Consider the following 284,905-nt stretch of genomic DNA (forward strand, 5'->3'; position numbering starts at 1 on the left):
AAAAACCTGACAGATTTTTGATTTTCTAAATTTGATTAATTTTTATGTTAAAGATTATATTTCATGTTCCAATATCCCTAAAAAAAATCCAAACCTAAAACCAAGCCTTTAGCTCATTTAGAAAGTTGGGTCCCCACGTGTAACCACCTAGTCACTCGCCAAAACAAGTCCTCACGTTTCGGGAAATACAAGTATGCGTGTGTGTGTGTGTGTGTGTGTGTGTGTGTGTGTGGGTGTGTGTGTGTGTGTGTGGGTGGGTGGGTGGGTGGGTGTGTGTGGGTGTGTGTGAGTCAGGTTTTTATATCCTTGTGGGGCCCTATTTCTGTCTACAATTTGGCGTTGTGGGGACCTCTGCGCCCTGTAGGGGCATTTCCTTGATCTCCATGAGGGGAAATGCTGTTTTTGGCTTGAGGTGGTTTGTGATAGGCTGTAGAAAATGAATGGAAGTCAATGAAAAGTCCCCACAAGTCACAAAAACACGGCTATGTGTATGTGTGTCTCCATGGAGTGGAGAGAGTCATCTATTAACTTGGTCTCAAATAGCATATGTTTACGACAGACCTACTTCTAGGAAAATAGCTGGGAGTGACTGAGCGCCAAAGGATCAAATCTACTCAGGCTCTTCAGAAAAGATTTCTAGAACATTTGTGAATTAGAAATCCAGACTCTCTCTGAAATCTGCCAGCATACTGTGTGGAAAAGCACTTTTCCAAAAGATCTATAATATTTTTGGTGATTTGTGTGAAACAAAGATATGTAATCATAAGGCTGAAGCAGCTCTCGCGTATACACTTATTTGAGTAGGGAAGATGATAGGAAATGTTCTTTACTATGTTTACAGAAGAATATTTTTAAAACCAAGTATTTCTTTACAAACTTAGGACAAATTATTGTGGCTACAGCTAAAACCAGATATCTACATATATTAAATAAAAAGACCCATGCATGTTTTTTCTCGTCTAGAGTTAAATCAGACCAAACTTTTTGTGTTTTAGGTCAGTTAGAATTATACAAACAATTTCTATCTGCTTAATGCCAGAAAACTTGGTGAACTTCAGACAAATGTGTTTGTACCTTTTTATTCAGCGTATGTAAATACCTGTTTTCAGCTCCAGATACGATTTGGCCATTTATCATTAGAGACTAAAGTTTGATTAGGGATGAAAGACCTTAGACTGGACTTGGACTTGGCCATGGGTCAGAGACAGGATCCAGCAGAGAGGATACCAAACATATTCAGTCTGAGCTTATCCTTGCTGGGTTTTTTTCTCTTTTTTTTACTGGATTTGTAGTTACAGACAGGTCAATGATTGATTGACAGACTGATATCAACCCAACTGTCGTCATCATCTGTCTGCCTCTGTTGGTTTTGTCCGATAAACAGTGAGACCAGAAGGGCTGCAGAGACCTTCAGAAACATCGTCTGACCGCACAAATACTGCAGTCAGACGTCACCAGGTACACGCAGGTCAGTGGCATTGGTTTCGCTCAGAGAGCTGCTTGTGTGTAACTAGATTGTGGGACACTGTAACACATTATGTCCCATTTATTCCTCAGATTATAAATACGACTGAAAGATCAATGTAGTCGTTTTTTTTGTTTTTGGTACTTCCACTTTCAAAGCACCTTTTTTATTAGGGATACACCGATTTATCGGCTGGATGATTTATCTGTGCTGATTTCCTTAATTTTGGTTAATCGGTGATTGACCGATACTTACATGTTAAGGTGATCTTATCTACCTCAACAAAGGTCTAAAAATCAGCCATCTAGAAGTTTGACCATCAGACTGGCCCACCAGGTCATGTCTGCACGTTTGCAGTAAACAATAGTCACACCACTGTCGCCAGCTCTGTGACTGTCTTGCTGTATATATGACAAAAGAAAAATTGGCATTGGATAAAATCGGAATCGGCAGGTCAGGCTTTTTAAAAGATTGGTAGTCGCTAATTGGCCAGAAATCTGCAATCGGTGCACCCCTATGTTTTATGCTTTTCGCAAAACATCCAAGCCAGATATGAGAGCAAAGTGAGATCGGGGCTTCAAGACAAGACTTGATTTTGGTCAACATTAACATAAAGCAGGCAACTGGTATTCTGTAATCTAAATTTCAGCTGAGAGATTAATTAAGATACTTTTTGTTTAGAGCAAGGCTTAACCAATCCATTTACAAATCATAATTGGAGAAAGGCAGTTTCTCTCGGTTCTGGATGAATTATCTGAAGCTGTCAGTCGGGAGGCGTTTCGGGACGACATCCTGTTGGAAAAGATATGATTTTTCTGTTCAGTGCAAACCAACTGAGATGACAAAGTTACAGCAGAGTGGGGTGAAAGTGATTCTTGGTAAATGTCGCTGGAGATTTGAATCATTGACTATGAAGCCTTACTATTTAAAAGCATTTCTAGATCATCATAAAACCCTCTTCATGTATAGCATCACACCAATAGTGGAGAGGAGTGAAATGAGCTATCTATGTCAAACACACAAAAAAAAGTAAATAGAGGAGATTTCCTCAGATCACATCGTTCCAGATTTCACATCTGCTGTGGGGGACAAATGCAGAGAGCGAGGAGGCAGGTGTGAGTAGCACATACACTAGCAAGATTGACAACACTAAGACCCTCCTCCTGGCTCTGATTGGTTGTTTTTGACTGGGAGTGGACCAGTATTACGCAGCTTTATGATTAAGCCAGTAACTGATTGGGATTTAGCTGAAGTGTTTATATTTGTTATATTTGTGTTTAAGAATAATCAACATTGTCTTCGAATAGCATACAATCACCAGATCAGTAAATTTAAACTTTTTAAATTTTTTTAAAGATCAAAACATGGTGATCCGCTGGCAGACCGCTCTGGCGCCCCCTAACGCCGGGAATAGCTGGGAGGTTGAGTCACAGCAGGAAGAACAATTTCCATTTGTGCAGACCTGGACATAAAAATGTGAACTATTACATACCTCCGAGCTGCACTGTTGGAGTCGCCCTAGTCCTTCTGACCGAGGAAGAGTCGATTGATGAGAGATCTGGATTTAGCGCCTGTTTAGACGCACACAGTCTTCTACACATACAAAACAAACCCCCAAAAACGACAAAGATTACTGGAAAGGTTTTATTTGTAGATGAATCTTAAAGAGAACAAAGGAAAAAAATATATACATATATATCCATATGTACTAATTTATGTACAGGCAACTTTACAGACAACTAGAAATGTTTACAGCCATTTATGTGGATGAGCAGGATGTGCTGTCGGAGCAGTCTCTGTGGTGTTGCACTGATGCAACGATGAACAAGTCCTGCATATGTACGTACAATCATAGGATGCAAATGCCTCTCTGTTCACACAAGCATTACAAGCTCAAAAGCTGAATCAATGGAATGATGTACCATATTGTATATCTGCTGATATTACGTCACACACAGCAGATGGAAGCCCTTAATATTTACAGGCAGTAAGGAGGGACTCCGTAACAGAGACATTGTCACTGAATTACCTGCAAGTTCCCTCTGCTGGCAGCTCAGTAGGCAGGTGTGAAGTGTGAACTTCAGCGTTTGTAGTGACAAAATATTCTTGCTAGCTGAGTTGCAAGGCTATCGCGGTGTTTGCAGTTAACATACAAGGTAGAGTTGAGGCAGGTTTTTGTCATTTGTGAAATAGCTCACATATTGAGGCATTCAGTCATATTGAAATGTTCGAAATAGTCACTAAGATCTTTACATACAAAAGGTGACAGCTGCCCATTGGAGTTACATCTAATTATCAAGACCTCTTCCTCCTTGGTTATTTTGTGAGTCATACTGCCTGGACTTTTTTTTTTTTGGAAGATTGTCATCTTAAGACTGCCTCTACATCTACATGTGAGATATACGGAAGGCTGTACAGGCCCTAAATACTAACGATGGTCTTATATTTCACTCTGAAACTTGTTTTTATTTTTGCGGTGTATTTTTGCAGTTATTTGTGCGGTGTATCGTCGTGACAACATGTCCACCTCTGATGCTTAATGTCAGAGTGGGGGGAAAAAAATGTCTGGCGAAAAAATGAAAGAAAACACACACTTTCTGAGCCAGATTTTGCTCTCCGACAGAAATCTGTTGTAAGGTTTGAACTTTGACGTATACTGAAGACAATCAGCATGCACTTAGCTAAAATTTCTTGATTTGCGTCAGGATCCAAAGATTCTGTCAGAGATGGAATGTCTAAATCAGCTCAGAAAAAACTAGAAGTCAGACTAGACATGACGTTTAGCCACATAATCCCAGTGGCATTTGGTTTCTGGGCCTTCGGAGGGAGTTTACCATTTAAATCCGCCGAGGGATAATGTTACAGTTGCACATGACGTCACGCTGTTCAGACCTCGGCCCACTCCGCCGTGACAGACGTCAAAACAACCTAAACGTTTCTGTAAAGCCTGTCAAAAAGCAGACATCTGTAACCTATTATCGCTGTTATTTAGTTGATTTCACTTTAAAAATTGTCAAAAGATGCTGCGTTGTATAAACAGATAAGGATAGAAACCAAACTTGTCATTTTATTGTACAACTATTAATGAGGAAATATACGGCGGCGATGGATATCAGCCATCAATCATAATGACCGGCAGCCGTCGGTGTAACCGCGGATTTACAGAAAATGCTTTTTACAAGGTAAGAAGATTAACGTTCATATACCTTATAAGTAAGTATGATTACAAAAATATCAAATATAGGATTATGGAGAAGGTATGCGTCTAACCATTAGTAACCATGGAGAAAATGCTCCATCATCACTTAGCCTAGCATGTATGGAAAACCTGGGGCTTATTGCGGTCCATCTGACCGTCCAATCAGAGACCGGAAAACTTCTGATGTCATTGTGGGCTTTCTATATGGCGAATCTGAAAGTTGATGAACCGTTTGACTGCTTACTGAAAGTGGGCCTGCTCTACTGATTCTGAAGGCCGATTAGATTGACCCTGGCAACACATAAAGACTGAAATCTGATTGGGTGAAACATCAAGAATCCACCTACACATGTGCAGGAAGCAGCAGAGCCAAGAGAATAGTTACAAGTATTGGAAGTGTTTACTTCCAGTACTTACTATTGGAAGTAAATCAATGACACTCAATTGAATATATAATTTAGGTTGTAGGGATCCTAAAGGTGTTTAGGCCTGCAGTGAAGGCCTCGCAGGCCCTGCTGGCATCATCAGGACTAAATGAAAACAAGCTTACCGTATCTTCTGATGACAGAACAAAATATCAGTGCAGACACAGTTGTTCCAGAGAAACTAAGCAACGGTGGCTTGTTTCAAACTACTGGAGGGGTTACTGGACTCGGCCGTCCCTGGGTTTCCGGTTGATTACAGCAAATCCCAGACAGTTCCGATGTAGAGCAAGGTTTTGAGGCTCATGTACGCACGCGTCCTTACAATACTTCTGTGGTGTTACTTTGAGGAGCCGATCCTCCCCTGAGATCCGTGGAAGTACACGGAAGAGTCAGTTGGCCGAGCGAACTGTCCGGCCGCTTCGTGGAAAGCGGTGGACTTTGATGTGTTTTGACAGGTGGTCACTGCGGGCAAACTTCTTCTCACACACGGGGCATTGGTAGGGTTTGACGCCCGAATGGGATCTCCTGTGACGGGACAGCTCATCAGACCGAGAAAACCTGGAAGGAGGGAGGAGAAAATGAAATGTGAGGATGAATGGAGAAGGGCTGGTTAGGCTGGAAACCACAAGCTATTTTCTTATTGACTAAACTGATCGATGTTTACAGGCGTTTACTGACGAGGATCAATAGTAAGAACATAAACTTCAGCAATAACAATGATCCACACGTGTTTCCATTGAGGGAATTTATTTTTGTAATTCCAATTTGAGCAATTACATGGTCAATGGAAACGCTGCTATTGATACAGTAAATAATTACAAATAAAAATGAACTCTATGCTTTATTAATTTATTAGGGACAAAAAGAAATTCGCTTTTCAGTGATATTTGGATTTCTACATTTTCACAAATACAAACATAATGAGCAAAAAAAAAGAGAGAGAGGGAGAGATTGAAAAACCAGTCGTAAATATAAAGGATTAATTAAAATGAATTCTTTTCTGGATGTCCTGACCAAAAGTAACTTCAGGTTGAGCAAAGTTATGGTCTGTAAAAAGTGATTACACCCAATCTCTACTGATCAGAACGAAGTAGTTTTTTTTTTTAAATCAGTGAATGATCAGCAATTGATGATTTAGCTCATTTAGAAAAGAGTGTAAGTCTCCTGTCCTCCAAATATCTGGTTATCTTTGACAGTTAGCTTTACTTCTTCTGCTCATTATGTTGAGACTCTTATTTTGGAAGAGAGACTGTCTTGGGAAAACGGAGCGTCTTCTTCAAATTCCCGCTACAAGAGATCTTTCCTGCTCAACAGCCATAACTATCTACAATAACTCTTTGAAGAATTTGACTTCAACCACATTTAACTTCCCTGTGGAATCAATAAAGTATTTTCGAGTTTGAATTTCAGTCAGGAAGTAGTTCTGACAGGATGGTTCCAGTCAGGCGAGATGAAACCAGATCTTCCTTTTACTCTCAAGCAACATCTTGTTTGTCCAGCCTCTACAACGGTTTCCTCGCCAAGCCGAGCAGCTTTAACCACATAATTATCGGCCGTGAGCCGAAGCGTTTCACACCAGGCTGTGACTCCTCGGCCTGCAGCTCGGTTAGACCAGCGTGGAATCCCAGCTGGAGTTGGAGGAGAGGAAAACACCGGTTGGCTGAAGCGGCGTGAATCTCAGCTGCTGGCTCTCCTCCCAGCAAAACAAGATGTCTGCCGGTCACTGCACACAGCTGGACTCTGCAGCCCAGATGTTTCTTTGCTGACCGCGCAAGATACAAAACCCACACGGTGATGTTCTCATGTGACCGAGCAACTGAACACGAAATATGTTCAGTTGAAACATGTTTCAAATGAACATGTAAACACTATACGATACGGATACAAAAATACCAAGAGATCCACTTCAGTCTTAGAGACACATAGTTTAAAAGGTCAGTGGGGTTCTGTTGAGAGGGAAGTCACTAGATAACCTCATTAAAAGATTTTCCCTTAGCAACGTGGGAAACCATTACCTAACTATGTTAACCTAGAAAGAAAAGTAGGCTTCTGTCATCTAAAAAGTGTAGCCATCTGTAATGCACACCTGCCAACAGCCATCACAATCTTCAATGACTCTTTGAAGAATCTGAATTAAATGTTTTTATACAACAACATTTAATTTCCCTTTGGGATCAATAAAGTATTTTTGAATTTGAATTTGCAAACAACTCCACACACAGAAATGTCAAAATAGTTCAATTGCTGTCATGATCGATTTAAATGCCTGTTTACATAGAGGGCTGTTATTATTAATATTATTATTATTATTATTATTATTATTATTATTATTATTATTATTATTATTATTATTATTATTATTATTATCATAGCTACACTATAAGACATGTTAGCAGAATGATTTACTACAAACATTCACTGGTCAGACACCATTTTCTTGGCTTTATATGAATAAAGCAGACTTGCCTAATAATGCTGCTGTTGACACAGAAGCTGCTGCGGGTTGCAACCACTTTTATTTAAAAAGAAAAATCACAATCTCAACTAGATAATTTATGTTATACACATTTAGAAGCTGCACATACTTAAGTAAGTAGGTAACTGAACTCGCAACCTGTCCTGGAAATACAAACTTTGTCACATTTATTCCTATGCATGGCGGCTCTCAAAAACTATTTTCACTCTGCCAGTAAAATGGCTGAACCTTGAAACTTTTCTGAACCTCCACAGAGGGAAAAAAAACGAAAACACTGTCAATTATTGCTTCATATTTGACCTTTTTGGACGACTACATTTAAGAATGGAACAGGATCTATTACACGCTTCTGTCGTTATGGTAAAGATTGTACGCAAAAACATTTGATCATAAAAATAAAACTCGGGGTAGAGAAAGAGGGAGCATAATCTCACCTTGGTGAGGTGATGAAAATGGCTAGATATCTGTGTTTGAGGGGCCCAGTGGGCCCTCGGACCACCACCTGGCTAACATTAGACTGTCAGAATGTGAAGGAACTCAAACCACAAGGCAACCACATTTAGTCTGAATCTATTAGGTTCAGACTAATCATTCATCCTGAATTTAGAGTGACTCTTAAAATACTCTCCTCTGATGCCTCTCTATTCTTATTTGTTATTGTGGATGAAAATCAATAAAAAAGGCCAGTTATACAATAAAGGCCTGACTCTCAGCAATGAGGGCCCGACTCTGTGTGGAGTTTGTTCTCCTGGTTGATTTATGGAGCCTCTGGCTTCTTCCCATCATGTTAACCTAAATAACCTGACTGGCCATATCTGTGTTTACCTGCCTGACAACCACAGACTGCTGCAGATGGACACCATCACCACCAGCACCATCACTAGCACCACCAACACCACCAGCACCATCACTAGCACCACCAACACCACCAGCACCACCACTGGCACCACCAACACCATCACCAGCACCATCAACACTATCACTAGCTGAAAGCTGAAAGATTCTGTCATTAAGACAATAGCAACATAATCTTTGCATCTTAAAACATAAACTTAGTATAATTTTCTAACAATGACTCCCGTTGGAATATAAACTGCAGAGTATAATTTAGTCTCTATTTAATGGTAACCGGAGAGGGTGTTTCTTGATTTGGCGCAGCAGTGGTTTTGCAGTGAGCCGATGATGTCCAGCGTTGACACAGGCTGTTGGGAACACGGTACCAATCCGGTGTAGAACGAGACGATATCTGGCTCCATGCAGGCCTGCAGCTGCTCTGCAGGGTCCTGTGTTCGACTCACACACCGCCTCGGCCAAATCAGTGTTTGACAAGTAAGCATTAAGTTTTAGTGTCGTCATCAAAACGGCACGTGAATTCGAAGGGAAAATGACACGCTGAACTGGACGGCCAGACAAAGACTACGACAATTGTTCGGGCATGACGGTCAGCACTGCCCAACATCACCGTTTACAGTAGGAAGCTGAGGGGCATTTTGCTTCCTGTGGGCCCCTCTCGGTCCCCCCTTCAGACTCTTTGCTCGATTCTTCCCGTCTTTCATGCCGTGAGGCGGCTTGGACGTTCCTGCCCACAGTCATGGTAACTATTCAGTGCTTATTCTTTGTCGGGTCAACAACCTCACTCTTGCTCCCTTTAAGTGATTGCATGCAAACTGAGGTAGGGCTTTTCTTCTGTTTTGTCTGCAGGTTGCTAAGAAAACCACTGTCTTCCTTACGGTACACTTCTTTACTTGATACTATAGTACTACATTATAGTCAGAAGTGGGCAGAGTACACAAATAATTCACTCAAGCAAGAGAAGCGATTCTTCATAATCAAATTACTCAAGTAAAAGAGTGCAGCGTAGTAAAAATACTTCTAAAAGTACTTTTCTTCCAAAATATTACTCAAGTAAATATAACCAGTTACTACAAAACTCTTGTTGTAATACTATAGTGTAGTACTACAATGTACTGCATTATAGTAACCTCTACATCTAACCATTAACCTTAGATGTAAAATAATAATAATAATAATAATTATAATGTTGTGAGCAGGTTCTCAAACATTATTGGAAAGATGGGCCTTGCAAGATGAGAAATGCTGAAACACACACACACACACACATGCACGCACACACACCCTGCCTTTTGTAAACAGACAGAGGTCCTTTTGTTTGCTAGAACACAGTTTCTGGATTAAACTGGGCAAACGTGTGCGGCCCTCCTCATCCTGTCAGAACGTACGCTGCTTTCCAACTACAAACCATGAGCAGCAGCTGACTGAGAGGTCAGAGGCAACACAGGACCTTCAGGATGAATTACTGGCACCGTGCAAGACGTGGCATCCAGAAGGTAAACGGCATAGTTCAGACCATACCTATGCATTCAAGCACATTCACAGCAGGCAGAATATCCCTCATACTGATTTTCAGTAGCAAAGCACAGCATCTAATTTGGCCATTTTGATGCAGCCAGTCTTTGTTTGTGGACTCCAACTTTTCAGGAACCAGAAACTTGGTGTGTGTGACAAGTACAAGAAACGATCCCAAAAATAGTCCGTCCACGTTAAATACTAAAAGGGAAAAAATAAATCTTCAGATTGACTCAGAAACTTGTTCAAATGACTGCAGTAGCTCTCCATGTAGAACAGTTCATGGAGCTAAACAGGCTAAGAAATGTGTTAGCAGGAAAATGTGAACATACAGTGCTGTTCACATCTAATCACATTTTCCATTTGGGCTTTTAGTGCATCTTACTGCAAAGTTCTATGTGGACTGAATTTATAAACTGATTTTACAGTTATACTCAAAGAGCTTCATACCAAACAAACCAATAAATTGGTTCACTGCTTATTCTGACCTGGTGGGGAAAACATATTTGTGTCGTTGGGGGGGGGGGGGGGGCTCTCTGTCCTACCATCACAAATGTAAACCTGTAGAATCTGTTAAACATTACTGGGAGTTTAACTGGAAGTGTTGGTCACCAGAGATGGGCAGTAACTAGTCACATTTACTCAATTACATTTACTTGAGCAACTATTTTTGGAAAAAAAAAAAGAAGGTACTTTAAGGAGTATTTTTACTATGCTGCACTATTTACTTTTACTTGAGTAATTTTATTATGAAGTATCAATACTTTTATTGGAGTAAAATTTCTGGATTTTCTACCCACTGAATGAAGAACAAACATGTTTTAACCAGAAAATCCACCAGACACACAGCTGCAGGTTTTGTTAAAGTTTCAGAAGATCTTTTTTATTGAAAGAAACTGGTTTGGAAAAATTTTATTTTACCTGATTTTATTATATTTTGCTACTTATATAAATTGTTGTCACTTTGGTCCTTAAAATACCAAAATTTCCACTTAGCTTTATATTTTGTTCCATCTGATGATGTCATTTCTAAATATTAAATTATTAATAATGTGATTGGTTACTCAGTACTTCAGTAGATTTTTTTTACCAAATACGTTTTTACTGGAGTCATTTCTTGGACGGCTACGTTTTACTTTTACTTGATTTAGAATATGTAGAAGTTGTGCTACTTTTACTTCAGTACCATTTTTGTGTCCTCTGCCCACCTCTGGGAACGGCCATATGACTCTCTAGACCTGAAACCTTAAATAAATATGTGGGCTGAGCTGGAGAGCAGACAGCATCAGGATTCTGATCATCATGTGGAGCTTCGACCTTGTGAAATACCGAGCGCTGTCCTGTTGGCTGAGGGAGGATGTACACAGGGCTAACAGAACGGCTCCAGCAATTGCCCCACCACTGGTTTAGTAAGAACATGCAGTTTTCACCTACTAAAGAAAGTTACTCGGATTAAAGGTTGGACTTTAATGAATTAATATGTCTCTGCGTGCATCTGGGGGGCGGGGGAGTATTTTAGTATTTTAGGATTACAGATGAACCTCGCAGTAAGAAGGCCACCGCAATATTCTCCCACTCTCAGCGCCATCAAACCTGATGACAGCGACACAGAGAAGCCGTCGCTAAGGTTACAATTACAACTTCCTCCACACTCATGAAACAGGAGGACGTCCTTCTGATTCAGCAAACTTTACAAGTAGAGGCAGAGGACCTAAAAATTGTATTCAAGTAAGAGTAAAAACGTACTTGGTAAAAAGTCTACTGAAGTACTGAGAAACTGATCGAACTATCGGTCACTTGTTATTTAAAAGTTCTGTCAATCAGTGGGTTGAGAATCCAGAAATTTCACTCAAGTAAGAGAAGAGATACTTCAAAACAAAATTACTCAAAAGTAAAAAGTACAGCGCAGTAAAAATACTCTTAAAGGTAATTTGTTTCAAGTTACTCAAGTACAAATACTAACTAGTTACTATCCAACTCTGTCCATGGGTGCAGGCTGCCGACACCTGTTCTAAATCCTTCTGCACCAAGGAGCCTGTTTTATTGCTTCACTCAGTGAACCACTTTGTGTAACCAACAGAAATAACTTATTACATAAACATCAAAAGCCCACCCGGTCCCGGTGGCACCCACCTCCATCCGCAGCCCTGCCAATTGCAGGCGAACGGCTTTTCCCCGGTGTGCCTCCTCAGGTGGGCCTTCAGGTGGCTGCTTTTTGTGTACATCTTGTTGCAGCCAGGAAAAGAGCACTTGTGCATTTTAATGAGATCTGCGACGGGATTCTTCTGGAACCTTTGACCTCCAATGAGAATGGCCGACGCCTGGCTGGCAGTGCTCTCCCCCAGCCCGAGGGGCTTGGCTGCAATGGGGACTGGCGCAATCCGTACGAACTTGGAGACACTGAGGCTGGGGGACGGCATGATGTGGGGCACCAGGGCAAAAGTCTGTCCCTGGATGTTGACCAGCAGCTGTGCAATTTTGATGTCTGAGACGAGGCCAGGCTCTGAGGGCTGGGCTGCCGGAGTAACCGGGGTCAGCGTGGGCTCCTGCTTCACCCGGATGGGCTGAATCTGGACGACGACGGGCGTCCCGCTGCTGCTTGTGGACCTGTCTTCTAATGACGGTTTGTTGGTTGAGGTTTTCTTGGCCCCTGCGACAGATTCGTGCATTGGGTTGGCTGATGATGCTTTGCTGATGGGCAAGGCCGCCGTGGCTGGACCAGAGGTGCCGGCAGTGGGGACAGTTTGGTCTGAATGCTTGGCATCTGGCTCCAACTTGAGCTCAGAAGTGGACGCCCTGCAACACTCCAGACCCCCATCTAAACCAAAAGTCTCCTCTGGTCCAACGTCAAACCCTTCCTGCTTCACCGTCACCATCTCCATATTCTCCTCAAGGAATTCTTCAATCTCCTCCAGTGTCGGATGGAACGACCCTAAAAGCTGTTCTGCTGTCTCCACATTTGACCAAGTGAGAAAGTTAAAGTCTTCCTCCTCCGCCGGCTTGTGTTTGGACGGCTCGTCTCCCCTCGAGTCCCACTGGAAGGCGTTTAGTGGCTCGGGTGCGGCAGAAACTCTGCCGGCACTTCCTAAGGAGGTCTGGGACAGCAGGTGGTCCAGGATGCTGTCCTGGCTTTCAGCGCTGGAGCTGCTTCCACAGCTGGAGCTGAGCTCCGGCGAATCTGGGCTGGAGCAGGAGCGAGGACTGGATAGCACGCTCACATCGTCGTCTGAAAACGGTGACGGGATCACCTGGTAGGAGCCGAGGTCCGACACCATGTCTAGTGGGCTATAGGCACGTAGAGAACAGCTGAGTGGAAGGGAAGTCTCTGTGCTCACTGGAGAGTTATCCACCATCCCTGGCCAAACTGCTTCCTCTGGCTCGATTCTGCAGTCTGTTTACACAGATCCGAGAGAACTTGTCCTTGGCCCTGGAGATGGGTAGACCAAATAAACTACAGTAACCAAGGTCACCCTCCCCACTCCAGTGAGAACCTCAAAGCCGTACAGGAAACAATCCAGAGGTGTCCAGGCTGGATGCCGGATTTCTGCAAGGACAAAAAAGCAACATCTAGAAAATGTAACTAAAAACAATCCAGCTCCTCAACATTTTATTTGATACATTTCTGAGAAACAGTTGAATATGATATATAAAACACTTTATGACATTACTAACACACACACGTCCTGATTCGGCTTCAGGTTTATGCTTTGTTACATTATCTCGTTTTCATCAAGGTTCGGAGTTCATGATTTAAGAGATGAATCAGAGAACGTCCCGTCTTCAGTTTGCGAATTCAAACTCAAGAAAAAGGCAACCTGCAGGTCAGTGATACTTTTAAGACTAGTCTTCAAACTTTCCTTTTTGATAAAACTTATTGATAGACTGTTAGGTTATCCTGAGCTGTCTCTGTGGTTACGGTGCTATAGGCTTAGGCTACTGGACTGACCACTTTTCCTTAACCCTGCTACTTTTGTGTTCTTCTGCTGCTCTACAGTTTGAATTATTTGGTGCTTATTTCAACTGTTAGTTAAGTTTTTTCTTAGAGTTTTTCTCTCCATAGACGCTGCAGCCATTTATTGTTGGAGGTCATCGGCTGAGATTAACTATTAAAGTTTCCATATATAAATTTATCCTACTTTAGTTTTCTTTCTGCATTCTGCTCCGTCTTTTCAAAACTCCAGTCGGTCGCGGCAGGTGGCCGCTTGTTCTGGTTCTGCTGGAGGTTTCTTCCTGTTCAAGGGGAGTTTTTCCTCTCCACTCTTGCTACATGCATGCTTGGTATGACGGATTGATGTAAAGTCAACGACTTAGTGCAATCTGCTGTTTTTTCTTAGATAGCAAACTTTTAAACCAATTTGAACAATGAACTGGACTTGGTGCACTTTACCATTAGCATCATTTGGATTGTATGTGTGGTTGAATTGAAATGACTTTGGTATATGACATGTTGTCATTGTGCACTCTATAAATAAACAGGACAACATATACTTTGTCCTGTTTTTTGATTTATTTAGGACAAAACATACATAGTTTAGTCAACTCTTCACTCTTTTCTTCTCAGCTCTTATTCGCATTTATCTAAGTTTTGACATACTGCAGACTCAGAAAGACTGTTTCAGTGCGTTCTTTTAAAACTAACATAAATGAAGTTGACAAAACCTGAAACAAAACATCTGCTTTTTTTTTCCTTCAGATGACCAAAAAACAAGATTTCATGATTTCATTGAACTTTTCACGTTCACACTGCGTTCTGTGTGTTTATCTTCCCGATAGTGTTTTGACTCGCTAACCGCAATGAGTTCAGCATTCAACGTTTTGGTGAGCAGGTTCAAAAATCCTAAGATAATATCAAAATGAATGACGAATGAGACAGGATTGTTCTAAGTCGGAGTGGACGTTCTTCTCTGATTCCCATTTTGATCGATATTAATCAGATGATCAGAAATTTCCTGCATCTGTCCAATCTTCAAAAATCGGACTTCACTCAGCCAACATTAGGTCACTGCTTGCCAAAAGCATGTCTAGTGTTTTTTTTTTTTTTTTTTTTATTCAGATGGTAGATTATCTGTGTATATAGCAATTAAATCAACTGATTATTGAACATCTAACATCACGTTAATTTTGGCTACCACTACCATCCAGTCGTGGAACATATCTGCAGAGTTGTACATTTTCTCCAGTCAGTCACTTTTTGTTTTTTTTTTATTTTTGTTCAAGGTGACATAAAGAATCTCATATTTTTCGAGGTAAATGAAAGCTTTTCAATAGAAATGCAGTTTAATAGGTTGATAGGTTACACTCAGAGGACGGATTATGGACCAAACTGTAAAGAGCAGCAGTGATAGCGTGTGGCGGCATCATATTCCTATTAATGTCCTACAGTAGGCCTCATAAATAGGCTGCTTAACTGGAACGTGGGGGGCTTCGGCCTCCCTCCCCTCGTGTTTCTCTCCGTGCTTCCTTTCTAGGGGCCCCTGCATACTCCGAGTGACCGAAGGTAAACCCGGGCGACAGGCAGACAGGGTGTGTGAGGGGGGGAAACGAGGAAGGAAACGGGCCGCCTGGGGGCGACAGAGAGCAGCTGTGCAGGATCACCTGCTCCGCTTGTTTACAGGACGGCAGCAGTCTGGAGCTGGAGCAGTACGGATTGTTGTCATGTTTGTACAACAATTTATGTCGAACAATCTGAGCTATTATTATTATTAATAATAATTATTAGTTCACAGTAGACCCAAATATAACCGATTATTTAAAAAGAAGAAGAAGAAGAAATCTTGTTTTTTACATGAAGCTATTTAATCTCTCCCTTTTCCCTCTTTTTTAAAAAATCTAAATCTGATGCGTCCAGAGAACTGCGGTGCATCATGTCGTTTACAGTTCGGTCCAGAACCAGAACCTCCTCTCCTCTCTTCTCCTCCTCGCCTCCTTCACGTAAACATGTTTTCATCCAGACAGCAGCAGCAGCATATGGCACCGTGAGAAAACTCTCCCCTCACTAAGTTGGATGCGGTCTTACCGTGGTCAGGGTCCGGGTCCGGGTCCGGGGAGACTCCGGGGGCTCTGCGTCATCCCTCTGGGTCGGAGAAGCAGCCGTTTATCCGCACGGGGTTCACCTATCCACGCAGCGCTGCGGTCCGACCGTCCGCTCCGCTCCCACGCAGTTCTACTATGTGGCTGTCACATGACTGTAGTGGAAACCGAGAGGCTCCCACTGAAGGCTCGTCCCCGCTCCGCGGCTCCATTGGCCGCCAGAGGAGAGGACGCGGAGAGGGAGGGCGGGTTGTGAGCCTCCGTCACTCCCGTTTCTGCTGCATGGGCTGACATGTGATCAGGAGCGGCTGCGCTGACTTATTGCCTGGAAGACGAGTCCAGAAGGTAGAGCGGCAGAAGTGGGTCGGCTGCAGGAAGGCCGTGGAAACAGAAAGAGCTGCTGCTGCTGGAGCTAATACTTGAAATGAACTGTGGATTCATAAAAATCAAGTGTGAAAATAAATCTTTTTTTTTTTTTTAGGACTCTGGTCCTCGAGGCACACTGCCCTGATTGTTTTAGGTGATTTCAATTGTCAAGTGTTTGCTGAACCGCAATCAGCTGAATCAGGGAAACATCTAAAACAGGGCAGAGCAGCGTGGTGACGAGGACCAGGGTTGGGAAACACTGGTTTAGGTGACCAGGAGAAATGGAGACCCAAAGAGAGGTAATGACGGTATGACAGTCTATGGCGAGAGGAAACTGGAGGTGGAGGAGATGGGGTTTTTTAACCGAGCAGGAACATTTTCCCATGCACCTCCTGTGACCACAACCAGGAAGAACCAAAACAAGTTTTATGCCCAGAAGTCTGTCCCTAAACTCCATTTCCTCCATTTTCCCTGCTTAACCAAGGGAATGGTTAGGGAAAGATTTCTGGGCACAAGACTTGTTTTGGTTGAAGGAATGTCCTTCAGCCTTTGGGTTCCAGACTCTGCTGCTCTACCATAAACTCTCCTAGACTCAGAGCTCCTTATGTAACCAGTCTCCAGTAGCCGCTCTAGTACGAGCAACTACTGGATTTTTCAGTTTTCCAATGGATGGTGAATTAATGAGCATCACCCATCGCAGACCGTCCAGTGCTTAAGAGATGTTGGTGACGATCTACAGGGATGCTTTTCAACAGGAACAGGGAAGCTGGTTACACTTGTTGGAGATGGAAATTGACCATAATGCAGAACAACCTGAATGAAAACCAGTTGTACAGACAGAAGTACTGTAACAAATAAATGAGGCTAATGACGTCAGAAGTTCCAGAAATACATAGATTTTGCTAATACGTCACTCGGCACCATGTTTAGTCTTTGGTTTTTGTTGAATACCAACCCCAATCTTGATCTGGGATACAGGGGAATAGACTAAAGACAGATTGGACCTGGTAAAACCACTCAGACACATCACTGCTGAGTGAGGACGGCAAACTGCTCAGAAGGATGCCAGAGACTGGGAGAAGGTTTCAGAAGCTGCTCACTAGTTTAGCCTCAGGGGATTAGAAGCAGCAGAAAGGACAAACTGCGAGGAAGAACATTTGTTAGCTTTTGTGTAACGGTTTAGACAAGGGCCTTTTGATTAAGCCTAATTAAATGACTTTCAGGTCAACTGCTGAGTTCTGTATCTGTTCGTCTGTGAACAACTAATGTAAAATCATCACATTTGATGTCGATTGGCACCAAATAAACACAAGAAATATAAAATAAGGTGATTAAGTATAGAGCAATGAGTTTAAGGGGTCGTGTGTCATCTGGTTAATCATCTTAATCATCTTCAGAAATGCAAAACATTACATATAAAATTACAGTTTCTCTCAAAGCAACACTGAGAACCGTTCACCCCAAAAGTATTGCCAAATGAATAGAGGTCAGAACACGGCTTAGATTGTGCTTTGATTCTTTAATCCATCGGGGTTTGGCTCAGCCACTCTGTAAACCCAATCATATTAATAAATAAAAAACTAAGTTATTCCAAGAAGGCATAAAATCTCGTCACACTTTACATAAAACACATGGACAGGCCGCTGATGTCATGGCAAAAACAAATCCAAACACAGAAACAGAAGTAAAAGGAAGAAAGCAGATAAATCTGCTGCAGGTGAAGGCGTCTGTAAGGCAGTGTGTGTGCATGAGCGCTGATTTGGCACTTCTGGAATAAACACCCAAACTGGAGGAACCTCTGATGATCGACGCGACGGCTCTGCCAGCTTCTCATTTTGGTACAAACTAGACTTTACAAAAAAAGACACAGAAACCTCGTCTTTCATCTAAAGGTGCTTCGTCTCGTGGAAACATCTCCGACCGATCAGGTGGGACACATGGAGCGCAAATCCAAATAAGGCTTTCACAGTCCGAGGCGACGGTTTATAAGTCTCTGGCGGACGTAAGCGGGGTCCGGCGTTATTCCAGGTCCTGGAGGTTGATGGTGCTTCCTGTGAACTGGGAATTATCAGAGCCGTTGTCCTCTTCCGTCATCACCGAGGGTTCCTGTATGGGAAAAACAACAGGGGTTCACCAGAGGAAGAAAAAAAAACCCTCAAACATTCTCCTTTCGTACAGAAAGCTTGACCTTAGAAGTCTTACTAATACAACCTTTGGTTGCATTAATTCATCAAGAAACGTAAACATGTTGGGAAATAATTGGAGACCTGTGGGAGACATGCTAAGCTATGGCTCCATTTGCTGTAATGCCAGGAAAGAATTTTACACCAATTACTGAGAAGGGTGTAAATAATTAGACTTTGTTAATATGAAATTTAAATTACAACTTTTTTCAGAAAGTGAGGTTTGTTTTAGCAATATTTTATCATCTTCATAGACATATCTGCTTCATTTCCATCACCTCCCAGCCTGAAACTTGTTTTTAAATCACTGTATTTTACACTTGAGTACCACTAGGTGTCACACTCTCAAGTCCACAATTGTGACTGAACTCACCTGTAAAATGTTGACAGGTAAGTCGACGGTGAGCTGAGAGTCGGAGGTGGACGGCTGGGAGCTCAGCTGGAAGGCCAGGTCACCATCACTGGCTGGATCGTCCTGCATCAACACACACACACACACACACACACACACTTCAGCATGGTTTCCAACAACAGCTGCAGCCACTGCTACGCTCTGAAGTCGACGGTAAGATGAAAAAGAAAGAGATGGAGCCTAATGGTTCCTGCTGCGCAGAATTGTTGTCAAGTGATCATCTCAGACCTTGGCAGCAATGTTTTGACAGCATGTTGGACAAACCCGACCTAAACACATCTTTTCATTTTTCCTTCATTAGAATGAATTATTGACTGTGTTTCCAAACTTTAAATAAATGATGTCTGAAACAGCATGAGTGGCTGCGGGGTGAATCAGAGGGTATGGGGCAGAAACAGGAAAAGGTTGGACGAAACGGCACACAGGTCTGGAGCCTTAAAGCTTTAAACTGCCTCGTTCAGAAATTAAACAGAAATCCATTTCCACTTTCCATTTAATGACCAATATCAGCATGTCTATGAGGAAGAGTGTGGCAGGACCATGCAGGTCAACATTCCTGGACTCACCAGTTCCAAACTTTCAGTTGTTAGCTCACTACTGTGTCTTAAAGCTGGGCTATGTAACTTTTAGAATAGAAATTATTTTTATATAGCGTGTAGACACGGTTGATTGACAGCATTTGGAACCTCCTCTTGGCTCTGATTGGTTGTTTTTGGTCAGGGGCGGAGCATTTCTTCAGAAGGCAACAGTAGCTGATGGAGGAGCTCAATCTATTCACATATTTCTCTCATGCTATCCCAACATGGTGATAGCTTTAATAAATATGTAAAAAACTGAAACTGTTTTAATAAAAGTTACATATTGCAGCTTTTAAAAGCAGTAGAACAATATACAAAGTTGAATCTAATATAAAACTTAATCTCTTAGGGGCAGAGCTGTTCCATTCAGTTCTATTAGTTTGAACACCAACAGACCCAGTTACAGCCCAATAGAGAGAGGAGACAGAGGTGGGTAGTGCAGGCTGGCAGCTGCAAGGCATGGTGTGTTCACTGACTGGAAAAAAGATTGAATTTTTCACTTTCTAAATGCCAGGCAGGAAACTGTCCCACTGAGCTCCCCAGCTCACGTCGTGGTTCGTGTCTGATTGAAAGCACAGAAGAAGAAAAGCAGCGCTATGTGCGTAGCGATCTGAGGGAGTGTGTTAGCAAACACACTGTGGGCTGAATCTCACCTGCAGCAGCTGAATCTGGACATACTGAGTCCCTGTGACCGGGTCCCGCAGGGTCAGACCCCCACCGGCTGCTACAGCGCCGTCACCGTAACGAGTGCCAGACGAAGTGAGGGGTACGGTTGCCACAGCAACCTTTGATGCTTTAGTTTTCCTCTGGCATGAGCCTGAAGTTCCTAGAATGTGGAAGACGAGTGAAAGGTTAAGGTGCTGTAACTCTGCAGTCAGTGGAGGGGAGGTGGAGGTCCTCACCAGCGCCGGCTGAAGAACCCCTCTGCTTCTTCTTCTTGGCAAGCTGGATGGCTCTGTAGTCTGTCCGGGCAGAACCGCCACTGTCCTGAGGGAGAACCATGACAGAACAATTCCTGACTGTTCCTAGCCAGAACCTCTGACTCATGAGAGGCACAGGTGAGGACGTAAACCAGGATGAAGGGTTTTCTCTCACCAGGAAGCTGCTGGGTGACACGGCCAGGTCCAACTCCTTCTGGGGGCTGAAGCCGCTGCCGCCGGAACCGGGGAAAATAAACTGAGAAGTGACGACTTTCCCTGCTTCCTGAGGGCCCAGAACCTCCACGCAGCCCAGCAGGTGGCCCACGCCTCCTTGCGCTCCAACCTCTGCCACCTTGGAGGGTGAAGCCAGGAGCTCAGACACGGGGGCCACCGCCAAGCCAGCGGCGGACTCCACCCCGAGCCCACCAGTGGAGCCGAGGGGGTGCTGCAGGGCCGGGTCCACGGCGGCGCCCTGCATGCTCAGGGCGGCGAGGGTGCCCAGAGCCTCTGGGGTGACCGACTGAACGTCGTCTAGGTTGAGAGTGCCTTGGGGAGGGAGGACATCCCCCACGGTCCCCTCCAGTCCATGCTGGTGGGCCAAGTCGGCACCGGTCACCATGACGAGTGGTTCCAATGGCTTGGCCAATGTGGTACCGGCGCTGGCGACAAGTGTGGTGCCCACTGATGACGGGTCGATGGTAAGGATCCCTGAGCTGACCAGGGACAGGTCCATGGTGAAGGAGCCATTGGAGGCGCCTCCAGCCACAGGGATCCCCACCTCGATGCCGGCGGTGGGCGCAGCGCCGCCGGGGACCGAGGAGAACAGGGAGCTGAGGTCCAGGCTGGACAGCTGCTCCGCCCCGCCAACGCCAGCACCAGCTACTGACGACGGGGTGGAGCTGATGAGTTCACTGCTGGGAGTCAGGGTGGGTGTGGTCTCCATCTGGCATAGAACATCTGCAGAACAGAGAACAATAACAAAACAATGTGAATGCTGCGAGAAGCACTGGAAACTACAGTGTTCTGGCTAATTACCGATCTTTAAAAAGCCTGACGTGCTGATTCCGATTTTGGCTGATACCACTTTGTTTTTTTTGTCTGAAATGTCGCTGAATATAGTAAGAAAGTTGCTGAACCGGCAACAGTGGGGTGACTACTGTTAACTGGAGACATGCAGGGGTTTTCCTGGGTTAGGAGGAACCCTGCTGGGTACCCACCGGGGCTGAGGTGGTGGTGTTTGAGCATGTGGCTCTTCAGGTTGCTGCGGGAGGAGAAGTGCTTGGAACAGTTGGCCACCGGACAGCGGGTCCTCAGGGTGCTGGCGTCTTGTTTATGCTTCTTAGAGTGGATGTATAAGCTGCTGCGGGCTGAAAACTTGGCGTAGCAGCCTGAGGACAGGAAGCAGACATTATGGTTCCTGTGACCAGAGGTGGGCAGAGGACACAAAAATTGTACTCAAGTAAGAGTACCACTACAACATATTTTTACTCAAGTAAAAAGTAGCCATTTGAGAAATTACTCAAGCAGGAGTAAATAAGTATTTAGTAAAAAGTCTTGTAAAGTACTGAGTAACTGATCAAATTAACAATCACGTAAGGTTTAAAAATTACATAATCAGACGGAACAAAATATAAAGTGGAAGCGTTGGTATTTTAAGGAGGAAAATGATAATAATTCACATAAATAACAAAATTAGTACCTTTCAATAAAAAAAACTTATGAAGCTTTAATAAAGACCTGCAGCTGTGTGTCTGTGTCTGATACATTTTTGGTTAAAACATGTTTGTTCTTCATTCAGTGGGTAGAGAATCCAGAAATTTCACTCAAGAGCAGCGATACTTAGCTAAAATTACTGAAGTACAGCATAGTAAAACTACTTGTAAAAGTACTTTTTTTTTTCAAAAAAACGTTACTCAAGTAAATTTAATTGGGTAAATGTAACAAGCTACTTCCCAACTCTAGTAACTAGCTGAGGCACATCTGCTGGATAATTCAATGGTCACAATTGCTGAGTCGCTTTAAACCACGTCCTCTGTCGTAAAGGCTGCTAGACGGATAAAGAGTTAGCCGACCTTCTGCGTGGCACTGAAAGGGTTTGGTGCCCAGGTGGGTGATGCTGTGGCCCTTCAGGTGCTCAGCTCTGGTGAAAGACTTCCCACAGCCCTCCTCCGGACAGACAAATCGACGGTCATCGTCATGTTTCCTGATAAAAACCATGCAGACAGCCGTTATCATTTCATACGCCAGGGAGATGGAACCGCTCTGTTCACGTCAGAGGAAGCTCTCACCGTTTGTGACGGAGCAGCTTGGACATGCTGGTGAATGACCAACCGCAGCCCTCCGAGTCGCACACAAAGGGCCTTTCACCTGAGGAAACAGCCGCATGGTAACCATGACGACATGTTAAAAGTCTCTTCGGTTTGAATTGTTTTTCTGGATACGTCACAAATACGTTTCGGAAGGTGAAAGTTCTTACATCCTTTTGCCTTCAGTGTCGTGACTTTTTTATTTATTTTTGCAGAGATGAATGATAATACATCCTGGTTATTAAAATTGTCTGCTAATATCCCTGGCTTTTCTGATCATTTTCTGATCGCTTTCATTTTGATTGAGAACTTTGAAAGCACAGTGCGAACAGGTCAGAGCACAAAGTGTTTCATGTCTCTGGAGTTTGGACTTTAACACTGTGAGGAAGGATTCTAATGTTGGATGACAACTGCTTTGATGATTCAACAAGTGAAACACTCTCACTGAAAAAACTCAACTCAGCTGAGACTCAAACCCGACTGGGATTTTACCACACAAGCTGATCAAGTATGCATGTTGTTATCTGACGAACACACACGTGTGTGTGTAATGGCCCGCCAGCTCACCTGTGTGACTCCTCATGTGAATTTTCAGGCGGCAGGCCTTATCGTAGGTCTTGTCGCAGCCTGGGTAGGTGCAGCTGAACTGGCCCGTTTCTCTGAAGTGAGTGCGATTGTGTGAGAAGAGGGCACTGAAGGTGATGAAGGTTTTCTCACAGCCTGTACAGGAGAGGAGAGCAGCTGGAGCTTAAAAAACCAGCAGTGCACCGATTGCAGTTTTCTGGCCAACTGACGATTACAGATTTTTTCAAAAGCCTGAGAGGCCGATTTCGATCGTGGCCTATACCGATTTTTTGTTGTCGTCTTAAACGTCGCTAAATATGGCAAGAAACGCACTGTTTCTGAGTTGGAAACAATAGGGTGACTGTTTATTACAAACACGACCTAGTGGGCCGGTCTGCCAGTCAAACCTCTCTAACTTCGGAACAGAAGAGGACAGTGGATGATTTTTAGACCTTTGCTGATAAGATAAGATTGGAGGAAAAGATCGGCTTCACGTGCAAGTATCGGTCTTTATCTGTGCCGATAAAGACTCAAGATTGGACCCACAAGCTCAAATATATACACCACCTCTAAGTAGGCCAATCAGAAAACGTTCCTAAACCAATGTTGTCTGTATTTGGGAACAACTTCCTGTTGGAAAACTAGCTTTATCCATCTGACCCAGGATGTCCCAAACAGATCTGGAAGTAGCTGAACACTAAAGTGTCCACAGTGAAATCAACATGGCCAGAAAGGATCGACCCTGAGGATCGACTGAAACTTGCCGGTTTTTAAACCAGCATTCTAAGGTAAAGTTTAATAGTAACAAGGGGAACATATTAATCTATCAGTGGATAACCATGTTATTGCCTTGGTGACGGTGGTCTAGGTGCAATTACCTAAGGAACCGTTTATCCAAATATCAGCACTGTATGGATGTATTTGAACCGTAATGTATTCAGAGAAAATTCTCAATGAATCCAAACTTGTGGACCAGCTGAACTGGGTTTTCCTGAGTTCAGCGAAAGCGTTTGTGCCTCACAGTAAAAGGCCTTCATGAGCTAAATGAGCATGGGAACTATCGGACAAGTACCTGGGAATTCACACTTGTGGGGCCTCTGTGGTGAAAAGTGGACCCTCTGGTGATTGGCGAGGCGAGTGGCACTGCGGAACTTCTCGTTGCACACCTCGCAGGCGAAGGCGTGGTCCTGCTCGTGGACTTTGACATGAGCCTTCAGGTTGTAGACCGTGGTGAACCTCCTGCCGCAGCCTTCGAACTCGCAGGTGTGCGGACGCTGCTTGTCGTGGGACTGGAGGTGGCGCTTCAGCTTGTAGGAGGTGGCAAAGGCCCAGCCGCAGCCCTCCACTTTGCACTGGTACGGCCGTGGCTCCTCCGCGTGGTACAGCAGGTGGACCTTCAGCTTCTGGCGAGAGTCAAACGCGGAAAAGCAGCCGGGTTCCGGGCAGGCGAAGGTGGCCACAGTGTCCTTTTTTGATCTGATCAGGGATAAGGAGTTCAGGTCTTCATTGCTACACCCCCCAACGGGGCCTTTTGGCGATGGCACAATCAGGTCGGCCTCTGTCACAGCACACAGCACTCCGGCTTCCTGTTTCACAACAGAACAGGCGTCCAGTGAGGTGCCCAGTTCTGACAAGGAGCAGTCATCCACCAAGGCCAGCTCGGAGTCACTGACAGACACACCAGGTCTGGGCTCTTCCTGCTGACTGGAGCTGGCTACTGCCAGGGTGCTGATCTTCCCGATCGATTTAGTACCACTGTCATAATTGAGAAGAACTATATCCTCATGGTCTTTCATGCCTAGATGTTCCTTTAAGCTCACCATGTCATCCTCTTTGTGGACATACCCCTCTGGTGGGGCCGCCAGAGTCAGTACCCCATTCTCAATAGTGACAATTATGCTTTGGTTGTTTATTGTAATGGTCCCGGAAAAGGTCTCCGCGGCAGGCGGACTGCTGGAGGAAGTGACCGGGTGTGAACCGTCCTGCAGTCCCGCTGTCTCGGAGCCGTAGGCTGGTTTCTCCATAGCCTCCACCGCCCCGGAGGTCAGCGCCGCGTCGTGGTCTGGTCGGCCACTGAGCAGCCTGTCGTCACCGTTTTCCGTACAGATCTGCCCACAGAGCTTATCGCCATATTTGTTCGTCAAAACTACATCTTCGACGGTATGATGGTCGCCAGCTGTCTTGGCACTCAGCACCGCGGGATTATCGGTTAATAAACTGAAAACATGCTCTGCCCTCTTCGGTGTTTGCGTGTCAGGACAGCTCAGGATGTCCGCGGTCTCACAGAAGGCGACCCCGCCGCTGCCAGCCTCCATGGAGCCGCGGCCCTCCGCTTCCTTACCCTTCACTTTACATCCGCTGTCGCACGAGCAGTCCGCTCGGTTTCTGCTCGCGGCGACTGCTCCATCCTCTCTGTCGGTGTTAAACAGAACGTATAATTCCTGCGTTTGTCTGTCAGTTTTTCTCCCCAGGTTCCGGCTTCCCGCCGAAGCATTAAGAAAAGCTCCGAGGCTGTCACCGGGAGGCTGCTTCAAAGCGCAGTCCTCACGCTGCTGCCGTAAAACCGGAGAAGACAACGCCAGCTGCCTCTGCGGCATCGCTTCCGCCTCCCCCTCCAACAGAGGCAGCGCCATTTGCATTACCTCACCGTTTTCCTCATATCGCCACTCCGTTCGGCTGAAGTCGTGCGAGCCTAGGAGGGAGTTGAACACGTTTTCCTTTTCCGCGTTTATCATGTTATGAAGTCCCAGAATCGCTCTATCTTCGGGCGCGATGCTGCAGGACGCTGAGACGTGTTTGGTGACGGGAGAACGAGCGAGCTCGCTGCCATTTTCCCCCAGCAGGCGAAACTGCGCCGTCTTTGGCCTAGCGTTGTTGTTACTGTCACTCTGAAGCTCGGGCAGTTCCGGCGGTCCGGCGGCTTCATTTTCGATTGAAATCAATTGCGGTAACGAGGCTACGGTTGACCGAAGTGCAGACGAAGCCGTTCTGTGTAGGGCGCCATGTTGAGAGTGGATGTTTTGGGCATCAGAAAGCCCCTGGATTTCCATCTTGGTATCCCTGTAGCAGCGGCACCGAAAGGGCCCGCCCTAAAAGCCGGAGATGATCCATCCAGCCACAACACGGTTTCTGTCAGGCCGAGTGCCGCGTTCAGGGCGTGTATGGAAATCCAGGGAATTATAGAAACGATTCGAGGAATATTCTTTCACCATATACTGATTATTCTGCAAATAATTGTTTTCTGCTTAAAATATCAAAATATATTTTTTTCTAATAAACCCAAAGGTAGATTTCTATATAAAGCTAAAGGAACAGACCCGAATGTTATTCGGGTTACTATAATAATTTGATTTGGTTTGGTGCATGTAATTAAAATGTTCAGGTTTTTACACAGGCGTAATACATTTTTATCCCGGGTAATAAGTGTATAAGAGACTATTCTGAAAAAAATAAAGTTTAATATAACAGAGGTTACACTTTTAACTGTAATGTTCTATTAAACGCTTGGTAAATTAGGCATTCCGCCAACATGCTAAATTGAGGAGTGTAGTTTCACACTTTCTCCTCTAAGTGGCAGTGTAGCACTAAGAAATGCGCAGATCTCTACGCAAACACTGAAAATAGTCTTGTGACGTACATTAAAATACGATTGTGAAATGCTGATTAGCAAATACTCGGGGTCAGATTAATTTTTTATTAAGTGTGTTAAGCAGAAGTAAAAAAAAAAAAAAACCAAACAAACAAAAGAAATAAAAATGGGGAGTATGAAAAAAAGTCTGGATCAGGAGAAAACCGGAAGAAATACTGTTCACCCAATAATCTGCACATTATGTTAACGTGTTTGTAATTGATCTTAATGAGTAAAATATTGTACAAAATTCATTGGACTAGAGAGAAGCACTAAGCAACATTTCTTGGTGGGTTTAATTCAGAATGTTTCCACAGTGCAACAAGCTCAGCATGCTTCGTACAACGTAGCCAATAAATTAAATGGATGGTGCAGTGTTGGTCATTACATTAATGCATGCACGTTTTAAGCACATGCTGCTCAGACCTACTCTAGAGTTTGTTTTCTACCTATTTACATATTTTGGGTCATCATGCTGGCAGTTTGTTCAATGATACTGTACAAAACAGCAAAGATAAATAATAAAGAACACCCCTGCACAGTGCACAAGTCAAAACATCGGACTGTCGTCTGAAGTCATTTACAGAATGAAAAACCTGAACAGAATCAGAGCCACGTGGACATGCAAAATGACAAAGTTCTTGTGTTGTCATATAAAAATAGATTTCCCCCTTGTAGGATAATGACAGAAATAAGGCCACGTATCTATTTTCCTTCTAATATCACAGGTACTAAAATGATCATACTTTCATAAATTGGTTCTAGTATTTGTTGGTCTAGTTTCTAGTGCAAATATCTGAGTGCATTTAGGAGCTTGTTTTAAGTTAATTATTTCTTAATATTTATTTTTAAAAGTACTAGTTCCATTGGCAGATTATTTAACTTACAACACAACATTTTTCCTACATTATAAGAGAAATAACCTGCCTTTGGAACTAGAACTTTTACATCAATATTAAAGAATTATTGACTTAAAACAAGCCTCTATATCGTTCAGAAAATGGATTTCTAGGTTAGTCTTGTCTTATTTCAAGTGTACTAAGATACTTGGAATAGAAACTAGACCAAAAAAAAAATACTTGGTAAGATTTTGTGTTGAACACCGTAGCGAGAGCTAAATGTCAAACACGGAACGATTAAAGCAAAATGCGCAACGTGTTGTTTTTATTTATTGCGTCGTGCGCCACAGGAGGAAGCGCAACCTTTCACAGTAAGAGGAAACCTATCAGAGCTCAGTGCGCAGATATACTCAGACATGCAGTTTTTAATGTTCCTATTATCACCACCAGAATTCGGAAAAAGCATTTTCCTATTCGGTCAGGAGCGTCCAGGAGCTGTCCACTCCGATTCTTTTTTTGGGGACATTTCCAGTTTCTTTTAAGACAAAAAGAAAAATCGTCTTATGAAACGTGTTCTTGTTTTTAGCTCGAAATTTAGCAGACAACTTAATTGTGTTCGAATTTTTAATTGTTTATGTGTTTGTAAAAAAAAAAAATAATAAAAATGATCAAAACAAGTTTTACTTGTAAATGAAATCTTGGATCTTAATGAGGCAACATGTACAAATAAAGGGGGGGGGGGGGGGGGGGGGGGAATCTATGACAACAGACCTAAATGCAACATTTTCAATTTGAATGTGGGGAAATACAAGTAAAAACTAAATATCAATGGATTCCTGAAAATTGATTTAAAAAAAAAAAAAGATAATAAAAATGGGTCCAGCTTGCCAATGAAATCTCAATAAATTCTAAATAATTTTTGTAAGAAAAATATTTTCTCTGTTCACCAGAACATCACTGGCTTTAAATGACTTTTCCTTTTAACTAATAGTGTTTCAAATTAATAGAATCTTAAAAGGAAGCTAAGCATTCATCTTATCTGCAGCTGATTTTGATAGAAAAATACAACTCAGAACATCAGAACACCAGTTTGTAGTACAGCTTAGCTAATAAAGGACGGCGATTCGTTCCAATCTCGTAGTAAAGTGTTTTTCCTCTGCTTGGCACAGAAAGAGTCTAATTCCGTCTGAGACACTTTGCTTGAAAGAAATACCCTCTGCTGAAAGCTGATAATATTTAAGAAGAAAACTGGATAGAAAAATCAAGTTGAAACTCTCTCCCAGTGTGTGTGTGTGTGTGTGTGTGTGTGTGAGAGAGAGAGAGAGTTGATTATGAGAATAAAGCACAAAAGTTTGTTTGTTCAGACCCATTTAATACGAGTAAAACCTCAAACAATTTTGATTTCAGACTAATTCTTTTCATTTCTCCCATCACCAGCTGTGCATCAAACCATCTCCGTTAATGATTGATTTAAACGCGCCACGCTGACTGGGACTTCTGCGAGAGGCAGTGGGATGTTCAGATACTTCTGGGTCGCAGAAACGCAACAGAAGACCAGCAGGAAAATGAACGAAAGGCGACGCAAACAGTGGAGGTTTGTAAATTCACCTGAGGGCTTCACTGCAAAAAAAAAACAAAAAAAAACACTGTAACGTTTCAGGTACTTTTGCTCCAGTTTTCTACTGCACATACTTTAGTACACTTTAAATAAGACACAAATAACTAATAAGTAACTTTTCAGCAAGATATAGTAGCTTGTTTTAAGTAAATAATTCCTTAATATTGATCTAATACTAGCACTTTTTGATCAACATTAAGGTAATTTACTTAAAGCAAGTTCCTATGTCTTGCCAGAAAGTTATGTATAAGTTATTTGTGTCTTATTTCAAGTGTAGTAAGACACCTGCAGTAGAAACCAGACCAAAATCACTCCCTAAGGTTGAGTGTTTGTGCCGTTTCTGCTCTCATGCACTCCGCCTATCTGCTCTGCACTGAGCTCTTCAGGGTCACCAGAACAAAACATGGAGGCTTTTTTTTCTCTCTCCTCTAAGCAGTAGCTTACTTTCTGTGAATAATTCATGGCACCCAACAAAAGCTGGGGGGGAAGAAGAAAAAAAAAAAATCCCCTCTTCTTCCTTCATGGAAAATTGAAGTGAATAAAAGCGGCCCGGACCTGTCCTCTCATCCTCCGCTACACGTGAGGCGTTTTGGGTCTGAAAGGTTCGACCGGGACCCTGTTCGTTTTCCAAACAGCGGGATGTGCTCGAGACAGCGGCGTCGGCCTCATGCAACATTTATCCCTACTATCCCACACCGGGTCTAGACAAAGGAGCAGCGGGGAAGAGGGGGGAGGTTCAAATCTGCTCTGCGATGGGGCCCTGCATCCCTCGCTCTCTGGGGCGGTCAGGTCGTTGGAAGCGACCTCCCGCCCCGTCCGTGTGGGATCCGTTTAGACTCGCTCTGCTTCTACACGGTGACCTGAAAACGCTCCTGTTCCATGAAAACACGCGGGAACAAGTCTTGGCTGCTGTTGTATAATTAAACATATAATCTGTTCCTTTGAGATCTGGGTTGATTTAAAAAAATAAAAATAAAAAATAAAAATCAGAAGAAACGATTACACCGTGACAACAAACTCAGCTGATGCAGTTAGCAGTAAATGAAAAATAGTTATGGTGGAAAGTTTTGCTTTGAAAATTTTGACTTGAGATTTTTTGTGTTTTTGTTTCTACAATTAATACAGCCGTTATGTGTATATTAATTCATTAAGTGGATCAGTTTTTTTTTGTCTTCACACAAACTGACTCGTTAACTTCACTCTAACTGTGTTGAATCATCAGCCCAGCTAAAAAAAGACAGTATATTGATCTGATTAGCACACTGACTAGAATCATTATGTTTAGTTTTGCACTGATTGCAGATTACCGATATTCAAGCAGCCTGACCTGCCAATTCTGATTTTGGCCGATACCTTTTCTTTTCTTTTTTTTGTCTAAACTGTTGCTAAATATAGCAAGAAAGTCGCTGAGTCTGCATCAGTGGGGTGAGTATTGCTAACTGTAAACGTGCAGACATGACCTGGTGGGCGGAGCTAACAGTCAAACCTCTTTCACAGCAGAGCAGAAGAGGACAGCGGCTGATTTTTATACCTTTGCTGAGATAAATAAGACCGGCCTCACATGCAAGTATCTGCTGATTGACGACCTTCCAAAAGTAAGAAATTGCCAGTTCCACCGGCAGATTATTTCGCTTACAACAAGACATTTTTCCCCATGTTATTAGTGAAATAATTTGCCAATGGATCTAGAACTTTTCCATCAATATTAAATAATTATCTACTTAAAACAAGCTCCTATATCTTCTAGAAAAGTTACTTATAGGTTTTTTTTTTTTTTTCTTATTTCACGCAGGCTAAGATATTTGAACTAAAAACTACACAAAAATTACTTGGTGAGATTTTGTGTTTTTGCAGTTTATTAAAAGTTGAAACGCTTCTTTACACATATTGCAAACTGCAGGTTTTGTGTTAGATTTGGGAAATTATGCCAGGGTGCATTTAAACAACCACTGTTTGACATAACGCACTGTATCGGGGTTTTTTTTTTTTTGTTTTTTGATAACTCACCTGGCTACAAACAATAATTTCTTATTAAAAATATTACTTTATAATTCAAATTGGATATCACAAAAAAAACCAACTGATTTTATATTTACCTACATGAATAAAAGGTTTCCTGTTCTGCTAGCATTTAATATTCTTTGGGAGACCGAAATCGATATCCAGCTTTCATTTTCTCAATAACACCGGGTTACAAAAATAGATTTTTTTGGAAGTTGTCTGGGTTTTTTCAACTGAATTAGGATTATTTTGCAATGCTGAATCCAAAAGTGACGTCCATTTTTCTCAATCAGGTTTTTATTCTAATATGATTTAGAGAAATCTGATCTTCTGACTAAATTGATATTTTTGTGACTTTATCAGTTCACTTCTGTTAATATTTCTCATCCAAAAAAAGGTCTTTGGAGAAAAAGAAATGTTTTCTAACAGAGTGTATTAAATAAATATTACAAACTTGGATTTCCTTAAATTAAATAATAAACGCTGATAAGGGTAAGAACATGTGAATCAAACATTTCGTCTTCATTGTGTAAAATTCTCCGTCTCTTTTCTGTCCTGATGGAGTCTCTCCTCCTGCTCATCACTCACTGATCCAGATTCTCAGCAAACTGATCCAGATGTGAGAACAAATCATGCATTTTGCTGCTCATGTTGCTCCATAGTTCAGAAATTTGACCTGATGGAGCAAAACCAATGTGATTTCTGGATTCAGCTCATTGAAATGACCCTAAAACAGTTGACAAAAAAAACACAAAGACATTTTTTTGGCTGTTGACCAGTGTGATATGAACGGCGATAAACCAGCAGCCAGGCGAGACAACGCCTCTCTAAGCGATCCTCGCTTCTTTGATTTTAGCTTGTGTCAAACGTTTGGAGTACCCTGAGATGAAACGATCCAGACGAAGACAAACGTTCTGCTGCTAGAACCAATCGAGGCGTCTCAGGCTCTGCAGGAGTTACCAAAGACAGCAGCAGCTGCAGACCTGAAGTCTGACGGACATTTAACAGAACAAAATGAATTATTTGAGCTGTGTGATGCGCTGGCAGAATGTTTCACTTTATAGGTGCTGAAGAAAAAAAACAAACAAAAAAAATGAAATAAAGTAAAAGTTTCGACTTCCTACCCTGACACCTCAGATGTAGAAAACGGAAAAGAGGCGCTGTCTCTCTTTTAGGCTCAGTTTACTGATTTGGTTTATGCCAACCAACCCTGAAGTTGCACATCTTACACACTCACACATGCATGCAGAAGTGGACACACACACACACACACACACACACACACACACGGCCATTTGCTCAAGCTCCTAGCTCCTGCTCTTCACTGCTTGTTGCTCTCAGTCAGGGACGAGTGTTGCTCTGCTTTGCAGTTCCAGTGCTGGTGGGGTCAGAGTTGGGGTCAGAGGTGGGGTCAGAGGTGGCGGGCTGCGGAGGTCGTGCTTCAATCCCCCGGCTCTTCATGTAAGACATCAGCTGATCGGGGATTTCTGCCAGGACGTCCTTAGCCAGCCGAGCCATGCTCAGGACCTGGTTACCCGACCGATCGATGTAGTCCCGGAAAGGAACAAACTGGAACAATAATAATAATAATAATAATAATAAAGACCTATTAGCGTACTTTAGTCTACTAAAGGCATTTAACAGAAATCGGAGCAAAATGTAAAAGAAATACGTGACTGGTACAGAATTTTTTTCAGCAATCTCCTGTTAAAAAAAAAAGCCAAGAAGTTGCTAACTGATAGGTTTAGCACCTCAGAGAAAACAGTCCAGCACTTCCTGTTAACCAGGACTTTATTATAGGAGCAGCATGGTGGAAAAGTTTAGTAGTTTTGAAATCCTGATGCTTTAAAGGTTAATTATGCTTTGACACTGATAAACATTTGCTAACTATTAAATTCTCTATCAGAATCATCTGTTCTTGCTTCCCTTTTTTTTTTGCCTTCCATTTCAGATAAACTCAAAGTTTTCTCTGTGTAGGAAACATTTCTGAGTTTGAGGATGACAGGTTTTTTTCCCCGCTACTGCGAAGACAACTGCAAAAGTGAATAAAAACGATTTTTGTGACTTGCTTGCGTTTGCTTTTTACTTCACAAACATGTTTAAAATGGGGGGAGGGGAGCCCTCTACCATGCTTTATCAGTCTGTTTGGGACAAAATTATTAAATTAAATTTATAGCCAAGATCACAAAAGAAAGTCTTTGAAAGAATGAAATGAAATATGAACCCAAGATGGAGCCATGTAATCCTCAAACAGGGACAAAAAGAAAAAGCATTTGAGTTACAAAATAATATATATATATTTTTTAATTGGATGGTTGAAGTCATGATGTTGGAAATACAAAATAGAACTAAAGAAATTATTTTTTTAACAAACAGATGCGGTGAAAAAGCAAAGTGTGTGAGTTCTTCGGCACCTGGACGATGTCTCTCTCGGCGAATCGTCCCCTGGAGGACACTCTGACTTCGTCCCCATCCAGCTCCTCCATCGCTGCAAACAACAAACACGGCACAATACAGGAGGCTGCCCTGGAACTTTCTTACAGACAAGTGAACATATTGCAGAATTAAAATGACTGTTCTGTCCTCAGGGCAAAAACAATAAATTAATTTCACCAAAAAAGTCCAAGTCAGTCAGTGAAGACAACAAAAGATAGATATTTCTGTTCCTTACTAATAACCTTTTAACAATAAGAGTGTATTGTAACAACTGTTACATGGTTGCAAATTGGTCTTTTTGAATGGTTTTGCTACAAATAACTATTTAAAAAATGATTAGGGCAATTATTAGCCCAGTTACTGTTTATGAACACACGGAGGCGCCGCCAGGAATTTTGGACCCCATGGCAGAAAATAAAATTGGACCCCAACTGAGCTGCTGTCACTGTTTCTTGAGTGTATCTGACCCATCAAACAGTTGGCGTAAAAGTGTTCTAGTAAAAGCGAGTCCACTTTTATGTCACTATTAATAACACATTCAATGTTACGCAACCTCTTTAAATACAGAGCTATGATAATTCAGATACTATTGTCGTCGTCGAGCAAATTTATGAATTTCCCCCATTGTAGTCAAGCCGTAACAAAATGTCCGGAATGAAACCAGGCTGCTAATCAGCCATGAAAGCAGCCCCAGGGATCAATAAAGACTCCATATCGACGACAAGTCGGCCATCTCCGCACGCAGGAGAACATCCTGCAAAACAACTTTATTAGAGCTAATATGGGTCACAGGAAGGGAAGATCTCATAAGATTGGAGAAGGATTAGCATAATCAGGTTGTGTAGAATTGCTCGTCCACGCAGAAGCAGGAAGGTAAGGATGGAGAAAAAAGGATGTGATAGGAGGACGGCGAGGCTCAGGACACAGCCAGGACAGAGAGGAAGAAGAGTGCACAGGAAACCAATAGGAACTGAGCCAGGAGGTTTAAAGGCGTGCGGCTTGAGCCACGCCCACCGAGACGAGGCATGAAACCTCCTGTTGCCGTGACAAATCGGACGGCAGCGTGTACGCTAGCTGAAACTTTTTATTCCACTCAGTAAAGCTTCCAGCACTAACTCATTCACTGGAAATACATTTTAAATGAAGCTTAATGGAGTAATGAAGGAGTCAGGAGCTCATCAGTGCGACGCTCCTGAGAACGTTACGGCTTAACGAGACAAACGTTGTCAGAAAGAGCAGGAGCTTCTTAAAGAGACAGAGGCCCAATTTCAAGATGCTAAATTGCAAAGTCAAATTTCTTTTAAGTTATATTTGATACGTACGGCATTTCTATAACAACTGAGTGTAACATAGTTACTTGATTGTGCTATAAAAATGGCACAATGCGCCTGGAAAATCCATAACGCTTCCCTTCCACTTGCTCTCTCAATAACTGTAAAGCTGGCTCTCTATCGGAGCATATCATTGTCCCAACGTTTAGTTACTAAAATCAATCCTACACTCTTGCCTTTCCTCTTCACACCAATGGGGCTGATTATTAGTTATAAATATTTCCAAAATCTGTGTGACTGATGTTGGCCTTTCTGTTCGTTTTTCTTGTATCTTTAAAAGCATCATTTTCTTTGACGAACTTTGTCAAAGAGATATAATGACAAAGTGCTTTTTTTTTAAGGACAATGCAGGCTTTTCATTATTGCTCCTTTTTGCCGCTGCCATGTTCTCTTTTGTTGTTGTTTATTTGTTCATTACGGTGGCCGACAGGTGCAAATGCGCAGCAAAAGAGAAAACATGCAAACAAAAAAGAAGACACCCCCGAATGAAATGCAGCAAATAAAAAGAGAGACGCAAACACCCCCGAATGAAATGCAGCAAACAAAAAGTGTTGAAAACGGAAGTGCTCCAGACCACTAGGGGGAGTCAAAGAAAATAGTATTCATTTCTATGGGACCAGATGCAAGATTCAGAGAAAGAAATTTGAAAGAAAGTAAAGGTATCTCTCTGAATCTTGCATCTGGAAAGTGTGATTATTGTGAGAAGTCTGAAACAATAGAGCATGTTATTTTAGAGTGTTGTAAGTATGAAGAAGAGAGAAGATGCATGCTGAGAGAGTGTGTAGGTATTAAAGAAAGGTTTAATTTAATAGAATTTTTGAGGAGAGATTTCGGGAGTAGACATATTCAAATAATTATTCGGTATCTTAAAAAAACAAAGCTATTTCATAGGATATGAGTAGAGATAGTTGGGTGTGAATGTGTAAAGAATATCAAAGAGGGGTATATAAAGTTATAAGCAAGTTGGATAATATAAGCAGGTGTGTATGTGTGGGGGTATGTTTAATCAGGAGTTAATGGAGGGAAAAGGTAGAAAGTGAAAGTTTATAGACCATCTCGAACCACACTCCATACTGGTAAGTGGCGGTAATGCTACTGTAAGTTTGTTGCCAACCGCCAACAAATACCAAGAAGAAGAAGAAGAAGAATCTTGCATCTGGTCCCATAGAAATGAATACTATTTTCTTTGACTCCCCCTAGTGGTCTGGAGCACTTCCGTTTTCAACACTTTTTGTTTGCTGCATTTCATTCGGGGGTGTTTGCGTCTCTCTTTTTATTTGCTGCATTTCATTCGGGGGTGTCTTCTTTTTTGTTTGCATGTTTTCTCTTTTGCTGCGCATTTGCACCTGTCGGCCACCGTAGTTCATTGTGTCAATTTTAGCATGTAAAGCACTTCGACGCGCTTCGTTGTCGACATCTGTGATACAAATAAACCTGACTTGGCTTTCTTTCCTTTCTGTTAAATGTCACGATTTTCTGCTCTCGGCAAAGGACACATTTCAGATTAGGACGATAAAAAAAAACAGTTTTAACAGAGAAAGATGTGTTTAACACCCGCTGCAAGGCTGTTGACTCGTTGGAACGCATTCCAATTCACTGAAATGTGCAGATGTTTTAACTTTACAGGTTAGAAGATGAGTTTGAAGCAGCAGAGAGACGATCAGATGCAGGAAGGGGATGAAAGGGTTAACTGCTGTCGATTTTAAAGGCAGATTCCCACACGATGCTCTCTGAAGGGCTTTGCTCCAACCCGAGCTGTTCAACCAGGTAGACGATTCAGACAGAACTACAGCTCAGAGAATCTCCACTCACTAGAGGCTCGTGTGATTCATCTTCTTTTCCGCGCCGCGCGTCGGCCTTTGAAGCGCTTCACGCGCCGACAGTCGCCAACTTAGACACACGCGAGGCAGCGAAACAATCCGCAAAACCGTCAGGCCGAGCCAAATATAGCACTGAGGAATATATGTAACAGCAACAACCAAACACAGCAGTGAGGAAGATTTGTGCTCTTTTTTTTCTTCTTCTTTTTAGAAAGTGAGCAGTTTTCAGCTTTTAGAAAGCTGAAAACTGCTGACTGAGACAAAGAGCTGCGCGAAAGTCTTAAGGCATCCTTCATTTGCATTTTAAAACCTCTTCAGTAAATGGTGGACGAATTGTGTTTGGAATAAGACACTGTAAAAAAAAAGAACAACAACAAAAAAAACATCTAAAATGCCCGCAGTTGTGGTTGCCAGAATTTTACGGTAAAATTCATATTTATACGGCATTTTATTATAAATTAAAGACTTTGTTTTTCTTTTCTTTTCTTTTTTTACAGCGTATGAATGCCACTGCATGGCCAGTGTAACTTTAACACATTTCCTGGTGGCCCATGATACTGGAAGGAAACCGGAGCAGAAATCAATCTGTACATGAATGCAGCTCAAATTGGAGAGTTTTTGTTCTTCAACGCTGCAAGACAGAAAACATCTCTAAATGTCCTGGAGCAATCCACGGAGATACGTTTGTTTTTTGCTTTTATTTATCTCTCTACATGGCTGGCATGTTGTCTGCTCGTGTCTGAACCAGAGCCTCTGTAAAAACGGTGTGGATGACTGACAGTGGGAGCAGCTGAGACGAGCTGGGTGGAGGATTTACAGTAGAACGGTGACATGTCTAATGATTCTGTCGGCTTTGAGCGGCTGAGAAAGCGCCGTTCACACAGACGTGCGCGTGCTTACCGTCGAACTCGGCAGGGCCCACTCCCACGATGATGAGAGACATGGGCAGCGCCGCTGCCTGCGGAAGGAGCAGAGGGAGAGGGAAGACGGTGTTCGTACGAAAGAAAAAGAAGTTTGCAAAAATTAAACTCAAAAGTAAAATTTAGCTCAAAGTACGTTGCTAATTCCAAAAGAAAAACTCATTTTGGTTGTGTGCGTGTATTAACGTGCTATATATGTTTAGGCCTGTCACAATAAGTAATCAGCTAATCGCATGATAAATTACAATGAGCTCAAGAATTTACATTCTGATGATTAATGCTTTTTTGAGGCCAATTTGGTTTACAGAGACTTCATAATCCATTTTACTTTTGGTTTTGCTTGTAAGTGCTTTTAATCTAATATCTTTGGTTGCTGTGTTTTATTTTCAATGTTTACAATATTTTCCATTTCCATATTTTTCTTTTTTTTTTCTTAAAACAATTTCATTGGTCTTTGAGAGGCTGAACTTACAATATTACTAGATAATCATTATCTTACTTGAAAATGGTCTCAAACAGCAATATTATGGTTTATCATAATAATTCATGGAATTGTTTATCATCCAGCAAAATCTGTTATCATGACATGACCGTTTTCAGTTCTTTATAATCCATAAAATGTTTAGAAAATCTGCTGTGCATAATAATTTGGAACAGTGCATTTTGAGTTTTTTATTTTTGAAAAAAATACTGGGGAGCTTTGTTCAGTAAAATTTGATTTATACTGTAATAGTTCATGACTTGTACTGAATATACTGACCATCGTTTGCATTTAAGAAAATCTGAGAAAATATCACTTGCATAATAATTTGGAACACAGTGTAGTGTTCAACATTTTCCCACATATTTTTTTAATAGTCCTCATGCACCTTATCCCTGTTAAAACTAGTAAAAGATAAACGCAACGTTAATCCAGCAGAATCTCCTCACAACTCAGGCTAAGAAAGGCTTAGTCAAAGTCCCTCCTACAAAGCTCTGTCACGTCCTTCATAAGTAATGGAGTCAGACAGTCTTAATGATGCTGATCAAATGTCAATCAGAGGTATTTGCTTCCCCTCAGATCAGGTAGCCCATACACTCATGGGCATTAATGTCTTCTTCGCTTGGCTTTTAAATTAATCGTTGACGATGTTCATTTTCCAAGCTGGAATGATGATGAGACAACCCAGAAACGTTAGTCACTTTTAAAACAAGATGTGAGCATACAATCCACACAGAGTCAGAGTTATGCCTGTAGACTCAAAGACATTAAACCAAATTCATATTTGGTTATTCTTGCCTGTCGTGCTTCTCGGTTCCAGCTTGACGTCCTGTTTCCCCTGCTACTGTTTTGTAGTTTGTTTGTTTTTTTGTCCTTCTCAAACTGACACCCAGTGGCAGCTGGTGAAAAAATCTCTACTGTTGTGGCTGATGTCACAGTAGACTTCCCTTTATAGTCCAGTATGAGCATTCAGATGAACGGTTGGAAAATGATTACAGTCGTACAACAACTTTAGTAGCTGGCAAAACGTGGAGTATTTAATCATTTAGACTATCAACAGCTAGCTGAATCAGAATCAAAACTGTGAAGATGCCAAACTAATGTATGATGGAAGTGTAACTCTGAACAAACAGGCTAAGTTCTACTGAACCTTTGAGAATCAGCTAATGTAAGACCTACATCCCATCCTCCGTCCTGCTGCACTGAGAACTGGTCAGAGGGTGACTCTGGTCAGGCCGAGGTTTTGATGGACCACTCTGGACAAGGACGTCTAAGAGTACGTCTCAGCCAGAAGTAAATCCCACCGTCAGCCCCCTGGTGGTCTCCTTCAACCCCTTCCCCTACCTAAGAGCCTTTGGTCCCATGCGACTCTAGATGTTGGATTTTGGAACTGGCCTGCCTGCGTCCAGAGGTTTTACCGCCATTCTCACCAATGTAGAACGTTTTTATAAGTACTGTCATTTGATTTTCCTCCGACAACTCCCATCCTCTTTTGAGACAGCACAACTCCTGGATAAGCGTCTTCTGGTTACACAGGATTCCCAGTGAAGTCCTATCTGACAGAGGCCTGCAATTCATAACCAAGGTTTTTTTGTAACACCGTTGAAGCGAAGATGGCTAGGTAAGAAATCAGAAAGCTTCTAGTTTCATTACTTTTAAATGACACAAAGCCAGTTTTGACCAATTCAGTACTCATAAAATAGTCTTTGAAGTTGGTGAAATTTACCAAGCCACCAGTTGTTTCTGTACGGTTACTTTTTCTTCAATAAATATCTGTTTTGGAATGTTTTCTGTCTTCAAATGAACCTAACGTTCAAGCAGCAGGTTTTATTTCTCTGAATAAAGTGCAATGTGCATGTAAATTATTTATTCATGCTAAGATTTCAATATATATTTAGTGATATGGTGCCATGTCATCATCAGATGAGCTTTGAAAGAGAACATTTCAAACCAAAAAGTCAACTAATCAATCAGTTTTGCTTGAAAACATAACATTGTTCTATTAGCACATAGACCCAAACAAGCGCGTTTAAAGAACTGAGTTGTGAATGCTCACATTGACAACCGCCTCTTTAGTTTGAGCCATGTCTGAGATGACGCCATCTGTGATCATCAGCAACACAAAGTACTGCGAGCCATCCGTCACTTCTGCGGCGCACCTGATGTCACAAAACACACAGGAATTGAGACAAAAACTTGATTCAAGCACACATAGCTGTACAGACGTCAATATTCACCTATTTCATCAGGCTAAACCTAACCACAGGTGTCTTAAAGCTCACTTAGAAAGTTTATTGGAATTTGAAAATACTGGAAAACATTAGGGATGTCAAAAAACCTAAATCCCATGTCCAGGCTTCAAGCTATTAATTAGGGATGCACTGATTGCAAATTTTTTGGTCGATTGCAGATTACCGAGTTTTAAAAAGCCTGACCTGCCGATTCCGATTTTAGCTGATACCAATTTGTTTTTGTCTGAAATGTTACTAAATATGGCAAAATGTTGCTCAGGTGATACCGGTGACTTTTGTTAGCTGCAAATGCACAGACATGAGCTGGTGGTTAATTTTTAGACCTTTGCTGAGGTAGATAAGATCGGAGGATAAGATCGGCTCCACATGTAAATATTGGCTGATCACACTGCTCCAAACCAAAGGCAGCATCGGTTCAGTTGGTGCCTGACAATAGGACTGACTAAATAGTGACTAAATAGTAAAGGCTTCCAGGATTATGAGGAAAACTGTCATTGATTCTTCCAACCCTGGAAAAACAACCTTGAATTAGACCCTTCAGGTAAAATACTGCTGTCCTACTTCGTCCCAAAAATAGTGACTACGTCATTACAGTCATATTAATGCTAAATGAACCTTTTTGTGTTAAATTATTCTGTTACACACATCTGTACTTGCTGTTAATTGGAATGTTTTTAGATAATCCTACACACATGTTGTCCTTTGTTTCATTTCACTTTTGATATTTTTGCTACATTTCTGTTTTATTATTGCTTTTTTTGAAGGCTTTTTTTGTTTGTTTTTTTTTTTGCTACCGCTATTATGATGCGCACAATTTAATCCGTATTGCAGGCGTGTGTTAGTGTCTCACCGAGCCACCTGGTTAATGACCGGAGCGAAGTTGGTCGGGCCGTACAGCTGGACGGTTCGCAGGGTGTGGAAGTAAGCCTCCAGCACGCCTTCAATGCCCACACAGTTTGGATTCTCTGTGTTAGAATTCTGCAAAAGAGAAAAACAAACAAACAAAAAATTTTTTTATCTGTTTCCGCCTGAGAAAACCAGGCGTTCCTGTCGCTTTCTGCTTTGTCCACGCCAATCAAATTTTTTTAAAACCTAAATAGAAATGTTGGAGTTTTTTGTTTTTGTGATTCTGTCGATGCGTTGGGTTCCAGTGTGAGTGGAGTTTTGCTCTCTGTTAGCGTGAGCCGCAACGCTTCATGAAAAAATATCACAGGCTACCGAGAGTAGGGCTGAAATGATTAATCATGACTAAATGATTATTGAAATAGTCGTCAACTAATGTAATCGCTAACTGAAGTATACAAGCAAAACAAACTATTTTGCTGAAAAAACAGTCACGACTGTAAATACACTTTAAATGCACACAAATATATAAATTTTGCCTTTAACGTTTAAAAAAAAAAAAAAACTTTGTCTACCCAGAATTCCTCAAGTTCTCTAATTATTAATTGGTCAATCCAAAACATAATCGTCAGATCAGTCCTACGTGGTCTTGATGTCAAGTCAAACAGAAAGGACTGAGTTTTTTAATACGTTGATGTTAGGAGTATTTTTATTTTGTATTTTTTACAAAAAAACATACAGCCACTTGAAACAAATGGCTGGGGAAAGGGAAGTCTGGGCCTCCCTTCTTCAGTTGCTACCCCCGCAACCCGACCCCGGATAAAGCGGAAATAAATAAATATTTATTTATTTATTATTATATTTATTTATTTATTTATGGATGGATGGATTTTTTAGCTGGAGAAGAATCCTTTGTTACAAATGATCGAGCATTTACTAAAGGAAATCTATGTTATTACACTTTAGGCACATTTTTTAAAATATTTTTTTATTTAAAAAAAGAGTTGAACTGCTTGTTCACGTCTTTTAATGTATTTCTAATATACATTCAAAATGTATTCTCAATAAATCATGAGAATAATCACAATAGATAAATCCATTACTAAAACAATTGTTAGTTGCAGCTCTAATGACAGCATTTTCTCTGGAAGTATTTTTGGTGCTAAAGCATTTGTGTCGTGCAATTGTGAAGTTAAGTTAGAGAGAAAAAGTCCTGTAGGAATTTTGTAATTGCAGATTTTTTTTTTTTTTTTTTAGTCTTTCATAAATACAAAATACAGAAAAATATAACTTAAAACTCAACGAGCCAAATGAGACCAAACAGAGGCAGTGTCCTGTCATGTGTCTTACCAGTGGGAAGCCATGGGAGATCTTGCCATCTGGAGGGAGTTTAGCCCCAAAGCCGTATGCAGGGAAGAGCTTGTCACTGTCGTAATCCTGAATGATCTCCCCCACAGCCTTCAGGGCCATGGCATACGCATTCATCTGGTATGGACTCATGTAGTGCAGAGAAGTGGGCTGGGAAGGATTTCCTATAGAATGAAGAGCCAATATGTATGTACGGAAAAGCATCTCTGCTCATAAAGGAAATGCAGTTATTTAAAATGTATTATGACTCTTAAAGTCGACGTCATGAAAAAGCTTCGGGTCAATATTTAAATATCAGGTTCTTACTAGTGGTGTAACAATAAATAAAAATAAAAAAAGTCTCTGCCCCAAACTATATTCACTTATATTCAGCCAAAACAAAAAATTATACTATTGCCAGCAAATACTTTATTATCTACTTTTATTCATAATCACTTTGGCTGGAGAGCCCAGTTAATACCACAATCAGGTAACTATCTTACTGTGTTCAGTTTTACATGAAGATGCTGTATATATCACAGACAACTTAAGAGAAATTTGATTTCTGGCGTCTTAAAATTGGCCTCTGTCTCTTTAAGAACCTCCTACCGGTTGCGACACTAGCCCCCTCAGCACGTCGTCATAACGATGCTTCTCCTTGTCGTCCACTGACGCCTTACAGCCTCTCTTAGGAGCGCTGCAGTTTGTGTAACGGCCAGTTCCAGCAGGTGTTTGCTAATTGCTGCTGCCGCTAGTCTGGTGGAGCAGTGTGGGGGCGGGACCTGAAGCTCAGAGGCGGAGCCTTGGGTAAATAGGCGGTGCATTGTATAAGTGGATGTTAAGGCGCCCCCAAGTGGCTGCCAAACATGCATCAATGAGTTAAAACAAAACTCCGGATATGTTTTTCATGAGGGAATGATATTTTATAGGTGATATATATCTAAAAAATAACTATTTTAAACACTACACCCCTGCCACGCCACCCTTTTTTTCCTCTACCAACTGATCGCCATGTTGCTACAGGTGTTCATGTCTACCTGATCTGTAGCTACAAGGTTGATAATTACTTCAAACAATACTACACAATCAAGTGTAACATTACACAGACTGGATATTTCTAATGTTATCTCTTAAGATTAGAGTATGTTTTCTATGAAACAGTTACAACAGACTATTCAAAATGTTCTGCACGTGTGAATGTGAAGCATCTTACCATTGGACGCAGTGAAGTCTATTGCCACCGTGAAATTCAGTTGTGTCCTGGCACAAGATACAAGATATTGGTATTACAAAATACTTTCAGAAATGGGGTTCCCTCCCTCTCTCTTTGATTGGCAGAATAACTACTGATAAGATGAACATCTTGCCTTGTTTCAAAGTCTACCTGTATTCTTTACCAAACATCCTATTTCTAATTATTACATTCAGTCATCTGTCATTTTCACTGCGACAGACTGGCGACCTGTCCAGGGTGACCCCGCCTCTCGCCCGAAACGTTCGCTGGAGATAGGCACCAGCACCCCTCCCGAGCCCACTAGGGACAAGGATGTACAGAAAATGGATGGATGAATGTAATTTTCAGTGGAACGGCTAAACAGCCAGTCAGACAAAAAAATACTTCAGAAATGTAAGCTCTATGGCCGGCTACAATCGCTATGTTAGTGATTTTATCTGACATAACTAAAGTTGCTTCCTGTTATCATTCCATCAACACACCTTGGTGTCATCTGGAAGGACACTGTCATGTCCCTCAGCCTCACTTTTGGCTTTGCTAACTGGTTCACCCTCTGGAAATCCCTCTGGCCTAACCAACAACCTCATAGATGTAGATTCTGTCATAGTTCCAGTTCAGGAAACCGTTTAAATTTACAGGTCCCGTAGTCTTAACCCCATTTTTATTTAAAAAAAAAAACATACTAACATGACTATCAGATGGCAACACATCATGAACCTCACACTAGAGATTAAGTGACAATTAAGGTTCCTTTCCAAAGTATGCTCAAACGTCTATTTCTCCCCCTAGTGGCGTTCTCCTGCACTGCACCAAGTCAAAGGAAAGTCGAAACTGATTTCAGTTTCAGAAAGCCATATTTTAACATCTTCACTAAACCTTTCATTGTACTTAGTGATGCTTGAGAATCATGTATTTTATACTTATCTTTGTCACATTTCAACCGTCATGCAATAATAAAAACCTCTGTTAATTTTATCTGTTCTAATAGCTGTGAAACATTTGTGCCCGCGCTCTTACCCTCCTCTGATGTAGTCGACAAATGTGTGTTCCGACTCCACTTTAAAAGACAGGAGAGTCACCTTAAAGATGGAGAGAGGGGAGATGATGGAAAACAGAGGAGAAAGGAACAATTTCGGTGAGACGGTACGAGACGAGAGAAACGTCCCAGTCAGGGGCCTTGCAAATATATTTTTATTACTTGGATAAAAGTCCATGCAGCCAGGAGTGTTGTTCAGTAATATATGTTGGCATGCAGTAGTGAAAAGCAGTCAAGTTGGTCTTACCGTCCCTGAATTGACATATTTCTTCTTCTTTCCTTTTTTTTTAGGATTCAAAACCTAAACCAAGCAACACAAAAGTAATAGTTATTACACAAGAGTGAGTAGACTTGGAGAACCTTCAGTGCATCTATTAATGTCCACATCATGTTATCTTCAGCAAAAAAACAAAAATATATATAATGTGAGAAACATTACTTATACTCCAAGGTTCGAGCTTTTTGAATATCATTTAACTCAGTCTGTTCATATGCAAAGATACTTGCATAACAGCAGCTCAGTGATGTACAAATCTAATTTTTTGTCTTATTTTTTTGTCAGGTCAATTCGATCTACTAAAAAAAGTGTTATTAGTAAATTACCTGAAAATGGTCTCAAAAACGGCGATATTATCGTTTATCGCAATAACTTCTGGGGCAATTTATCATCAAGCAAAATTGATTATTGTGGCAGACCTAAAATCTTTTGTCACATTTTCCTTGTTATTCTTGTAGATTTGAATGTTCAAGTTCCAAATAGGAAAAGTTTAGCCAAACGCACGCTGAAATTTTAAGAATCGATTTTGGATGAACCCAAACTTAGAATCCAATATGGCAGCTGCTCAAATATAGGAGTTTGATCTGAGGCAATTATTTCCACCAACGACGTGAGCCAACACATTGTTTCCATGTTTGAAAGTATTAAAACCAGAGACACACATTGTTAGCATTTATTGATGCTAGCCTGGTTACCGAGCATAACAGTCAGCTAACTCATGGTTCTCCAACCAACTTGCCACAGGGACACGCAGTAGTTAGGTTGAGGTTTGGATGTTATTCTCATGATCTCAACTCAAAAGGAAGGAACACAGCAATCACTAAAAAGAATAAAAAATTAAAGGAACTACAGTAGTGCTGAAGCTCCAGAGACAATGTTAAAACCCTGACTCTCAAGGAAAGAGAGGAGATATCTCATGTATTTCACATTCTGCCTAAGTCGGAAACTTTTTGTGAATTTCTCCTTACACAGCTTACCTCATAGACATTGAACTGGCTTTGGCCTCTGGACAGTTCCCTGTAGCTGGTGGTAAACTCTCCGATGAAGTCATGACTGACAAAAAAAGGGGAAAAAAAGGTTTCATAAGAAATGTGCCTACATCAGGCTGTCCTCACAAACTGAGCGGCCATGTGAAAACCTGTAAGAGAGGACTCCAGGTCACCATGACGACGCACAAGGAACTTCGGCAAATGATGAGAGACAATAACTGTGGTCCTGGTTCTTTGTGGGACAGAGGCAATGAGAAAACCCACTGTGGAAGAAAACTCAGATCAAGGCTGGACTAGAAAGTTCTTTGGTCTGATGAGACCAAAGTTCAGCTTTTTGCCCGTCAGACAAGATGTTGTGTTTGGAGGACACAGACGCCTGCACTTCACTTCAAACATCCTCCCCATCGTGAAGCTGGTAGGCTTGCAATGGCAGAAGGTAAAATGAATGCAGCAGAAGATGCGAAAATCCTGCAGGACAATTTGGGTCCATCTGCAAGAGAACTGCGGCTTCAGAGAGCGTTTATCTTCCAGGAGGACAACGACCCGAAGCGTCTGGCTGCAGTTGCGCAGAAATGGTTTGAAGACAACAGGGGTGGATGAAACCCGGAGTGGCCTAGTCAAAGCCCAGACCTCATTCCCATGGAGAATTTGTGGCTGGACTTGAAAAGGCTGAGAGACGTTGAACAGTTTGCCAGTAAAACTGCATTGTCTGTTGACTGTCACCAAAGGTGAATCTCCTGAATGGAAGACGGTTTTATGCAATCACTTCTTTTATGTAACAGATTTTTAACCCTAACCCATCGTCTCATAGAAATTGGTTTAATCTTTTGTTTTTTTGTTAATAAAAAAACATGTTTTGTTGATTATGATTTGTTTACAAAAAAAAAAGGTAAAAACATCCACTTTTTATAGGCACTGTAAAATCCTTTCATTCTGTAACGCCGTAAAGTTACCTTTACAAATGATCAGTCGGTCGGTGCCTTTCCTTGCTTGAACAATGAGGTCATTTTTTTGTTTTTCTCCACTTTGTCATCTAGTTACTAAAAGCAACAACAACAAAAAATTTACATTTAAATTGGGTTTTACCTAATCTGATAATAAAGATCTGATGATTTTGTTAATATGCGCTCATGACCAGAGGGGAGTAAAGGACCCAAAGATTTTACTCAGGTCAGAGTAGTGATACTTCAACATATTTCTACTCAAGTAAAAGTACAAATTAGCCATCCAAGAAATGACTCAAGTAAGAGTAAAAATGTATTTGATGAAAAGTCTACTCAAGCACTGAGTAACTCATCAAATTGTCAAACATTTAATATTTAAAAATTACATCATCAGGCAGACCAAAATATAAAGTTAGTGGACATTTTGGTGCTTTAAGAATCAGAATGACAATAATTCATATAGTAACAAAAAAAATAACAAAATCAAACAAAATAAAATGTTTCCAGATCAATTTCTTTCAATATGAAACTTAGAAAACGTTAACACAAACTGCAGCTGTGTGTCTGTATCTGGTGTATTTCTGATTAAAACATGTTTGTTCTTCATTCAGTGGGTAGAAAATCCTGAAATTTTACTCAAGTAAGAGCAGAGATACTTTGTAATAAAAGTGACTCAACCTAAAGTAAGAAGTGTAACGTAGTAAAAATACATTTTTTCAACAAAATTACTCAAGTAAATGTAACTAGTTACTACCCAACTCTGCCCACGACTGCCATATGTTTTCTGCTTTACCGTGAATCTACCAATATGACTTTAAACAACACACATTTTGAAGTCTGGATACAAAAGACTACAAATTATGACAAGCCGAGACGTGTAGCCAGCGGGCCGGAAACCCCCCGCAAGTCTTATAATTAAAACCAGTAAAGTGAGAGGAGAGCCTCTACAGCAGGGGTGGGCAATCCTGGTCCTCGAGGGCCGGTGTCCTGCAACTTTTAGATGCATCTCTACTTCAACACACCTGAGTCAAATAATGAGGTCGTTAACAGGACTCTGGAGAACTTGACTGCACTTAGAAGGAGATTCAGCTGTTGGATTCAGGTGTGTTGGACCAGGGAGACATCTAAGAGTTGCAGGACACCGGCCCTCGAGGACCAGGAGTGCCCACCCCTGCTCTACAGCATCCCAGCACCAGACAGAAAGAGAGTCAAACCGCATTCTGTCTTCCCGTTCTCTCAGTGACAACCTTCCACGCACAACTTTTGAATCGCTACGCAGCATTTGCAAGGCAAGCGCAGCTAACCATCTGCTATAATAAGACGCCCTGGGTTAGACGAAATTGGTGTGACATTTGAGGTGCTCTGACTGGAGCCTGAAAATGAAATGGACAAAAGAAAGGCGAGAGACGGCGAACAAGAGATTTTACCTCCCATCTCTGTCCCAGTCATAAACGTCCACCTTCACTGTCCTGGAGGGAAGTGAGCCGAGGTGAGAGTCACAGATAGGAGAGAAAATAAAAGGGAGAAGAAGAAACAGTAGAGAGAGAGAGAAAGATCAAAAAACAGGGGGTGCTTTTAGTCAGAAAGTTAACTTTTTGGACGCTTTTCATGCTTTAAAAATAACACTGTGAGGATATATTGAAATGAAGTCACCTTCATTGAATGTAATGGTGACGGATTTGAGTCCGATTAATGTGAAAATGTCTGTTTTGATTAGTGAGACTGAGATATGAATCCTAACAATAAGGAAAAGAGAAATTCAGAAACAGGAAACACGATAGCTAAAGATGACAGACAGACAGACAGACAGACAGACAGACAGACAGACAACTCTCCTCTCTAGTGACAGACACAGTTGCTCCTGGGTCAGCCCCAAACCGTATGTGTTACCGTAGGATAGCTTTCATCTGTTTCTACTCCTCGCAGATGTTGCCTCTCCACTTTTATCTGGATGCTTAGACAGATTCTTTTTGCAAAACCATTGTCTTAATTAGCACTCCTACGCTTTGTTCTTCTTGGATTCATCTGCATCGGCCCAAGGTTGTATGGGGCCCTAAGCAGAATATGATTTAGGGGCGCCTCTCCCTGTTAAGACCATTAGCACCATTAACTGTATTTCAATATGGATGTTGTGAAATATTGGAGAAGGGGGGCTACGCTGAAAACCAATCAGTGATAAATGGTTACTGAGCTGTATTTGTGGACAAACTGAGCTAAATCCCAAAGAAAAATCTCTTAGCATCATGTTTTAACTATGGTAACAAAGCAATCCAAGTATGAAGTTGTGGTGTTTTGCCCTTTTTCAAAGTAAAGTTATTCCTTTAAATCTTACATTTCACCGTTAAACAATTTAAAACCCTCCAACTGCGCCCTCTGCCCAACTTAATGTCTGTGTTCTGTTATGAAAACAGGCATTCTTACTTTTGTTTAGTGTTTTGTCAAACTTTACATTTTTACACCACACTTAAACAAATAAACAAAACACTGTAAGCAAACCTACTGAACAGAACCATAACGGAAACAAAACCACAGACAGTAACCAAAGCTGGGATTCAAATAAATCCAGTGCCTCCACTGAGAGTGAGAGCTGAGCAGCACACTCATCAAGGGAAATGATTGTTTTCTCCTCAGGCCATGGGTGGATTTCCATAGATTTTTTTTATTTCACAAAAAGAAATTTCAAAAAATTCTAAATTCAAAAATACTTTATTGATCCCAATGGGAAATTAAAGGTTGTAACTCATATTAATTCAAATTCTTCAAAGAGTTATTATTGATAGTGATGGGTGTGGACAGGAAAAGATCTCCTGCATTAGTCGAATTTGAAGAAGCCTCTAAGTGAAGATGCTTTGTTTCCCCAAAACATTCTCATGAAGAACATGGTCAGATCCTTGTGAAACATCATTTTGCACATATTCAAGTTTTCTTTGCCATGTCTTTGATCATCTAAAATACGTAAGTGGGAAAATACTTTCCAACATTCCTAAGGTTTGTCCTGCGCTCTTGTTCTTGTCGTGCTCCACAGTCCTGCTGAGCGCATGTCCACAAAACAATGTTCATAGTGAAACACCTGATTGTTATTACGAGGTTCAGAAAAGAAGCTCTTACTGATCCCCGACCCCTTTAAGGTAACTCAATAAAAATAGGACTGAATGACACCGAAAGTCATCGTCGTGCTTTTCCTTGTGCCACAGAGATAAAGCATGCCTCCATTTCCTGTAAAGAAGAATCGAAACCTTTACATAGTGAGTGTGATATGAGCAGCTGCTGGTGAAGTTTTCTTCTGTGACAGTCCCAATAACACCAGCACTGGCCCAAGATAAACTTCACAGCCGACTGCTGGCATTATTCTGACCTGCCACAGAATCCCACGCTGTCAATGGGTTCAAATCAGAACATCATCAGAACATCATCAGTCTTTCAGCTTGTAGTGTGTCTTTGCACGGAGACTCTCAATGATTTCTAATTCCACTAATGCAGACTTTCAGGGTTCTTTTCTTCTCCCGTTGCCATGGTGAATCGCGTTATTTTCGTTCCACTGATGAGGACTCGCACTCACGCGTAACTCAGGGGTAACTTGACTCAGAATTGAGTTACCTCGCTGATGTCTCATGTTGTGAGCATCACAGGGCTGGGTAAGTTCATTCAGAGTATCTGCCTTCTACTCAGGGCTTGTTAACCTGCTTTCTGAAACGGGCCTCTGATGATTCAGGACTCCTGCATACATGCTCACATGATGGATTCAAATGGTAGATCAGTCAAAGAAATTGTGTCACACTAAGTTTTCTTTACCTGTCATAGTCACCGTTACAAAGAGCTCGAACAGGGATGGTGAATGACTGCCAGACAGGGTTCAGATTGTTCTTGATCACCTCAGTCTTGTGGCAAATTGTGAACCTGGTAACAACAAGCAGGACATTTAGTACAGAGGTCAAACAAGTGAATCCGTTTTAAGCAAAGAAGCAAGTTAAAGTTATAAGGAACCATGTGATAAGTTTGTCTCAGTTCAAAATGTGGCTGTGGAAACGCTCAAGAATGCCGTTGGGGTAGGTCCAGCAGAGCGATCTGCTGGTAGATTTTTATTAGCTTTAAGTAACAAGATAGAAAAATAAACATCTTTTAGCTCAGTGGTGTTGGCTGAAGGCCAAACTGAGTAGATAAAAACATACTTACGTTCCATCTTCATTGCTCCGATAGAAGACAAGGAAAGGATCGGACTTGCCGAAGAAATCCTTTTTATCCAGCTTGTTGGCACAGAACTGCATGGTGGCTATGTCCTAAGAGAACAAGGCTCGTTTTCAGGTCTTTTGCACAGCGACAAACTTCAGAGCTGAAATAGTTCAAACATCCTGAACTTGTTAAAAGCGTGTTAAAAGAACATGATATCATTCTTTAAAAAATAAGTTACTTTTCTAAAGCTAAGTCCTTTTGAGCTTAAGTCTCTGTAATTCATTGTTGAATCCAGAACACTGACCATAACTGGGGCAACGTAGAGCCGTTTTGTGTCACACACACAAACAGACAAATATTTTCTCCTTTTATGGCTAATTATTGGCAACATATAGCAGAGAAATTGATGCTTAAAATGATCAAATAACGTATGAGGATCTGTCACCAATATCGCGAAGGAGGAGTATTAATTAATCCTGCCTTCGCTGACAATTATTCTGAAGACTCCACACAGTCAATTAAATTCCCTTCGTAAAGTTCAAAATTGAAACCGGAGCGTGACTATCATGAATTTAGACCAAGGTGTCTACCTTCATGACACCATGTTAGATTCTTTTTTTTTTCTTTACAAGCGAGCAGCTGTGAGTTTATGATTAAATACGAACCCGACAGTTGCTGAGCTCTTCGGCTGTGAAGACGATGGAGCCACACTTCTTCCCAGGTATCCCACTGTCAGAGAAATTTAAAAAAAAAAAGAAAAGAACAGAAACTACAAAAGCAATAATGTTGTGTTTTGTTAAGGTATTCAGTGGTAATCCTATGAACTGCCAAACAAAAATTAGTAGATGACAGGGATGCACGGATTTATTGACACCGATTTTCTTAATTCTTTGAGATCTGAGATCGGCCGATACTTACATGTGAAGCCGATCTTATCAGTAAAGGTCTAAAAATCAACCACTGTCCTCTTCTGCCCTCCCATTAGAGAGGTTTGACTGGTGGCCCCGCCCACCAGGCGATGTCTGCACGATTATTAACATTAGTCATTCCACTGTTGCAAACTCAGCACCTTTCTTGCTATTATTTGTGACATTTCAGACAAAAAAAATGCCATCGTTTTATATAATGTTTAATGTTATAATGTTTTATTGTGTCTGTATGTATTTTGCATTTCAGTCTTTTCTATTTTATAAATGCATTGTACTTTATGATGAACAGCAATTTGGTCCTGTTGGTGTATAAAGGGCTTCATAAATAAAGTTGGTATGGTATGGTATCGTCAAAAATCAGAATCAGCAGGTCAGGCTTTTTACAAATCAGTAATCGGCGATCAGCCAAAAAAAACTGCAATCGGTGCACCGCTGGTCGATGAAATCATAAAATCTAATCAATCAAAGATGAAAGCCTCATTTCATTCCAGCTTTTGTGGCAACCACTTCATGCTAAGTGTGTGTAACTGCTTTTATTTATTTATTTTCTTATCAGGAGGACCCCAGCAATGGGAATCCTAATAAACAAACAAACTTTACTGCAGAATGACGGACAGAGAAAGACAAGAGGCTGTTAGCCGCTTCCTGATAAGCAGGGATTCTTCGTTTCTCTAACGGAAACCCAAAGCTGAAATAATCGGTCTGCATTGTCGTACAAGAGTTGACACTTTCAAATTAAGTGTGGAAAAAAAGGAAGCAGAAGAGATGGGATGTTCTTTGAAACTGGTGACCCAGATTCCCAGCTGATTAGACTAAGCCAGCTGGAGTTGCTGTCTTTAACATGAACCGGTGCCTCAGAATACATAGAGGCTAAAAGCCACCGAGACGCAGTTCTATCTTTGGAATATCAGATCACTGCCACTACACTTCAAAGCATTAAAATATCTCATTCTTGGGTGAACCAGGGAGCGGCATTTACTCCAGCAATCCGTGGTCGTCCTCGCTCTGGTTTGAGATCTGGTAAAACGACGCTCGTTTCGTGTTTGGTCCGTTTCAGTTTTGTCTGTAAGAGCGCTACAGGAGGACGAGAGCGCAATTAAAAGTTTTCCGGGCCAGGATAGAGAGAGGAGAAAACCCTTCTCATCCTCTTGATTATTCCCTGTGGCTGTTAAGTCACACTCCACCTCACAACACGACATGGTAATTCATTCCATCCACTTGAAGCTACGCTTCTGCAGGAGAGAGAGAGAGAGAGAGAGCAGTCTGACGCACTTTTGATTAAAATGGCGACTGAAATTTAAAGCCGCTGCTGTAAACATCTGGAGAAGATGACACACGGCGGCAACAATGCGCACGGTCTCTTCTGCTGTTTGTCGTTTGCGCCCTTGAACTCGGGAGTCACTAGCCTTCCTCCTCCTCCTCCTCCTCCTGCTCTGTGAACGCAGTCACGTAACCCCCCACCCCCGAGTGCACAAGGTCAGCCGAAACGCCTCGACTTGAACCAACAAATAATTCCGACTCGTCTGGTTTCCTCTCACGGCGGTTTTGGTTTTTAATCAATCTATCCTGACCTTCCAGCTGTAAGAAAGGATGCTAACGGTGATTAATGAGCAGCTGCAGGAAGCCAAACGACTTTTCCCACTCTCGCAAAGAGTGTGAGGAGACCTGGAACAGAGAACACACAGCCACACACAACGCTGCCAAAAGTCAATGAGGCGTTGGTGGGCCTGAGAGCAGTATGGGAAAAATGTCATGTGATAAGTGAAATAATCTGTCAGTGGAACGAGACCTTTTTCATCAATATTAAGGAATTATTGATTAAAACAACAACATTCTTTGTCTTATTTTAAGTTTACTAAGATATTTGTACTTGAAACTAGATCAAAATTACTTGGTAAGATTTTATGTCCCTGCAGTGTAAACCCCGTTTAATAGACAAATTCTTTAGGCAAGTTTTTGCTGCATTTAGTTTACTATCACTCATCACTAAACTAAATGATTTGAGTAAGACTGACTTCAATTTGTCACGTGAACCCAACTTAGATTAAGTTGGATAAACTTAATTGCTACCAATTGAAGCGATTCAATCAAGTTGGTTCAACTATTTTCTTTTTTCAGTGTAAGTAACTCACTTCCGCCAGCAGTCTATTTCTGAACACATAATGTAACATTTTATTACTTTCATTGTCAGATTTCGACATTCATGAACAGCCATTGTGTTTCTATAATTTTGCCAATCTTAATTAATGGTGTGACTAGAACTTTGATCTCTTGCTTTTATACTGTTGTGACTTGAGAGCACTTTTAATCGCACTGTGCAGCTAACCGTGCAATGAAAAACAAATTCGTTTAACACTGCTGCAATTAACTCTGTGTTCTCTGAAGAGTTATCTGGAATGCTCCGTGGGTCAGAGCAGGATGGCGATTGTGTCGACTCTTGATGCCGCAGGGACGCGCTCATCTCTGCGGAGGCGGCCTGGAGCGCACACACACATTACACACACACACATTACACACACGCACAGCCTCTCCTGCATCTCCCAGGCATGGTGTCGAGTCCTTCTGCGGACCAACCACCTACAGGAAATGCTGTTTGGTGTCGCTGTCAGGACTCACCTGCAGTCAAAAAGCGTGACTTTTGACAGAGCAAAGCCAAAAGCCTTTGACTCCAAAAAGTTAAAGAGTCAAAGAGCCTCAGACTTGCAGACTGATGGGTGACTCTTAAGTCATCTGTAATGGCTGCCTGATTGAGCTTTGCCTTATTTCTCAAAATCGTTGCAGTTTTATTTATTCTAAAAGATGTTCTTTTTTTCCCCTCCACACATATTTCACCAGAATCCCACACTGTGGAAAAGTAACTCTGCTGTTTCCACTCTCTACAAATTCGTGACATGTTTTTTTTTTCTGTAGCGATGTCTCTGGAGCTTCCTACTTCAAAGACTGTCATTCCTCCCCCCTGAATGAGACAGGAAACAGGCGCGCGGCAGCAGAAAACAAATGTAAGTCTCCGCCCGTCACCTGCACTGCAAAACAAACAGCTGCCCGATCCAGTCACACTCAATCAAACCCGGCGCCTTTCCTCTCCTGTCAGCCATAGAGGTTTCCAGAGCTACTGACGACGACATAAAAGACATGCTGCGTTTGCTTCAGTGTAAAAAGCTGATTTTTACAGTGGGTCATTCACTACCGCAGCTCCAATCATAAAAGAGAAGAAAAATACCTGATGCAATAATCTGCTGGGTTTCTCTGTATAGAAAACCCGTCCTGTTCAATATTTGCAGTAATTTTTTACTTCATTTGTAACTACAATAAAACTGAAACGCATTGAACTTTTTGGATGAACTGATCTCACTATGTATGTGAAACTTACATTGTGTTTGTAGAGTATCTTGAGACGACATTTGTCAATTGGTGCAATAAAAATAATAAGTGGAGCTTAATGTCACTCATAAAAAAAAAAACAATAATTAAATGAGTGGCTTAAACCTGACTGAAAAAATCTGATTTAGAGCTCATTTTGCCTGCAGTGTGAAGCGGGCCAAAGTGTCACAATCCATCCATTATGGAGAATGAAAAGAAAAACACCAAACGTCTTAGTTTTGCAGATAACGTAGCATCCGATGCAAATATTTTTACATTTTACATCAGAACACGCATCTTCATTAAACCCTGATCAATTATTGTTACTGTATAGTAACTAGAGTGCAGACATGTTGTTGGAAAATGTGTCAGCGCAAAGGCGACAGCAAGAGAAGCATCTTGTTTAATACAAAACAAGATGAGACAAGCACTTAGTGTCTCCTCAGAGCTGGTCACTGAACAGAAAACATGTCCAACGGCCTCGTTCTGAAAAACGGAGGAGATTCATTACACACTTTTCCGTACGTCTCTCTCTGCGCTCACACCGGCCTGCTGCGAAAGTTGATGGGAAACTTCACACCAGACGTGAAACGAGCAAATAGATCGGGCGGCGAGAGAGGAGACGAAGAACGTTTTCTTCCCACTGTGGATTATTGAGGAGTTTGGAGCTGAATCTGAACGCAACTCCGACCGAGCTGAGTAACAGACGCAAGACGTTTCTAGGGTTTTGCTGGCGTTTAACTGGACACACGTGACCAACGGTGCCATCAGACCTGTACAAAACTTTAAAAAATACATTTTTATAGAGTAAGGTAATGAATAAACAGTAAAGTATATTATGCAATTCAAAACCTTCACAAATCACTAGTTTGACTTAAAAAATGTAAACATATTCTGCATTACCTCTAAAGACACGTGGCTAACAGGAACTCAACTCCGTCATGAATACACATCTTATCTTCATACCAACACATAAAATGCAAATTCAAAAGTACTTAATTGATCCCAAAGGGAAATTAAATGTTGTTGTAATTCATATTAATTCAGATTCTTCAAAGAGTTATTGTAGACAGTGATGGCTATTAGTGCAGGTTTTCTGTGTGTTTATTTAGGTTTCTGTGTCCCGTCAAACCTTGATTGAGTGCAGCTGTTCCTTGTTTCCCCTGATTGTCTCCCTGTGAATTTAATGTCACCTGTGTTCCTTGTTCTTTGCCGGGTCCTTATCAAATCTGTCTTGCTGTCTAGTCAAGTCTGCCGTCAGATGTCTAGTGTGACCAGTTGCTACCAGTTTTTGAGCCTTAGCCTTCTACTCTAGCTGTGCTGCCTGGACTCTTGGAATTATTTGTGTGCTACTCATCATTATAACCATCATTTTCTTCATTTCACCTGGGTCCGCTGCGTCTGCCTCGCCACCTTCACCGCACTTCATGACAGTTAGAAAGATCTCCTGCAGCAGTCTGTAATGCAGCGAATTTGAAGACGCCTCTGATTGAAGACACTCTGTTTTCCCGAGACGGTCTCATGAAGAGGATGGGCAGTGCATCATTTTATTGGTTTTATGAAGAATCCGTCGTTGCGTCGTCATCTCTAGAGGATCCACAGCCGTCCCCAAAACAGATTTAAACTACAAACCGTAAAGCTTATCGGATCAAACGGCCTCGTAAACGTACAGCTACACGTCAACCAAATGCTGAAAAGGTTTACAGCACGAAACTCAAAATCTCTACCACGGACTGACAGCAACAAACAAACAAACTGAAAATACTACTCTGACCTAAACAACAGACTGAACATTGGTTCCACCCTGGACACATCTCTACAGAACTTTAGATGTTTTAAAAACAGAAATGTATGCATTACACCAGATTTTATTTAACACAAATTATTTTTAAACTTATATATTGTAACTTAAAAGCAAAAAAATTAACTTGATCTACGTAACTGCCACTGATGGCGGCCATGCTGAATGAGAAGAGATGGAAAAAACAGCCCCCCCCTATAAGCTCTCTCTGGAAGGAAACTAGTTTCATGCTGTTTTGGCCTAAATAGGGGGAGAAAACGCTCCATCAAAAGTAAAAAAAAAACACTCCAGTGAAATTAAACACGAGCAAATAAAGCATTCTGAATGAAAGCAGGTCAGTCACACACTTTACAATTTCATTAAAATGCATGGAGAGCGAGTCTCTGTGAGACCCAGCGGATCCTCTCTGACGCCGAGCGCACATCCTGTGTGTGAATAAAATAAGGTGCCAGAATAAATCTGTAATACAAAACACGGCAGCATAACGGTGAGCTTCTGTACGTTTTCCAACAGCACGCCTGCGCTTTGCAGTAACGCCCAAATGATCAGGATTTCGTGCAGACACTAGTATCGGTGATGGGCTTTATTCAAGGTTAGAAACTGGACTCGGGCAGGGCCAGCTTCTCAGAAGAGACTAATTTTGTTCAGGGATACCTTTAGTAAAATGTAGCGAATCATGGAATAATAACCCTTCTGTCCCTGCGTCACTCTTTCCACATCAGACTTAAACGGCCCCCTCTCCCCACCCTCCCCCACTTTATGCTTCACAGGAGTCTCAAAACGAGGTCAGGATTTCTCTCGTGATTTATTTCTGCTTCCACACGTCGAACAGAACTTCCAGGCCATCACACCTCCCAACTTTTCATTCGCGAGAGCGACACATTTCACCCAATTACTTTGTGACCGATTAATGTTCCCCAACAGGAACTAACATATTCGGTAATTTTGGAAATTACAGATATTTTCTTAATGCGTAAAGAAAGCAGGCGTTAGCCAGCAAGCATGATGAGCAGTTTCCTCTGTGTTTCCAAGTCTGAGTCCTGCTGGTCATTTATTATTAAAAGTAAGAGCAGCCCTCAAAAGCTTTAGCTTTAACCTAGATAGGATATTGTCAACGAGGTTTCGGAGGAGCATATAGTAGATCTAGAGTCTACTGTGAAAAGAAATGTTCCAGGATTTTGTCAAAAAAGTGATAAATACCCTTTATAAAGTCATACTGAAAGGCTGAAGTATTCCTACAACCCAACCGAAAGAAGAACACCTACATAAACGTAAAAACATTTATTTTTTTAAATTAAGGAATAAAGACGACACAACAGTTTCAAGAGAATCAAAGGAATATCTGGATCAAGACCGATTTTCCAAACTTGTCCAGTGAAGATTTTTAAGTCATTGTAAATGTCCGTCCAACCAGTTCATCCATCCTGCTCCTGCAGAGTCGTGATCTAAACCGAGACCTTCTGCCAGCGGAACACGTTCCAAAAAGAAGACGTCCAGGGTTCTTTCCTTCTGGTGTCCAGACATCCTCAACTTTCCATGTGGATAAGACGCTGAGCTCATCCTGAACAGACAAACTGACCATTGGAGAGGTCTGACTTCACTCAATGGTCACTTTTTAAGGTACACCTGTATCTAAATACAGAAAGGTCTTGGGAATCAACATTTTCACCAATGTCTGGCTTTATTAATTGGATTATTAATAAAGTCAAAGTTTCTTTAGTTGAATCAGGGAACCAATTCAAGAAGCTCTCTTGTGAAGGAATGAATTCAGACCATCGGCAGAAGAAACTCTTCACACAACGAGGAATGATCACTGACTCGCTTATTTCCAATGAAGTCTGAGAATTTATTAACTAAATAGTCCAACTTTACAGCTGAATTAACTCCTTTCTCCAGCTACCAATGTGAAGACTAACTACTGATAGAAAAGACGAAAGGAATTGAACGGAGGATCAAATCAAACTATTAAATCTACTACCAAACAAAATAAATTCAAAGCTATTTCATTAAAACAAGACCAAAAAAAAGAAAGGAAGATTAGCATGACATTAGCCTGGTTATTGACTTCCTGTGTAAATCTGCAAGAAAATAAAAGTCACTTTCAACACAGTCCGGGCTTTCTCTCATTCACTCGGATTGTCTCCAGTGGATTTTCTGCCGGGCCAATCAGCGAACAGCAGTCAGAAACGATGATGTCTATTTTCTGCGCTGTTTTAGGATTGTAGAGTGCCTGTAGTTTTAGCAATGGCAGGAAGGAAGTGAACAGGAACTAAACAGAAAGAGAACAGGAAGCGAACACAGCCGTTCAGTTCGTGTTGGCCACGCTTTCAAGTTAGCATTAACAGCTGCCTCATTCGGATCGGCACCTCTCTCTTTGGAGCACAGGTAATTTCCAGGAAGCTTCTTAGAATTGGACTGGAGTATTACACGCATCACCAGAAAACGTTAACAATTGGGTAAAATTTAAAACCTCAACACGGTCCATGCCTCCAGGAAGCAATCGTTTCTCAACAACCAGAAGCCCACAAATGCGTTACGTGTGTCAAAAACGCATATGACGCTTCAAGTTTGACGAGTGTGCACTTTGAATGCAGGCGCTCGATGGTGCGTTCACACCAGACGTGTTTGAAGCATCAGGCGCGTCTGGTTTATATTCAAAGTCTACGTGGAGGTGCGTCGAGGGCACGTTGTGGTGCGTTTGGACGTGTCAAAATCGCTCTAGCTGTTGTTTTCCGTTGCCGGCCAGTTTGTCGGATGCGTTGGATGCACCTGGCACGTCAAACGCTCCAAACGTGCCGCAACCGGTCCTTAATGCGCCTCCACATAGACTTTGAGTGTAAACTAGATGCGCCTCATCCACGAAACGCATTTGGCTTGAATGCACCATAAGCATCAAACATAAAAGCAACTCAGGCGGTCAAAGGGACACACAGGTGGCCCTGCTCCTCCAACAAAACCTGCCTGATGTGGCAAAGGTCAAACCACTTTCAAATGATGTAGTCTGGAGCTTTTTCATCACGTTATTGTCAGGTGAAAATGTCCAAACGCTGGCTGGGCCAAAGTCAGAAACATGGTGAGGCGACTGACAAACTGTCTGCTAACAGGGATCCGTCTGAGAGCCTGAAAGTTTTCTGTTACTGAAAAACCAAACGTGAAAAACATCAAGGATCCTCCCACATGTATTAATTTTATTTAGATTAATTGACACAGTAAAGACATTGGAGACGCTGAATCCCATCTTAGTCAGCTGAAGTGTCTTCCGTTTAGAAGTAATTAATTCATGGAACCTCACTCAGATTACTATAAATAGCTGCATGTTGGATTTGGTTTTCGATTCTATTGAGTGGATAACTTTGTCAAATGCTGCAGAGAGGCATGGAGCAGAGCTTTGAGTCTGGAGGATATCTGCAGTGCCAGACCCCAGGCTCAGCTGAAACGGACAGAGAGCAAATCAGCTCCGGTTCTGCTGGGGCGAGGCCGCCGAGTCCTCAGAGAACTTCAGGCTTACAGCACTTTAAATATGGATCCGAAGCACAAGCTGGCCTCTTTTTCACCATACTGGAACCAGTCTGAATTAGTAATGCATGAAGCAGCAAAGGAACAACTGCTGAAGAGCAGAGCGTAGTTACATGTTTGTCATAATATGAAATAGAGAGAAAGAAAGACGTCTTCTAAGTGTAACCAGAGGCGGGCAGAGGACCCAGAAATTGTACTCAAGTAAGAGCAGAAATACTTCACAATAAAATTACTCAAGTAAAAGTAAAAAGTACACTGTAACAAATGGCTGTAAAAACTACAGCATGAAAATACAGTAAGGTGGCTGGTTCTGAAAATACAGCTTTTTATTGTGATCTGAAACGTGTATGGAAAGCATACGGGACGTGATTGGACCGCTGGATCACATGCGGAAATTTACACCTGTACTGTAAATTTGTAATGAACAGATGCATTGTGGGATTTTTACCGGCTGGAGGTGAATGTTCACAGGCTAGAGGGCGGGCCAACAATGACTTTCATCGGGTAAGTACTTTTTAAAAAACATTATATTGGTCATTTTATGTGGTCATATTGAGCTACTCTCGCTTGTTTGCTAAAGCTAACTTCGGTTATTTCTCAGCTAACATGTGCAACACAAGTGCTTTTTAGTTCACCTAGAAAATGCAGATGGCTATATTCTGGTCTTTTTGCGGAAGTTGTTTGAGGGTAGGATGCCTCAACTCAGAGTAGAGCCGCTGCTCCTTCACATCGAGAGGAGCCAGTTCAAGTGGCTCGGGCATCTGGTCAGGATGCCTCCTGGACGCCTCCCTGGTGAGGTGTTCCAGGCACGTCCCACCGGGAGGAGGCCCCGGGGAAGACCCAGGACACGCTGGAGGGACTATGTCTCCTGGCTGGCCTGGGAACGCCTCGGGATTCCCCCAGAGGAGCTGAACAATTGGCTGAGGAGAGGGAAGTCTGGGCCTCCCTTCTTAAGCTGCTACCCCCGCGACCCGACCCCGGATAAAGCGGAAGAAAATGGACGGGTTTTCATAGACAACAGTCTATGATTGTTGACATGAAGTGTCATTTGGTAAATAATGGCACTTTTAATGCAAAGTTGACATTTTAATGGACTTTTAATGCAAGTTGTAGTGCCACTTTGGATTAAAATGTCATTATTTACTTGACTGACACTCAAAGACAACATTCACGAAGACTCATTCATGTTCATTACTGATGTCATATCAGGCTTATGCACACACCTTCAGATAAAGCAACCAATCTGTCTCTCAACTGCTGTACTGTATGTCTGACATTTCCTCCATTTGTCAAGAATGGTCATTTCATAAACTGAAGCATGAACAAATGGGAAAAAAATAGAGGAACATTAAAATGTGAGACAGTGAATTTTATACTGTCACCAGTTAAAAATAAGATGGTGGTCGTGTAGGCCGCACTTACGAGAGCGTCCTTTCCAGTCTGCCGCCGGGGGAGCCAATGATCTCTCCAAGAGTGCAGAATATCTGACCCAGAAAGTCCTGGACGAAGCAAAGAGAGAGGTCACCATGGTAAACCTCAACATGTAGAGGTTTTACGATCCTTCACTTCCTTTTAATATCTTAAACGTTTTTTCTTTTTTCTTCGTCTATTACATCTCCAAACATGTTGATGTATGTTTAACCATACCCCAACATTTGTAGATAGAGCCTAAAGCAAAGTCCTGTGTGTTGAAAAAATCATTTTAAGAAGCAGAATTAATGACATAACTATTAAGAGTCATATTATTTGAAGTTGTTTTGTATAGAATCAGACCTCTAAAAGTTGGGTTTGCAAGAAATAAAAAAGAAAATTCACTTTCGCACTTTCACAATGCCATGCTAATGTCTGAATCGAGGCCTGTGTAACACGAGAATGACTTACCTTCTGCTCAGCAGGTTGAGGAAGTAGTGAGGGAAGATTAGACAGAAATAACAGGTTAGATCTCAGATTAATGTGGCTCCCATTAATAACATCTTAAACTACTTACATGTTTGGACAGATTGCAGCTCCTCATGTCCACATTGTACCTACAGTTTAATGAAACAGAACATTTCAGCAGGTCTTATAATAAGATTCAGGTCAACAAGACCAGGTGGATTAGACAAAAATATTTCTGAACTGTATATGGCTGACATGCAGCACTGATAGCAACAGAGAGCTCCCAAGTGACTGTGAAATAATTGGACATGGCTCACACCAAAAGTTATTTAAAGTAAATTAAGAAAACATATTTGTGAATCAGCAGCAGAGGAAAAGAGGAAAAGCCCCTCTGGAGCTCATCATGCTGTCTGAAGTCTTTCTCTTCCTGCCAGAAGTGTTGCTTCATTTCCGCCTCTCGAGGCGACCGACTCCCCCCAGAGGCTTCATCTGCAGATAAGCCATCAGGGGCGTCTTTGAAACAGGTTCTCTTCATTTCTGACACAGAAAGCTCTGCTCGTGTGTCAAATAATACACCACAGAAAACGCAGAGTCCCGTTTTTCGCTCTGGATTTGTCTGTTTTCGTCTCTGCCTGGTGGCAGGTTTGGGTTTTTATAAAGCCTGGGAGGAAGGAAGGCACCGCGCCCGGGGCTATTCACCTGTCAGCCTCTCCTTTTTCACTTCTCAGTCAGATTTTTCACATGTGGAGATCGCTAATGATGCTGGAAAGCCCGTTTTGTGATTTTGAGCAGAATCAGTAGTAAGTATGGCGCCATGGGCGAGGGAACTGATCTAAGAGTGACCCATAACTCCACACAAGCAACAAATAAACATAACAAACTGAGAAAGGACTGGATTAAAGTAAAAAAAAAAAAACTAAAAAGGTCGATCTGATAGAAATAAGTGAATAAGGAACAAATAATCAAAACATCATGTTTACTTTAACTTGGATCCCCAATCAAATTCTCTTTAGTTCACCATACACTCCTTATCTGATACTAGTTATACTTTGAACTAACTAAAATGATTATATATCTTGAGAGTTTATGTTTTGTTTTCTTTTTTAAATGCTTTTACCACAGTTGCTTCTGACTAGAGCAGCTTCTAGGAGTATTTCCACTTACACATCAAAGCGAAGGTTTTGTTTCTCTTCAAAGAAGTAATCAAGAACAAACTTCCTCACAAAGTCTGGGTTCAGGGTGTTTTCAATCACCTCAGTTCGGCCAAACTGCAGAAGAAAGGAGACAAGAAAAGCAACATGTCAGTCCTAATCTAAGCGACAGGCCCGTCACCTTTTGGTAGTAGTGAGCGTCCGGAGGCATCCTGACATGTATCATCAAAAACAGCATTTTATTCCCCCAAAAAAATGATATTCTTATGGCCTCACATGATGTGCGTCTGTGGATGTCAGGGTGCGGGAAAGATGGCCTCTGACTTGGTAACCTGAGGCTTCAGTGACCTCAACAAAAACAACTCATTCTTCGTTGCCTCTGAATTTTGCAGTTTTCTTATGATGTACAGAAAAGTCTGCACCTCATCGCTGCACCACAGATGGCAGCTCCGGAGGAACTCCTTCGATCGGAAGACAACTTCAGCGGCCGCTTCATCCAAAAATCCGACGGTGCGCCTCTGAGTCCATGAGAGGCGCTAACAGTTAGCCGCTAACCGAAACACACGTTCTGTCTGAGCATCCACACGAAAAATAATAAAGTCAGTAAAGTGTGATGCTAACCAACCAATAGGCAGAAGTTGAAGCCATAAGACACCACCCTCCTCATGTGCCTAATGAAAAAAAAACTAAATACATACATTCCTTGACCAAAATGCATGTTTAAGGAAAAGACTCCCTTTAATTTTTAATTATGTCAGTTTTGGTCCTCCATAGATGCCATTTCATGACGTAATGAGGGTCAGTCAAGCCACAAACAGCTACGGTTCTACTGAAGGACTGCAGCCATAATTTTTTGAGCCATATTGCTACAGAACCTCAAAGACGTCGACAACTTCCTCAGCTTTTCCAGCCTTAGCTGCTTGCATTTTGACCCTCATTACATCAGAGGGTGGCGCCGGCGTTTGACCCAATTTCTACAGACGAAAACAGCGACACTCTGCAATGCCACGGAGTTTATAATAGTCTGTGAGATTTATATACTGTCAAAAGGTTTTGTGTAGAAAAGGACAGTAGTTTATCTTTTTAAATCAAGTAAGTGGTTTTATTGTGTCAGTTTAAGGCTACTGAGGCTAACTCTACAATCACTAACCAAGTCTATCCTTGTTGCTCTCGGTCCTCTTTCATCCTTTAAAACTTTAAAACTTGTGTTCCTCTGTTAGATAAAGCCAGCAAAGGAGCTTCTACTGCAATTAACTTCTTTGTCTTTTCTCTAATATAGAAAGTCTCTCCTTCACGACAAAAACACAGAATCTTACCAAGTAATTCTGGTCTGATTTCTAGTACAAAATATATTAATACATTTGTAATACAACAAACTAACTTACAAGTAACTTTTCAGCAAGATGTAGGAGCTTGTTCTAAGTAAATAATTCCTTATTATTATTTTTTTTTTAAATGTACTACTTACGTTGGCAGATAAATTAACTTATAACAAGGAAAAAAGGTTCTGTTATAAGTGAAACAATCTGCCAATAGAACAAGCACATTTTCATCAATAATAAGGAATTATTTACTTAAAACAAGCTCCTACATCTTGCTGAAAAGTTACTTGTAAGTTAGTTTCGTCTTATTTCAAGTGCACTAAGATGTTTGCTCTAGAAATTAGACCAAAGATACTTGGTCAGATTTTGTGTTTTTGCAGTGCGGATCAGTGCTCCTTCCAGCTGCTCGTATTTGTGGTACAAGTTAGCCTATACGATCCTAAAATGTCTTTTGTGAAAATCCTAGGAGGTTATTTCAGTTTTGATCGATTTATACTGAAAAACCCAAAGGAATTGCAGAATTTCTGTAAATTGTTCATGATATCAGTATCATTTCAGGAAGGCATTTCTACCGCTTCTAGTTTAGAGTAGTTTTGTCCAAAGACCATAGTCGCCATAACACAGAGGGTTTGATATTTTTACTGTTGTTCACATTGCATCACGTTCAGTGGAATGTGATGCAACAGTAAAGAAAAGAGGTCTGCGTGCGACATTTCATTCTCGGTGAATTTATTTCGGACAAAAGGAAGTTGCTCGCGATGTACACTGTGTGACTATCCAGGCTCACTTGACAGTGCTGCACTGAGAGCATGAACGCAACATGGCAGCATGAGGCAATCAGGGGAGACTTTTCTCTATTGGACTCCGCTGCATCGGCGATGAACCATCTGCAGCTTCTGGAGAGAAAGGAGGACAGTTCGACAGATGACACGAGAGGAAAAAACTGAGCCTGTCCCGATGGATCACGGAGTTGGAAATCACAGTGACAGCCACAATGTTGTCACAAAACGTCAGAATAAATAGAGACGGGACATCTCTTCCAGGTATCTGCCAGAAGTCGCTGAAAAAAGTAGGTTAGATTGGCCGTGTGGACGCAGATCGGGCCTGCAGTGAAACGAGCTAATGAAGCGAGGGGAAGAAGAAGGCAGGAGTGTCACTTAGCATGTTTAGGGGAACTAATTATTTTTTGCAGCACTGAAACTAATCTGTTCGGAACACTACGCCTGATCTGAACATTTTCATTTGGAAGCAGCTGAAACAAATCAATCATTAATTGATGGATATCCAATGGAGACAAGGGCTGTGTCTTGGCCTTTTGAACTTTTAACTGGCCATTTTGAAGAGGAAGGTAAGCAACCTGAGTGAAGATGCCCCCCCACCTTCTTCAAATCAGACAAAATTGGTGTCAATCAACTCGACTACGTTTGCGCTGGTTTGTGGAGTAAAATTTTTTGTTTGTGCTGCTTTGGCTTTGAAGATATTAATGAAAGTTTAAAGGTCATTTAGATTTAGTAAAAGTGGGAGAGGGGGGCTGGTTGACATTTTGACCTTTAAACGTTCATTAATATCTTCAAAGCAAAAGCAGCATAAATAAAAACATGTTTTGCGCAAACGTAGCACAAACATTTGACACTAATTTTGTCTGATTTGAAGAAGGTTGGGGAGCAACTTCACTCATGTATGTTGTTTTAAAATTACACATCCAACATTCCTACCACTGAAGGGAAGGATTAAATATTAAAATCTGAGAAGAGTTCATGTCTATCCTTCATTGCACACATACCAGTGACTTATTAATATTGTTTTAACTTTCCTTCCTGTCCGTTCACCAAATTATTTCCAACAGTTCGCAGCAAAAACACAAAATCTCTCCAAGCGTTTTGATCTAGATTCTGTTGCAAATATTTTAGTACACTTCAAGTAAGGCAAAACTAACTTACAAGTAACTCTTCAGCAAGATATAGAAGCTTATTTTAAGTAAATAATTCCTTGACATTGATGAAAAAGTTCTAGTTCCACTGGCAGATTGTTTCATGTATTACATGGGGAAAATGCCTGGTTACCAGTGAAATAATCTGCCGATGGAGCTGGTTCTAGTACCTGCAGTGTTTGTTGTTGGTGCAGCAATAATCCTCTCTTCCTCCTCATTAGTGTGAAATTTTGGTGACTCTTAATTGTGTCAAAAAGCGTCTGGAGCCAAATCTGTCAATGTGTTCAGCCTGCCCACACACCACGAGACAGAGACAATAAGCCTGCCACAGTGACTCAGACTGTTTTCCTTCTGTCCACAAACAGACAGCTCTGCATGCAGAGGGCTGCAGTCCAGGACAGCAGCAGGCGGAGGAAGGAGGCGCAGGAGTAGGACCCGCAAGCATATCTGAGATCTCCAACCACACACACACACACACACACACACCATCCTGGCAATTCAGGCCTGTAGGAAGATCCTCACCTCTTCACTCAGGGTTTATAAAAATAAAAATGATCTCCTGCCAAATAATCTTTCGCTGCACTAATTAATGGCAACAATTTTTAACAAAAAAAAACAAAGAAAGTTTTGGGTCACATCAGTGACAAAGCTCATAAAGAAAGTAATGTTGAAGAAGCTGGAAAATATTTTCTCACAATGAATAGAGATGAATTTCATGATTTTTCAGTATTTAGTTCTTATATATACTGTATATATATATATATATATATATATATATATATATATATATATATATATACATATATATATATTTATTTATTTTTATTTTTTATTTTTTTGCAGTAGTGGCTGGTCCATAGGGGGCGCTGGCCTCCCTGATATGGAAAGGGAAAAATTATCTAAAAATAATATAGAAACATGATTAAAATTTTCTATTAGCCTTTTTTCCTTAATAGTGTGTATCTAAATGTAATCTGAATTATTTACACAACATTTCCAACTTATTCAAACGGGAATTTCCCCCAACATCCTGTGGACAGTTCTCCTTTGGATCGCTGCTGATAGCGACCCAGTAGCAGAGCTAAGTAGCTACTGGGTCTCACGTGACACACTTCTCTGAACTTTGTAGCAGACAGCCATCTTGGCAGGCACTTGCTATGGAGTTGCTATGACAATAATAAACAAGCTACAATACTAGCATTCACTAGTTTGGTGCTTGGTGAGAGCTAGTTCTAGCTTAGAACTAGCTAAGCTAGAACCAGCTAGTTCTAGCTGGCTCTAGAACTAGCTAGTTTTAGCTAATTCTAAGCTAGAACTAGCTAGCTTACTTCTAGCTTAGAGCTAGCTCTCACCATTTCCCAGTTGAACTGATCTCCTACCTAACTTATAAACAGTACAAGTACATTACCCATCTCTGTGTAGCACTAAGATAAGTATCAGTGATATTTACTGTAGTACTTGCTGCCGAACTAGCAAAGCCAGCTAAGGTAATGTAAGTTTATCTGCTAGCTAAGACAGACATGTAGCCTGCATGTGTGTGTTGCTACATTCTGCCAGTCACCAGAACCTTGTTATTTAGTCTGTACGTTCTTTACAAATCCGTTTAAACATTTATTGTATGCAAACATAAATTTCAGGTTGCAAAACTGATAATCAGTTATGAACGTTGCTGTGGTTTTGACGCCTATGCCGCTCTGATTAGCATAATGCTAATGCTGCTCTTAAGTGGAACCTGTACCTGGCCGTGAGGACACAGCCGATCCACTGAAAAAGTTAACGTGTGTTCCTGGCGCTGTTTAATATTAAAAACTCACAGTTACACTCCTCCAGTTATAATTTGTGTCAAATCATTGTATGACATGGTAAACACAAATTCAATCCCATCTAAACTTGACATTGTTGTAAGTAAGAGTCACTGTTGGTTCTTTTATTTAAATAACTTTTCTAAATTGCCATATTTCTAAATTGTCATGTATGATCACTAGCCTTAGATAATGAAAAGTCTTGCTTTACTGTTGAATCATCGTCTTTCACACCTTGAAGATATTCACATTTCTTTAGCCAGATAATTTAACACAAATTACACAGCATTATCATATTAGTGGCAATTGACAGAATTCACCCTGCTGCAAGCAGAGTAGATATGACTGGTGGTAAAATTATTTGACTCATCTACGGAGTTTGACAGAATATCTGTCCTGCCTTTTTACCAAATCAACTCACAAAACGAACAGCCTTAGCATGTATTAGTTGTCCTGATTTTAAAACTAGAGATCGAGGTCTTTCAGTCTGGAACCAGGATCACAGAACAACTTGTGCTCACTCGTTTGACTCTCTTTGTGACTGTTTGTGTGCTTTAGTAATGAATTTTCTTTGGTCAATTAGGAGTTAGAGTGTTCAGAGACATAATTTGACTTAACCTGACTTATGGAAGTGCAGTAATTGCATCTGAAGATAAAAGAAAGCAAAACTAACTCACCTCTCTCCACTCTTTTGTACCCAGACCTTGAACGTACAATACGACCACTGAAACGAGAGAGAAAGGAAAAGAATAAAGTGCTTTTTTTAAGAGTTAGTTTAGGTTGTCATAATGTTCAGGCAGGAAAACATCACAAGCTACAGCTAAATCAAAGGTAAATGGTAATAAAGAAATGGGAGGGTCTGTGAAAGAGTTCTTTCAACAAAAACAATGTGATTGCAGTTTTCTGGTCAATCGCCGATTACAGATCTTTAAAAAGCCTGGCCTGCCGATTCCGATATTGGCTGATACCAATTTTTTTTGTCTGAAATGCTAAATACAGCAAGAAAGTTGCTGAGTTGGGAACAGTGGGGTGATTGTTGTTAACTGTAAACGTGCAGACATGACCCGGAGGGCAGGTCTGTCAGTCAAACCTCTCTAAAGGGAGAGTTGAAGGGAACAGTGGTTGGTTTTAGACTTTTGCTGAGGTAGATAAGATCAAAGATTGGCTTCACATCAGCCGATCACTGATCTCCCAAGATTAAGAAAATCGGACCTGATAAATTGGGGTACTATCAACATATCGAGACCTTCCAGAAAATATTTTCTGTCTTCAGTGAATAACTTTTTTAAATAAAGTGTTGCGCTCCATAGTGGCACAGACGAGTTGTCGGCCACAGCTGAGTGAGCACCGGATCCAACCAGGCAACTTCTATGAAAACCTTCCGGCTCAGCCACAGGTTATCATACAGCACATAGTAAATATTACATCATTATATCAATAGGTTCAATTTTTCTACGTAAAGGCAAATCGATATCCTCTTTATGGCAACCGAGTTGCTAAGATTGCAACAGCATTGTTTATGGATGAATATCCTTTAGTATAAAACTAATTCTGTTGAGAGGATATGGAAAGAACATGGCACCACCACAAACCTACCAAGATCACCTACTCTCCAACTGGGCTTCTCCCAGTTAGTGTAAACCTCCATGCTGTCTAGACAGCATTTTGCAGCAGACTACTGCTAGCCTGGTTGATGACAGCTTCTTTGAAGTCAATCAAGCCCAAGAAGGATTGAGTCAAATGAGAGACAACACAAAGAAAAGGACAAGGCTCAACCAGCAGAGTGGAAGCTGCTAACACAGAGACTGTCGGCATCGTTCTGCTGGGTCGTTGCTCAGACACTCTGCGTCTCCTCGGGGCTCCTCCAGGTTAAAAGCACTCCCAGCTCAAATTGCTCCTTCCTTCTGCTTCTGTTCTCCAGTTGTGTTCACAGGATTTTGCACATTTTGTTCTGTGAATGCGCTTCTGCCCTCCCTTCTGTCTGGACTCCACCAGCCACAGCGACGGGCCCGGTTCTATCCCCCTTTTCTAGTCCTTCATACCTACAAATTCTTACCTACAGTGTAGTTACTGTTCCTTGAACCCTTTTCACATCACAATCAAAAACCATTTAACAAACAGAAGCAAGACAGTAATGTCATGGCAAAAGTAACACACCCCTTAATGATGCAGTGCAACTCTGAACTCTAGAGTTAATCAAGAAGCATGTAGCAGCTTTGGCCCAAAAAGGAAACATTCCTGCTTTCTTCCAATATTCTTCTCTAAAGGCTCAAAGTGTTGGGAAGCCCCTCCGGTGTACCCTGGTGACTCAGCAGCGGGGAATGTCTTTTTTGGTTTCTGATGTTCAGCAGTTATGTCATTTCCATTCTTTTTCCTGTACTGGCTGCTATGAAAATGGTAAATGGCCTTCATTTGTTCAGTTCTTTATCAAGTCCAGAGGACTCCAAAGCGCTTAACACTACATTCACCCATTCACACACTGATGGTAGCAAGGCTGCCATGAAGCAGCGCCACCTGCTGGGCCCTCTGACCACCAGCTGTCATGATGTGTGGTGGATGAGGTGGTGAGGCAAACGCGGTAAACCCAGGTTGTAGAAGATAAATGGTGATTTAATGATGACAACACAGATCCAAAATCCACAAACCAGGCAGCACAGCTGAGTGGAAGGCTAAGGCTCAACACTGGTAGCAACTGGTGAACGAATGGACAACTAGACATAAACGACAGACTGGTACGAACGATCGGCAAGGAACCGACGAAGAACAAGGAACACAGGTCGGGTTAAATACGCAGAGGGTAATCACGGAACAAAACACACCAGGGAACAATCGAGGGGTAGACAGGACAACACAGAGACTCAGAAATCCAAAATAAACACACAGAAAAAACTCTAAATCTCACAGTGAAAAACCAAATCCTGACACCAGCACAAACTGGTGGATAGTCAATTCATCAGTACAACAAAATTATACTCCAGTAAGAGTAGCAATACTTCTACATGTTTTTACTAAAATGAACTGTCCAAGAAATTCCTCAAATCAGAGTAAAAACGTAACTGATCAAATTATCACTAATTTAAAATTTAAAAATTGCATAATCAGACGGCCCAAAATATAAATTAAGAGGACATTTTGGTATTTTAAGGACTAAAATGACAATAATTTGTATAAATAGTAAAAATAACAAAATCATGCAAAATAATTTTTTTCCAAATCAGTTCCTTTCAATAAAAAAGAAATCTGAAACTTTAACAAAAACAGAAGCTGTGTGTCTCTGTCCGGTGAATTGTTGGTTAAAACATGTTTGGGCTTCATTCAGTGGGTCGAGAATCCAGAAGTTTCACTCAAGAGTAGAAATACTTCATAATAAAATTACTGAAGAAATAGGAAAGTAAAAAGTACAATGTAGTAAAAATACTCTAAAATGTACTTTTTTTTCCAAAAAAGTTACTCTAGTAAATGTAACTGAGTAAGTGTAGCTGGTTTACCACTCAGCCCTGATTGTGACTAACTAAGCAGCTGATTGAAGGACTTCATTTGAGTCGGATTTCCAGTGTTTTAGTCGGTGAGTAGGAAAAGTTGAGATTAAAAATGAAGACATAGTTAAATGAAAATCTATTTTTGAGAAGAAAGTTAATAAATCTGGCCGCTTATGATGTAGATGTGAAGGTGTTGTAACACTTCAGAGAAGGTAGCGTAAATATCCGTAAGTGTTTGTTAGCAGGAAATATGCTTCATGGCAGAGTATAAAATTAAATATATCATAAATTGTTTCTATGGAAGGAAAATGAGAGTCAGTCATGTGTTCGCTGTAAAAGCTGTGACATTATCAGACTATCTGGACACCTGGGTAAGCCTAAGAGCCCCACCCAGGGACATGAAAGAGTTGAGGGGGCAACGTGACCACATCCAGCCTCCCCCTCGTCCCAGCAGGGAACAACTGTTTGAAGGCCTGGACCCGTCTAACACACCGCTTACCTTCCAACACGGTTCTGTGCTTCTCCAACTGGATCCACAAAGGGAAAAAAAAATGTCTCTGAATCTAAGTGCCACTATTCAACACCGGTTCTTTATTCTAACAAGTGAAAAATACTCAACTGGATTTGAGTTTCACTTCCTCATTGAGACTTAAAATGAATTTTTGGGTAAAGTTGTCCTGATATAAGAGCTCAGCTGTCATGTTCTGGTTTGTAATGGACTCTCAAACTAGAAGAAGGGTTTAACGAAAAAATAAATCAGAGACTTGTGAAAATACACACAGCAGTCAAGGAAAGTGAAGAGTAGGATACTTCCCATTAAATCCTAAATTACCTGTCATTTAAAAATAAAAATGTAATGTGTCATGTATGGCAGAAACTCAAACAATTGGTTCATACTCAGCAGTGAGTTCCCTTTGATTAATAATAACTGGAATATTATAAATTGTAGTTTGTCTTTCAGCATGCTTTACTTTATTTTCCCACCTTGTTTTTTCTTTTTCTTTTCTTTCTTTGCCCTTATGGAAAAGCATTTTTCACTTTCACCGTTGCTGAGATGTGCTTTACAAGTAAACCAGCCTTTGCCTAAAACCTTCGGTACAATTGTGCGATCACAAAAAACAATTGAAAAACCTGTTGCGCAGCACCAAGTTTTTAGTCAAAAAATTAACATGAGGATATTTTCAAGGTCATTTGAAAGTGAAAACGTATCCATTTTCGGGACAAGCAGTGAAGCAGAACCCGTTCCCTGACAGCGCCGTCTTTTCTTGAACCTCCTTTCTCTGAATCGCTATCACTGTTCTTTTCTCTCCAAACGGCTCTTTCAATTAACCTATTGTTCACCATCCACTGCTGCCTCTGAAGGGGTTTTTTTCATGCTGCGTGGGGCCAACAGTCATTAAGTCTGTCAAGCTCCAGTGATTAGTAATCCTTTTTTTCTGTGTGAAGCTGCTTAATTCAAACTCCGTGCCGGCTGACCCTGGAGACGCAGCCTTGTGCTCACTCAGAGTGTTGTTCCTTTAAATGCTCCAAAGGTTACCGCGCGACTGCAAGTTCGCAGAGGTGAGGTCGATAAAAACAAACACATCAGGTGTTTCAGAGTCTGGGGTTCAAATACACAAAAGTTAATCCAGAGTTATAATCACATGTTACTACCCAGCTGTGCTAGTAGGCGTATCTGTTCACTCTGCATAGTTGATGTGAGTGCAATGTTTTCAAGAACGAGAGCAACAATAGATTGTACTATATTCTTCTTCACTTTGCACTACTGGACCAGAATCTGCTAAGCTTGCTGTCTATATTATGTAGCAACACATGGCTGAGGCCAGGAGAACTGATACTGTGAATGGGTCAAAGGGAAGCTTACCTGGATCTGACTTGGAGAAGGTGTCCATGTCCAAAAGGTTTCTACAACAAGAGAAAATAAAACTATTAGAGTTTAGTAGCCTAGATGATCTACGAAGATGTAGAACAAACAGAGTGAAGAACCCTTTTATCCTCACAGTCATTGGCTTTAATGACTGTGACTGTATGTTAAAACATCCTGTAGACTTAATGCTCTGACTTAAGGTTGCTATCGAATTACTGCAGTCCAGATGTTTTTCAGCTCTTTTTTTTTGTATTTACTAATTTTATTTTTTCAATATTAATCTCAGATGGATCTTAACTTTGTCTTAGTAATTGTCATGTTACCACTAATTGTTGCCCTGCAGGGATCTAAAGTGAATTGGCATGAATCAGTGTTTTGTATATAAAACGTTGTTGTTTGAGCTAGCTAGATAGATAGATAGATAGATAGATAGATAGATAGATAGCTAGATAGCTAGATAGATAGATAGATAGATAGATAGATAGATAGATAGATAGATAGATAGATAGATAGATAGATAGATAGATAGATAGATAGATAGATAGATAGATAGATAGATAGATAGATAGATAGATAGATAGATAGATAGATAGATAGATCTGATGCAATAAGTAATAAATCAGTTAATCTCATGATAAATTAATCCGAGCTCAATCATTTCCATTTACATTATTTATCATTTTTCTTTTTTCTCTCTTTCTACGAACAACTGAATGACTAAAGTCTTCAGTCTGGTGATTTGGTCTCAACTAGACCTTTTTTTAAGGGCAATTTTGTTTACAGAGAGTTCATAAGTCATTTTATTTGTTTCTGTTGTTTGGTTTATTCATTTTCAATATTTAAAATTTTTTTTCAGTGTTAAATGTTCAATAGGATCTAAAGTTCATTGATCTGTGAGATCTTGCATTTTTACGCCATCACCATTATATTACCACTAATATTATTAATCTTAGGGAATTTATCTCAAAGCAAAAATCCGTTTATCATCCGAAAGATATTCAAATCTCAGTGGCAATCCGCTGCTGCTTGTGACTCCTCAGAATGTCAACTTCAGTCATCTTCAGTCCACAGACAGCCGTCTTGTTTTTGTTTCACTCATACACGGTTGACGTTTATACAAAATGCACCTGGTGAAGCTGACGTGTTTTACAATTTCCGGTCAATTTATGAAAACCTGTTGGAGACCGAAGGCATTTCTTTCCCCCAATCGGCCGTCTATTAATCGCCCGGCTCATTATCTTGACATGTTGAACCCTTTGAACCGCGTGACTCCGACAACATGGCAGAGGCTCTTCAAAGTTCGATCCCAGGCAGCATCAAATCTTCATCCGGCCTTCATGTTCTAATGACTGCTTTGTGTTGCCTGCTGTGTTTCTCCTGGGACGTAGTATTTGAAGTTGCCAGTTAGGATGTGATGCAACAACTCCCACATTTATGAAAAATAGGGGGCAACGAACCACAGGAGAGAACAAGCAGCTTTTCTTGAGATCCCAGAATGATCGCGTGTGCACACAACTAGGACGGATGTCTTTTATCTGAAGAATATTACCCATTATTTATTTATTTATTTTATTTTTTGCTTCTATTTTTGGTTTCACGTTTTATTCAGAAAGAAGATAAAAACTCTTTGAAGCTTCGCTTTTTTCTTGCCGTAATAATCTCCTTAGATGACAGAGGTGTTTTATTGTGAGGCAGCTTCCTGTCGCAGAAGGATTGTGACCGGTATTCTCCGGTCAAAGTCGGGGAAAACACCTTAAAATAATGAAAAACATTCAAATTGATCAGTTAATACCTACAGTAAATCACAATATGGATGACAATACTCTTCAGGAAGAGTCAATGACCTAACATGGATCCAATAATAATAATTATTTAACATTATCTCGTCACTAGTATGAGATTGTAGAACTTCGCCGCATTTCACCAATATGTCATCATCATAATATCAGCGCATGCCAAAGTAATTGTTTGCAGAACTGTCTGGAACGTAATATTTCTTTGCAATTATATCTCAAGTGTTATGAATTGATTATTTGAAATGCTGATACACGTTTTGCACTGAAGGAGTCGCCTTGCAGGAGAAATCCAGACCAGAAAACGTCAAAGTGAGAACAGAAAGAACATATGAGGAAGAAAGTGAATTTATGATGACCACCATTCCAGTTTTTAACAGAAAAATATATCAATCATATGGTTTCTTCATACTGTGCAGCCGCCGGTAGATAGATTTACATTTCACATAGTTTCCCTAAAGTATTACGCCTAAATCCAATTAAACACTGTAATCCAATAACAGAGCTAGTTACTGCAAATATCGCCAAGCTGCTCTGACTGTCTGTCATCAATCAACTGATGTAATATTGGAAATAATCCATATTTCCTACACTTGGATAAATAAGACTCTTAAAGTCTTATTTATAAATCAGGTAATCTTTATCTTTGCTTGAAATAATAACGGTAGCTCAGAGAATAGACTTTATAAAATACTGTCGCTAGTTTATAAATCACTGAACGGCTCAGCGCTACAATACCTTTATAAACCTTCTGGCTCTACCAAACGTGGCAGAAGCAGCTTTCAGCGTATACTGTATGCGCCACAAATCTGGAACAAACTTCCAGAAAACTGCCAAACAGCCGAAACACTGAGTTCCTTTAAATCCAGACTAGAAACCCAGCTGTTCAAAATTGCTTTGGAATCACAATAAATGAAACAGTGACCAACATATTTGATGTGTGTGAGTTTGGTGATGGCGGTCGACAAAATGCGACGTTTGTTCAGTCGTTGGCTGCGCGGGGTTGTCTTCATCAATTTGTAATCGCTGTGTTTTTGTTTATTGGACGGCCTTGCTGCTGAAATGTGACACACGAATAAGCTTCATTGATGGACTGATTAAATAACGGTGGTGAGGAATCTGCGGTGAGGTTCACACGCGTGAAGTTAAATAATGCTCTGATCGTTTCGCCCAGCTCTGGATGCTCCAGGGCGGACGACACTCTCGCCTCTGGCCTGACGACTGCCTTAGTTTGGACAACCAGCCATCCACAACCCTTCACGGACGAGCAGACATCTTCGGGGACCCGAGTCGTTCAGGGGTTTTGATTTATTGATTCCAGTTTTATTACTATTCTGTGTTCCTTGTTAGTCTTTTTGTTTCATTAGATCAGCCTTGTTTCTGCTTTACCTTCTTTGTGATTCTAGTTTAATTGTGTTTATTTCTTCCCTGTGTCTAGTTATTCTTTGTTGCTGTCAGATAATACTGTCGCTGCCACTGGTGTAACACTAAAATACCATAAAATAGGAGGTTGTGGGTGGAGAAAGAGCAGAACACTGAGGGGGAATAGCGTCGCTGTCCAGACTTTTATTCAACCGCCATTTTAACAGAACAGAACCCGTCCCGGGCGCTTACAAAAAAAACACAAAGAAGAAAGGAACAGCGCCTCTTAAAGGCACAGCACAATTCCTTCTATGGAACATCTTTAGTAAATAACTCATCTTGTATGAAACCAAACCAATTGAAAAGGAAAAATAAATAATCTTTTCTACATAATGGAAGAAATGAGAAAACTGGACAATTACAGCAGGGCTCCCCGTTCCGCTGGGAGAAGGCGGACATGTCCGGCTGTGGGCTTTGTTGGCAAAAAGCAACATAAACTGAACTGAACGTTAAATGCCAAACAACTGAGCCTATAGAAAGTCATGGAGTAACGTCAGACGAAGAGGTTGGGTTTCTATCAAAAGTATTTGTACGCCTTGAACCTTTCCATGTTCTTTCCCATTACACCCACAAACATGAATATAGTTCATTGGAATTTAATGTGGAAAGAAAATTATACATGACTCGAAACATTTTTTGCAAATAAAAATCAGAAAAGATCAGAATATATTTTCGTGCTTGTGGTTGTAATGTGACAAAATACCGAAATTCCTTCTGCTTCCCACCTCATAAAGCTCTGCTCATAGTGAAAACCACAAGCCCCCAGTCAGGGGTGCATGGATACGGTGTTTGGGTTAGTAAGTGTTTGGCTTGCAAGAATATAGTAAGCCATTTAAAGTCAAACTCTCTCATTTCTGCAATCCTTTGCACTCTAAAACCTTCACCAACTGCAGAGTCGCACTCAACCGCAGCCGGCGAAGGTTTCCGCACGGCAAAAACACAAAATCCTACCAAGTATTTCTGGTCTAGTTTCCAGTTTATATGTGTTAGTAGGCTTAAAATAAGACAAAACCAACTTATTCATAACTTTTCAGCAAGATGTAGGAGCTTGTTTAAAGTCAATAACTCCTTAATATTGAAGTGCTAATTCCATCGGCTGCTTATTTTACATACAGGCAAAATGTATTGTTACAAGTGAAGTAATAGTAATAATACTTATTCATATTCTTAAAACAGGCTCCCAAGAATAAAATATTTGCACTAAACCAAAAACACTTTGTAGTATTTTGTGTTTTTGCAATGTGTCGCGCTCAGCTGGTCAAATAAGATCTCGAGGAGGACAGAGAGGTTTTCATTTCTTTAAGACAGAAAGGAAACCCAGTTGTACTCTGCAGCATCTAACCCACACTCACACTGGTGCATCATCAGGAACAGCTGTTGACACACATAACTCCACCAGCCCGTCACCGGGAACACACCGACTCGTTTTTCAGAGCTCCTCGGTGAGGCTGAGCCTCCAAATTGCCGCTGACAAGTGATCAAATCGTATTCGTGTGTTTACACGGCAGAACAACAATCTGTCATGGCTGATGTTCCATGTCAAACACCGGGTCTGACAACATGCAGGCATGGCAACAACAGAGTGTCGCTTCGTCTTCAGTCATTGGCACATAAGCACATGTGGTTCTGCCGCTTGGTAGTCGATAAATATGTCGTCGACTTGGGTTGCGCAACACAAATAAAAACCTGAAGACGAAGCACAGAGAATTCAGAGGGCTGGTTCAGACATTCAGGTCATAACAACTGCATCATGTAGAGCCTGTGCAAGTCAAACTGTTGTCTATATCAAAAACCGCTGACAGTTTTCAGTAGGAAATTTCAAAAAACAGGTTCATCCATCAATTGCAAGGTTTTCCCCAGAAATCCTGCTAACCCTGGTGGTTGGTGGTCACTCATCCAGCGACCCGTCGTGTTTTTGAGTTAAAATAATGTTTTAAGTTGACAGAAAATGTTAAAATATCACTTGATAATGATGTGCTATTGGAAGACTGAAAGATTAACACCTTTAAAATCTTTAAAAATGTAAACATTTTAAAAAGACTTAAATCAATAAGCAATACTTAGCCTGGTGGGGGCACAAGTAAAGCCTGGTGGCCCACCAGGCTTATAATACACTGGGGGAAACTCTGTTTTTTAAGTTGAGTAACCCACCCCTCTGCTTGTCATTGTGCCACCACGCAGCAGACAAGCACAAAACGATGAAAATTTAAAAACCTTTGAATTTTTACAAAAATTATCAAATGATTTTTTTTGAATCTGATGTTTGAATGAGCAACCAGATATTTTCAACTTCTGTTTTTTTTTTTTTCCCCCTCCATGTGAGCCTCATCATTCACACGGTAGGACAAGATGAGGAATCCTCCGTATTGAGTTATAAGATCTCAATCCAAAAAGAAAACACATTCTGGATTTGATTGAACAGGAGGAAGATGCAGCTGCATGTCACCGTGACGTTGATATCAACCGGTACGTCCAAGCAGAGAAACACTGAAGATGCTGAAAATTCCAGCTTTCTGCTCCAGACGTTTGGCTAAAGTCACTCATAAAGTTACTCAAACATGCATTTTGATCAGCTTTGGGTTTTCATTGCGCCATCGATGTTTGATCAAAGGATCTCATAGAACCAGTGTAGGCTATGTTTATTACAAGCCAGGAGGATCAAAGCACACATAAACATCAGTCGTCAACTACGACTGAAAATCTAACCAGAGGAGGAGGTTGCTTCACTCCTCTGGTTCTGGAGCTTTTCCTCTGTGATGGACAATTATGGGTTTTCTCTTCTATTTTTATCCCAATATGACACAAAGGTGCTGTAGAAAAATGACAAACACTCTAAGTAGATCTGGGCTATCAGTAGCGGTTACCTTCCTGCCTGCAAATTAATGACTGTGCTTTCTGTACACAAACGTGTATAAACCCGAGCCTTGGCAGCATCTCATTTCCCCGCACTTAATCCGTCCAACCGCAAACCTCTCCGTCACACATATTGTTCGCTCAGAAAAGGAAGCAAGCTGCATTTCCAACGGCTTTGAACGGCAACAGCACATCCGAGGACGTGTCAGATTAACTGAGACGTTATGCCTCGGCTATTCACTGGATCTAAGGGTGGCTAAGAGTCGGATCAGGTGTGTTTTCATGGAGGCAATTTTGGTGCAAACGTATTTGTGACTTGTAACCGTGATGTTGAAGTCGGACAGAAAAATCCCATAACCTCGTGACTGCCAGGAAAAGCCGTGTTGTTTCGTTATTTTTTTATAAAACTTTCCCAGTTGTTTAGAATGTAATAAGAGCACTGAAAACATTTCTATTCTCAAGCTGCGTTGCGTCCACATCAGTGGACATTGGAACTCCAGACAAGTGGGACTGGACTTTGATGCCGATCATTAAAGGGGCAGAATTACGCATTTTCCACCCACACTGTGACATTTTTGTAGCCCAATCAAGTAACTATGTTAACTTCAGTTATTATAAAAACCCTCTTTATATCAAATATGACTTAAAAGAAATTTTACTTTGTAATTTAACACCTTGAAATCGGGCCTTTGTTTCTTTAAAAAGTCCTGCCATTTCAGAAACTCCGCCCTCAGGAAGTCATCACAACATGGCTCCTCCATTAACCCTTTAAGAACATTTTTACCAGCGTTGCACTGAGAAATAAATCCTATATTGATCTTCAGTTCCACCAGGTGTCTGCTAATTGCTGCTGGCTAGTCTGAAGGAGCTGAGAGGGAGAGCTGCTCTGTGAGACGGAGTCTTGAAAGATTGAAAATTAAAGCTCTGAGTAGAAGCTGCGACGACACCGTGAGGTCCACCCAGGCGTTTCCGCACAGATGAATGGTTGCCATGGAGATTAAAGGGTTTCTCAAACATGCATGAAAGGCAACACTCCGACTATGGTTTTGATGAGGGGATAACATTACAACACGACGTAATGCTCAAAAAAGTTGATTCTACACAGCACCTGCCGCCTCTTTAAATTCTATAGGAAAATGGCAAAAAGTCGACATAAGAACGAGTGAAACGTCTAAATCACTGCTTGGTTCTGTATGGAAACGCACAACTTAACCTCAGTTTAGTTTTGATCATTTTCATTGAACACACCCTTTCTACATTTTATTTTTGTCTTGTGTGTCACACGCAAACGATGGTCAGAGTATTTACATTAGAAAATGAACTGAACAAATATTTGTAAAAACTTGATGGAGATCACCAGGCCTCTGCCTGTCGTCGTTAAGTCAGCTTTAGTTACCGGCAGGAAACCAATCTCAGCACAGTGGACCTTTGGCTGCTCGTCAATATAACAGGAAATGACAGTGGAGCATCCCCCCCTCCTCCCGATCCAGTTTATCTCTAACAGCTTCAGACCTTGAGGCACCTGGCGACAGATGTAAATATACCTCACTGTGACCAGGAATAATTCATTCCTGTGTTCTATTATGTTTTTTTCCCCACTCTACGCTCAAGAAGATTTATTTTTAATCAAACCCCATTAGGGGTGAAACGATTACTCAAATTAATCGCGATGAGTCGATTATTGAAATAATCGTCAACTAATTTAGGTTAACTGGGGCAACCAGAGCCATGTTGTTCGCATTTATAGCAGCTCTACTTACATTTTTGCATCTAATAATTCAAGAATATTAAAACATTTGACCACCTTCCTTTGCTGTCTGACTGAAGGGGGCCACACCAGGTGACTTTGGACACCCCCACGCTCTAAGGAGTAGCTTAGATAGATTTCTCCCAGGTGTGATAAAAGTCAGCCTTGTGGTTTCAGTAGGTAACATGCAGCCAGCCGAGCAGAGGCGCGCTATTCTGGAGCTCTTCAGTGTGGACTCGATCAGAATAAATCCACGCTCCTGTCGGTTACTGCCCACCCCACACCCCCACGCACTCCTACACCCACAGCATGTTCTCGTTTTTCCCTTTCGAAGCAAAAGCGAGCAAGAAGAAGAGTTGTTCTGGACGCGAGAGCGGGTCCGTGATATAAATAGTGAAGAAGCGGAAAAGTCTCGAATGGGCAAAAAAAAAAGAAGAAAGAAAGCAAGAGTGAAAGGAGCAGGAGCGTGGGGACTGGTCCCCACTGAAATGTTCTGGCGAACAGGTGGAAGCGTGAGGAGGGCTTACCTGCAGGATACGGTGACTTCAATTTTGGTCGCAGGTACAGTGGAGTTTAGAGGGTCGAAGTCTCCTATAGTCGCCATAATGAGAGATGCTTTAATGTTTCCCTGCCTTCAAAGTCCTTTAAATTGTCCCCCACATCCAGCGCTTCCGGTCCCCTGGCTCGGTGGATGCTGCTGGCGGCCAAAAGAGAGCAACTGTGGGTGAAAGCATACCTGAGAATCTGCTTTCATTCACAGCGAGGGGGAGCAGAGAGCAGAGAGGAGAGGCAGGCGGGAGGCAGCAGGCTGCATTCCCCACTTCCATCACCAGAGGGCGGCAGAGACCCTCACCAATCCCTCCAGCTCTCTGTGTTGCAGCTAATGCTATTAACCAAGGGAAGCTACTGTAGTGTTTCCTCTTTGGTGAATAATCTTACAAACGCCTGAAGTCAACATTCATTTCACCTCATTCGCCGACACGTATGCTAACACGAATATTTCGGTAACACTTTAATTGAAGGGGTGTGTATAAGACTGACTGTCATACATAATGACATTTTTAATGCAAAGTTTGCACTTTTGATGGACTTTTAATGTAAGTTTTAATACAACTTTGGTTTAAAAGTGTTATTATTTACCGAATGACACTTCATGACAATTAATGAAGACTCATGTTCACGAAAAGTCAGTCTTACGCACACCCCTACAAATAAAGTGTTACCATTTGGAATAATTTGTGAAAGGTGCAAGCAGCATTGAACAGTCTTTGCACATGACCACTGTCCAAAAAATCGTATTTAAAACGGAGGTTCTCGAGCTTTAAAGCTTCTTGAGACACAAAATATAAGAGGGACATGACTCCAACTCTTGGTTAAGCATGCAAGCATCTTTACGAAGTCCGTTGGAAAGTGAAACGATGAGAACGAAATCAGAAACAGCCAATGTAATATGTAATAACCAACATGTTGATTTTATTCACTTTCATTTCCTGGTTTTACTTTTTTACAACAGTTCTAATAGTTGGTGACATTATGGTATTTAGGTTATCTCTGAAGAGGATCTCAGTACCTCAAACTTACATATTCATGATCCCGAGAGAGGTTCCAACCCAAAGCTTGAGAACTGCTGCTCTAAACTACCCTTAGGTACAAGTGTGTGTGTGTCTAAGACGAACCAGCCCACAAAAACGGCATTCGGACATTCCATGAAAACATGCTCTGAAGAGATGCATTAGTTCTAAGTTTTTTGTATCAACATATTTGCGTAGATAGGCAGACGTTCTTGTGTAATGAATGTACCTTACTTTAGATGCTGATTACCAGAAGCAAAACTCTCAACCCAACATGAAGGAGAAAATTAAATGAAATGAAGCTCAAACACTTTTGTCTGGTTTCTTTATTGAGAATACGCAGCTTTCATCACAGTCTGTCACCTGGCAACAATTACAAGCAATATACAACCTAAAGAAAAACTCTTAAAATGCACCATCTGTACAATGAAACAAAACACTTCCTTACAGAGAACAAAAAAGAACAAGTGCAGTGCAGCATTTCAATCAACCCTCTAAATTAATTCTAAAACAATTATGTGACCAATTTGGGAAGACGAACCCAACAATTGATAAATGACAAGATGATTTGAAGCAGACAACAGTTGAGATTCATTCATCAGCTCTTGCTTAATCTGGATTAGAATCACAAGGGCAGCAGCCTAAGCAGATGGACCCAGACTTGCCTCCCAGGTCAGCAGAGGAACATCATCCCTCCAAAGTGTCGTGGATCTTCCTCTGGCTCTCCTGGTGGGATGGGCCTGGAACACCTCACCAGGAGGCGTCCTCCTAATCAGGACTCGTCCAGATAAGGAGGTGCCCTAACTCCCCCAGATTAGGACTCCTCCACACCCAGACAGGACCTAACCAGATGTCCGAGCCACTTTGACGTGGAGGAGCTATCTATTATTATTATTATCTATTATTTATCTATTGAGTCACTGCCCAATGACAAAACTTCTTATCCAGACTCTAGACCAGGAGTGGGCAATCCTGGTCCTCGAGGGCCGGTGTCCTGCAACTCTTACATGTCTCCCTGGTCCAGGGATCAAATCAATTCAATCAAATAGCTGAATCACCTCCCAAGTGCAGTCAAGTTCTCCAGAGTCCTGCTAATGACCTCATTATTTGACTCAAGTGTGTTGAAGTAGATTCACATCTAGAAGTTGCAGGACGTTGGCCCTCAAGGCCTTGAGTTGCCCACCCCTGCCCTAGACACTCCTCAGAAGACCAAACACCCCGAGGAGGAAACTCATTTAGGCTGTTGGTATCCATGATTTCATTCTTTTGGTCACTGCCCAGAGGTCGTGACCACCGATGGGGATAGTAACGTACACCAACCGGTAAATCGAGGGCTTCTGTTGACAGCTGAGATTAAAACGTTATTTCTGAATATTTGGGTTTCAGCAGGTGTTCTGTGATAGGCCTCACTTCCAGGACCTGAAAGTGAGGCCACAAAAGACAGAAATGGTAGGAATGAGGATGAGCAGCACTGGACCCCAGCAGGGAAACAAGGAGACGGCTCATCTGACTTTGAGACATTCATTCGATCCACCTGATCACTGATTGCTCTGTTTAAGATTTACTTTGAAAACAAACAGCTTTACCAGACTACTGAACTGATTCATCAAACATCTGACAGAATATAGAAACACAGACTCGCAGCAGATTCCAGACAGGAACACGGGTCAGTGTTTTCATCACTGAACGAACCAAGGTTGTTTAATTATCTAGCTCAAATTTTTTCATCAAATAAGCATTACTCTGCCAAATTGATCTCAAAGGCCAAACTGAGAGGACCTCTTCCCGTGTCCTCTGGGTCGGCTGGAAGACTCAACACAGAGTAACGCAAGCTAACAAGGCTGGCTATGAAAGAATGCCTGTCTTATCTAAAGGAGCAACGATGGGATGGAAACGTTGCTGAGGTTACAAAGAAGGCACAACCAAAAGGTCCTGAGGTATACCAGCCATTCACACTGTGGCAACGTTGAGCAACACATTAATCAGATAAAACATGGAAGAAGGGTTAAAAACTTTAATTAAAGTCCAAAAATACAGTCTGGTGAGCGTGACCTTAAAGGCACAGTGTTGAGAACATTCTGGGAGCCCAAACAACCCACATTGAGAAAGCCTTTGGATTCGAGATGAAATTCTCCAGACTGCCAGTCAACAATAATCTAGACTCAAGAAGATATGTATGTAGCTGACTAGAGGCCAGCATGATTAGCACTTTATTAAGATTTCGATAAGGCCACCAGGGAACAGTCCCTTCACACATCTAATCAAACTGATTTTAGTGAGAAAGTCAACTACAGACCAAAGAAAACATCACAGAGAACAGGTATAGGACAAAACTGGTGTTGGCTTGATGTTTTTAGATAAGTTCATCCTGGCTGTACCAGATGAAAGACATCCAAAAAAGAAAAGGTTGAAGGTCATTGAACATGGGTGCAAAATTGCACACGAGATGTCAAAGCTAAACACAATGGCAAACAAGGTTGTTTTAACAGTTCAGTTTGGACATAATTTGGTACAAATGCAGACGTCAAGTGATTTAATCTGCACATGAAAGGCAGATGTGTTGGCGTATTGAAGAGGGTAACAGAGTTACAGGGAGCTGCTGCAGCGCCAGGCAGCGAGTCAAAAACAATGACCATCACCAGATTCAGAGGATCCCTCCTAGACGCAGATAACAGCATTCCTGGGTCGGAGGCCGGTGGTCACATTGTGGAATTTCCCCACCATTGTGGGAGTACAAATGGCAGACAGTCGCGCAATGTTAGACCCGATGGACACATAGGGGTGCATGTTGTGTCATCCCAAAGAGCAGAGGGACCGGTGAGAAATCCCTCTTGCAAACCCAAAAACATGAACCCGTTTGGCTCCATCCAGTGATGGAGTTCAAGGTTTCTACACTTCAGACAAGTTCTGTCACAAGGTTTACAAAGCACATCCACAACACGACGATGCTAAACCAGCAAAACCAGCGTCAGTGACTCGGTTTCGGTAGACATCCGTCTCTAACCGCTTACGACTAGAAATGGGGCGAACTGACCCAGGGTCTTTCCTCAAGCACAAGAGATTGAAAAAAAGTCTTACAATTTTTCTAGCAGGATCACTGATTGGCTGACATAAGAGTGGTTTCTACTTGGACGACGGTGTTTCAACTGTACACAGAACATGTTGGACGAGGCCGATTCTGCCAAGAAATGCAAACTTATTGAAGCAAAAGAGAGACGTGAGATGAGGCTGCAGTCTCATGTCACGTTACGCTTCTCTTCAGATCATGTTGAAGATTTAATTCAGGAGCGCTGAACAAAACTCTGTATGATCCCAACACACTTTCCTCTACCTGCTGAAGTTCTTTTAACTCTGGATGAGCTAATATTCTCCCCATAAAGTGGTAATTTTTCTAGCCAGGTCTGCCAATGCAGATGACGTTGAATTTAATGGTGGGTACCTTCATCTTTTCGACGAAGGCAGAACACAGCTGTGTTCAAATCTGGCAAATCAGTGAGCTAATGCAGCAAATAAGAGGGACAAAGAACTCTGTGAGTTAGCTAGCAGAAGACGAAGTGCTGTTCTCTACACTAACCACCTGAAGTACAGTTCTTCCCTCTGGACTGGCTTTGGAAACAACAGCAGCAAGGAAGAAAAGTAAATCCATTCTGCTGACAGAAATCTTAGTACTGGGGTGGGGATTTGGGGGGATTAAAGGCTCGTCTCCATTTCCACCGTCCCTTTTAGTCAGTCAGCCTGGAGGAAGCTAATCCTCTCCCTGAATGCGAGAACGTCTCCAGGATGAAAATACAATGTGGGCGCATTACCTGAGCAGAGCTGGTTGGCACGTCATTGAGGCCAGATGCATAACAATGTTTTCACGCCATCATCGGACGCGGACACCGTTTGAGACCGACGGTGCCCTTTTGTGTTTCACACGAACATGCAAAAACCTCTGGCTGCTCCTGGACGGGGATCGTTGCTATTGGTTACCAAACTGCTGGAGTGAAGGCGGCAGCAGACTGGGAAGGGATGAACGTGCCAGTGGTGATAGAGCAGCTGATAATTCTCCATCACCGTTAAAACATCCGACTGGAGAAGTGAAGCTTCATTTAGACCACGATCAGTTCTAAAGATGCTTTCTGCCACCTTACAGCAACACAGTCAGTTCTTCTACATGGCGGTCTGGTTTACTGTGGAGCTCAACCTCTGGTCAACGCTGTGCGTCATTCTCCAATTTGAGCTTGTTCACAAGGCAAAACACAGGGGAAAACAGGAACCACTGAGAAGTGTCACGTTGTGTTGTTGTGCATCTCGTTTGCTCCTGCAGAGCAAATTCTGCTTTAAAAAGAAAAATGGAATCATAGATTTGTGTGCAGTTTCGGGAAACTTGTGGTTTATGAGTGACAACAGTGCATGAACACGTTTTCTTGATCTGTGTGAACACAACCGTTTTGATCATGAAACTGTTTTATGCATCTGGCCCCAGGATGGAGTGAAACACGGAAGCTCCAAGGGGTTGGGAGATGGAGTCACAGAGGAAGAGTTCAAACGATGGCGTTGCTGCCACGGAGGCCGACCCCGCGGGCAAACTGCTCCAGCAGGCCGGAGATGGCGCCGGAAGGGCTGGGGGCCGAGGACCTGAGGCCCACGGTGGAGCTGTAGGCGGCCAGGAAGATCTCTCGAACCGCCTCCAGGCGGGCCTGGCGCTCCGACGGCAGCGAGCACCTGCAGAAGAACCAGACGGTTAGAGTCAGACAAACCAACACAGTTCTCCTGAAGCATCATTTAAATATAAAAACAACGGTTCCAAAAGCAAGCTGGCCCGCCCCGTCACACTGCCCACATGGTCTCCTGGGCCGCAGGTCCCATTTAACAGAGACAAAGAAGTTTTGGTGTCGAATTCCAGCTACGGATCCAGAACAGCCTTCAGCTGTCAACAGTCCACCTCTCACTGACCTCAGCCTTCCAAACCCCGATTAAGTATTGGATCTTTCTCTTCTTCCCAGAACTGCAACTGTTGGTGGAGGTTTCTAGCCCAGCCCTCTTCAGGTCCCGGCACACTTTATCAGGTCGAGGTCTGGACTTTGACAGGAGCAGTGGATTGGGGCCGGCGGTTAAACAAAAGTTAAATTTGTCATTGTTCTAATGGTGCGTTCACACCAGATGCGTTTTGAGCATCAGGCACATTTGGTTTGCATTCAATGACTATGCGCGTCGATGGCGCGTCGCGTTTTGCGCGTCCACCGCGGAGCGATTTGAAGCATTTTGAGCGTTTGACGCATATAGCGCTGGAGTTGGAAAATCTGAACTTTCGCCGCTGGACGCAGAGCGTCAGCCAATCAGAGAGCCTCTGCTATGTGCGTAGTGTTGCATTTTCCGACGTGATATCTGAAAAAAAAAAAAAAACAAACTATGGAGGACAAACTAATTGTCGCTGTTTGCTAGTCAAGTTATGACTACAGAGACAGGAACAGAAAGGACATTGCGTGAAAGAGGAATGTCAAATAAGTTATAACTTTTGCTATTTGAGAATATTTCCCCGCATTTGAGCTATCCAAATCCATCCAGCAAAAACATTGAGTCACGTTAAATAAACGTTGAAAACACATAGTCTATATGTAGACAAAATATGCAGGAGACAGTGGAAGAGTTTGAGGGACATGAATGCCAAGGAGTCTCCTCTCAAAGCCTGGAGCGACAGCCACTCCTGTACTTTATCCAATATATCATAACAGAAGGTATTAAGGTGACGTGTCTGACGCAAAATGTCAAGTGTCTGATTTCAAAGTGCAACACACGTCGAACTTGAAGCGTCGGACAGATTTTGGACGCGTGTAACGCGTTCGGTGTGAACGCACCATAAGTGTGGAGGAAGCCATTCACATTTCAGTCGGCTGACTGGCGGTGAAATCAGACTGATGAAGACTCGACTCAGGTTGAACTTTGCTCTTTAAAAAGTTTGATTTTGAATAATCTTTGCAGTAAAGTCTCTTTATTCAAATGTATATTTGTTCTTTTCAATCAAGAAATTGCTCGATCCTTTTTCTTCTCCATAACATTTCAATAAACCTCAAATTATTTTCTTTCAAGTGTGTACGGTAATTATAACCACTACCCTGCAGGTGGTCTAAGGACTGACAAGTTAATCAATGGTTACCATAATAACCAAACATGACACGATTTTTAAAAAAAACAATTATTTCTATTTTGTGCATTTAATGGAAAATAGGAGTTAATTATGACGTAACGCAGGGAATGGGGGCTGCAAAAGACTGAACTGCAGTCCTGTGGTAAAGGCAAAGGAAATTCATATGAAGAGACAGCATAGAAAGGCAAACATTGGGCCAGTAGTACAAGAAAACACCCCAGAGTTCCAGTAAAGCAACAGCAAGTAGATACAGACAGGAAGAACGCTGAGGTCTGAAGGAGACGACGTACGAGTTGTTGCTGTTCAACCGTTAGAGCAAAATTAACTCACCAACCAAAGCTATTCGACGAAAACTGACTAGTTGAAGGAGAAATCAGGACAAACTGTCCAATTAAAGACCCACAACATGGAGAGAGAGAGAGAGAAGATTCACAGGCGTCCTCTGAGTATGGGTTTCCACCTCCGTCCCACAAGGCGGTGAACCCACTGACACTCTCAGATCCCTCAGACTGATGGCAGGAAAGCCTGAATCTGCGGCATCACTCCATCCAAGAAAAGTATTCATGCCCCGTTAGCCTGTGGTGAAGACTTCTGAAGCCGTCAAATCAAAGAAAGTTGAAGATCACCAAGCTGCAGAGCTCCTGTTCCATCAGAGAAGCTCCAAGTTCTTCAAGTCCAGAAGATTTGCTCTGACTGGGTATGAAAAACCTGTCTGTCTTCCAGAGCCCTTTAGTTAGTAACCTTCTGGTGGAGTATTAGGGAAAGATTAGACTACGTTGATCACTTTTCTACACTACTGAATCAAGCTGTACTGACGCCTTCTGAATTTTTATCAGAAGCATACTTTTTGATAAAAGCGTACTTTTATTAGAAGTATGCTTAAATAAGCATACATCTGGATAATGCTAACCCATTTGAAGGTCAAGTAGATGACCCCCAGAAGCAACTGTCATGAAGGTAAGAATGTGTCTCTTACAATTTATTCCTCCAGCAGTTCAGTTTTAGAGGAAAAATAGCTTGACATGATTTAATGGATTGATGTCATTTTCCAGAGCTGCTGAACTAACTTGTGCTCTGTGCCCACTAAGCTTTACAATTAAAGAAGCAAATTGAGATCATTTTGGAAGTTGCGGAACTTGGAGCTCTGAGTTTTTAAAATTTTCATGGGTTTTTCACTAGTGGTAAAAAGTTCTGGTTCTTGTGTTTGATACAAGTTTTCTAGGTTTTAATAGGTTTGCCTTAAGCCGACGGTCAGAAAAACAAAACGACTCTCTTGAAGCTTTCTGTCTTAACTAAAATAAATCCAGCCCACGCTGTAAACGGGAGTGGCTGCTGCGCTGCTCAGTGGGAGCAGACTGCCGGCTGAAGAAGGGTGAGGCGTTCAGGTGTCGTTGGTGAGACGCCAGCTTAATCAGACTGTCTGGAGGTCCTGCTTGGAAAATGTTCCTCAGCCTCAAGAGTTCGGCCCAGAGTGCTTTACACGTGTGGCTGCCTAGAGGAGCAGTCAGGCAGCTCACAGACGATGAAAGCAGCAACAGGTGTGAGAGGGGAAGCACAGCATTCCAGTGTACCCCACACAACCCACGGAAATGCAGCCACTCCTGTATTTTTTCCAATACATCATAACAGAAGGCATAATGGTGCGTTCACACCAAACGTGTCTGATGCTTCAAGTTCGAGGGTCTGCACTTTAAATGCCGACGCTTGACATTTTTGCTCTACATTTAGCGTTTCGTGCATCTGGTTTACATTCAAAGTCTATTTGGAGGCACGTCCAGGGCGCATCAGATGCGTCAAAATTGCTCTCGTTGTTTTCCGTTGCCGGCCCATTTGTCTGATGCGTTGGACGCGCTTGATGCGTCAAAACGCTCCAAACGCTTCAAACTAGATGCGCAAAACGCGCCACAACGGGCCCTCGACGCGCCTCCACATAGACTTTAAATGATCCACACGCGCTTGACGCGCGACACGTGTTTGGTGTGAACGCACCATTAGCAGTTTGAGACTGAATGTTTTTAAAAGCCTGACACCCGTAACTATGGTGTTTCCCCAAACGGCTGGTGTAGATTCTGGCTTATTTCAGACTCTGGCAGTCCTAAGTGCAGTGAGCAATGTTTAGATCACTACGTTAAAGAAACTTAACAGTTACGCATACGGATGGTCCAACACAGAAGACCAAATCCATCAGGTCAACCACTCAGCGGTCCATTTATGCCTCAAGGACAAGAAACACTAGTTTGGAGACATTTTGGACAGGTGGTTTATATTAAACACAATAAAAACCAAGTGGTGACCTCAGATTTTATTTTTCTAACACCTACTCTACAGCCTTGACTTGCCTCCCCAGGTGGCTTTAAGACAATTCACACCTTGGGAAGTCTCACATGGCTTCAATAGGAACATGCTTGGACTGCCTGATAACAATGATCCAAACATTGAGCGTGTCGTAGATGGAAGGACCAGATGTGACATTTAAGATGTGACGCACATCTTAAATGTCCTTCTACTGACCATTAGTTTCCAGAATACAAGCTTATTTCTTCAGTAGTTAGAACTGAAGAAGTCTTTTGGATGAAAGATGCAAAGTCTTGAATGAAACAAAAAAAGTTTTCCATTCTCCTTCTACTGACTTAGAAAGCTACAATCATTCCCTCTGGAATGAGACTAAACTGAGCCCAGAAAGACAGATGAATGTAAAAGTAGCTTATATTTCATGTGTAAATTCTGCGACATGCGGTACTATAATTGAATTTCACTAGCTGAAATTCACACGGACTGCATTCCAAAAACTTTCATCTATTCCGGTTTAACTTACATCCGCCCACTGGGCCCTTCGTCCTGGAAGCTGAAGGGCAGTGGGGAATCGTAGGCAGAGGTGACAGCAGACGAGTTGGAGGAAACTGAGGCCATCGGCTGAGAAATGTGGCCGTGGTCGTGGATGCTGCCACAACCGGAAACTATCTGCCAGCTTCCGTACTCTGTGGACAGGGAGGAGCCTGATCTGGAGAACTCTGCTGCTAACCTGACACACAAAGGCAACACAACCAGAAAGGTTAGACAGAACTTATCACTAGCTACAATGCTAAAGTTAACACGTTGACTGCAAACCTCTAGGAAAAAGCAGTCTCACACCACTTGATCTGCGCTAAGCAGGACGCTGGTAAAAGTCTGCATCCAGGCATCATCGTCAGTAGAAACCAACAGCTACGACCTACTTACTGATGTTGACTTGAGTTAAAAGTTTGTCTGCTAGTAATGAATGTTGGCCAGTCATTGAGCACCAACTCTAAATCCAGAGGAATGGTGAGAATAGACATAGAACTACATCAAAATTAGACTCTTATAGCAGGAAATCCTACAGGAAGCTGCTCACTCAAACACATTCACTACAATCTGTCCATGATCCAACGATGGAATCGACCCCAATAAATAATAATACACTGTATTGCCAAAAGAGTTGGGTCACCCCTCCATATCACTGAATTCAGGTGTTCCAGTCACTTCCAGACTGCTTCTACCAACAGTAGTGAATGAGTGGCTCACGTTCAGTTCAGAGTGCAGGATGGTGATGGGATCGTAAAGCGTCCTATCTGCTAAACACGCCGCAGGCGGCCGTCAGCGGGGTTAGAAGCAAGTAGAAGGACTGGGAAGAAGAGCAGGCCAAGCACAAACATGAAGCATGATCAGAAGGTGATGCACTGCAGAGTGGGCCCAGATCACCAACGTTCAGAAGACATCAGCTACAGACCTGCAAGGGAGTAGCAGGTGCTAGAAGAATGGCGTTTTCCTGACTTAATGCTTCAGCACACCAAGACGTTTTGGACAGTTTCAAGTTTTGCTAGGGAATAGTTTGGGAATGACCAAGGAAACATCCATAAAGACATGAACATTATGAGTTCCAAGTAGCTAGCCTGCGCAGAGTCCAGACCTCAACCAGATAGAACACCTTTGTGGATGAACCGGAGTAGGGACTGTGAACCAGGGCCCGTCATCCAACATCAGAGTTTGACCTCACATATACGTTTCAGAGGAAAACGGTCTAAAAACCCCAGAAATACACTCGCAACCCCTTGGAAAGACTCCCATTAAAGGGGCAGCATTATGTCAAATGGACCTTTTTGAGCTATCCTTCATGTTATAGTTATTCCTTCATCAAAAACATACTTTCACACATTTGAGAAATCCTTTAATTTCCCATAGCAACCGTTTAGAGTCCCTAAACATTTGCTCTCACAAAGTATCGCTTAGGACCGGCAGCCCTCCCCCACTCAGCTCCTTCAGACTAGCCAGCAGCAATTAGCAAACATCTAGTGGAACTGTGCATCTGCTGAGCTCATTATACAAGCTGCTTCTCACTGCAGCGCTCCTAAGAACGGCTGTAAATGGCATAATGGAGAAACGCTATTGTGACGACGTGCTGAAGGAGGAGTGTCGGCAAGAGTAAGGAGCTTCTTAAAGAGACAGAGACCCAAAGTGCTGAATTGTGAAGTCAAATTTCTTTTAAGTCATTTGTGATACATAAAGCATTTTTATAACAACTCAAGGTAACACAGTTACTTGATTGTGCAATAAAATGGCACAATATGGGTGGAAAATGCATAATACTGCCCCTTTAAGAGCAAAATGTGTTCTAGCTGTAAGAAGTGGAGCAATCGGGTATTGGATCCTGTGGTTCAACCGTGGGATGTCAGTCAGGTTCATGTGTGTGAAGGCACAAAAACGTTTGGCAATATAGTGCATCTGCGAGCAGAAGGTCACGCAGTTATCATGGGTTGATCATAGGACAGAGACGCTCACGTCCAGAAATGACAAGAATCGAAAAAGGAACGCAATGAAGATCCATTAAATCATCCAGCTTGTTTTTATACAACGTACGTTTAAATAGACAGTTGTCCAATGGGAAGATGAATGGAAACAATATGGACGGAGGCTGAAGTGAATTGAGAGGTCACAGAGGAGCAGAACAGTGAAGTAAGCCAGAGAGTTTGAAAATGAGCAACCCCGACTCTAAGGGACCAACTTCCTGTTCAGCTTTACGGCCTGGTATCTCTGAGAAACCAGGCGGAATACGACCTGGGGTTTCTACAGTCCCTTAGCTCGTCATGTCACTGCATATTTCAGCAGTGAAAATGTTCACTTTTCTTGCAGCTGCCTGACTTCTGCCCACAGGCCATGCATGAAGCTGCTGTCTGAGCCCCACAGTGCTGCAAGTACGCAGAGCAGCTGCTGCCGAGCGAACGAAGGAGATCATACAAAATTCAGAGCCCCAATGCAGAGTGGATCTAAAAACCAACTAGTTCCGTCACCCGACTTACCCTCTTGTGGGGACAGCCAACGGGCTGCTGCCGGAGCGTGTGATGCCATGGTCTGATTGGTTGGAGGAGGACGAGCTGGAAGACTTGGCCTCGTTGGCTGGATGGGAGAGAGTCTCATCCAGAGGGTTCTGTTTACACCAGGACACCATCGGAGGAGAGGAGGCAGGTGCTTTCCTCCTGGGAACAAAAAATAAATACATTTCAATCATTGACATCCAGACTGCAGCTCAGCATGCACAGACTGAAGACAGTTTTCAGTGGAAACAGATGACAGAGAGAAACGATAACTCATGCAAATGGAAGTTATGGAGCTCGTTTAACTTATCGTGCGATTAACTGATTTATTGCCTGAATACAGGTAATGAAAATATGCTAGTGTGTGTGTGTGTGTGGGGGGGGGGGGCTGACCCGCTGGAGGCCTGGGGCTGGCCGGAGAACAGGTCCACAGGGTCAGCGTTGGGACAGGAGGCTCCAGCCAGCTCTTCGGTGATGAGGGAGAAGTCGCTGCTCAGACTGGTGATGCTGCCGCGGTCCCTGGACCCTGAGCACAGCAGCAGAACCAGAACTCTCATCACCACGGCAACAGGAACCACGGGAGGAACACCCTCCACTCGTCATTTAGACCTCACAGCTGAACAGACCCGGACAAAAGTCTTCATACATCAAGGTTCATCAGTGTGTCGCTAATGCTCTATACCAGCAGGAACTTTTGATTTTAAATTTTACACACGTGTCATCCATTTAAAAAGAAAATCCGTCGCTTCTTTCCACATGTCAACAACAACTGCTCTTGTTGTCAGCGTAACGGTGAAGATATTGAGCATTTATCAACATTGTGCATCTTTAAGAGTTCAACCTTTTCTTCAGATGAAATAGGTATGGTCAATCTAATTATAATCCTAGCAAAAGTGTGTGTCCACAAGCAGAAAAGGAGTGAAAAAAAAAATCCCCTCATGTAAGAAACTTATTTGTCATCACAAGTTGCCTCTGTTGCAAAACTTAATTTAAATAATCAGAAACGTGGAAAAACAAAACTATCTCATAAGCAGACCCCTCTGCTATACTGTTTACTTTTGTTGTTTGCGTAGAGTAAAATGTACTATTATTTTAAGATTTTTTCCCCAGATCATACTACTTTCCAGTTTTATGAGCCTTGACCATTTGTGTATAAAAGCCCTAAGCAGAGCTGTACTTTAAATCTCGTACTGCTTATTGTGCAGGGACAACACATCTAATTTATTTATGTATAAATATATTTCACTTTTATACTTTATTTTACTTTAGGCCTTTGAGTAAGTTACTCTTTTTTTATTATCTTTATACTATTCTTCCGTTTTTTTTCTTTAATGTAATCTGATATTACTTATTGTGTCAAAGATCTATCTTTGTAATGTTATTTGTTCAAAACAATGCAAGTTTTAAATTGAAATAAGGTTCCTTCAGCAGCCGCGTAACTAAGGACTCCTTCCTGTCTCTAGGGTTCAGGGGCAGCCGTTGCGTTTCAGAGCAGGTGGACGTACTCAGCCGGCAGAGGTCCTCCACAGTGAAGTCACTGTCTTTGAAGTGGGAGTTTTTCCTCCTGAAAAGTGACAAAGATCAACAGAAATGTGTCAAAGTGACGAAAGATCTCGGACGACGAGAAACGGAGCGAGAGAGAGAGGGAAGTGGGCGTCACCTCTGTTTCCTGACAGCAGAGAACTTCTCTGAGACGATGTGCTTCAAAAAATTGAAGCAAAAAAAGAAAATCTGAGGGAGAGAAACATTCTGCGTTACGGACGGAAAGAAACTCCCGAAAGCAGAGTTTAGAGGTGTGGAGCGGGAATACCTCTTCCCCTTTGGAGAGTCGATCTGGCAGCATGTGACTGGAAAAATAAAAGACACAAATAGCAGCCATACAGCAACGTTAATGGGCAACTCATGCTAACATATTAGCTAGAACAACCTAACCTCCTCACTTTCTTCTACTACTCTCCAATTTGCATTAATTGCTGTTATTTCAACTGTTAAACCGTGTTTTCTCTCAGTTATGTTCTGATTGGCTGAGTTACCACTCAGCTGCTAGCTTCTACTGCTGCTAGTGCAGATGAAGGGATCGGTTTACCCGAAGAGAAACCAGTCATAAGCAATGGTCAGGTAGAGGATCTCAGCAGGCTCCAGGTTGGCGTGCACGGCGCCGTCCTGTGAAGACAACAGGAAGTCTCAGCTTTCTGAGAGGGGAGGACGAGAGGACGAGAGGAGAGGACTTACTGCCCACAGGGAGAGTCTGAGGAGGGAAACAAACAGCGGTGTTCGGTCCCAGCCTGATATGCAGTGCACCAGCAGCCCGCTGTCATCTGAAACATAAAACACCCTTCAGGGACGAGTCTCTAGGACAAGAAACGAGGACAAACTCGAGCCATCTGGAACATTGTCAACATGGAAGAGGTTAGCGCGTCATCCAGAGGGCAAAACTGATCAGCTTCCTCCTCTGACAGGAAGCGGCTGCTTTTGGTCGTATAGTCAGCTGAGTTGCCATGTATGCAGGACACCAGAACCTCAATGACCCGATCGTCACGCTTCAGAGAGAATGGGACGCTAGGGCACGGCTCAGCAGACGAGAAGTCGACTCGCTAACAGCGAGAGATGTCATCGTGGAGCTGTATGACAGGCCAGACTGCCACGCAGCGGCGCCACCTGTTGGCCCTCTGACCACCAGCAGCAGGCAAGACAGGTGAAATGTCTTGCCCAATGGACACAACGACAGAGACAGACGTAGCGGAATCAAATTTCTACCACCGTTGCGGCCATTGCCCAGAGTGACTGGGCGATGCTTGCGTCATTGACTGAACACCCTACTGGGTTTCCCTTTGATCGAAAAGTTGAACTGATTTGAATAATAAACTGGATTACTGGGATCGTTTGGAAATGAATTGAAATGTTGTGAACCGGTGGGAATGACCCGGAGTGAGGCTATGAGCGAATGCGAGCGCAGCCGGTCCAGACCCAACCAACCCCCTGCAGCCACAGGCTCCCTTACCATCGCTGTTGATGATGTGGAGGAGCAGCTTCAGGTAGTTCTGGGTCTGCTCCACCAGGTCCCACGACTGGATCCGTCCATGCACACACAGACACATCAAAGAATGAAAACAATCGCCTCGGCGCCCCTTCAGCAACGCTAGGCTACGGCTTTGAACAAACCAACGCTATTCTTCCTCGCCCACTCTAGAATTACAAACGGTGGACATGTTTGGTGAAAATCAAACACTGAAAACATTTTAAACATTTTCTGTGGTTAAATTATCACTTGGAAAGTTTCAGCACCGTGTTGAAACAAACAGGTGTGTCTCTATAAGTAGGAATATCATAGGAAGTTCTTGATTTCTGGAATCCAATTCAAAAAGTGAGACTATTTTAAAGTTCATGACACCGGCATGCAACAACACGGTGTTGCCTGTCAGAGGCTTCCGCAGAACCGCTGTAATACAGACTGCTACTGGAGACTCTTCCTGCCCACAGCCATCAGCCTCTATAATCAGTTTAAAGAAACTTAAAGGTGTAATATTTAATTTCCTTTTCGGATCGATAAAAATTAAACTGAATTATTTCATGCAATTAAAAATCAAACATGAGAATATGACATTCCATAAAAATAAAAAAAAAGAAATTACTAGAGAAATGTGGGCCTCTGATCAGGAGCTTTACAGTATCTGCTCTCAGTAGTTGGTCTGGCACGCTAGTCTGTAGTCTTCCTCATGAAGAAAAGTAGCGCTACTTTAACATATTTTTACTCAAGCAAGAGTAAAAAAAGTAGTTGGTAAAATGTCTACTCGAGTACTAAGTAACTGATCAAATTATCAATCATTTAATAGTTAAAAATGACAGACAGACAAAAATAAAACGTTACGTGAAAATTTTGGCATCTTAAGGACCAGAATGACAATAATTCATATACATAGCGAAAAGATTTTACAAAATCAAGCAAAAGAAAATTTTTCTTTTGATTAAAAAAAAAAAAAAGATACAAATTCAACAAAATATTACTCAAGAGTAGCGATACTTCATAATAAAATTACTCAAGTAAAAGTCAAAATTACAGTGTAGTATAAAAAAAACTCCTAAAAGTCACTTTTGTCAAAGGAGTTACTCAAATAAATGTTACTCAGTAAATGTAGCAAGACACCCAACTCCAGCCAAAACTAAACAAATCTAGAATAAGAGAACATTTTATTGGTCTATTCTCTATTTCTGGGAAACTGAATTTTGCGTTTGTTTTAGCTTTAAGCTGTAACATTTACATTTAGACGATTTTATCCTAAGTGATTAACAGTGAATATTAATGCTAACAACAAGCTACTTATTCATTTTGAATAAAAAAAACAGAATATATCCTTCTGTTTGCATTACACTTACGAGTTTAACTTTTTTTAATCGAAAACAAATACATTTCACATTTTCTTTTCATTTGAGAGCGAGTTGTGGAGTTGGAAAGGCTGCCGAGTCAGATCCTTCCCAGTTTTGCCACTAGATGGCACTAAAATACCTCCAAACCCCAAGACCAGAGAAGAAACGGGAAGAGAAAGGGACCGCGGCGGCAGAGGAGGAGAGCCGACCTGGTACCGAGTCCAGTCGATGTTCAGGTTCTGAGAGAAGCGCGCGGGGATGGTCAGGGGAGCGTCCACGAAGTCCTGGCAACGGAGAGACACAGACACACACGTCACCACCCGTCCTAAGCACACACCGGGCCGGGGGAAGAAGCAGAACCGGTACCTGATTCCAGTTGAACACCAGGCCCTCCGCCGTGTAGTCTCTGTCTTTGTAGTCCTTGAAAAACTCGCAGCCTGAAAAGAACGAGAAAGACTTTTACTCCCAAAAGACGACAAGCTCCGCCCCCCACCGTCCTTTAACAAACTACTAAACATGATTCTTATTGGTCTGATGTAATACTCTGACCTTAAATGTCGCGTTTTTATTGGCTGAAAGCAGAAAATCGTAAATACGTCAAATAAAAGACAATCTGTGGAAATAACTCCACGTAGCGTGTTGGGAGCTTTGGCCTGCCACAATACATTTTTCTGGACAATAAATTGTCCAGGAAGGTATTGCCACAAACGATAATATTGTTGTTTTGAGATCTTTTTCCAAGTAATATAGTGATAATGGCATAAGGATAATGCAAGAATGCATTCTCATAGATTAACAAACTTTATATTCTAATGAACTTTTAAACAACTGGAACTGGAAGACATAAATATCCAAAATAAATAAATAAAAAGAAATAAAATTAATTATAAAGTATCTGTAAACAAAATTATCTTTCAAAAGAAAAAGTACTAGTTGAGAAAGAAGACTTTTGCTACCCAGTTTTTGGTAGAAAGGGAAAATAAATGATAAATTCAAACATTTAAATTTATCATGCAACTAAATGATTTATTGCTTATTGTGACAGGCCTAGTGGAGTTACTGGAAGAAATTAGCTTTACAATAATATTCTCATTTGTTGAACGACTCTTATTGACATGATTAATGGGTCAGGTGCCAACGGGAGGAAATTGAGCAACAGGTGGAAATTTCAGCTGTTGAAGGCAGAATCCTGACTACGTTCTCCACCTGGGTAAGGCACGGAGAGCAGGGTGAAGTCGGCGTAGCGCTGCGCCTTGTCCACCTTCTCAGAGGACGTCACACTGCCAAGGCAACGACAACAGAAGACGTCAGTGACAACAACTCCGAGAACTGGGAATACGCTCCGATGCAAATGATGAGAAACTGGTGACATGCATGGCTGGTCAGCTGGAAGAAAACATACACTGGACGTAGAAAGTGAAACCATGCGACAGAGTTATTGAGAAAAGCGGCTTACTTCAGGCCGAACTTGACCTTCTTGTTCTCCACCATGAGGTCACAGATGTAGCGAACCGAGAGGTAGCGGAGCAGCTTGATGTCGTGACCTCGAACTTTGTCGAAGAGCTGGGACTCGCCGTTCCTGAGCAGCAGGAGAAACGGCAGCAGTTCATGAAGCGAACCTGAGAGAGCCCCTCACTAAGGTCAGACTGAGGTCAGACAATAAGGTGCTGTCGTCACCTGACTGCTGGGTCGTCCTCGGGAACCTCCTCTGGCTCGGTCCAGGTGTCGTCGCTGCCCCCTGCAGACACACACCGGGAAGGGTTGGATGCTAAAAGGCTAAAGTCTAGGGAGCAAAAGTCTGCAAGGTTTCTCATGAAACGGCAGAAGAAGAAATGACTGAAGGCGACTTTCAGTGGTTAAAACATGGAGGAACAGCTGCTCCTACTCACAGCTGAAATCTGAACTGACTATCTGTCTGCAGAACTTCCCCTTTTGAGTTATTTGAGTTAAGCTGCATTTTATTTAGGCTGCTGTTGTTTTTTTTTTTTTACCTGAGAAGATGTAGTTGTAGCCCGTCCGCCCATACAGCTCCCCCCAACCTGCCAGGGTGGCTGAGCGGCAAATGTGCTGCAGGGAGGAAAACAGACCTGATCAGACGAGAACACATCTGGACAACAGCAGCTGATTATTTTTTTTAGGGGGTATCAGAGGAATTGGGGCTGAACTCTTAACGAGCTGCAGACTGCTTTGCTTGGAAAGAAAGCAAAAAACAAATAAATAAATAAAAAAAACTTGTTTTCAGCAAGAGAACAGTGAAGAAATATTCAGAAACAATGTTCATAACCTATACCAGAGTGGAAGAGAAAAAAATCAGAGAATGAACACATGAACAAACAGCTACTCTGCCTAGCAACAGGCCAGCTGGTCCTTTCCTTGAGACTAGCTGGTAAAAAAAAAAAAAGCTTTTCGACCTGAAAAGCCCAGCGTATGTCCAGTATTTCTGGGTGGAATTTGACACGTTTCACTCGTGGCGTTGATTTTTAACATCCTGTCCGTGGACAGATAGACAGACAGACCCACCTTGCCGTTGTAAAGGATGACGGGGCAGACGAACCTCCCTCTGCAGCGAGCCATTTTACTTCTGCTCACCAGGTCCTGCAGCTTGCTGATCTGCACCGTGCTCTCAAACCTACACACACACACACACACACAAACACACCAAAATCTGCTCTTTAACTCAGTCGGTCAGTAAATGGAAGAGGCTCATCACGCGTCATAAATCTGTGAGGACAGCTGGACTAAACCGGACTTAAATGAATTTGGGCTGCAGCGTCCCACAGCAGTGTGTGTCCAAGCTGGTGGTCAGCATGAGCAGGGGGTGGCATTACTAAATAACATAGGTTATTTTCGGTGCTTTAAACCAACGAAGTCGGTGGCAGGTTGGGCTGTTTGAGAGGACCTGTCGGGTTGTCATGGGAACATCCAACTAAATTTCCCCTGTTGTGTTTTATTCTTACAATAAACAATACAAGACTGACCTGCAAGGAGCTGTTGTTTTTTTTTTACAACCAAACACGCAGGAGCTTCCACTGTGACTGAGGCTCGGCAGAAAAGTGAAGCTTTTTCTGGAACAGAACCAATCAGACCCAAATACAGCAACAGTCACCAAGCCATGGCACAAACCCTGGACCAATTATGACCAAACAACATCTGGACTGAAACCAGAGGAAATTCAGAATATTTCTATAATTGGCACACTGAGGAAAATAAATGTAAAAATCTGGTTTCTAAGACAACAAGTGTTGAGTGTCAGCTGAGCCGTTTCTGCGAGTTCAGAAGGAGCAGAGACTTTCTGGATTTAATGTTTCCGCTTTAAAGTTAAAAAAATTAGTTACCAGGGCTGGTCCAGTCCTTTCTGAGGCCTTGGGCAGATTTTGTATTGGGGGTGGGGGCCCTGTACCAACATGTCAACACCACATGCTTCATTATTCCTAAGCTACTCTATTTGTGTAACATACCTACTATCATCTACCGGCATCTTTTCTAACTATCTCACATCATAGCAGTGTCTGTTGATTTTTATCTTACAGGAGTAAAGAACTAAAAATAAACACAAAAAAATAGATTTCAAAATGAGGAGTGGTATTTAAGTAACAGCAGCTGGTAAACACTAAATTCACAGTAAACAAGAAAACATGTTTGATATATTATATTTTCCCAAACAGTGAGAGCAGCCATCAACAGGACGAGATCAACCACTGTTTGTGCAACAACTGTGTAGTAGCATTTAGTTTGAATTATTTAATGTTATTTAAAATATATATATATATAATTTTTTTTTTTTTTAAATGCTATGCAGGCACTTAACTCACATATACTTTTGGCCTGACCTGTGAGTCATTCACTAAATTCATCAAACTTAGTGAGTAACTGTTTTCTCAACAGCTTGTAAAGCCATAGATTTTCAATTTTCCAAATGAACGTCACATTTTTACTGGCGTTTCTGTGCCTTGCATATCTTCACGCACATATCAGAAGCCATCTCAAGCTACAGAGCGTTTGCTTGTCTGGCTTTTTGGTTCACGCAGCTCCACTTCAGAGCAGCCTGTAGTTTCAAAAGCACCGAGGTCCGACGGGAAGAATATGAAATATCACGGCGAAAAGGGTTTCGTGAGCGCATTAGCAAAGTGCTGGCAGAGGCACTGTCGCCGCTCCAACAGTCAGCGGTACGACGGGAGGATCTGTTGAATCACTGCATGTTTCCTGTTTCTGCGGCAGTGTAAAGTCACGCTACACAGCCGTCACTTCCTCCCTCTGCCTCAGAGACACTGACTGCTCTCTGACCGGGGACGTACCTGTCTCTGTCTCTGTCCACCTCTGTAGACTCGTACTCCAGGAAAACGATCTGACGGGGGTAGTGGCCGCAGACCTCTCCGCTGTAATTAGAGATGATGCTGTACTTGTAGTCTCTATCAAACAGTTCCAGACATCGCTTCTCTATCGCCTCCACCTGAAGAGGAGGGACAGGGTAACATGACAAGGCTGAAGTAATATCAGAGGTGCATAGTTTCCATAAATTGTACTCAAGTAAAAGTAATTACTTCAATGTAATTTTACTCAAGTAAAAGTAAAAAGTAGTTGGTAAAACGTCTTTTTCCAATACTGAGTAATTGATCAAATTATCATTTAATATTTATGAATCACATCAGATGGACTAAAATATACATTTATGTGGAAATTTTGGTATTTTATGGACGGAAATGTAAATAATTCACACAAGTAACAACATATAACAAAATCAGGTAAAAATAAATAAGTAAAAATTCCAAATCAGTTTCTTTCAATAAAAAGCTTATGAAGCTTTAATAAAAACAGCAGGTGTGCGTTTGTGTCTGGTGAATTTTTGTTGTTCTTTATTCAGTGGGTAGAGAATCCAGAAATTTTACTCAAGTAAAGGCAGCGATACTTCATAATAAAACTACTCCAATAGAAGGAAAAAGTACGGCATAGTAAAAAATAGTCCAAAAAGTTTTGGGTTTTTTTGTTTTTTTCAAAAATGTTACTCAAGTAAATGTAATTGAGTAAATGTAACTAATTACTAGCCAACTCTAACTCGGAAAACATCTTACCCGAGGACTGACTTCCTTTGCTCGATACTGTGTCTTGGAGAACAGATCGATCAGATCCGCAATCTGCTCGCTCTTTCTCACCGACAGACCGGAAACCGTAAATCCGCCGGCCGCGGAGGGGGAGGCGGCCATCATGGCGTCTCGAACCGCGGTGGTCGCCTCCAGCCGCACTCGTCCCCCTTCAAAGACCGCAGAGCCCTGTCCTTTGGAACGGGAAGACCGACCAGGCCATCCCTTCCCGGCGAGCTTCTTCCTGACTGCCCGCTTGGGGGGGCCAGAGCCGGGCGGTCGTCCTGAATTCACGGCAGCGGTGAGCAGCTCCACCCCAGGAAGACACGAGCCGCTGTCGGGCCGCAGGCGGCGACCTGCCGCTGGCCCCGGGGTTAGCTACGCAGCTACAGAGCTAGCAGGGTTTCGGTGAAGCCAGTTCAGCACATCGATGCTGATGTTTTCGGTCTGGTTTCTATTCCTGTGGAAAACGCGTTACTGTTCCTTCTGGGCTCCTCTCCGAACTTGAAATCAGGAAATCTCCAGGATCCTCCCAGGCCCGCTCAGTGGAACATCACCATGACGACGAACAGGACCAGGTTAAATAGTTCTCAGAAGAAATGAACGCGGCAGCAGTTAATGTGACCGACAGGTCCAACAGGACAGTCCAGCGGTCCGAGTTGCACAAAACAAGTGATAAACAGGAAGTTGACTGAATCACGTGACCACCACCCTGGCAAACAACGTTGTGGCGCCTTACCGCCACCTACTGGTGCACCGGTGTCCAACTCCAGTCCTGGAGGGCCACTATCCTGCAACTTTTAGATGTGCCTCTGCTGCACCACTCCTGAATAGATTAATTAGGTAATTAATAATTACCTAATTATTAATAATAATTAAGCAGGCCTCTACACAAGGAAGTAATTAAGCCATTTCATTCCAGTGTTTTGTAGCTGTGGCACATCTAAAAACTGCAGGATAGTGCAGCACCTGTACAAACCTCTCAGCACAAACCTGTACAGCAGTAAAAGCCAGCTTGGGATAACAAAGTTCCAAAAGTAGATAGTGTCTCTCCCCCCGCCCCCAGAAAGTTCATGTAACATTTGTGGCTCTGAAGAGTTTTAATTGACTGGAGTGAGGGTGAAAATGCCTCTTTACATTGTATCCTGTAGGTATCTGAGCGACAGAATAAAATTCTCAGCATCAATCCAGATGAGTGGAAGGGAGCTAAAACTTTCAGCTTCTTAATGGTCTTCCAGTCTCAAAAATATCCACTGTTTCTACAAACGCTATTCTATAAGCCTTTACACCGTCACCTCTCATGATAAATGTTGAACACTGGTAGGAGGCGGCGCAACACCAACCATCTTCCTGTCTGAAACACACACTGAGATTTCCTTAATTTTGGGAGATCTGTGATTGGCCGATACTTACACATGAAGCCGACCTCATAAACCTCAGCAAAGGTCTAAAAATCAACCACCGTCCTCTTTGCTGTCCCGTTAGAGGGGTTTGACTGACAGACCGGCCCACCAGGTCATATCTGCACGATTGCAGTCGACGATAGTCACCCAACTGTTACCAACTCATCAACTTTCTTGCTATATTTAGCCACATTTAAGACAAAAAAAAATTGGTATTGGCAGAAAAGACTTTTTAAACATTGGTAATTGGCAAGAAAACTAATTGGTGCAGCCCTGCTGACGTCGGAATCTGAGTGAAAACCTAACAGAAAAGTAAAAATCCTTCCAGCTAGCTTAATTTCCCATGTAAATACTCACTATGCATCCACTGCCGGTAAAACAAGTAATTAAATTATTCTATCAGAACCTCTTTAAAACAATGGGAAGCCGTCCCTTTGACACCAGATATGTTCTTCGATCTACTTTTAATTGTGTTTTATGGTTAAGTTTGGGGTTTTTTTAAGTTAGGAAGGAAAAGAAATCGATAGCTAACAAAGCTGTGGAATATGAGAGAACCCCCTAAACATGACAATGACAAGGCTGGTTTCCAAAATACTTTGCTGTTATGATGATTTTATTATCAAAATGCATTACATCTGTTGCTTCTTAAATCTCTTAGAGAACAATTGAAATAGTTTCTACTATGATCTGTGGAAAAAAAAAAGAAAGAAGAAAAACAACAGAAAACTTCTTAGAAAAACAACAGGAGAAAGAAAGTGGCGTCTGAAGGAACCCAGGAGGTCAGATCTCCAAAGCATCTGACCCAAGCTGCTCGGTCAGACTCTACTGACACCACGCCGGGAATTCAGTGTACTAGATCCTCTCTCCATACAGCTCTATCACATTCTCTCTATACAGGTACACAGAATCACACACAGAGTCCTGCTGCTGGGTGCTTTCAGGGTGGATGTGTTTTTAAGGTGCTGCTTCGTGTTAGCTAGCAACGTTCATGTTGCTGTTCTGTCACACATTCATGGAATCTGGTGGGGGGGAGGGGAGGGGGGTTGTGGTGGCCGGTGGGTGGGGCGGTGGGTGGAGAGGGGCGTGGGGGGGTTCCTCCTTTTCTCAATCATTCAAGTCTTTCCCACAAAATACAGTTCCCCCACCCCACAACCCACGACCACTTCAGGCCCTGAACTCCAGTCACATAAAGGGAGTGGGGGGTTTTGGGGGGGGGCATTCACAGGTCTCCTCCACCTCAGTCTGAGCGCTGCAGAAAACCGTCTCTTTTTACACGTCAGTTGTTTAAGAATAGAGAAAAAAAATGGAACAAATAAAGCAGCAGCAGACAGAGAGAGAGAGAACCCCACAGGAAGTGCAGCTGCAGCGGTCACCACCAGGTAGCTGCTGCCGCCGCCGCCGCCGCCGCCACAGCAGCTGCCACCATCAGCAGCAGCAGCTCCATCTCCTCTGGCAGTGAACTCGCTCTGCTCTCTGTCACATGGAATGCAAAGACTGGTCGGACAAATCCAGGCGTGTCTGCAACCTTGATCCCTTTGCTCCTGAACGGGATGACTCCAGACGGATGGAGAGCTGATCCGGTGGTGGTGGGCCCAACCGGATCAGACGTTGGTGAGAGGTTGGTAGCACCATGAATGAGGGGAAAGGAGGGAGGGGGAGGATGGAGATGGAGGTCTGCAGCTGGATGGAGGAGCGGAGCTCCCAGCACAACACCGATAAAGAACGCTTCTGGAATGATCCTGGAGAACGCCCCGCCCCCATCTGCCTGTCATCCTCTGAGTAAACCGAGAAGAAAACGGAACATCTGTCGGTTTTCGCCAAATACGCACGTCAGCATCTGATCAACCTGGTTACCATGATAACAGGAAGGCTAACTTAGAATTCTGTGCAGATATCGATGTGGAATATTTTTCCTTTTTTTGAAAAAGAAGAACAGCAGTAGGAAAGTTCTGGGATAATCAGGAGTTTTCAATCCGGTTTCCCGTGTTTTCCAGGCTGCTTGCTTCCCGTCTCTCTCCGTCCTGACGTCCAGGAGTCAGAGGTTTATCTATGAGCACACTGCTGTCAAGTTCTTTTCCTGAAAATAAAGAAAAGAAAAAAAAACAGAACACAGGAAAAGGAGGAATCTGTCCAGAGTCCTGGCTGGCTCCTCTCAGGTCTGTACATGTGGCCCCTCCAGCTCCCTGAACCCCCGGGGGGCCTTTAGCTTCACACACGCACACACACGCCCACACACACACACAGCTGAAGAAGGTCCTAGAAGCTTCCTGACTGCGTCCTTACTCCAGGCCCCTGGTGGGGGGGGTGCTGGAACTGCTGGGGGTAGTGTGGGGAGGGTCCTGCTAACCTGGAGCTGGCCGACTGCCCCGCCTGACCCGGGCTGTTCACCTTCAGGCTAACAGCCGCCTGTTGTTGACCCCCTCTGGAGGCCTGAGGGCCCACGTCTACCTTAGTCTCTCCCTGGGTCCGTGGGCCTGGAGCGGCCCCCTCCAACAGGCTGCTGCTGCTGAGGAAGCCTGTCTTTAGGTGGCTGCTGCTGTAGCTGGGGGGTCCGTCGCTGCCGGGCTGTGTGGGGGGGGGACTGCAGTAGGAGCTCTGGGGATCCTGGGACGGCCCCGGGTGGGAGGAGGAGATGCGAGGGTAGAAGCTCTGGGTGGAGGAGCTCTGGAACGGAGAGCTGGCTGTGGGATGAGTGAAGGACGGGCCGTCTGTCTCTGGGAGGACTTCTGCTGACTGGATAGAGGACAGAAGACAAAGGACAGAGGGCTGCATGTCATCAGTGAAAAAAGCAAAAAGCTGCTCAGCAACCAGGAAAGATGGCAGCAGATATTCCCACTGGTTGCTGAGAGGGTTTCCCAGCTGCTGTTTCTTCATAATACACACAATATTCACGTTGTTTTATTGGCATTTGAAAGAGAAGAAAATTAATATCTTGTTAGAATGAAAATCATTTTAAATTTCAATCTTCCAGGATCGTGAATACTTCGGGATTTGGAACCTTGACTTTCCGCTTATCTTAGGACATCTATTTGCTCAAAATGAACGGAGGTGAAATAAGGAATTTAAACCAACAAATCATTTTGGTGAGTGCTGCTGCTGGTCCTACCTGCTGTGCGTAGAGGGGGGGGCTGTATCTGTGGGGGCTCTTGGTGGAAGCAGCCAGGGCTCCTCCTCTCCGCTCGTATCGCTCCGCATCTGGAGACAGAGACAGGAGCGTCACAGCCCGGTCCGGTTCGTTTCTTCCACTGACCTGAACCCCGAAACTGCTGCCGTACCTGGCTCTGCGTCTGCTGATCCGTCACTCCGTCTGTAGACTCGATCCATCTTGATGCCTCTCAGCACGCGCTGGCCCTCCCTCAGGCGCTCCACTGTGGTGGGGACCATCCTGTGGAGGAGCAGGAAGCTGTCAGAGGGGTGCTTTCTCAGCACTGACCAGAGAGAAACAGGAAGCGTAGCTGCTCTCACCATTGGTTGCGGCACTCCTGCCGCCTGGGCTTGAGCGGCACCCTGTGGTGGTCCGGCGGGCTGACCTCCTCCAGGTGTGGGACCAGAGCTGTGGAGTGTGGGGAGGAAGGGGGCTGCATCTGCTGGTAGGAGCGGGCCGGGTGGGTTTCCTTGCTGCAGTAAGGGTCCGGCTGACTGGGGGCGGCGATTCTGGCTGCTGGTTCACATGCTCTGCTGCTGCTTCCTTGCTTTCTCTTCCGGTACTCCAGCAGAGACACCTGAGCGGCAGAGGGAAGTAGGGCACTCTCATCAACACATGCTGCTGCTGCTACATCATTGTCATGTCGTGTTTGATGCCAGGCCGCCAAAATCCATCCCATGATTCACCCAGACTGCGATGTTGAGTGATGACAGGTCACATGCAGCACGGCTCAGGGTTCCAGTCTGCGAGAAAGGTTTTCAAACCCCGTTTCATGACCGTCGGGATCCACTGTGCACCCCTGTTCTCGCCCGGTTTCTGAAAGACTGGACATCACCACCCCTCGGCTCAGAACGCAAGCAACACGAGACGCACCACGGCATGATGCAACCACGCTCAAAAAAATCCACAAAAAAAACACACATGTCAACGTTCACAAGGGGGTTCAGGCACGCACACACCTTTACGACGAGAAGACTCATCCCAACTGGATGTCATCAGCAAACACGACAAACAAACGAGAGGATCAGGAGCGAGTGGGATGGTCGGACACTGACATGGATGGCTCTTGTCTGAAGTTGAATCTTATGCCTTGAGAAAGAACCAGCGAAGGCTGTGCAGGAGCAGTGGAAGTCAAGAGGCACCACAGAGCACCAACAGCAGCCAGTATGCTCTCATCAGTTGCAAAAGTGTTTAGTAAGCCTCAACTCACACAGCAGCAGTGGCGGGACTTTGTTTTTATTTGTTTGAATCACAGTCTTGCTATAAGGGATGCAAAAGTGGACACAGCTCCCACTCTGCTTCCAGATTGTCACATTACCAGACCACCAAGGCCCCAACATACTTCATCCGTCTCAGCGCATTTCTGCATAAAGAACAGCAATGAACTCCTGACCAATCAGATAACACTTTGAACAGAAAAAGTTCAACCAGGCCCTGGAGTTCAGCAGGTGGATGCCTCTCTGCAAACAAAACAATTTTCATCACACGTCCACATCAATGAGAACCGATTTCGGCAGTCCGGATGAAATATGTCGGGACACCTTTAGGATTTGGCATGCAGGCACGGAGGCTGACTGGTTGCTAGGAAACACTCTACTGTGGAGCCTGCTGTATAGCGAGCTCCATGGTCCACTCTATGGCCCACTATATAACCAACTGTAGGGCCCACTGTAGGGACCATTGTGTTGTATTGGGAAACACTTGAGGACCAGTGTTTCCCAACCCTGGTCCTCAAGGCACACTGTCCTACATGTTTTAAAAGTTTCCCTGCTTTAATGTGTCTGATTCATCTGATTGCAGTTCAACAAACACCTGTTAACCAGTTATCAATTGAAATCAGCTGGACTGAAGCAAGGAAATACCTAAAACATGCAGGGCAGTGTGCCTTGAGGACCAGGGTTGGGAAACACTGGTATAGACCACTGTAGGGCCCACTGTAGAGTCCATTGTATAGACCACTGTAGGGTCCATTGCATAGACCATTGTAGGGTCAATAGTAGGGTCAATGGTAGAGCCTCCTGTAGAACTTACTGTACTCTGTACTCTTGGCCACTGTAGAGCGCACTGTAAGATCATCTATAGAGTCCACTCTACGGCCAACTCTAGGGCAAACTGAAGAGCCCACTGTAGGGCCAGCATTACGGGCAATTCTAGGGTCCTCTGTAATGTGGCCCAAACTGTTTCTTATCAAACCAGCCATTGTTGGTCCTGTTGTCTAATGTGTGTGTTTAGACCGACTGTTGGAGGCTCCTGGAAACAGCCTGGATACTCCTGCTGACTGCTGAGTTCCTCTGGTGTGGTTCCTACTGGATGTTACATTTACAGTACAAACCTTTACTTTTGTGTGCTCAGATATTGTTGGCAGTGATTCTAGAGCAGGCCAGGGACACTAGTGGCCTAATGCCACCATGTGATGCATTTATTGCTCTGGGTTTCTATCTTTGCTTTACTATCGTTTTTTGGTTATGAACAGTTTTCGGTGTTAAATGACTTTACACAGTTTATACAGACAAGCGGCTAACTAACACCAGTGCGGTTCAAGAGTAAACAACAATTTTTACATTTTTCATGTTTTCGTCCTAAATGAGGCCACAGAAAAAGATGGATTGTTGCTGAAAAAAATGAGAAACCCTCTTCCTGTCTGCCTGTTAAATGGATTTCGCTCTGGATTCTTAACACAAATATGCTTCCCACGGCATGATGCTAGCATCGCCATGTCTCACGTTGGGAAGTTTTTGGGGTGGATAGTGTAGATCTAGTTCTAAGTTACGCAACCTTTTGTTTACATTTTGGCCTTCTGTGCATTGTTCTGCGTGTTGGCTGTGAGGCCTGTGGATCTCTGCAGCTCATCCAGAGATATGAGCCTCTTGGCTGCTGCTCTGATTAATGTTCTCCTGTCAGTCCAGGTGGATGTCCATATCTGCAGGTGGTCTGTTCTCTCTCCATGTCCAGATGATGGATGATCAGAGCTCTAGGATGTTGATATAGAACCTATCGAAACTGCCTATTTTGACCTAAAAGCCTTGGGTGGTTACCTAGTTCACAGCATCGTGCGGGAGTGACGAGCGACTGCCGCCTCGGTCCATAGGAAATAAATGGAGAGGAGGCTTTCGAAATGAATGTGTAAAACAGAATGACCTCATTTAAACCTTCCTGAATATAAAAACGTGGAAAACTGCCAATCTGCTCGGTTTGAGACAATAAAAATGTTGGTTTTTTTGACAACATGCATACAGTGGCAGTTTCTGATGTGGGACTCATGGGCAGTGGCCCAGGGCGATATCAGAAAGGGGTGAGGCATCTAAAAACTAGCAAAGAAAAGACAACTTATCTGTCAGTTGTCCCCTGAACAAGGTCTACTGCAAAAAAAAAAGAAAAGCTTGAATTTTAATTGGTTGGAGTGTGACAGGAGGGGCTTCACAATTGCCTGCATATTTATATTTCAAGCTTGCAAAATTACGCACAGTGATTAATCCGATTAAATTTTTTAATATCAATTGACATCACAAATATAAATGCAACACAATTTTGTTGAATTCAAGTATCTTTTCCATCCCACTTAACACTGGCTGTGGTCTGTCTCATAAAATCCCAATAAAACACACATTGAAGTTTCTGGTTTTAAGCTGATAAAATATGAGGTTGATATTGATTTTAAACTTGGAAGGTTACAGCTGGTGATACAAAATGACTTGCTGCAGAAAGAATTTTGGAAGAAAATGATCTACTGAGGTAAAACGTAACCTCCCGAATATTTAGCCATCTATGACTGAACGACGTCATTGGCTCAACATTGTTCCTGGTTGGCTTGAATTCAACCAGAGATGATTTGAACCGAGTGGTAGCGTCACTGGCAGGGCTCATGCCGCGTGCCCACTCTGTCACAGCGATGCCATTTGATACAGTAGCTACAGCTGAGAAAGAGCCATAGTTATTAGGGAGCAAGCACACACTGGCTTCACTCTGACACCATTATGACAATCCATGAACCATTGGCCTGGTGGCAATGGATGAACCTCTCCACATGTAGATGGGTTGGACAGAGATGGATTGAGAACTCTGAAGTTGTTGGGGAGCTGGAGGCTCATAGCTGAATGTTTGGAGGAAGGGCAGGGCGAAGCGGTCAGAGCATGGGGGGGTGGAGAGGAAGAGTGCTGTATGCAGATGCAAAAAAAAAAAAAAAAACAATATTTACATGCACACTTCTAAAGATGTAGTTGTAGGGAGCATATTCACCATATTATGTACTGGCTTGTTTTCACTTCTTACAGCTATAGGCTGGTATTCTGCCTTTCCTGTCAGCAGACTAATGGTATGCTGGTTGGCCCTCTGCCTTGGAAGAAAAGCGGAAGAGAGACTTGGCAAAGAGTGTCAAGGAGCATCGGGGTGAGGGGTGGCTGAGAAAGGAGGAGGAGGAGGAGGGAGAGGGAGGAAGGGCAGATCTAAAGAGATTCAGATACACACATGTAACTAGAAAAGGTTCCGTCTAAACGGACAGAAGTTCCTTCAGCAAGAAAAAGCCACTTAAACTGGTGAGCCTGGTGGGAACAGCTCGTGACGTCTAAAACATTTAACGACAAATGCTCAAAACATCTGCGGCTCCCATCACTGAGGTGTGGAGGACTTGCCTTCTTTTTCTGCGGGGGATTGCTGGTGTGAGGCGAAGTGCTCCTGTCTGGGTAGGCCGCTCCGTAATGGCTCTCCCCAAAAGGAGACAACGAGCCGGAGCCCACGTCTCCGACCAGGCCCTGTCCACTGAGCGAACTGTGGAAGGAATCTGCGGGAGAGAAAGCGCCGTCCACCTGGGAATGGTGGCGCTCCGAGCTCAGCGGATTCCCCAGGTTTGCGTTGAGGGGGGAGCAGGTGTAAATGAGGTTGAACTCTGTCCTGAAGGCCTTCTCCCTGCTTTTGGAGTCCGAGGAAGAGCATGACGGCAGGTTCAGGGAATCTTGGCCTGAAGCGGCCCCGGGAAAGTCGTCAGAGGTCATGGCCCTGGGGCTCTCCAGGCTGGACGGGAGGGACAGGTCCAGAAATGGAGGTCGAGAAGCGTCAAAGTCGGCCTGAAGAGACGGCTGAGGAGGAGACAAAGAGAAGATGAGGAGGAGATGTAGAGTGGAAATAGAGAAGACAAATAAAAGACAAAGAGGATAAATGGAGGAGAAAGGTGATTAAAAGATGAAGAACTATATTAGCCGTTTTGTTTGGAGTAAAGAAATGTGAACATACTTCTGGAGAGATGGACTCAGGCCGGTGTACAGGCGATGCCTCAGAGGACGATATGTCCTACGGTCAAAGAGAAAGGCTACATTAAAACAGGATCCAACAAAACTCTTCAGCATTCCTGCTCATTCTGGATGAGATATTTATTTAATGTGATGAGAACAACACACTGATCTGCATCCTAAGGACACGCAGTGATGCATTGACAAATCCTACCTTCTACTCATTTACAGCTTCATCAACCTTCACTTTTGGCTGGTCAGTTGCAAAATCAACAACCCAATCTTTCTGAATGCACCCTAGCAAATAACTCTTCACATGGAAGCTGTTACTGAGGGAAGAAGATTCAAAGCTCTCTCACACACACTGTGTGACACCACCACTCCTCATATAAATATTAACCACTCTCGGGAGGAAGCCCTGTAAAAATATTACCGCAGATTTCTATGGCTCTAGTTTGGATGAAGTTACTGTAACCTGTGAAACAGAGAACCGTGAATGAATTGTTCGCTACAAGATGGCCGACGAGCCTCGGAAGATACTCCGGGTTGTTGGGACTCTTACTTCGAACTGAAGCGGTGTGTTGCAGCGGCTTGTGGGTTGCGAGGGCATCGGGGAGTAGACCAGGCCGTTGGGCAGCACAGAGCCACACGGCGGGTGGAGCAGCGAGTGGAGAGAGTCTTCAGGAAGTGGCGGCGTGATCGGTGAGAGCGGGCGAAGCAGGTGGTCCGAGGACGCTGGCGTGGTCTCGGCTGCGTACTTGTGATGCCGCTTTTTAAACGGTGCAGCGACATCTGATTTAAAGAAATAGGACGACATACACACATGGTTCATATTCGTAGCTCCACAAGAAGAAGTGGGTGTGCTAGTCAAGAAGCGGCTGTGACCTACCGCTGCAGAGCGGGTTGGGGGTGGAGCGGCTGCTGGTGCTCTGTTGGGAGGAGGTGGACTCTGTTCCGTCCTCCACACTGTTAGAACAGCTCTCATCCTCCACCTGTTTGATCCATCTCTGCAAGGCGACAACACCACCCACATGTCAACTTCTAGTTTTACAACTCTGAAGCAGAACAGAGACTGATGCAGATGGGATGCTGCTGTGATGTGATCAGCTACTGATTTAAACAATGGGGCGAGGAGAGGAAGGCCAGAGGCAGGTACATGAACACTTTCTAAATCCACTGTAATAAACTGGAAAAGTAAAAACTATTTTAGATTTTACACATTTCACATTTTTAAAGGTTCATCACCACACCCCGATTTCAGGCCTGATCTCTAGTTTCCAGCTGCAACAACTGAAGCTAAGCAGCCTATAGTTGAGCTCCCTGCACTGCTAGCCATGTGTTTATAGAGTAGTCTGACCTTTTTGTAGCAGCCATAGGTGCCATCCATCTGCAGCGGGCGGGGTCGGCGCCTCTCGGGGGTGAACGGAGAGCCGAATCGGACGTAGTGTCTGGGGGCTGTGCAGATGAGTGATGAGTGGGATAAGCCCGGCAGCATGTTGAGGGTGGTGGCCAACACTGTGGGGTCTGTGGTTATCCGCAGGGGCCGCTCAACAGGCACCTCCTGCTGGAGCTTTTCCCCTCCAGGGACTTTGTCGTTCAGCCACTCTGTGACGAGGTACTGATGAGAGACAAATGACTGCTTAGCTGATCAGGCAGAGAAGACCTCAAATGCTGTGACAGAGAGGTCAGAGTGGTTCTGATAAGTGTCATGCTAGCGTAGCCCCACCTTCTTTGTCTTGGGATAGCGCACACTGCCTTTGTGTATGCTGTTGGGACCCTGAGCGTCTCCATCCAGGGGATGAGCTCCCTGACCGCCGTCTCCATGGCCGTGTTCGGCCCCATGTTGACACTGAGACCCTTCATCGTGCAGAGCGGCCCCCTGGTCAGCCACCGCCTGCGCCGAGGACATCGATGCTGCTGCAGCGGCCGCTGCCGCTGCCGCCGCCGCCTGCTGGGCCAGGGCTTGGCGCTGGCGCCGAGCGCGCTGCGACGAGCTGGAACGGTAGCGAGAAATCCGGCTCTTGGGTCGGGGCTTGGCGGGTTTGGTGGGTTTAGGGGGGGCGGGCAGGGTTACTGCTGGTGGCTTGTCCTCACCAGGAGGGTTCTCCTGTAAGGGAAGGTGGAAAGACAACATGTTAAACCTGTCGCCACGACGATTGCACCTGACGGGATTCAGACACTGGCTGCTTCTTTGGTCTCACTGTGAAGTAGGTGGTCCGGCGTGTGCTGACTCCCACTCCAGAGCTGTGTGGGACAGAAGGCGTCTCTGGAGGGTTTCCCGTCCTGTCCTCAGTGTCCACCGCCTCGTCTTTAACTTCAGCTCCCGTCGCTCTTCGCCTGGTTGGAACCTTCATCCAGAGAGAAGCAGCCTTCAGAAACAAGCAATCCAGCTTCTGAAATGTTTTAAGACCTGACCTGGGACATGTGGGCTCATTTCAGACTAACAAATATAATTATAATGCCCTTTATATCTCAAATTGAAATCTCAAAGGCCAAGCTACTGGATTGTAGGCACAGCTGCCCTGGGGTAGTCTGACATCAGCCGCAGGCAAGGCGGGTGAAGCATCTTGCCAAGGACACAAATGATGAGGGTGGGTGGACCAAGAATCAAACCAGCGATCCACCGAATAACCGCCGTCGCCACAGTCGCTCCCCAGGAACCCTGTTGTGTCAGCAGACTAGATACAGGGTTTCCCCCAGCGCATTATAAACCTGGAGGGCCACCAGGCTCTACTTGCCTCTCCCACCAGGTTAAGCAATGCTTGTTTATTTTAAATAGGTGACAGTAAAGATGGATTAAGCTACAGTTTAATAGTTGACGCATTGAACTGGGCGCAAGGGGTCCAGGCAAATTGTGTCGTCCCTTCACCTGCCCTTCGGCTTCATGCCATTATTTCCAAATTATGATGCCTGCACCTCTAAATTTTGGTGATTTAAAAAAAAACTAAATTAACACATTTGGCCACTAGTGGGCTGCTCCCATCACCGGGTTTTAGAAGGTTTTCTGGGGGAAATATGCAGATGAAGCAGAAATGTCGGGAAAACAGATGAAAATCTCGTACTCTTTTACTACAGCCGATCCCATTTTCATCCATTTCTCCGTCTTCTGCTTTGACCTCAGTCAGCGTTCTCTCCTACGGCAACACATTAGCACACACATCAACACATTTACTCCCTAACACTTCAACTTCACCTGGTGATCCAGACAAACAGCTGGAGCTAAAAGCCCACCTCGGTGTCGCTGACTCCCTGCAGGTCCCTGCCCTCTGGCTGCTGGTCCGGAGTCAGCGTGCCGTTGCTGGCCAGGCAGCTCTCCAGCTCCTTTCTTTGGGCTTTCCTGCGCCGCGTCTCCGTGCCAACAGCGGGAGAGGGAAGAGCGAGAGCAGTCGGGTTCAGGAAGCTCTCCATCGGGCTCAGGTTGTGCTTCTGCACGGGGCAGTTCTGGTTGCCTTTATGGCAGGCGCAGTCCACCTTATAGTTGCTGCAGGGTGATCAAGAGAGCGGGTTACAAACTCCCAGCCGTGACCGTGACAACCGCCGGTGAGGTGAGCACAACTCACCAGCTGCTGAACTCGTAGTCAAAGCCAATGGTGACCTCGGCGTCCTTAGCGATCTGGCTGACGGCGTAGATGCACAGGTGGATCATCCCATCGGCGATCATGTGTCGGACCTTGGAGGGAGAGAAAACGCATTCTTGCTTTTGAATAAAAGTTTAATATGGGAAAAAAAAAAAAACATGGGAAAAGGCTGACCTCAGCGTTCGGGGTGCAGGACCTCCTGATGAAGCGCGCATCGTTTCCGAACGTCCTCGCGTCAACGCACATCTCCACGTCGTTGAATTTGGAGTAGAACAAGACGAAGGGGTAAGGCCTGGAGGACGACAAGGGTCAGCGAGAGCAGAACGCGCCGCGGTGGCGGAGAACAGCTGCGACCGGCTGGCGACGGCTCACTTTTTAAAGAAATGCCCGTTGACTTCAAACTGCTGTCGAAGCATGACCTTCCCCCGGTACTCGATGATGAGCGTGTCCGCCTCCAGGTTCCTAGCCGCGCGCAGGATCTTCCTGTGCTTCTGGACCCGAGTGACCCGCCCCAGCTGGAGCTGCAACACAAAACAGAGAAGAGCTGCAGCACGCCAGGCTCGCATTTTCGCCAATCTCTCGCGCGCCTTTGTCCCCCCCAGCAGGGGGCACAGGAGTGGGGTGTGAGCGGACCTGCATCTGGGAGCCCAGCACCGTGTTGTTGCAGGCCAGCTCCGTGCGGTTGATGGTGTCCAGGCCGTTTACGCACGCCTGCGTGTCGGAGGGCGGTGTGGAGGCGCCGCTCTCGGCCTTGGAGACGGAGGCGCAGGCGGAGCGGTGCAGCTCTAGCAGCGTCTGGATGTCGGCGCTGTACTGGTTGGAGAGGGCCTCCTCGTACTGGTCTGTCCACTGGCGGATGCGGCTCTCCCAGCCCTCGGCCGTGTTCTCGTCCAGCACGCTGGCCTCGGATGTGGAGTTCTGCGCGAGAGCAAACAGGCAGGGGGATGTGACCAGGAGCTTTCAGCTGCGCGGGAGGAATAAGCGAGATGTGTGGGACGGATGCAACGCTCACCTTCATCCTCATGGATTTCCTTGAACCCTGTCTGAAAGCCTGGAAACGAGAAGCCGAGGTGGCAACAGTTAGAAAACAACGGAAACAAACCAGGCTTCTAACGCTGCCATGATGAAACCGTCAGCTGATTAGATTTTATTTATGATTTCATGCGATGGATCAACAGAGTCATTGTTAATTGCAAAGTGGGAGGAAAAGAAGAAAAAAAAAATCCATAAAAGTCTGAAAAGTGTGGTGTGCCATTGTTTTCAATTCCCCATACCAGAGGTTCCTCAACTTTTCCATGCAATGCTACAAAACATATATGTATGTAGCCTTTATTTATTTTTTTATTGTCATGTTTTCATATTTTTTTGCTTTATGTGTATGATTTTGTATATGTAGTCAATATTATGTTGTACTATGTTATTGTGTTTAATACATTTTAGATAGGCCGTCTAAAAAACCTGTAAGTAGCTGTTGTCCAGTGACAGAATGCGGACAGAAGGATTCGCTGTGCGCTCGTCTCAATCTTGTTGCTGTTGTGGCTCTCACACACACACACACACACACCCCTACACGCCTACACACACCTTGACTTTCTTTGGCTTGGGTGTTCCGCGGCCTCGCTCCGTGCTCTTCTTCCTTTTCTTGGATTTGCTCCTCTTGACCCGGTTGACGGTCAGTTTGATGCTGGTAGGGGTGTGCTGGGTAGCCGTGTAGGAGACGGTGGAGGGAGAAACCTCTTCATCACCACTTTCTGTCGCACTGCTTTCTCCAGCTGAAAAAAAACCAAACAAAAAAAAACTGTTGATTTTTTTTCTGCACACCGTTGAAAATGTTTTGAATACTGGCAACAGTAAATCTTTATTTGAAGGGATGTGAATTAGACTGACATGACACCTGTCGTAGACATGAAGGAGTCTTCATGAATGTTTGATTGTTCTCATGATGTGTCATTCAGTAAATAATGACACTTTTAATGCACAGTTTACAATTTTAATAGACTTTTACTGCGATTTTGCTTTAAAAGTGTCATTACTTACCAATTCTTGACAACAATAACAAACATTCATTAACATCCCTACATGTTCATAATAGGTATTATGTCATGTTCCTGCCAGTCTTATGCACACCTCTTCACATAAAGGGCCGTTACCAGGGCGACCACTTGAAGTGTACCTGAAACATTCTCTTGCTTTCTGTGGGCGCCCTCTACTCCTTTCCTCCTGTCCAGCTCCCTGCAAAGACAGTGGGTCAGCACGGGACGAAAGCTGTTTGGGCCTCAGCCGACCGGTTCCGGCAGTCGGACCGGGCGCTAACCTGCAGGTGCATTTGAGGTGTGCGCCGTCTGGCGTGGGGCTGCAGCGGCACCAGCCGCTCACGGCCGCGTCCTCCTCGGAGGAGCTGTCGCTGTCGGCGGAGTGCTCGGCCCGGGGTTCGTGGTAATGGGAGCTGCGGACCATGCCGTTGAGGTCCATGCGGGGAATGATGGTTTGGGAAAGCGGAGAGGCGGGTGGGGTAGGGGGAGGGGGCGCGCCATAGTTGTGATCCTGACAACATACAACGGAAGACTGTTGCATCTTCAAACAACGGGGGTGTTCAGGCAACAAAAAAAAAAAAAGGGAAACGGAAAATGGAGACAAATGAAAATGAGGGCAAAATACCAGGTATGTGAAAACAGTAACAGCTGTTAATAACAGAAGCGGTCCGCAGGTACGGCAGGCTAACAGCAGGGAGGACTATTTCACTTCAAGTGGATGCATTAGCGGCCTACAGTTTCACTCTGACAACAGCATCTTAACAGACCAAGTAAATGGAAAAAAGATTAGGAGAAAATAGAAAGGCTGAGGCAGAATCCATTAGTTCTTATTTACAATCTCTAGTCATCACGATTGCAGCCTTCTCATTAAGAAAGAATAATAAAATAAACTACAAGACGTGCTACAATCAGAGCCGCAGATGAGGAAGAAGCTGTCTGAACTCACAGCATATGGGAGTCCCCGATACCCATGATTCTGTGCACTACCACAGCTGTGGTTGTTGTAGTTCTTCTCATTCACTGCAGGGCTTGCTTCAACTGACTCAGGGCTGAAAACACAAACAAACTTCATCAGGTAAAACAAGTCAACACACACACACACAAACACACACCCACAAAGTCTAACACACAGAATTTCATGGCTGGCTTTCCCACGGCTGATTAATGGTGGGACGTCGTCACTAGAGGGCACCAGAGCTCCTCTTCACTCTGACTCTGCAGCAAGTCTACATGTTGAAGGAAACCAGATGAAAGAGTGTTGCATGAAATCCCAGCAGGGGGGAGAAGTCACCGTGGTAACCAGAGATAAGGAGGGGGCTGAGCCCAGTCTGGAACCAGTCAGGAACCCGGTCATAATCGGTCTGGAACCAGACTAAAACCAGTCAGGAACCTAGTCAGAACCAGTCTGGAACCAATCTGGAACCTGGTCAGAACCAGTCAGGAGCCTGGCTAAAACCAGTCTGGAACCAGTCTGCTTAACAAACTTAAGTCAACTCACTCTATTCACTGTCCATTAAGAATTGGCAAAAATAAGTAAACATTTTCTTATAAGGATGTTGATTTATTCCAGAATCAAACATGGAGCTTCTTTCAGCATCTAAGCACCACAAATCTGGAACAAACTTTCAGAAAACTCCAAAGCAGCCTTTAAATCCAGGCTAAAAACCTATTGGTCTAGAGTTGCTTTTGAACCATAACATATGGAACACTGACCATCATATTGGATTTGTATTGACGGTCTTTATGATGGCCCTTTATGATGCTACCGGTTTCTCAATCGGTGCCTATATCTATGTTTTAATGGTGTTAAATGAATAAAAAACAAAACGCAAAAGTTATTTTCCTATTTTGTGTGCTATTTGCATCAATAAACGTCAGTCAGTCAGAATCTAATTAAATCCAGTTACGGTGTGCAGCTAAGTCGTAGAAATCTTTTCAGTATGTGGTTCCTGAAGAAGCTTGTTCAATTAGGAAGGTTTTTCAAGAGAAGAGTGGCGATGTGAATGCTGTGCCATGCATTCAAACTCATACGTTTACCTAGAGAAGTAGTTAATAAATAGGTTTCATCATGATTTTTATCATTACCACAATAGTACCGCAAAACATTGGAATGAAATATTTCAAATGAGGCTTCTATTCTATTATGCTGGTTTGTCACACTTTCAGAAAGTCAATTTAAGTATTTGTCAAAAACAACACAAGTAAACCAAAAACAATGCAGATTTTAAATGAAGATGTTTGTTACTAAGGGAGAAAAATAATCCATACCTACATAGGGCCTGTGTGAGGAAGTGATTGCCCCGGTTGTTCTAGAGACAAAAGGTTCGGATTTGGGCCTCAAACCTGAGGGCACCGAACACACGCCCTACCGGACTCTGCTAGCTTCCACCCTCTTCAGTGTGAACGCCACCACCGAGTAAAGGAGCCTCAACAAACATCAGTGAGGTCAGACTAAGAACACAGGTGTAGGCCTTATTCTAGGAGGACGCTCCTTTCTGACATGTTGAGAAATGTCTGTAGTTCTTTTTTGTCTTTATGAAAGACGACCAGCCATTTCTCCCTGTGATGCTGGATTTGTGCATTTATTTGGTTCTAGCTCCTCCGGTCGGCTTGCATCCACATACGCAATCGAACCGCACCAGAGTTCACTTCAACTGAACCGAGACCGACGTTTTTAGGCAGATTAGAGTTCACGTTTTTGGTTTTTATATTAGAGTCCGATTCCACATTTACACTTCCCCAAATGAATCGGACCGTCCAGACAAATAAACTATAGAGTTTGATTACAGCGGACTTAACAGGGCTGGTGAGAATGAACCGTAAAATGTCAAATGTTGTCATTTTTTACTTGTTTTTAAATTAGTAGTGAGAGTATTTTCTTCTAGCACACTCTACTCTAATGGGAATTAATTAATGACATTGTCGCCAGGAAGACTAGACATGTTTTTGGAACATTTCTTGTTCCAAGAGCCATTAGCAGCACCAAATACATATATGAGAGATAATGAAAGCGCTTTGACTGGATAGGAGTTATTATATAAATGTAGTCCATTTACCAGTGAAAAAAATTGAAAGAGTAACAGACATCAGCCAGTTCCGGTCAGCTGGCGTTGACTTACTCTGATCCAGCAGCCATATCCGAGTAAGACGTTTCAGGTGTGGTGACTCCCAGAGTGATTACTATGCTCATGACGTCCAGCACAGCGACGCGTGGAAATGGGGGGACGAGGGGGGAGGAGGGGGCGAAAAGGGGAAGAGGGGAGACAGGATGGGATGGGGGGGAAGGAGGATGAGAAGAGGATTCACAAGGTCCAACTTGTAGCAACGGACCACTCCAGAAGGGGGGCGCCGTCGAGCCGCAGCCCACGGCTCACGGTCATGGGGGACCTGAGGACGGAGGGCACAAACATTTGTTAAAGATTAGCAAATACAAAATGGCTTCTGGCTCCTGCTGTATGTGATTATGTCAACAATCAGCTGTGTTTAGCACAGCCAGCTATACATTTCAGACTCTTTTCCTGTGAATTAAATGCTTTTATAGTTCATGTCGGTTATGGTGTTGATCAAATCCCGATTTTTTATTAAGTCTTTTTTACCTTTCACAAAGACGTTCAGTGTGCTGCTGTGGCTACTTGTTTTTTATGTGAAACCGTCATCCCAGCCACGGTTACGACACTAAAAGGCATGTGAATGTATTAGATACTCTTCATAATAAGAGACTTGGTTGGATATACAACCGACTATGAACAGATAAAGGCCTAAACATAATTTATTTATTAAACCTGCTGCTGTTAGCCAGAATGCTAGCATCAGCATGTAAGCTAACACCAGCATGTTAAGCATTGACAAACATAGCGTCTTAGCAAATGTCAGCATGTTAGATTAATTATAAGAATAGTTTTACCATAGTAAACAGGTTAACAAAAGTTAAAATGCTATTGTTGGACAACAAGCAAAGTTTAAAATAAATGTCTTAAGCTACAAGTAACAAATAGACTGCTGTTTACGTAGCACCAGGGGTACCACCAGGAATCTTGGGCCCCCTGACAAAAAATTTAATTGGGCCCCTCCACGCAGCTGCTGTTACAATTTTTTGAGTCTGACCCATCAAAAGCGTCACAATTTTAAAGGCTAGCAACTACCTTGCTTTCTTTGGTTCAATACTGATACTAGCACAATATTTACTGCTCATGAATTTAACATCCAACAATCCACATACAGTATGCAAGTAGGTTGCTTAAATGTTTTCTATCACTTTTAGATTACTGAAATGTCTCTCCCCACGAGCAACAGTCACCGGCAACGTGCAAAATACACATGAAGCAATCCTGACTTCTCAAAAAATGCTATGTAGTTAAATTTTATTCAAGCTGCAGTATAGAACTTTAATAAAAAATGTTTTCTCCATATTTGTTAAAGCTGTCATCATGTCAGATAATCTGTGAAAACAATCAATCTCCTCCACCTCCTCCCTGAGCTGCTATTGCTAGCTAAAGTAATGCAACATTCCAGCCAAAACAACCAATCAGAACCAGAAAGAGGGTCTTAGTGCTGACAATCAACTTCATTCACTCACTGCTAAATGTGCTAATGGTGGAGAAACAACATATCATTACAGGAAACCATTTATCTGCCGTCACTGGTAGCTATGCTAACTAGACTGAGCCTTCACAACAGGCTATGCTAGCTGCAGCATAGCACAGAGCGAGGGGGAGGGAGGATGAGCAGCCACAAGAGATTGTGATTGACAGCGCTAAAACTCTCCTGTCTCTGATTGATTCTTTCTAGCACTGGGAGAAAGCAGAGGAAATAGATTTTTCACAGATTATCTCTCATGCCGTACTGTCACAACATGACGACAGTTTTAACAGTCCATTTCCGAACCAAACACTCCTGTAAATAAATGCCTTATGACCAACTGATACAAAAAAAGTGGTAATTCATATTATTACACGACGCACACTATCCTCTATTAAAATTTTAAGTGACAGACTAGCGACCTGTCCAAGGTGACCCCGCCTCTCGTCCGGAACGTTAGCTGGAGATAGACACCAGCACCTCCCGACCCCACTAAACACAAGGGTGCAAGACACTGGTGTCAAACTCCAGTCCTCAAGGGCCACTTTACTGCAGTTTTTAGATGTGCCCTAGGTACAAAACACTGGAATGAAATGGCTTAATTACCTCCTCCTTGTGTAGATCAGTTCTCCACAGCCTTGCTAATAACCTAATTATTCTATTCAAGTGGTACAGCAGAGGCACATCTAAAAGTTGCAGGACAGCGGCCCTTGAGGACTGGAGTTTGACATCCCTGAACTATGCTAATGGTGGCATGCTAGCATATGGGAAAATATGTACTTTTAAGTAAAATAAATTTGCAACTGATAGGCAGATCAAAATCTATGAGTGTTGGCATGAAAACTTAAAAAAAACACAAAAAAAACAGCAGAAAATAGAATCCATAGAATTAGAAACCCAAAAGCAAAAGAAGTGTTACAAGAAAAAGTTGAATAAAAACCAAGAAGCATTTGAGATATTCTACAAAACCTTATATTCTAAACCTCTGGAGGAACTACTGACCACATTGATGAATATATTCTGAACTCCACAGAAGTATCTTCAGAAAAATGACATTAGATATCACAGAAAAAGAAATAACAACACAAGTAGATTAACACCATGTAAATCTCCAGGGTCAGACGATTTACACAGCAGAATTTTATAAGGAATTTCAGGGAGAGTTTATTCCAATCCTCCTACCTACATCAAACTTTTAAAAAAAATGATCAAACACTAACGAGTTGGAAGGAGACAATCTCAGTAATAGGAAATCAGTTACAAGAAACTGTTAAACTGCACCAGGTTGCAATGTGTGGTCTAATTGTTGATTGAAAGCTTCAAATAAAACTTTCTGAGGACAGACTATAGAGACAGATGATCCAGTAAAGACGATTCATTCTTTACCATTTCACAAATACTGTTCCCCAGTACTTGTATCAAGAAAATTCACGCGTCTCTGTCCAACCCCTCACCAGCTGTTTAGCATGCGCTGAGTCATGCTGACAATTAAGTTTTATGATGAAAAAAAAAGAGGGACTCTGTGTGTTTAAAATGACAAGCTGACATGCGTATGGCAGGGAAGGCCCATTTTTAATGCATCCAACAAAACAGAGGAGAGACAGGATGTACAGAAAACATACTTGATCTTAGAATGGCTAGAGTTAGTCCACTTTGACGTATACCTATATCGGCTTCGATAGTCCAACTGGCCTGAAGGATTTTATCTAGCAGGTGCTTTTGTTCAGTAAATAGGGCCATTACCTTATCAGTACCCTGGTAATGGCCTCAACGCATCTCACAGTTGCACAATAGACTTAGACTTCGACTTCGACTTAGACTGACTTTGTTGTCATTTTCAATGCACAGGGTGTATAAAGAACGAAATTTCGTTGCATACGGCTCAGGATAATGTTTGAAGTTCCAATGTTGTGAGTAAAATAAAAGTCTGATGGCAAGTAGGAAAAAGCTGTTTCGGAACCAGGTGGGCCTGCACCGGATGCTGCAGAACCTCTTTCCAGAGGGCAGCAGGGAGAACAGTCCATGGTGGGGGTGTGAGGGGTCACTGATGATGTTTCGGCCTCAGGACACGCATCCTGCATCGATGGTTGACCTGACACTTCGCCCTTTTGCCTGAGCTGGGTGTGGAAGGTTGTTGCCGAAGCAGTTTCTCCTTGTGTGCCTTCTTCTCACTCACATGAGAGTTACCGAACTCTTTTGCAAGCTCAACCAGGAAGTCCACCCGTCTCTCCTGCACCCCAATGCATGCCTGATAAAGCACATGTGCATTCAGTGCTGCCATGTCAATCATGTTTGCCAGGTTTGCTGACCAGCTGTCACATAGTGATGGAACCTTGGTCACCCCCCGCAAGATTATGACTGAAATAAATGCCATTAGTTCTTGTGAACTAAATAGGTGAAGCAGTCACCTATTTATCCTCCACAGCACAAAAGGCTGCATGCAAATTTGCATGTGCTAAGTCTCCCAGATTTCTTTTGCTTACACTTTTTGCATGATTTTTTTGAGGTGGATCAACACAATTAATTTGGTTAGTTTATTTCTAAACTGTCATGTTATACCCTCTTAGCTTTATTTCAAAGAGAAACATTACTAATTTCTTTTAGAAAAACCTTTGCATATTTTTTGAAACAGATTCTATGTTTTGCAAACTCTATGTACATTTGGCAAAATGACCTGGATAATGCAGCACAACATCATGGATCAGCTGCAAAAGGTCACATCTCTCCAAAAACACTTCATGTATGCTTCAAAACTAAACTGAAGAGCACTACCTACAGGAGACCTGATCTCCTGCTGGTATCATAGATACCCACCCCCAACATGGACTATTCACATTCCTACCTTCTGGCCTGACGGTCAACGACCACATTTACAATTGAAGAAGGGATGCTAATTTGAGCCATCAGAGTCGTCAGGGTGGACTCCGGCCTATTGGCCCTGCTGAGCCGATATGGGAAGGACTCGAAAACTGTATCATCCTAGTGCTAGAGCTCCAGATATGGGCTGCAGTAAGGAAGAGAACCAGCAAGGGGCACTGTGTTCCAAGACAGCTGGAGGGATGAGTAATCACTTGGCTCATGTGACTGTGTGCTGCTGAAACACTGACCCAAACTCTGTCTACAAGCTGCCTCTGCTGCAGCGTTCACACACCAACACTGAGCTTTAGGTTGCTGTTCTTCAGGGACATGCAGAGCCTTCCACCATGCACCGACACCTGCTCCACTGCTCCATCGTCTCAATTGTCCCCTGCTCCACTGTCCCCTGCTCCACCGTAAAGCAAGGGATGGTTGCTTCACCATCCCCTTTATGTATTGGGGATGGTCCCCTGCTCCAATCTCCCCTGGAAATGTTCTGTCATCAAAAAAGTCTGACCACATCCCCCTAAGTGCAAGGCCAAGTTTTTGACATGAGAACAAGGTTCCCCAGCAGACAGACAAAGCGTTGCCACCTGGAAGGCCAGCACAAGGATGCATGCTCCCAGAGACACAAACATGGTTGAACTCATGTTCCATCACCATGGCAACCGTAACAAGATTCGGCAGCAGAAATCTTTGCACATTGAAGCGTGGAAGTATGAAAAGCAGCAACCAACAACTGTTTTCTAGATTTTTTTTTATTGTGACAACATGAGATGCATATAAATCCTGATGATGTATTTACTCACACTAAAAAGGTCTCAGCAGACATTTTGTAATATCTTCTTATTATAAGAGCAACTTAGCCAAATTTAACATTCACATTGTCAGTACTGCATGTATGGCTGCACAATATGTAACAATTTTTTATTATTTGCAAAACACAACACGAAGAACAGCTTGGATTGCAATAAATGTTGCCTAGTTATTCAGGTGCCATGCATTCAGCCTCTGGGTGTCTATGAGTTACTGCTGACTCAGCCCTGTAGTAACCTGCTGCATGCTGGGTATTTGTGAAGACGAGGTCATTAGCCAGGAAAGGAAGTTCCTACTCCAAATATAGACAGCGGGGGGTAAGGAGGTAAATTCCACACAAAGCAGAATGGTCATCTCTTTATCTTCCCTCTCTCCAACAAACCTTCCAACTCCTTTACTTCCTTATTTACCTGAGTGGCCATGACAACCAGGCTCAGATTACCAGCAGCTTGACACCAAGACAAGTGGCCATTTTAGAGACAAAGCCAGGGAAGAGACATGCTGAGGGAAAACCGCTCAGAAAAAAAAAAGCATCACTAGCACATTTTGTGCTGGTTTAACTTAACATAACACATCTGTAGCAATGGTCATCATTGGAACTCCTTCTTTAAAGAATTGTGCAACATGCTGTAATCACCTTTAGGCTGAGAAAGCTGTGGTGGTAAAAAAAAAAATTACATTCCTGTAATGTACAACATGATCGCTTCTCACTAACATCTACAGCTAGAAAGTCGAACACACCGCAAGACTTAAGTTGGAGTTCCAAAGGCAGTTCCAAAGAGACGACAGCAGATCCCTAATGCCTGCTCTGAAAGGGAGGATTTGAATAGAACATGGCCATCTCTATCCCATAATGACAGTATGCTGGTTGAGCTGAACCCTGGGCCTCTGGAGAACGGAGGGGGAGCCAGATCGACTGCTCCATTCTCAAACAATCCTGACGTGAATCTAAGAAGCAGCTAAGGTTGCATGAAGATTGTAGCTCGGACTGAGACACTGTGCATGATTACAAAAGGCCAATACAATTCAGAGAACGACTAGGGACATACTGTATATATGGCATGGAGCATAAGCCAGAAGGTGATGGTCCCAGCTGAGTGAACTGAATAGTCGACTAATGTAGTCGTGGGCTGGTGTCTGATTCTCTCCACAGGACATAACTGCTGCTAAAAAAATGTAGAAAATAGACCTGGGCGACGAAACAATAACCATATCTATCGCGATACACAGTTGATCAACAATATGTCCGGTAGAATGTTGATAAATTCACCAAACTCCGATCTAGAATCGCACAGCATTCTGCGGGATGTAAGCAGAGGAAACGCTTTAGTTGATCAACTTCTCAAGCCCAGCTATTCAAGGTGGGAGGCATCAGTGCCGTAAAAGGAGAGTTCAGACACTTCCACGGACTTCCCTAGAAAGAATGGACTGCAGAAGTCAATTTGGGTCATGCAGATCCAAATAGTTCCAAACAGCAGCAGTTCCAGGATTGAATGGAGTTCATTCTCTGTGTTTCAGCAGTTTCTCTGGCAAGTTGATGAAAATATTTTCTTACTGACTGCTCTTTACCACAATTTACCAACAGTAATATTTTAAGTGACCAGTTTTTGCTAATTGAGGATGTTTAGTTGCTAGTTTTATTTTAACTGCAGCTAGCTCATTGCGAGCCTGACAGGTTTAAACAATTTTATTTCAGTCTGTCTAATACAGCGTTTTACAATATCCATTGCAGCTTAAAGTTTTAAAGTTGATCATTTTCTTATTTTTGGGGAAATTCCAGTTACTGAACTACCTGAACTATAAAACATTTAGCCTTTCTAGTGGTAATTTTTTAGTTCACTTTAGTAATTTTCTAGCTCAGTCTTTGGTGTTTTAGTTCCACGTAATTTTACGTAAATTACATAGTACTTTAGATCAAATTCTAGTCTTATATCCGTCATAGGAGAGGGCTGAGTAATTTTTAAAATATATTTTCCAGGTAATGGGAACGATTTCAGTTATGCATGTTGCATACAAAGTATTACAAAGGTAACAAGGTCTCATTTTTGGTCGTACAAAATAAAAGCTGAATCAAGACATTTGAACAAAATGAATTTAACCACATAACCTTCACAAAGTTAATATTTACTGCAGGACTGTTAATTACATTTATATTATTAATGTCTCCTTCATGTCCAGGAACTTTGCCAGAAGACATTCCATTGTTAAAACTTGCTTTTGTAAGAACTGCGTTATTTCTTTTCTTCTGTCCGACGTTCTCCTGCCGCCATTCTTTGCCAGTCGTGGCAGCTGTCGTTGACTATTGTTCTTTATTTGAATATCACTTGATCAAGCCTTTTCTAATATTCCACATAACAGAGTAAGTAATAAGTGAATGTGTGATTTGTGCCAATATCATATTGGGTTAGTATATCGGTCAATAGTCAAAGCTTCAATATTGGTATTGAATCGGAAGTGAAAACATTTTATTGGGACATTCCTACTGAAAACACTTCTACTTTAGAGCAAGATACCTGGAAAGATGGATAGCGCTTTATGAAGAAAGACACATCACCACTGTTTACAAGCTTACATCCCACAATGCAACACGTGGCTACGGGAAAGCATGTGGCTCTAGCTTAGCAGCCATGTTGGATCAAGATTGCTCAAACGAACTCTGCTGTGTCCAGAGCTAAATAAACCGCACTGACAGGGGAAACAAACTAAACACACATAATCATATTATAACCATTAATGGACTAACACATAAATAAATAGCATAAATTTAAAAAAAAGGAACAACAAAGACTTGATGTTCTGAATCTAAGGTTGAATACAAGCTATGTGATTTGAAATAACATTTCAAAGCAGGTCGCATTAGGGGCAGGTTTATTGTTGGGTCATTGATCGCCTCTAGCGACTTTAGAGTGTGAATCCCAGAAAAAATTAAAATGACATAAAAGGAGACGAGAGTATGATCAATAGTTTGAAGTTTTGGTATAGGAAGATTTTTGATTGTTTCACAGAGTGGCATCATGTACATCTGCCAATAACTAAAAACTAAACCACAATAATTTATCAAAACCTGCTTCAGATCTAGGAGATATTTAAATCAAATCGCTAGCCAAAGTGTTCAAGTACATTCACAAAGCCACTGGAAATCAGCCTCTGTCCTTCATACTAACCTAACCACTGACTAAATGTGTTTACTAAGACGCTCCTGTTGTACAGCAGCTTCTCTCACTCCTGTTTCATAGCAACAGAACGTTTTTAGAATCGACCGTCTCTTCTTCTCTTCTGACCAATAACAAGACCAAGACAATGTTAAAGGGAAACAACAAAGGAAAGGTGGTTAGAAAGTAGAAATGGTGATGCATTTGGAAAAAAAAACAAAAAAAACTAGACGTCCCTGAATGGTTGCCACGGGAGATTCAAGGATTTCTCAAACACTGATGAAGGAATCCAAGCAACACTCCAGGTGTGTTCTGGTGAGGGGATAACATCGTAACATAATTTGAAAGCTCAGAAAAGTCCCTTTTACATACTAAACCCCTTTAATGGGCTCAAACTGGCATCTGATTGGTGCATTTCTCATTTTAAATTTGAAGGACTTAACGAAAGTAATGAGGCATTTGACACGTTTCATGTAACAGTTTGAGACTCATCCAGTAAATATGTAATTTCTTTTATTAATGGTATATGTTGAAATAGTAAATAATTTACCAACTGATTAGAAACTTTCAGGTAATAATGAAGTTACCAGGTAACCAAAGAATATCGCAAACTGTGAATATGGAAGAAGGAAATAATCAATTATTTAATCAACGATTAAATATTCATCTTACAGCCAGAACACATCAGCGTCCAAAATCTAAAGTCAAAACTGCCACAACTTTCACTTTCTATCCTGATCCCCACTCCAGCTGCCCAACTCAACCAGCAGCAGTCCAGCTAGCTGCTAACCAACCTTGTCCTCTTTTCAAGCACCAATGTCTACAGCATGCCTCATTGTAGCTCCTGTCTGGAATGATTTTCTGCTTTCTGGAAGTAGAGAATGGCTGCAAGGTCTAAACACACGCCTGTCTTTATACAGTCAGTAAAAACTTTGCCAAGCAACACATTCATCGACATTAAGGCTGCGTCCATACTGCCAGCAATGCTTAAGACGGTATTATTAAAGAAATATCAGAAAGAACCGATGTTAATATAACGGCAGGTATTTCATGTCTTTTAGGTCCTAATTGAGGCTTGAGGGACTAATGTTCCTCTCCTGACAGTCTCAACACATTGGCAACAGCTACATTTCAACAGGAGACGCATTAAAACACATGTTGCATAAGCCAGTGCAATACTGAAAGGTGTTACTCACTGAGAATTAAATAGCACAGAAGCCTGGCAGCCATTTTCAACCGCTGAAAGGTCAAATGTTCCTTCATGACCCCTCCAGACTGACTCTAACCTCTGGTGCAGCAGCACTAAAGTTAGGTTCACCCAAATTTTAAACAGGTATCATATTAAACATGCCAGCTTGAACATAATGACAACATTGACTTGAACTGGAGTAGCTCTGTACTTTTATTTAGATCTTTTTCTTTTTCATTCTTTAATTTTTGCCTTTCTGGGGGAAAATTGCTTTATTTTTAGACAACTGTTCCTTCTTGTTTCGGATGCTGTGTAGTTTGACTGATTTTTCATACGTTGCTATTTTGCTATGGAGAACGTTTTGAAGTTGTTAGACCTCAGATGTTTTATCTTCTACCTCAATCATGGATTCTTATGCTTCTATAAGTGTGTCCTCTACCAAATCAGGAGGTGCTGCTGCTGCTCTCTGTGCCTCTCCCTCCCACCTTTCTGTCTCTAGAAGTTAAGTGAAGAGGCACCTGGAGAGACTGAACCGGAACAAGGCTGCAGGTCCAGATGGTGTCAGTCCTAAAGAGCAATTTCATCTCTGTGGGATTCTAAAACATCTCTACAACTTTATCTTGACCCGATGGAAAATTCCATTGTTGCGGAAGACATCCTGCCTGGTTCTGGTACCAAAGAAAACTCACTATCACCAACGACTATAGACCTGTTGCCCTGACATTACACATAAAGTCCTGCAGTCTCCTCATTTCAGTGGAGTTGGACTTGAAGATGCCATCATACTCCTCGATAAACAAACCCACTGTCATCTGGACAAAGCAGGCAGCACTGTGAGGATCATTCTTTAATTTCTCAAGTACATTAAACACAATTCAGTCAAATTTGCTTTGTCAGAAACTCCAGAGTAACAGGTGGAGGCCAACAGGCACCAATATAAAGTCCATTAAAACAAGTCTAGAACTAACAAACACAATGAATGGTCTTCTCTAAATCAATCCGATTTAAAAAAGATTTAACTTTGGTCAGCAGATGCAGATGACAAAAGCTGGATTTGACTGCAGAGTCAATTTGTTTATTAAATCTAAACTCCTGATAAGGCTTCTGACATATTTACTTAATTGGCGGGAACTGTCACCAAATGAAACACAGTCAGCATTTCAGTAATATAAAAAAGTTTTTACTCAGCCACTGGTTAACAGCTATTACCTAATCTACAAAAGATAAGATCACATTAGTTATACCTGGCTTAAGAGACAAATAAATTTGTAAGTCATCTGAATAACAGTGGAAGGACACTTTGTGCACAAACATAAATTCAACTAATGGCAGCATATAAAAGGAGAAGAGAAGGGGACCAAGAATGGAGCCTTGTGGCACTCCACAAAGAATTTATAGTAAGTAACAACTGATGGTACGTAAGCCACTTCAGTGAGGTGCCACGAATACAAACAAAGTGTTTCAAACAAGACGGGAGGACAGAATGGTCCAAGGCTGCTGTAAGGTCCAAAAGAACCAGAATGACAGAGCGCTTACTGTCAACAGACATAATGTCGTTATGTATTTTTAAACAAGGTGGTCTCTGTACTGTCTCAATCTGAAACCCGACAGAAATTTTTCAAAAACGTCATTTGATTCTAAGCTCGCAGTTGTACAAATTTTACCTTGTCTTTCTCAAATTTTGGAAAGAGAAGGTAAATGAGAAATATCTAAAATTAGATCAAATTGAAGAGTCAAACTGGGGCTTTTTAAGAAGAGGTCCAACAAGAGCAAGAGCACTTATTGAGCAGGTGTGTGTGATATTCAAACACACAAACACAGTTGGTTCACATAGATATATGCCCTTACATCAGTCTCACTATGCATTCAGCGACACAGATATGACAGCATAATTATCAGCAGCGTAATACAAAGGGACCAGGCTGGAAAACTGCAGGAAAAGTGAAAGCGTTTTAACACCTACACTTTTCCTAGTGAGATGGTCAAACAGTCACAACCCCCACAGGTGCCACACCCATTTACTCACTCAAATTAGGAGGATGATTGCTCTGTGTCAGACCACTGGTAGTGATTTTTGGACGGTTCAGGGTTCAAGTAAAGAAAATATAACCAGATTAAAGGGAAAAAACTGTTCACTTCTATCTGTTGTAATGCTGGTACAGAATGAGATCTGGACTTCAGCTAGAGGCAAAGGTTTTAATGACTTTTCCACTTTAGCATTTTCATATGAGGAAGATGGACATACTCTGAGAACTCGAAGTTCTCAGAGTATGTCAGATACTCTCTCAAAGAGTTCTCAGAGTATCTCAAATACATATTGTACTTTTTTTTCCACCTTCCAAATCAAACATTTGTGGTTAGTAGATGTTGTCGCATGCAACATTGTCATTGTCAGCGTGCAGCTTGAACACAACACACCAGTGTTCAGACTGTGGCGTTTCCACAAGCACAGACATCAGCGTCAGGTATTTAAATTTGTTATTTGAAGTAGGGGTGTAGCAATACAATAATCTCACGATACGATATGTATCACGATATTTGGCAAATGATACGAGTTGATACACTTTTACGATTTTCTGAAGGATTTTTAAGTGATTTTAGTGACATTTTGTGTTCCATAGACTTGGATTTAATTAACTGAAAACAGATTTAAAAAAGCACCAACTACACAATACCCGACTCTGATTGGACAGAGTCTAACAGCTGGACAAAATGAATAAAAATGCAGTGAGAAATTTAGTTTCCGCCATTTAATTTCTGTGGATTTGACATAAAACTCAAAGTTTGAACAGTGATCCAGGAGCTGAGTGGGGAAATTATCAGCCTCTGTAGACTCTCAATATGCAAATGATTGCACTTATATTTTTCTTTGGGAGTGGCTGTGTTTTGGAGTAAAAAAAAGTCTTTTGGACTCTAGGGAAAAGGCTTTTCTACCTTGGCTCCCAGAGTTAGCCATGGCTGTAAGCTGTTTACTACTAGCTGCTGGGGGAGTGGCTCTGCCTCACCCCCTAGTGATCGACTCCTTGCAGCTGCACAGCGCCGCCATTCCCCTGCTTGGATCTCCGAGTAGCTGCCTCTCAGACTGTCAGGATCTCATCGTATTCTCAGTCTCTGATACTCTTTGTCAGTTGCTAATAAGATCGATCCGCCATCGTTATCATGGCAATCCTCACTGCGCCCAGAGTCTGCCTGCGGGTTTCCGCTCTTCGTTATCCAGCTCAAAACAGAGCGGCACTGTCTGCTGCGTGTTCATTCTTTAAGCAATCCTTTATATACAGAACGGAAACCACTAGGCTAAAAACAAATGACGAAGTGGATGCCACTGGTTGCTCTGATATCCAAACTTTGCATTAATTTCGTGATCTCACTGCTTTTGCCGCTGCTCCGTTCGTGCCGCTCCTCCGCTTCTCTTTCACGGTTACTTGAGCAACTTTACTTCTACTTCGTTTCTTAGCAACAAAACACAGCCCATCGTTATTAATTGAAGATTTGAAATTTCCAAAAACAAAGGAATCTAATGTTGCGTTTCCCTTTTACATAACCGAAAAAGCAGGTTTTTGACTAGGCCTGTCGCGATAAACAATAAATCAATTAATCGCACAATAAATTTAAATTATCGACCTCATGTTAATTATCAGCTTTATCGTCTCTTCTGGCCTTTTTCTTTTTCTGTTGATGACACTGAACGAAAAAAGGCTCAACTCCGGTGCTCTCCACTGACCCTCCCTTCCTCATTGTCTTAGTGTAATGCCCAGCGCACACTACACGATCTTAAGAGTTGTCGGCCCATTTTCAAAACCTGAGAGACCACAAACTAGCCGACAGAAATCCTAGGTTTAACGGTTCGATAGGGTTCGATCCTGCGGTGTGATGTCCAACAATGGGCACAAAATAACGGCTACAAGTCCAGTGAACTAATTTTAAAACCAGGCATTAATCAATGCTTTACTACAATCTACCTGCAATGCATATGGCTAGTGTCAGTTCTGACTGAATGAAAATCATTAGAACCTATTTATGTCACGTTAACGAAGAACAGCTGAAAAGTTACCGGGTTTATCAACTGTGGTACCAATTTCGCTCCAACTCCTCCTCTTGTCATTTCTATATTCTATATTTGCACGAAATGTTGAATAAATATTAATGTTGTTTCCACAAATCATCTCCAATGTCCGCTGAACTTCTGGTTGCGCCGTGTCAGCTGTTTGGGATTCCCCTCCGTAATCTTCCCTCAGAAAGAAGGAGGAGAATCCCCGCTTTCTGATTGGCTACCTGTCACATTCAACAGGCTGCGTTAAAGCTCCCAGTCAGGGAAAACTCCTGATTTAGATCGGAGTGGCCACAACGATCTACCGTTAACAAACCACACACTACAGGATGATCGGTTATGAAATCGCAAGCGACAATCTTAGAATTGGGGCAAAAAATCATGTAGTGTGAACTATTGCATCAGGTAGTCGGATGTGCCCATTTTCGCTATTTAAATCTAATGATTACACCGCGCGCTTCTTCTTTTACGGGGGAAAATGAAGTCGGCGGCTGCTTACCATAGTTGCGAGACCTGTTGTGGCTCCATATTGGTCCATATATAAGGCGCACCGGATTATAAGGCGCACTGGATTATAAGGCGCACTGTTGGCTTTTGAGAAAATTGAAGGTTTTTAGGTGTGCCTTATAGTGCGGAAAATACGATAAATTTTTTGTTAATGGAGACTGAGAATCCCTTTTATTTTTGTTTTTGGTTGTTTTATTTTGTTTATCAGTTCCAGTGTTAAGTGTTCTTTTAAAAATAAAGTCTATCTTTGACAGAAAATTGCATGCATTACTATGTAATTTCCATTAAATCAGTGTAAAAAGGTCTTCAAACAATATTATTGTTTATCGCAATAATTTTTGAGACAATTAATCGCTCTGCAAAATTTGTTATCGTGACAGGCCTATTTCTGACATTTCTCTGACTTTTGGAAAAATATGGTTCACTTATTTTAGCATAACTCTGGTTTTACTTGGCCTATTAACACAATTTAAAAACTGGTGTGTAGTTTACAATGTGCACTTTAAGTACAAGATGAAAGTGGGACTGGGGGAGGCGGAGTCTTGCTGCTACTCCGTCACAAACCAGACAAGTTAAAAAGACTGTATAAGCATATGGACACCTATGGTTTAGCGTATCGATAATCGCGGATGAAAAATCGATACCTACCAAGGGTGGGGTGGGGGGATATTGATAAATATTGTAGAATCGATATAATTATACAGCCCTAATTTGAAAGCAAGATTAATTTATTAGTTGAGCACATTTTGAGCGACAAAACAATTCTAAGCTATTTACATGATTGAAAGGAAAATAATACAACAAACGGGTAAAAAAAAAAAAGCAAACACTAACTTGCAGTGGTAAAGTGAGGGAAAATGATGACAAGTTAAAAACCAGACCACATTTTAGGGTGTTCCAGTTATTAATCAAAGGCAGATCTAAACGAATGGGTTTTAAATCTTGATTTGAAGGGGATTTATCTTGCAAAACCCAGTTAATACTTAAATGCATTTAGTGTAGCGTCTCTAGGAGGCAGGAAAGTTGAAGTTAGTGTCTACCGGCACAGAATAACCATCTTTATTTTCAGTTTGGGTCATTTTCTCTATTAATTATTGCCTTATTTTTTATTTTTATTTTATTTTAACAATAACGCCAGTATTCATGCACAAAGTCATGGACTTCCAGCTAAGCAATTTCACAAATCTGCCATTTTTATTTCTCGCAGCAATTTTGGAGTCCAAGTTCAAAGATGCAGAAGCTGTTTGAAAATGTTCGCTTGGTTGGTGTATTAATCCACACTATAAAACTTTATTTATCTAAGCAATGTTCCCACATCAGTGGAGGAAATCTCCTTTTTTTGTGTGAAGCACTTCAAGGACGACTGCTTCATCAAACTCCGCCAGGATCAAGAGGGATTTACCGATAGATTTTTGCCCCGTTTGCACGGCGCTGTGTAAAAACCATAACGACTTTGTTGTGATCCAGCCACCTGTGATCTCGCAGTCTCTTACACCGGGACTTTTTGAAACCAGGTATCATGAGTGAACTACCAACAAAAACAATGGCGGATAGAGGGTGCACTGTGTGAACTGCTTAACCTGTTCAACTGAACAACTCTTGATAAGGACTATCTATGTGTTACACAGGCACTTGGTTCATGGGAGGCAGTGTAGGGTTAGTTCTAAATTAGGTGGAAGGTAAGGGTCAAAAGCACATTGTACATTCAAAGATATGCTAAAAATCACAGCGCCGTACAGTGGCCTGGCATTGAAACTACAACGGATTAAAGGTGTTTTGGCAGTCTCATCTAAACGTGAGACTGCCAATCAACATCTGAAAATACCAGCAGCTTCCACTCATCTTGTGCAAACTTAGCCTTTGTCTAATTGAGGGTCGGTTCCTTCTCTCTATGGAAATGACGGACACAGCAAAGCAGAAGCTGAAAAAAAATGCTACAATGACAATAGACTTTATTTTAGACATGAATTTATTGTATCGATGTGACATCTGGGACGATGTTTTAGCTAGAAGCAGCAGGATGTTAGCCGTGTGTGCTAGCTTTTAATTGCACTGAGTGTTACTACATGAACATTGTTTTTGCCGTTTTTGTCTTATGGAACATGATCCAAATGCATTCAGTGATGTTCTTGGTGCTAGGATCAGTTAACTCGCTAACTATGTTGAGGCCTCATTTACAAGGCGAGTTCATTCTTCCTGTGGTAGCGTTTTCTGGCTCCAGCATGTGAGGTTGGACGGACAAGTCTTCCATAGTTAGACATTTTTAAGTAAATTTGGAAATAAAAAGTTAGCAAACTGCTATAAAACTACAAAAAGGGGTGAAATGGGACCTGGAGGGGCGGGGCATAAAGTGCCTGAGTTTCATTTAAAGAGACAGGTCAGCACATCAGAACAGAGGTAAAAAAAAAAAAAAAAAAGTGGGGGCCTGTGGATCTCAAACCAAGAGTAATTCAGACCAACACGTTTCAGTTCCACTTTACATAGACCACTACTGAATGATTTAAATGTTAAAAGGAAGGATTTAAAAGCACGGTACATCCACTTTAGAGGAACTCAGTGTTTCGGTCGTTTTGCAATTTGCGAAAAGTTTGTTCCAGGTTAGCAGAGCGTAAAAACTGAATGCTTCTGCTCCATGTTGGGTTCTGGTTCTGGGGATGCAGAGTAGACTAGAAGACCTGAGTGATCGGGAATGCTGATACAACAAGTCTTTCATTTATTTCGGTGCCAAGACATTCAGTAATTTGAACAAGAACATTTAGTTTCTTCTAAGTCCTTCCATTCCTACAGGGAGCCAGTGGAAGGACTTTAGAACTGACCTTGATTTTTTAGGCAGACCTGTGAAGATACCATTGCAATAATTACTACTACTAAAGATAAATGCAGGGATGAGTTTCCCTAGATGTTGCCGGATTGTAGATCATAGTTCTCACTCTTTACCATTACTGCTACAATTTATATCCAGTTGTAAAACAAAAACGTGGTCTTGCTGTTTGATAGCAAATTAATTAAAGGCTGTCAATTTGAATATTGTACCAAGAATCATTGTAAATGTAGGTATGGTGCTAATGGGAGACATGAGGCATGAATCTCAATGTGTAGATCGAAGCTATGGGCGGACATTTATGTTTATCACCAACTGTGACAAATGTTTTATAATAAGAACTTTGATTAATTGCTCTCATAATAAATTTAGAATAATGATGCTTAACCCCCCCAAAACTGCTAGTATTTGCTCATCACTGCAGTGTTCCTAAGGCTTGTATCCCAGCCTTCATAATAAGAAAGAAGTGTATGTAACAGTGTTCATTCATACTTTAAAGTATTCACCGGATGTAATGTCGCTTCATGAAAATTTATATTAATGATTGCAGTGCATGTTGCCAGTTAATTTTATTACTCCTCCTTCTATTCCACAAATGCCAAGTGTTGTGAAATAGCTTAAACCCCAGCCTGAAACATAAACAGCCTGAAATTGGGAATTCCCCCCGATATGTTTCTTCACATTGGGGGAATTTATACACTTTGGTAAAAAGGAGGACAGGCAGGTGAGGGGAGGAGAGGACGGTTATTTAGGAGCTTTGTTGTTTCTTTTCATCTTATCATTTTAGCTGCTCTCTCTTGTCTCTACTCGTTTGGTTTCCTGGGATTCATCTATTCCACATAACTCTGCTTAAAGCTACAGTGTGCAACTTCTACAAAAAAATATTTTTTACTCATGTATTTGTTGAATCTGTTATTATGCCAGTATGGTATGAGACGAATAATGTGAAAAAATTAGCTCCTCTGCCTTCTCCCAGAGGTAGATGAGAAGGCAGTGCTACCTAGAACAACCAATCAGAGCCAGGAAGAGGATCTTAGTGATGTCCATCACATCTTCATGCGGCGATGCTCTATATATATATATATATATATATATATCTATATATATATATCACAATCGACTATCTTCACTTGTTATAAAAATGCTATATATATTAAGTTAAAAGACTTAAAAGACATTGGACTTCGATATTTAGCAACTTGAAATTGAGCCTCTGTCTCTTTAAGAAACTCCATCAGGAAGTCATCACAACATGGCTGTTGTTTTTACCACCGCTGGACTGAGAAGTAGCTTCGGTAATGAGTTCAGAAGATGTGTTTGCTAATTGCTGCTGTCTAGTCTTAAGGAGCTGCTCTGTGAGGACAAGGCTCCGAAGTTTGGAAACTGCAGCTCAGAGGAGAAGCTGCCCCTCCAAGGTCTACCCAGGCAGTTTGCACAGCTGAATGGTTGCCATGGGGGATTAAAGTGTTTCTCAAACATGCATGAACACATCACGACAACACGCCATGTATGTTTTTGATGAGGTAATAAAAAATTTACATAATCTAAAGCTCAAAAGGTTAATTTAGTATAATACTGCCCCTTTAATTTACATTGCAAAATGAGCATTCGCAAAGCAACATTTGTGAAGTCATTCAATTTCAAGCACAAACCATTCACCCTGTGTGGACCAATAATATGTCCACTCAGTTGGACAGCCTTATCTGACACAGAAAATGGTGTCCACGATGCTAAAGCTAATAGAAAGTGACGGGAACATTGTCATAACAGACAAATCTAGAGTAGCTGGGAAGATGTGGGTCAATCACAGCCAATATGATCATCATCACCATGTGCAATAACACAGCAAGTTCATGGCTTCAAATACTGGCCTGCTTTAAGCTTTGTGCTGAAAATCCCAGACATAAACATGACCTTGAGAGGAGCACAATTTATCTGAAATCTGTTGGAGACTTCCGGAAAGTTTGGTGGTTTTAGATAGACTGTGCAGAACCCAAGACCGCTGCATTGGCCGTACAATTTCCTGGGTTTCTGGGCCGCTGGGGATTCTAGCTCTCTCAAATGGCCACGTTTTAAAGCAAACAACACACAAGTACTCCCACCGTAGAACATGGGATTCACTGAGTAACAGGTTGTAGAAGGCCACAGTCCGTGGGTTTAGTGCACATTGTGTTTCTTTAGTCAGAAGCAGCAACACTTGTGTCAGCTGTAGCTTTGGAGGAGGAGCAATCCTCTCTCTCAGAGAACCAGCTTTATATCGACAACCTGGCAGTCACAACATGGAAAACAAAGAGTCAGCCCCGCGGTCTTCGAGGTGGAAGCACGACTAAACGGACCAGAGTTTCTGGAAACGGTTCCTGCTGTCAACACAGCTGAAATGATGAACAGGTCTTAATAAAACATTTTTTTTTAAAAATGCTGAAATTGTAGCTTTGCTCATGCGAACACATTGGGCACAATGGACTTCCTTCCCAACAAGAAATGTGTTCCTACTAACCTTGAATGTTTGCACATTCCATCTATCTCCAAACTTTCAGAGGCCCATAGAAGGGTGTACATCCTGTACACAGGTCCGTCCACCCCCCCCCACACACACACGCACGTTTCTTGGCCAACCTTATTAGGACACTGCTCTGACTTCTATTTATTGTGGATAATTACACTATTTCTACGAATTACAAATAACCCCCAAAAAAACTAAATGTAACCCACATGTTATCAGCCCTAATCCAGACATCAGGCACTGCTTGGCCTTGCTTCATTCAAATTAGCTTGCTGATCATATGAGAAGTGTCTAACATGTTGATAAAAACCAGTACAGGCTGACAAAATGCAGAGACTGAATCGGCATCTGAAATGGAAGTCACGGTGGGCAGAGAGGTTCAGGTTTGTTCAGAGAGAACGAACTTTCTGAGATTTCCTGTTGTGGCTAAATGACTTCAGTAGACTTCCAGCCGTACAGGCTTGTCTGTGCCCCAAAATGTAACCACAATAAATACAGAGCAGAGTACATTTCCTTTGTCTCTGTCAGTGAACACAATGTTTATTCAAGATAACAAGAAGGTACAGGTCACAGGGGGTGGGGGCGTGTTAGAGAGGCTCATGTTACCACTGGCTCCAAGTGGCCAGGTTGGAAAGCTTCAGCCCACCCAGTCTATTAAAAGATGTGAAACATATTCAGAGAATGTCAGCTCCAACCAATGACAGCTCAGCCCCAGACACCGCCAATCAGGTCCTCAACACACATCAAGATCAAACCAGATACTTGGCAAAGTCCCAACTCAACACCCTGCCAGGGGAAGGTTGTTGTTTTTTTCCACTTATAAAGCAAAAGCCAACGAGGACCCGGGCGTACAACACCGTTCTGGGAAGCTTTACATGCTATTCTTAATCTCGGATGGAAAGAAAACAATCACGCGACGAAGCAACAAGGGTGACTTAATGATTCAACTTGACATTGTCTTTTGATCCTGAAGCGCCGACACAAATGTTTTCACAACGATAAGCTGAATATGACCTATTGAGTTAATGACAGAGCAAACAAAAATTAAACTGAGGCGAGATAGCCATGCTTCCAGTTTTAGACTAAAAGATAAGCGGCCCAGTCAGAGAACAGCGGAACGTTTGACGTGTATACCGCTGAGGACGAGTAATACAAGCCTACGTGGAGTAATCCAGCGAGGCCCTGGCACACAGGCCGCGGCTGGGTTGGACATTACATCACAAAAGATTCTCAACCAAAAAAAAAAAAAAACAACAAAACCCAAACAGGAACTTCCTTTCTAATGATTCCCACTGATTTGTATTCCAAATATGAAACAATTGTATCAGGCTGATGGTAATAAAACATACAAATAAGAATTTTGATGCATGCTCATTTTCTACTTCCACTGGAAACAGAAGAATTTCAACTTCAAGCACCAACAACAGAAAATCTAAGGGTTTGTTCATTATGACTATCACATTTTTCTGGCTCCAAGTGGTAGAAGAAAAAAAAGCACATTTCACTGTTAAACACCTTTCAAACAAGAGTAAACTGGTTAACATTTTTCAAAAGCACTCAACATTTAGGAACATTCATTAAAACATTTCAAAGCATTATCTAAAGAATATTTAGATATCACCTAAATACAGTCCAACCTTGGTATGAAAATATTTGTTTTCATATGCAATACTTTTAATGGTTTTGCTAACATACCTGCTACAGTTAGTCATGAAGAGTTTAAAACGGGATGTTTTCCTTTACGGCCATATAAAGCTGAGATGGATAGAATGTATAACTAATAACCTGTTTGCACACTTCTTTAATAAAGCTCGAGTTAAGCCATAGCTGGCTTTGGACCCAGAAACAGCAGCCCTACAATATTTCCTCACTCTGAAACAACAAATATGGAGGCTTAATAATGGAATACGGAGCTCTCCACTATAATATCACCCAGGTCTCTCAACCGCCACAGAGGCTGGGGGTTGGCTGGTTGGTGGGGGAGGTGAAGCAGAGCAAATAAACCAAAAGCTCTGGCCTTCTCAACACTAAACACATGCGTTCTAAAAAAGAAAATTAACTAGATAAAAACTATACATGTGGCAAATAGCTGACTTTGAAACCGACTGTGTGGCCAGAGACAGATTCACATCATGTAGCGAAACACCACGACGAGGCCGCATTAAACCTTACATCCCTTCCGTCACTACACAGATAAAGTAGAAAAATAAGGATAGCAATGCATGCTGTGTGCTGTGTAAGGACTGAATGTTAGAGCACACGCAGCGGAAGAACATTCACCAAGTTAGCTAAGGGCTAGCAACATTTGTTGCCCCTGCTGCTGTGCTAGATGCAGTTAGCAGCTAGGCTACGAGTCGTCGAGAAAGATCCAACAGCAGATCGGGTCAAGGATTCTTTCCTAAAACTCCGACATATTGAACACCTAAAGCACATTTAACACCCTGTTGTCAAGACCCAGGGACATTAAATGTTACTTTGGGAACCTTCTTAACGTTTAACCCGCGTCGCCTGTTTGTGAACTAGCAAACATAATAAATGCGATACACATCCAACATCCTAAGGCTTTACATTAATATTAAAAAGATACAAACAGGTTAGCCACCGTCAACTAACGCTGTTTGGACTCTGTAATGGTGTAATGCCTCGTCCCTTTGTGGAAACAGTAAAGAAACTCACTGGGAAAAAATTATATATTATGATATAAGTTTGCACTAATTTTGAGTTTTACTGGCTGCAATTCAAAGAAGGACAATTCACTCGACTAAGACTGCTAATTTTGATGTCAGGTTTGGGGAAAAAAAACAAATATATTTTAACCAAAAATGTTTAAAGACATAAAAGTTGTGTAATTTGAATGTGGCGTCCGCATCGTGACTGTTCAAAAATATTTAAACGTTGAGCTTTTGGAAAAACTGGCAAAAAGAATAATTTGTGACGATGGGAGCAAACTAGAAAACAACACGAGGGACTGATCAAACAGCCCAGAGAGGACCATTCCAGTCACAGCCCAAAGCGCCCCTGGAAGGCATAACATCTATTTTACTTCCCATTTCAGCTGGCTAAACGCTTCACGTCAATATAGAAATACTGGAGAAATGCTCGAAATACTGTGAAGACAAGCAACTTGCTTGAAGAAACTTCAGTGGACGCAGGTTATTTGCTTGCTAAGTTAGTTAGCCGTGTAGTCATGGCACAGAAAACATGGTTGATTTGTTTCAGATCTTGGTAAAAACTACTATATGTACATCAAGATATTAAATATTCAAAGTGCTTACCTAAAGAGTCATTCCAAATTCCTTAAAAACAAGGCAACGATAATGTACTATGGAAGTCCTTGGAGTATCCCAACATTAATTCCAATTAGACCAGTAGGCCTGGATATCCGCCTCGGAGTCTCCTGTATCCTTTGCCCTTACAAGTAGGTCCCTCTTCAAGGGTAAGAAACAAAGTTCTCAGTGTCTCCCAAAAAATGTCGGAAAGTTAAATCCCCTGTCTTGTTCGGGTGCGCTACATCCATTGGTGTCTTTTACAAATCCCCGGTGAACAATTCCAATAATGTTAGTGTCTTGTATATTTACAGTTGCTGTTTATTATGGGGTATACACTGCTGTATGTGATACGGGGCTCCGGTTCTGTGTCGGGTCCTTACGCTCACCGAAGCGCCCATCCCCCTCCTCGCCGGCATTCACCACAGGCACCATCGAAACTGACACACAATCAAGCCACGGGGCTTCCCAGGCGGCCGTGCAGGGGCATGCTGTTTGGGCGGCCCTTCCAGATGGCCCGCCTCTTGCCATTGATTCGACAGTAATATGCGGCTTTTTTGTTTTACCCGAAATACCTTGAAGCCATTGGCGAATGAAGCTGTCGGTTACTTCTTTCCACTTGCGGAGTAAAATAGGGCGAGTACGGCTTCAGTGAGGAACTTGTTTTCTCTCGTATTAGAGTGGTGAAGCACACGGAGAGGAGCTTGAGTAACTGGATTCGCAAGGCAGATTTCTGCTCAGCAAAGGATTTATATCTACCACGATGCGGGACGTTTTCTTTATAAAAATAACATTCCAATGGAGCTAACTTCATTTCTATAGTGGGATTACTTCTTTTTGTTTATAAGATATATTTCTTTTGGAAGGATCGCTCTTGTTGATACATAATGGTAATGGGTAGCCATACGGGGTCTCTTGGGCTCAGTTTCAGGGCTGCAAGAGGCAGGGTTCGCCCACTAGGTCAGCCCCACCTACCGGTTTGTCAGTTCAACGGAGTATTACATGTGGCGTTGTGTGCGTTTATCGAGTGGCTGGACGATGAAAGTGGCCATCTTTCCTGTTTTGAACTCTTGTTTGTAACCCCGTTGCAGAAATAAACAGGACGGAAACGAGTGGCTCAGTGAGATTTTAGAGGAATTTTCTGAGGTTGGCCGAGGAACATGGTGTCCTTCGGCTGTAAATCACAGAAAGGAGCTATAAGGTGTTTCATCTTACATACTGGCACGATGTAGAAAGGCGACACAATAATCAGATCATTGAACCGACGCCTTTCAACGCTTATCAGAGGTGTTATGTAAATTGTCGTGGTGACGCGATTGGATTTTTGTCATGTCATGAGACTTGGAGACAGTTTTGGATTGGACACGCTGAAAAATGCCGACGTCATTTGTTGCAGAGGCGTTGGCAGTACAGTGAAACTGTCACGTGTCGTCAGCGGATTGAACCGAGCCCGACTGCAGATTTAACAGCAAAAACACGGATTCGGTTTCGTCAACGTGCAATTTAAACGTCCTTTACGTAAATAAAGCCGTTTACCAGTGACACTAGCTGGACAAAGACTTCTTATTCAACGCTTTTCTGAATTTAAGGTCTCAAATGTACATGTAATTGCCTTTTTTTCATTAAAAAAATGTAAATACTCCCAACACAACCGCCGTATTGCAGGAAGGGGCGGGGGGAACAACAAATAAAATGGCACTGCAACAGTTATTTCCTTCCCACAACCTTTCCACACCCGCAGTGCCAATGGCTCATCAGCGCAGTCTATGGGAGTAAAATAAGCACAAAGTCCAGAGAGGTTGTAATGTTGAGGTGTTTTAATGATCACCTGACACAACAAAGCAATGAATAGTATACCACAGTCTTCAAATCTCTGTCAACTTTATAATTCATATTGTAACATTTTGTATCTCATGCATTTTAACACTGCAGAACAAACATTGTAGTTTCAATGTACATTGTGACACTATAATCAACAACATGGGCTTGGGAACCCATAAATTCTTTATCATGCCCCACTTTTTCTTTTTTTTTTAAAAGAACCTAAACACACCATTTGTGGCAGCAGTTTTTAGAGCAAATAGAAATGTTTGCAGGGTAAGCTTTGGTGCCAGGTTGTTGCTTCTTTAAATGTTAAGCTTAAGAGGGAGGTGGAAAACAGAATGGAAGATTTACTCATTTTACGTCAAACAAAAACCAGCAGCTTCTTATTTTGATAAAAATGGCACATCACACGGCCATAAAAAAAAACATGTACACAACCATAACACCAGAAATGATATTAACAGGGAACTTCAGCTGTACACAAACACCACCATTAAAATCTTCATTTTTTACCATTTGAGGGAGAAAAATGAACCAGAGGAATCAACTGTTTTGCTAGTAGGTGGTCTCGCAGGAATGTCCGATTAAGCGGCTGAGGGGAAAAGTGACAGAAAGAGGAATGGTGCTGGGGGAGGAGATGTTTTCTGTGGGGTTTTTTTTAAATATTATTATTCTGAAAGGTTTTTAGCTCATGCTTGGCTGCAGTTCTCCTGCTGCTAAGGAAGGCTGCCCCCTCCTGGTGGTTGTGTGCCACTGCAGAGACTCCAAACAACTCAAAGCAGCTTCAGACTGCCGGTGACGTTGTTCACCATCTCTTCTGCTCCCATGATGGCCAGGACGGTGCGGGAGCCGGACTCCACCTGCAGAGACTGTTGTTACTCCAACGCGTACGCGGACAGACGCGCTGCGATATTTACATGATTACGATGTCAGAATAGCATACATGCAGTGAGTACGCATGCCTGCACATTAAGAAGTCCGACCTTCAGATGAGTTGTCAGTTCAGCATATGCAACAAGTTGTGACGAAAATAAGTCAATAAATTGTTTTCAATGACAATTAGATAGATAGACATGCATTGTCGTGCTTTAAAAGTGTATTTAAAGCAGGGACTAGCTAAAGCTAAAGTCAAGTAAAACTCGCCTCCCTGTTGCTTGATGACGGTCTGACTAGTTAACCGCCAAGTCAGGATGTCATACCACTGTTAATAACAAAGTGTATGATGATCTACATTAAGATTTGATGTTGCTGATTAAATAAAATCATATGGTAATGACAGCGTATACTTGTCTGACAGATTTAGCTGTCACTTCGTGCTAAGCATATGACGATCTGACGGCGTAATCTGATCTGACAGAACAATGACTACCTGGGTGAGACCTGCATCCTGGACCAGGTAGGTGGGCAGGTTGAGGCTCAGGGCCAGGGCCTGCAGCTCCAGCAGGTGGGCCACGTTGGTGCCTTGGAGCACCACCTTCTTGGCCCTGTATGAACACCAAACTCATTTGCATCCTGAAAGGAATTTCACTAAGAACACTTTTGCAATTGTTAAATAAAATAACATTTTAAACACAAGTCTGCTGCTGATGTCATTTTGCAAACCAAACCAACGTGGGGAGCCAAAAGCCACAGTGGCACGTGGAAATGGGAATAACAAGTAGAGAATCACGCAAACATATTAATGCTATCCTGACAGGAAAAAGACAGCTTTTACAGAAAGATGTAAACTAAAAATCATACGAGTTACAAGCTAATTATCTTGATGCGCAGAAAGAATGAAACAAATATTAGCAGGATGAACAAAATCTATGAGGTCGTGGTTTTAAATTAGCCACGATCTGCATGGGTCTTACCCACTCTGGTCCCACTTCCAGGCCATCTCCCGCCAGCTGTTCTTCTCCTGTAGAGCCTGGTACAAACCCACCGCAGCATGGCCCACCTGGGCAGCAATCTGCACACACAACCAGCACCGACTTCACTGTGCTCCCAAACACAAAACCACCACAGGGAACGACATTTAACCAATACTGAGCTCGGCTCTCGGTACTGTATGTTCGTGTGGATTTATTTTCAAGTTTTAAAATGAGGAGAGATTATTTTTATGTTGATTAAACTCCAAAATATATTTTTTAAAAATGCCAATTGAAAGCACACACCAACAGACAAAAGTTTTTTTTATCCTAAATAAGTGATTTAGGATAAAAAGATATCCTATAATCTGCTGTGTAAATTGGGGGGTTTTGGGTTTACGTTCGATTCTACACAAACTTTACATTTTTGCCCTCATCTTTGTTTAATAAATGATTTCTTGTTGGAACCTGTGCTGTTGAGACTTCACGTTAGACTCAAACGATTTCAGAACTCAGAAACAGCAATTTTAGACAAAAACCTGCTTACTTGGCAGAAGGTGTGCTTTCTTTTCACCATTACCTTTCCAACACCCATGCCGAGGTCCATGTTAACCACAAACACCATCTTGAACAAGAGGTCCTCGTCCCCCTCCTCCTGTGTGTTAGACCGAAGACAGACACACACTCAGATTTGGTTTTGGACAAACTGTACTGGGTCTAACGTACCAATGTGTACCTGCAGGGGACTAAGGCTAGCTTATGGGCACCTCATTCTCCAGTTTGTTGAAGTAGTACATGGCCGCCTCCTCAGCCGACACGTTCCGAGTGTGCAGTAGTGCCTGGAGCGAGAAGAAGTAATAAGAAAGATCAGGAAATACTGCACGTATATATTATTTGGTGAAGTCTGCATGTCAGAAAGTACTGCCCCACCTGTTTTGCTGCCTCCTCTGGGATGTCCAGCTCTCGGAGCTGCTGCAGGAACACAGGGTTGACCTCCTGGGAAGCCAAGTTTGATCCAGTGTCCTCTGATGGCTCCATCACTAACTGCAGAAACAGAGCTCCAGTGAGATCAGCTGTGCAAATTGACTGGAATGTGTTCCCTAAGCTATGTGGAGGGGTATCTGAAAATAGTCCGCATCTGCTTGAAAGGGCTAATAAGTGTAAATCTGCTCATCACTAATGTTGTTGGCAACAAACGTTTTATTTAAAATGTAATTGGCAGTTGACAAGACAGGACTGTAACAAAGACAATAATTAACGGTCAACTGCGTGACGTCTTAACAAAGACGAGTTTAAAAAATGTTACGAGTAAACGTTAATATAGTCTCCCTAATAATGCGTTGTAAATGGACTTTTGAAATGTGAACATGGATGTTCAGGACACTTCCAATGAATGGGAGCGTTAAGCACAAAGCTAGTAGCTGTAGGCTAAATTAGGTTAGCTGCAGCGCTTTGCGCAGTTAGCCCCTGTTCGCTCACAACTGAAGTTAGCGCCAGTAGCATTTTAGCTTTCATGTTAACGTTTGCTAACCTTTGTTTGTACCTTTCCAGGAAATTTATCACAACGCTTTTTCCTAACAAGTAACTAAATAGCCATTTTTCCTGAGTAGCGGCAAGAGTTAGCACTAGCCTGAGGCAGAACCTAGCCAAGCTAATGGCCTATTGTTACCTGTTTGTCACAGCTTGCTCTACAGCAACAGCAGCACTGATTAAGTTTCTCCGAAGCTTTAGTATTACACAACACACATAAAATGAAGTTATTTATAAAACTGCTTTCGATGACGCTCTCTCCGTGTTCTGTGTTATATTACTCCATTCTTCCATTTTGAGGCCTTTAGTCTCTACGTATATTATGCTGCCCCCTGGCGGACGGAGTGATATTCTCATAATGGCATCAGAAGCTTCCACGGGTTTTCCTGGACAATTCAAATAAATAACTTAAGTAAATAAAAAAAAAAGAAATGCTTTCATCAAGAGATTCGGATTTTGTTTCTTTTTATCCCGAACCCCGAAAGTGTTTTATGTCCACGCCTACATTAATCTTGTAGATAAATTAGGTTTGATTCATTACTTTGCATTATTCTAATAAGTAAAATACACCGAAGGCAGAATTATGAGGAAGGTGAGAAAGATTATAGCAAACAATACACATCCCTTGAAATCCTCATTTGAGCTGCTTCCTTATTATCAAGAAACAAGATAATATTTTCTTTCATACCAGAAGCAATTACATCATTAAACAGTAAAAAGGAACCCTAAATTACCATGTTAATGTCATATATGTTTGTCTTTTATGGAGATGTAAACCAATTTCCTTGTGGGGGACCAAAAAGCCAACTGTCGATCAAAACACACTTTCCACACTGCTCCTGTAAACGATTGACACTTCAGTGTCACAAACTATGGTCAGTTAGCTGGGTACCATTAACGCAAGTGATTGTTGATGCCTACACAAAGGTGGAGGTGCTACTTTATTTATGATGCATTTTTAAAAGCACTGGAGAATTCACAGAACATGAACCTAAATACTGTTAAAAGTAAAGAGTGGAACTAAAATATTTTTTGAGGTAAAATTTACACACACACACACACACACCCACACACACACACATACATACATACAGTACAGACCAAAAGTTTGGACACACCTTTTAATTCAATGAGTTTCCTTTATTTTCATGACTATTGACATTGTAGATTCACACTGAAGGCATCAAAACTATGAATAACACATGTGGAAATATGCACTAAACAAAAAAGTGTAAAACAACTGAAAATACCCCTTATATTCTAGTTTCCTCAAAGTAGCAACCTTTAGCTGTGATTACTGCTTTGCTCACACTCTGCATTTTCTTGATGAGCTTCAAGAGGTCGTCACCTGAAATGGTTTTCACTTCATAGGTCAACCTGCCCTGTCAGGTTAATAAGTGGGATTTATTGCCTTATAAATAGTCATGAAAATAAAGAAAACCCATTGAATTAGAAGGTGTGTCCAAACCTTTGGTCTGTACTGTATATATGTAGGCACAATTTGGTGATTATTTGTGCATTTTGATGACAATGGACCAAATGAACACCCACCATTGACCATAGATGGCGCTGCAGTAGAGAGAGTAGGCAACACAAAATTCCTTGGGGTGCACATCTGTGAAGACCTCTCCTGGACCACCAACACCACATCACTTGTGAAGAAGGCCCAACAACGCCTCTACTTCCTGCGCAAGCTCAAGAAGGCAAGTGCTTCACCACCCATCTTGACCACTTTCTACAGAGGCACCATAGAAAGCACCCTGACTAGCTGCATCACAGCGTGGGGTGGAAGCTGCACAGAACAGAACAGAAAAGCCCTGCAGCGCATTGTGAAAACAGCCTCTAAGATCATTGGTGCCCCACTCCCCGCCCTGCAAGACCTGTACACCACCCGACTCACCCAGAAAGCGGTCACGATTGTGGGAGATGTAAATCATCCTGCCCACAAACTGTTCAGTGTCCTGCCCTCCGGGAAAAGATATAGAAGCCTCTGCTCCCGCACCACCAGACTCTCCAACAGTTTCATCCATCAGGCTGTGAGGATGCTGAATTCCCTCCCCTCAGCATCAAAGCGGCCAAGAAGATGAAGAAGAAGAAACCCAGAACCTTGCACAACTGCCCTTCCTCCTAACATAGAGGGTAAATTCGGCACTTAAACTCTGCACTTCTGCCACTTTTTTTTATCTGTATATCTCCATATACTTATATATGAACATATACATTCTCAGTTGTAAAACTTTTTACGCTATATGTCTAGTTACTGTACATCTATTTATTAATTGTTTAGGATAATTTTAGTTAGACTGTGTCTTTTATTGCTACTCAATGTTAGTAACGCCCTGTCTTGTATCACTGTGGGATAGTGAGAAACGTAATTTCGATTCCCTTGTATGTCTGGACATGTAAGAGGAATTGACAATAAAGCTGATTGATTGATTGATTGATTGATTGATTGATTGATTGATTGATTGATTGATTGATTGATTGATTGATTGATTGATTGATTGATTGATTGATTGATTGATTGATTGAAAAGTGATAATAAGGTAGCACAAATGTTCACAAAATTAAAAATGTGAGCCTATTGAGAACAAGAAAGAGTATCAAACTCATTTCATTTTGGGCCCCATCTACATCATGAATGCCCTCATAGGGCCAGTTGCGAGAGAATGTACAGATAAAACTACTTATTAATAAATTATTAAATATAGCTTTCTCTGGATTCAGTTGGTAATTCTTAATAAATAATTTATAACATCTTTTCACATTTGTTTGGTCTTGTACAACAAAACCTGATTTTATTTTAGTGATGAAGTAATATTTAAGCACACAACTGTTATCTTGAGCCTGTATTCATTTTGTGGCCCTCTATGCCTCAGAAGGCCACAAAAACTGATATGGCGGGCTGGTTTTGGCCCGCGGGTCTCAAGTTTGACACATTTGCATAGAAGATTCAATCAGCAGGGGCCTCATGCATAAAGCTTGTGTGCGCACAAAAATGTGCGGCGCCATATTTTACGCACAAGTCGGCAGGTATAAAAGTTTACTTTGCGTCAAAGTTTGCGTAAATATACGCACACTTTTTCGCTGGCGTGCAAGTATGTGGCAGCCACGCAAACTTTTTCTGTGGACAATATCAAACTGCAAAGCGTCAAAACTCGCCTAAATACACAGAAATCTGATTACATCCTGTGATTTTTAGACCAAGAAGCACCAAACCCGATGTTTTTCATGATTTTAATATTTTATTGTTTAAACGTAAACGATGAAACTGAACCACATTTATCCTCAGACAATAAGCTAACACGCAGACAAAATGAAGAAAATAAAAATAAAAGTATGTGAAAACCTCGCTCGAATGTAAATAGTACTATTCCTCAGTTTTTGTCTCATAAAGATGTAACGCATTGGTCCGTTACTCCGAAGCGCATGGAACGCATCTATGGGGTCATTTCATTCTCACTAAAATTGGATCAGCAGATGAACTCAAATCTGCTGACTAAAAATAATCAACAGGTTTGATTATTTTTAAGGTTGATCAAGGTGTGTGTAATCACACGTATATAAGTAGCTGCGCAAAAGTGAACCGCGTAATTGTGGAGCTTTGGCTCTGATGGAGAACATGGCAGGATTCAGATTGATTGATTGCGATTGATCAGAGGTCATATTGATCTGCTGGGAAATGTAGATGATGATTTATGAGCGTTTAGATTAATCCAGACTGATCATCCTGGAGCTCTGAGCAAAACTTAAAGAAGAAGCCGTGCGGTACCGGTACCGGTCCAGCTGAAGTCATCCTTCAGTCGAGTCGCCCGCTTTGTGAATGCGCCTTTATGGACATGAAGCATCTCTATTATTTAGAATAATCGTCCACATTCCCACTCAATGACTCTCTGACTCGCTGTCTGTCTTTAAATCCCAGCTGAACGCGCTACTGTTCAAACAGGCATTTGAACGATCTCTTTATTTTACATTTTTTTAATATGGATTTTTTTTTTCTTTAGCACTTCTTCTTTAAAATTTATTTTTATTTTTGTGAGTCGACATTATGTGTCCTCAAAGCACCTTTTAAATAAAAATATATAAGTATTATTACTACAAGTACTTATACAGCTTCGAACAAGGACGTTGCCATGGTTATTGCTTCACGTGGTGGCAGACTTCCGGGTAGCTATTTATACTAATTTACAGGGCGGACCTGCAGCTGCGCTCCATTTCCCGCAAATTAGGATTTATAAAGGAAAGGTGCGCGCCCACGTGGGTGCGCACGGCTTTATGCATCCGATTTTTTTTTTTTTATTATTTTTTTTTGTGCGCCGCACTTTTCTAAACTTTTCCTTACGCCAAGTTTTAGTGTGAAAACTGCGCACTCTTTTATGCATGAGGCCCCAGGTCATTATTGATGGCTGAAAAAAGAAGCAAAATCACAGTTATGACCAAAAAAAGGCTCAACAACACTGTAAAGAAGACACATTGCATAGGAATGATGATTTCTTAATAAAAGACAAACGATTTAATAGTCGCCTAGTTGCTTCTTAGCACAAATACGTAAATGTGAAACATAAAAAAGGTTATTCCTGCGCAGATGATTCGCGACTGAGAACAAGGTTGTCCCTCCTCGGCCTCCGTTACAACATTTAGGAACGTATATGGGCCAGATTTGCCTTTGATACGGCAGAAACCATACCCCGGCCCACTGGACCGAACCGTGGCCAGGACTGATGGCTCGTCGAAATCGACTTCGCTCGGCGGATTGATAAGAAAAGGGTAAATATTTGCTTGTGCGTAACAGGGACTGACTGGAGATGAGCGTCCGATGTGTTCCTGTGATTAGCAGCTACTGCAATGGGGCCGCTTCCAGACGATAATCTGCTGCTCACCTTAACATGCGCTAGCGAGAAGGAAAACATTATTAGCTTTCAAAATACTAACGGAGCTTTTCGGTGTGCAGAATTGCTGCACATGCATATTCCGGACAACGTGGGACTAAAGTACACTGGGGAATCCAAGTTTTTATATTAATAATAATAATGATGTCCTTCTTCTTGGAAATGAAAGTTTTGGTAAATATTGCTTTTGTTCCTGCGTGTCCACAGATAATCCATTATCGCGATAACTACCACCTAGTGTCTAATGTCCCTTTAAAGCACGCAGCGGGGACAAGAGTCCCGCTATTTTAAAGTTTGCTTTAAACGAACCGTCGCGAACACTAGATGGCGCTATTCGCTTATTGCTACATGTTGAGCTTTGCTGGAACCGGGAGGGAACCTGACACTTAGCGGCGGTGCAAAACGTGACGCGCATGAAGCGTGTTTGGTCAGCGTGTTGTTCCCATTTGTTTGAAGGAGCACACGCCTTTTAGTTTCACATTAAGTTAGATATGTCAGCATGTGCCGCGAAACAAACCGATAGAAAAGCAGAAATAAGTAACAAATGAGAGCACTAAACTACAAAGACAACATTCAACCAACCCCCATACACCGCCTCGGTCTGTTAATGTTTCAACCCAAATACATTTTTAGCACACCAACACACCAACGTATCATACTTCCTCCACTTAATCTTTGTTGTTGGTTTGTTTAGTACGTCTGCAACCATTTCCTTAGTTGGACAGTACTCCAGAATAACTGTACCTCCACATCTGATAAAGTGATATTTAATATCAACTTGCCTACAGCTTTGACATACAGATTTTTTTGTATAGGATATGGTACTTTAATTGTCCTCATAGCCATTAGCTAAATAATCAAGACCAACCATGTGAAATAGCTTTTGTCTTATGTATAAGCACTCCAATATAGTAGCAGCTGGTGCTGCTACTATATGTAGCATGTGTATATATATATATATATAGCGTATGTACTCCACCTCACACTGTGGATAATGCTACAGTAGACTGTCATTTGGTCTTCCATGAGACTAATGGACCGTTCTTATTTAGGCTCATGCAGTAGCCTGTCGTACTTTGTCGTTCTGATACACAAGTTCCCCAAGTGCCATCACTGTATGTATATAAAAGGTTCTCACCGGCCCCCTTTTTTTAAAGGACGTCTCTTTATTTTGCGTGCTTGGTAAATATCTGAAAACAAATAGATATCGAAGATTTCGAGAACACAAACTACCTGCATAGACACGGACCCTACGTCAAATAAGGCTGTCCGGTTTCATCCTGCTAACCAGATTTCGGAGCCACCTCAACCTGCTCCTCTCGATGTGGAGAAGCAGCAGCTCTACTCTCGGTCCCTCCTTGATGGCTGAGCTTCTCACCCAAAGGGAGAGTACAGACGCCCTTGCGGGGTAATCTAATTTAGGTCGCTTGTATCTGTGATCTCTTTCTTTTGGTTACTACCCAAAGCCTGTGACTGTAGGGTGCAGTGTAGGATGGGTAGTGGCCGCAGGCGGAGACCTCAGCGGTTTGATCCTCGGCTACAGAAGCTGTATTTGAATAGTAGAATTTTTGTTAATGCTGTATAGGAATGAGTGACAGTCAGGGTTTGAGTGAAGTCACCGAGCTTCTAAAAAGTTGCTCACAAAATGAAGATTGGAGAACCTTACTTAAACAAATAATTTTGAATCCGAAATGCAGTCTTTGACTTGATGCCAACTGGTGGGTTTCCTTCGATTTGAAAAGTTTTTAGTCTCATTTGAATAATGACCTGAACTTAATAATGATTAGGATCCTCTGTATATGTGATTGAATTATAAAATTAAAATTACTTGTTTGGCTTTTATTGTGTGTTGGTGCTATGTAAGTGAACTGATTTTCTCTTCCAGTAAAATCGAATACTTTGCTCCATCTCTTTTATCTCGTCTTTTGTCAGCTACTTCACCATACCTTTGGGGGGGGCCTCACACCCTTCCTCCCCTCAGGCAAACCCGTCACCCACTCCAACCCCCATTTCCCTTCTTTCCAGTCGTACCTAAGCCAAAACTGCCACTGCCAAGCTGTCAGAGATGTCAGGACCTTTGCCAAGTCGGGCACGAGTGTACACAGAGGTCAACACTCATCGCCCGAGGGAATACTGGGACTATGAGTCACATGTTGTGGAATGGGGGTAAATGACTCGGGGCGTTTTATGATCAACACTTTCGAAGTCCTCGTCTAGGACTTGAGATGACATTTCCTCTCGTTCTTTCTTCGAAGAAATCAAGATGACTTTCAGCTGGTGCGCAAGTTGGGACGTGGCAAGTACAGCGAAGTGTTCGAGGCAATCAACATCACCAACAACGAGAAGGTGGTGGTAAAGATCCTAAAGGTAAGCCCTACCGGGACAATGCCTTAACAAGGCGAAAGGTCACTCGGCCGATTTTTCTAACGCTGCTTAACGATTTCTCTTTTAGCCAGTGAAGAAGAAGAAAATCAAACGCGAGATCAAGATTTTAGAAAACCTGCGTGGAGGTCCTAATATTATTTCTCTCATCGATATAGTAAAGGACCCCGTAGTAAGTACATGTAGCACACTTAGTTTTTTTTGTTGTGTTTACGACAGTAATTATTGTTAGGCTTCTGAAATGTCACTGCTGTACCAATAGAGTTGCCAACCTACCACTTGTACCAGCTTATCGTTTTCTGTGGGGCTTGGGAAATGTGTGTTTGTAAGTATATGGTTAAGTGAGTCCTGGCTATGGATAGATTTATGTGGTTGCATTCCAAGTAGTTTTAAATCAGAGGTGTCCAAAGTGTGGCCCCAGGGGCTGTTTGCGGTCCTCGGAACAATTGTGGGTGGCCCTCGATGACGTTTCCATAACAACCTAAATTTGGTTCGCCAGCTCGTACAATGTGCAGAAACATATTTTTAAAGGGGCAGTACTGTGTTTTCCAGGAACACAGTATCATTTTATAGCACAGTCAAATAGTTATGTTACCTTCCGTAGTTGAAAAATTATCATAATCGTACATCGTGAAGAAAAAAATGATCAACCCAACAAATTTACGATGTTTTGCTGTTTTTTTGGTTTTGGTCAAACCTTCTATTTTATTTAAAGTTTCTATTCTACAATAATCTACAAAACACTGTTCTACAGAAACCAAACTACTCTGCTTGCTTCATTAAAATAATATAATAATGTGTTTAGTTTGTTGATGATCATCAGTATGAAAAAATGTAAATACATTTTGCAATTTTAATAAAAAAAAAAAAACAAGCAAAAAAAAAAAAAGAATAAATAAAAAGAATTGTGTCTCACCCAAGTAATTTACAGCTTTAAATTTGTGGCCCCAAAGCCAAAGAAGTTTGGACACCGCTGGTCTTAATGTTCCTGGGCTCTCTCATAAGAAGTACATTTGCAAAATGGGTAACTATCCCCAATTTAATTGATTGAAAAGTAGAGTTCTGGTCACTTTTCACAGAAATGTTTTGGTTGGACGAGCAGCAGCAGTGTTCTCCGTAGCAGGATGGGTGGTTCCCTGTCTGTTTCATGTCGGAAACTTGTCCATTTGCGCTTTCTACGCTAGAGGAGGTTAGCAGCTTGATAAATTGACTGGCAGCCAATCAGAAAGATCATTATCGTCATCACTAAAGCAGCCAGTGGAGTAGCTAAACATCTGACACACACAGAGCAAGAGAGAGGAGGAGACTCGGAGATAGAAGGAGTAGCACGGATGCGACGCTGGCGCTAAGCTAATAAGCCCTGAACCTGACCAAAACCCATGTGGAACACGGAACCATAAAAATAGTAAATGACCTGTACTTGTATAGTTCTTTATCAAGTCCAGAGCACTCTAAAGTGCTTTGCACTACATTCAGTCAAGTCGGGTGAAGTGCCTTGCCCAAAGACACAACGACAGAGCTAGTGTTCAAACCCACCGATTACGGGACAAACTCCTACCACCGTCGCCACCAAAAAGTAAATGTAGCAACAGGAAATGTCTTTAACGTGTTTATGTGGTAGAATAAACCAGTAAGGTCTCAAGACACAGAAATTGGATCAAATCAAGAAGAGAGTCTCAAACACAAACGGTTTCACACGTCTCGTCCAATCACAGCACCGTGCTCACGTTTTGACCTTTCTGTCATGTTGCATGTTTCCCGGAGAGAGCCCTGTTATTATTATTAGTCACCCAGGGAACGGCTGACCATGCCTATCAATATAAAAAACCTTAAAACATCCCAGTAGATTTGTACCCAGTGCTGTTAGTGTCTGCACGTCTACAGCTTTCCTTCCTGTTTGAGTTTACCCAGAGGCTCTGACTACATAGATTAAATTGATAAAACTCAAATACAAGCCAGTTTCATTCTGTTTTTTTTTTTTTAGTCCCGGACGCCTGCTTTGGTCTTTGAACATGTAAACAACACAGACTTTAAGGTGAGAACAGAACTCTAACTTAACTGTTTCTCCGTTGCGGTGCATGGCGTTGGAAGTCGTCTTTTTTGCCCTTCATGTGCCGCTCTCCAGTGTGTGTGTGTGTGTGTGTGTGTGTGTTGTCTTTTGATTTCATTTTTGATGAGTTCAAGTGTCGTGATGCGTTGTATCGTTATTGTACGTGCTTTATGAATGTGTGTAATCAGTTTAAAATAGCTAATTTAATGACTGTTTTGATCTGTAGCAACTGTACCAAACTCTGACAGACTCCGACATCCGCTTCTACATGTACGAGATCCTCAAGGTGAGGAGCGCTTTGCTGTGTTTGCTTGGGAAATGACGCAGACAACCATAAACAACATTCAACATTGCGCTTGCGTTAACACTTGAGCCTCGAGTTATTCACGCTAGGAATGAAACAATTATTGATTTTTATTGGCTACCATGATAAGATTCTTAGTTTGCAAAATGAAATTTCCACTAGAACCGTAAGCAATAGCTGCGATGGTGAAGACTACGTTTTTAAACGGAGCATCTCAGCCGCTCAGATAAAAACGGACGTTTTCAACAACCAAACAGAACTAGATGTCAAATGTGTCTGTTTTATGTCTAGCCTTTTAGATTTCATTAAATGTCAGTGGCCTTGTTGTATTACGACTCTTATTTTGAGTGAAATTTCTGGATTCTCTTCCCACTGAATGAAGAACAAACATCTTTTAACCAAAAATTCACCAGACACACACCTGATGTTTTTGTTAAAGTTTCAGAAGTTTTTTTATTGCAAGAAACTGGCTTAGAAAAAAAAAAAATTCTGCCTGATTTTATGATTTTGTTTTGTTTTGTTACTTATACGAATTATTGTCATTTTCTACTTTATATCTTGGTCCATCTGATGATGTAAATTTTAAATATTAAATGATTGATAATTTAATCAGTTACTTGAGCAGGCTTTTTTCCCCAAATACTTTTCCACTCTTTCTTGAGTAATTTTCTTGAATGACGTTTTTTTTTCACTTTTACTTGAGTGAAAATACCAAAAATTCACCAGACACAGACACACAGCTGATGTTTTTGTTAAAGGTTCGTAAGTTTTTTAAACTTATTATTATTATTATTGAAAGAAACTGATTTTGAAAAATGTTCTTTTCCATGCTTTCTTATTTTATGTTCCTTATATAAATTGTCATTTGGGTCTTTAAAATACCAAAATTCCCTCTTAACTATATATTTTTGCTTATCTGTTGATGTAATTTTTAAGTATTAGGTTAAGATAATTTGATCAGTTACTCAGTGAAAACATCTGGCGGTATTTTAAATTCCTTTTCCATTTACCTTTTGTGCGTTATCCTGTGTGTGTGTGTGTAAACGTCATGTTTATCTCATGTTGTCTGCAGGCACTCGATTACTGCCACAGTATGGGAATCATGCACAGAGACGTGAAGCCACATAACGTCATGATCGATCACGAGCATCGAAAGGTCGACAAGAACACCAAAATCCCACTCCATAATGTGTGATGGACACCAGCGTTTTCTTTCACATGCTTCTGTTTTACGATGGTTGCATTGAATTGTTGAATGAGACAGAAACGGTTTGCACGTGCTAAAGAACAACCTGAATAATCAGACATCGAGGATGAACAGAAGTCATTGCTGGCCAGTAAAAACCCAACAAGTCCGTCACGATGGATCGTAACGTCCTGTTTTTGCTCTCGCAGCTGCGGCTTATTGACTGGGGCCTGGCAGAGTTTTACCATCCAGGGCAGGAGTACAACGTGAGAGTCGCCTCGCGCTACTTCAAAGGACCCGAGCTCTTGGTGGACTACCAGGTACGGCTGTGGGAGGGATTTCATGTTGGCTTGTAGTAGGTAGCCAGCAGCTAAATTCTCACTGAGCCCTATACTGCATCGTGTGACGCATGTAAAGCAATTAATATGCATATATTTTTGAACTAGAACAACATTTTTAGCCAATTAAAATGATAATTTAAACTATGTTTCCTGCTGAGTAGTACTAAAAAACCAAAAACTAATAATCAGAGATTTGAAATGAACAGTATTGAGCAAGGCGCTAGGTTTGTTGCTTCTTTTGAATGACAGAGAAGCTGGTTGGCCGGATCGATACTGGAATATCAATACTTCTCATATCAAACCTTTACGCCTAAAGATTGATTCTCAAATCCAAGTATCAACACTTTCAATACTTGAGTCATTTGAGATAAAGTAGCTGAACAAGAACACGTTAGAAAGAGACAAAATTATTGAGATTTTGCCTAAATGACACAAGGTTGACGTGGAACTACTTTTTCTTCCGCCTGGTAAGTCTGCAATGCACAAAGGATGCAATGCCCAAGCGCGGCGTGCTGCTGCTGCTCAGTCAGACATGGAGATGTTTCAGCTTTCATTTTATAATAGTTCTTAAAAATTACACAAGGATTTATTTAAGTAAATAATTTTCTTTTATTCTTTTTAAAGTTTGAAACATTTTCACATATTTTGTTTGATTTTCTGCTGCTGCTGAAATAGCTTAGCTGTGTTAAATGACGCTGCTGTCTCAAAGTACTTCTAAGTTTAAAATGAATACATTAGAGTGATGTCTTGTGTTCTTTTTATGAAGCCAGGATTTGAATTACAACATGTTTTTTTATTTTAGATTTAACAGGCAAATTAAGTGTTTTTGCACAAAGTATCGGATCGGTATCATCGATACCAGCTTCGATTTTACTCGGCATTAGATCGGAAAGGAAATCGGTGGCATCGAGCATCACTGGTGCCGGGATTATTTTTGACTGAGGTGTGTGTTCTGCTCTTAAGAAGTGTGTCTTCCCTTTGATGGGAGGACAACAAAAGCAGATGCTGATCTAAACTTTGAGAATTATTCCAGGCTCCGCCCATTTGTTTGAATTTTAAACTATTATCACTTTTGTTGTTCCGCACGTCGAGTCTACAAAATAAGCGAGTTAAAAAAAAATAGGCATTTTGAAATAAATGTAAAGCGACGTTGGAAATGTTTGGGTTTGTTTCATGTTTTAAACGGTTCAGGTACGTTAGCTCTTCCACTCTGTGTTGCAGATGTATGACTACAGTCTGGACATGTGGAGCCTGGGCTGCATGTTGGCAAGCATGATCTTCAGGAAGGAACCATTTTTCCACGGTCATGACAACTACGATCAGGTAAAGTGCATTGCTTTTTTTTTTTTTCTACGATGCTTTAGCCACTGCCTGCAGTGAGAACTACGCACGCAGCATTTATTGATTGATGTTGATGTTTTTCTTTCTGTCTCTTCATTGTCTTTGAATCCCACGAACTTCTAAATGCTTTTATAGTGAATTATGTGTTAATCTGGTTAGCGGCATGCTAATCAGGTGTCTGTAAAGACGACTGGAGCTCAGTGGGTAGAATAGTTGTCTTAGTCACTTTATTTTACATGGTTGCAAATGTACGCATTCTGATTTACAAGTTGAAAATATTTATATTTATCACTGGAATTTGTGCCCTTAAATGTGACTGTAGTGTAAGGGTGCACCCGATTTCCTTAATTTACGTGATACTTACATGTGAAGTCGATCTTATCTACCTCAGCAAAGGTCTAAAAATCATCCACCGTCCTCTTCTGTTCTCCCGTTAGAGAGGTTTGACTGTTGGCCCCGCCCACCAGGTCATGTCTGCACGTTTGCAGTTAACAATAGTCACCTCATTTGAGCAACTTTCTTGCTACATTAAGCAACATTTCTGACAAAAAAAAAAAATGGCATCGGCCAAAATCTTTACAATTTCCAAATGTAAAGTTAAGTGTAAATTTAGGCAATTTAAGGATGAAAATGAAAATAATTCATACAAGTAACAAAATCAGGCTAAAGAAAATGTTTCCAAATCGGTTTATTTCAATAAAAAAATGACGGAACTTTAACAAAACCTGCAGCTGTGTGTCTGCGTCTGGGGAAGTTTTGGTTTGTTCTTCATTCAGTGGGTTGAGAATCCAGAAATTTTTCTCAAGTAAAATTAAAGTGTACAGCAAAGGGCTGGTCGTTGATCTTTGACAATTCATTTGTCGTCATTTAGCTCCTCTTTGGTGGGACTTTTATATTTTCCCCTGTCACAACTACAGTTTCTAAAAGCAGGGGCTGACCTGCACTGTAACTTCTGTTTTCAAAAGCTAACTGGTTAGCGTTTACCTCAGGATGTGTGAGAAGGGAGCGACTACCTTTCTTTGTTGTTGTTTCTTTGCGGCAGTTTGGAAAACAGAGAGTCAAAGTTCACCACTGGAATTATAAAGTTGATTAATAACAGATTTACGTTTTTGCAGTGTATATCGCTTATTCTCAGAAATATATTCTGAGGATGTTTTCAGGCCCACTGACTACACAATAATTCTTGTAATTTTCAGATGTTCCAAGAGGCTTATCTTTCTCATTAGCAAGTTTTTTTTTGTCGTTTGTTTTTTTCTGCGCGTCTTTAACAGTACTGACAAGATTGTTTCTGTTTTGTTCTCCTGAAGTTGGTGAGAATAGCCAAAGTTTTGGGAACAGAAGACCTCTACGATTATATCGACAAGTACAGCATCGAGCTGGAACCTCGCTTCAATGACATTCTGGGAAGGTACGAGTTGTTTCCCCTCAGAGACTGGATGTTAAAGACAGCCTGCTGGTTACTGCTGGCCTTTTCTGACCATAACATTCACTGGTAAAGCTGGGTCTACACTGCAAAAAACACACAATCTTACCAAGTAATTTTGGTCTAATTTTTAGTTCAAATATCTTAGTAAATTTGAAATAAGATGAAAATAACTTACAAGTAACTTTCCAGAAAGATATAGAGGCTTGTTTTAAGTAAATGATTCATTAATGTTGATGAAAAAGTTCTAGTTCCATTGGCAGATTATATTTTCCAATGATACAAGTTAATTTATCTGCCACTTTTTCATCAATATTAAGAATATATTGACTTAAAACAAGCCTCTACATCTTGCTGTAAAGTTACTTATAAGTCACTTTGTCTTATTTCAGGTGGACTAGAATAGTTGCACTAAAAACTAGACCAAAACTACTTTGTAAGATTTTGTTTAAAAGCAGTTTCCTTAAGATAATTTAATCACAGCAGGGCAGCCTGTTTGAAAGCCATTTCTGTTTCCCTGCAGGCATTCTCGTAAACGGTGGGAGCGCTTCGTCCACAGCGAGAATCAGCACCTGGTCAGCGCCGAGGCTCTGGATTTCCTCGACAAACTTCTGCGCTACGACCACCAGGCCCGAGTGACCGCCCGCGAGGCAATGGACCACCCGTACTTCTGTAAGAGTCCCAGAGTGCAGTTTTAATCCACAATGAGAGCAGAATTAAAAAAAAAAAGAAGCTATTTTTTCATTTATATTGCTTGCTGTTCACACAGTCTCCGTTGTGAAGGAGCAGTCTCGTATGGCTGGATCAGCCAACTTGCCAGGCGATAACCCCGCTGTTACTGCAGCCAGCGTGGTCGCTGGTGAGGACACATGCTTCACTCTTATTGTCACATTTCTGAAAAAGGCTTTCCTAATTTTGCTGTATCAAACTACAATTGAATTCGATTCAGTATGAGCGGGCCACCTGCCACGACCGACAGGGGGATGAAAAGTTGAGGAGTTTTATAATTCGTCATTGCTGCTCCCTTTATTGCTGCGTGTTTTAAATTATTCCAATTCATTACCAGGTTCAATATATCTTCAGGTTTCTCTTTGTTTCAAGTAGAACAGGTGGAATCTGACAAAGTTGCATTTTTTCCAACTGTGAGAAATTCGACCATTGCTGCATAAAGGCCAGTCTGTGAGGCAAAGGAAGAAGGTGGAAAATGATACAGTGCAAAAATAATAGCAAAGACAATGAACAGGAAGTTTTCAACGTGCAGTAGCTGCGTTTCCGTTAATAAAAGAACTGCACAAATTGAAATTCTGAAAATAAATTTGCTTAATGGAAACGCGGCAATTTCGAAAACAAACAACCCAAAAAAAAGCAAAACATGTTTTTTGATTAAAAAGTTGTTGCGTTGGGAGAAGGTGGTTTTTCATCGTTATCGAAATGGATATAATAGAAACACTTTTTTCGGACTACAGGAGTCACTTGATCAATAACTGGACGTCACTTCATGGCAGTAACCACGAAGAAGAAGAAGACAGGAAGTAGTCTCCTTTGTGGATTGTAATTTTTTCTTTTTGCTATTTTCAGACAATGTGCAGCTGGCTCTAACAGCTTACATAAAAAAACGTGTCATTCCAACGTGTTGAATCCGCAGCTCTTATCTAAAATCACAGACTAGTTCCCCCAACACGCTGCATACGTAGCCACTCCAAGTAAGCGGGGCTTGCCGCTCCAACGCTGGAATAAGACGCAGATGTCTCTGCGCTAGCGCCTTGGCTGAGTTATGTATATCTTATGTAACCAACATCCGTCGCTGCCATCATTTTTAAAGATTCATTGCGCGAACTAGCTTATTGACGTCTGATTTTAATTCAATTCTTATTTAACGGAAACCCCGCAATTGCGAAATTGTGTTTTATTTTGACGTTGGCAGAATAGAGACAAAGATTTGGCTCAGTTCCTGTTTCTGGTTTAGCAGACTGTCAACAGTTTCTAGTCCCCCATGATGTTGTTTCTTGTCATTTTGCCCACTTTTTACCTGCTTGTGTCCACTTTAGGTATCTCTGCCTTGCCAGCCTCCACTGCCCTTGGCCCTCTCAGCGGCTCCACAGTCTTATCGGCTAACACAAACTCCATGAGCAGTCCGGTGGCCGCTGCTCCGCAATGACAGCCAGCGTAACCTCTCCGTCTTCAGTCCAGCATGACTCTGCCCGAATGCGGAAAGGGCCAGAGCGGACAGCTGCTGCTCCACATGCCCTGCTATGATGGCGCCACATAACCCTTTGAACAGGAGGCCACCTTTCTTTCTTTTTTTTGTAACTTTTTTTGTTTGTTTAGGTGAATTTTTTTTTTTTTTTTACTTCTCCAGTAAGATCCAAAATGTGAACTTTATAACCAAAATGAAATTTTGTCTCAAAAATGTACATTAGTACCTCCCTAGGGTTATTTTGACATTCAGAACGTTGAGTCCAAGAGCATGTGATGTCTATAACATCTCAACAGTCCTGACTTTGACCTTCGTTATGAGTCAGGGTTGGTCAAAAAGACCAGCGTCGACCGGACAAGAAGATGGGAGAGTTTTTTAGGACCACCTGGAGCGCATTCTATACAGTTTAATTAATAATCCACATTATTTAACTCCATAACTAAGGAGAGTCGCCATGCCATATAGCAGTGGTTCCCAAAGATTTTCTGGGCCCCCCCTACGGATTACAATAAAATCTCCCCCAAAAAAGAAAAAAAAAATCAACTGGGCACACACATGGTGCAACCAGACATAAACCCATAAACATATTTTGTTTTCAAACTCCACTGAAGTTTATTTCACACTTCAGGTTGCAACAAAGCGCACTACAAACCATCTTTACAGTGAAACACTTTTATGTAACAGTTTTTTCCCCATCACCGCTTCCCGAGCCCCCCCTTGCAATGGCACTGCGCTCCCTGCAGGGGGCGCCCCCCACACTTTGGGAACCACTGCCATATAGTCCATCTCTTTGTTTCTGACATAAAAAGAGATGAAGAAGGTGTACAACATGTCTATGTACCTTTCATTCAATTGTTTTTTAAAAAATTGATAAACATTAAAAATGAATTATTTATTATACATTTTCACTTGAGATTCAACAAATACAATAACAAATGTTATTTTGGGTGTTGGACTTTGTTCGCAGGGACCCGCAGTGCAGCCAGAGAGGCAGGGATCCAACAGCATCTCAGTTTTTCTGACCGATTTGCCAGTAAAATGACAACAAATGATCAAAAAGTGAAGTGGAGAAAAGAAATGGGCTAATTCCAATGTATTTTCTTTAATTCCCGAGAGAAGCGGTCTTTTCCAACTTATCGTCTCAACTTTAAAACAATCGATATCTTTCTAACACACCATACTCATTTATAAATTTGTATTTATTGCTGATATTTAATTTGAGATCAATAAAATATTTCTGAGTTGAATTGAATATGAAAGGATGGAAGCTCGCTCGGTTGGAGGCAAAAAAAACTGAGGCTTAATTGTGGGGCTATTATTCTGCCAAATGGTGTAATATTTCAGCCATATTTGCTCTGCGGTCTGCGGTGCCCGCTTCCAGTAGGGGACAAATCTTCACAGGTTTCTCACAGACGTCACGAAACAAATATCGACATCAGAGGAGCTCGCAGGGACGTTTCGGGCTCATACAAACAATAACCCTCAACGTGTTGTATTCTCTTTAAACTGACGTGAAAATGAATCGTTAAATGTTTCATTTTTTGAATTATCTTTTTCAACAATCAATTAAAAATATGATCAAGAGGTACGCAAACCCGCAGTCGGCTTCGTCAGATCAAGATTTGTTCTTCTCTCTCAGTCAGGAGGCCCAGGTTCCCTCTTCCCAGCCACTTGGTCCGGAAGTTCCCAGATCAGCTGAGAAACATAGTCCCTCCATCATGTCCTGGGTCTTCTCCCGGTGGGACGTGCCTGAAACACCTCACCAAGGAGGCGTCCAGGAGGCACCCTAACCACATTTTCCAGCTCAAGAACATGGCCTCGGATTTGGAGGCACCGATCCTCATCCCGGCCACTTCGCACTCGGCTGCGAATCGCTCCAGTGAAAGCTGTAGACCAAGACCTGATGAAGGCAGTAGGACCACGTCTTCTGCAAAAAGCAGAGATGCGATCTTAAGGCCACCAAATCGGATCCCCTCAACACCTTGGCTGTGCCTAAAATTCTGTCAATAACAAAAATTGAATAGAATTGGTGACAGAGAGCAGCCTTGGCGGAGTCCAACTCTCACTGGAAACGAGCCCGAGTTAGTGCCGGCAATGAGTCGCCTCTAATCTCTAATGAGGGAACTTGACCTTTCTCATCTAGTGTGGCAGGCCTGCCAGGTTGACCGCTATCTTTTCTCCGCTCGGTTTCCCTGAGAACAAGCTTCCTGCCTGCCAGTTTAAATGGTGTCTTTTCAGGCTTCCTTTCGCTAGCGAGCGTTGGCTTAAGTTGTTTTAACTTAAAGAAGTTACTGACTTCTTTAAAATCTGGCAGTAACTTGCCTTCACCCAGAGGCAAAGTTCTTTGATAATGTACTGACTTTGTTTTGGGCAGCTGGAGGGTTGATTCTTCAACGGGTGGTTGAAAACTGACTTGTTTATCGTTGGTTTGTGTTTCAACTTTGCATTTCTCGGTCCTTCCACTGCAACATCCTCTTCTACCTTAGCCTCTTTGCGCTTTACGGATTCCTTCAAATTCTCAAGTTCCATCTTCTTATTGGAGTACACTTTTTCTTTTTCTTTTTTTTTACCTTAAACAATTCTTCGGTGACTTCTTTAATGAGTTCCTGATCCCTCTGCTTGTTTTCAGTTAGTGCCTTTATCTCACAATTTAAGGATGTAATTTCTCTCTCCAGCTCCAAACTTTTTGTTACAACCACGGCCTCTCGCTGTTGTAAGGCTAAGAGCTTGGAGTTGATCTCAGCCTGATCCTCCAAGAGCTTACGCACCTTGCGGTCTTCATCAACTAATATGCCTTCACTTGACAACTTGAGCCTTGCTATAGACTCGTGCTTAGTTTTGTCTATGATTTCCACCGTTGCAGTTTTTTGCGAAGAATTATATTTTCTTTCTCTGCCTCTTTCAACTGCTTTTCCAGCACTTCAATCTTGTCCGCAAGACATTTGGACTTGTCATTTTCGCTCAAAATCTCCTGATTCTTTCGGGACATCTCATTCTGAAGTCTCTTAACTTCTCTTTGATACTTTTCAATTGTAACTTTATCTGCTGTGCTTTGAGACAAAACTTGGTCTCTATCTTTCGAAATCCTGTTAACTTGCTGTTGTGAACTCCTCTCAAGATTTCTTAAAGAGGTTTGAAGATCTTCGACTTTATTTTTGTACTGTTTGTAGTGTCTGGAGGTCAGCCTGGAGACCAACAGGACTCGCTACGAAGCCCTGGAGGCAGGCCGGGAGGAGCTTGGGGTCAGCAGACCCCAAGCTCCTCATCTGACGCATAACTAAAATAAAAGCAAAACTAGAGTTCATAAGATAAATAAGGGTCTGATGACCTGGCGACAAAGGAATTGTCTGGTGATGAAGGAGACCTGTGTTCGATGGCCTCAAGTTCCCATGGCACCGCAGTCCTGCGGGCCTCAAGCTCTCCTGTCAACATCTTTCAAGCGTTAAGCTTTTCCACCATAAGTCCCCAAGTGTCAAGCTCCCCTGACACCGCAGTTCTGTTGTCCTCTAGCCTTTCTGCCACAGATACTCAAGCATGAAGCTTGGAGTCCTCATCACACTTCTTTATTTAGCAGTACCAAGTGTCAATCCAGTACCTGATAGTACCTGTTTGGTACATTTTCAGGAAGGTATTGGAGACGCCACTGATGACACGTCTGAATATAGGCTGCTTCTGTAGCTGATCTGAAACTGATTTGATGTTTTCGCTGGTTTTCTGGTTCAGCTGCTCCAGTTTAAGCTGCAGGTCGATGTTCATATTCTTCAAGTCAGTATTTTTCTGCTCCAGGATCTCGTTTTCCTGCTCCAAGGTGGTGTTGATATTCTCCAAGATAGAACATTTCTGCTCCAGAGAGGTGCTTCTCAGCGTCAGGGCGGTGTTTATCTGTTCCAAGAAGTTGCTTTTCTCCTCCAAGGAGGCTCTTTTCTGCTCCAAGACGGTGTTTATCTCGTCGAAAATGGTGTTTTCCATCTCCAGGGTATTTCTTTCCCTTTCCAGGGCATGGTTTATATGTTCCAGAGTCGTGTTTTTATTCCCTAGAGCAGTTTTTTCCTTCTCCAGGGTACTTTTTTCTTTCTCCAGGGTGTTGATTCTCTGTTCCAGAGCGGTGCTTTTCTGCCCTAGGGCAGTTTTTTCCTTCTCCAGGGTACTTTTTTCTTTCTCCAGGACATTGTTTCTCTGCTGAAGAGCGGTGCTTTTCTGCCCTAGGGCAGTTTTTTCCTGCTGCAGGGTGTTTTTTTCCTTCTCCAGGGCATTGATTCTCTGCTTCAGGGAGGTGCTTTTGTTCTCCAAGGCAGTGGTATTCTGCTCCAGGGTGGTGTTGTTCTCCTTTAACGTTTTGTTTACGTGCAACAGTTTGTTTAATTCCTCGTCTTTGTCTTGAAGCTTGTCTTTTCCAAATGTAGCTTGTTCTATGTTCAGAACTTGCATCTTCAGCTCCTCATTTCTTTCAATCAGAGACTGTTTTACAATGGACATCATGCCAACTTCTTTCAATATTCCATGGAGCTTCTGTGTCTCTTCAGCTAATGTCTGTTGTACTTTTTCCTTTCCAGAATCACAAGATGATGTCTTACTGCTGCGAGTCATTGTTGATCCCGTTTCTCTGGACAAATCCAAAATCTTCTCAATGATTTTCTTGACTTGTGTGTTAGAATTTGCCTCTTTATCTCGAAAAGCTTTCATTTTCAATCTCTTGTTAGGATACTACTACGTGCTCTCTGTCTCTCTTCTTCAATGGTTATGACCGTAGAATTCAAGCGTGCAGCTCTGTGATGCCCTCTAGCTCCACAAAGTGTGCATCGCTCTTTGTGACATCAATTTGCGTGATGTCACACATTGATGTCACTGCCTCAGCAGAACAACTAGAAAACTGCTGAAGTTTGAATAAAAACAAACTTTACGGCTGAACGCTGCTCGGCTTAGCTGATGGCTATTGGAGACAGTTCAGCTGGTAATATGTCACCAAGGCTGAAATCCACACTTGGGAGACAATGGACTGGCACAGCAGGGTGCGAGGACCACAGGTCAAAAGGAAACATTGTGTCCGAAAACAGAAAAAGGGGAAACGGGCCTGTTGACCCAGCTGATGCCAACTCAACCTCTCTCTAGCTAAGCAAGGTTGGTGGAATCAAATAATGTTCTCGCTCTTTGGTTACCTAGCAACAGCCTGTTGAGTCACTTGCGCAGCAGCAGTTTCTGGTTTCACCTCCATTCCTCATAATTGCTTAGAAATAAAAAAAGAAATTAAAAAGCATTGTGATGTGAAAACTATGGATAAAACAAGAATGTATTCCAAATATTGAAAACAGAAAAACTAACAAAAACATTATTGATACAGATATAAGACACTTATTTTATGATATTGTAATATTGTTCAGCCTTACCATAATTAGACTATTTCTGTGTTTAAAATCCATTTTAATTAGTTATTATTTAGGATTATTTTCTGAGAAATTGAGTTTGATTAGTTTGAATGTAATTACTGAAATTCGTGGTTTGGGTAATGTTATCATTAACCAAATCTGTATGACTCACAACAACATTTAATTTCCCTTTGGGATCAGTAAAGTTGAATTTTGAAGACAACATTTTACCAAGTTTTTTTTCTTTTTGTCCAGTTTCTAGTGAAAATATTTTAGTACACTTAAAATAAGACAAAACTGACTAAACTTTTCAGCAAGATATAGAAGCTTGTTTAAGTAAATAATTCCTTAAAATTGCTGAAGAATTATTAGTTCCATTCACAGAATATGATACTTAAAACAAAACATTCTTCCCCAGTTATAAGTGAAATAATCTAGTATTTTTTCCATCAATATTAAGGAATCACTGACGTAAAACAAGCTCCTATATCTTCCTGAAAAGTTACTCATAAGTTAGTTGTGTCTTATCCTAAGTGTACTAAGATGTTTGCACAATAAACTGGACCAAAACTACTTGGTGAGGTTTAGTGTTTTTGCAGTGAGGGAGCTGAAAACAATCGGAAATCATTTTTATTTCCAAAAGATGTAAAACATTATGCTAAATTATGCACTAAAATAGAGCATACTGAAGTTCATAGTTATAATGTGAAAAGTTTTGCATTAATATGATTAATCTGTCAATTATTAATTGGAAGAACAAACATGTGTGTGAGAAGAAAACTCCTCTTCGTAGGAAGCGATGGGGCTTCTGTCCACAAACCTTCTTTATCCACCAGCTCCTGGTCGATTTTACTGCTCCCAAACCTCACTAAAAATACAAAATAAAATAAAATAAGAGAAAGCATTGTTTATCAATCCGCCACGGTGGATTATCCCTCCCCTCAGACTTAAAGCTAACTGGACTCTCACCTATTAATTTGTCATAATCGGCTCCCTTGGCGTTGGTGGTTGAAACGGTCCATGGATCCACCGTGTCGTCCTCACCGGCCAAATCTGCTGCCGTTCTGTTGTTCGGCGCAGCATCGTTCACTGACGTCCTGCTTTGTAGTCCTGACCAGTCATCTGTTTGTAGCCCATTTTCAGCTTCAGTAGCAGCTGGACAGCAGCATCAACCTCAGCCTGCAGAAAAATAAATAAAACAGGGGCAAAAAAACAAACAATATCATCAATTAGGCAAAAACTAAAACCAATTGAAAAAACCTATCAGTACTTTGCGTGTTTGCCTTAGGTTCCTGAGTTTGCTGTGGTGTGTTGGTTTATGTATGTTGTATAATGGTTCATAAATTACATTTTGAAAACTATGTTTGATATTTATCCTTACAGGACTTTAATATAAGGTAGCTATGGAAAGATAGTTTAAACCCCAAAGCCTCTTACCTTTGTGAAATGAAGAGCAAATGTTTCCAAAGCAACAGTTAAAGAGTTGCTGGTAAATTAATTTATTCCCATGTTATAGAGTGGGAACGGATTATATCAGGTGGCTAAAGTATTTGGTTCTCCTCCTTTAACTTTGGAAAATAATAATCAAATGTCACCAAATCCACAGGATTTGTTGTTGATGAAGAGAGGAATCGACATAGTTAAAGAGTTTGTGAAAAAATAATAAGGTCCATGTCATGGAGGGGGAACAAATTTTTTCAAGTGGCTAAAATATATGGTTCCCCCCCAAGTAAGTTTGGTAAATAAAGGGTATATATTACCAAATTCACAGGATTTGTTACTGATGAAGAGGAGACTAAGAACAGTTAAAGGAGATTGTGAGAAAAACAATTATCTCCCATGTTATGTCTGGGGAACAGGTTATTTCAGGCAGCTAAAATATGTGGTTCCCCCTTTTAACTTTGGCAAATAATGAGCAAATGTTTTCAAACTTACATAATTTATTGTTGATGAAGAGAGGAATAAACAGAGTTAAAGACTTGTTTAACATTTGTTCCCATGTTATGGAGGGGGAACGGATTATTTCAGATGGCTAAAATATACAATTCCCCCCTCATAACTTTGGCAAATAATGATGAAATGTCACCAAATTCACAGGATTCGTTGTTGATGAAGAGAGGAATAAGCACCGTTAAAGACCAGTAGCCAACCCAATATCACCTTCAGTAAACAGATAAGGAACTAAAAACGCTCTTTATGTTGTTATTTGACCATTTTGTATTATTTATTTACAGATCACATGTGACAGATGCAACTGGTGGTACCACCAAGGCTGCGTTAAGTTCCCACAAACCGACACAGACTACTGCTGTGCAATGTGTTTTTAGATTTTATGTTTGTACCAATCTACTTCCTTCATGACTGCAGTTCAGTGGATTTGCAGTTTAAACATGTGGCATAAATTTCCTTGACGTAATTGGTTTTCCAAAAATTGTTGTTATGAATATTCTTTTGTTGAAATTAATAAAAAAAAGTGATTTAATTTTTATGTTAAACCAAAAATGTTTGTGCATGCTTTACATTTAGCAAGGATGCATTGTCAGATTGATTTCCTTCAGTATCCTTGCAATAGCGATAATAAAAAAATAAAATTTTCTACATAATTACATTTGTTCCCTTAACTACTGATATTAGTTTTATATCAATAGGATAATATTTGGGGAAAATAGAGAGGGCATGCAAATTTTGGCAGGCTAATAATAGGCTTTGCCAAAAAATGCATCCCCTGCTAACATGGAGAAATAAAGAGTTAAGAGGGATTTTACCTTTTCTACGTAATGACACTTGTTCTCTGAGCTACTGCTGTAAGTTTCATATCAACAGGACAATAGACAGGGGATGCAAATATTGGCTGGCTCAGAAATTAAAATCATCCTCCTACATTAATAGACTAGACAGTAAAGGATGATATAAAATGTTCTATATAACGGGCTTCTGTTTTGTAATGCTTTAAGCTATTATGGTGTTAAAAGAAAAAATCGGGGGAATTTCAAACCATCTGCGGAGAACATTTTCATCAGACACTGAAAAACCTTCGACTCATACAGTGTGTCTCAATAAAGGTGTAAAAACCGTATTTATTTCAATTAATCTGCGAAATAAAAACCCACCGTTTTAGGGCTTACATGGTTAAGAAACCTGATAATGTTACGAATATCTTTAAAAGTTTCCTCTTCGGTCATATTTCAGTCCGTTTTCTCATCGATATGCGAGAGTTTAGAGCGATGCGCGCTCCCGCGACAGACTCGGCATAACAGCTGCCTAGTTAGTTAGCTAGTTAGACTCTCGGTGGTTTTCAGTGGAGAGCAGCGCCACAGCGCCCTCTGCCGGACGGCAACTGAATGATTCCAACAATAACAGCAGGGTGCGCTCCGTGATTCGGGGACCCCCCGCTCACTGTCCTGCTGCCGTTTCTTCTTCATTCCATTGGTGCCTCCTGAGAGCGGGGATGGGCAGCATCCTGCAGGAGCGGGTAGCGCAGCGCTGCGTGGAGAGGCTCTGCATCGGCGACAGGGAGTGGAAGAAGAAAGCTCCGAGAAGCACCAGCAGGCCCAATGTGGCCGGGTGGGTTCCTGACATCATTATTGTTATTGGCGATGCTGAACAGCAGTGGAGGCTGAGGAGGGGGACCGCTGTCTGTCTGCTGCTGTGGCAGAACCTGAAAGATTCTGGATGCTAGAAGGAAAACACGGTTGACGGCCATGTTTCTTTTTTTTCTTCTTCTGGTGTTTGTGTCTATGTGTGATTTTTTAAGGACTAAGATGGGGAGGAGGCAGTCACAAAGGAAGTTTCCACAGCCGCAGTGCCCGATCCAGGGTCAGGAAAACAACCACGAGAAGGTGGGTGGTCAGCACGGTTACTACTGCTACTAATAATAATAACATACAAAGTTGTACAATTTTTAGGAAAAACAAAGACTTCCTGATACACGTAAGTAACAGAAGGGTACATTTCCGCCCAAAATACTCAGAAATTCTAATAAGCTCAGAAATTCTCTAAAATCAAACAGAAAGGAACAAAGACATTTGCGAGAAAAAAAAAACTCAGACATTTTGAGATTGATCTAGAAAACAAATCGGACGCAGAGCTCGTAAAGGCGGACATTTCCGATTTTTTGGAAATGTTCTGAGTTTCAAAAGTAGAAAATTTAAAAGTCTTCAAATTTTCGACTTTTGGAGCTCAGAAAATTACTTGTTTTTTCTTTCTTTCCTTTTTTTGTTGACAATTTCTGGGATTAATCTAAACATTTCTGAGATTTTTTGTTGGAATCGTACTCCTTTTGCCCTTTGCTTTCAACAAACTGAAGATAAGCTGACCTCAGAACTCCGACGTTAAAAGATCTGCACTCATAGTACTTCTAGTTGAATGTCCTCTAAACAGAGCAGGTTCACCTTGTGTAGACAGTAGACTGGGACCAGTTCAGGGTGAACTCTGACCTATCCAGGAAGAACTCTGCCTCTTGCATAATTTCTCAGGAAGAGGCAGATGGATGAAAAATGATGGTAATGATTTGACGACTCAGTGCTGACGTTTGGGTTTTTGTTTAGCTCTAGGGAATCTTGGAAGTCCTTCTTTGCGTGCGGAGTCTGTTTGGTTTCCCTTTGAAAGCCTTTCTCTGTGTACTCCAACGTTCTCCCACCGTTAGATGTTGGGCTAACTGGCCACTGTAACTTTTCCATAGGCTTCAGAGGGCTTTAGATCCTGTCAGAAGAAACTTGTTGGTCTAATTGAAAGGTTACTTCAAACCTAAATATGTCAGTGGTCTGGGTAATTTTGGGCTTTTCTGTATATTCACAGAAGCCACAGAGAAGGAAACACAATTCTAACACTTCCTCGACCAAATGCAGCGCTCCGCAGCACAGGTGAGGGGATAGTTGGATTATATTTTGTTATTCTGCCTTTGCCTGTAGAGATTATCAGCCTTCCTGTTTCCAGCAGCGCTCAGGGAACCTCCATGTTTCAGCCAGCGGCCCCTGAGGAGGACAGGATGAAGATCAAGGTGTCATCAGCACACGCTGATGAGAACAGGAAGCACACGCACCCAGGGCTGAGGGCGAGCAAACACACAGCAGCCCTCCTGGACCACGGCCTGCCTCATCCCAGTCCTGACCAGCAGGAGGAGCTCTCCCCCCAGGAGGACAGTGACACAGACTTGTCCGAGTCAGAAAGACTCCCCCTGTCCTCCCGTCCCCTCGCCCCGCGACTGGAGCTCAGGCCTGAGGTGGTGGAGGACGGAGACGCCCCGTCTCACTGCCGGACGGTCAGAGGACGGGACTTCCCAGACTTCCTCCCTCCACCGTTCAATTCGTGGAGCCTCAGTCAGCTGGCTGTTTTCTACAACACGGAGGGCAGAGGGGCCTTCCGGCCCCGGCCCACGGGCCCCTTGGAGCGGTACTTGGAGAGGTTGCTGCAGCTGGAGTGGCACCAGATCCAGACAGTTCAGGCGGAGCATGGGACACAGGACATACCAGGAGGGACGTCCAGTTGCCAGAGGTCCAGCGCTGCGACCCCGGCCCCGACTCGCCTCAGCTCTCCCAAATGCATCCTGCAGTGCCAGCGTGCCTTCCCCCTCTCCTTCCTGTCCTCACTAGCCGGACACGCTGCCCTGCTGGCCGGCGGTACTAGTGGTCTATGCCGGATCTGCTCCTCCAGCTGTAGCGCATCATGCTGCCGCTCCACCCACTGCCACAGACATCTGTCCAGACTGAGTCCGGATGGCAGCAGAGGGCCCCTGCCGCGCCCCAAAAGGAGCTATAGTGAGAGCCGGGTCCACTCCTCAGACAGGAGGCTCAGAACCCAGCGGTCCGGCAGCCCCTCCAGCTCCAGCAGCTACCTGAGGAGGATGCAGGCTTCAGGAAACATCCGGAATCCCATCCAGGCTGGTCCAGGAAGGGGCCATTCCTCTGCTAGGGGCCGTGATGAGCCAGACTGGACAGCGGGAGTACTAAGGAAGAGGAGTGGCTCCGAACAGAGGAGAGGTGGAGGGAGGCGCTTGAACAGATCAGAGACGAGCCGGAGCAGTTCAGAGAGCAGAACAGGAAGAGCAGAGCGGGGCGAGTCCGCTGGCTGGGCGGAACAGGAAGTCACTGGAGTCAGTGTTCGTTTACCCGGGTCCAGACATCCCCCTGTCCAGAGGCCGAGCAGGTCCAAACAGGTTGAATTTGTTACATGACAGCTCACACACTGCCGTCAATCAGAGACCTGATCATCACCGGAGGATCATTCAGATGATCGACATGTCTGTGTTTCAGCTGCAGAAATTATTTAATGACTCATTTTTAGCATCAGCACAAACACAACGTGGTGTTTGTTGAATGTTTACATGACCATCAGTGGAACATGGAGGTGCTAAAGGCCTAGTTGTTCTTTTTTAAAAGATGTTTTTATCCACAAGCTACACTGCCTTACAAAAGTCTTCATACCTCCTGAAGTGTTTTATATTTTGTCACATTGCACACATACGCAAAATGTGTCTTTGTGACACAAAGCAGGGACGATTTCTTTGTTATTTTCAATCAACGCAAAAACCTAAACCCCAATAAATTAATACATAAATATATATATTCACATACATGTGTTAATTATGAATGTTTTGTGTCACTGCCGTATCCAGTCATATTAATTGAAATCGGATGCATTCAGGTGAGGCTTGTTTGATGAAAAACCTTTTCATTAAGCCCGCATTTCGGTACTGAAATATTTTTATTGGCCTGGTGTAATATTCTAATCATGTTTTCAACAGTTGTAAGCTGAAAATCTTCCTAGCCAACTGAAATAAAGGTCGGAAAACATCCATGCGGAATGAATCTACATAATGTTTCCCTTTGTGAACAGAGTTACCGAAATAAATGAGCTTGAATAATGTTCCAATTTATTAAATATGATTCCCGTGAGGTGACCTGCTCCACCGTCACCTCACGGTCACCGCCTCATTACCGCCAGTAGATGGCGGTAATGAGGCCATCTACTGGCGGTTCTAATAAAAAAATATATATATATTAGAACCGCCAGTAGATGGCGGTAATGAGCCTCTGACTGCCGAACGCCAGAGTTTAAGATCTCTTCAGTCTATGCTGGGCATTACTAGGTCATAGATGTGGCAATGTTTCTGTGGCACCAAAATACGGAAGCTACACTTATAACACCTTACAATGACTTATATCAAGATAACAATTCAACATATTAAAATATTAACATATGTTATAATCATATATATTAATATATATTTTTTGCCTTGTAAGAGTGATTTGTAACTGAACTATGTTCTACAATACAAGGTATTGATTGAATCTTTTACTATTTGGCTGGTGCAATTTGTAACTTCTGTAGTCCAGTTTCTCTCGCGTACCAGCGCGTGCATCCGTCATTGAGCCTTCATCAACGAAAGTCATGGAAACGACCGAATAACAACTGCAGGGACAGTAACAACGGGACTTAATTCAAATGTTCAAAGACATTTAAACTCAGGTGATAATTGTTTTAAAGGTTGGTAACGCTGCTGGGGGTCAGACCTAAAATCTCTTAGGACTGAGAAGAGACAACGCTTTTCAGGACAAATGAAATCTTTCAGGTAGTGAGAAATTTTAATCTTTTAGGACTAATATGATGCCATGGTGGACGAATTAAAATGTAGAGGAATTAAAACAACCCCGCGGAGTACACATTAATATTTGGTTATGGCTTGGTCCAGTGACTTGGACCACCATAGATGTATTCTGAGGTTCTGGTGAGAACTGAAGACAACCAAGCCAGCTCATAATTATAGGAAGAAACACTTCAATGTCGATTCACAGTATCAATACCAAGTTTGTATCAGTTCAGATCAATACTAGCTTGATAAAATCAATACTTTAGTTGCAGATTCCATCTAGATTTTTTTCTTCAATTTTGTATTGAGTTGTAGTTTAGTTTCTCAACTATACCTCACAAACTATTTTGTTTTGATATCAATTTTCTGCACTTTATTTAGGAAAAACCCACCAATGGTATTAATTCATTTTGCAGATGCCTAAACACTTTGTCCAATTTCTGTCCTAAGTTGGTACAAAAATAACTCAAAAGGAAAAACCCACAAAAACACCTAAAGTATTGGTATCATTGACATCAGCGATACGGACCCTGTCGTTACTTGGCATCGGATCAAAACCAAAATATGCAGAAACACTCGCCTATACTTAATGGACTGTAGTTTTGGGATCCTTCTGGACTCCAAAATAAGTATCTTTATACATGAAATATGTTTTAGCAGCAGCCATCCTATCTTATCATGGTTCATAAGGTATTGAAGGTCTCCAAAGAGCTGAAAAAAGACAGTCAAATTATTAGAGGGGGGCGTTGCGTGGTGGTGTAGCGGTTAACGCGACCCGTATTTGGAGGCCTTCAGTCCTCGACGCGGCCGTCGCGGGTTCGACTCCCGGACCCGACGACATTTGCCGCATGTCTTCCCCCCTCTCCTTCCCCGTTTCCTGTCAGCCTACTATCATATAAGGGACACTAGAGCCCACAAAAGACCCCCTGGAGGGGTAAAAAAAAAAAAAAATTATTAGAAATGAGGAAGATACAGGGTGCCTTGAAAATAGCTTTATTGTCCATAAGAAATAACAGTGAAAAGAGTTGGACATGTAACTACTTGCCTTCCATTTCTTACTTTCAATTCACGTTTTTAACTGTTGAAAATAATAATACTGAAAATTTTTTTTTTTTAAAAATCAGCTTTTATACATATCCTGCTGTTTTTTTTTCATGTTTCTGACTGGTAATGTGTATGGTACTGATTTGATGTTAAGTTGGGCTAATAAATGTTCTAACATTTAAGAGCAGTGATATTTACTTGTGCATTGTTTTGACAATTCTGGAAATTGAACGGTGAGTACAAGAGCCTCCACATAATGAAAAGACGAAACATCGTCTCAAGTTTTCCTTAAACTATAATTTAAAAAGAAAAAGCAAAACAACAACAACAACAAAAAAAAAAAAAAACCAAAACAAAAACAGTTAATTTTCTTGACCGAAAGTCGAAATAAGCCGAAGCCACAACTTGGGAGAACTACAGGTCCTTTCCCTTTTTTTCCCCCCAACTTGCTCAGGATTGGTCAGACTGAAATAAGCGCGCACACCGTTTAAATGAACAAACGTTGAACTTTAGAATATATCAAAAACCCAGCTATCCTTATGCGAAGGAAAACAGATTCTTTACAACATAGTCACAGTTTTAATAAAGAAAACCTAGCCAAAACATAAAAAATTAAAGCACTTATTTATATATATTGACACTTCACATATTCAAGCATTTCTCCTCCATGGAATTTAGTTATGGCTACAGCAGAACGTTCCTCAGTGACCAAGGAGGCCCGTACCTAAAGAGGGACACAAACACTGGTACGATTAACCATATCCGTCTATTAAACTCATACGTTCACATGCTTTCCAGCACTTCAGACAAGTATGTGAAGTAATTTCACTAAAGATGATGTCACTCCTGTGATAAAATAAAACCTGACATAAAATGAGTAAAAAAAACCAAAAACCCATACCTTTAAATCCCTCCTCAGGCATTCTGACTGTAAAACAAAGGAGACAACTCTATTTTACAAAGTCAACGTGTTTCTATATATATAGTGATGGTGTTAGCAGTCGAAGCATGTCGCAGACTTTGCAGCCTCAGTTTTGTGTTCTATGGATCGCGAGATGTGAACGAGTCAAACGTACAGAACAACATCAAGGACATCGGTTGTACGACAGGAAGTATGGAAACTTCACTGTTTTTTATGATGTTTGTTTTTCAGTAAACTGTTTATTTGTAAAAAAAAAATAATAATAATAATACAAAAATAAAGTAGTAGACTTGCAAGCCGAGTTCTTTATTTGCAAGAACTATACAAACAAGCCTTGTATAAAAAAAGGCTTGTTTTAGTAATCAATTTTTCTATTGATTATTCTGATTAATTGGAAAAGAGAACTGGCACATTGTACAGATTTTTAATTGGACCACAGGCCTTTTTTTATACCATACTAAAAATACATTTAAAGATGCAAGGTCACCGATATTTATTTATTTTTTTTTAATGAGAAAATAAAAATTGTATTTCCTAAAATGCAAAAACATAACATTCTTTTGGTGAATTTGAACCAAGTGAAGCTAAAACTGGGCTTCTTGTGGAGTTTGGGGTAAAACATGATTACAGACAAAGGTATTTTTAAAATATATTTTGTACAGTTTTGACTTGATTACTCCTCTGAATGTTTTTTCAGAAAATGGCATTTATTTGAGTTCGTAATTCCAGTTAACAATTAATCGATTACTTTATCAGTTTAAGATTACTTCCATTACCAATTAATCCGATTGATTGTTTCAGCCAAAAAAAAAAAAAAGACAAAAGTTCGAGGCCATAAAGAAACATTTGTGTCACTGCCAAACTTTTTAGCATGAAATTACACACCTGTAGATCACATGAAGTCACTCACCTTGATAGGCATCATCCATGGCAGCATAATCTGTAACTGGTTCATCAGCCTGAGAAAGGTGATAATGAAACATAGATTTGATAGTTGCTAACATTCCCAGTCGTGAAGCCATGAAGCAAATCAAACCTTTAAACAGATGATGCATTCTGGGATAACGCCCAGGCTGCCTAAAGTGGCCGAGTCGTCCGTGAGACTTTTCCCGTCGATAGAGAGGTTCTGGTCGAATGGAGCCACAGAGAAGGCGTGCATAATCTACAGTCACACACAACATGGTAAGAGTTAGCGGTGCAGAACAGGCCGACAGCACTGGACTGTGCGGTGGGCGGCCCTCACTTGGATTTTCAGCTCTTTTAGTGTCTGGTTTGCTGAAACGATGAGTGCCTTCTCTCCTCTGAGCTTCCTGTGGCGCGTGCTTCGTCTGATGCTCCCTGGTTTCATCGTGTTGGTGACTGCAGGAGCAGCCACCACAGCTGCGGTGCTGTCGCTCAACTTTAGCCGCTTCGCCGTGTCTTGGGCCTGAAGAAAAACATTTTTTTGATTTTTAGCTATCAACGGATAAATTCACAAAAAAAAAAAAAAAAAAACTTTTTTTTTTTTTTGAACATGGTAAAAATGAATCTCTAGTTACAGGGAAGAGAGGGAGATGAGGATCGGGACGATGTAAAACAGGGGCGTCAAACTCATTTTCATTTTTGGCCTACATCAAAAATCTGCATGTTCTTAAAGGGCCGGTTGTGCCAGAATATCATAAAAATATCAATAAATAGCTGTTCCTCCAGGATTTTGTGATTGTTTTAGTGGTTTTTTTTGCAATCAAAATTGCAGATTTTGTGGTGCCAATTTAGAAATGTTTATGATATTTGCGCTAATGTATGATGTTAAATGGGAGTTTTTATTACTCACCATATCAGTCACAGACTACAACTTGACATCAAGTAAGGCTGAGGCAGCAGTCACTTACACTCAGTGTTTTTGACCAATTTTGAGAAAATTTGCAGTGAAATCAGAAAAAAATGTGGCGATTTGTTGATTCTGTGTGAATTTTGCAAATTTGTGAAAAACTGGAAAGACTTGTCGATGTAATTTGGAGTCTAGAGGGCCACATAAAGAGCTACAGTGGACCAGATTTGGCCCCCGGGCCTTGAGTTTGACACTTGTGATGTAAAACATTCAAGTATGTCACAGCAGTCCAGTTACCTGACTGAAGTCTGGGTCTTTCTCTCCGTCCACCTTTGGAAGCTCTTCTCTCTCCTCTTCTGCTTCAGAGCTGCACGCATTCAGCTCTGGGGCGCCGTCTTTAGCCATCTACGTAGAGGACAGTGTGATAAAGTCAAATGTCTGTACACTAAACTCCTTACAGAAGATAGTTGGTCCTTTTTAGTAGCGCATCGATAAAATCGGCCATGATTTCCTTCATTTCGGGATCGGCCAATACTTACATGAGAAACTGTTCTTATCTATTTCCACAACGATCTGAAAATCAGCCATTGTTCCCTTCTGCTCTGATGTGAGAGGCATGACAGATCCGTCCACCAGACACAGTCACCCCACTGACGCCAATTCAGTAAATTTGTCGTTATATTTAGCAACTTTTCAGAGAAAAATTAAATAGGTATAGACCAAAACGCAAACTGGCAAGTCAGGCTTCTTGAAGATCGGTGATCGGCCAGAAAACTACAATCTGTGCAGCCCTAGTTCTTAATAAATTAATTGTGGTAGTTAAGGTTTAGTATGTTCTTCTGTGTGTGTGCTTCATACTGTTTTGTCTTCAATGACTTTGCGCACGTAGACAGTAGCCTGGGTGTACTCTCTCAAGTCCCTCTGCTGCTGGAACAGGAAACTTTCTCTGCATTCCCAGCACAGATCTAAATCCAGACACAGTTGAATAAAAAAATATGAAAGATCCACAAAACACAGATATGAGACCTAAAAGGCTTTAAAGCTGCACTACGTGACTTTTATAAAAGATGGGGTTTTTTTTACGTCTGTTAAAAATATCACTATGTTGGGACTCACTTTATTTGTAGTAGCTCCACTCCCGACCAAAAATAATCAATGAAAGCCAGGAGGAGGGTCTTAGCGCTGTCAATCACCCTCATGTACTCGCTGCTAAATGTGCTAATGGCAGAAAAACAATTAACAGTTACTGGAAAACTGTTTAGCCATTGGCACTGATGGCCATGCTAACTACCTTAGCATTCATGACAGGCTATGCTAGCTGCAGCGTAGCAGAGAGCAAGGGGGGGGGGGACATGAACCCGGAATGAGCAGCGCCACACAAGATTGTGATCGACAGCACTAAGACCCTCCTCCTGGTCCTGATTGGTTGAACAGTGACAGTTTCAACAAATATGAATAAAGATACTTTTTATACTGCAGCTCTTAAGCCTAGTTAAATCCAAAAATGCTGCCCAAACTGGAAAGAGAAACATTAATGGAGTTGCCTCATGGCTCTGCCAGCTGGTTATGAAACTAGAAATAAATGCTACTATTTCAGATTTAAAAGATCATACGTTTATCTTGGTGGTCTAAGTACTAAAAAGTAGTGGGCTTGTCACAATATTAACATTTAAAATGGTAATTAAAATACCATTTTCAAATCCACAGCAATTTTTTTTTGAAGGCACAGGGTTCTTTCTAGTTAAGGTAAAAAAAAGAAAGATTCATAACAATATAATACTATTTTAACCTCTTTAATTAGGGCAAAAGCAATTAAGAAACAATTCAGCCCTCGTTCAGAAAAATATCCAATTTAAAAATGTCACTTGCTATAAAAGTCAAGAATCGTTTCTTGGACGTGGACGAAATCTTACCAGGCTGGGTGGTGTACTGCGTCATGGAGCTCTCCGTCTGTCTCACACAGTGGATTGCTATTGGCTTGTCAACAATGAAGAGTCTGCTGATCACTTCCCATTCGCTCGGCCACAGCAGAGCTATACTGTGCAAAACAAACAGCACAATGTGAGAACGTTGCAGTTGACAGTAAAGGTTCCCCAACAGTTTATTATTAGTTTCCTAGTAAAAGGGAAAGCAACAGATTATTATTCTTATTATTATCCTGCATCAGCTCAGGCTGAGTCTAGGTTCACAAAGTCCTTCCTTTTGTTTCATGTAAGCCACTGCTGCAGGAGGAGCCATCAACTGTTGATGCTTGAAATGTGAATAAAGACTGTGACTACTCAGTGAAATGAATCCTCTGGTTCCAGCAGAACCAGAACCAAACATGGAGAAGCAGCATTCAGCTTCTATGCACCACAAATCTGGAGGAAACTTACAGAAAACTGCAAAACTGCTGAAACACCGAGCTTCTTTAAATCAAAGCTATGAACCCACGTGTTTCAAGCTGCCTTTGATTAGCAGTAAACGGGACATTGGTCAACATATTTGATTTGTCTTGATGACGGCATTTGACGAAATATGTTTATTGCTTGTTTTTATTATTGGTGACTAAACGACGTTTTATGTTTTATGAAGCACTCTGAACGGCCTTGTTGCTGAAATGTGTCACAGAAATGAACTTGAAGAGACTATCACAAGTTGCCATGGGGATAATTATGACTTAAACTAGGCAGTTAGTACTAATAAGTCAGTACTTCAGGGATCAACTAAGGAAAACCAAAATCACATTGCTGCTTGATTTCTGAAGTGAAATTAATTAACTAGAATACTTTAAAAAATGGATAAAAGTGCTAACCTCAGTATAACAACAGGCTTATGGAGTTTTAATATTAAACCAAACATGTCATTGAAACTTTAAGTTTGGCAAGTACGTTTACATGTGGATTATTCACTGTGCTGTTCTGTTAATAGCTTTATAGAACCTTAACATGTTTTATGAGTATTGTCTGAAATAGCGTAAAATACAGTTGATCATCTGGAGTCGTTGCTCTTTCGTTCGTACTTTACATCCCACGACTCAAAGTTTGATTGATCTTTTTAAGAAGTACTCGGCAGTAGTTCTTCAGACCGTTTCAATAGAAAGCCCTTTTAAGCCTGTGAATCATCCAGGGCTTCTAAACAGTCTTCCATCAACAAAAAACAGCAAAGAAGACCAATTAAACTTTCTCAGCATGATGTTGAGAAGCAGGTGTTTCGCAAAAAAACTAAAAATTCTCGCATTTTGTTTTGACAGAATTTCCAAACACATTCAGAAGACTATAGAGGCCGTTTTGGACCAGTGGTGTTATTTTTAAAGGTCTTTTAGTTGAAAACAGGCTACTTTCAGCTTTTTTACGCTCTTCGTTAGGTTGTGCTTATGAAATGACCTTGTTATTTCATAAACTTTTTTTTTTAATGCTTTCTCAGAAGACTGCATGGCGGTGCTGATCTGGATAGTGTTGCTCCATTTGATTATGTACCGATTGTCAGGTCAGAGCATAATAGTTTAAGAATTAACAATCAAAAACACTGAGATAAAATTTGAGCCCATTCCTGCCAATCACAATCTTAAAGCACATCCAGAGAAAGAAAACTTTGAATATCCAACAGAGAGCTGTGAGAAAGGTCATTTTAAGTTTGTTTTTTTACAGGAAACACATTCAAGATGTGACTGATCAGAACTCACTGCTGGGCCTCTCCATTGATTAGGGAGTCATAGGTGAACATGAAGCCGCCGTGAGGACAGAGAAGCAGCGAGTTGCCAACATTAGACACTGGAGAGGATTTAGTGGGTCTCCTAAAAAAAAGAAGAAAGTTCATTTGTTGCTGAGAAACTAGGGGAGAGTTAGCCACATCAGTAAGCAAAGAACAAGAACAAAGTTATCACAAGGTGAGCGGCCTACTAAAACATCCTAACAGTTACATTTATCTGAATAGTCGTTCATTTTTCACGGTTTAGACAAGATAAGACAGACATTTTCCTTTAATGATGAACAACACCTACCTGATAAACTTTCTCCACTCTTCCACAAAAAACAGAGGGACTATGTAAAGTTTATCTGTGCCCTGGAGGAACCAACCACAGATGCATCAGTGAGCCACATGAACTGGAAATGAAAGCCTTCGCAGCCGACGGCTCTGCGTTTTACCTGCGGCCATTTGGTCAGAACCGGCCGGTTTTTTTCATGGAACAGGTTCAGCAGCTGGTTCTTCTGCTCGAGAGCCATCATCTTACTGACCGCCTCGTTGTCCTTTTCCTCCTGCTCCAATGTCTGACAACACAGGCGCAAAAAAAAAAGGAAAAAAAAAAGCTTTATAGCACTAAAGGAAGAAGATCTGGCGATATCGAAACATGACAATGTTTCTCGTTGAGTTCACGGCACTAGCCAGTTGCGGACGTCATGACTGCTATGATGAAGTTGCAACAGCAGACGCCCTAACTACAAACTTTGATTGATAATATATACAGATATGGAATGTTTTTGTACAAAGGGTATATCATTTTAAAACCTACTAAAAGACTGATATTGTTGAATCCAAACCTGCAGAACTGATTGAGGGTGTACCTACTTTTTTACAATGACTGTGGTATCTAGTAAGTGCTAATATTTACCCCACAAAATCCCTCTTCAAAAATCCTAACTATCCTTTTCTCCAACCCAGTCAACATCGATTGAAAGACGCCATAAAATGAAGTGCAATTCATATTGTACTCATACGCTAACCATCAAGTGTATAGAAAACTTAATAATTTGATCTGAATTTGCAACCTAACACCTGCAAAACTCTTGCAATAGGACGAGTTTGCCCTGTGAGTGAACCGACCCTTCAAAGATAACTTCTATGAAAGAAATGCAGACAGTTGGCTCAGAAAAAAAAAATCCACAGATGGATGGATGCGGGAAGATGCAGACAGTGAAAGTCCCCCACCAGACACTGCCGACACGGCTCCTGCATGTGGGTGAACTCTGGGGCTCTGGGGAAGTATTCTCTCAGCTTCGTCCACACTTCAGTAGATACCAGCTTCCGCTCCGTCTCCAGGATACTCAGTGCTCCTGGCGCAGACGCAAAAACATTGTGGGAAAGAATACATGATTGAAATGTCAGCTTCAAATATTTTGACAAAAAAAAAAAAAAGGGTTACTGATGGAAGGTAAACATTATTTTTGATGCTGGTGTTGGGGGGAAATACCATGAGTGCAAACAATGTCTTCATTGAAAGTCTTCATCTCATCTTCAGCTCCCGCGGTGGCCTCCATCCCAAACTCTAGGAAATAAAAACAGTAACAAAAAAATTCAAACAGTAGGCTGGGCTCACAAACAAACTCGCATTAGGCTGCAGGTTTCACCTACTGAGTAGGTAGAGACATTGATTTGTCTGTTTAGCTATTTTCTATCAGAAACTTTAGTGGGAGACAGAAACGTTTTACTTTAAGCTCCAATCTGAATATCTGCTGCTGATGTCACTTTGTTCTAGTTATGCAATTTCAAGTTATGATATATCTCTAATCTAAGCAGTAAAGATAAAATCAGTTAGAAATCCTTAAAAATGCCCTTCATTACATTTGGCAGTAATGACACAAGCCCATCTAGGCAACACCACGAAGAACAGCATTAACAGCACTTCACTTTTTCCACATCTTGCTATGCACGTTACAGCCTTACTACAAATTGTATTAAATTAATGTCTTTCCTCAAAATTATGCAAGTACCCCACTATGACAATATGGGCATTTTTTTATGTTGTACAGTTGTACTAAAACTAGGAAACCAATAAATCACATTTCTGTATGTATTCACAACCTTTGCTTAACACTTTGGTGATTCACCTTTGGCGGCGGTTGCAGCCTCAAGTCACTTTGAAAACCACACTGCTTCACTGTTAATAATATCATTTTAACTGTAAAAGATGCCCAGATTTAATAGGGGTTGAATAAAATTTAATGAATTTGTGTTTTTGAGAAGGCTCTACAAATCTATATTTCAGTTATGTATTTATTTCTATGAGTAAAGAAATGTTTTTTGTAAAACAAATGTCTTCGTTTTCAAATTCACACATTTGATCAGCATTATGCTGCCCAGTAACATATTCAGATTGTGTTTGACTTTGCTGATTCGCCAATGATGTTGCTTAACATCATCATTGGCGAAACAATGACACAAAGTCTTCAACTAATACAAAGTCAAACACGGTACAAACCATAGCGGACGGGTTGCTCAACTGCTTCAAAAACTAAACGCAGCAAAGGTGTTTGGTTAGCTTGACGTGTTCCGATTCTAGATTGGCTAACAGACAACAGAGATGGTAGCAAGCATTAAAAGACCGGAGAAGCTTTCAGCCATGTCTTACTGTTGTTAGTGTGTGGTCCCTGGCCATTGGTCTGGCCGTTGCTGTGTTTGCTTTCCTGCTCATCTTCTTCCAGCTGTTCCATAGCCAACTGCCTCCAGCTGCGCAAAGACGGCTTACCCACCCAGTAGCCATCACTGCTAGAACACACGGGGATATACATTAACTAACTAAACTTAACTAAACTTTAAGTGTTACGCGGGCTGTTTTGCTACCTGGTTGTGCGCTTTACTAGATTTGAAATTTCTTTGTAGTCTTCGTCTAGTTGTTTTTTTAGCCGCAGCACCCTGCATCGCTCGCTGACACAGTCTCTGCACAGAGAGGAACCTGAACCAACAGGCAAAATAAACTTAAACATGCAAATATTATTCTCAAAAGATAGACCAGATCCAGTATGAATTGCTTTAAAAGGGCCAAAAAAAAAAATACCAAGAATGTTAAGCTGCTTGAATCGAGGCGAAAGATTAGATTATTTTCAGACCTTCTGTTACTTAAGTGACTTACTGCTACAAAAACCTGCCCAGCTGTCGAATTAGGCATTACATTAAAAAACAGTCCAGGGCTTTAGTTGAGACAAGACAATGTTTCACTAACCATCCAGTTTTGGCCCACCACCGTAGCGCTCATACAGGAGTTTTGCAGCTTCCAAAGAAACCCTCTTGATTTCTCCCATATTGTCTGGGTGGAGTTTTCCGTGGGAACAAAGAAAGATGGAGTTGTCAATTTCCTTGGTTGCAGTTGAATCGTCGAGCCACTTCTTCAGCCATTCCAGGGGGAGGAACTCATACAGTTCTTCTAAAGAGGGAAAACATAGAAACACATCAAGCACAAAGAGACTAATTCTGGAACTATGTTTAGTGGTAGCTTCATGTGCTACAAAGCAGCTTTTTGTCCCAGTTTCAGGATAACCTTAAATGATGTATGGAAGACAACAGATGACCTCTGGTGGTGAGGAGGCTGCATGAGCAAGTGTTTGGTGTAATATAAGGCATATTGCTGCTGCCTCTGAGGTGAATACAAGGCTGGATGATACGGCTGAAGAACGTATCAAAAATATAAGCGTTTCATATCAGTCGATACCAATAATTGTCCATACCAATAGTTATTAATTAGTTTATTTGTTTTAAATATCTGAAATACTGGCAAACTGGTGGCGTGACCTTTCCCGTTTTATCCACAGTTTTTGCTCTATGTCGTTTTTTTTTTTTTTTTATTTCTAAGAAGTTATGAGGCACAGTGGGGAAACCTGAAACTGCTGCTGCACAAGTTACTCAGCGGGTTGTTGCTAGGTGACAAAAGAGTGAGTGAGTTAGATGATACCACCAACCTAGCTGAGCTGGCTGTGAGAAACTGAGTGGCAATGGCCTTTCCTCTGCCTACATCTCCCAGAATCCTGTGCAGATTTTGGATTGGAGTTCAGTGAATGTTCTATATGTTGAATATTCTATAAGAAGTGTTATCTGTTGATATTGATTACATAATATATATTGTTATTGCTTTATTGCCCAGCCCTGGGTGAAGTTAAAATCTGAAGCGTAATAGAAGCACCAACATCTGCTGTCTACCGTTTAGACTGCATATGGCTTTCAAAAAGTTGTGACAGATCGGAAAATTGTGCCAATACCTTCTTTTTGGACAAGTCTCTGTTAGTTGGTTGTTGGAAGATATTGGAGCTGCTCTCCTCTCAGGTACTGTTTCCATTTTTTTTTTTAATTTCCAGACAAAACAAACACTGTATTGTTTCAATTTATATTTTTGACATGAAATAATTATGTTATTTGATTTTTTTATTTATTTCAACCAATCAAACTGATTAATATAAGTAATTAGACAGGTGGTCTGGCAGTGTCCCTAACATTTGGCAAAACCTTATATTTCTTTTATGGAAAAACATTTTCAGACACTCCATGGATCACAGAGTTTTCATCCTTTTGGAAGGTGTCGAAACAATTTCCCTCCTTTGAATTTTATTTGGTTTTGTTAATATATCACAAATTCATTGCAACTATTGAAAAAAGAATGGACAAATATAAAAAAAGAAAGAAGTCAAAACGACATATTTACATATACTGGTAGGTAATTAAAGTACTATTTCAAAACTTCACAAAACGTTAGGGATGGTTGGCTCACAATGAACTATAATCAGGTCAAGTAAATTAGACCTTGAAATGTTTAAATGCAACTCTGCAATTGTTCTGTGTTTCGGTATTTATTGCACTCTGGGAACACCTGCAGGAACATAGGTTCCTTTAAAGGACAGTCCTGCCTTCCTCCAGACCTGAAGCTGAATACGACTAACTTTTCATATGGTAAGCGTTACCGTAAATTCACTATAATGCACGAGATCTTTCCAGCCATCCCTGTCTACAATAACTCTTTGAATTAATGTGTTACAACAACATTTAATTTCCCTTTGGGATCAATAAAGTTTCTTCGAATTTGAATATGAGTGACACAAAATTACAGCACACTATTTGAATTTGGTAAAACACACAAATGAAAAGGTGTATTGGAGTAATGTCTTCCATGTGTTGACCTGACTTCCTCTTTGCTACACTGCTCACATCTTAGATTAATCCGAGCTGAGTCACAACCAGTGTGAATGCTTTCTGTGAAGTGGAGTTGTTAAGGAATGTTGTTACCAACCATCTTTTGCAGGTAAAAGGTCGTAGAGCTCTTTCACCTCTTCATGCTTGGCCCTGCCCTTATCCACACTCTGTTTTCTCATGTGGGCCATCTCCATGCACCACTCTTCAAATTTATGGTTATCTTGGTCAACCAACTTCTGAAGGAATGCTATTAGCAAAGATACAAAAAGGTAGCATTAGAAAATGGAAAAAAGACACATAATTGAAACTTTTGCTGAAAGCAAAGTTAAAAAAAAAGAAAAATGAAAATCGGTTAACATTTTTGTTTTTTTAACATCCAGTCACCATAGGAAAATTAGCTACTCACAAGGGACCTCAACATTTGTCCTTGAGGGATTTGAACTCTCGTCTTCCTGGACTTTATAAACCAGCATGTAGGCGTTTCTAGAGCAGTGGTAGCCTTTGCTGCATTTTGGTTTCCGTGACTGCGTTTTGCCCGTCTCAGCTAAACGAAAAGAAAAATAAAAAACGTCGAGTAAGAGTTTACGCCTATCGACATGCACGCCACTGTTAATGCAGGCAGACGTTCACATATCCTTGTCAGGTAACACGTGACAAAGAGTACTATGATTTTCAAGAACTGGGACACTCGCCTATGTCCTCTTCGATGCCAAGTTGCAGCTTCTTTCCCTCCATCTTTTCGATCTCTTCATCGTTGAATTTGTACCAGTCTCCAGTAAGAGCGTCCTTCACGTGAGCTATGTAGTGTCCCGAGTAGGCGCTGATTCCCCGGTGGATCAGCACTGCACTCAACTCATAGACACATTTCTGGTCTGGGGGGAAACAACAGCAGCAGAGTCTGTCATACTTCAGGTGCATCAACTGAACAGATTTGTTGTGGAAGGATATTACTTCCTCAGAAAGTATTTAAAATCTGGCAGGCTATGAATGTACCTACATGAAGACCCTTTTGCACCTTTCATGACTGAATTTACAGAACTGTCTCACCCTTCCTGCTCAAATGCTAAATTCCACAATAAATTGATTGATGGACAGCTAAAATAAACGCTTCTCTGCTGTTTATAACCTATGTCCACATCTTTTATTTTTGCTCGGTTTAGTGCTCTTTTTTAGCTTTGACATAATGTGTACAGCCATTTCAGTTATCTTGTCTTTGCACAATGCCTCTTAGTCATAAGCACACAGACATGCAGCATTCTCACTTCACAGTTGCCTAAAGAAAAATGGGAAACAAAAATGATTTTCTAAAAGGTTACATTTTCAAAAGAAAAATAAATCAATAAATATTTCATTACAAATGCCAAAAAGGTCAATTTGAGAAATGAGCAAAACCTAGGAATTTGAAAACAATGATCCAAGGTTGCTGGTGCTGGACATCTGAGGGAAGCTGTAGCTAAAAAACTTTACCAACTCTAATAAAAGCTAACAAAATACATCAAAACAAATCTGCATTTAAAATGGGGGAACGTGAAAAATCATGTGGCCCATTTCAATATCTGACAGCACAAACTTCATAAATACCTAGTTTTTGTTCCAAGAACGGTTCCATGTCCAGCTGCTCAGGAAAGTTGATGAAAGTGTTGAGCTTCTTCTTCAGACCCGTTTGTCTAAAGATGAAATCAAGCAAAAGTTCATCTGTTTCCTTTAAAAATTGATACATTTAATTATTTTCACATCTGGGTATCTCTAAAGAAGTTTGCCTTCTTCACATACACCATTTAAAAACCTGGTTTTTAAATCCAAAGCAGAGGCTGGCTGTGGGACTGAACTGAAGCCAGTGGAGCACACAGTCCAACATCAGGCTAGCAGTTCTTTTTTATTTTGCATGTGGTTCCAAAGTAAAAGCAAACTAAATGGCCTGAACTAATAAAGCACTTTATCAAGTCAAAGGACTCAAATGCTTTTACACTACATTCAGAAATTCACCCAAACACACTGATGGTGGTAAGCTAGCAAGTGAAACGTCTTGACAAAACAATAAAAATAAAAAACTTCCAAAGTCAGCATGTTTCACTCATTCATTTCCATGTTTCCTTCCAACTCTGTTACTGACCTATCAAAGACAAAGCGCATGAGCTGCAGGTTGAGGGTCGGAGGCAGGCTGTGGAGTCGGATCCTCCGGGTGGCGTTCTGTTTGCTCTGGCAGTTTTCACAGAAGTAGCGGTTCTCTCCATCCAGCTTCTCTTCCTACAAGGTCACAGGCAGAGGGATTAAAACCCAACTCCGGAGTTTTCCACCAGGCACACAAACGCTGACTTCAATGTCATACTATTTATTGGCGCATATCCAATTTGATATGCGCTGATGATTATTGCTTATTTTATAGCATATTTTCTAAATACAAACATAATCTGTGCGACATGGCATATGCTGATATCTTTTGTGATGGGTGGCAGTAATGATATATATCACAATATTTTGGTAGAAAACTTACAATAGAAATGAGTAAAGCATATGCTAATTGAGTGGATATATATGTATATATACTTTATTCTGACCTGTACTAGACGTCAATTACTTAATTCATCTGTTCTTGAAAGTCTAGATCAAACTGAGAACAGAAATGAAGCCACCTTCAGGAACTCAGTGATGCACTCAGTGAGGTTTTTGTGGCCCTGAATATTCAGCTCCAGCTCATAGAACCGCGACGGCAAAGTAGATGACCTTCCACACTGATTACATCTGGAGACAAAGACAAAAACTTCGCATGATTCTTAATAAAGTCACAAAAGTCAAACAAGCATTTTGCCATGGACATGCTACTACAAAAATGACTTCTATAATTCAGAACAAATGGGAATTTCCAAAGCAATGTCGTTTCGTACCTTTGTATATTTTGGCTGACTGTTGCTGCCTTCAGCTTTTTTCTTAGGAATAACATGAACCAAGTGCTCAAAACTAACAAATTGAACCAGTTATTTTTCTTTTTAATCCTGTTTTTTCACTAAAGGATGGGCAAAATAGACAAGATGAGAAGCTGCTTTCACTTAGACCATCACACAGGTATATAGCTAAAATAATTCACTAATATGACTGAAGATTTTGTCAGCTAGTGTGTTTAAATAGAATCAAGTTAGAATTAAAGAGGAACGTTGTGGTGTTTAACCTTATCTGGGCCAAAATTATAATAACGTCATATGTATCCATTCATTGTATTTTCATGTTTTGCTGTACAAACATTTAAATATGGAGAAATTTTAGTGTGGTTCTGACTGTGCAACAACAGAAATGTGACTTATTTTTAACTTACTACTATGTATTTTTGGCAACAGTAGATATGTTACTGGTGTTTATTGTGAGATTTTCTCCTGTCTACTTGAGGAACTAGAGTGGGATCCTTCACTGAAATGCAGTGAGGCCATCCGAAGTCTTCTGATTTTGGAGACATTATTAAATATATCTCTCATTAATGTGGGAATTTAGCAAATACAAATCGTTTTGGTAATTCTAACTACCCTAAAACAAGAGAAGTTTGGTTTGATTTAACTTCAGAGAGTGAGAGAAAAAGGTGTATGTGTCTTTTTTATCTGGACCAAGTGCTTTGATTGTGACACTAACAAAGGAAAAATATTTTTCACATCATGATGCAAAGTCAGCTAGAAGCTCACAGCAAGGGGTTCTACTGTTTTCCACCTAATGGGTCTTTTTAACAGATATTTTAAAATGTTTTCTATTGTGAGAGCGGGAACAATTCAAAAATTATCTGGGCTGAAGTTGGCAAACGACAAACACCAACTCACTCATCTTATTTTGGCATAGTGTGAAAATGGTCATTTCTTATAACAGTCATAAAACAGTGGCACATAGCAAATACAACTCATGGCCTCAGTTGCTTGAAATGCACAAACAAATCTTTTTTTATTATTATTATTTGAAGAACTAAAAAAATAACTGGCCTTACATTGTAACATAGAAGAACTGTCCACAGAACTGCTGCTGGATGAGATTTTGCAAGTTGGGATTCTTCTCCTTAGACAACGTCTCCTCCAACAGAGACAAGAAAAGATTGGAAAACTCCTGGGCATCCTGGAAATAAAAACAAAGACATTATTATAAGTAACCAGACTGATGTTTCCAAGCCGGGTGTCATGTCTGCTTAGTGATTCTGAAGTGTATCGGTAAACTAAATTGATCATGAAAATCCAGTCAACTTTTCTCTCCAGTGCTTGTCAGCCAGCAGTGCAATACCTGCGTTTCTTATCAAATTTTTAGTGAACACAGTGCAGAAAGCACTGCTGTAATTTATTACGTGTTGAAAGTAAATCAACTTTTGAAGTGTTCCAAGCATAAACTAGTTTGGCATTTCTGAAATACACAGTTTGTGTATGACAGACCTGTTGCTGTCCCGTATCCAGACCCAGCGCTTTGACAAGCCCTGACGGGTCAATGTACTTCCTGTTGCTGTTTTGCAGGAGTGCAAAGAGGTACTGCAGATGCTCACATATGGACTGGGGCTCATAATCTGTGCGAGTTACATAGAGAAAAGACAGTTAGTATAATCTGCCAATTCAGCTTATTTTCAACTCTATTTTTTTGAAATGAGAACATTAAAGAGAACATGCTCTGAATGCAGCTTTTAGATTTACCAGAATCAATGTTGTGTTCCTGCGCCCGCGAATTTTGGCACTGATAAAGGCTCTTACGAAGCTCCAGGTTATGGAACCACACTTGCAGGAATGTGTTGACGTAACATGTTGCACCGAGGTTGGTCAGGCCAACAAATATGTTCTGGAATGGGGCACAGAGACAGGAGAGTACAGAAAGGGTTAATTAGAGTATGTTCTAAAATGGTTCCACGAGTGGCACAATCACACCCTATTAGAGAACAGCTGAGTAAATATCAACAAAGCTTGTGCAACTTTAAAAAAAGTACCTTTTCTCTGCGTTCTGAATTTGGGTCATCAATATTATGGAAAGTGTTTTCATCAATCTCACCGAGCCACACCTGTTCCCCAATACCAACAAGACAGTTGGGATTCCCTTTGCAATTCCTCCTACAAAGAAAAATAACCACCATTACCTTTCTTTAGTCGATTTCACTGTAAAAAAAAAAAAAAAAAAGATTGATTCGCTCATAAGTGGAAACTGCAGTATAACTGTACTAAGATGTTCTTTAGATTCAATAATCTCAACAAACTTTGTAATAAACTTTACTGTTCCATCAGACGTCATACTTCAAGATCACACAAAGGCAAATTCTGTGCAGATTGTGAAAATAGAAAAGAACAGTAACAAACAAAAAAAGAGTAAAGCTTTACTGAAACTGGGAGACATGAATCACAAAGATTCCGTGGAAAAGCGATGCGACAATAAAAACGCACACACAGGTTGCAATCTAATCAAATATGCAGCGTTCCTGTATAAAGGTTCCCAAAAACAGCTGATATGAGTTTACAAAGAAATATGTGAAAAGAACATAAACCAAAACTTTGACACATCAATACGAAAAACATTAAGTCGAAGAGAGAAAGCGCTGCTTTTTTAAAGCGAAACTAAACAGGCTCATTGAGATGTCCACTTCAAAATTAAGTTTGCTTCTCCACACACACGAATAGTTGAACATGTTCATACTGTACCTGCAGATTCCTCTTTTGCAGGCTGGGATATTGATCCGATATGCTAGCTCTATGTGTTCGTGCTTAATGTCTTCTGGTTTTACTGTTTCCACCCAAAGCCAAGCGGCTTTCTCCAGTTTCACTCGGGGTGCCATTATCTTAAGATAGAATTCCACTAGCAGGATCGGAAAAGTTTAAAAAGGCTAAACGAACAAACAAATAGACAGAGAAACGATTTAAAAACACCCAAACTGTTCCCAGGATGCTAACACAGTCAGTTAGCTGAAGCTAAATTATAGCATGCAGCTCAATAAGAAGTCCTTCTATCAGTATGCTACTTATTTTTAGCCAACTAATACAGGCCAGTCTTTACTGTCACAACCAACTTACAGTTAACAAACATGACATACATCATATCGCAACAATACAATAAACATTAATATAAGATAACTACCAACAAATAGTTAAAGGAAGCGTCTCTGCTCAACACTAAACTCGTGAAGTTAGCTTGCTAGCTAAAACGTAGCTAGCCCGACTGTTTGTACTAGCAACAAGACCTTCAGTTTATCGCAGTCTGACGCAGATGTAAATAATTTATTGTGTTAAGGATACATATTATCGAACCTCTCATGCGTGTAGCTGCTTCATCAGTGCATACATAATGGGATATTACATTTTATTTGCGGTTTATTTTAGATTTAGCGCCCTTGCGTCAGTTTATAAATAAATAATTCCTCCGCTCAAAATCAACGCGACGTCAACAAGTGACGCAGGCGACGTAGGATAAAGAAGGGAGCAGACGTACACGCGTAAGTCAATTTAACAAAACCTTAACTTACTTGGAAATTTGCTTAGATTTCCATTTCCATGTCAGTTTTAAAATAATACACACAACATTACCAGCAAAAAGAAATAAACAACAGCAGCAAATTCTAACGCCCTCCTATGCTTTGACTGTAGGGGGCGCAATTACTTCTGTAAACACCAATGGTCTTTATAGTTAAGCCAACTCAAACACAAGGTAAAACAAACAAACCCATAGCCAAAATTTAGGTAAGTTTTAAACATTTTGTTGCATCTTTATTTGCATTGTAAACTAGATTTCAAAAGCAATCAGCCATATTTGAGTGGCTGAAGTTTATATGCATCCCCAAATTAAAACACTGTAAAAAAGTTCAATATTTTTTGTCACTCAGAAAGTGACACTCATATATCATATAGATTCATTTCTCATAGAGTGAAAGGTCGCAATCCTTAATTACTTGTAATTTGGATTATTATGACTTATTAAATGACTCAGAAAATTAGGACATTGTCAAAAAGTAAAGAAATGATAACTCATGGTATCACACCTTAATGGACAATCAAGTCGAAACACCTGCACAGGTTTCCTTGGCCGCTATTTTGGGGGTCATCGAGTGATCGAGTCTCTCTGTCCTGCAACCCTTGGATGTGTCCCTGCTCCGACACACCTGAGTCAAACGAATGGTTAATGACCTTTCCAAAAAGTTTAAATGTCATTTTCAGTCATTTTCTTGCTCTATCTTTTGTGTGCCTTGCTCCCGTTTCTTCATTTTGAAACCTAACCTGCATTCTGGTTATGATCCAGCAGCACGAGATGTAAATACGTGACATTTTCCCAGATTTTGATCGGGAGTGCTATTCGGGCCTGCGAATATTTAATAGCAGTTCTGACAACAAAGCGAACTTTAATAAATATAACCACATAAACAACTAATGAAAAAAACCCAACAACTTTTAAATCTTTTATGAAATATAAAATAAATGTAATTTCCGGTGTTGAGTATTGAGGAGACCTCATTTATTCCTGCCCAAAATGATTTAAAAAATCCCACTCATCATTATGATGAGGATTTGATTGACAGTCCTAAGCATTCAGAATCTCCTTTCAGTGCAAACATATCTTGTTTCCCCGGGGGGAAACCACTGGCCTATAGGAAATACTGTCAGTTTCGAAGAGAATCCCTCGAAGTGAAACATGTGTGAACCTGCGATAGCTGCAAACACACTCAGCGCTACTCCGTTAGTCTAGAACCGCACAAAGTGCCTCGTTAAGCAGAGCTTGTTGTTGCAGAGATCCCATTGGTTGTGTGATAAAGCCAGCAGGGTGGTTATGCTGACTCGCTGTGTCATAATCACACGGTGCGTTTTTGCCGAGCTGTTTTGCTTGGCCGCAGCTGTTCGGTCCTGAACAGCTTATGTGCGCATGTGAAGATCTACGTTCAGCAGATGATCGTAGAATAATAACCAGCGGATCCAACAGAGCAGTCCACGCGACGACAGCAATCCAGTTCGCATGTAACGGTTTCACTGCAGGCGGCCATTTCCCCGTTGAGGGACGGTAACTGTTATTTCTATTCTCTTCAAAACACCAGGAAGAGAGACTTGGATATCTTCACGCTAACACAATAAATCATTTTTTAAAAATGTACCGAAGGATTATCATCATTATTCTGCCCTTTAGGCATATCCATGTGCTAGACTGGCCTAGTCAAAGTCAAAGTTGGGGGTGCATTGTAGAGAGTACTGAGGTAATCTTTCCCACCGTCTCCGGTGCATAATAACATTTGTAATGGATTTATTTTGCACGTATGAATATGTAACCCTCTTTTCAGAGAGGATACGTCAGAGAGGCCATACTCCATCATAATACACATCACATAAATTTAAGTAAGTGTGATATTTGAATATGAAATGCATGCTAATTTGCATAATCCCTTTTTGTTTACACATACAACATGTCTCCAACATGTTGACAACATGTCTCCAAAATACCAAGCAAAGATGTAATATTTATTGGCAGAAATGATGAAAAAGATGCAAAGATGCAGCGCTTCCAGGCCTCAAACAGCGCAAAGAAAACAAATTCATATTCATTTTGAAACAGCAATGCTGATGTTTTCACCCGGGAAGAGTTCAGAAATCAATATGTGTTGGAATAACCAGGTTTTCACTGGGGTTCTGCGCAGCGGGCTCTTCATTTTTTCATAGACCTGTAAATAAAACATGGCTACCAAACGAGTCACATATAAAAGGCGTCTGAATAATCAACACTGAGAAGAGATCTCAGCAAATGGACATAAGGTAGCAACCAAACAAAAGCGCCCTCATGATAAAAACGTGACGCAGTTTCCAGCCCTGTACACGTTTTTCAGGCCGCGCGCGAGATGTGAATGAATGAAGCTCCGCCCCGCCCCGGCCACACAGAGCCGCGCGCGGATTCCTCAAGTCACCGCATCTGCCACGCGCCACAGGTAAGAGACACATTTACAAAACTTCCAGCTTAGGGGTTTTGAATAAGATATATATATATTAAATATATATATATAATATTGTTCAGTGTTCGCATCCTTGCGTGTTGTTTTGTTTGAAAGTGTCTTAGAACCTAAAGGCTCTGATAAGTTATAGTCTGTAATCAGTAACTCCGGGGACTAGTTGCTTCTCTATATCAGGACAACATAAAGACAAACTCTGCTTTTTAAAAGTCGTTTTTATTTCGTAGTTAATTTGCTGTTGCCTTAGTCTTAGTCATTATGATTTAAATTTCGATATAAAATGTTGAACAAGACAGTCTGTAAAGGATTTAGGCTGCAATTAGATGTTGAAACTCGTTTGGTCGGGCCCCTTTACTTGGCAATATAATAATAAAACAACTTTAGTTGTGTTGTTTTGTTATTAGTTGAACTAAAATCTGCTCATACGGAATTATACAGAAAAGATTCAGAGCTGCAAACAGCGGGATTGTTAATTTTTTTTTAAATCACGTTATCTCGATAATAAATGGTCAATTTAAAAACATATATATAGAAAATCAAGCAACACTAGTTTGTCGCGCTATTTACAAGGTACACATTTCTAATCTTTTAAGGAAATAACTGAAGAACTCTGATCTGGGGGTCAAATAGCCTTTAATCTGTCCCACTGAACAGCGCTGGAGGAGGCGGAGCAGAGAGGACTGAGGGAATGAATGGGAGGATTAGTTAACCAGCTATTTATCTCTCTAATCCTGTACTTTTTTGAATCTGGTGTAAGTGATGGGTACAAATGAGCTTTACTGAGTAGGAACTGACCTGTCTGCAGCTGGTTATATAAACAGAGATGGGGTGGGGTGACTTCTGAGACATGTACAGATTAATAATTCTGCTGAAAACTGCCTTGAAACCAACATTTGTAAAATAAATAAATAGATAAGTAAGTAAATTGGCAGTTACTTGACTTTATTTGTCAGCTTTTCTTTGACTCTTCAACTGTACAAATTGAGCTCAACACTGATTTGCAATGAATACCTTTATGGATGTCAAACAGTTTATGGAACTACTTACTTGGCCAAATTTTTTATCCCAGCTCATTCAGGTGTTCTCAGGTGATAAGGGACACATTGTCCACGCAGTACGCTCTAGGTCTGACCCGGTGTCTCCTCCTGGTGGGACATGCTGGGGGAAACCTCCAGAGGTTCCCAAGAGACATCCTGATCAGAACCACAAACCACTTCAGCTCCAAAACACAAATATTATATTTAGATAATACAATAGCTTCAGTACTTCCATGATGATCATACTGTCAGAATAAAAGACATTTTTATTGGTGTAGCTTATGACAGAGGACTTGTAAGAACTGCTGGTTTTGCTATGCGTCCTGCAGGAGTCTACGGCAACGTCAGAGCCAAGATGGGGCGGAAGGAGATCATCTGCAGCTGGAAGAAAAATGTCAGCAACATCAAGGATGTGTTCGATTTCAAAGGAAAAATGGGATCGTAAGTACTTCTGTACTACAGTGACTTAACACCTGGCCATTTACATTGGCTATAAACAAACAAACTAAACAAATTAAACACAATCTTCATGCAAATATGCTTTTTTTCCATTTTTACATGTCCGGTCTGGCAGTTTGGTTCTCAGAATAGTTTTGTTTCGTTAGTGCCAAGGACAAGCCCAACTGATTTACTTTAACAAGTGGAGCTTTACAGCTTTCCCTGTTATGTTCCACTTGATGTTTAAATGAAAAAAAAAATTATTATAAATTGTTTTGGGTTTACTTCAAATGTAATGTACAATTGGATGGAAAAGAAAGGGAGATAGGTGGGGCAAAAAGTTTAAATGAGAAGGGGATAAGAGTAAAGGAAAAAAGGATGAAAGGAAGACAAGGTAACGTCCTAGAAAGTCTGCTTCCACACCTGCAGAAAGGGAGAAAAACAACCATTGAGAAACCACAGCCGCAAACAACATACGGCGTTATAACAACAACAACGCAGGTTTGACTCCCGGACCCGACGACATTTGCCGCATGTCTTCCCCCCTCTCCTTCCCCGTTTCCTGTCAGCCTACTGTCGTATAAGGGACACTAGAGCCCACAAAAGACCCCCTGGAGGGGTAAAAAAACAAAACAAAAAAAAAAACATACTTGAAGTGTTGCCTTGATTCTTTCAGGCATGTTTGAGAAAACCTTATATCTCCATGGCAACCATTCAGCTGTGTAAAAGCTTTGGTCCCATCTCGGTGGACCGAACGAAGCTTCTCATCAGAGCTGCAATATCCAAGATTCGCAGCTTGCACCTCGCAGAGCTCCCCTCCCACACGGTCTCTCCCCCTTCTGCTCCTTCAGACTAGCCAGCAGCAATTAGCAAACACCTGGTGAAACTGCACATCTGCTGAGCTCATTATAGGAGCTACTTCTCAGTTCAACATTGGTAAAACATTGTTAAATGGTTAATAGAGGAACCATGTTCTGATGACTTCCATTCAATAACCTAGTTAGACAGTTTATCAACAAAAAAGAGTTGATTTGGGGGGGTTTAGTTTAACTTTAACATAGTTACTTGTTTATGCTATAAGCAAACAAACTAAACTGAACTAAGCTAAATGTGTTTTATTATTGTCATCATGTAGTTATATTAATCAAAAGCATATTGTAGCTTTTGTTGTTACGATTAAGTGGCCCTTTTGTATTTCATTTGAGCACTGAGACAATAAGGACAGCCAATCAAACCCACTGTAACAAAAAAAAAAACTGCCTTCTCTTGTAATTTGCATCACATGCTTCATTAGCCCAGATTGAGACTGCATGGTAGCTTTGTTAGCCAGGACAGTCACCTGGATCACACAGTTGACAGGTGTGTGGATGAACTCACTCCTGTTGTTGAAAGCTGCTTTATTGCACATTTCTCACCTGGCTCTGAATGTGTCCTGTGTGTGTGTGTGTGTGTGTGTGTGTGTGTGTGTGTGTTGTGCGTGTCTGAGAGCTTACGTCAGAGGAACTGAGCTGGAACATCCTAGCACAACTTCATTAGAGGATTAGGAGTCTGACTGAGTGAGTCCGTGCTGAATGAGTGTGAAGCGAGGTAGTCGGAGCAGAACCAGGCGATGTTTTATATCGACAGAATGTAACGACAGAATGAAGCGTTCAGTGATGTTATTTCAGAAAAAAAAAAGATTTCCAAGCCAAACTGGCTCCTTGTGAAAAAGTAAATAATCTGTACACGTCAGAGGTATACATTCATACATGTAAAAAAGTCAATTTGTCTCATCAGTCCACATATATAGTCCCTAAATGTCAAACATATCTCTGTACTGAAAAAGAGAAAACAATGAAAAAAAAAATCTGTAAAATGTTTATTTTTACGGCACTTTAGTCTATTTCAGAGTCTAAATCAGAATACATTGCAAACACAAATAGAGGTAATGAGTTAGTAAGAACAATACTGTGTATATTTTAGTGTTAGTGTCACCAAAAAAGTTAGCAAAATATTTTGATTGTAAGGCTAATGTTTGGGTAGGTTTGTTCTGGTGTGTGTGCATTGAATGGGCTTGGCTAATGGTTCCTGATCATCAGGCGGTAACCAGACTTTGTTTTATCTAAAAGAAACTTAACTTCATTGATAATTTCATTAATAATAAATTATGAATCATAATTATTAAGAGTCGAATTAGCTAAACATTGTTGCGATCCCTGCTGCACAACAACACCCTTTAACAATAAAGCTAGTCTTGATTTGGGACAAGTGCAATAGTGCTTCTGCATGCTTATATTGTGGAAATGGCCATGAATGTATTCTGAATACTGTAGATGATAAATGGATGTTGGACTGCGATCAAATGGAGCTAATGAAGGAATTGCATCATTTCTTGGTTGTTTGTTTGCACTTTGGTAATCAGTGCGAACACAGCCTGATGATCTGAGTGGACAAGCATTTACCTTTTGGTCCAATTCAGCTCGAATATAGCACTTACAGTAAAAAGCCCATGAAGGAGAAGTCTTCTCACATTGGAGACAGTGGCACAGGGGCCGATGGAAGGGATTTTTGTCTCTGTAGAGCTGAAATATTATCAATAAATGAGGTTGATGTCGTGTTTAATAATTGTGTGTCCCATGTAGAGGTCTTGGAAAATGGTAAGAAATAGGGTGTTAGGGAATTAGAGGTGTGGTTGAGGCATTGACCTGCTGTTAAACAGTGGCCAACACTTTAAAAAACTCTACTTCCAACCATCTAAACTGACGATAAAGCTAAGATGAACCAAACAACTACAAAAAAAAGTGTTGTGTATGTAATTTAAGTAAATGCTATTGTTAGAAACGGATACTGTTTTCACGTGGCCTCTCTGTCCATGCAGGGGGTCGTTCTCTGAGGTTTACATGGTGAGAGAAAAGAAAACGGGTCAGCTTTACGCCCTGAAGTGTCTGAAGAAGAAGCACCTCACTCACAGCAATCTGGAAAACGAGATCAACGTACTGAAGAGGTAAAATTCACACATTATCAGAGTAATTCATGGAGAGGATTTGAATCAGATTTTAGTAAACAGAAAGACTGAAAAAGCTGACTGTTCCTTTTCTTCACTGTTTTTTTTAACTCATCTTTTTGAGTAAGCTCTTGTAAATAAAGGTTCAACAGCTAAAATGCATCTTTGTCTTTGTCTCTCTTCCAGGATAAAACATGATAATGTCGTAGGATTGGAGGATTTTTATGAAAGCCGAACACATTACTACCTTGTCATGCAACTGTAAGTGGACTCATTCCTTTGATCACATCACTATATTGAACAATAGCAAAAAAGAGAAAAAAAACATCACATATTAAACATCTTTTTTGTTTTTTTGTTTTATAGCAAAATTTTCAGTGTGCTATTACTAATAAAGGCATTACCTAAAAGCTAATGTTGATTATAATTAGCTATAGCTTCTGATAAAAATAAATTTTAAATGTAATAAAAAAAAAATCAGCTAATGACAAATGCCTTGGAACAAAGGACGCAGAAAAATCAATGCTCGTACATTAAAGACATCACAGCAGATTTCTAGAAAGGTCGAAAATCTGACCTTCCTTTTTTTCTGCCTGTGTGCATGAACAGGGTGTCCGGCGGTGAACTGTTCGATCGCATTTTAGACAAAGGGGTTTACACCGAGAAGGACGCCAGCAAAGTGATCAAACAGGTGCTGGAGGCTGTCAGCTATCTTCATAAAAACAGCATAGTGCACAGAGATCTGAAGGTAAACACACACACACACATGTACACTCCCCCCGCCACCCCCCCCCCCCCACACACACACACAGCCTGTGCAGATACAACCTTTCACAAGTTGAAAACTGGAATTCGTGTGTCTGGTCATTTCTTCACACTTTTCACTATAAAGATCATGTTCAGTGACTCACTGAAAAGTCACATCCACATTTTTATTTTTTTTTTTTTAGCAAAAAAAGAAATAATAATAATAATAATAATAATAATAATGAAAAACTGTTTAAATTAGTATTGCAAATGCTCACTATTTATGGTAGATAAAACTAAAGCAAATAAAGTAGGCCGGCTGTGATTACCAGATACATGGGTAATTAAATGTTTGGTATAAATATGTGTCACAAGGCTTTGAATAAATAAAATGCCACTGAAATTTTAATGTTGTATATTTGTACTTACTCTTTCAGTGTTAAAATATATTCAGAATTCATTTTTAACCTAAAGGAAATTTCATTGTTATTCTTTTTGACATGGTTAAAATTTCATTTCTTATTTTTACTTCAAGCTAAAAAAAAAACTAAAAAAAAACTATTTCAAAGTGATCACATTTTCAGTAGCTGGTTTTTTGGTTTAATTTTTCAGTGTTAAAAGATTGTGCACATAAAAAATTCAAGTTTTTAAAATTCAAACGCAAAATGTTCAACCTGATCTTCCTAGAGACACATATTTACTTCCATAGTTAGGCCGCTATACTTTCGACTACCATAAAATCTGGTTCCTGTGGTTCCAGGTATTTATGAAGTTAGTAAAGTTCTCATCTTTTTTGTTTCTTCATCTGTTTGCACAGCCTGAGAACCTGCTGTACTACAACATGGACGAGAATGCTAAGATCATGGTCAGTGACTTTGGTCTGTCTAAGACACTTGAGCATGGAGTCATGTCTACAGCCTGTGGCACCCCAGGTTATGTTGGTAAGTGAATCTTAAGGTTTGCCTACTTTATAAACCTTGTGTGAATACTGCCTTCATGTAATGTATTTGTTGATTTTCAGCAGTGCAACTCCAGATGAAATTAGAATCTGCTCATTTGTAAAGTACACCACCAATGAAGGCAACTTGTTTACACACAAATTACTATCTTGGAGTATAATTTTTATCTGTCAATGTTTAGAAGTTTATTTCAGAGGTAAAAATGGTTCAAAACTCCAGTAAAGTAAAAATAAATTACATGAACAGAATAGAACATTAAATGAAGTCACAAACTTTTATTCTCTTGACATAAAAAGAAGTACTAAATGTTATAGTAAATGCTAGAATATTCAAGAAATAGAAAAGACCAAACAGGTCAGACAGTTAAACAGAATCTTTTTTGTCACTAAAATCACAGGGTAGTGAGATGCAAACTTTTACAAGACCCATTGATTTCCAGTATTAAGGGTTAAAGCTGAGTTTGCACATTTTTTTTCTCGCAAAAATCAATACAAAATCCAACTATGTGTCATTACTTGTTCAGTTGTAGTCACATAGCACCTTTATAGTACATTTCATAACATAAGCTGTGTTTTTCCTGTTAAACTTTTAGTGGCAAAATTCCAAATAACAGTAAGTTAACAAAAATCCTCAGCAGTAAACACTGACACAAACCAACTACTTTATATAACTTAACACTGCTGTCATACAGCAAATTTCACAAAATTCTAAATTATGTCTCTGAGATTTGAGGCTTCGGTCTGTAAAAAAAAAATTACTTTATTTCATGCCAACAGTATTCTTTGTGTAACATGATAGCTTGACATTCTTGATGGGAAGTGCTTTTTAACTTGAATGTTGTCCACTGTTTTTCATTTAAGCTCCTGAAGTTTTGGCTCAGAAGCCCTACAGCAAAGCAGTGGACTGCTGGTCCATCGGAGTTATCACATACATCCTGTAAGTATGTTTCACCTCGGTGAACTATAAATTGGACCTTTAAGCTTCTGTGCAAAATTTTACATTTTTATGTTTAATTCTGCAATATTTTGCCTAAAACCGTCTCAGTGCTGCCATTCCGCCCAAAGAGGGCAGCATTGAGCATTGATCGCTTTTGATCAATCCTCTGCGGCAAGCATTGACCGATAACGTTTCAAATGAAAGGCAGGTTTTTAAATTAACTCTACCCATAAAAGTAAATTGTAAATTGCCAAACCAAATCAAGCGAGCTAAATCCCGAACGTCAACCACAAGAGTGTGCTTTCTATCGTCCTGACCACACCCCTCTGGTCATCCTCGCACTTGACTGTACCTGCCCTTCAGTGTCTCTTGGCCCGTCCATCAAAATGGGAAACAATCGGCTCAAGAATGTCTATGCAAATATTTTGAAGTGATCAAGAAGACGGTCAGGCTACTCATTGCTGAGACCTTTATTGATAATTTTAGTTCAGTTTTATTCTATGGTTTTTCATCAATTGTTGAAAAATATGTTTTTGTGTAATCCTTCTTTTCTTATTCTTGCATTTTGAGATCAACTGACAATCAGTTTTTCAATCAGGCGGTATACAAAGTTTAAAATTCAGCAGTATATACATGGAGGAGTCCAGTTGTTGCAGAAGGCCGTTGGAGAACAGTGGTGAACAAAAAGCATAATGAAAACCGAGGATTACAGGTCTGGGAGGAAAGCTTAAAGCAGGGTTAGGTTATAACCCACCCGTTATCTTACACACTTATCCCTAGTGGGGTTGCGACTGGTGCTGTTGCCTATCTCCAGCGGTCAACAACACCCAGGACAGGTTGCCATTCCATCGCAGGGCATGGACTGGCAATGTTTTTGGACTGTGAGAGGAAGCCGGAGTACCCAGAGAAAACCCACTCATGCTAACTGCATGCAGAAAGACCCTGGGCCGGGATTCAAACCCAGGCAAAAGTGCTACCAACTGTGGTACTGTCCAGCCTGGAACAACAGTCCATGCAATTTGAATTAGCTCTGTTCAATCCATCAAATGGAAATGGAAAGAAGGAGGAGAGCATTGACACAGGAGCAGCCAAAAGGCCCTCAGTGAGTCAGAAGGAGGTTCAGGTGTTCATAGCTCAGCTGGGGGAAACTGTCAACAGGACACCTGTTAGGTCTGCACTTTACAAATCTTACAAATCACAGAACTTTCATCCAATTAATTTCACTTTCGTACAACCTTTTTTGTTCAGATCCATTGGTCACATTACCTGTTGGGATGGTAAATTACATGAGACAGAAAACTGCAAAGGCACAAATGACGTAGCTAATTTTGCTCTATATTCTGCAGACTCTGTGGCTACCCTCCGTTCTTTGAAGAAAACGAGACTCGTCTGTTTTCAAAGATCATGAGGGCCGAGTATGCCTTCCATTCACCTTTCTGGGATGACATCTCTGAGTCAGGTAAGAAAAGAAGTCTTTCAGATCGCAACTTGTCTGTATTACCAGTGTAAACACCAATACTAAAGTAAGCTGGCTGACAGACCCCTCACCACTTGGCCCTTCGGAACGCTGACCCAACAAGCCTTGCAATGACTTTTCAGATTACTTTAAGAATAAAATTCTTTCTGTCCTTTCTTTGGTGATCAGAAAATCACTTTGGGTTGCCTTGTGTGGCAGCTGTTCTATATAAATAAACTTGCTTCTCTTTGGCTTACATAGGGCAGGATTTGTTCACATAATCCTTAGGATTAGGATATTTAATCAAGCATACCGTGACATCAGCCTCTGGAGACATTTATAGTGGTTTGACCTGCTGGATTAAGCCAGATATAGTTGCTGCACACACTGAATGCCAGCTAGCACCTACCTTCCTTACACTTGATAGCACTGTAGACAGATAAATGGTTATATAGAAGATAATGGGTGACATTTTGTCTGTGTTTTGTTTTAGGTCACCTTGTGATTATTATTCAGGTAGTTTGTTGACAGATGAGGTGTTGTTTGTATCAGTGATTAAAATCAGAGAAGAAGAGCTCTCAGGCCTTTGCTGGCTCCAGAAACCTCGGTTACTCTGGGACAGATGCTTTGTTGACGTACAATTCGACCGTATAATAATTCTCCTGTCATAATGTTGTAACCTTGGATAAACATCACAACCTCTGGATTAATCGCTCACAATGTTCCATCAGATTACCACAGCAACACCAGCAGCTACAACCCCTTTCAAAGATTTTCTTTCTTCCCAACAATTCTTCCTTTCAGACATTCTACACTAACCAGAAGCAGCAACATGTCATAAATAAGCATAAAAATTCATCCTGTCAAAAGGTTTGAAATGTGGAAATAAAAGACCTGAAATAATGATTACGTTCAAAAACACACAAGAGTAGCGACTTAATCATCCACCTGATAAACAGTTGCAGCCCCGGTCGTAAAACCAAGCTGCAGCCGCAGTGCAGAAGCCCCAGTGGACTGCAGTGAGGGGCCCACAAGTTCCACCAGAGCAGATCCCAGAGATCGGAGACTCAAGGGCCTCAAGGACATGCCACCTTCCAGTAGAGGCTCAAAAAACCCGGGGGCCTCGCCTTCATCAAGCAGCCACCAGGAGGGAGCCAACATAACCGAGCAGCCAACCCCGGACACTGAGAACCACCAACTTGCCGCTGGGTAGAGGCGCCCACCAGCATGGGTCCCTGCCACGGGCCTGCTCCTCCTCCCGATCTCCAACCTCACAGGTGGAACATAAAACGGGGGAGTGGAAAGACCCCAAGCCTCCCTCTGATGTTTCTAGCACGATGTTTCTAGAATCTACCGTGTATTATAAGCCAGAGATACTTTTCTCAGACTAAATGCGTCAAACAAATCATAGCACACTCTCTGCCACTGTTATGCTAAATGTACTCAGGCCATGCCTTTCACATGCCTTTGTGTTGTTTGCTGAATTCAGTGTCTTGGCCAAAATCTACAACATGGATTTAAACATTCAGCTTATGCTACGTGCTTGGCTAACTGATCAGAATATAGGGATACAACAAATATTTCTGTGCATTTTGTTTTCTTGTTGTAATTACCATCATATCATATCAGGATCAGTTTGCACAACATTGCAATTACAATGGAGCATTTGGAATGTTAGTCTGCTCCATGGACATTTCAGTGACTCTTAGCCATCTAAATTAGTGACTCTAAAAAACACTTAAATAACACCAGTGCCATGTTTAGGACTGCAGATGTTTAAACAGGTTCAGATTTAGCGCTCTCAAGCGTAAGGTTTCTGCCTCATGTGTCAACAGCCAAAGACTTCATTCGGAACATGATGGAAAAAAACCCCACCAAACGCTTCACTACTGAACAGGCACTTCGGCATCCGTGGTGAGTTCTCCCTCTTAACCACAAACAGGTTCTTTAATCTTTTTTTCAGCGAGTTCCTGCTAACATGTACTACTGATGTGATTTCAGGATTGCCGAAAACACGGCCAAAGACATGGACATTTCTCAGTCTGTCTGTGAACAGATGGGGAGAAACTTTGTCAAAACCAAATGGAAGGTTAGTGACCCTGCTGCATGCTGCTTTAATACCATAATTAGATTTAAGATAATTGATAGGTAATAATGACACTTTATTGATCCCTGAAGAGGGGGGACAGGGACATATCACAGAACAGCAATAAAAAAATATAGTAATAAACATAAACAATAAATACTAATGAGCAGTTATAATCTTGAAGATACACTTACTTAGTCCACAAAAAAGACTGATAAAAATAAATGTTTGCTACTTCCCCCAGAAATTTCTATTTGCAGCTTTAAAATAGTTTATTTTAACTTTAATACATAAAAATAAAGAGGTGAGATAGGAAAATCTTCATTTTTGATTTGACTGCATAAAAGTTCTGCCTACAAATAATTGCCCAATAATTAGGCACACAATTAAGCATTCCTTTTTTCTTCACTAAATATTCAGGTCTGAGGTTGAAGGGGCAGTGTTATGTGAAATTGACCCTTTCGAGTTTTACCTCATGGTATAATGTTGTTCTGTCATCAAAAACATACCTGGAGTGGAGTTTGAGAAATCCTATAATCTCCCATGGCAACCATTCAGCGGTGCCTGGGTGGACTAAGCTCCGCCCTGGAGGTGCAGGACCTTCTCAGCGTGGCAGTATCCAAGCTCCAGAGCTTCCCCTCACAGAGCAGCCGTCCCCTGTCATTAACAAACACCTGGTGGTACTGCACACCGGCTGAGCTCATTATGAGCTGCTTCTCAGTGCAACGCTGGTAAAAACGTTAGCGTTTCGGAAACAGCAAAAGTTCTTAAAGAGACGGAGGCGTTATTTACAAAGTGAAATTTCTTTTGAGTCACATTTGTAGTTACATGATTGTGCTATAAAATGGCACTATGTGCCTGGAAAATACATAATACTGCCCCTTTAATGCATAATAAGATGAATCCACAAACATGCAATCTGCCTCATAATTGTGCAAACAATGTATTGTATTGTAACTAGACTGAATTTGACTCTATGTGATTGTATTCAAGTATTACTCTATTAGAATATATTAAAATGAATTGGATTCAACTGAACAAAATTGGAACTGAACTAGATTTTGGTGTAACTGGACCTGTTTGTCTTATGAAGTATCTTAAGGATAATAATACTGTGAACTTGTGCTGTAAAAATAGAATAAACTACATTCAACTGATTTAATTTGACGGATGAAAAGGGTTCATAAGGAGTTATATTCTAATATCAAACAATTAGTAATTGTTCTTTTCTCCACTTTCATGAAGTCCTCTCTCTCTGTGCGTTGTCCAATAGCAAGCCTTCAATGCAGCTTCAGTAATCCACCACATGATGAAACTGCAGCTGTCCCACAGCGAGCCCCTCGCCTCGCCCCTCTCTCTGCCCAACATCGTAGTGGAGTCTTCCTCTGAGGCCGACTCTGAGCTGCCGAGTCCCTGCTGCGATAAGGGGGACCCCCTTGATCCTAACGGGAACCCGATTGTGACGGCGAGTCACTCACAGAGTGCTATCGCAGAGTCGGGCAGGGAGATGTGTCCGCTCCTCAGATCCAGTCACAGCGAACCTGGCGGCACGCCTACCGTCATGGCAGATCCAAGAGACGCCGCCCACAGCTTCCATTCAGAAGGGGACACTCATTTCAGGCCGTCTCCCAGGTGAGAGCTGCCCCCCCTTCCCTTCCCTGTGATGTTTTTCGAAAAACAAAAAACACAAAAAAAGCAGTTTTTTTAGGTATACCATGTGAAATACTGTGAAAAGGAGTATGGATCATGTTCTCAGTTTAAATATTTCTCATGGAGTTATTGAGACAAGATTTACACCGGATGTCGGCAGCAGCCCACACAAACGAGTTAGACTACAAATGAAGTTAAGGGTGAAAACTGGAACGACACATGAGAGTTTATGGTAACTTGAACAAACTTTCAGAAATGCATTAAATACTTTTTCACACCGCTCTTCAGTTCTTTCTACAGATTTTCTGCTTTATTTTTTGAAATCAATGAAAGCTTAGTTGGATAGAGTATAGAACCGTTCTTCCTCCTAACATCACCTGCCCATCACCTCCAAATAATCTACTGTTGGCCTCGTCTGACCAGACTATATTGTCCTAGTATTTCACTGGCGTGTCCAAATTCTCAGCAGGAAACTTTAATCAAGCTTCATCATTCTGTACTTCAGCAGTGGAGTCTTGTGCAGTGAGTCTTCCTTTGTGGATGAGCAGATTGCCTATTGTGTTTATAGGGGAAAATGCTTGATATCTTTATCTCCTTTTCTTTATATTACGTTATTGTTTTGACTCATCTGTCAGAAGTTTTACAAAGGCCACCTGACCATGGCTAACTCATAGTGAAATGTCCACCTGTGGATTATGGCTGAGTAGACATTAGAGAGTTTAGAAACGCAGTTGTAGTTGTTGCCATTAGCAACATTAAGACTTTTTGTGAGGATTTCCTTTGTTTTACAAGCTGTCACAATAATTTGGTATCAAGGATTCTTTTTATAGACTATCAGTTTGTATTATAAAAGCTGATAGTGATTTTCACATAAAAGCTGGGAAGCTTTTCTGAATAGTGACAGATTTCAGTCGGTTTCTTTCCACACCCTTTTCTTCATGTGTTCAGCACTTATTTCCCGACCCATAAGACCCGAAGACCCTGAATTTTCTTCTTTGTTTTACCCTCAAAGGGTAAAACTCAAAGGTTTTACCCTAACAAAAAAGTTAGTCCAACTTTTGTGGACTAACTCACTTCGTAACCTCGTGAATGTATCAAACCAATGCTTGTGAATGTGTGAATTACTTGAGCTGATGTGAATTTGATCAATACCCTACCCTATTTAATCAATTAGACAGAAAAACATACCTTTCTTCAGATCGAACTCCACATTCCCAGGACTGAGCTCTCAGAATGCCCTTGTTTTGAGCTGTGCAGTAAATTGTTTTGGGGGGAATCTTTCTTTAAATGAATTCTTGTTGTATGTTGCGGTCCAGCTTGGATGTTGTGGGTCAGAGGAAGGACCAGCCGCTTCAGTCTGGAGTCTGTAGAATCATGTGATGAACAGAGTCCCCTCTGAAGGTAAAATATCATCCCTCCTGTTGTAGCATTCAGATTATTATTCTTACTCCCCCCCCCCCCTTTTCTGATTCTTGATTTGTTTTTTTGCAGTTGGCCCGAGTCCTTGACCCTCCTTGACACGCCTGCTGCTGAACTCCATCGCTCTGTTTGCTGCAGATAACAAGCCCATTGGAGTTTGTTCTACGACTTCAGATTCAGAGACAGTATACACACATTAAATGTTTAAAACTTAATAACGTCAATAATATGTTCAAAGATAGACACAGGTTGAAAATTATTATTCATTGATGATGAAGCCCAGTACGTAACAAAACTCTGTGCTTGTCTTATATAAACATAGATAATTTAAATAATGTCCTATATTTATTTACCACTGATATTTGAATTCGGTTGGAATTGGAATGGCATTATAATGTATTAACTTCAAAGTCCTGTCATTTGTGATCCGTTTGTGTCTATTGTGTCTTTGCGTGCTTGCTCTGCTTGTCTTCTGTATTTCTGGCGTTGCCAGGAATCCAATGAAGGCCACTGAAGAGTTCAAACTTGATTTTGTCCTCTACTCTGAGCCGGTCATTTGCCATTTCACACATGATCCCACTATATTAAGTGATCTCATTTGTCACACATTTCACCACTGCATATGTCAGTGTATAAAAATACAGCTACAAGTGACAGTTTGAATGAGCTTTTGGTAAATCACCAAAGCTCAGGCAGTCAATAAAAATGCTTAGGTGTCTGGACATGTACGTTTTGGATATCGACAGTCTGTTGGGCCTGCTCTGTGTTGCTGCTCGTGCTGAATCACGCTGACGCGGATGTTAGTAAAACTTTGCCACAGCATCACTGAATCCCATCAGAAGGCTGATTGCTGTGCTTTTCTCTCACACGTCTGTAAGCTGCTCTCATAACTAAAGTGATAAAGTGCCACAAGCTGGTGAAAAGATGCTGTCAATGCTAGAGATGCACCGATAACAGAATCTGTGGTCGATTTCAGTCCTCTTTTTTTCTAAAGCTTTAATCTGCCAATAAAGACTTTAACACATAAGGATCTTTTAGAAGCCATTATTAAGTGTTAATATTTTTAGTCCAGCCTTTGCGCCACAAATACTCATTTACCTTTAGAAACCTGACTACAGGATCTCACATCAGACATATGCCGCCTCTTGGCATAGACTCCCTTGAAATTCTTTAATATCAATGTTTTTTTTAATCCTGGTAAAGTAAAAGTTAAATTAAAAAAAATTAAAAGTATATTTGACCTGGTAAGTGCTTTAAACATAAACCTCTGTGTGTTTCTCCTGGAGAATCCGGATCATAAGTTGTACCAAACGGTGGCCAACATTTCCAAATCCATAATGTTCTGATCCTAGGATAAAGGCTCAAAAGGCTTCAACAGAGCAAGGAGGCTGCTACATGGTCAGCCTTTCTAGTACTTCAACTAGCATCTTTGCAAATTTGAAAATAAGTTCTCACGGGAGGGTGCGATTTGATTCTCTTTTCGCACCAGAAAAGAAAACTGAGCAGCAGTATGATATGCAAAGCCAGGCATTTTCGAAACGTCTCATTGACACTGAAAATGGCTGACTTTGAATTTTCGCCTTTGTACGAACGTCTGCGTCACAAAGTGTTGGTGGCGCTTTCTGAATAGAAGCAGATCTGATCTTATTGTTGCTGAACGGCTTTTCAAGGTTCAGAGATTTGTAACAAATGGTCCATTCCGACCAGCCGCCCATTTCTCGGTGCATCTCTAGTCGACACTAGTGATGCCATGTAAGACTGTATTTCCTTATAGAGTACAGTGCGTTTTTGTATTGTTTTCACAATAAATATATGGTAACTGTTGCTCTTGTTTCTCTTTGAATCAGGGTTATAATGGTTTGGGGTTTTAGTTTAGTTTTATTTCGTCTACTTCAGGTAGTTTTAATTCATTTTGAGAGTGTGTTTACTAGTTCTTATTTAAAAATTGCATGGTTTTAGTTTAGTTTTTATTAGTTTTAGTAGTACTTTTAGTTTTTTATACTTTGGCTAATTTTTAGGCACAGAATTCAAAAAGGTCAAAGTATTGTATTGTGATTATGTATGCAACAATTGCGTAATGGATACTCAACAATACCATAAAAAAAGAGACGACTTTGAAAGGCTAAAAAAATAGATTCATAAACACAAAACCAAAGATATTATATCTATACTTTCAGTATGTTTCAGCTTTCACCCTGTGCATGCAAAATGACAATAAAGTCAGTCTAAGTCTAAGTCTAAGTCTAAGCTTTATAAACTCACAACATAGTTCCAGTCAGTTATAGTTTTTCCCCCTTAATTGCCGTTTTTATTTATCTCAGTTAATGAAAATGTTTTAGTTTTTGTTATTTTGTTAGTTTTAGTTCACTTTAACAACCTTTGAATAATTAAATAAACAAACAAGGAAATCAAACTCTAAACAACTCTCACACACACTTAGCAGTAAACAAGAATTTATTTTAAAAGTGCACAAACAGCAGATGCAAACCAATAAAAAATAAATATTGTACAGTATCAGTGACCCTTTTGTTCCTTTTTGAAAAGTAGAACAGTTGTACCACATGCTAACAGTGGAGCAGAGTGTAGAGTGAAACACAGTTTACTATGTCTCAGAATAAAAATGATTTTGTTGAAAAAGTGCTATGCAAAGAGTGCAAATATTTTAAAAATATATATGTTAGGTTAGGGTTTTGACCGAGCAATAAGGGGCGCCACAGTGCCCCACTGCATAGGCGATTTAGGCCGAACAGGTGCGGAGATCGTCGGCTCTTTTTCGGATCGCTTGCAAGATGTCCTTCAGCTTGGCGTCAAGTCCTTCAAGCTTGGCAGACTTCTGGATGATCTCGTCCTGCAGTCCTCTCAGGGTGTCTGCTTTTCCTGGAGAGTGGATGAGAAAACCAGCGTCCATCAGAAAACACAGAGAAAACCAGCGTCCATCAGAAAACAGAGAAAACCAGCGTCCATCAGAAAACACAGAGAAAACCAGCATCCATCAGAAAACAGAGAAAACCAGCGTCCATCAGAAAACACAGAGAAAACCAGCATCCATCAGAAAACACAGAGAAAACCAGCATCCATCAGAAAACAGAGAAAACCAGCGTCCATCAGAAAACACAGAGAAAACCAGCATCCATCAGAAAACAGAGAAAACCAGCATCCATCAGAAAACAGAGAAAACCAGCGTCCATCAGAAAACACAGAGAAAACCAGCATCCATCAGAAAACAGAGAAAACCAGCGTCCATCAGAAAACACAGAGAAAACCAGCATCCATCAGAAAACACTCCAAGTGTCTCAGAAGCCATCCTACATCCAGCTCCCCCCTGAAAACAACTAACATACTGTCTGTCATTAAGTAATTGAATTTTCTATTTCCTATTCATGACATTATGATGGAAAAACAGCACAGGAAAAACAAAGATAAAAAAGAGCAAAAACATTTGGACCGTCAATCAGCGTCTAAAAACAAGCGTGAAACTGACAACCAACGGTTGAATTCAATGGGGGAAAAAAAAGGTCAAAAGTTGGTCATGATTTAAGACAATATATCGATAAAGCAGCATCCCTGCGTTACCTTCGAGAGCGTCTGTCATACTGAGTGTGGTGTTAGTCAGAGTTTTAGCTTTCTCCTTCAGCTTCTCCACTCTCTCCGCCAGAGGAGACGTCTCTCCAGGAGCTCCAGGGCTCGCCTGGCCTTTAAGACGATCGAGCTGCTCCTCCAAACTCTTCAGAATCTGAAAGCACACACACACAGCCACCAGCGTGAGTAAATGCACATATATACATACGCAGAACACTTAGCTTCGTTTAGCCTCGTGTTAGCGGCTCTTCAGTTTTGACAGAACATTATGCTGCTGAGACTCAAACGCCCTGAACACACTTGATTTCCTCTTGATTTGCAGCTCTATGTAACTATATATTGACAGCATCAGAATCTAGAATCAATATGTCTAATGTTTACTTTGGTCTATGTTTTGTCTCTCGGACCACACTTGTACTTACACTCCCAGTTACCTTCCTGTGGCAAAACGTAGCATGCAATAAAAAATAGACAGAATTATATTGGTATGTTTTATAGTAGGAATTGCACGTTAGCTCTGTGTAACTCCAATCTTTATGGATTTGGTGCCACTGTTCTGCCTTGTGAGCTGCCAGCTGTTCTCAGCTGCTCAAAAAAACGACTGATTCTGTTAAAGGGGAGTCTTTTCTTTCCACTGTTACCACCTGCTTGCTCAGGAGAAAAATAATAGCCAGTTGTTGTTTCTTAGATAACTTTTTGCCAATTAGCATTAGATTAGCAACTGACTTTGGTTTTTCTATAATCTGATTAGGACGGAGTTGAACTCTGAGCAGTTGGATCTGGAGATGACTCTACTGCCTGACTAGTTTGGGATGAATTGGACTGACATGAAAGACATCTGGACAAAAGCATCAGATTTTTATTTTATTTATTTATTTTTTTGGCTTTTTAAGTCCTTGTTAGAGATTAAATATGAACAGCAAATGTATTCATATACACTCTCTTGGGGAGGAAATCTACTTTTTAAAGGAGTAGCATGGACAGAACAATGAGGAAGAAGTAGCCTTAGCGACTTAAGAAACAAGGCGTCCTGCAGGGGACGCTGTTTTCCCCGTAGAGTCCTAACGCCAGATGCAAAAGAACTATGGTAACGTCATTTTTATTTCCAGGTTTAGAAACCTGTTTGTGGATGGTTCACTTTTTTCATTCTCTTTATGAGACAAAAGAAACGCAGCAGAGCGAAGGAAACAAGGAGGACTAGAACAGTCACACCAGGACAGTCACACGGGAATAACCGGCTTCGGTCAACACACGCCGATTCTCAGTTTGAAGTTGTGTCGTCCAGATCTCACCGGTTGAGCTGCAGCTGCCTCCTCCTCAGCCTTCCCTGCAGTCTGCAGAGCATCGGGAGCTTTCCGCTTTGCGTCCTCCAGCAGCTTCTTCAGCTCCTCCAGCTGGTCCTTCATCGGTGTCGTCAGTGCCTCTGTGTCGGTCAGCGCCTTCTCTGCTGGCTTCAGCGTGTCTTCCACCTTCATCCGCGACAGAGGGGTCAGCAAATCTCGGCAGGTTCCATTGACTTCGTTGAAATAACCGGGTTATTGAGAAACGCCAGAGCACTTCCTACCTGTGTCAGGTCGTCACGGACGCTGTCGATGAGGTCCAAGCTGCCCTGCAGCTTTTCTTCCAAGTCAGAGAAGGAGTCGTTCCCTGCGTCCAAGCCTTTCAGGAGTTTGTCCAAATCGTCCTTGGTTCCCAGCGCCTTGACCCTGTTAATGTGTCGCACAAAAAGAATTTCTCTCATTCACACATTCATGACGTGTTGATTTGGATTGAGTTACAATGTCCTCTTCTGTCTGTGCAACTCTAGGGAATTTGGTTAGATCCAACCAGTTTCTGGATTCAGAGGTAAGGATTTATTAACATGCATCTTTTTTTTTTTTTTACTCTGCATTTGTCAACAATCTGACCAACGACTGATCTGGGTACACGAACTGTAGGTGTGTTATTGGTAAGACTGTGGCAATTAAATAAATTAAGAAATGAATCGCGTTGTAAATGAAAACAAGCACAATAATTTGCTTGATTGTTTTTCTCTCTTTCTACCAAAGACTGGATGAGCTAGCCTCTTTTTAAAAAGAGAAGTTTTGTTTCTGGAGACGTTAGGATAAATTTTAGTTGTTGTTCCCCACCACCCCCCGATATTTAAAATGTCTCCCGGTCCCAGTGTTAACTTTTCGTCCTGACCTGGCCGCATCCGCCTCCTGCAGCAGCTTCCTGGCTGTGTCCAGCTGGGGCTTGGCCTCCTTCAGAACGTTCTCGGTGTTCGGCAGACTTGCAGCCAGATTTTTCAGCTCCTCCAGCTTCTTCTCCAAGGCAGGCAGGCTGACCGGCAGGTTGGCGTTCAGAATCCACTCGCTTATCTCCTGAACCTGGGTGAGGTTGGAAGATGGATCTGGGCGCACAGAAAAGTTAAAACGTTTGAGTGAATCTCTACCTTGCGACGCTAATCACAGCAGTCACTGCGACCCGGAATGATTTGTACCCGTCAGAAAGTCCTTGAGGTCTTGAATTATGTTGCGCGTCTCCTGCAGGTCGTCCTCCAGCCGGTCTCTGGCCGTCTTAGTCTTGCCCGACAGGTCTTTCACTACTTGCCTCACCTCGTCAGATTTTTCCTGCGCGTTCTGAAGCTGCAGAGAAAAGAGCAACAAAATAAATTGAAGAGAAAATCTAAAAAAAATAAAAATAAAACCCAACCAAAGAAAAAAGAATCTGCAAATCAATGAACAATGGAAATCTGCGGCGATGAGGACAGAGTGCGAACCATCTCTGCAGCCTCGGTGATCTTCAGACTGAGGTTGGCCAGACGGTCCTTCACGTCCGTAACGTCGGCGTCGGCCCGTTTGCTTATAGGCAGGGCGCCGACGCACTGCGCCCCGTTCTGGCAGAGCGGGCTTCCCTCCGGTGGACACAGAGCGTCCCCCTCACACCGCAGAGGGGTGCAGGGCTCGGACCGAGCACTGCCACACACCTGGAGAGAGGAACGTCACAAATCTGGTATGACGCACGTCTGATTGGAAGTAGGGCTGCAGCCAACGGTTATTTCACTAATCGATTATTCTATCAATTATTCTGACGATCGGTCGATTAATCGGACGAAAGACATTGGTCCATTTTCCAGATTTTTCCCTTTTTTTTAACACAAATTTAAAAGTGCATCAAACGATCCGAATGCAAACAACAATTAATTCCCTTTTCAAACAAGAATTGTTTTTTCTGTTTCTAACCGCTGCAGCTGGTGGTTATTTTACTAATCGATTGTTCTGACGATTAATCGGATAAAATATACTGGCACATTTTCCAGATGTTTTTGTAATTTTTTTTAAATACAACATCAAAAATACATTAAAAGACCCAAGTTTAAACAATAATTAATTCCTTTTTGAAACAAGATTTTTTTCTTTGCTACCTAAAATGCAGTAGGTTACTCTCGTTCGATCGGCCATGACGGTTACCTGCTTAGCAACAGGAGTGAGGTCTGGCTGGGAGGCCATGTTGTTTTTCAGCTGGCTCAGGTCTCTGGTGTTGTTTGGCTGCACCCGATTCTGAACGCCCTCGGCCTCCTCTTGGATGTCTCTCGCCTCCTTTATCGTGTTCTCAGTCGAATTCACTTTCTTAGCCGCATCTGTCGACTCATCGTACGCTTTCTTGATGACATCAAGACCTTCTGTGTACAAAGGTTGGAAAACGGGTTGAGAATTTGTCCCAACACCGGCAAAGTAAAACTTTTTTTTTTTTTTTTTATACGATATCCTCTTCCGGTTGCTGTCATTAAAACTAAAACACCAAGGTTGAGCCGACCTGCATCGTCGGGGTCGGTGACGGCCCCCGTGGAATCTTTCTTGGCTTCATATATTAAAGCGATGCTATCCAGCAGAGCCTGCAGTTTATCCAGCTCCGCTTCCAAACCAGGATCTCTGACTGGAGGAGGAAGATTGTCGTCGACCTTTTCCAAGTCGTCCCTGAAACAAAAGAGAAAATGATCCATTAGTGGAAGGAAAAGATTTTGAACCGAAACTCATATACAGAGCTGTGAGAGAGTATTTGTCCTCTTAAAGGTTTCTCCTACTTTTCCTTTTTGGTCACACAGGAATATTTAACATTGTTAAACAAAATGTTCATATCAGACCTGACTAAATAGGTAAGAGCAGTTTTCTAATATTTATTCATTTATTGAGACCTAAAGTTATCTGAACCAACTAGTTCAGTCAGTTTAGTGCTGCTCAGACGATGTCCTTTTTCTGAAGGACCGTGTTAGGCCAAAGAGTTTGGGAATGTGTTTCTATTATCAAGTTATTAATGTTGGCTTTAAAATGCCGTCCATTTCTTATTGTTGGACCTTGAACAATAACCGTTGATCAAGGCAAGTGAGGCCTGCTAATGTTTGCTTTCACATCTCTTAGTGCACTTCCTGTTGTAAAATGTTCCATACAACTATATATATTGTTTTTAGTTTTCCCAAGTCTGGCAGTAACCTGCCTGCCACGTTTTTTCACTTATCATACTGATACGACAGAAAGTATTTACTGGTATCGATCCGACGCAGAAAAAAAAAGTGCTGAAGTGACTGAAAATGTTTCTTCTTGTTTATTTTTATTTTTTTAAAAAAGAAAAACAGATATGAATGTACAAAATGACACATTTTTTGATGACTCTGCACCAGTAAAGCACACTTAGACGCACCAACAGCTTCACAAGCTCGGACAGACATTCAGCTTTCATTTGTTCAGCCAGTGCAGTTAGGAGTAGAACAGCCAATGGGAAATAAACAACAAAGAAACTGAAACCGACTAAAACAATACGCTGACTATCTGGGTCAGAGGTGAAGAAATAAACTGCAACAAACCTTCTTTTAAATGGTTCAGAAAGTAAAATTAGGAATTAGGAATAAAGCATGATGTCACTCAGAGCACAAAGCATAGAATTAGACTGAATAGATCAGCCCTTATGGATTGGGTACATCATCATTGTACCAAATCTAGAATTCATTTTTAATATCGGGAAGATACAGATATTAATATCAGATTGGTACATCTCTAAGTTCCTCCCCTCGCCCTTCATAATTGGAACATATAGTCAACACGTATTATTTCAGCCGCTCCTCACCTCAGTTTGTTGAGCAGGAACAGAGCATCGTCCAGCTGTGTGACAGTCTTGGGCGGTCGGGATACGGACTCCCTGATCCGGCCGAGGCCGGCCTCAAGCTCCCGAAAGCGTGGCCCGAAGCTCCCGAGATCCCCACCGCCTCCGGGAAGAGACGGCAGCCTGAAGGACAGCTTGTCCAGAGCGAGGCTGACGTTCCTTCGCTGGGAGTCCAGAGTGAAGAAGCAGTTCGGACAAAGTTCACAGGCAGGGAACGAGTCACAGTACCCGCGACTGCAGGAGTCGCAGCGGGGCCCGGTGGCACCTGGTCGGCACAAACACTCTCCCGTTTTCCTGTTGCACACTTCCGGAAGGGTTCCCGCTGTGTCACACGGACAAGCTGCGGACAGAAACACGCACACAAGGTTTTGATTAGAAGCAAAAATAGGATGAACTATCAGAAAAGAAAGCAGGTGACTCACGTCGGCAGCCAGACAGAGGGGTCCCGTATGAGCCGTCTGCGCACTGACTGCATGTCCTTCCTCCAAAGTCTCGTCTGCACCGACACTGACCTGTCCGCTACAACCAAACACACTCATAGTGTGAAACCTTCCGGCTCAGGAAATGTTCCGAGAACCGCTGAACGTCTGCTACTGACTGGACAATTTCTTTGATTCGTTCATGAATGTTAAAGCACCGTGTAAATGACACATTATCTAAAATGTAGATATTTCTTCCTTTAACAGCAAAACCTTTTCCGGCACTTTTCACATCCTGCGCGCTCATTTTGGGGGGCAAGCCAAGACCAGCCCCTCACCTGACAACCTAAATGGAGCTCAACTCACTTCAGTCTTCTCTAACCACACAAAGGCAGATTCTTTTAAAAACGGGTTTTTGTTGTGCTGAATTATTGTGCTTCTTTTTCCAGGTCAAAGATGGACGGTTGTACCGCTGTGCGTCTGCTTGCAGCCATTTTCACGTGTCTGAGATCTGTGATGGAAAATACTGTAGGATTACTGTAAACACTACAGCGCTGCTGACAACACTACTGTAAACACTGAGTTGGGACGGTGCATTCCTCCATGAGCTCAAAACAGGAAAAACCCATCGAGTGAGAATAATTTTGTGTATTAAATGTGACGAACATGTTTCGATTCGCCCACGGACCCATCCCAGCTTCCTCAAGGGACCATAAGAGCGGACCTTTGAACGTTGTCAGGGGGGGACAAGCACTGACGCATTTAGAGGGCAGAGAACAGTTTATTTCACTTCAAAAACTCAAACCGGGTCTGGAAAAAAGTGAAAGCTTGATAAATGCCTCCGTCTGAATACTGCAGTCTAGAACCAACATTTGTCTTTTAATAGTCATTTTGTGGAATAAACTCTTGTGTGGATATTGTTGCCTTAGGGAGAGAGAAACGTGTTTTTCCAAAAGCGTTTCGACACAGGTCAGACGGAGTTTACACCCCAGGGCTGTGTTGAAGTGGCGGACTCTTCTTACCTGGTCACAGGTGTCACTGGTTGACCCGGTCGGGTCACAGCCACACGGTTCGCAGACATCTGACTGGGGCGGCTTCCAGTAGCCTTTCGAACACACGTCGCAGGTTGGGCCGTGGAAGTGGGGGCGACAGGGGCACTGTCCGGTCACAGGGTCACACAGGGTCGACAGGGAGCCGACCGGAGAACAGGAACATTCTGCAGAGAGGGAGAAACAGGCGTTGGGCAGAGAGCCGGCTGACCGCCAGCACGTCACCACCGGACAAAACCGCTCGACAAAGAAACGAGGGCTGAGGGGAGGGACAGAGGGAGACCTGCTGCTCTGGGACGGACATTTAAGAACATGTCCAAGCCACGATCAGGGCCTGTCCAAGCCTTTTTGGGGCCCTAAGCAGGTTTTTTTTTGTGTGGAAAATGTCAACACCAGATGATTTATTACTCCTAAGCTACTCTATGTGTGTAACACACCTACTATCATTAGTATAACTTCTCATTAGCATAAATTATACCTTTTTTATTATGACTATTGAGTTTAGTATTGGAGGAGTAAAAACAACAAAAAAATGATTTGGATTCTGAAATGCAGATGAATGGTTGAGTTTTTGTTCAGGTGTGTTTAACTATGAGTTTCTTTATGAGTGGCTTTATTTCTTCTAAAGCTTTGAAACTTCACAAGATGGAAAGATTAAACTATAAGATTATAGTTTTTCTAAAAAGCATGACATGCAGCTGCCTTCCTCCGTTCTGCTTCTCTGCACGTCGGATGACTCACTTTTGCAGCCCATCGGGTCGGACGAGCTCAGGCTGTGGAAACCTTTTCTGCAGCGGTCGCAGTGAGGGCCCTCCACATTAGCTTTGCACGGACAGGAGCCGGCGCTGTCTTCACACTGGCCCCCGTTCACCGTCCCCTCCGCATTGCAGGCACAGCCTGGAGCCAACAGAACCCAGATTGTCTCAAACACGGCTTTGTCTTTTAACACGCTGCGCTGGGATTTTTTGATTGTATTTTTTTTTTTTAATCGGCCTCTTCACTTACGTATGCACGCATCGGGACGATCCATCCGGCTCCGGGGGTTTGGCTGGTAGCCCCGGGCACACCGGTCACACTTGGGCCCTGTGGTGTGGTGCATGCAGCCCTCACACACTCCGCCGCTCCTCCGCCCACTGGCCTCATACACTGCTGGGTCGAAGTGACAGCGCTGGGCGTGGTTGTTGCAGTCACAGCCTGAGGACAGGACGAAGATGGACAGAACTATGGTTAGTAAGGGTGTGACACTTATTTCTTTGAAATAGTAACCCTGTTAGGAAAACTTTTATTAAGGTTTGCTAACAGCATCTTTTACTAAAGGTGTCTCTTTGGCGTAGAAAAGGTCATGAAGTCAAGTACAGCTGGTCTAGTCTGATCTGTTCTACGTCAGGAGTTCTCTAACTTTCCACACCAAAGACCCCTAACAGCATTAGCCTCTGGTGGGGACCTCCTTTATAAACAAACAACATATGCAAAAAAACAACATTTTTTTCACTATTATTCACACTTCCATATTTATTGCATTTAGCATAAGTGCTGCGTTATAACTTCTGATTTTAAGGCGTCCAGCAGCAGTGTCCGCCACCAGCTGGACACTTCCGACCGTCTTTTTCTTGACAGAAACTTCTCCATCTGCTGTAGACTCACTTTATAAATGTCGCTGGCAGCCAATCAGAGACGAGCACAGCCAATAACATTTCACACACTATTTGTAACTTTACTCAGATTCTATAATAATGATAATAGAAATAGCTAATTAAATTTGATGCCAACTATGATTTAAAAATAACCTTTTCTTTTTGTAGCTTTTTTTTGCCCTCCTCATCATCACTCCAGCTTTCTAGACCGTCTTTGGCGCCCTCTGGCGGCCACCACTTTAATAAACACTTTTCTAGACTGTAACTAGAAACACATAACAGTTTTGACATTTCAGCTGTAGTTAAAGTGACTCTGAAAAATGTTCCTAACAGAACTCCACAGCGTTGTTTGACAGCTGTGGAGTCTTATGTAAAGAAAATGTTGGTTCTCGCTATATATTTAAGTTTTCCTCTAGCACTTAAGTTTATTTGTCACAACTCTGACCGAGGTGGGCAGAAACTCCAGAAACAATTTTCAGACGGTGTGTAAAGATACGTGAGGAGCTTTACGTTGGCAGGTGTGTGTGTTCCCTTCCTCTGCGGGTCTCCAAGGCAGATCGTTGTAGAAGTCGGCGCAGCGCTCGCAGTTCTCGCCGGCGGTGTTATGTCTGCAGTCACACACGTGATTCACCTGCCGAGATAACGCAGATAAAACACCTGGAGTTCAACCGTTCACTCTTCACTCATTGGTTCGGACAAGAACGAAACGTACATGTCCTTCTCTGCGATAAGCTGTTGTGTACAAAACCTAGAGCTACACTCTAAAAGGCAAGGTCTGTAGAATAGAAGACCGTTTATTGATCCCCAAGGAGAAATTGCTTATTAGCTGACAAGCTACTCCATCCAAGGCGTTAATCATTAATGATGTAAATGTAACCATATACAATAACAATTTATAAAAACAAATATGTATGGACGACTAAGTGTGATGTAAAGAAAGAAAGATTTAACATTTAAGTTACTCAGAGTTGGGCGTTGCAAAGGCTGATGCCTACAGGCAGAAATGATTTTCTGTGGCGCTCAGGAGCGTCAAGTTGAGAATCGGAAAGACATATGCACTGTAAAACATTTCAAGGTGGTTTAGCTTGAAAATGAAAGTCCACCTGCTGCCTTAAAAACGCGATTTAAGTCAACAAGAAAATTCTTTTGGTTTTAACTCAGAAATTGAACTTCATTATTAAGTTGACTTAACAACAAGAGACACGTTGCCTAAGCCAGTGTTTCCCAACCCTGGTCCTCAAGGCCCACTGTCCTACATGTTTTAGAGGTTTCCCTGCTTTAATGTTGCTCCGATTGCAGTTCAACAAACGCCTGTTAATCAGTCATCAATTGAAATCAGCTGGACTGAAGCAAGGGAATACCTAAAACATGCAGGGCAGTGAGCCTGGAGGACCAGGGTTGGGAAACGAATGGTGAGTTTTAACTTAATGCTGCAATTTAAACCAAATAATTATTTTACAATATGTGGGGGGAAAAAAAACTGTCCTCACCTTGTTAAAGAGCTCACATTTCTATGAGGGGCCGTTTAGGACAAAAACTGTTTTGTCTTTCACACATTACTAAAGACTCAAACACACACACACACACACACACACACACACACACACACACACACAAAATACTAAAATTATGCATATACGCTATTACATCATCACACACACATACAATTTTTCTTTCTCACACACATACATAAAAGACTAAGTTTGCACATATAAACTAATAAAATATTGCACATGCATGCATTTTTTCCTCTCGCACACAAGACTAAAATTGCACATATGCACTACTAAAACATCACACACACACACACACACACATACACACACAAAGCATACTATTCAGAATGAGAGGTGGAAAATGTGATTGTGTGTGAAGTAACACTAGGCTGAATGAATGAATGAATGAATGAATGAATGAATGAATGAATGGGGATAAGACTTGTATTTGTCTGTGTGAAAGACATTTTTTGTATGTGTGAGAGAGACATTTGTATCCACGTGTGATATATTAGTGGTGTATATGTGCAATTTTAATATTTTGTGAGTGTGTAGGAGTCTTTGGTAGCGTGTGAGACAAAGACAAAACATAGTTTTTGTCCTAAACGGCTCCTCATACATTTCTCTGTTATTTCCACTCACATTATCAAGTTAAAAAATAACTTTTTAACTTGATAATGTGCTTATTTTACGTTAGAATATTTACATTTTCAAATTGCAAGAACAAAATTTCTGACCTGATAATAAATTTGATTAAACATCACAATGAATTTTGCTCTAGAACATTTAGTGTGAACAGGACCAGGAGTTACATTGAAATAAACATTTCAACACACAAGAGTCAGATCAGTGTAACACACTTCCATCTCTGTAACACAGGATACAAAAAAAAACATGCTGCTAAGCATTCTGGGAAATGCTTAGGAAAATCTGGGAAATGCCCACTCCTGTCTTTTCTTTTTTTTTTTTCTTTCAGTTTTTTTAAGTGCAAACCTAAAATCTCTCATTTAGCTCTTGGAGGTTCGACAAAATGAATAAAAAGTTAACACAGCTTCCTGTTGTAAGTTGATCTTTCACAAACTCACACATTTAGGATAAAAATCTAAAACTCACTAAATTTGTTTGACTTAAAGGGTAGAAGACAGACACAACTAAAGGTGGCTCAAATGTTTGACAGTGTGATGATAAATTCATATTACAATATCAATACCACACACACGACACTGAAGCAGAGCAACGACTTGCTTTTCGCTCCTACCTGAATGGTGTCGGTACCGGGGTAGTTGTACTCCTGCGCCTGGCAGCGGTCGGCATGTCCGTGGCACATGCAGGTTCCCATCACTCTCATCTCCTTCAGGGCAAAAAACTTGCTGAAGGATCTGCCCGGGAAGTGGGGCACGTCGCCCAGCTCCGTCAGCGTCACCCGCAGGCCGGTCAGACCGGCCTTATCTGGGGGCAGAAGAGTCAGTCAGCAGGCCGCACACACATCAGCCGGGGGGGGGGGGAGGCTTAATGGCAGCACGACTCGCTCACACATACACACACACACACACCTTCAATCTTCTGGCTGTTGGAAACTGGAGCAAAAAGGTACGGACGCAACGGGCTGAACTCGATCTGGGGATGACAAGGAGGATTAGTTTGATGCTCATGAGGCGTCCTGAACACAGAGACGTCGTTCTGCTGAAGAGTGGCAGCATTCTTAGCCTGAAATGAATTTATGAAGAAATTCTAGCATTGTGCCGATCCCTCCATGCTGGAGTACCTCTGTTACACTGATTCTGAAGTTTTGCAGACTTCAACATTGCTTTGGTCGAGACGTTGCATGTTTGGGCAGTTATGCCCTCTGGTTCAGGATGCTGTGCAGCTGGAAGGATTTTTGCTCTTGCTTTTTTGTTCATTTTTTAAAAAAAAACTTTCGGACAGTCGGTAGCAGCTGATGAGCTTCTCAAAAGCTAAAAGTAATACCTGAACTGTGTTGTGGAAAAAACTATTTTACCAAGCACCGTCACTCAAGCACTGATTGAGTAAAATCACTCAATCAGGTGTATTAAAATATAGTGCAAAACACAGAGAGAATGTAGGACAATCAGTAATGAAGCAGGTCTGGGTGAAAAGCTCTGCCAGGTAGAAACAACACATGAGTTTTATATGGATATAAAACTCATGGGGATTCAAAACAGTCTGGTTCTGATGCAGCTGTAGAAAACAACTTCCAACCTTGTACATGTAACCCAAATAGTTCTTTTGGTGAGAGTTCACAAGCATTTCATATAACATGATCAGCAGATGTTAACTTGTAGTAATTTTCCACCACAACTACGAGCCCCAATATTCTTGATGGAGAACAGGACCAAAAAGAAGGCAAGAGTCATATCCCGGGCTCCACAGCTCCAGAGTAGCAAATTACTGTGGAATTTTGTCTCTGCTGCCCAACATTTGAGCCATTAGCGTGTCAGGGCGGTCATGAGGCTGTCTGACAGCAACAGTCTTCAGTCAGAGGTCTCTTGATTCTTTTCAAGACTGACCTCTACTGGAGATTGTTCCTGCCGGCAGCATCACCATCCACAACAACTCTTCGACGACACTCGGATGATCTGAGTTATGACAACCGTTTGGGAGTAGATTATGTAAGATGGCATGAGACAGCTTGTCCTTACCGTTTCCTCCTGGAATGGGTCAGCATGGGGTCGCAGTGCGTGGCAGTATGTCTGCTCCAGACTGATGGGGCTGTTGGTTTGGATCCCAGGGAAAGCTTCCTCGCAGTTTTTGGCCAAGTAGAGTGCGGGCTGCCATGTCCGTCCATTGTCCAGAGTTCTCTCTATGAGCAGGGCTTTGGGACGAGGACCCTGCAGGGAAACAAGTCAAAGCTTCCTCTGTCCACATATTGAAACAAAACAAAACAAAAGAAACAGCTTGTGTCTTTTGTTTAGGAAACTTCAGGGTGGATCTTCGTACCTTGAAGCTGAGCATCAGGTTGTCGAGCTGGAACAGATTGTTGAGGTCAAACTGAAGGATGACTGGATCTACGCCTATGGGAAGAAGACAAGGCCTTCGTGTTCTTCATGAAAAATGGTTTTATGAACGGGAGCACTGAGTATTTCCACAGCTCCAGTGATCAGTAGGGAGTACGATCTCAGGCTGTTTCTCTTATTTTTTTTACCTTTACTGGACTGCCACCACCGGTTTGGCCCAGAAGTCGTGAGGATGTCTTGCACTGTGTGGGCCAGCGGACCGTTTGGGTTCCTAGAGTCACAAGGGCAGCATTTCATTCTCCACTGTGAAAAAAACAAACAAAAAAAACAAATAAATGCTTCTGCTGGGTCCACTGACTGACACGGTGGGGCCTCTGGTTTCTCATAGCGTAGAGAGACGTCATCAATCAAGAGCAACACAAACGGATCAACTCTGAGCCATCTTGGCGATATCACCTGTATATTGTGATATGCAGAGTCAAAAAGTGTGTCCCTCTATTTGACTCAGAGGGACACACTGCAGATGATGTTTCAAGTTTTAGTTAAATTGCAGTTAAAGGCTTTTGGGTTCATGCTGTTCATGATCAACGACACTTTGTTCAATGGAGGACATCTAGGACCAGAGTGCTGCCACCAGGGTCAGAGAGGCTAATCTGGAAAACGTCCAAGAGTTTCCTGTGGACCAGCTAGGTTTATACACACAGACTGGTGTAAATTCAAGCCATTTACTGCTTTCAAACACACGAGGCAACCACACTTGCTCTAGCAACTTGTACAGACAACGATCACTGCAGTGTCAGATACTGCAGTAGCATTTAGCTACGCTATGCCTCCCTCAGTTAGCACATAGAGCCATATCATCTAGACCTGGTTTGTTGTTGTTTTATTCATTAATCTTTCAGAAAGATGTTGTTTTTTATTTTGTTTTGTTTTGTTTTTTGGATTCCTTACAATCCACCGTTGATGTCAGGTCACACAAATGCTGTGAAGAGATGTTGGAATATGTCTTCACATTATTAGTGAAGAAATATTATAATTTTCTAATACATTATTAGTTAGAATTGAACCGAAGCAAATGCAGGAGAGAGCCGACCTTTCAGAATTAGAGCTTCATGTTTCAAATATAACGCAGAAGAAACAAGAACTGGTCGAACAGGGCCCAGGATTGTCATCCTTCTTAACATGAGGATGCACTGTTTGTCCAGCAGGTGGCAGTGTACGCACTGGAGTCCAATAAAGTGGCTCTGAATAACTGCCTATCATACTGACACATATGCATATAGAGGTTAAATGTGTGTCTCTAAATGCTATATTTTAGATTTATTGCTACTTTGCAGTGGGTTTTAAAATAAAACCAAAAACTTTTTTTTCCCTAAAAATTCTTGCGGATTTACATAACATCTACATAATAAAAGAGTCAATGAATTATTTAAATTTTTTTTCTCCATCATTATCACAGACACGTATCGTGCTCAGTCTCACATACGGTGTTCCTTTTTAAAGACAATTTTTTAAAAACCAGACCGTGATCTTATCCCAGGTGATAAAAGCCATTTCAAACACTCCGAGTTGCACAGATGTCACTTTCACCGCCTCGGTTGCCTCTAGAGCAGAACTGGGACTTTAGGCTTGACTTTGAACTGCATGCAGGTGAGAAGTGATTCAACGTGGAACCTTTTCTGCTGAGATTTGTGTAAATACACAGTGTTTACGATGACTTTGTGCCAGATGTTTGTGCAGAATAAATGTGCCTTTTGGCCTACATTCAGGGTGCAAAGTCCACAGTGGACTCTGAGATCATTTGAGTTACAGAATATAAATAAAAAGAGGTGAGGTGACTTTTTTCCTTTTTTTTTTTTTGACTGAAATTGTGATTTTAACTGAAGGGCATCATAACAAATTTAACAAGTAAAGATGCTAAATATAAACTGATTCAACCAAAAATTTTGGATCAATTGTGCATGTTTGGTTGCTACTCTGACGCTACTATCAAAACTTACTTTAAAAGACTGGCAAAATCTCGATTTTTCTTTATATGATCATAGATACATTACAGCAATATTGTTCTACAATAATTACTTTCAATTTAAAATATATGTTACATAATGCTCCGAAGCTTTTGCAGAAAAATTATTGCAATGATTGTGTTGACAAATTGTGTTCATTATTTCTTGAGCTGCATCTGGAGAAACAAAACAAAACTTAATGACATAAGATTAGCAAACGTATGCCAGTAAATGCAAGATTGTTTCTCTGGTCTAAAAAAACAAAACAAAGCAACAAATCATACACCTGCACACGCCTCTGCACACACGTGAGCATGTGTCAGTTATTTATAGGTAACTGTTTATTTACACACGTTTTTGCTATGAAAGCAAAACCCAAGTATGAATTATTCTCTGTTATCACCCATAAAAACATTCAGTCTATGTACACATTTCAATTTAGCCTACATGTTTAACAACAAATAACAACTGCACTGCATTTGTTGTATTGTAAGTGTACCCCTGATTTTCTTTCTTTATCTGATTTTTTCCCCCCTCATTATAATTTGATGTTTGGTTTGATGTGCTTTTCTTTTGTGTCCTGTGAAGCACTTTGCGGTTTTTATCCCTGAAAGGTGCTGCACAAATAAAATGTTACTTACTTATGACTCCAAGCAACGTCAGACGGCGCACACTTCAGAACGTACTAGTACTCTAAAACAATTTAAATGTTTGAATAGCTGCGGATTTTCCTCTTTGCAAATTTATTTCAAATTTTTCAAACCAAAATCACTTTGATCGTTTTTATCATCGTGGTTCAGGAAGTTAAGCGGTTAACCAGCGTTTTTTTGTTGTTGTTGTTGTTTTTTTTTACTGTAAAATTTAATAGGCAGTTATAGTGGCAGAATCTCTACAAAAATAACAAAAGGGGATATTTACTCTTTATAATAATTGACCCCAAAAATCTGGATGTGCAAAAATTAAAAACATGCCCAACAGCAGAGGACCACAGATGGACCCCTGAGGAATCCCACAAGTGAAAGGAGTTGCAGTTGAAACGATTATTTCACTTATAAGATGGGAAAATATCTTGTTATATAAGCAAATTTATCTGCCAGTGGAACTAGACCTTTTTCATCAATATTAAGGAATTATTGACTTAAAACAAGCTCCTATATATTGCTGAAAATTTACTTGTAAGTCAGTTTAGTCTTATTTAATGTGTAACAAGATATTTACACTAGAATTTAGACTGAAAATACTTGGTAATACTTAGTGTTTTTGCAGTGTAATCAAAAGCTAGAAAACAAAAGACCTTATTCCGTCTAGTTTGAGGAGGAATCGAAGTTGCAAAACTATTTGCTGGAGTCTTGCACACTGCGTGCCCTCTGCTCTGGACACCAACCCTTATTTCAAAACCATCAGTCCTTGGATGCAGCTCTGGATTGATTCTGCTGAGCCAGCAGACAGCCCAGCGTGTGACTATGCAGTTTCATCACGATTCTCTGGCACAAAAATCAGACAGCTTCACAAACTGTGGGCAGGTAATGTGGCTAAAACCACGTCCTCACCTCTGTCCACCGTGACCTCTGCCTGAAATGAACTCTGCAGGGGGAAAACCCGGAGCACTGCTAGCTACTCAAGCAGCACTTTCTCATGAAGAACTGCTCAGATTTTATTTTATTTTTTTTCTTCTGCTTCCTACTCTTTACTGTAAACTCCAGATGTCTGTGCCAAGATTTCTGTGCTAAGAAGTCGTGGCAGAGAAAAACTTGGGGGGGGAAAGGAACGTTGAAGACGACGGCTCCTGGAGCGCCTGGTTACCTGGAATGGGGTGCAGTAGATCTCTGAGTCAGTGAGGCCGCAGGTGGAGGAGGCCCGGAGCTGGTGAGACCGGCCCAGCAGCAGGTCTGTGCTCGGAGGGTAACATGCTCCCAGAGAGCAGTCGTTCTGGGCTGCAGCCACCGCCGCCGCCGCTGTCAAGAAACAGGCAGAACAATCAGGAATTCCTTAGAACATTAACTAGGACGTATGGATTCACTTTTTTTAAACATCATATTTATTGAGTTTTTCCACATATGGAACATTGAACGCCCCTCACACCCCATCCACAAGCAACACCCAGGATATAAAATAAAACTAATCAAGACTCAGCCAGGAAAGAAAAACTAAAAAATAACAGCATTGGTAATAATAATAATAATAATAATAATAATAATAATAATAATAATAATAATAATAATAATAATAATAATAGACACATTAAAATAAAGGAATAAAAAGTACCTATATAAGTAAATACAGGTATAAGCATACATATAAATAAATTAAAGTTTTAATTAATCCAGCTCTATAGTGCCTGGATAAAGTATCACTCTCTTGTTAATAAATATTAGTTATCTGAATTAATATTAATATCATTAGGTGCTGTTCTTTTATTTTGATCCACACTAATCATTCGTGTCAGCATGGTTACTTTCCAAAAATGTCATGAAGGTGTCCCATATACAGTATATGTATATTTTTTAATTTACTGGTCTTTCCTCAAACCATGCATGCTCATTTCTCCAAAACAAAACAGGAAGTGACTTCATGTGTCCACACTGCAGCCGTACGACTGTTATGGGTTCACGTTACTGTTCCCTCACAGCTGCTGTATGCATAATTGTCTCATGGGAAAAATGTCTTGTTATAAGAGAAATAATCTGTCAATAGGAACTAGTACTTTTTAAAAATATCAATAATAAGGAATTATTGACTGAAAACAAGTTTTTATATCTCGCTACAAAGTTACTTGTGAGCCAGTTTTGTCTTATTTCAAGTGTACTGAGATGTTTGGATGAGAAGTCAGATCCAAACGACTAAGAAAGATTTCGACAGTCATTTTGTGTTTTTGCGGCGGCACCTGCCAGGAGCCCACCACACAGAGGTGCAGACAGGGACAACCGACTGACAAAATCTGAGAGTAAACCCCCCCCAAAGGTCACGTGTGACACAGGAAAACCGTCAGCAGCCCTATCATTACCACCACCTCAGTACACCAGCTACAGACAGAGGCAGTAGGATGAGCCCCAGGGGGTCCGCCGCCCCCACCCCAGCCCTCCATTCAGGGTGGATAGGAGGCGTCTACCAGGAGCCCACAGGTCTATACCTGTCCCACCATGCCAAACAGATGAGCCAGTCTGCAGCAGCGACTCGCTTTTATAGAAACAATTCTTCAAAATCTATTTATCTTATTCAATCAGAGCATCATAAATTTCTAGTATTAACTCTTTTTTTTTTTTGCCACCTGAGCAACAGGCACAAATTATCTTAAGAAGCTAAAACTGTTCAATAACGATTGACTAGGACAATTCCTAACTCCAACAAAGTTACAACACAACCACTTTCACGTCGTCTCTAAGTTGAGCTTTACATGGCGTCAGCTCGGACGCGTCACACTTGATGCTTCGTTTAAACTTTGTTGAGGAAGCTAAAGTACTGAGGTGCATCAAGGGTAAATAAAAAGGAAAAAACAAAAGGAAAGCAGCAACCAAAGAGCCCTCACCAGTCAGGAGCAAAAGGATCCTCATTCTGGATTCCTGTGGCAGAGGAAAGCCGAGCATCAGCAAACGTGAAAAGGCTCGGTAAACTCTGGCTGCTAGGGAATCGAGTGAAGGGCCCCTGGAAATCGGATCCGCTAAAGATTAGATTCTGTCCGTGTTAAAGAACCCGCTGCTGACCGACTGCTGCTTTATACACCGGCTCACCTGGACGGGTGATACAGCGTGTGTCAGAGTCCCAACCTTCACAACCACTCCCTTCATCGTGAACCAACACACACACACACACCTACGCGCGCACCTACACACATACATAGAGACACAGGCAGAAAAATAAAAAAAAACTCACTTAGAAGAACCAAAACATGTCTGAACTGGGCTTCACACTTCACTGTTAGTAACTGTGAGCAAAAAGAACCTCGCCCAACATACCTGAGGAAAGAACAAACACTGAACATTCCCTTAGATGTCTTTGTTTTTTATCAGCTTCTAATAAGACATTGCTTCAGGGATTCATCTTGATATCTAAACTTCTTCTTAACTTTCACACCGATCCACAACTTTAAGGTTTTTTTGTTGTTTTTCTTGCTCAATAAAAATCCAAACACTTGTAAAGATTCTTTTAGATAAGGTTCTACTGACTTCTTTTCACATGCAAACAAGCATCTACCCAAATGCCGTCACGTAAGCAACAGATGTTCAGTCACATCTGTACTGAATTTAAAGTGAAATAAATCTGCTTGTTGCTCAGTTACTGTAGATTCTGTCTCTAAAAAATGTTGCTGCGAGCAGACGGGCCGACACAGATGTTGGTTTTAGATGAAACGTTTTGCCCTGACGCGTCTATTCACACCTAATGCTTCACATGATCAGAATTTAGCAGAAAAGGTAGAGAACGAATGTCTGGGATTCTTTTTTTGCTCGGTGGAAAAATAAAAATTCCTTTAGCGACCAGCATGCCTGAACAACATCCAGTGATCATAACCAGATTGTGTCAGAATATCGATCTGCAATGTTTTGAGTTGCTTTGATGAATTTGATCTTCTTTTTTTATATATATATATATAACAGTATTACAAAACCAATGCTGCAATTGTACTGTGACACTGTGTCACAGTACAAAATGTGACACAGCACTGTTTAGTCCGTTTTATTCTGTCATGAAAGGACAAAGTTTAGTGAAAACGAAGCACCGTTTCACAGACATGTCAGTTTCGCTGCAGGCGACGTTTCCTCATCCAGTCAGGCTGTCAGGTTGTGCGTTAGCGCTGACGGTCGTCACCCAGGCAAAGAAAAGCCGTAGCTCCGGGGCACGGGCTTTCCACCCTCTGCAGACACACTGACTAAGGCAAAGTACAGGGTGTGACTCCTGACTCAACATGGACACACGCACGCAGTGTGTTTTTCTATCTGCATAAGGATTTTACAATGACTTCCATTCACTGTTCATTCATTTCTGTAGCCTAACCACTAGCAGTACATGCCTCACTAATCCTAACCTAAACTCAATCCATACCTTAGTCCCAAACCTCAGCCATAACCACAAAGCAGCACTTCTTCTAATCTCCCCCGTGTTCACGGGGCAAACGAGGTGAGAAACGCTAAAAACACACAGACAAACACACACCTTCAGACAGGAGCTGGCATGCCTTCAACCTACACCGGCTCTGATTCATGTCTGGTTCTTCATCTCTGAACAGTTGCAGTAAACGCAGACCTGTGGCCGTTTTTGAATGACTGAAATCTTTGATTTCAGATTTTCCTCTTTCCGCTACTCAGCTGGTTCCACCAAGCCGAGCCTTCCTTATGCAACTTCGCTTCAACGCCCACAGCTCCAATCCAAACAAACTCTCGCTGCAGTGGTTAAGACGCCACTAAAGACACAAGAAACATCTAGCGGCGCCTCATTTAAAGGGAGGGCGAAAATCATTTTGAGGTGAACTGCAAACAGGCCACTGTGTAAACGTTCTAAGAAATAGTGAAAAAAAATAAAATAAAATAAAATACTGCAAAGTAAGAATACTTTAAAAAATATGATGCTGATTTGGTGGCTGTTGTCAAAAATCCCGCAGAATGAGTGTCAAAAAGTTGATTTGCAATAAATATCAAGAGGTTATGCTGCTTCTGCAGAATTCACACAAATGCTGCAGTGCAGATTACAATTTGGTATACCATATAATATTTGGTTGCACTTCAATTGAACAGAAGAGATTCCTATAAAATGCAGCTGTGAGAAAGTTAAACTTAGAGAGGTTAAAAGACCTTTTGTTGTCCTGGAACTACTAGTTATAATAAAATAATAATATGTTTTTATTTTTTATTTTTTATTAATGAAGTGCTTCAGCAGAAATATGATCAACTGGTTGCTATAATCCTAATTATATTGAGATCTCTTTTGTATGTGTACACACAGCTTAAAACTTAAAACAGGATCCTGTACATTAGAGTTGAATTCAAACATTAAAATATGTCGTTAAATTAAAGGACAACTGAGGAAATTCTGAAGCTTCAGTAAATTCGGTCATTTCAATTTAAGAAAAATATACACAACATGAGGACTGACTGTAAATGTTTGACTGTGATGAAATTGTGACCGAGTCCAAATTCTGATGGCGTCCAACGTTTGTTTGTGTCTGTTTCATGTCGGCGTGAATGATTGTTTGTATGTTTTGTGTTTGATAAATGTTGTTTGGTAAAATGAGTAACTGATTGATTCAGAAATGTAAGTTCTTAAAGGAATATTGCATGAGACGATTTGAGATCTTAGTTAATTTTCAAGATGGTAATTTTTATTTTATTTTGATACTTCGACTACTAAAACTACAGTTTACTCTGCATTAATCCTAACAAGGAGGAAGTCTGAGACTGACACCTCCTGGTTTCTCCCACCTACTGGATTTGTTTCCGCCTTTAGTTTCCAATAAACGCTCAACGTCATCACCCCTCCATTTGAGTTTCACAGAGAGTTTAGGAGGAGAGAAACAACCTCACCGCGCTTACCAGAATGAATAGACATTTATAAAATAATCAAGCAGACTAAAACATGACATTTTTATTGCTAGTATTTAAATATTGAAGGTTAATAAAACAGTTTAGGTGCTTTTTGAAGGTTTTCTTTAGTTTGTAGAATAATAAAAGAATTTATCTCTAGAAATTAATGTTCAGAATGACATATAACACTGTTAAGGACACCAATGCAAAAAAAATGTAACTATTTAGATTAAACAAATGAACTAAATGTCTTAATATAATATGCAACGTCAGGCTGTAACATCAAAATTCAAATGTGAATAAAATGAAAAGTGAGGGAGTAAAATAGTTTTTGTTTACTTAAAACAAAAATGCCTGTTTCACAAAGTATATCTCTCTCATTTCTTTTCATCCTTAAGTCCTTTTTCAAAGAGAGAAAACCAACTTCAGAAATGACTTGTTTTTGCATGTGTTTAATTTTGACCAATGAGGATGAAATCACATGCTGCTTGGTTGTTTATAACTTGGGTTTATTTAGGAACAAAGGGGATGAAGTTAAATTTGACATTGTTTAGTTTTATTTTGAAGAATCACATGGGGCAACATTAACATTTTACTTGTTGATTATAATATAACATGGGTTACATTCAAATCAAAGAGGATGAGATTATATTAAATTTTAATTCGATTTTCATAAGAGGACGACTTACTATTACATAAACTTAACATTTTAATTTAGGATTAAAATTAGTATGAAACCTAAATTTTCATTCACATAAGCAACATAAAATGAAATAATTCACAAATAGCGTGTGTTAGGGAGGTCTAATGATTGAAATGCATGCAGTTATTTTGCAGGTCAGAATTTGGGATTAAAATAATTACTTATTAAAGCAATTAAAAATATTACTTAGAACACAATTTGGTATTCCACTGGTGCTTTACTTCCAAATACATTATTTCAAATTTCTCCTTTTGACGTTTCCTTAAAGATGACAAACATGTAGAGGACTGTCTCCCTGGCAACGAGAGGTTGCAGGATGACTTTTCCTACCTAACAGAAGTGACAATAATAAAGGGCTGAATGGATGAATGACGGTAGGTTTTTTGTTTCTTGCGTATATGTTTTTGTTTCATCTAGCAAAGCCTCTTGTTGCCGAGTGACCTGTGGAGTGAGGCTGTGCTGACTCACGTGTTCGGCGTCAGCCAGAGGCTTAGGGTTGAACATTCTCTGCTCACCAAGGCCCGACTCCAAGCAGCTTCCAGCCAAGCAGATCTGTAAACCGTTCTCCACTTCCTCCTGAAAAGCTTTTTATTTTTCGACAATAAAAAAAGGTCAGCAGAACGTGAGCAGTCTAATAGTTTTACTGGAAGCCAGCAAGACAACTTGAACTTCGTCTCTTGCTCCGTGAAGACACCCCGCCTCGCTTTCCAAGAGTGTTTAAAAGTTTCAATTGCGCTGGGATGTGAAACTTGGGAAATATCCTCTCGGATTCTTGAAAGTTGGCCATCGTTAATGTGTTCCAACAATCGGGCTTTCTCGGTGAAGTGGCCAGACAGACCAGCTTGTTCCTTAGAGGCAGTAAGACGGTGGAAAAAAATGCATTTAAGCCAAAATAGCACTTTTTAGCCTAAACGTGGAACAGCAGGTCAAGAAAACTAAAAAAAACCAAAACAACAAACACAAAAAGGAGCTCCTGTAGGTAGCACCATCCCAACTGGAGGTCCAAACATCTTAGCTGATTCTTTTTCAATTTTCTATAATGTAACACAGGGACAAAATGAAATTCAGGTGTTGTTTTAACTAATTAATTGATCCTGATGGTTACAACACCATGATTGGCAATTCCCCAAATTGTTTACAGAGATAATCCTATAATAATAACAACAACAATAATAATAATCCAAACTGACCTGGAATGTTTAGTATGAGTTGATGTCAGATAGTGAGGAAAATAATAACTGTGTTATATTTTCCCTCAGACGTTGATGACAGGAAACCATGAGAACTCACTGTTGCTATGTGTTGCAAACCTTTTACCTGTCTTACTGGTGACACATCGGCAAAGAACACTGGCAAATTTTTAAATAAATTTAACAATTAACAAAACCAACTATTGATTTAAATTTTTGTTTGTTTTCTCATCAGACGCCCAGTAGGACCAGCTCGATTTGGCCGCCTTGTCGAAACCATTTCTTGTGATTTTTTTCTACGTTTTTTTTTTATTCTGGCCTAAAAATGAAGAAAAGAAGAAACAGTTTGATTAATCTAAAAAAAAAAAACAACTAAAACCTGGAAAATTATTTTTAATAGAAAGTTAAAGAAGTAACACTTGGTGTGACCCGTAGATGCCAAAGGTTACTGGTATTAAAGGGTCTCATGAGTCGTGAGTGTGAAGGCTGTGATTCAGAACAAACACTTCCCCACTTCCTACTTTGTCTCACATGAGTCACGCGTGTGTGTGTGTGTGTGTGTGTGTGTGTGTGTGTGTGTGTGTGTGTGTGCGCGCGCTACGTGTGGCATGCTCATATTAGCAAAGTGTGCCTGTCTGCTCTGTTTCGGCGCCACTCTGAGCAGAGTTCACAGACGGCGTTGGGTTTACGGCTGCAAGGCGACGGGGTTTACACAACCTTTGCCCTGACTGAGCACATCCATGTGGAGGACTCCCATCTAGACTTTAGCAGGTGGAAAGGCCCAGATCACCTGTTTGTATACAAACAACAAGATCCCATAAAACTGAAGGACAACATGTACAGGTCACTGTTTGTTTGTCTGTCTTAGAAATCCCATTGAACTTCTGCTCATTTCTTCATCTGTTAGTTCACGAGAGAATGACACAGCTTTCAGTATTTTTTTTTACTATTTAACGGTGTAACTCTACTGTTTTCACACAAAAAAAATTCTTATTAAATAATAATGTTCATATCAATATTTGTGAGGCCACCAAGCAGCGATGTTGATGCCAAAGTCTAGGCATGCAGACCCATGTTTACATGTTCTCAGCCAAAAGTCATAGACAGAGTGCATAGAAATCAGATAAACCTCCCATGTTAGCTCGGACATAATAGCAAAGAAATGTTAGCACGGGCATTCTAGTGTGGACATGTTAGTGTGGACATGTCAGCTCGGACTTGTTAGTGTGGACAAGTTAGTGTGGACATGTCAGCTCGGACTTGTTAGTGTGGACAAGTTAGTGTGGACATGCTAGTGTGGACATGTTAGCTTGACAAAAGCCCATTTGGAAAATCCTTTGCCCTGTCTACATTGTGCCACGGGGCGTTTTAGTTTGTATAAGCTGTAGTTGTTTATGAATGTTAGTTTGGTCCAGCACTGAATTTCACTTCACTAATTGGGCACAAATGTTTTTAAAACTGAACATTAGCTTCATTAGAGATCCTGAGTTTAAATCTTGCTGTATAGAAATATCTTTGTTTAAAGCGTTCGCTGCAATGTTTTACTTCAAATAATTGCTTCAAACACACTTATTCTAAGCTTTACTATTTTTCATTTGCACTGAAAAAAGAAAACAGGTGATCCAACTTGGAAAAAAAACGGAGTTAATTCATTTCAAGTAATCAAATTAAATGTATCCAAGTAAATACTTTAACCTCACTAAGTTGTCACGTTAAACAAATGTACATAAGGTATATTTGACAAACTTAATTAGTTTACATGTAACAAATGAACTCAGTTTTTGAAAGATGGGGCTCCGTTCTCTTTTTTTGTCAGTGTGGTGGTTGTGTTGATTAGAACATTGCTTGCTACCAACTGGGTCAAAGGTTCTGGTTAAGAGCCAGGTTTGACCTCATGCATATTCAGCAGGCCCTGCTGCAGGGGAGGGGACGGAGGGCACATCTGGGTTATAAACGACCACCGAGTCCAAAAGTTTCCACAGACTGGAACTCACCAACAGGACAAACGTGTGACTCAGGAAAAAAAAAAACCCAACCAAGAACGACATTTACAGTAAGTATGTCTTGTTTTTTCTCCAAATATTCTGTCCTAATTCTAAGACGGTTGATAATGTTTGAACCTGGAGGTAGAAGACATTAATGATTGTAGACACAAGCTTTGTTTTAGTGAAAATGTAATATTTAAAAATTCTAGGAGTAGCCATTTAAAACATGACTCCCCTTTTCCCTGTTGTTTAAATCTATTGAAGTGGCCATAATTTAAAGCTAAGATTACTTTACACTGCTGTCGTCTTAAAACAGCAACAAATATAACTTTTGAGGTAACAATTTATTTAATGTGCATAAGGCTGACGTGACAACTGCCGTGAACATGAAGGACTCTTCGTGAATATTTATGAGTGTTTCTCATGAAGTGTTATTTGGTAAATAACTTTCCGCACTAAAAGTGTCACTAGTTACCGAAGGACACTTTATGGCAGCAGCCGTAAACATTCATGAAGACTCCGACATGTTCACGACATGTCATGTTTAGGACAGCGTCAAAGAAAGTGTCGCCACTTTTGATTTAATACAAAATATACATTTATTTCAATTTACTTGTAGCAACCGATGGGCCACTGGCTGTTTGGAACCTTTTAGGCTTTAATTTGTCTTTACCGCATGGCGCCATCATTTCTGTCCTCACTGACAGGCAGCCGCCGGAAATGGAAACCATGCAGGAGTTGATTCCATTTGCGAAGGAGATGCTCCGTCAGAGAGCCAACCGGAAGCTGCTGGGGGTTTACCTGCTGGGCTCCGTGCTGGCGGTGCTGGGCACTGCCGTCGGGCTGGTTGAGACTCTCTGCCACCCCTTCTCCTCAGGTGAGCCGCTGGATGCGGAGATGCTCCTCCTGTTGGCCTCCGAGCGGAGAGAAGTTGAAGCTGGTGGACAAGCACAGCCCACCCTGAAAGCCGGGGGACAGGAGGAGGAGGAGGAGGAAGAGGAGCTTGTTCCAGAGAGCCGAGCAAACACCCAGAACCCGACCCGGGCTAAGAGCCATAGACTCAGCCAGCGAAACCTGGCCAACCGCCTGCATGCTTCCTAGATTCACTGCGGTCAAAGCAAAGTGGCTGGAAATATTTATTGGAGACTGCTGCTGCTGCCACACCGGGGTTTTTTTGGTGTGCAACTCGCACAAAAGACTGAAGTTTTTCAGAGTAATGGCGTCTGAACCGCCGTTACACGCTGCCGGCCGATGGCCGTGGCTTTGACGGACTGTCAGAATGCGGACGGGCACTGCAACGCTCAGAGGTTTCTATAGTATAGAGAGAGAGATTATTAAACAATACCTGTAAACCGCAGCATTAGTGAGTCTGTGAGGAAGTTACTCTGCAGCGCCACCTACTGGCAGCTGGTTGTGGAAGGAGAAGGAAGAAGTTCGCTGTACATGTTATCTAACTGTAAATATTGCTACATTTTGTTACTTTCTATTAAAAGTCTATTTTCATGTCTGATTTTCTCTTGGTTTGTCTTTACAAAGAAAAAAGAATACGCTTTAAAAACACAAAGAAACTAAACTGCAACAAGGCACACATTACCAAGAAATCTGTCAAGATTTAGAAAAATGTTCTGTTTCCTATTAGTGCAAATTAATCAGTTTGTTTTGTTCTATTAGTTCTAAATAATGATCTATGTAGATGTTTGGACTGTGAATTGGAAGCCAAAGCACCTGGACAGAATCCATACCTGCAACATCACTAGCAGTTTTGTTGCTATACAGCAACAATACAATTGGTTTTCATCAATCGTACTGATGAAAAACATACAGATGACTTCTTAAAGTCCCAGTAGGCAATATTTGGGCCATAATCCCGAAATTCAATTCAATTCAAATTCAAAATTATTCTTTATTCTTCCCAAAGTGAAATCAAATGGAAAGAGAAGCTTTTCCTTCGTTTACAAATCACCATAACAATAATAAAGTTTGGAGGCAGAAAGATCAAGGAACCTATAGGAATAATCCGTATTCACAACTCCAGTCACGGCGTTAAAAATCATTTTACTGAGATCAGGTTCTGGGATCACCAGCAGGAGGACAGAGCAATTACCTTGACTGGTTGATTCTAGTTAGTACTGGGAGAAAACAGAGGAGCTCAATCTTTTCAGATTATTTGACAGTTTAAAATTTTTTTATTTTTTTAAAGTTACATACTGCAACTTTAACACTTGTGTTCCAAATTATTATGCAAGTGATATGTTCTCAGATTTTCTTAAATGGTCAATGCAAATGATGGTCAGTATAATTTTCAAGTCATGAACTATTACAGTATAAATCAAATTTTACTGAACAAAGCTCCCCAGTATTTTTTTCAAAAATGAAAAACTCAAAATGCACTGTTCCAAATGATTATGCACAGCAGATTTTCTAAACATTTAATGGATTATAAAGAACTGCAAACATTCATTCTTTGAATGTGCAGCATTAAGTGTTCACATGTACTAAAATCAAAAGCTACTTCATTGGTGCATTGTCTTGCATGAAGATGATTTTGCTACTGAAGGTTCGGCTCTTTGTTTAAACCATGAAAGAAAGTGACCAGTCAGAAAGTCCAGATACTTTGCTGAGGTCATTTTCACTCTGAAGGGGCCGACCAATGATTCTCTCCCCATGATTTCGGCCCAAAGCATGACTCCACCACCTCCTTGCTGACGTCACAGCCGTGTTGGGACGTGGTGACCGTCCACCACCAATCCACTACTCCGTCCATCTGGTCCATCCAGGGTTGCACAGCAGTCATCAGTGAACAAGTCTGTTTGAAAATTAATCTTCATGTCCAGCTGGGCCCACTGGACCGTTTCTGCTTGTGAGCTCTGGTTAGGGGCCCAATAGTAGCTTCATGCACTGAATAGTAGGTTCATGTATAAATACTGACTCAGTAGTATTTATACATATAATAAACTAATAAGATATTATAACTATAATAATAGTTAATAACTAATTTCTTTCACAACTAATCAACGGAGATCAGTGACAATGACAATAATTTAATTATTACAACAGTTCAGAAAAAAAAGACATACTTTAGGCAGCTTAGCAAATTTGTTACTAAGACTAGTGAATTCAACGTGAGCAGGCTACAAAGAAAATTATGTCATATTTCCTTTTATGTCACCCAAAATTGATGAAATCAGGCCAAGTCCACCGGTGGCCGCCTAAATTGTACTCCTACAAGCTGCTACTTTCTTTATAGAGAAAAAAAAGGGACTGTACACATATACTGTTCATTCATTTTATTTCCTCTAAATTTGCATACTTACACTTTATGTCTGTACACTGTGAGCACATGAAGCAGGAGTCAAATCTGGACTCGTAAAGCTGCTTCTGCACTTTGATTCTCCAGCAAACAGAGCAGGTCTAGCAATGAATCAGTGAGAAACATCACACACTGTTTGTTGTTTTTCTATTTTTTTAAAATTAATTTATGACTTTCAAGACAAAGCTCAAAGAAAGGGTGCCACGTAGGGCCGTAAAAGATCACTGTTTATCCTATTAAAGGACTGAAATGTTTTGGAGGGCTTGCAGCAGAGTTACATCCAGCAGGTGGCGCCCTAGCAGATTCCTTTCCATGTAAAGGATGTTTTGCTTTCAGCAGCAACAGCAGAACTAAGGAACAATGTAAAGCTCTAAGCATGACGCCACGGGGTAAAAAGCTTTATAGAAAAAAGGAGTTGATCATCAACAGTAGAACATTTACACACACTACCTGGAGCAGGATCACTTTTTAAGATGAATCCTTTCCGACTCAGCAGAAAACAACTTATTGGATGATTAAGGATAACATTTTCTTTACTGTGTTAAAATGTTTAACAGCTTTTTTTTTTTTTTGCCAATTAAATCCTTTACATAAAGGTTGCCATGACATCCCTCCGGTCCCCCCGTAGATCTCCCCCAAACGCCCAGCTCTGTACTTTAGCAAGAGCTTAGAGCACCATTCTTAAAAAAAAAAAAGAAAAAAAAAAGTCAAATTAACATGACTGGGTTGATGAGATGGATTTCTTTGGCTCTGTTTTTAAGGATTAGACAGGATTAGAAAAGGTTGCCATTAGTTACCAGAGCTAACACACACTCTTTGCCAAGCCCCTCTCTGACTCATCTAAGCAATCTCGGGTTGAAAAGCAGAACAACAGAGGCGGGTTTTAATGTGGACAAGGATGTAAATACATCCTGGTTTGAGTAATTAAAGTTTCTTTAATTACTTTTAGCTGTGTGAATGCTCAGCCCACAGATTTACTCTCATTCACATTTGCTCCGAGGAGGAGCTCTCCCATTGGCTCAAGATCCAATAGGGATGAATGATAAACAGTTCAGGTCTGTACACCATTTCACAATCGCACTGTAACGAGTGAGGACAAGGATTTTTGTGCTTTAGAAAAATAGTAATTGGATTTTCAAAACAGCTAAAACTGATGCTGATCAACTTATAGGGTTGATTTTTTTCCAAGTGAGCTTTTTATATGAAGTTTTTTTCAACAACAGTTTCCTTACGTGTAAAAAGTGTCAAACTTTAACCCTGAAGGAGTTTGGAAGAAGTTTGTTCAGCTTCTGCTAAGAAACGGCAGGTTTGGTTTGGCCATCTGCTTAGAGCTTATAAGGAAACATGATTTATCAGCTTTTTTACTGGTGCAGGTAGTTTTTGTGGTGTGTCAGTGCTTCAAGTCCCTGTAGACGGTCAAACTTCACCATATTACAAGGAGCTGACAGCGGTGCCAGCATGGTTGCTTTCATGACTGAGCAAATGGATGAATCAGGAGTCTGAAGAAGAAACTTACCCTTCAGTGTTGTTGTATTTGCATAGCTGGAGAGGTTATATAAAGAAAAAAAAAAAGAATCACATCCTGTTAAAACATCGACAACAAATTGGAACAAATATCCAAACATGGAGCTACAGAAAATCTAGGAAAAGCTTACAGAAAAAGCAGAGGTAGAACGTTAAGGGGGCAGTATTATGTGATTTCCGGGCACATAGTACCATTTTATAGCACAATCAAGTAACTTATGTTACCTTCATTTATTATAAAAATGCTGTATAAATCAAATATGACTCAAAAGAAATTTGACTTTAATTTAATGTCTTGAAATTGGGCCTCTGCGTCTGTCAAAGTAAGCCTAGCTGTCACGAGGTTTGTGTGGATGTTTCCACGGTTGGTTCGCCATCAACACGTCAGATCTGTAGCATTCAGCAGCGTACACAAATCTTTTACACACGAGGCCACACGCTGCTTTAGGCTACTTCCTCTACAGCTCTGTCTCTGGTCTACAAAGCCGTAGACCGGAGACTGAAGCGTTGCTCGATTGCATTGTGGCTTCAAAAAAGGAGCAAACGATCACTGACCTCATTCAGATTAAATCTTTAATTCAACTTGTTTTAATTTGCATGGCACATGTTTACAATAAGAGTCGTCTCAAGGCACTGACCCAATTCACAGACATAAACTCATTAAACAATCAAAAAGTTTTGTTCTGAATTTCCTTCTCCACAGTCATTTTTGCTGAACCGGAGATGTTTGTACACTACACTGAGGATAAATATGGTTTTATTACGGTTCAACAAAACAGTTCACATTCAAACTACACAGGTAGACCATATCCTGCTTTACCAGTTGAAAGATCAGCCATATTGCATAAGCAAGGAGGCAGAGTAGCGCTGGACAAATAAACACATCAGATTAAGCAGTTTTACTGCGAGTATGATCAGGTAATAACGAGCCGGTCTTGCTATTGCTTCGATGTTTTCTTGTCACTAACAGGTGAATAGCGAGAGTTTAAATAATCTATTAGCTGATTCTGGAGAGGGAAAGTACGTGTGGCTCAAGAAAGCAGCTGAAACAAATTCAATTACAGATTCAAACAAGCCCGGTGTTTCTGATGCAGGGCTGGACAGGCTACAAAAACTAAACCGTGCTTCTCCAGCTCCCACTGCCCTTCTGCTTTCCGCTAAAGTCGGTGTCGCAAAATTGACCTCATCGGATCAACCTCTAAAAATAAAATTTTCGCTGTCATGACCACTGGTCAGAGCATCGCGTCTGTGAACGCCAAACCAGGAAGTGGAAAGTGGTCCGAAACAGTCAACACGGATTGTCGCCGGCGCTGGCCGCTGGGTCCGGGGGGTTCCTGCTGACCGGCGTGTGAGGGCTGACCTTTGCCACTCGTTGTTCCTTGGCGTTTGCACAGTTGCAGGGAAAGAAAGTGCAGGAGGCGCAGGTTGACTTGCAGCACGGCAAGAATCGGCAGACGCTGAGCCGCCACAGGAACCAAGCAGGCGACCAGCAGCACCAGCAGAGAACCAAGCCCCCCGCCACTACACCCAGGACGACGTATAAAGCCAGCAGAGACGAGGACGAGGAGGAGACTGCAGTCAGGAAAGGAAGAAAGAAAAACAATGGGGAGCTACAGCACCGTCCAAACGTTTGCAATCAGGAGTAGAAATGTCAAGTTGAAAGTTCTTTAGTTCTTAGACTCTCTTTTAAACAGCAATGAATCAAAAAGCTGTGAGATCAGAAAGGGCTGTCTCTGGTGTGAGGCCAAGTTTGCTTTTATTTAGATTTTTAAGTCAAGTTAAAACAGATTCGCTTTGTTTTTAATCTGCCAATTTTGAAGCAAAGAAACAACAAAAATACCTCAACAATACTAAAATGTTGGATTAGAATCAGAATAAAACGTCAGTCTCTTATATTTCCATAGATTATTCTGCTGTCTCCTGTTCAATTAGTTCAATACATGCCAAAGATCTCGCTGAATCCGAGCGACATTTCCAACTCAGCTCTTAAAGGGGCAGTGTTATGTGTTTTCCAGGCACATAGTGACATTTTATAGCGCAGTCAAGTAACCATGTTACCTTAAGTTATTAAAAATGTTGCATTTATCAAATATGACTGAAAAGAAATTTGACTTTGCAATTTAATGACTAGGAATTGGACTTTTCTTATTTTTAAAAACTCCTGCTCTTTCTGAAACTCTGCCTCTATCAACCCTTTTAGACGTTTACACAGTGGCTCCTATAATCAGCTCAGCTGATGCGCAGTTCCATCAGGTGTTTGCTAATTGCTGGTGGCTAGTAGGGCTGTTGTAAACAAATATTTTAGTAATCAAGCATTATTCTTACGATTAATCGAGTAATAGGTTAAAAAGAATTATAAAATAAAATATCGGTAAATCTGGCATAACACCAGTGTTACTATCGGATATCAATATCAGTCCAATTTTTCACATTTGAACTTCCCTAACAGTTACTTTTTTGTAGTTTAGAAAACTAACCTGTAACAATAACAGCTCACTTTCTAGGTTAACCTGAAGAAAAGTTATACAAAGATCTGAAATTATATTTAATTTAATAATAAAGAGGCAGGCTCACAAATACACTTATAAAAAATGTTTATACTCCAGTTTTTAGTTTATGTATTCATCTTCAGTCAGTTTAATAGATGAATTCTCACCTTGCTCCATACCTGTCAAGTTTTGGGTTTGAGAAAACGGGAAATGTTGCCTGGGCTTGGAGTGGTGGAGGCAGGCGAGCGAACGGACGAACGTAAGATCGGGGTGGAGAGAAGGAAATAGACCAGGGGACAGACGAATGTAAGTCCAGTGACCGGTAGACCAGGGGACGAACGTAAAAACGGGGGGGGGGGGGGGGGGAGCAATACGGGATATTTACGGCACCTTCGTTCATCACACTCAGAAACTCATCTACCAGCCATGTACCGCCGCGATGATTTCCACCACCTGTTTGTTCAAACCTGGATGATATGAAATTTATTATGCAGTTCGTCCGTAAAGTTACACTTGCACTGTAACCATCAGCTACTCTGTATAAATACTCCTGCAGCGCTCTTCCCGCCGTTCGCTTTCAACCAGCAGCGACCGGAGGAGAAAGGCTGCCGTACTCCAGGCGTCGCGCCAGTCATTTAAAGGATGCTTATTGGTCCCCCAAAAACGATGAAAACCCCGGCATTATCATCAATCAATAAAATCCCCACAGCCGAACTTGAAAATTGGACATTATTATGCTGCTAGTACTTAGCTTTCGTCAACAACTCAGGGGCGGAAGTCAGAGCTCCGCGCAACGCACATAATGTTCCGGCCGGAACACGGTGCGCTAAATAATAAAACATAAATTAACGAAGCTTCGAGGCAGGTAAATTTTCTTCGAGGAATTTTAATAATCGAGACACTCGAATCATTCGAGGAATCGTTCAAGCCCTAGTGGCTAGACTGAAGGAGCAGTGGAAAAATGAGGAAATATTACATGCCGGGCTATAGCACCTGTAAATTAATTTAACATTCAATTTTAACTAAACCTAAACTAAACAAAGGTTTAGGTCACTTGGAATTTCTTTTTTTGCAGATAAACTGTTTTGTTTTAATTACCATGTCAAGTAGCTATAAAAGGTATTATTTACATAATACATTACTCATGTTTGTATAGAACGTAAAGTTCCCCCAAAAGAGCCAATATGTTGTTATTCAGTCTGTGTGTTGACCCATCTTGTTGCCTTCATAGGGCCAGAGGAATGTGGTCTGAAATTGACAGTGTTTTAGTTGATAAACCTGCCACTTTTCACAGCAGACAATAAAATGCTTCCAGGAACTCAGGCCAGCCAAAACGGAAATTGGTATTTGAGTAGACTTATTACGGGCTATATAAAGCCATCCACATGTATGGTTTTAATAACTCTTTAGGGGCATGAGCAATCCACCAATCATGACGTCCAAGAGGACATTTGGAAGTTGCGATGTTTCTGCTGTCTGGAGTAAAAAAAGAAAAAAGATTATTTTTCAGACAGTACTTACCGGTTACTGACTCCCGCCTCAGACTGCTGCGTGTTACACTGCAGTTCATACACCTCCCACCAACATGGGTTGGCAGACTCACCAAGGACAGGGTTGGTGTAGAAATTTGGGGCGGGCGTTCAGTGGATGAAAGCTGACCTGATGACCAGCCACAATTTTATTAAAATGATAAAATGGTGAAAATGTATTTTGGCGCTTTGGGGTTTTTGTTTTGTTTTGTTTTTGCACAAACTCACCTTTGCAGCCTGCCAGATTTTCCTCCAAGTCACTTCCATCTCCACAGTTGTCAACGTCTTTATCGTCACACACAAGACTGACGGGGATGCACTTTCCATTTCTACAGGTGAAGTAGGGCTCACTTCTACACTCTGATTGGTTGAACCCTGAAAATGTAAGTGTCAAGGAGTTTGCATTAAAAGGGAAACTGCCACCATAATGACATATTTTACAACTCAGTGCTCTCCTCATTGAGAGCCCCACTAAGTGGGAGAAAGACTCCTAACAATGATAAGAGAGTATTTGTGAATTCAAAAAAAGAACTAAAACGCAGACAAGCTGTGGGGGAGCGGTTAGAAAGTGTGACTTAACACTTTTTGTCAATTAGGATTTGCTGCGAAAAAAGGGCCACTTTGTAAGCAATTTGACTAGACAGTATTTATGACCCCCAATGCGTAGTTTATGAAATTGCAAGAGTAATTGAGTAAAAATATATATATTGTGGTAACGGTACTCTACTTGAAGACAGGTTTTGGTTACTCAGTATATCTGTTTGCAGCACTCAAAGCCCTTCATCAAAACTCTCACTTGGGTCATCTGAAGGTTTTTAACTCTAAATTTTGCCCTTCCTGACAGCAAAGAACTACAATACAAAGCTTTGTTTGTAACAAATGCATGGATCAGTTTTTTTTTTCTTTCTTTGATTGATTATGAGACAGGGTTCTTTTTTTTTATTTTAGAAATATTGTGCAGAAGGAAGTCCTAGAAATTTGTTTAATATGGGATTCAAATGGCATGTACTGGAAACCAAGGGTCGTCACATGTAATGGAGGTAAGACTAGGTCATCTGGGGTAAGACGACTACAAATCTGCATCCTGGCATCAGCCGTAAGTTTGTCAGTATTTTGGAGAACTAATAAATTCAGCCAGAGTCCTGGAATCAAGTGCTGCTCCCGTCCCATGCTCCCGTTCTCTGATCAGAACTGATTCAGAGATCTCCATCAATTGTCAAAGCAGCACACATAGTTTTCTCAACACTGCCAATGACCAAATGACTGCATGTAGCCGAATATCCTGTCACGGGTCACATCAGGACAGGAACCAGAGAAAAATACATTTTAGTGACCCTGGATTAGGCCATCCAGGTGCCATTAACCTCAATAACTCCCTTACTGAATTTATGCCAATCCTTAGCCAGGAGTTTCAGGTAGGATTTTATGTTGCCCAATCTGGACCACCAAATACACATGACCATGACCACTGCTGTCTCTAATGGGATTTCAGACTATGTTGACCTGTTTGGTCTCACATCCCAGCTGACTCTTAAACACACCAAAAAAAACAAACTGTAAAGCCATAGAAGGGTTTCCTAAATGTGAATGCAGCAGTAGAAAGCTGTTTTTAACTTGCTTAGCTGTTACAATAATCAACAATAACGTCTTTATGGCAGGTTGCATGATTCTCTGTTAAGAATTAAAACCGTCTAATGAAATTAATTTCTGACAGGATGTGTTAAATTTTTCCACCGAAGAGGAGATGTACAAGACACCTTCTGCAGCAAAGTGACATAACTGCATGACTTCTTTCTGCTTTTACATTTCAGTTTGTTTGAACATGAGTTGGACCTTCATTCAGAACGTCGCTGTGTCCGTCCTACCCAGTCTGAAGGAGGTAAAGTCTCCAACAAAATCAACCCTGGGCTGAGTCCCCCGCGTCACCAGCCTTAGGGTCAAGTAGTTTCCTGTGGACAGAACTGGCCGGGGAGCAGTCTTCCCGCAGAGAGGCGGCCCAAGAGCTGGGGAGCTCCGGTCTCTTCCGTCATAGAACTGAAGGTAGGAGCCGGCATAACACGGGTCTTCTGGGCTTCCACCGGACGTGGGATCAAGTCTTGAGTTGAGAAAGGCGGAGCTACGTGAAGACTCTTGGACGAGAGGGGCGGGGCTTAAAGGAGCCACTCTGAGCAAACTGTAGACTAGGAAGAAGCGAAAGTAGAACTGGACCTTGTCTTTAGGCGAGCTGGCCTGCATGGTGAGGTGACAGTCTGTTCCCATGGTCACAAAGTAGTACTTTTTGGATTCCTGGTGTGACTTGACGATCATTCCGTCTCTTCGGATTGTTTGCCCACAGAAATCCACCAGATTCACTAACAAAGAAGGAAAAAAAGTTACTGAATTATTCCAGTGAATAGTAAAATTATGGTATGAGGCTTCACCTGTCTTTTCTAAACAAATGAAAAGAGCGCACCATTGGTTTTAATTCAGTTTTATTCATACGGCGCCAATTCAGAACAAATATTGTCTCGATGTTTAAATCATTTTTGTAAAACTGACCTATCCAATGCATGATTCTTCCTTTTTTTCCAATTTATGACCATGACAGGGTTTATTAGCTCTGTTTCCAAGGGGAACAACTAAATCCTCTTGGATTAATCTGTAAATATGATGCAAAGCATGGGCGTAGGTTTGGGTATGGACGGTCGTGACATGTCACGACCAATATTCAAGGGATATAAAATAGTCCTGACCAATTTTTGCCATATTAATTAAAAAAAAAAACATATGTATTTTTTAACAAAAACAAAATAAATAAACGAAAATCTACATTGATTAGTTTAATATTTCAATATACTAGGCAGTGGTAGCATTCATTTTAAAATTCGCTGTTATGAACTATGACGACCGATGCCGCTATTGGCTCACAGAACGTGGATCTACGTTCTTTGATTAGCTGCAACAGGCGGCGGCCAGCTGGCCACACGCGGAACGGAAGCTTGGTCCATGGTGCTGACAGTGAACGCGTCTCCTTCTGAGTTTGACATTTATTATGAGTCTCCGAGACCATGTCGCCACCAAAAAAGAAAAGGACGACAGACATTAGAAGTTATTTCGCTACCTCGGCTGTAAGTACAGTGAGGGGACCCATAAGTTAGATATCTATCACGCAACGCATTTGTTGTAAAGTCCGGTGTTTAGTAAGGTCAACACTGAATGTGAGGTAGAATAGGTCTGTTAATTATGTAATACTTTTTCACATAGGATGCTCAGACAGCAGAGCAAGGGGCAGAGCAGAACGATGGAGAGGTGGCTGGAGCTTCAGGGCTCCAGGTGAGGTGTTGGATCTTTTTCCTGAAGTGCAAGAAGTCATTTTTTGTTCTTATCTGCAATTGTGTTTGTTGTATAATCAGTAGGTCCAGAGGATATTTCTTTTGATCTTACTTGTAATGTTTGCTGAATTTTGAAAAGGAAAAAGTAAAGTGTTCTTGAACTGATCTGCTGAGTATGACTGTATCGAAGTTATGGTTATGGTTGGGGGGAAGGGGTTATTAAGCCAATGTGGTGCCCTTCCCCCCGCCCCCCCCAGTAGTCAAAAATGATCGGTGGGGGTGGGGGGTCAGTAAGTTGTAAGGTCCCACCAAAACTTAGACCAAACCTACGCCCTTGATGCAAAGCCTGGGAGCCCTTGTTCATGTCAAATAGCTCAACAAATATAAAATATCAAAGGCAGAGGCCACACACCAAAAACTGTTCTTACTCTGGTTGACTCACACTAGCTATGACATCATTTGTACATTATCACAACGTAATGTGACAAATCAAACATGAACTAGGTTAGTTAAACAAATCACTCCAAAACCGCTGGACATATTAAACATTATTGAATTCTGTCTTTAAGGCTGACAAAATAAAAACAAAGACTTTAACAATGAACAATTAACAGCCACCTTAAATATTTAAATAAAGTTACAGATGATCATACTGGTTGTCCAAATAAATAAGCAAAGTGATCAGAGTGGCGACAATCTGAGGAGCAACTCAACGCTCATCTATAAGCACAAACAGAACAGACGGTGGTGAAATCCAGCTCCTCCAGCCCCACATCCAGTCACTGGTCTACCAGCTACTGGCTCTGGGCCACAGGCCAAATAATGAAGAAATTTATGACCACCACAGGGTTTATTAGCTCTGTTTCCCTGGGCAATAACTAAATCTTCCTGGACTGACCTCTAGGAATGTCCCAATGGCTAGAGACAGGAGCCCCTGTTGATGGGAAATGGCTAAAAACAAATACGAAACATCAAGGGTGGTGTCTGCTTACGAAAACCGTATAGCACTCTGTTGACTCACCGAAGTCCTGATGTCAATAGAACATTACTGAGTGGAAAAGGGCAGCACTATGAGTTGGGACAAGCTTTCTTATTGGTGAGTCGTCTCATACTTTGTGTGTAAAAAACCCCCAAAACACTAAACTAATTCAGTTTTTATAGGTACAACAGTCATGGATCCAAATTATGTTATGAAATGGGCTAGCAAATTTACCAAAAATGTTATTTTGAACCCACAATCCTGCCTACTACTCTCCGAGTAAATTAGAAACCTTCTGTCGTTTTCCAATTTTGCGTCATTTGTGTGACATCAGTGGGGAAGTTGTGTGTCCAAATATGTCTCCTGTGCAAATATATCACCCATTGTCATTTGTTGGACTGCTGAATATCGGTTGCACATCATCTAACCTTAATTCTCACTTCGGCTTTGCGTGTGAACTGGTTGTTGCTCTTGCGTCTTTATTGTTGTGGTAACTCAAAAGCTCACATAGTAGCTGAGCTAAAGCCCCAAAGCCCAGAGGAGCAGGAGAGGAAGCTGAGGACCAAAGAGCAGAGAGAGAAGGAGGAAGTTCAAAGCTTCGCTTCCATCCATCATTATGAGTCTTCCCCTACTGTCTGGAAATAATCACCATTTTAATTCTCAGGGGATTTTCCTTGCAAAATAAATTAAAGCTGAAATTATTAATATTAAACAACATAATATTGTTAAATAACATGTTTAAATTAATGTAATAAATAATATTATATTATTAATTATGCTGTCGATTAACATATTATTAATTATTGAATTAATAATATGTTAATTCAATGAAGTTACAAAGTCACTTATAAAAAGTTTATTCTTAAGAATAGTTGGAAATATTTATAAGAAACTGGAAAAATTCCTTAAATCGGAGTGAGAATGCAAAATGATGCAGAATGATTGATGCAGCATATGCAAGAAAGAGCAGAACAAAGCATTAGAAGTAGGAAAAAAAAGCAGAAAACAGCTACAGTTATACATAGTAGAAATCTTTCGCGATATGGTAAATTTAGCAAAAGATATAGCATAACGCAGCAGAAGCAGAATATTTTGATATATAAATTGCTAAAATTAATTAAAGTGTGCAAAAGACCCTTGTAGACAGTAAAAACAGTAAAAGCAAAAGGCATCTGCAGAAAGGTAGACAAGAATGCTGACACCCAGATACAAATAGAGCACAAGAGAGAAACACATTGAAAAAAAAAATAGTAGAGAAAAACAGAAACTTAAGTGAGAATGCAGTAATGCAATATAAAGAACACCAGAAACACGTGCAGCCGTGTGCATGTGAGCAGATAAAAACAAACAGAACGGATAAAAAAAAAGACAGAGTCCTTTTGTCCGAAACACAGTGTTCCTTGTAAATTTCTTGTAACATTTTTGGTCTATAAAGTCACAAGATTCATAGTTTCTTTTAAGAAAGACATTTTAGTTAGTCTTTTTAATTTTCACAATGCAGAATCAGGGCTTTTTTCTATTTTATATATATATATATATATATATATATATATATATATATATATAGAAGGGCTTCGATTCCCGGCCGGGGTCTTTCTGCATGGAGTTTGCATGTTCTCCCTGTGCATGCGTGGGTTCTCTCCGGGTTCTCCGGCTTCCTCCCACAGTCCAAAAACATGACTGTCAGGTTAATTGGTCTCTCTAAATTCTCCCTAGGTGTGAGTGTGTGTGTGAATGGTTGTTTGTCCTGTATGTCTCCGTGTTGCCCTGCGACAGACTGGCGACCTGTCCAGGGTGAACCCCGCCTCTCGCCCGGAATGTAGCTGGAGATAGGCACCAGCAACCCTCCCGACCCCATTAGGGACAAGGGTGTTAGAAAATGGATGGATGGATATATAATATATATTTTTACATATATATACTGTATGTTTGTCCTTAACGTGATCTGTGTTAGCACATTAGTTTCACTTTATACTAAATCAACTTTTAGCCACAAGAGATGCAAAAATATCTTTACTGTACATTTAAAATAATTATTTTATTGTTGTACTTTTTAGCAGCAGAAATGCCTAAGAAGTGACCAGCCCCACCATTTTGGATGTCAAAGTTACGACACGGGGCATACTGTCCCAATTCACAAATGTTTGAACACTTGTAACCTGCACACTCAAACCTTTTTGTGCACTTCAATTGAGTCCACACTTCATAGAGGGGCGTAGAGTGCAGCCTGAATATTGGGACTGGGCCATGGAAACATGCACACACATGCATGCATGCATGTACATATATGCAAGTTTAAGGAAATGACACATCAGGAAACAGGGTAGAGATTAGAAAGAGGCCTGGAAACTCAGTCTTTCCTGTGATTGGTGAACTTAAAAGCTGCTGCAGGACTGCAGACATTCACAGGAAGCTGGACCAGCAATGGCTCTGCTGAAAGTTCTGCTGCAGCTGCTGGGGCTGGGTGAGTCGGACACACTGGACACTCTTCCACCGGCTCTCAAAGCTATGTATTATGTTGATTTGTTCTTTATATATATATTTTATTATAAAGCTGTCATGTTGGTTCCTTATTTCTACTGTGTGAATTTAATTTGCTAAGAACAGCAGCTTTCTTCTCCAGGCGTTGCAGTGAGCTCAGTGTCTCTGCAGAAGAGGATTATTGGAGGTCAGACCTGTAAAGACGATGAGCGGCAGTATCATGTGAAGGTCTATAGATACGATCACACAAAATATGAAATCTGTGGAGGTTCTCTGATTAGCGATCAGTGGGTTCTGACTGCAGCTCACTGCTGGAACTCAGATCCATCATGGTGAGTGAGGAAAAGTTTTACTGAAAAATCACCAATAACTGATTGTTTCTTTAATAATTGTCTTTTTTGCCTAGGGTTAACGAGGCACATGTAGGACTTCATCCTAAAAGAGCTAGAAAGAAGATGTATCCAATCACTCAACGTGAGGTTTATAGAGACAGCAACGGTCGTTATCATGACATCATGCTCCTGAAGCTGCCAGAAAAAACAACAATTCGACCAATCACACTACCTGACTGTCCAGATACTCTCCCACTGTAAGTTTTATCTTCTCAAATTTCAGAATTTGGTTCTTGATCTGCCAGATGAGACTAAGTTAATCCAGGAAAATCTTTTGAGCTCTGGTCTCCCAGGGTTAGCGGTTTTTCTTAATGTGAAATATTTTTAGTGTTGTTTTTCTTGTGTTTCAGCGGCACCAAGGTTCAGTTTGCAGGTTATGGAGATGCAAGAGTTGGCTTTTTTAACAAAAGAGGTGAGATGATCAAGTTTCTCATTGTTCTTGTTATTACCTCAAAATGATTCAGATGATACATATCACTTTTAAACTCTCTGCTACAACTGAACTTAGCAACCTTGTTGAAGTTTTGATCATCAAAAACTCTCAGATAGACTGCCTATAGCTGAGAATTTGACCAAGCACACATTACAGGTCCCTCCCCTGTAAAGTGAGCAGGGTATGCATGAGCATTGATTGACAGCGCTAAGACCCTCCTCTTGGCTCTGATTGGTTGTGTTTGACCTGGAGTGGCGCACTTCTGCAGAGAGCAGGAGAAAAGGGAGGAGTTGGAGGAGATCAAGCTTTTCATAGATTATCTGTCTCATATGGTGACATAGTGACAGTTTTGATAAAAATGTAAAAGATACATTTTATACAAGTAACATCCTGCAGTTTAATAACCACAGACAACAAGGTGACATCCTGAGCAAAATGTGTCAACACTTAAACAGACCTTACACGTTTATGCTGCTTTTCCTCTACAGTCAAACATCGTCCAAATGATCTTCAGTGTGCAGAGTTTAAGATTGGTACACATGAAAAGTTGGAAAAGGAACTGGCAAAACACGAGGACTTTGAGTTCAGTTACCAGAAGTGGTACAGTGTGAGCAGCTCTAAGAAGGACACATCTTTCGTACGTCAGCCTTTAAACAATTTTCTGCACAAAATTTAGACATCGTTTCTATTTTACTGGATAAACCACAGCAGCAAAACAACTAAAAGCTTTGTGTTTGTGACAGGGCGACTCTGGTGGAGGATTTGTGTTCAAGAACAGGCTGTACGGCGTTTGTGTCTTCACTGGAGATCCACTGTATGCACTCAATAAACCAAGTGCTTTCCTGGATGTCTGTGCCTACAAAAAGTGGATAGATGACACAATTAACCAAAAACCTTAGGTTGCTAGGAGTCTGTATTGTGGATAAATGTTCCCAGCATCATAAAATCACAAAGTTCAAGTTAATCTTTAAATTTCAGTTTTCAGTTGATTCATTTTCTGATTTACAGCGGAATTATTTGGGGATTTAAGTTATTGAGTACAAGTTAATCTGTGATTATATCTTATTTCTCAATAAGTAACGGTACTGTTTGTAATAACCAGTAATAATATCCACTGTCACATGACTAGGAAATAAAAGGCTGTTATCTGATCAGATTGTCTCTGTGCTTATTGCTGGTTGTTAGTGAAGAAAATAACAGAGTTTGAAATATTGAACACATATTGAACTTTAAAGGCTGTTAAACAAACTTAGAATCCAGAAAAACTACTTCCAGAACAGGAACATTAAAAATGTTAACATACTTAGAAAGTCCAGATGATACTTGCTTATACTTATTTAGCAACACAGAACAGGGATTAGAACAAACTTAGAATCCAGAAAAACTACTTTAGCAACTACTTTTTAGACTCCTATTCTACCAACCCAGAACAGGGATTAGACCAAAAGATATTTCTTTTTTTTCCCTTCTTTTGCTCGTTCCTTTGGTTTATTAGGCCCGAGCAGCAAAAGCGCTGCGAAGGCCTATTGTAATCATAGTGTTAATTATTAAACACTATAATTACATAATGTTTAATAATAAACATCTAAAAAAAGTTTGGTTTTCTATGGTTAAAAAAACAACTTTTTAAAAAGTTGTAACTTTTTAAAACAGTTTGCTATATTTTGCTATATAGCTTTTACAAAATTTTACAGTAGTAAAATGTAGCAAAAGATATAGCATAATTCAGCAGAAGCAGAAATTTGTATAAAATCTGAAATATTTCAAAAAGTACAATAGTAAAATGTAGCAAAAACACAGCAGAAATGTCCAGCCGAACGTCTTGATATATGAATTAGCACAATTGGTTAAATTTAGCAGAAGTAGTTAAACACAGTAAAACGTATGGAGCATAATATAATAATAAAGAAAACAGGAACTTAATAAGTGAGAATGCAATAATGCATGTTGTTCTAGCTAAGAGAATAGCCAGCATTAGATCTTTGTAGCTCAGGGTGATGAAAGTTAAGTGGAATCGCCATTAAAAATGTTTCTCGAACCGGAAGCCGACTTCCTCAAAATGATGAAAAATACAGTTGACAGGCGACACCTGTGTCAAAGGTGAAACACACATTCTGTCAGAGCGTCCACATACAGAACAGCAGTCCTGAGTTACATCATTGTTTTCATATAAAGTCGCTACATTTCTCAGCTAGTGGGTCACCATTTTTGTTGCGACTGTGGCCGGTAGCACATTGACTGGCGCTAATGGAGTCTCATGCTGACTAACCAATAGGCAGAAGCTGAAGTCTGAAGGCACCGCCCCTTCTCATTTGCATAATGAGGCAGAAATGCATACAGAAATGTAACAAGGACAGAACTAAACCGCATTACAGAAGCAAATATGGTTAAAAAAAAAAGCAAAGAAAGAATAAACAATAAATATTCAAATACATAAATGCGTAAAAATAAGCAATTAATAAAGCTGAAATTAACTGATAAGGTAATTATTACAAAACTGATTAAATAAAACTAATTAAAATGATATAGAAATTTATGTCTCACTTTGTAATTTAACTACTGCCAACATTTATTTATCTACTGTAGGTTTTTGTGGATTTAGTCTTATCCTTCTTCATTTATATACCGGCTAGACTTCAAGGACTAATGAGTAACCTGCCTGTGTCATGTCAGGCATCTATTTTTTAGCTGAAAAAAAGAAAATAAAACAGGCAACATAAACAGCAGATTGAGCTTCACTGACTCCCCTCTGCCTCCACAACTCTCTACGCTGCTCTACGTCGCAGCTGTTCATTCACCTTTTCGCTTTTAACAGGGATCAGAAGTCTTACCCGATTCGATGGCTGAACAACAGAGAGAGTTGAAGCAGAGCAGGAGCAGCAGATAGCGATTCGGAGGCTTCAGCCCCATCATTCAGACTTCCACAGGAGGAAAGAAGAGGAGGAGGAACAGAAGGAGGAGAGAGGCACTGCGAGTCTCGGCTCCAACTCGAGCTTTTTAGTGGGATTATAACAGAACTCTGTGGCAGGAGTTTCCACTGTTCATCATTATTTGTCCAAGGCGCTTTCAGTTGATCGGATTAGGTTATATTGCACAAACCTGCCATTTTATCCAGCTGCTGAAGACTATCAGAACTATTAGGGAGAGAAAGGAAAGGACACATAGCGCCCCCTGTTGGCCTCTCTTCGTACTTCAAGTGTGGACAACAAAAAGTCGTTGCTTCCTACTAGTAAAACGTCCTTTTTTAATCGCCGTCTACTTTTTAATGTTCTATGCCTCGATTATTGAAAAAAACCCATCAACTAATTTAGTAATTGGTTCATGTTAACTCGAACATGCAGACTTAAAAAGGCGATTTACTCAAAAAAAGAATAACACAAAGCAATAATTAAGCCAAAACTGTAAAACAAAACAAAAAAAAAGCCCTTCTCTTTCTACTAATACATTCTACCCAGAACTCCTCAAATGGCACAGTTTTACCTTCTACTGGTTCATATTCTGTTAAAAAAAATACATTTTTGCTATTTATTTATTCATTTATCACTTAATAAAATAAAATTAAAAAATAAATCACTGTATTGATGCTATTTTAGAAAGATGACCTGTAGAGTTCTATGTTTGGATTCTATTCCCATAATTTCTTTTTTGAGCCTTTCATGTTGGTGCTCTTAACCATAATGTAGGGAGACATTATTAAAAGCTGCAGGTTTTTTTATTTTATTTTAAATTATTCATATTTCTGCAGTGCTAAAGGACTACACGACTCTTATAAAGTATGGCTACATGTTGTCTGATGCCATGTCTGAGCTCACCTGTGGGTAGGACTGCTCCTGGGAGAAACCCGCTGTGATAACAGCTTCTACATCTGTAATCCTGCTGAGAGGCGGGATTCCTGCTGAGGCAGAGAAATACACACTTGGGCTGGAAGGAAGGGACGGTTTCTAAAATAATAATAATAATAATAAAAATAATAAAAGGTCACCTATGGACACAAAACATAAAAGTAATGAAACAATATGAAAACAAAAGCAAGTGTACAGTGTATTGACCTACTAACATTGTTGCTCCTGGGGTGTGATGGACTGGTGACCTGTTCCACCCCGTCACCCTGCAAGCACAGGCGGGTTTAGATGAATGGATGGATGAATTTTGAGGAAGTTGGAGAAGAAAAAATCCTCCTACCTTACTTAAATCTTTCCAGAACTTTCTGTAAGTAGCGTTTATCTTTGAAAACTTCTTACAGTTTTTCTCCAAAACAATTTCTTTAACAAGCATAAACATTTCCTTGCAGAACAGCAGGTCTACAAGTCATCAGTCTAAAACTTAAATGACTGTTAAAAAGATGGACAATAAAATGAAACGCTATGAAAATCTAAAGTTCCTGAAAAGAAGGCAACTGGACCACATCAAAGAGAGGCCCAGTTGCCTAATATTTCTATAATATTTAACTTCAAAAATTATAGTTCTGCAATGTGAATACACGGAAGTCACATACCAATGCCTGTTCTTAAAACCTAATGTATACATTTCATAATTAAACTAAGGAAACATGTGAAAAGTTTTGAGATTTTTTTTCTCTACCTACTTCAGCCTTGCAGGATCATGGGGAGGTTGATGCCCGTCTCCAGGGGTCAAAGGTTGAGAGGCGGAGGACACCCTGGACAGCTCAGGAGTTCAGACCATAACATTTTCTTTAAGAGTTTTGAATCTGCTAAAACAGCTGACATGTTGATGCAGGGGTTTGAAAATCATTTATGAATCATTTTTTCAGCTGTAAAAAAATAAATAAATAAATAAAATAATAATAATAAAATATCTTTGGCAGCGGTTCCTAAAAGCCATTCTGGGTAAATAAATTAAATAAGAGCTTGCACAATTTGAGGAAATGCTAATACAGAAATTTTAATTATGAACCTACTTAAAAAAAACCTGTATAGATTTGGACACAATAGATTGGTCAGTCAATTTGTTCATTTGCCATTCATTAACCAAAAGTTGGCTTATGTTTATAAAAATGCATCAGTTAGCTAAATATGTTCTGTGGATGCTAAATGCAAACTTACATTTCACTCAATAACTGATGTTTAATATTAAAATCAATCTTTTCAAGCAGCATGTGGCAAAACAAACTGGCTGTTTTTCTCAGATCAACGCAGCAAACAGAAAGGGGTTAAACTACTACTACTACTAATAATAATAATAATAATAAGTTTCCAATCAGTTTTGAGTAAAGATTAAATGCACAAATAAAACACTAACCTCAAAACAAAACATCACAAACTGGTAATCAAAACTATTGCAGTTCTACTAAACATTGAATCAGAATGTACAATCAATAACAAACTGGCGTCATTATAGGGTGTGAAAACATGAGGCCATGGGATGAACGCAGGTTTGTCGTATAGATGTGAATCAGACATTTTTAATCAGAAAACCAGATGAGCGCTACACCTTTCCAAAAATAAATATCATTTTATACAATTAAAAAGTTCAGCCATGATATTGAGCTGTGCAAGATTAATAAAAGCACTTGTGTAATGTCCCAGCTTGTCATTAAAAACATGCTTTATTCCACCTGGATGTGACCTTTTAGTTTTCCTTCCACAACAGCAGCAAGGCCCGAGTCCAGTCCCCGAAGCTAACATGTTAGCATGTTAGCACTGTAAGCCGGCAAGAGCAACACCAAGGGAAATGTGAGTCAGCTAGTCTGCTGTGGTCACGATTAAACAGAAACAGCCGTAACCATGGTGACGTAGGACCGGGCCTGGAAAATGGGACATTTTAGCCAAAGACAATAAAATCTCTGCTTGGTCTATAATCTGAACAGTTTACAGTAGCATGGCTTTCTAATTAAGCTCAATGTTAAGTATGTATTAATAAGGCTGTGATAGAAGCATCTGTGTTATTCTTCTTACACAGATTTCAGTTTTTCCCTTGATAAGCTGCTGAGTACACGGTACTTTTTGGTACCAAACGTAATAATTGCAATGGGTTTCTTCGCAGCAAAGCGCTGTTCCTTTAAGAGCCAGCAGGTGGTAAGAGGGCTGTGACTGAAGACAACACTGCTGTCTGAAAACGCCTGAAATGGATGAGGACTGAACTCCCATGAAAGCATTTAGTCAATATTACTGAAATGACATTTCCTAAACATTTCACTCCACATAAAGAAAAAAAAAAGCCACATTCTTATGACAACTTAAATGTTATGGAATAATTAAAAAATGGATACTTTGGGGTTCTGGACAGAGCAATGTTACAAAGTACATGCCTGCCTAATGGTATGAACATAAACTGCTGTTATGATGCAACTGTTCGCATCGTTTCATAGTTATTTCCTGAACTTGTTGTTGAATTGTGACAGGAGGCGTCTGCTTTCAAAGATTGACGAAGATACGGAAATACTATGACATGATACTGTAACACTGCTGGCCAGTAGGAAAGGCCAGATATTTTCAGTTTTTATGGCTTTTCGTCGTTCACAAAGTTCCAGCTCTCTAAATGTCCACCAGAGTCTGACGGGACCGAACTTCACTGGAACATCGGCTGATGCACAACAATTGCAAATGTTTCCTGTGTCCAGCTGATCTATTGGCCCACCTCTGACGTAGAACTCAATAGGAGCACAAGACATTTTTGGAAATGAGTAACTTAGCTTATATCTTAACCTGAGCTTTAGTTGGTCACGTTTAGTGTCAAGACTACGCTGCTGTGTTCACTGCTGCAGCATTATGGGACACCAGGTGATTGTGCAAGAATTACGGGAGTGAGGGAAGCAGATGGGAGTGAACACAGACATGTTGTGGCTCTTCGATATGAAGATTGCAGTGGTGGGTTGTTGGTGGCTCTTGGCAGTGACTAATCAAGACTTTCATCATGTAGTTGGTGCTTTAAAAAAAAATGGCTAGTCTGTGTGCCGCCACTCCCCGTTGTGCCCAGAGTACCGTGAGTCCTACGAGTCGTCCGGGTGTTCTAATGGATGCTGCTGATGATGTGGTTGTGCAGCAGCTCCCGTTCGTGGTTGTACAGGTTTGGGTTTGGCTCGTCGTCCTGAAGCAGAGCGTTTTTCCTGATCTCGTCCAGAGAGTAGTCCTGCAGCAGGCTGCCATTCTCAAAAACAGTCACCAGGAGGTCCTGAAGAGCACAGAGCACATGTTAACCACACTCACAAGAGCACCACGTTTCCAGTCTAACAGGAAAAGACGTGACTGTAAATGCGCCACACACACACACACACACACTCCAGTTTCAGAACTCTTACAGATTCTGGATGCTAGAGAATGGATCTATTGGTAGCTGTGTGGTGTTAACAGAACTCACATGAAGCCACCTGTCAATCACTCCACTGGGATTGTCAGCAACTGACCAATCAGCGGTCACGCCCCTTACCTGGAAGAACTAAACCTCCGACAACATTGTTGGATTTTATCACTACAATGCAACGCAGTCAGAGAGGTTTGAAGTACGGTAATGTGAAAAGAAAAATGGGTAAATGTTGTCAACCCAGAACTTTCAGAGGGTGCAATGAAGTATATTCCATTTCCAAAAATGGAAATGACTTATTTGGAATCTTGGGCTTTAACATCAATTTGTCCTGGATGCAAAAAAGAATTTTGCAATTAAGATGCCTAACTTCCCTTTAACAGGAAGAATCCTGCAGCAGATCCAGGGGGTTTGTGAAGACAGAACCGACACAAAGAAATTGTCAAAAATTAAACAAAATAGAAGTCCGGCCGGTCCAGGAGTGGTTTCAATTTTAAAGAAAAAAAAGAGTTGATTATAGATGTGTCTCAGTCTATGGGAGAAACTTGGCTAAACAGACTAGCGCTGAGCCAGCAGGAATGTTGAAGCAATTAAAATCTTACAAACATAAGAGTTAGTTGCATATATACAGTAGCTCCTTAAATTGTAGGATATAGGAGAGAGAGACACACATCATCTGGCAGCAAAAGTTCAGTGATCAGAGTAAGTCACATCACTGATTTTTAAGAGTTCAGGTGATGTTTTTTTCTTCACCACATAAAGAAGCAGCATTGCTCTATAAAAGGAATATCTGGAGAACGCTCCTAATTGCTTAATTAACTTTATTAAATCAGGGTTGCATCTGACATCAGAGTCGGTTGCCGTGGGTGATCTGAAAGTGTCACATCATGCATTTGTGATTAGCTTGTCAACAGAACCTTTTAGATTGTGAAATCAAATTACATGCCTGCTCAGGGCGAGGAATTCCTGCAAATCCCAGTGCTTGATGCAATCAGCTGGGCTTCCTTAGAAAAACAACGTTTTGACCTGAATTATTGTACCCAGCATTGCATTAACTTGTACATTTATTAAGCTCAATGTTATTTATAACACTGGGTTTAAAGTTATCTTTTCATATTACCAGCATTTTTCTTCTGACTGGAGGTAACAATAATATTGTGGAGTGGCCCAGAATCTGTGGATGGAGCTAAATTGATGGGAGATGACATGCAGGTCTTCCAAAACCATAGATACGATACTGATCACCAAAAACAAAATCATCAAAGCACCAGTTAAAAGATACAAAATCTTCTTAGCAATAAAAAAAATCATAATGGTTGAATGCCAATGAAGATCTTTCCCACTCACTGAGAAAAGGTACATTTTTTAAAAATTTTTTTTACACATGCCATTTTTTAAAGAAAAAATCTCAATTAAGCAGATTCTTTTTTCCAAAATCTGACACTCATTTCACATTGGTTTATAATTGCTGATCTCATTTCCAATCAGAAACAAAATGCCTGGTGGAATTAAAATGACTTCAAACTTAAATCAAACTTAAACAGTTTGCATTTCGGCTGTATGTAGCTACACTTGACTTAATCTATGGACTAGATTAATTCAGTCCATAGATTGAACTGATCTAAGGACTGAAGTTGTTAAATATTTAAGGGTATGAATCGGACCTGTTTGTATTTTAACATGTCTTGAGATTACTTTTTTTTTTTTTTTTTTTTAAATAATTGGTCTTTTATAAAAAAAAATTGATCTGAACTGAACTAGGTATACTGATGTCCAACTTTGGTTTGGATCATATTAGGATGATTGTTAATGGACTCTCCAAAGGTGTTAGTAAACAGAACTGTTTTAATTATATGTGTAATTTAATTTTGTGTCGTCACTGTAAAACTAGAGACAAAACACACAAGCAGTTACGTCAACAACAACTATTCCACCATATTTGGAAAAGCTAAGAACGAGGTAAATAAAATATTTTAGTAAAAGAATAATTTAAATTGTTAGCAATTTTAAAAACAAACAAAAAACTGAAAGTTAGATTGTAATTGCTATTTTAAGTTTAGTTAAGTGACGTAATGTGTGATTAGAAAAAAAATGTTGCGAAAGACCTCCTCCGGTTTGCCTGCTCCTCTCTCTATTGTCTCGAGGAAGCCGTCCGAGTTTCTCCTCAGCGATAACCGGCCCCGCTTCGACCCCTTGGACGGGTCGGTCACTGGCTGCTTGCACACATCCATCTACAACACACACCAGGTCATAGAGCAGCATGTCAGCTTGCAGTGGGACAGAGGGAAACTGAGACTTGTTTAATGTGCCACATTATTACATTATTTAAAAATAAATAAAGAGCTACCTCTGCATTTTGTAATAATCTACCGCTGTTATTATATGTAATAACAGCATAATTACATATGGGGCAGAAAGCATTGAAGAATACGCTTAAGGATTTTATTACATTTTGTGTCAAGTGCTATAAAATGTAGCCTTGCTGATGTTTTATTACATTCTGAAGAGCAATTTTACTACGTTATTATATATTGCGGCATTATTACACAATGCGGCGTTACACACCATCATACACCTGCTACAACAAACCCATGCTCATCTGGACAAAGCAGGCACCACTGTGCTGCCTGCTTTAAATGAGTCAGGCTGCATTTCACACAATTCACCCCGACTGCTGTCAGAGGCTCCAGAGCAGTGGACAACCTGACAAACAGATAAAAGTTTGAGAGTCTGAAGAGTCATCTTTCTGACCACGGGGGTCAGCAGCACCAAAGCAGGCTGTACTCTTAGCATTCCTTTTCACTCGGTGCCCTTCAGACCGCCGGCATACGTTAGAGTCCGGTCGCGTCTGCAGAAATACTCAGATGACTCTGCAGCTGTCGGGTTCATCAGAGCTGGACAAGAAGGAAAAGGTCAACCGCGGTTTCCATGTTGGGACAGGAAGTGGAGGAGGAGTAGAAATACTTGGTTGTTCGATTAGAAAACAGTCAGGCTAGAGGCGCAGCAGTGACGCTACATGCGAGACAGGGCAGATTGTACTTCATGAGCAGTATGAGAGCCAGCGACACAGAAAAGCTAAACAAGCTGATATAAAAGCCTGGCTCTGTTCTGAAGACTGCTCTGGACCCACTTGAGGTAATCATGCTGAAGACAAAAAAAATGCTCCATAAAATGAACATCATAATTGACAATCCTGAGAGTTCATGAGACTTTTTCAGATCCGCTGTAATAAAAACCGGTAAAGTTGGTCCTTCAAAAAAACAAAGTGGTTAAAAAAGCAGCAATGAGAACATGAATGGAGTGAAGCTCTTGCAGTGGGATTGACAGCAATACACCCAGCAGCCTAAGTGTGTTTTCACACCAGATAGTTCGGTAGACTCGGTTCGATTGGACCAAAATTGCAACATTTGTTAGATTTTGAGCTGCTGCGGTTCTCCGTGTCTAACGATTCAGATCCATTAAAAAAAAATCTGTTCCCTCCCTTTGCCGGTGGGGGCAAACTAGTCAAAAAAACAACACTAAAACCTCCGAGGAAGACACTGAGCACAACTTCCTTCTTCACAAAATGTCAACAAAGATGGAGAGGCATCAAATTTAGTGGTTGGAGGATTTCTCTTCCGTCTTTAATAAAAGACCTAGAGCCACTTCTTCCGCAAGTGCTGGATTCACACATTTGTTTTAGTTGTATTTACCCAGAATGCCCTGCGCTGTGATCCACTTCCTGATTTTTAATTAAGCGGTCTCCAGTTCAAATGCACATTGGCGTTCACATGTGCATTCGAACCGCACCAGAGTTCACTTGACCTAGGTCAACCGAACCCGGATCTGAAATACCTAGGTTCGATTGACCTAGGTTTGTAGGAGGACCAGAGTCCACTTTTTTGGTGGCTGTGTTTTAAAACTCTTTCTTAGCATGATGACATTACAGGTGGCAGGAGAGGATCAAAAAATTGTAATGTGTGCTCTGAAATTTCGAATGGCTGAGTGTCTGGCCTAAGTTGTAGCACTTACCCCTTTACCATTGGTCTCTACATAGCTGCACTTGAATGCACAGCTAAGTGTATCTCTGTTTAGCTTCTGAAGCAAGGAGCTGCCACAGCCAAAAAGCACATTCTCAGCACTCCACCCTTCATCACTCAGGTTAGCAAGAATCTAGAGAAATCAGAAGCAGAATAAAAAAAAGGTCAAAAACAAAATTACAGACAATAATAATTTTGTCTGAAGCTAAAGGCACATTTCTGATGCTAACCTTGTCATTGTTCACAACTACTACTGTTCGCTGATTGGCCCCATTGAAAGTCAACCAGAGAAATTGAGCTCAATGGGAGAAATCCCAAACGCAGATGTGAAGGGAAATGGGAATCGAGTGGGATTTCATAGGAAGGTGATGACCAGACTATGGATGACAGGGTACACAGAAGGACTAGGGTCACTGGAGAAGAAAAGCTAACTTTATTCTTATAATTCTGAGGTTAAAGTTTATTCAGGTCAGTTTGTTTATATAGTGCCAAGTCACATCAAATATCGTCTCAGTGCACTTCACAAAAAGTCAGAGTTCTCTTTTGTTCCAGTGGCCCTAATCCTCTTCTGTTACAGAAGAGGATCATCTGACTGACTAATAAGGTCTCACTGTACCAATCTTTTCAAAACAGTCACTGCATATTAGACCAATGTGAACCATTGTTGGTTAAGTAAAGTCTTCAAATTTAAACTCTACATCTCACTTCTTTACTCTTCTCCTTGAAGATGATTTGAGTCTTTTTTATGCTTTTAAATCCTGCTGCAGGCTGGTGGTACGCCGCTTCTGCATCACCACCTCGCCCCTGTACCGGTCAGCTGACGCAGGCCTGCCATTTCCTCACTTTGGGATTCGGGAGTGTAACAGAGGTGGACGGATGTCTGACTCCCACTTCGCCACATCGGCCCTTTCGAACACGGAGGCGCCCGAAAGAACCCTTAACCTCACCTTGAAGTAGTTTGTGTTTTGAAGCTTGTGTTTTATCACAATAAAAAAAGCATTTTCAGGCTTTGCCAGCAGTGGAAATGTTGTTTTACTTGTAACAAACCATCAGAGTACTTTGCAGAACAAGCAGCTTCCAACTGCGCCTTCTATTTCAGTTTTACCGATTCTTCACATCTTTGTTGTCAATTTGAGACTAAGATACCTTGAAACGGCACAGTGCTTCAGTTATGCAGGTATTATGTAACCTTTCCAATCTGCAGATTTCTCTTACCTGATCTACTGAGCTGAGGTCAATGCCATCCCCTTGGATGATCCGCAGGTAAGATGGAAGAACCTTGTATCCCACTGAGTTCAGACTGTAGCCAAAACACTCTCCTAAAATCTTGATGACCTAAAGGTGAAATCATTGTTAGAGGGAAATGTGTCACATAATCTCAAGTCAACTAGAGCAGATTTAAATACGCTATCGTCTGATGATCAACATGCTTTGGTGATGTAGTTACAGTCTGAATCTACTGTAACATGACTTTCAGACACTAATCTTTATATTGCCATTTTTATAGAAGACTACTGTGCAACAATTCCTCAAAAAATATGTCTGCAGTCCCATATCAAATAATCAGCAACTGATCCAGTTAAAAGGTAACAGCTAAAGTAAAAAACAGATATTCATATAACACAAATACTTCATTGTCTCACATAGAATCAGATTAAAGCTTTACAGTTTTAGGTGAGGAAGGATTAAAGAAACAATTTTATTCACTAAAATGCAAAAAAATTATTTTTTATTTAAATTCAGAAGTTCACATACAGTACATTCAACACTTAGTATAATTGTCTTTAAGCTGTGTTTTTAAATATTATGGTCATATTTCCACTAGTCTTTTATAACATCTTGCTGAAATTGAGGCCCATTTCTGGTTTGAAGGCAGCCTTGCTCTAAAACACATTTTCAGTTCTAAATACGCTTTCTATGGGACTGAGATAGGGCTTTTTAATGGCTTCTCTAAAACATAGGTCTCTTGTAGCCACTCAGACTAATTTGGTGCTAATTCGGAAGAGTCCTTTGCCCAGGCTTCAGACAGATTATGTGTCTTTTGAAGCTTTTTATACAAATATCTAATTTCAGATTTCTTGGTGGCGTTTTGATTGATAACGAAAACAAATACAAGTCATATGCTGAACTGAGAACGCCATATTACATTCTAGATGCAGTCCGGAGCTTTCCCTAAACACCATCTGGCTTTAGCAGCTGGAGATTGAACTCTGTACTGTGCTGAGCTGCTGTGGTCCCAAAGGGTTTAGGATCAGGAGCGATGGCGCAATCAACACTGCTGCATGTTGGTTAATACTCAAGCAGCGTGGCAATCTTACAGTTTTACTGTAGCTGAAGGTTTTTGCATGCATCAACAAATTATGTGAAGTCAAATATGTGCAGACAATTACCAAGCAGGCTTAGCAGGCCCATCCTGAAGTGCAGACCCAATGAAAACGCATGGTGTGTAATTAAGTCAAAGAATAACAGAGGAAGGTTGGACGCCCACTTGAGCCCCAAAAATACATTTAAGCCAAAATTGTTGCAGCTACAAACTTTAATGTCTTTTTATTTAAATTTAAAATTAAAATGAAGCCAGACACTTGATCTCTTATTTACCTCAATTAGAGTCTCTGCTGGGTCTCCAGAATCGGGCCTGATCACCAGACAGGAGTCCTCACTGCGCTCCATCACGCGTTCCTTCAGCTCATCTCCCCAGATGTGTTTGCAGGCATTGAAGATGTCGTAGCTGTCACTGACCACCGACACTGGTCCCGACAGAAACTGGTCGAGGATCCTCTCAAAGGCCTCCTTCTCCTTGTTCTTCCCCCAGGATATGATCGTACTAGACAGGACGCAAAAAGGAAGGAAGAGATGAACTACATCATGGGAGGCGGGGGCAGAAACAGAAGTGACGCTTGCGACTGAAAAGGAAACTGTGTTAAAGCTTTAACACACTGATTGGAAACCAGCATTGAGGATCTACTCTCTTCTTGATGGATGTAGTTTCTGAACTGCTTCTTCTACTTGTCCACAATGTTTAGATTACCTGTGTTCAGCCGCTGGGATGGAGAAGCCAGCCATCGGACAGCCGTAATACCGTTGAGCCATCAATACTCCGGCTATCGTGTCTGTACCACAGAAATTAACCAGGTGAGCGGCTCCACCCAAAGCTGCAGACTGCAAATTAAAAATACAAACAATAAAAAAAATGAAACTTGAAAAATTATCTACAAGTTTATTTAGAAAGTTTATCTGCAACAAACGTCAGCCATCGCCATAGACCCTTCAGTGAGATTACTATGAACGACAGGTGGATTTATCCACGTTTTAATACCGTTACACACACACTTTCAAAAGGTTTGATTTAGCGACTTATAGCTAGGTGTGAAATAATAGTGTTTAAATGAAAAAGTGGGAAAAGTTTAAAATCCTTAACATTTCGTTTCCACACGAAGCGAAATGTTTTGTGCGGAAACATGAAACGTTTCCACAGAGGGGGAAACATTATGCACGTTTCCCCCTCTCTGGTCAGATTTTTGCCCAGGACTCCAAAAATATTTACAAAGGTTTTAATGGAAAAAACAATTACAAAGAAGCAAAGTTTGCCGTGTTCACAAAAAGTTAATTTTATTCTATAATTCTGGCAAAATGATCACAAATAGTGACTTCTTTTCAGATTTACATACAAATTTTGTCCGGGTTTAGAAACATTTTTATTAATGATATTTGTCAACTCTATTTTAACTTAAGTAATAATAACAATAATTTTGATATCCTTTATTATTATTACTTGTGTGTCATACTTTCTAAATAAAGATGTCTTGAAGAATAAAGAAATGTATAATGTAGAACCAACATATGAGACACACATATAGTGAAGAGAGGCAGTGAGAGCCTCCTGACCTCCTGGGATGAGACTCCTCTGTAGCCGAAGTCATGCAGCTTCAGCTCCAGGCCCTCCACGCTCCCTGAAGTGGCCTTCAGGTGTTTGGCCAGAATCTTCTTAAACTCTCTGGATACGGTAGCTACTGTGATGGGATACCACATCTGCACCAGCATGGTCTATGGCCAAAAAGAAGCAAATAAAAAACAAAAACATTAAGGATCAAGGAGAGCCCCCCCAACAGAGTCTGATTCTGTTTTTAATGAGCTTTTAAATGAGTAATCAGCCTTTTATTCTGGATGCAAAAGGTTCTGTAGCAGGTGAAACGCTTAGACATGACTGTAAGTTGAAGCAGAGATTCAAAGACGGAAAGTCCAAATGCACGTCGAACACTGTAATGAATAAATTAGAGCGGACATTTAAAACGATTCCTAAAGGTAAGATCTGCTAGTTGCTCTCAGAGTTTAAGCTGATTACCTCTTAGCCCGGCCACAGACCTCCTGTCTAATTCCGCTAAAATAAAATCTCGCTTCCAGCACAGTCTGGGCTTTCTCCCCTTCACTCCGATTCCTTCCGGTAGATTTTCTACCAGGCCAATTGGCAAACAGAAGAAGATGTAATCTATTATGTTGATTTTCTGCTGCTTTAGAATTGTAACCTGACTGTAGCAGAGGAAGTGAAGGAAGCCCTTCAGTCAATGTTGGTCACACTACTATTTATTGAATTGACATGAACGGCCGCCTTGTGCGGCTCAGCTCTTCTCTGTTCGCAGTGGAGGATGGTTGTTTACAGTGCAGGCAATTTCCCGTAAGAATCGTAGCAGAGAACTGGTACATTAAGTACGTCACGGGCAAACACTAGCAATTGATTAATAACCTCAACAAGGTCCATATCTCCAGGAAGAAATAATTTCTTGATAGCAGAGAGCCCAGACCTTCTGCATGAAGGTGCAGTGTTATATGAAGGGCTGGGTTTTACTGGACACAGTTCCACCATTAGCTGACATGACGTAAAGCTCACATTACAATAAAATCAATTGCATCAATTGACATTGCATCAATAGGTTTTTCAAAATTTAGAATCTGACAAGTCTAAAAAACATGATGCAACATGGCTTTTTTAGAACAAAAATCCTGTGTTTTTGAGTGGAAGCCTGAAATTATTTCCTTGTTATTCTTAATCCTACAATCTGAATTATTATGAAATCAGATACCAAATGTCCCAGTATAAGTCACAATTAAGTAAAAGCACAATTCAAAGTCAAATGTTGGAACTCCTATTAAGTCAAGATTCGTCTGAGTTACTGTAGACTCTGATGGACCTCCTGTAGCAGTCTGTATAACAGCGAATGTGAGGAAGCCTCCGACTGAAGACTCTGTTTTTCTAGGACAGTCATGAAGAGCAAATATGGTTGTCCATAATTTTCAGGATTTTATGGAAAATCCTTCTTTACATCATCATCTCCAACAAAACCAGCCTTCCTTAACTAGAATTGTCCACCTCAGAGACATTTATACCAACTAGCGCCTCTCAGAGTCAGAATCAAGGTTCTGTTATTTGCTTGTCTTTCTGGGGGTCTCTCTGGACACTCAGCGATCTTTAAAGTTTCAATCTGTGTGAGCAGGTTTTGCTACTCTGTATTATTAATTTGACATATTTCAACAAAAACAAGTTATTTTTTTCAAATTTACCTCAATGTAGTTGGTGAGCCAGTAGAAATCCTGATCTGTATTTTCCACAGTAAACAGAACGTTGCCTCTTGGTATGATCTTCCCCTCTGGAACCGCTTTGATGCGAATAGGAAGACGGCCATTGTGTTTCTGACAGAAAAAACAACAACTTTTTCTTTGAACGTCTTTCACATAGTAAAGTGATTGGAACACAGGTGTAGTTGAACCCGTCTCTGAATACCTCTAGGACTTTTCTCCAGCCCTCTTCATCAAACACAGCCTGTTTGAAATGCATCTGGTAGAATAGCTTGGCCTCCTGAATCTTGTCCTCGGTCACAACTGGGCCTGTAAACAACACCGAGTGTTAGCAAAGCTACCAGACCCCTATGAGTGGATCAAAGTTGATGTGAATGAAGCCGGAAAAAATACAAAACTGTGGCAGGCTATTAACGGTTTCTATGGGCAATAAAAAACAATTTCTCATGAGAAAACAGCTTGGAGTTTGCCGTTTTAGTCTTATTTCTGTTCTCATGTCAGGCGGAGGAAAGATGCGAGTGTTCATATTTGATTTTTTTTTTTCCCCCTCAGGCACAATAACAATTTTTGCCGGATAATAAATTGTCCCAGAAGTTATTGTGACAAACAGTAATGTTGTTTTGAGACCGTTTGCAAGAACGCATTCTCAAAGATAAACTAGTGAACATTTAACACTCAAACTGGAAGACATTCTAAATATCCAAAATAAAATTTAAAAAAAAGAAACGACAAATAAAATGAATTATGAAGTCTCTGGAAGCAAAACTGTCCTTCAAAAACAGAAGCTAGTTGAGGCCACAGCACCAGACCGAAGACCAGTTTTGGTAGAAAGAGAAAGAAAATGGAAAAACAATAAATTATGTAAATGAGAATTATTAAGCCAGCTTTAATTTAACACACAATTAATTGATTTATTGTTTACTGCAGATCTAGAAGCAGGCTTACTGTCTGGCCCTGATTTGTTTTTTGAATATTTTTTTCTAACAATAAAAAAACCATAACATTCACAGATTATTAAAAATGTATGTTAAGAAATGAAGCACAGTAGCTCTTTATGTGTGTGTGGGTGGGTGAGGGTAGGTGGTGTGTGCGCGTGTGTGTGTAGGAGTGGGGGTGATAATACTCCTATTGGACAAGTCTCTAAGGCTTTGAGACATACTGCAAACGTTTGGAACATTCTCCGATTTTGAAGGGATTTAATTTTGTTCACAGGGGTGACAGCAAATGACTGCAGAGCCCAATGTTTTCACCACAAAGGCAAAAAGCATTGACCAAATTCTTTTAAAATTTGGACTTAGCATAAACTTCTAATCAGTTATAAAGTGCAACCTTTGATTATAGTTTCAAAACTGGAAATCATGACATTTTTATTCTTGCACAGGAAGGCTTTCTCCTACACCCAGAGGTTGAAGAAGATGCTGGTCAACACTGCTACAGCAGTCTGGATCAAGAGATGGGATTTATAGCTTTGTTTAGTTCAGGGAAATAATGTCATCAGGGAAAGCATACCTTAAGGAATTACTGCGGACTCCTACTACTGTGGAGTAAGGAGGTAAACCGTTTCTGATTTTAAGAAGATTCTCCTCAGCCTCATTTCAATGAACCCAATATTTTACAGTGTTTATGTTCCATGGCGATGTTAAGGCTGATGGACATGTTGAAGGTTGTAGTTCCTAAGGAGTTTGGATACCAACATCCATCTCCAGGGTGTTGTCATTTATGCACATGTGGACAGAGGAAGAAAGTGTGATTCGTCTTTTATCATCACATTTGTCTTGGAAGTCTAACACTTTAAAATGAATTAGTTCTTTGCCATGTGTTATTTTTAAGTACATTTTGTAATTTGTTAAGTGTGGAATATTTCCACTAGGAAATGGGGGGGAAACAGGAGAACCTTACAGTTCAGGGAACATTGCTGCCATATTAGCATCATTCTGACATCCGGCGAATGTTGCCTCCAAACTTTAACGGAACATTTATGGCGACGTATTATGTGTGTCTGAACGTTCAATGCTGGATTGGAACTTTCATAAATGTTATTTGTAGTGAAACCCTTTGGATATACCAGTAAGTTGTTGGAAGATTATGCTGTCTCCCCAAAGCAATGAAGATGGATAAGCATAAAGTCAAGTCCTTGAAAATCACCATGTTCATGTCTCAAAGTTTTAACATTGGACAGCTGTTCATAGTTGTTTTCTTGACGGGAGAACATACCTGTGAGGTACTTCTTAAGCAAATACTGCAGACCGAAGAACACCACCTCATTGAACTGAGAGCCTTTCTTCTGCCTGCACTCAAAGTAGGAGTAAATTTTGCTGACGTTTGGAGGATACTGTTTGTAGTGTGTGATCTGAAAGGAAAAAGCAAACAGTCAATTTAGGTTCAAAAAGCTGGTGAGAGCAGGGTATGCAGGTAGGTATACAATACGAACAAAAAGTTAGGAATATTTGGTCTTTTGGGTGACTTAAGTTTATAGAAAACTTAAGTTCTCGCAACTAGATATAAAAATAGGGCATTAAAGCATCGGTGATTTCCTCATCTAATACCATGAGTAGAAATAAAAGTCATTAACATAATCCATAAGCAGTCACTAGCTAATAACTAAGCACATCTTTTCACAGTAAAGCTACTGACTTATGATCAACTGCAGTCTGTATCTCACATTCTGGCTTCCTTTCACTCTTCATTACAGGAGTCAACACTTAGTGAGACTTGAGTGACAGACCATGGCCTGTATAGCCGAATCCTTTCAGAGAGCTCCCATCATTGCCTAAAAATTCTTGCCAAGGAGTCCTAGCTTAAGAGTCAGCTACTGAGCGAGAAGTCGACAGAAATATCCCTATCTTAATGAGGAGGTGTGGTTGACCTCTTGCTAGGTGTGACACTGCCTTATAGGGGCTTTGACTGGTTGATAAACTAACAAAAACACCTAAAAAAAACCCAACCAACCAAACAAAAAAGCCTTAAGTAGATAATTGATAGATCTTAACTGATCACTGAATCTGGAGTGGATTAGGAAAAGTGGGTCATAGTGATGAAACTATGCAAAACAAAATTGCCGCATGACATTAATATGTTTGATTGTACCTCATGTACATCATCATCATCGTAACGCGTCACGGCTTCTCAGTATGCTGGTCATTTTACTCTCCATCCACTTTACAGAGAATCTCTCTCCTGTCTTTCCACCATCTTCCCTGCTTAAGACACTCTTATGCTCACTAAAAGCCTTCTCGCATACTCTTAGTATTTTGTCACCTTGGGAGCTCACTTAAGATCCAAGGGGCTTAGAATTTTTGTTAAAACTCTGAAAAAGAATCTTGAAGTTTGAGACGTTTTAAGAATTTTCCTAAAATGGCATCACTGAGAGGACGGTCCTTTTAGTCAGGATTGTTTTGAGAACATGGGCTCAGGAATCCAAATCAAGTCTCAGGTCTTTGGTGAGTACACCTTATGACTTTTTATGATTTAAAGCACTTTGAACTGCTTTGTTGCTGAAACGTGCTATGCAAAGAAACTTGATGGAAGTCTTATTTTTGCGTTATTAGTTTACTTGAGTCATAATTTCAAACTCAAGCGGACAACTCCGATTCATCAGAACAAAGTTTTAAGGTGAGCTCATAACACTTGGGGTATCATTTATTAAAAGCTGAAGTAAGATATATACAATAAAAAAAGACATGCATAAAAAGTGTCACCTACAATTTATAAAACTGTGCTGCTCAGCCCCAGAGCACCAACAGCCAGATGTTGATGAACCTGGTGGGGGGAAACAACCCTACGTTACAAATAATGTCTTTAATTATTCACGGTTTTGGTGGCCTCTCCCGCTGAGTTTGGGACATGGAGGAGGAAAAAGAAAGACGCTTAAAAAAAAAAAAAAAAAAAAATGTAGACTGCATCACAACAGAGGAACAATGACGATTTAAAAAATGTATCATCTCCAACAGTTGTGATATTCCCCATGCCCCTCAAAAAACAATAATCTATTATTTGCACTTAAGGAGGGCCACATGAAGTATCATTGTTTAGATAAGTCTCAGCCTTTAGATAACTGTCAGTATGTCAACCTGCACAGTCCCAAAAGGTCTCAGGCATGTACAACAGAACCATCTTTCCGCCCGCCCCAAGCAGCGAATTGCTGTTGTAACACTTACGTGGGGGCCACAGACTCCACCTTGCTGAGCACCAGCACTGTTGTTGATTTGAATGTTTGCCTCCTTTTAATAAAGCTCAAAATGTTGTCATAACTCCATAACAATATGCCTTGGTAAAACAAAGGACCTACTTTGACAAAAGACTGTCAAAAATTCTGTTAAATTGAAAAACAACGTTGCCTCTCGTGCATAATTATGTATGAGTTTTTGACATCTTTAAATCTTTTTACACGATGGTCGTCGTTTCTTGGAACTCATTGTTGTGTGAAAACGTTTAGAAATGAATCACCCACAGAGAGTCCAGATCTACTGTACACAGCAACACTGTAGTCTGCACAATGGTCATCCTCCTGAGAAACAGTCAATTTTGTCACGGCTGTCTTAGAATATTCCACATATCAGAAACCTGAAGTAGTTCTTCCTCTGTAGCCTTTAAATAAGCAGCCAAATCAAACTTCATGGGTTATCAGTACAAAATGACAGCTTTTTGTAATCTGTTGGACATTTTTTGCAATTGCCCTCACTAATCTTCCGTTTTGATCACTTGGAGAGAGAACAGTCATTCAAATTCATTGCAGAATGCTGTAAAAAAAGCATCCTGCCATCCATTTACAGTGCAACCATGTGACTGTGACACATTTAGCCACCTGTCTCTGAACTGAGGATATCTAAACACATCCCACAACGCACACTGACCCAAATGAAACCGAAAGCTTAACAGATACTGAGATTAATGCCTGTGTGATACAGTGACTTGATTGGCAAATCATGTCTAGCAACAACAACAACAAAAACTATTGAATGCCTAACTTTTTTATATTTTCAGATAAACAAAAAAAAAGTGAAACTTGTGAATAAGATAACATGTGGATTTAGTGACCCTAACTGGTTGCAGTAGATAAACTGTCAGTGAAATTAATAAACAATCATGACACTAACAGTTTATGCTGTTTATGCTGTTTTATATTTTATACTGTTTTGAGAATTGTTCAAACATAAGAAAAAGAAAATGGCACACAAAGGATTGCACACCGATAAACAATGTATTTTGTCCATAAGACTTCAATGTTGGTTTTATTAGGAATATTAAACTTACTCATGATTTGATTTGATCTGACGATGGCCTAAAAATTCCCTATTTTCGCGTCACTCACTGCAGTTCTTTTCCAGAACAGTAGGAGTCACCAGTGAGAAAAACAAAGCGCTCCACAGCGTGACACTCCACAGGTGCAACCAAAGGGAACCAATAGCTGGCGCTTCTGAGCCCTGATGGTGTTCATGTGAGAACGAATCTGAAATCAACTCATTGAAATTAATTAATTATTATTCCATAATAATTTATGGATGAGATTTTCAGGCGGAAGACAACATTTTCTGGATTTGTGGCCCCCCTGTCCAGTGGTGGAAGTGTGCTTACGTGCGTGTGCAAAACAAATATTAACTTTTGTTTCTAAGTTCAAGGGACGGGCCACATTTAAAGGTAAACTTAAATGACCCTTTTTGTGTGATCTGGTGTTTCATTGGCAGAGCACTGGGGGGATGGGCAGTGGCTGTGGGCCCTCGGTCTGATATGATTTGGCAGAACTGTGTTGTGGCAGCTTTAAAGTTCCACTGAAAACAAGTCAACCACAAATCCCCCGTTTTAGTTTCATATCGTTCTGTCCGCTGAGAATGAGGGTCATATGCTTCCCAACCCTGATTCTCAAGGCACACTGCCCTGCAGTAGGCAATAAGAGCCTTACCCAGGGGCACCTTGATATGTAGGGGAGGAGGATGGAGCCAAACCCACTGCTTTTAGGGTGCGAGTTTACAATACCGAGTTGTTTTCTAGCATACAGTGTTATGTCAACAGAAAATGTTCTCTTTAATCTGGATGATCCGATAAAACCTTTGGGTAGAAGAAACGGATTGTAGCAAATAGCTTTGTTATTCTCACCACCAAGAGCTGATCGTCCATCAAAGACAGTTTTCTATATTCTCTAAAGGAAATGTTGCAGTTTTTTTCCGGCTGCCTCGAGGCAATGAGATGTCTTGGAGAAAGGGAATAATTTTAATCTGCTTATAAACAAAGTCACGGTAGTTCAGAAGACATGTGCTCCTCGCTAGCAGCTTCACTTGGAAAATAAAATGTAAAACAAAAATCATAGCACCCGCAAGTAAATGTCAGACCTTTAGGTTCTTTTTCATCAGTCAATATTGCTTAGTATGTGGTTGTTGTGATATTTTCCTCACAAAACATAACTTTAAAAATAAAAATAAATAATTGTTGAGTAAAAGAAGAAAAAAACCATCTCTGAACAGGAAATGAACTTGTATAACAGTTTTCGCTTCCCATAAACAACTGGAAGGAGCAAATAATGAAGAAATTTGGTTTCCTGCAACCCAAATGTCCAAGGATGGAATCAACAGCTCAAGAGGAAATTGTGTATGAAACAGGAAAGGTCACGTCGCCAGCTTGGCAATATTTCACATATTTAAAACACAATATTTAGTGTGTTGAGAACAAATTATCCTTCATAGCAGCCTCAGTAAGGTGGTTAGGCTCCCCTTAGCACTGCTGATTTTTTTAAAATTCTTTTGGGCGCACAATTTTGGCCAACAAAGCTCTTTCTCACAAAATTCTTCTGAAAATCTTACCAACATACACAAAACAAAAACTTGTCACGTTTAACGTTTTAGTATTTAATCTGACTTAGTTTATCAAACGACAAAAAGTCAAAGTTGCGTCTTAGCAGAAGTAGTTTGTGCTTCCATGTACATATCCAACGACTGACCATGTGCAACACTCTCATGTTTATAACCGAGGCTCTTCTGAATATCGTCACAGAATTTATGAAAAATGTCAATTTAAGCTTAGTCCATTTTATCGCGTCGTTTACAAATTCACCAATTCTTACATTTCATTCCCAACACATTTGCGATTGAGGGAAACAACAGACTCACCAGAGCAAAATGAGAGTTTAGTTTGAACCTTTAAAGGCTCAATGTCTGATTATGTGCCCAACATGCTGATTTCTATACGGGCTCTGCTCCAGGTGATCAGCTGCCATCTCCATCTCCAGCACCCACGGCACACATCGGGCTTAACTTTCGATTCCTCGCAGTCATCTGCTGCTCACCGTTTCTGTCACCACAGCGAGGTGAGAGAACAGCGCCGCCGAGCTGGGGCACAGCACAACCCGCCGCGCTCACAACAAATGCTTACCACCAACCGGGAACATTTTTATTTATTTATTTTTATTTTTTACGAAGAACAGAACCCCCGGGGGACCACCACACACATCCGCTCACCTTGTACGAATCCGTAGCGAGCAAGAAATTGAAG

General features: G+C 41.4%; 16 protein-coding genes across 33 annotated transcripts in view; 6 read left to right on the top strand and 10 right to left on the bottom strand.

The window, feature by feature from the left end:
* LOC111605786 overlaps positions 1–186 on the top strand; it is a 12,260-nt gene extending 12,074 nt beyond the window's left edge. The window contains exon 10 of the mRNA XM_023324481.1: positions 1–186. This exon is cut by the window's left edge and continues 701 nt beyond it. The gene's annotated coding sequence lies outside the window, so the exon portion shown is untranslated.
* A 2,909-nt stretch (positions 187–3,095) lies between these two features.
* klf15 (Kruppel like factor 15) lies at positions 3,096–16,153 on the bottom strand. The gene is made up of 3 exons (XM_005803721.3): positions 15,949–16,153; positions 12,066–13,476; positions 3,096–5,647 (listed from the first exon to the last, which is right to left on the bottom strand). Exons 2-3 carry the CDS (start codon positions 13,283–13,285, stop codon positions 5,479–5,481), a joined length of 1,389 nt encoding a protein of 462 aa, XP_005803778.1. The 5' UTR covers positions 13,286–13,476; positions 15,949–16,153; the 3' UTR covers positions 3,096–5,478.
* A 1,674-nt stretch (positions 16,154–17,827) lies between these two features.
* LOC102222008 (zinc finger protein ZXDC-like) lies at positions 17,828–26,433 on the bottom strand. Its single transcript, XM_005803705.2, has 10 exons — positions 24,364–26,433; positions 23,295–23,447; positions 22,710–22,788; positions 22,494–22,624; positions 21,639–21,809; positions 20,597–21,378; positions 20,404–20,488; positions 20,155–20,327; positions 18,885–18,986; positions 17,828–18,434 (listed from the first exon to the last, which is right to left on the bottom strand). Exons 1-10 carry the CDS (start codon positions 26,339–26,341, stop codon positions 18,348–18,350), a joined length of 3,741 nt encoding a protein of 1,246 aa, XP_005803762.1. The 5' UTR covers positions 26,342–26,433; the 3' UTR covers positions 17,828–18,347.
* Positions 26,434–31,793: 5,360 nt separating this feature from the next.
* Positions 31,794–83,095, bottom strand: LOC102223695 (copine-9-like). Its single transcript, XM_023353392.1, has 21 exons — positions 82,835–83,095; positions 74,490–74,530; positions 69,824–69,870; positions 64,106–64,209; positions 63,051–63,090; positions 62,945–62,947; positions 62,486–62,562; positions 52,123–52,186; positions 51,461–51,564; positions 51,080–51,184; positions 48,715–48,756; positions 46,332–46,407; positions 45,325–45,378; positions 45,059–45,120; positions 44,021–44,067; positions 42,811–42,992; positions 41,468–41,595; positions 40,422–40,524; positions 37,865–37,922; positions 33,792–33,865; positions 31,794–32,946 (listed from the first exon to the last, which is right to left on the bottom strand). The coding sequence occupies exons 1-21, from the start codon at positions 82,909–82,911 to the stop codon at positions 32,719–32,721; spliced, it is 1,716 nt and encodes a 571-aa protein (XP_023209160.1). The 5' UTR covers positions 82,912–83,095; the 3' UTR covers positions 31,794–32,718.
* A 1,091-nt stretch (positions 83,096–84,186) lies between these two features.
* On the bottom strand, positions 84,187–105,480 carry mtmr14 (myotubularin related protein 14). Of its 2 annotated transcripts, XM_005803704.2 has the most exons (19): positions 104,773–105,480; positions 103,999–104,153; positions 102,224–102,332; positions 101,695–101,770; positions 101,381–101,441; positions 101,160–101,282; positions 100,910–100,983; positions 100,070–100,140; positions 99,913–99,987; positions 98,340–98,406; positions 97,571–97,656; positions 97,425–97,501; positions 97,149–97,185; positions 96,999–97,069; positions 96,844–96,902; positions 95,732–95,864; positions 95,324–95,500; positions 92,824–93,030; positions 84,187–88,585 (listed from the first exon to the last, which is right to left on the bottom strand). In XM_005803704.2, exons 1-19 carry the CDS (start codon positions 104,905–104,907, stop codon positions 88,405–88,407), a joined length of 1,974 nt encoding a protein of 657 aa, XP_005803761.1. In that variant the 5' UTR covers positions 104,908–105,480; the 3' UTR covers positions 84,187–88,404. The 2 variants fall into 2 exon arrangements, with proteins under 2 accessions (XP_005803761.1, XP_023180476.1); XM_023324708.1 differs by lacking the exon at positions 92,824–93,030 and having other exon boundaries at positions 104,773–105,479.
* A 1,296-nt stretch (positions 105,481–106,776) lies between these two features.
* Positions 106,777–146,327, bottom strand: setd5 (SET domain containing 5). Of its 4 annotated transcripts, none has more exons than XM_023324666.1 (25): positions 145,908–146,325; positions 123,282–123,549; positions 121,109–121,211; positions 120,444–120,673; positions 120,303–120,361; positions 119,714–119,901; positions 119,142–119,180; positions 118,763–119,047; positions 118,502–118,650; positions 118,304–118,421; positions 118,112–118,221; positions 117,783–118,032; positions 117,614–117,685; positions 116,753–116,899; positions 116,278–116,658; positions 115,909–116,169; positions 115,441–115,558; positions 115,114–115,343; positions 114,556–114,612; positions 113,958–114,401; positions 113,566–113,658; positions 109,650–109,906; positions 109,460–109,569; positions 109,291–109,379; positions 106,777–108,917 (listed from the first exon to the last, which is right to left on the bottom strand). In XM_023324666.1, the coding sequence occupies exons 2-25, from the start codon at positions 123,350–123,352 to the stop codon at positions 108,441–108,443; spliced, it is 4,338 nt and encodes a 1,445-aa protein (XP_023180434.1). In that variant the 5' UTR covers positions 123,353–123,549; positions 145,908–146,325; the 3' UTR covers positions 106,777–108,440. The 4 variants fall into 4 exon arrangements, with proteins under 4 accessions (XP_023180434.1, XP_014325975.1, XP_023180435.1 ...); XM_014470489.2 differs by having other exon boundaries at positions 120,444–120,703; XM_023324667.1 differs by lacking the exon at positions 113,566–113,658 and having other exon boundaries at positions 120,444–120,703; positions 145,908–146,324.
* Positions 146,328–147,700: 1,373 nt separating this feature from the next.
* Positions 147,701–151,428, bottom strand: LOC102221479 (probable peptidyl-tRNA hydrolase 2). The gene is made up of 7 exons (XM_005803703.2): positions 151,242–151,428; positions 150,503–150,616; positions 150,340–150,411; positions 150,153–150,227; positions 149,576–149,673; positions 149,092–149,206; positions 147,701–148,582 (listed from the first exon to the last, which is right to left on the bottom strand). Exons 2-7 carry the CDS (start codon positions 150,608–150,610, stop codon positions 148,496–148,498), a joined length of 555 nt encoding a protein of 184 aa, XP_005803760.1. The 5' UTR covers positions 150,611–150,616; positions 151,242–151,428; the 3' UTR covers positions 147,701–148,495.
* A 4,281-nt stretch (positions 151,429–155,709) lies between these two features.
* Positions 155,710–168,113, top strand: LOC102221217 (casein kinase II subunit alpha-like). Of its 2 annotated transcripts, none has more exons than XM_023325604.1 (13): positions 155,710–155,869; positions 157,924–158,157; positions 158,247–158,358; positions 158,444–158,545; positions 160,358–160,408; positions 160,650–160,709; positions 161,800–161,883; positions 162,123–162,233; positions 163,476–163,577; positions 164,903–165,003; positions 165,542–165,690; positions 165,788–165,877; positions 167,067–168,113. In XM_023325604.1, the coding sequence occupies exons 2-13, from the start codon at positions 158,057–158,059 to the stop codon at positions 167,174–167,176; spliced, it is 1,173 nt and encodes a 390-aa protein (XP_023181372.1). In that variant the 5' UTR covers positions 155,710–155,869; positions 157,924–158,056; the 3' UTR covers positions 167,177–168,113. The 2 variants fall into 2 exon arrangements, with proteins under 2 accessions (XP_023181372.1, XP_005803759.1); XM_005803702.2 differs by having other exon boundaries at positions 158,017–158,157.
* A 7,479-nt stretch (positions 168,114–175,592) lies between these two features.
* LOC106700166 (protein FAM217B-like) lies at positions 175,593–179,384 on the top strand. Of its 2 annotated transcripts, none has more exons than XM_023353399.1 (4): positions 175,593–176,142; positions 176,333–176,417; positions 177,376–177,440; positions 177,517–179,384. In XM_023353399.1, the coding sequence occupies exons 1-4, from the start codon at positions 176,027–176,029 to the stop codon at positions 178,748–178,750; spliced, it is 1,500 nt and encodes a 499-aa protein (XP_023209167.1). In that variant the 5' UTR covers positions 175,593–176,026; the 3' UTR covers positions 178,751–179,384. The 2 variants fall into 2 exon arrangements, with proteins under 2 accessions (XP_023209167.1, XP_014330137.1); XM_014474651.2 differs by having other exon boundaries at positions 175,594–176,142; positions 177,514–179,384.
* Positions 179,385–181,142: 1,758 nt separating this feature from the next.
* On the bottom strand, positions 181,143–199,361 carry usp48 (ubiquitin specific peptidase 48). 6 transcript variants are annotated; one of them, XM_023325010.1, is made up of 28 exons: positions 199,271–199,361; positions 198,453–198,634; positions 197,750–197,870; positions 197,463–197,604; positions 197,211–197,338; positions 196,778–196,902; positions 195,450–195,558; positions 194,930–195,063; positions 194,398–194,483; positions 193,509–193,688; positions 193,223–193,360; positions 192,914–193,063; positions 190,862–191,062; positions 190,483–190,594; positions 190,271–190,407; positions 189,113–189,187; positions 188,851–188,975; positions 188,070–188,192; positions 187,925–187,986; positions 187,607–187,717; positions 185,856–185,980; positions 184,801–184,907; positions 184,240–184,347; positions 183,376–183,558; positions 183,169–183,294; positions 183,043–183,091; positions 182,112–182,138; positions 181,143–181,934 (listed from the first exon to the last, which is right to left on the bottom strand). In XM_023325010.1, exons 2-28 carry the CDS (start codon positions 198,584–198,586, stop codon positions 181,912–181,914), a joined length of 3,141 nt encoding a protein of 1,046 aa, XP_023180778.1. In that variant the 5' UTR covers positions 198,587–198,634; positions 199,271–199,361; the 3' UTR covers positions 181,143–181,911. The 6 variants fall into 6 exon arrangements, 5 of the variants coding, with proteins under 5 accessions (XP_023180778.1, XP_023180782.1, XP_023180781.1 ...); XM_023325014.1 differs by lacking the exon at positions 199,271–199,361 and adding an exon at positions 199,056–199,195 and having other exon boundaries at positions 190,862–191,059; XM_023325013.1 differs by lacking the exon at positions 199,271–199,361 and adding an exon at positions 199,056–199,195 and having other exon boundaries at positions 190,271–190,404.
* Positions 199,226–217,230, top strand: camk1 (calcium/calmodulin dependent protein kinase I). Of its 5 annotated transcripts, XM_023325016.1 has the most exons (16): positions 200,606–200,793; positions 200,917–200,983; positions 201,068–201,122; positions 201,608–201,706; positions 203,094–203,205; positions 206,060–206,185; positions 206,372–206,446; positions 206,795–206,933; positions 207,750–207,873; positions 208,752–208,827; positions 210,174–210,286; positions 212,119–212,197; positions 212,285–212,372; positions 213,643–214,001; positions 215,336–215,420; positions 215,511–217,230. In XM_023325016.1, exons 5-15 carry the CDS (start codon positions 203,120–203,122, stop codon positions 215,397–215,399), a joined length of 1,329 nt encoding a protein of 442 aa, XP_023180784.1. In that variant the 5' UTR covers positions 200,606–200,793; positions 200,917–200,983; positions 201,068–201,122; positions 201,608–201,706; positions 203,094–203,119; the 3' UTR covers positions 215,400–215,420; positions 215,511–217,230. The 5 variants fall into 5 exon arrangements, with proteins under 5 accessions (XP_023180786.1, XP_023180784.1, XP_023180783.1 ...); XM_023325015.1 differs by having other exon boundaries at positions 200,606–200,983; XM_023325018.1 differs by lacking the exons at positions 200,606–200,793; positions 200,917–200,983; positions 201,068–201,122 and adding an exon at positions 199,226–199,240.
* A 644-nt stretch (positions 217,231–217,874) lies between these two features.
* lamb3 (laminin subunit beta 3) lies at positions 217,875–237,499 on the bottom strand. 2 transcript variants are annotated; one of them, XM_023325724.1, is made up of 22 exons: positions 237,262–237,499; positions 235,539–235,690; positions 231,918–232,032; positions 231,713–231,786; positions 231,415–231,603; positions 230,308–230,371; positions 230,013–230,203; positions 227,769–227,889; positions 226,630–226,818; positions 226,366–226,521; positions 225,598–225,791; positions 224,579–224,675; positions 224,121–224,496; positions 222,816–222,976; positions 222,470–222,678; positions 221,779–221,985; positions 221,500–221,644; positions 221,202–221,409; positions 220,582–220,723; positions 220,310–220,486; positions 219,012–219,171; positions 217,875–218,315 (listed from the first exon to the last, which is right to left on the bottom strand). In XM_023325724.1, exons 1-22 carry the CDS (start codon positions 237,317–237,319, stop codon positions 218,176–218,178), a joined length of 3,525 nt encoding a protein of 1,174 aa, XP_023181492.1. In that variant the 5' UTR covers positions 237,320–237,499; the 3' UTR covers positions 217,875–218,175. The 2 variants fall into 2 exon arrangements, with proteins under 2 accessions (XP_023181492.1, XP_014330136.1); XM_014474650.2 differs by having other exon boundaries at positions 222,470–222,681.
* Positions 237,500–244,124: 6,625 nt separating this feature from the next.
* Positions 244,125–245,635, top strand: g0s2 (G0/G1 switch 2). Its single transcript, XM_005814297.2, has 2 exons — positions 244,125–244,193; positions 244,833–245,635. The coding sequence occupies exon 2, from the start codon at positions 244,846–244,848 to the stop codon at positions 245,224–245,226; it is 381 nt and encodes a 126-aa protein (XP_005814354.1). The 5' UTR covers positions 244,125–244,193; positions 244,833–244,845; the 3' UTR covers positions 245,227–245,635.
* A 3,579-nt stretch (positions 245,636–249,214) lies between these two features.
* Positions 249,215–265,247, bottom strand: ldlrad2 (low density lipoprotein receptor class A domain containing 2). Its single transcript, XM_023324975.1, has 7 exons — positions 265,159–265,247; positions 264,631–264,681; positions 264,386–264,465; positions 254,843–255,328; positions 253,206–253,352; positions 252,970–253,107; positions 249,215–250,531 (listed from the first exon to the last, which is right to left on the bottom strand). Coding segments are annotated over exons 2-7 (1,137 nt in total). The 5' UTR covers positions 264,633–264,681; positions 265,159–265,247; the 3' UTR covers positions 249,215–250,247.
* On the top strand, positions 259,160–261,979 carry LOC102231224 (kallikrein 1-related peptidase b11-like). Its single transcript, XM_005817072.3, has 6 exons — positions 259,160–259,731; positions 259,891–260,080; positions 260,155–260,337; positions 260,491–260,552; positions 261,062–261,210; positions 261,317–261,979. The coding sequence occupies exons 1-6, from the start codon at positions 259,692–259,694 to the stop codon at positions 261,470–261,472; spliced, it is 780 nt and encodes a 259-aa protein (XP_005817129.2). The 5' UTR covers positions 259,160–259,691; the 3' UTR covers positions 261,473–261,979.
* Positions 265,248–265,979: 732 nt separating the features above from the next.
* Positions 265,980–284,905, bottom strand: part of LOC102220339 (nicotinamide phosphoribosyltransferase-like) — a 19,165-nt gene continuing 239 nt past the window's right edge. The window contains exons 1-12 of one of the 2 annotated variants that reach the window (XM_023324974.1): positions 284,872–284,905; positions 281,126–281,182; positions 279,638–279,773; positions 277,629–277,732; positions 277,409–277,537; positions 275,738–275,896; positions 274,881–275,011; positions 274,451–274,676; positions 273,068–273,187; positions 271,845–271,985; positions 269,939–270,064; positions 265,980–267,704 (exon numbers count right to left, since the gene is read on the bottom strand). The exon at positions 284,872–284,905 is cut by the window's right edge and continues 239 nt beyond it. In XM_023324974.1, coding sequence (XP_023180742.1) covers positions 267,543–267,704; positions 269,939–270,064; positions 271,845–271,985; positions 273,068–273,187; positions 274,451–274,676; positions 274,881–275,011; positions 275,738–275,896; positions 277,409–277,537; positions 277,629–277,682 — 1,248 coding nt within the window. In that variant the 5' untranslated portion in view covers positions 277,683–277,732; positions 279,638–279,773; positions 281,126–281,182; positions 284,872–284,905 and the 3' untranslated portion in view covers positions 265,980–267,542. The remainder of the gene's footprint in view (positions 267,705–269,938; positions 270,065–271,844; positions 271,986–273,067; positions 273,188–274,450; positions 274,677–274,880; positions 275,012–275,737; positions 275,897–277,408; positions 277,538–277,628; positions 277,733–279,637; positions 279,774–281,125; positions 281,183–284,871) is intronic. The other variant, XM_005803698.2, reaches the window with a different exon arrangement.

The sequence above is a fragment of the Xiphophorus maculatus genome, chromosome 20 (assembly GCF_002775205.1).
Source record: "Xiphophorus maculatus strain JP 163 A chromosome 20, X_maculatus-5.0-male, whole genome shotgun sequence".
Lineage (NCBI taxonomy): Eukaryota > Metazoa > Chordata > Actinopteri > Cyprinodontiformes > Poeciliidae > Xiphophorus > Xiphophorus maculatus.

Excerpts from the sequence above, each read along its gene's own strand:
- klf15 (XM_005803721.3), bottom strand. The coding sequence starts at position 13,285 with ATGGTGGATAACTCTCCAGTGAGCACAGAGACTTCCCTTCCACTCAGC. Across the intron at positions 5,648-12,065 it reads TGGCAGGGCTGCGGATGGAG|GTTTTCTCGGTCTGATGAGC; the intron begins GTGGGTGCCACC and ends CCCTCCTTCCAG.
- LOC102222008 (XM_005803705.2), bottom strand. The coding sequence starts at position 26,341 with ATGGAAATCCAGGGGCTTTCTGATGCCCAAAACATCCACTCTCAACAT. Across the intron at positions 23,448-24,363 it reads CCACAAGTGTGAATTCCCAG|GCTGTGAGAAAACCTTCATC; the intron begins GTACTTGTCCGA and ends TCTCCTGTACAG. Across the intron at positions 18,987-20,154 it reads TCCAGATTCAGCTGCTGCAG|GACGATCCAGCCAGTGATGG; the intron begins GTGAGATTCAGC and ends GTGTTGATGCAG.
- LOC102223695 (XM_023353392.1), bottom strand. The coding sequence starts at position 82,911 with ATGGCGACTATAGGAGACTTCGACCCTCTAAACTCCACTGTACCTGCG. Across the intron at positions 74,531-82,834 it reads GAAGTCACCGTATCCTGCAG|AAACCTTTTGGACATGGACA; the intron begins GTAAGCCCTCCT and ends CTCTTGTTGTAG. Across the intron at positions 51,185-51,460 it reads CGGAGCAATGAAGATGGAAC|GTTCACAATTTGCCACAAGA; the intron begins GTAAGTATGTTT and ends TGTTGTTACCAG.
- mtmr14 (XM_005803704.2), bottom strand. The coding sequence starts at position 104,907 with ATGATGGCCGCCTCCCCCTCCGCGGCCGGCGGATTTACGGTTTCCGGT. Across the intron at positions 101,771-102,223 it reads TCATCCTTTACAACGGCAAG|CACATTTGCCGCTCAGCCAC; the intron begins GTGGGTCTGTCT and ends TCCTCCCTGCAG. Across the intron at positions 93,031-95,323 it reads TTGGCTGTCCCCACAAGAGG|GTTAGCAGCAGAGTTCTCCA; the intron begins GTAAGTCGGGTG and ends TTTGTGTGTCAG.
- setd5 (XM_014470489.2), bottom strand. The coding sequence starts at position 123,352 with ATGAGCATAGTAATCACTCTGGGAGTCACCACACCTGAAACGTCTTAC. Across the intron at positions 119,048-119,141 it reads GGAAATCCATGAGGATGAAG|AACTCCACATCCGAGGCCAG; the intron begins GTGAGCGTTGCA and ends GCTCTCGCGCAG. Across the intron at positions 109,380-109,459 it reads ATCAGCAGACGCAGAGCCAG|ATGCGGAGCGATACGAGCGG; the intron begins GTACGGCAGCAG and ends CTCTGTCTCCAG.
- LOC102221479 (XM_005803703.2), bottom strand. The coding sequence starts at position 150,610 with ATGGAGCCATCAGAGGACACTGGATCAAACTTGGCTTCCCAGGAGGTC. Across the intron at positions 150,412-150,502 it reads CAGAGGAGGCAGCAAAACAG|GCACTACTGCACACTCGGAA; the intron begins GTGGGGCAGTAC and ends TTCTCGCTCCAG. Across the intron at positions 149,674-150,152 it reads TCGGCATGGGTGTTGGAAAG|ATTGCTGCCCAGGTGGGCCA; the intron begins GTAATGGTGAAA and ends TTGTGTGTGCAG.
- LOC102221217 (XM_023325604.1), top strand. The coding sequence starts at position 158,057 with ATGTCAGGACCTTTGCCAAGTCGGGCACGAGTGTACACAGAGGTCAAC. Across the intron at positions 158,158-158,246 it reads TCACATGTTGTGGAATGGGG|AAATCAAGATGACTTTCAGC; the intron begins GTAAATGACTCG and ends CTTTCTTCGAAG. Across the intron at positions 163,578-164,902 it reads GTCATGACAACTACGATCAG|TTGGTGAGAATAGCCAAAGT; the intron begins GTAAAGTGCATT and ends GTTCTCCTGAAG.
- LOC106700166 (XM_014474651.2), top strand. The coding sequence starts at position 176,027 with ATGGGCAGCATCCTGCAGGAGCGGGTAGCGCAGCGCTGCGTGGAGAGG. Across the intron at positions 176,143-176,332 it reads AGCAGGCCCAATGTGGCCGG|GACTAAGATGGGGAGGAGGC; the intron begins GTGGGTTCCTGA and ends TGATTTTTTAAG. Across the intron at positions 176,418-177,375 it reads AGGAAAACAACCACGAGAAG|AAGCCACAGAGAAGGAAACA; the intron begins GTGGGTGGTCAG and ends GTATATTCACAG.
- usp48 (XM_023325010.1), bottom strand. The coding sequence starts at position 198,586 with ATGGCACCCCGAGTGAAACTGGAGAAAGCCGCTTGGCTTTGGGTGGAA. Across the intron at positions 193,689-194,397 it reads GTTCTTGGAACAAAAACTAG|ACCAGAAATGTGTCTATGAG; the intron begins GTATTTATGAAG and ends GTTTCCCCCCAG. Across the intron at positions 187,718-187,924 it reads GAGTGGAGAAAGTTTATCAG|GAGACCCACTAAATCCTCTC; the intron begins GTAGGTGTTGTT and ends TCTTTTTTTTAG.
- camk1 (XM_023325018.1), top strand. The coding sequence starts at position 203,120 with ATGGGGCGGAAGGAGATCATCTGCAGCTGGAAGAAAAATGTCAGCAAC. Across the intron at positions 210,287-212,118 it reads GGATGACATCTCTGAGTCAG|CCAAAGACTTCATTCGGAAC; the intron begins GTAAGAAAAGAA and ends ATGTGTCAACAG. Across the intron at positions 214,002-215,335 it reads CATTTCAGGCCGTCTCCCAG|CTTGGATGTTGTGGGTCAGA; the intron begins GTGAGAGCTGCC and ends GTTGCGGTCCAG.
- lamb3 (XM_014474650.2), bottom strand. The coding sequence starts at position 237,319 with ATGCTCGGCTTTCCTCTGCCACAGGAATCCAGAATGAGGATCCTTTTG. Across the intron at positions 224,676-225,597 it reads CCAGTGACACCTGTGACCAG|CGGACAGGTCAGTGTCGGTG; the intron begins GTAAGAAGAGTC and ends GTTTGGTTGTAG. Across the intron at positions 218,316-219,011 it reads TATGACAGACGCTCTCGAAG|GAAAAGCAGACACCCTGAGA; the intron begins GTAACGCAGGGA and ends TCCACTCTCCAG.
- g0s2 (XM_005814297.2), top strand. The coding sequence starts at position 244,846 with ATGGAAACCATGCAGGAGTTGATTCCATTTGCGAAGGAGATGCTCCGT.
- LOC102231224 (XM_005817072.3), top strand. The coding sequence starts at position 259,692 with ATGGCTCTGCTGAAAGTTCTGCTGCAGCTGCTGGGGCTGG. Across the intron at positions 259,732-259,890 it reads GCTGCAGCTGCTGGGGCTGG|GCGTTGCAGTGAGCTCAGTG; the intron begins GTGAGTCGGACA and ends TTTCTTCTCCAG. Across the intron at positions 260,081-260,154 it reads TGGAACTCAGATCCATCATG|GGTTAACGAGGCACATGTAG; the intron begins GTGAGTGAGGAA and ends TTTTTTGCCTAG.
- ldlrad2 (XM_023324975.1), bottom strand. Across the intron at positions 255,329-264,385 it reads AGGAGCAGTCCTACCCACAG|TGAATCTGGTGGATTTCTGT; the intron begins GTGAGCTCAGAC and ends CTTCTTTGTTAG. Across the intron at positions 253,353-254,842 it reads CTTTACCTCCTTCAGACTGG|GGTTCAACCAATCAGAGTGT; the intron begins GTAGGACGGACA and ends TTACATTTTCAG.